Source organism: Delphinapterus leucas, chromosome 1, assembly GCF_059928025.1.
Source record: "Delphinapterus leucas isolate spDelLeu-1000000601 "Yukka" chromosome 1, BTC_Dleu_Yukka2, whole genome shotgun sequence".
NCBI lineage: Eukaryota > Metazoa > Chordata > Mammalia > Artiodactyla > Monodontidae > Delphinapterus > Delphinapterus leucas.
In genome coordinates this window covers 181,878,516-182,162,766 of record NC_143129.1, presented here as the reverse complement: position 1 = coordinate 182,162,766, position 284,251 = coordinate 181,878,516, and the positions used below count along the sequence as shown (strand labels likewise).

Here is a 284,251-nt window from a genome sequence, read left to right as displayed (position 1 = left end):
TACAGACAGAAAGCAGAATGGGGGTTGCTGGGGTGACAGGGAGGGAAGAATGGGAAGTTATTGTTTATAGGTATAGAGTTTCAGTTTTACAAGATGAAAAAGTTATGGGGCTGGATGGTGGCGATGGCTGCCCATAATGTGAATGAATATATGTAATACCAATCAAATGTACACTTAAAAATGGTTAAGATAGTAAACTTTATGTTATGTGTATTTAACACCATAAAAAACATTTGTTTACAAAAAACGATGAAACAAACACACCATAGCTTAGCATATAAGTGCTCAAATATTATACATTAGTATGTTATCACTCCGGACCCACAATTTCTGCCCCAGGGGAAATTAAAAAAGGAGTCAGAACAACAACCCCCTGTGAAATACTCCAAAATATCCAAGGAGCTGGGCTGTGGGCTTTGAGGAAAGATTGCGTTGAGGAAACATCTAACATGAAAGACAAGATCAAAACAAACAAACAGACAATAATTATTCTGATGAAACAGACATAATGTTGTGCACAAGAAAACATCAAAGAAACTAACATTAATATCCTCAGAGAGTTAAATTAAAAATATTACCTCCATGAAACAAGAACAGTTGCTATAATCAAGGAAAAAATCAGAGAATAGGAAAGATCTTTTGGAAAATAAAAACATAGATGCCAAAATTTAAAAAAAATACAATAGAAAGACTGAAGGTAAGGTCGGTGGATAAATTTCACAGAAAGTAGAAAAAAATTTGCAAAACAGAAGAAAAAATATTTTTTAAATGGTGAGTCATTGCAGGAGATTAAGTAGCTAACTAAAGACTTTTAGAAAGTGGGGGAGAATTTGTCAAAGTAATAATACAACAAACTTTTCCGGAATTAAAGGAGAAGAATATTCAGAATGAAAAGATCACCATATGCCCAGAACAATGAATGAAAAAAAATCTCCAGGAAGACAAAGTAAGACATCATCTTCAATTTCAGAATACAAGTGGTTAAAAAGATTATGCAAGATTGTAGAGAAAATGCAGATTACGTGAATGACAAAGAATACAATGGACTTCTCAAAAACAAGAGAAGCCAGAGGGCAGTGGAAAAATATCTTCCAAGGGCTGAGAAAAAAATAACTTTCAACCTGAAATTCTGTCTACAACCAGACTATCAGTCAACTGTGAGAGTGGAATAAAGCCATTTTCAGACATGTAAGGAAGTCCCAGGATGACAGCTGATACAAGTCCCAGAAAGCAATCGGGAAAGGGGGTCTGAAACCTCCAAGAAACTTAAAAGTGGAAATGATAATTGTCTGATAGATTTGACTATAAGGAAAAACTTAAGAGCTTTCTATACCTTTTGGAGGGTATAGGGAGATGTAGCTGTTCAAAGAGAACAGAACAAATGAAAAAACAAGGGGGGAGGGAAATTTAAAAAAAAGGAATTAATAACTCCAAGAAAAACAAAAAGTTGCACAAGAAGAGATACATCTTGGTTCAGCATTGAATAAAATTTATGCAGTCATAATAATGAAAACATTGAATGTGTATTTAACCAAAATTTGTGATATAAGTATATTAAGAGGATGGAGGAAATGATAATGGAGTGTGTGAGTTAAAAATCCTCACTGATGGGCTTCCCTGATGGCGCAGTGGTTGAGAGTCTGCCTGCCGATGCAGGGAACGCGGGTTCGTGCCCCGGTCCGGGAAGATCCCACGTGCCGCGGAGCGGCTAGGCCCGTGAGCCATGACCGCTGAGCCTGTGCGTCTGGAGCCTGTGCTCCGCAACGGGAGAGGCCACAGCAATGAGAGGCCCGTGTACCGAAAAAAAAAAAAAAAAAAAAAAAAAAATCCTCACTGATCACATAGGAAATCAACAGATAATTTCTAAAACAGGTGAATCAGAATATTGCAGAATAGCTTTATTATTTAAAAAATATGTAAGTAAATCCATAAGAAGCAACTAAAAGAATGGTTGGTTACCTCTGAAAGGGATAGGAGGGTTTTGGGGAGAGCAGTCTTTTGCTATTGGTGTTTTTGCATTAATTGGCTTTTTGCAAAAATAATTTTAAAAATCTAAGACCTAGGCTAAATAGGGGAGGCAGATCTTAATTCTGGAAGGTTCTAAGACACTTCAATGAAGAGGAAAGTGAGTCATGACGAAATAAAAACGGCTTGCCTTGGTATTATATTATCTTACCTTTCAAAAATGCTCTGACAACCAAGACAGCAATGAGTACACCTAATGACCAGATTCTAGTTTCTAAACGTCTTTCCTGACTGAAAGGAACCAGGGCTCTTTAGAGGAATGGCTGATTCCAGGGCTGGCGCAGGGAAAGTGTATGGTGAGTCTGGAACACTTTCTTGTGCCAGAAAGCAAGAACGTACACAAAGACTGAAGGGAACACATCAAAAGAACACAAAGCCAGGTTAAAGGGTTTCCCCAGGCCATAATTAGGACAATTTGATCACTAAAAACACTAAGGACTGTAATTATTGCAAAACATTGAATAAATAAATTCCAAGAGTTCATAGTGACTAAAAAAACAGGAAAAAATTAAAATTAATTTGTTACCATTGGAGATGACTATTAGGTCAACCTACTCTGAAACTTGATAAAAAGTTACGCATTTAGGGGGAACTGTAGTTCATCTCCAGTTAATGAAGGAAAATTCTTCTTTACAAAGGAATGTAGAAGAAATGATATATTTAAAATTTTGTCTTTTTGCAACCCCCAGTGAAGTAACTGAAACAGGCAGGGATCGTTAGTGGATGCTAAAACCATTAAGTAAAAGGTTGTAGGGAAATGGGATATTTCCTTGTGCCAAAGTATCCAGAGATTACTTGCAAACTGCAAAGAGGGAAAATATACTTTTTCTGTGGAGGGATCCAGTGGTCACAATATTAACCAAAAGACCAAATTTAGCATTGCTGAAAGTGAGACAGCCAATCATTGTGTTCCCGATGGAGTGCAATGGGACATATGTGCCTTTACCCACAAAGTGTTCTGGCCATTGTCTAACCTGAATGTGACCATGAGTTTAGACCTAACTTCCACTGTGCAGGAAAATAGAGGAGAGAGGAATGAGCTAAATAATGCCATGAGGAGCCAATCAGATGAATCCAGAATGTAGAGCTGACCCTTGAACAACACAGGGGTTGGGAGTGCCGACCCTCCAAAAAGTCGAAAATCCGAGTATAATTTATAATCTGTACCCGTGGTTCCTCTGTATTCGTGGTTCCCCTGTATCTGTCGTTCCCCAGCCTCGGATTCAACCAACCAAGGATCATGTAGAAGTGTAATATTTATTACTGAAAAAAAATCCATGTATAAGTGGACCCATGCAGTTCAAACCTGTGTTGTTCAAGGGTCAGCTGTACACATTACACAAACTATCTGGCCAGATCTCTTTAAAAAGTCAGTGCCTTAGGTGGGGAGATTATTTTAGATTTAAAAAGACTAAAGGATATGATAACCAAATGTAATATGTTAATTGGATCCTGGCTCAATAAACCAAATGTAAAAGACACTGTGTTGTGAAAATTTTGAATATGGACTAGACATCAGATAATATTAGGAAATAACTGTTAATTTTCTCGGGTGTAAAAGTGGTATTATGGTTATGTATGAGAATGTCCTTGTTCTTTTTTTATCTTTTACTATTTATTTATTTATTTAGGCTGCACCGGGTCTTAGTTGCGACATGTAGACTCTTAGTTGTGGCATGTGGACTTCTTAGTTGCAAACTCTTAGTTACATCATGCATAGGGGATCTAGATTCCCTACCAGGGATTGAACTCAGGTCCCCTGCATTGGGAGTGTGGAGTCTTACCCACTGGACCACCAGGGAAGTCCCAAGTATGTCCTTGTTCTTGGGAGATACAGGTTGAAGTATTTCCTGACTGCAGCTTAGTTTGAAATGGTCCAGCAAAAGCAGAGAGTTAGCTATATACACAGATAGATGAAGCAAATAGGGCAAAAGAGTCACAGTTGTTGCATCTAAGTTGTGGCCATGCTGATGTTCTTCAGTTGGACTGTTGCTTCAATTTTTCCATACTTTGACATTTTTCAGAATAAAAAGTTTAAAAATTACTTGTTGAAGAAATAATGGGGCAAAAAAAAGAAATAATGGAACTAGAAAATCATCATTTTGCAACCATTCGAGTGGTAACTAATTAGGCAAGAGTCATCGATGGATCCTAAAGTCAGTAGGTGAAAATTTGAAAACAAACAGGATATTTGGGGTCATCTCAGTGTATCTACCCATAGGTTTGTTTTTTTTTCCACACGGCTTGCAGGATCCTAGTTCCCCGACCAGAGACTGAACCTGGGCCCTCAGCAGTGAAAGCGCAGAGTCCTAACCGCTGGACCACCAGGGAATTCCCTCCCATAGATTTATTAGTTCCAAAAGGGGGAAAATGGCATTTTTACAGTGGAGAATAGCAGTACAAGAAGGGCACAACGCTGCTTCTGTGGTATTCTTGCCAAAATTTTATATTATATTAATGTTAAAATTCCTGAATTTGATAATAGCACAGTACTGGGTTATACATATTATTATTATTTTATATATCTCTAGAGAGAGAGGGAGTAATAAAGCAAATGTGACAAAATTTTATCAGTTGGTGAATCTGGACAAAGGGTACACAGGAGTTCTGTCTACTATTCTTGCAACTCTGTCATGTTTTAAATTATTTCAGAGTAAAAAATTTTTAGGAAGGGCTTCCCTGGTGGCGCAGTGGTTGAGAGTCCACCTGCCGACGCAGGGGACACGGGCTCGTGCCCCGGTCCGGGAAGATTCCACATGACGCGGAGCGGCTAGGCCCGTGAGTCATGGCCGCTGAACCTGCGCGTCCACAGCCAGTGCTCCGCAACGGGAGAGGCCACAACAGTGAGACGTCCGCGTACCACAAAAAAAAAAAAAAATTTTTAGGAAAATCTAAGTTAGACCTAGACTAGTTGGGGAGGTAGCTCCTAAAAATGTAGGGGTTAACAGAAAATTTAAATCTTTTTTTTAACTTTTTTTTTTTTTTTTGGTTGCGCCCGGTCTTAGTTGCAGCCTGTGGGCTCCTTAGTTGAGGCACATGAACTCTTAGTAGAGGCATGCATGTGGGATTGAACCCAGGCCCCCTGCACTGGGAGCTCAGAGTCTTAACCACTGCACCACCAGGGAAGTCCCAAAAATTTAAATCTTGATAAAATAAAGTTACTTTTATTTAAATACCTTTATTACCTTGGCATTTCTTTTAGCTTTCAGGAATACTTGACTTCATGGAGCTGGCAGAACTGGGACTCCAAGGGAGGGGTTGGAATGTGAGAAGGCATGCATGCCCAAGTGACTGGGTTGCAAACTGAAGTCTGTTCCCACTCTGGTTCCCTGGCCAGTAGCCTTTCTTTCCAGTTGAGACTCCTCATTCTTATATGGAAGCCAGCTCCCCAAAGAGCTGTTGGGGAACCCATCAGACCCTCAGCATCTTCCCAGCACTGGCACCCACATGCTTTATACCTCTTGGGATTGTTTTCCAATTATTCTGTCACCACCCTCACCTGGATTAGACCACTCCATCCAGGCCATGACTGGCTTCCAGTTTTCTTGCATGTCTTTACAGTATGGTTTTAGCACAGCACTGAATAAGGCATAAAAGCTCAATATATCATTTCTGATCCATTATTTTCAGAAAGCGATTAATAAACAGATACTTTTTGGCCTTCTAACAATCTTTGGGCTTAATGTGTAAGGGATATGAACAAACAAGCAAACAAACCAAGATAATTTATAAAGCAGATTTCAAACAAGTAGAAGTTGTTTTTCTTTTTGAAGTATAGTCAATTTACAATGTTGTGTTAGTTTCAGGTGTAAACAAGTACAAGTTTTGACGACCAGTACTATCAAGCTGAAACCCAGAGATGAATTCCACTAGGAGTGGGAGAACTCCAGGGTCCAGCCTCCCTCTGGCCTTATCAATTCTCTTCCTGAAGGAGTTATTTACCTTCTTCAAGACTGTGTTTGCTGGTCTTCCCAACTGGCCTGAAAACTTCTGGGAGAAGGGACAGACTTTGTGGTTTTGTCCCTGTGTGACCTCTCTCCAGTTTCTGCACACTCAGCTCTGCCCACTTGCTGCAGGCATCCCAGGCCCCATGGAGTCGCCCACACTAAATGCCTCAGCCTCAATCTTGTCAGAGAGAATGGTCCAGGGAGGTGGACAGAGCACAGCTTCAGGATCTGACAAACCCTGGACAGTAATTTATGGGCAGTGTGACATGCTCAGGCAATTTACACGGCCTCTGAGCCTCAGTTCCTTCTTCTGCAAAATGGGGGTAGTGGGAATTCCCTGTCAGTCCAGTGGTTAGGACTCCATGCTTCCACTGCAGGGGGCACGGGTTCAATCCCTGCTCTGGGAGTAGTAAAACTGACTTCTCCCCCAAAATGAATGGGTAGACTGTGATGACAGGCCTCTGTACTTCATCCAGTGTTTGGAAACCTTAGTGACCGTCAGGGGCCATCTGTCCAGCTTCACGCCCTGTGTGTTGAGCTACCCCTGGGGGTGGGTAGGGGTAGCTCATTCTGACTGCCTCCACTCCCTCCTTTCTATCTCCCCAAGTTGGTTCAGGTATAATCTGCTTAATATGAACAGCAGGTATCAGAGATGGATGTGCAGGACTCAATATTTATTCTCTAGGAGGCTATAAGAAGCAGGAGGCACCAACTCCAGAGCCAGACTGCCTGGGTTCAAATCCCAGCTCCACCATCTACAGCCCTGTGAGCTTGGGCAAGGTTACTTAACCTCTGTGCCTCAGTTTCCTCATCTATAAAACAGGAATGATAACAATGACACCTACCCTATAGGGTTCTTCTGAGGATTAAATGAGTTAAAGCATAAGTATAGAGCGCTTTGCTAGTACTGCATTTCATTGAATCTGATACCCTGGTACACTAGGAAATTGAGATTGTTGCCAATTAAACTAGGACATATCATCAGTGGAACGGGAACTGAAATCACATATTGATTTCAGAAATGTGAAACATAACATATGTCAAGATAGATGAAGTACACTATTATTATTAGCATACTTAGCTGGAATACATTAGCATTAGAGTTAGGGGTCAAATCCCAGATTCACCATTTACTACCTGGGTGACCTTATTTATGCAAGATCCTGAGCCTCTCTGTGCCTCAGTTTCCTCCTCACCTGTATGTGCGGATAACATCAATAGCACCTACCATACATGACTGTTGGGGTAATTAAATATGTGAGGACTTAGGAAGTACCTGGTACACAGTAGGCACTATGATTGGTATTATTTAGAACAACGTTATTCTCTCCAGGCGTGGAGGTTGGCTGGGGAGAGAAGAGAGGACGAACCTGGCTGGCTTTTCAGATAAAAAGGTCTTGGCCTCAGCTGCCCTCCCCAGTCTCGAAACGGTCCGGAGGGCCCAGGTGCCCCGCCCCAACCCGGCGCCCCGCCCCCGCCTCGCCCCGCCCGGCCCGGCCCGGCCCCTGAGCTAGTCTCGCGCACTTTTAAAGTGCGCGAGCTCCGGCCGAGACCCAGGGCCGGCGGTTGGTCGGGAGAAGCCATCTATTATGCTACGTGGGGGGAGCTAAAAGCCTACGCCTCCATATTTTTTTCCATTTTTAGCTTTTCAGGCCCAGGTTCTGGTCCCTTTTTAGCCTTCAAGTCCGCCCCCTATACTCAGACTCCGAGAAGGGCGTTCTGACTCTCTGAGGAAAGGGTCGTTGTGTCTCTGTGCGGCGGCCTCCCCCTCTGGACGGGAAACCGGTGGGAGAGGACGACGGCCGGAGGGGGGAGGAGGCGGCCCTAGCGCCATTTTGTGGGAGCGAAGTGGTCGCTGGGCTGCTCTTGGATTCCTCGCTGCTTCAGTTTCTCTGTCGGGCTTCCTAGCAGCGGCCTAGCGGGTGAGTCGCGGACGCTTCTCACTGAGGACGCCCTGTGTGCTTCGGCTCCCGCAGTGGGGCGGCCCCCGCCCCGGGAAAGGAGCCGTGGGGCCGGGCCTGCCTCATTCTGCCCGAGCGGGCTCGCGTGGGAGCGACGTTAGGGCCAGGCGCGGGATGGCAGCCGGCGCCGAAGCAGGGACGCCGGGCCCGCGGAGCCGTGCAGCCCGAGGCAGAGGTTTGGCCTGGCTTCCGGGCCCGGGCACTGTTTTGTGCCTTCGTACTTTGCGCCAGGACAGCGTTTAGGCCTGGTGCCCCAGCGGTCCCACCCCGGCCGCGCTTAAAAACTCCTCCCATGGTTGTCACGCACTGGCTTCTGGGAGGTGGCGGTCCGCGTCGCGAAGGACCTGTCGCCGCTGTCATTGCGGCTCAAGTTTGGAGAGTCCCCAGATTTGGAACAGGGAGGCACTTTTCCCTTGTTCTCTTCATCTCGTTCACTGCTCCTATTTAGTTCTCAAAAGACTTAGTTTCTGCATCGCTTTCTTAGGGAAATCCACTTTGACGTTCCCCTCACACACATCTCAACCAGCTTAGTTTCTTCCCAGTCCCCAAGACTACTTTCCAGTAGCATAATCACGATTGTAATAAAATAATTACTTGTTTGCTTTCTTTCTCCTGCTTATCTCCCCCTTTGCACCCAGCATGCCAGCTGGGCCTGTGGTTTCACACAGTGAATGGTTGCAGCACCTGGTGGATAGTAGGCACTCATCAAATAATGAATGAATGAACTAGCAAGGCATTACATTTTAATAGGAATAGCTATCCTTGCCTGTACCTCCTCATTTTTCAGGGATAACCAACACCTATAAGAACCCAAACACCGAGAATTTTTCTGGCAGAACAATGACATGGTAGTGGTATTAGTCAGCTGGGATAATTACTTTGACACAGTTACTTTGACACAAGTGTTGGTCATTCGTATCTCTTTTCCATTTAAGCAAGACAAGCAAAGATGTCCGAATATATTCGGGTAACCGAAGATGAGAATGACGAGCCCATTGAAATACCATCAGAAGACGATGGGACAGTGCTGCTGTCCACAGTTACAGCCCAGTTTCCAGGGGCATGTGGGCTTCGCTACAGGAATCCAGTGTCTCAATGTATGAGAGGTGTCCGTCTGGTAGAAGGAATTCTGCACGCCCCTGATGCTGGCTGGGGGAACCTGGTGTATGTTGTCAACTATCCCAAAGGTTTGTTGTCATTTGGTTTTGCAGTGATGTTAAAGTATAAAGTATAGGTTTGTGTCTCGTTCTAAGTCATAGGTCATGGCCTCTTCATGGTGAACCATCTCCTGTAGCCCAAGTATTTCTTTAAACGTTACCGTCAGACAAGTTTGAAAGACCACTAGTTTACATTAGTGAAAATTGGAAGTTACAGGACATTTTTTAAAGACTGTGTTTAAACAATTATCTGGACTAACGTTGCTGAGCTAATGCGAAATTTAAGGAATTAAGAATGCTTTGCAGGTGTATCAGTCTGTTGTAAACAGATTTTTCTGAAGTGCCTCAGTATTTTGGTTTGGTCTTTGTCCTTGCAGGCTTACGTCATTCATCCAGCTAATCTTTTTTTTTCCTCCTTAAATGAACATCAGTTGCAGTAGCCCAAATCTTGAATTAGTGCAGTCGTAATTATAATTTTGGGTTCTGGTCTTATTCTCACTGCCCCTTATTAATTATGTTTTTAATCTAAAAGGAAGAATGAAGATGTAGAAGTGAGCGAAGGAAATGAGTACATTTTAGCAGTAGGAGTGTGCTAGTTGGTAGATCTGTTACTTTTTTTTTTTTTTTTTTTTTTTTGCGGTACGCGGGCCTCTCACTGCTGTGGCCTCCCCCGTTGCGGAGCACAGGCTCCGGACGCACAGGCCCAGTGGCCATGACTCATGGGCCCAGCCACTCCGCGGCACGTGGAATCTTCCAGGACCGGGGCACGAGCCCGTGTCCCCTGCATCGGCAGGCGGACTCTCAACCACTGCGCCACCAGGGAAGCCCGTGTCTGTTATTTTTATTGTAACGTAATATTGCAACAAAGTCATATTATTTGGTCAGTATTTAAGACGTTGCATCAAGAAATTTTTTTATATATCAAGAAAATTCTTAATAGCATCAACTTGATTTTTTTTTTTTTTTAGTATGTAGTTTCTTGATCCATTGGCTGTAGATTAATATTTACCCAAACTTAAAATGTCATTTATATAGTAATGTATCGATGTAGGTTCATGGTTGTGACAAACATACCACCCTGGTGGGGGATATTGATGCTGGGGGGGCTCTGCAGGTGTGGGGAGCGGGGGTATATGGGAAGTTTCTACCTTCCTCAGTTTTGCTGTGAACCTGACAGTACTCCAAAAAATGGTCTGTATGTCTGAATGTCATTTAGTTCCTCTTCCAAATACTGATTTTTTAAAATAACCTTAGGTTTCCTTTTTTTTTTTTTAATAATTATTTATTTTTGGCTGCATTGGGTCTTTGTTGCTGCGCGCGAGCTTTCTCTAGTTATGGTGAGCGGGGGCTACTCTTCGTTGCGGTGCGCGGACTTCTCATTGTGTTGGCTTCTCGTTGTGGTGCACGGGCTGGAGGCGCATGGGCTTCAGTAGTTGTGGCTCGCAGGCTGTAGAGCACAGGCTCAGTAGTTGTGATGCATGGGCTTAGTTGCTCTACGGCATGTGGGATCTTCCCAGACCAGGGCTTGAACCCATGTCCCCTGCATTGGCAGGCGGATTCTTAACCACTGTGCCACCAGGGAAGTCCAGGTTTCTTTTTTATTACAAAAGTAACGTGAGTTCATTGCTGAAAGTTTAGAAACGAAACAAAAAGAAAATTGAAATCACCCTTAGATCCACAGCTGGAGATAAAAGTTGGTAATTTTTTAGTAGTCTTCAAGTTATAGGCCTTAAAATAATCACACAAATATATTTAATAGGCACAAAGATAGTATCACAGTTATTCAACCTGTTTTTTTTCCTTCCTTAATGTATTTTAAAGTGAAGTAACTTTTGTTTTGATACACCTTTTTAGAGGGGAGAACATACAATTGTAATCTTGAGACATTATGGAACCAGAGGTTGGAATCCCTAGATTGGCTCCAGAAAAGCACCTTAGCCACTTATTCAATTCTTATTCTGTCTGTGAGAGCTAACATCACTCTTTGGCAAAAGTTTCCAGCGTCTTAACTGTTCTGAGAATGTTTTTGCTTCTCATTTCTAGAAGAAGAGGGTGTGTGTTTTACGAAGTGTTTAATGAAAGTTCTGAAAGGTTTCTGTTCATTTTGTTTAGATAACAAAAGGAAAATGGATGAAACAGATGCTTCATCAGCAGTGAAGGTGAAAAGAGCAGTCCAGAAAACATCTGATTTAATAGTGTTGGGCCTCCCATGGAAAACAACTGAACAGGATCTAAAAGAATATTTTAGTACCTTTGGAGAAGTTCTTATGGTTCAGGTAAACTTTGATTTCATTTAACAGTTTTTCAGTGAATGAGCACCCAGAATTCTTGTTGTTTTAGTGACGCTGGCTTTCATGTTCAACAGATGATATATTTTTTTAATAAGTTTTCTTTCTTTTTTTTCTCCAAAGAAATTTATTTATTTATTTATTTTTGGCTGCATTGGGTCTTCTTTGCTGCATGTGGGCTTTCTCTAGTTGTGGCGAGCGGGGCCTACTCTTCGTTGCGGGGTGCAGGCTTCTCACTGCGGTAGCTTCTCTTGTTGCGGAGCATGGGCTCTGGGCGCACTGGCTTCAGTAGTTGTGGCACATGGGCTCAGTAGTTGTGGCTCGTGGGCTCTAGAATGCAGGCTCAGTAGTTGTGGCACACGGGCTTTGTTGCTCTGCGGCATGTGGGATGTTCCTGGAGCAGGTCTCGAACCCATGTCCCCTGCATTGGCAGGAGGATTCTTAACCACTGCGCCACCAGGGAAGTCCTGATGATATTTTTAATATTTGTTACGTGTATACGTAAGGGGCGCTGAAAAGAAATTTGGTTTATACTATTTCCCTTCACGTATGTACTCTGAGTTGGTTACGTGTGTGTGTGGTTTTAGTAAATTTAAATGATTTTTTTCTAGGTCAAGAAAGATATTAAAACTGGTCATTCAAAAGGGTTTGGCTTTGTTCGTTTTACGGAATATGAAACCCAGGTGAAAGTAATGTCACAGCGACATATGATAGATGGACGATGGTGTGACTGTAAACTTCCAAATTCTAAGGTACTTTGCTCTTTTTTTTCTCTGCTTTGGCCATTTTTGCTGACAGACTTACTTAGAAGACACTGTAAAATAAAACGTTACAGTTGGAAAATGTAGTGGCAGGGTGTGTTCTTGAAATCTTTTGCCTTATTAAAGTCTCAGGACCTTAATGCATGCTGAATATTTTATATGTTTGTTTGAAATATTTAGTTCATTGCTCCTCCAAACTAAAACATTTTTCGTTTTGTTCTTCCTTTTCTGTTGTTATTTTTAGTGATTTAACAATTTCTTACATAATTACATGTTAATACAGACAATTAGAATATGTTAATCTTTTTAAAAAGCCTAACTTATTCCAAGCAAGCAAGACTTGCTTATTTGGAACATTATCATCTTTGCCAAGACATTTCTTAATCATCAACTTTCCTTAATCCAAATATACTTTCATCAAAGTATAAGACACTGATGAAAGAAATTAAAGATGATACACACAGATGGAGAGATATACCATGTTCTTGGATTGGACCAGTCAACACTGTGAAAATGACTATACTACCCAAGGCAATCTACAGATTGAATGCAATCCCTATCAAACTGCCAATGGCATTTTTCACAGAACTAGAACAAAAAAGTTCACAATTTGAATGGAAACACAAAAGACCCCAAATAACCAAAGCAATCCTGAGAAAGAAAAACAGAGCTGGAGGAATCAGGCTCCCGGACTTCAGACTATACTACAAAGCTACAGTAATCAAGATAGTATGGTACTGGCACAAAAACAGAAATACAGATCAGTGGAACAGGATAGAAGGCCCAGAGTTAAACCCATGCACCTATGGTCACCTTATCTTTGACAAAGGAGGCAAGAATATACAGTGGAGAAAAGACAGCCTCTTCAGTAAGTGGTGCTGGGAAAACTGGACAGCTACATGTAAAAGAATGAAATTAGAACACTCCCTAATACCATACACAAAAATAAACTCAGAATGGATTAAAGACCTAAATGTAAGGCCAGAAACTATAAAACTCTTAGAGGAAAACATAGGCAGAACGCTCTGACATAAATCACAGCAAGATCCTTTTTGACCCACCTCCTAGAGACATGGAAATAAAAACAAAAATGAACAAATGGGACCTGATGAAACTTAAAAGCTTTTGCACAGCAAAGGAAACCATAAACAAGATGAAAAGACAACCCTCAGAATGGGAGAAAATATTTTCAAATGAAGCAACTGACAAAGGATTAATCTCCAAAATTTATAAGCAGCTCATGCAGCTCAATATCAAAGAAACAACCCAATCCAAAAATGGGCAGAAGACCTAAATAGACACATCTCCGAAGAAGATGTACAGATTGCCAACAGACACACGAAAGGATGCTCAACATCTCTAATCGTTAGAGAAATGCAAATCAAAACTACAATGAGGTATCATCACCTCACATCAGTCAGAGTGGCCATCATCAAAAAATCTACAAACAATAAATGCTGGAGAGGGTGTGGAGAAAAGGGAACCCTGTTGCACTGTTGGTGGGAATGTAAATTGATACAGCCACTGTGGAGAACTGTATGGAGGTTCCTTTAAAAACTAAAAACTACCATACCACCCAGCAATCCCACTACTGGCCATATACCCTGAGAAACCCATAATTCAAAAAGAGTCATGAACCACAATGTTCATCGCATTTACAATAGCCAGGACATGGAAGCAACCTAAGTGTCCATCAACAGATGAATGGATAAAGAAGATGTGGCACATATATACATTGGAATATTACTCAGCCATAAAAAGAAACGAAATTGAGTTATTTGTAGTGAGGTGGATGGACCTAGAGTCTGTCATACAGAGAGAAGTAAGTCAGAAAGAGAAAAACAAATAACCGTATGCTAACACATATATATGGAATCTAAAGAAGGTTCTGAAGAACCCAGGGGCAGGACAAGAATAAAGATGTAGACGTAGAGGATGGACTTGAGGACATGGGGAGGAGGAAGGGTAAGCTGGGACGAAGTGAGAGAGTGGCATGGACGTATATAAGGTAAAATAGATAGCTAGTGGGAAGCAGCCGCATAGCACAGGGAGATCAGCTTGGCGCTTTGTGACTACCTAGAGGAGTGGGATAGGGAGAGTGGGAGGGAGATGCAAGAGGGAGGAGATATGGGGATATATGTATATGTATAGCTGATTCACTTTGTTATAAAGCGGAAACTAACACATCATTGTAAAGCAGTTATAGTCCAGTAAAGGTGATAAAACATATATATACTTTCCTCAACTTTAAAACTATTCTTCATTGAAGTCTTACAAGAAGAAGTGCTAATGCAAAAAATAAGAATGTACCTACTTTTTAATGACTCACCTAATATAAAAGGCAGATAGGTTGTATTACATCCTCTACCGTAATGCTGTGTTCATTGCTCATAAAATATTTCTGATGGTTTTCTTCCTTTCAATTTGACCAGCAAAGCCCAGATGAGCCTTTGAGAAGCAGAAAGGTGTTTGTTGGCCGTTGTACGGAAGACATGACTGCTGATGAGTTGCGGCAGTTTTTTTGCCAGTACGGAGAAGTGGTAGATGTCTTCATTCCCAAACCGTTCAGGGCTTTTGCCTTCGTTACGTTTGCAGATGATCAGGTATTTTCTCTTAATAATTTTGTCCCAGCTAATTAGGTAATTTCTGTGGGACTTTGCCCTTCCAGCCAATTGCCACCCTTAGCTGAGCTCTCTGACCTTGTACGCTGTGGGGTATATGGGCCTGAACGTTTGTGATAAACCCCTCAGATATTTTTTTAGTATGTGAGGTTTAAGTGGGGATGTTACATGTCCTTTGAAAAAGAACTAAAAAATCGCTGCTGCCATTACTGAAGCTAAAGGCTATTTTATGGTTTTAAATGAAATAAGTGTTCATTGCTTATTTTTTCTCCAGTTTAGATGATGGCTTGAAATCTAAGTTTTATTGCTACTTTGATGTATGAGTCAGTGGTTTAATCTCCTTTATTTGCATCCCTTATTTTTTTGTAGGTTGCCCAGTCTCTTTGTGGAGAGGACTTGATCATTAAAGGAATCAGCGTACATATATCCAATGCTGAACCTAAACACAATAGCAATAGACAGTTAGAAAGAAGTGGAAGATTTGGTGGTAATCCAGGTGGCTTTGGGAATCAGGGTGGATTTGGTAACAGTAGAGGGGGTGGAGCTGGTTTGGGAAACAATCAAGGTAGTAATATGGGTGGAGGGATGAACTTTGGTGCTTTTAGCATTAATCCAGCAATGATGGCTGCAGCCCAGGCAGCTCTGCAGAGCAGCTGGGGTATGATGGGCATGTTAGCCAGTCAGCAGAACCAGTCAGGCCCATCAGGTAATAACCAAAGCCAAGGCAACATGCAGAGGGAGCCAAATCAGGCTTTTGGTTCTGGAAATAACTCTTATAGTGGTTCTAATTCAGGTGCAGCAATTGGTTGGGGATCAGCATCAAATGCAGGGTCAGGCAGTGGTTTTAATGGAGGCTTTGGCTCAAGCATGGATTCTAAATCTTCTGGCTGGGGAATGTAGACGTTGGGTTATCATTAGTTGGTATAAACTGGTGGGAATTCAGATTTTTCTAAACTCATGGTAAGTATATTGTAAAATACGTATGTACTAAGAATTTTCAAAATTGGTTTGTTCAGTGTGGAGTATATTCAGCAGTATTTTTGACATTTTTCTTTAGAAAAAGAGGAAGAGCTAAAGGAATTTTATAAGTTTTGTTACATAAAGGGTTGAAATATTGAGTGTTTGAAAGTGAACTGCTGTTTGCCTGATTGGTAAACCAACACACTACAATTGATATCAAAAGGTTTCTCCTGTAATATTTTATCCCTGGACTTGTCAAGTGAATTCTTTGCATGTTCAAAATGGAAACCATTGGTTAGAACTACATTTCTTTTCTCCTTGTTTTAATTTGAACCCCACCATATGGATTTTTTCCTTAGGAAAATCTCCTTTTTGGAGATCATGGTGTCACAGTGTTTGGTTCTTTTGTTTTTTGTTTTTGTTTTTTAACACTTGTCTCCCTTCATATACAAAAGTACAATATGAAGCCTTCATTTAATCTCTGCAGTTCATCTCATTTCAAATGTTTATGGAAGAAGCACTTCATTGAAAGTAGTGCTGTAAATATTCTGCCATAGGAATACTTCTGTCTTCATGCTTTCTCATTCAAGAAGAATTCGTCACGCTGCACAGGCTGTGTCTTTGACGGTGGGTGTCCCATTTTTATCCGCTACTCTTTATTTCATGGAGTCGTATCAACGCTATGAACGCAAGGCTGTGATATGGAACCAGAAGGCTGTTTGAACTTTTGAAACCTTGTGTGGGATTGATGGTGGTGCCGAGGCATGAAAGGCTAGTATGAGCGAGAAAAGGAGAGAGCGCGTGCAGAGACTTGGTGGTGCATAATGGATATTTTTTAACTTGGAGAGATGTGTCTCTCAATCCCTGTGGCTTTGGTGAGAGAGTGTGCAGAGAGCAATGATAGCAAATAACGTACGAATGTTTTTTGCATTCAAAGGACATCCACATCTGTTGGAAGACTTTAAGTGAGTTTTGTTCTTAGATAACCCACGTTAGCTGAATGTGTTAAGTGAAACGATACCTGTATTTCCCCTGCCCCTTTGTCAACTGCTGTGAATGCTGTATGGTGTGTGCTCCCTTCTGTTACTGACCTGTAAGCGTGGCAATGTGGACTGAAGCTGATGGGTTGAGGACATGGACTGAGCTTGTGGTGCGCTTTGCAGGAGTACTTGGAAGCAGAGTTCACCAGTGAGCTCGGGGTGTCTCAAAATAGGGTGCAAGTTCTCATGTCTGTTAGCTACCCATAAGAATGCTGTTTGCTGCAGCTCTGTGTCCTGTGCTTGGATGCTTTTTATAAGAGTTGTCAATGTTGGAAATTCTTAAATAAAACTGATTTAAATAATATGTGTCTTTGTTTTGCAGCCCTGAATGCAAAGAATTCATAGCAGTTAATTCCCCTTTTTTGACCCTTTTGAGATGGAACTTTCATAAAGTTTCTTGGCAGTAGTTTATTTTGCTTCAAATAAACTTATTTGAAAAGTTGTCTCAAGTCAAATGGATTCATCACCTGTCATGCATTGACACCTGATACCCAGACTTAATTGCTATTTGTTCTTGCATTGTCCAAAGTGAAAAGTTTTTTTTTTTTCTTTTTAAATCTAGTTTTTAATAAGTCTGGGTGACCGCACCTAAAATGGTAAGCAGTACCCTCCAGCTTTTTCTTAGTGCCTCTGTGCATTTGGGTGATGTTCTATTTACATGGCCTGTTATAAATCTCCATTGGGAAATCATGCCTTCTAAAAATATTCTGATTTGGAGGAGTGGGCAAAACAATGTTAATTATTTTAAAATGCTTTGTAGCAAAGCCTATCAATTGAAGGGACTGTCAGCACCTTTCTAGTTGGGGATTTGAAAAGTGGAATTAATTGCAATAGGGATAAAGTAGAAGAAACCACAAATTATCTTGTGCCTGAAATCCATTAGGAAGCCTGATAGCTTTAAGAACTAGCAGGGTGGGTTGTCTGTCTGTGGAAGTGTTAAGTGAAATGGGCTTTGTCTTCCAAAGGTGGGGAAATAGAGTAATGTTGAATAAAATCGCTTATAAAACTCAGATTAGACTCTCACGATGCATTGTTAAGTATGTAAAAGCAATAATATATTCTCCGTTGTACTTAAAATGTAACTAACTTCTATGAGAGTTGAGCTCCTTTTCTAATGGAAGAATGTAAGTTTTTGTGCTGATAATTTACTTGATGCCCTTATCTAATTAGATTATGATAAATAGGTTTGTCATTTTGCAAGTTACATGTTTTAAACTTAAAAATGAAGTCGTCCTTTAGACTTATGGTCGCCACATTGTTTTATTCAGTTTCATCTGTAAAAGGATCTTGCGTTGTTTTAATTTTTTTTTTCTGCATCTAAATTGCATGATTTCCAAATCCTGTACCATCTGAATTTTGCATTTTAGCACTTGCACTGTTACTCAGCAGCAGTAACATGGTAACACTTAAAATGGTATTCGGGGACCTCCAAAGACTAAACTGACACGCCTTCAAGGAGCCCAGGGGTAAGTTATCTTTGTCAATGGCATGGTTTTGATCCCTTATTTACACTTGTGTAAATCTAGTTACCAGTCTTAGAAGGCTTTCAATGTTGACTAGCCTTCTGTTAACATGTTTATGGTACTACGTAGCTATGGGTATTTAATTCTACCCTAAAGAAAAAAAAATGAAGTTTAGAAGTAAACTATTTGGCAGAGATTTGTTTTTAAAGTCTATTTGATCATCTAAATGCATTCATTCTAAAAAATTTTTTGAACCAGTTGAATAAAAATTTTTGTTGCCACCACAGTTTAGTGTCTGGAGTCTTACTGGAAAAACACAGTTTCTTTTTTTTTTTAACGTGACAAAGATGCTGGAAAGCTACCTTTAAAAAGTGAGTCTCAAGAAGTTGCACTTCATATGCACAAGAGAAGTTAGTCAGAACTCGCAATGAATTTCTACATATAATGGTAACTGTTTGGCTAGAATGAAAAAGTTTGTTAAATGTTAAGTATTAAAGCTTTTTAGGGAGGAATGGCCAACTAAATGAAATGAGATTTTTAAGGTTAAGTCAGAGCTTAAATGCTGTCCTTAGGAAAAAGATGTTGAGTACTTAGTAATTCAGAAGATGTATGTGATAATTAGAATAATTTTTTGTTGAATACTAGGAGAGTAACCCTTAACTGTGTATTTAAGTTCTGTACTTAGCTGTTGTACGATCTGTAATCTATTTTTAAATGTGCCCAAGTATTCCACATTCGTGGTAAGAAGGAAAAAAACACTACAGATTGATTTATCAATAATACCGCCACTTATTTTTAATGTTGTATTTCATCTTATGGAAATGCCACATTTGATTCAACTGTCTTCTGAATTTGAAAATAAAATATTTAGGTTATTTCCAAGTGCTAGGAACATCCTCACAGCTAAATTAAAATCTTAGCATTGGAATTACCAGGTCAGAGACTGTGCATGCTTTTAAGACTTGTGAAATAGATTTGCCAAATTGTCCTTCAGAAAATTCGTCGCCTTCGACAGTGTGAACTGGTGCTGTTCCATGCTCTTCTTTTCTGCCAGTTTGAGAAGTGAAAAATTATAGCATCGCTTTTAACATGGAAATCAGTCTATACCTAGGCCAAAGTATTGATATTTCCAATTTATCTACCCAAGAAAAACATGATTCAAAGTAATTCCTGAACCAATACTGCTATAATATGTAACGCTCTCAGAGAACAATAAGAACAAGTACAAAAACTGGAGAAAAACAGTTAAAGAACACGAACAGGCAATTTCCAGAAATGCAAATGGCCAGTACAAAAAGACACTGGACTTTTGTAAGTCAGTCCAAATTTAACCAGTGAGTTTCTGTTGGATTGGCAACGGTGAATATCACTACAATGGTTTATGTCCCCTTCAATCAGAGAGTAAGTGGTGGAAAAGTGGCAAGTGGAGAAGTGCCTGAAAGGCACATCTCACCTGTAGTTTGGTTTGGTTTTGAGGTGGAACAGCAACTGTCGTGTTAATGTTTCTCAGGTCAGTTTGCTGCCGAGGTCTTTTACAGGTATTTTTTAGAACAATCATGTACTCACTGGAGACACACAAGTTAAAAACTATTAATTATGTTCTTAATCCAGGGAATATAGTTAATGACTTTTGTGTAGACCCCATACTGATCTGCTTCCCCACAATTGATGGAACCCCAGGACACTATTCCTCCCACAAACCATTTCTGTGTCTCATTATGTAGAAACACTAATGCCCCCCCACTGTCGCCTTTACAGCTGTCCTTGCCCCCACTTTCTAAACCAGCACAAAGCATGTTGTCAGTTACCCTTCCCCCCGGATAGGACTTCTTTGCATATGCCGCAGTACAGTTTTGATGGTCAACAACTGGTATGTCAACAAACATTAGATTTCTGGCAAGAAGACCCCTCTGGGTTAATCCCCATCCAGATGCAGTTCCAATGTCATTGGTTCTCATGAAGCATTCAGCTTCTTTTCTTGGCAAACAGATAGGCATGATGTTGCTATTTAATACAACTTTGTTCTTCAATTTAATCAATGCTATGTCGTTATCGTAACCAGCATTATGAGTGTAACGTTCATGTATAAAAATGGCCTCGGCCCAGGCCTGTGTATAATGAGGTGACAGTCTCTTCAGGGCACCCATTCTAATGTCTAGGGAGGAGGCGTCTTCTCTTTGCTCATATACAGCATGAGCAGCTGTTAGGATCCAGTTGTCATATAGAAGTGCACCTGCTGCTATAGTTTTACCTAATAACAGGGCTTGCCAAGGAAAATCGCCAAGCTTTGCATTTTGTCCTCCATATATACGACCTTCTGTGGTACGGGTGGATATTCCACAAACTGGGGGGGAAAAAGATGTATAGAGCCTTTATAGAAACCCGATGGTGTTTTTTCTCCAATTATTACCACTTTGGAGTTGTGTATATGTAATGTCAGCCAAAAACTGCACCGCATAATTCGGCGGGTGTCCACCTGTACAGGCAAGTGAGACTGCTTAAAACGCTACTCAAAGACCTGGTAAAACCATTTGGTATTTTTTAGCTCTGCAGAAAATGAGGTGAGTGAAAATTAACTTTTAGAAACTGATTTGTTTTGGTAAAATAATTTGGTCTCGCAATTGGGAAAATATTTAATAGGGCAAGCAGGAATTGTCTGAGCTGATGTGCGTAGGAAGTGAAAAATAACCTTTTCATTGCTTCTGTTTTCCTGCTTGTAAAATGGGGTATTTACCATGTAGTTCTGGGAAAGCAGAAACTAAGGTCACTATCATAGGATTTGCAGAATTACTTTCACCTTTGTACATTAAAATGTTTTTAAAAATTAGAATGTTGCAGTTGTAGCCAGGAACCTTCAGGTTCAGAAATTATTTTGGGTCTAGTTGTTTCTTCCAAACACTAAACTTTATTATGTATTGCTAGCTAAATATGCTCATAAATGTAGCAAATACGTTTCCTGTTATGGCAGAATGCTCTTATTAAAGCTTACAAACATGGTTGTCAGCTCAGATGCAGGTTTTTTAAAAAGACTAATTTAAGCCAAATAACACAGGGGTGATGAGTATATTATTACCTTTCTGATTTTTTTTGTAAGCACTCAACTATATCTTCAGAGCAGATTCTGGTAAAACTTTTTTTTTAAGTACCGTTAAAAGGCAAATTGCATTAATGTTTAAAAACTAGATGTCATTGAAAACAATTGTTTAGGGAAATAATGAGGTTATTAGCTTTGGGTTTTAATAGCATTTTTAAAGAGGAGAAATCATGTTTATAAATGTATAAATGGTTCAAGATAATTTTAAAAATCATTTAATTTTTTATGCTTGCCTAGTTGTAAAGGTCAAAAATAATCAAATGACTGATACAGTCAGCACCAACAACCTCTCCATATGGAAGGGGTAATGAGAACATACTATTTGGAAATAATAAGTTGGTGTAAGAGGCAAGTGCTGAAGTTACATTTCTGCCTACACAGCTGAAGCACTACTTACTGTCTGCTACCCAGTTCTACTTTCCATCAGTTATGAATCTCGTGTATAAATGTATCCATTACCAGGCTCACAGACGGGGGGTGATTTTTCTCCTTTGGAGCTCGTCCAGAATCCATCAGCCTCACACACATATTTACCTGCAAATCATTGAAAGAGCAAAAATGTTTAACTGCATGTGAAAAGGTGGTTGTCATTTGCTTGAATACCCCCCTTGAAAAATGTAGATTCTTGAGCATCAGGGGGAAATAGAGGTGTCTGAATAACCATTTTACATGATTTCATAAATAGGAGGTCTCTGCATTACCATGTATGCTTGCAAAGTGGAAACCTTTTAGATGTGTAACTTGAATATGTATCAAGATCTTAAGTGCTTAATGATAAGGTTTTGACTTGTTAAACCATTTGGAATATATTGTGTGTTTGTAGTAGTCATTTACTAGATAAGATCTGTTTTCAGATTGTTGCAAATTGACTAAAGTCACTTCAGCTATAATATTTCACTTCGCAGGTGGAAGAAGTGCCTTTTAATCTTTTGTCTAGCCTTAGCCAAAAATGTTGGATAAGTTTATTTTCAGATCATGAGGGCTTAGGTTCCAAATATCACCCACCCCCAACTTTGAACAATTTGCTTACCATCATCTGTTCTCATTGTGTAGAACTCATTACAGCGATACTGAACCACAGCTTTATATACGGTCACCTCGGCACCCGTTACATAGTCCACTTGGCCACTGGGTAGGTCATCAGGAGGGCCACAGTCAACAACTAATAAACGCAGGAGAGGGAAGTCAGTTTGTACTTTGAATCCTAACATTAAAACGATGTGGAGACTGATAGGTGGTTGTGCTGTGTGTTGTTATAACTTGAAGTCATATTCAAGATGGACATCATTTCATCTCTGAAAATGGAGAGAATCACCTTGGTGTGATTTTAAAGCATCACTCTCATCTCTGTTCCTAACTAAATGGCTAGGTTGAAGTGAAGGCCCTAGGCAAGGAGTTGTATGATGCCTTCCCTAAAGGAAGGGAATTTGAAACTACTTGGACTTCCTTAGCACTCACAAAAGAAAGAAAACAGCACAGCCTGCATATGCCTATACAGTCTGGTTTGATGGTAAATGGTACAATTTGGTTAGCCTTAAAAATAGAACAATACAAAGACCGAAGAACCTGTTCTTATGATCCTTTTCCTAAATTGACCTTTTTAGAAGACCTGGAAGTCATAATACCTTGACTTTGGGTTAGAATTCACAACTGTTAGGACATTACTAATGTGACATGACCAATTTGTGAGACAAAGTGATACCAGTCTAAAAGGCATAGTTTTTGTACACAGACATCTAAAAATTGTTGATGTATTTCTGTGGATTTTAAAAGATAAATCGTTTTTAGCAACTTAATAGCAGTGTGTCTGGCTTTGTGTCAAGTGCGTTGTCTACGTTGCCTTAATTCTCCACAGATGGGATGCCCGTAACTACCCAGTGAAAAGTGGCAGAATCAGAGCTCAAACCCGTACCTTAGTCCAACAGTCCTTCGGTGCCAGCTCTTTACTGGTTTTTAAACTAGAAGAATTGGTAGTAAAGAATTGGTAGTCTCACGGGAATATAAATTTTGAAATAAAAATATTCCCCTAGGAATTTTGTAGAAACCCTTGCGAAAAAATACGTGAAAGTAGGGACTTCCCTGCTGGCGCAGTGGTTAGGAGTCCACCTGCCAATGCAGGGGACGCGGGTTCGAGCCCTGGTCCGGGAGGATCGCACATGCCACGGAGCAAGTAGGCCCGTGTGCCACAACTACTGGGCCTGCGCTCTGGAGAACGCGAGCCACAACTACCGAGCCCACGTGCCACAACTGAGGCCTGCACGCCTGGAGCCTGTGCTTTGCAACGGGAGAGGCCACTGCAGTGAGGGGACAGCGTGCTGCGGCGGCGAGTAGCCCCTGCTCAGTGCAACTAGAGGAAGCCTGCGCACAACAACGAAGACCCAATGCAGCCAAAAACTAAATTATTTTTAAAAAATATGTGAAAGTATACGTCCAGAGGTGTTAACTATGGCAGCGTATGTAATAGTAAAAAGCTGGAAACAATAGAAATCACGTGAAATAAAAAGCATAGGTCCTCTGATGGAATACTATGCAGTCATTAAAAAGAAGGAGCAGCTCTATGAGTGCTTGGATTGTTGTGGAAAGATAACCCAACAATGTTGGGGGGAAGAGTACATTGCAGTCAGATTTAGTTCAAAAGTAAGTAATAGTGAGGTATGTTAGTATAAATAGTATAGGAAATAAAGAGTATGAAGGAATGGACCCCAGTGTCTTACAGGTAGTTTGAGGATTTGGGCAAGAGAGGCTTTCACTGTATTTTTGTGAATTTATATGGTTTTTCATTTAACACGTATCATAATTTTAAAAATATTAAAAATAAGGTATGTGATTCTTAGTTCACAAAATGGTAGTGAACACCGTTATCCCAGTTTGATGCGTATATGCCCCTACAAACAGTAGCCTATACATGTTTACATGTGTGATATATGTAATTGGAGGGCTGTGCACCAAAATAACGAGAGAGATTATACTCTGATATGGCGGGATTATGAATATTATAATGTTTGTAATTTTCTCTATTTCCCATCTTTTATGAGTATTTTATACTTAGAAAAATATTTTTAAATACCATACTTTTCTGAAGCAAATACTTTTCCTAGTAGCTTGGTCCTGTTTTAACCTCTTAAAAGTGCTCTGAGAGACTGAGGATGAGAAGCAAACTTGGAATTCAAGCCCTGATAAATCATTTTTTAAAAAGACCAGAAGCAGCAGTAGTAGCAGAAGCAGCTACAGGCGTTGTGGTCACACATACGTACTGCTGCACTCCGGCATCGGTTGGTCCCAAGATCCATCTGTCTGACAGACTGCAACAAATGATTTCAGGGGCCAATAACCCTAAAGAGGAATTGAGAAAATATTAATTTCCTTGTCTATATCATGAAACCACTCCCCAAAGCTCTGCTCCCACGATAGTTGTTCTTCGAGTGTTTCAAGGGATGCTCCCAAGGGGGTGATGCACCCACATGACTGGACACGCAGCCCAACTGCCTTGATACGTGTGTGTACTTGTTGGTGATGTCACCTATGTGTGTATCTCCGTTTTAAAGATGCTGACCTCTGCAGCAGTTTATATTTTCTGCTTTCCACTTAATCCAAGAATACGTCAGATTTCTCACAAGTTCCTGCTGGTGTTCCACCATTTCTTTATGTAAAGTGCCAAAGGGTGACAGTCAAAAGTTTGGGGAAGATCAGCCTGATCAGACATGGAGTGAATGTGTCTGGATTTTTCCTGCGGCTATTAACTGGAGGAAAGTTATTTAAAATATCAATATTTCCAGAAGCTTCGCGTGTGTGTCCTCAATCACTTTCCGTTGCTAATATTTAGCGGGACATTTTTGACTTATTTAAATATTTTTCTAAAACCAGACTTTAAAATGAAAGAAGGTGGCTTTGACTGAAGCTTTATGCTTCGAAGGAGAGCAGGATGACTTCTTTTTTCCTCAGAAACTGAACAGGCTTGGGTCCAAGTTGCTGTGGAAAGAGCCCGCCGAGAAGTTTACAAGTTGAACAAAGTGTCTCACTTTTTTGGGGTCGGGGGCAGTTGTCCCTCCACAGGACTGGTTGCATAACCAGCTATCTTTTCAGTGTTATTGCTTTTTACCACTGGGATTCAGTGACATTTTGAAGAACATAAAGAGGACATGTGACTCTCTAACCTGTGCCCCTAAAGCAACACACTGAGCATTTTTTGAAATTATCCTCCTTCTCCCTTAACAGTGGTCACTGTTTATAACTTTGCAGAATATACTGTTTCCAAGGGCCGTTTAATTTTTTTGTGGGCCCAGGAGTTGTTTCATGTAAAGGTCATTTGACCAGGAGGAACTTGATTTAACGCAAGGTGATAACACAGAGCACATGACAAACATTTCAGCTGCTTTAACCAAGACCTGCTGTAATGTGTGTGAACAGAGAAAAGGTGTTCATTTTAATCGCCAGCTTTCCAAAAAAAAAAAAAAAAAAAGAAAAGAAAAAGCTTTTTTAAAAAGTGGAGTTCTGGGTTTCCCTGGTGGCACAGTGGTTGAGAATCCGCCTGCCAGTGCAGGGGACACGGGTTCGAGCCCTGGTCCGGGAAGATCCCACATGCCGCGGAGCAGCTGGGCCCGTGGGCCACAGCTACTGAGCCTGTGCTCTAGAGCCCACGAGCCATAACTACTGAGCCTGCATGCCACAACTACTGGATCCCGCGCACCTGGTGCCCGTGCTCTACAGCAAGAGAAGCCACCGAAACAACAAAGAGTAGCGCCCCCCTCGCCGCAACTAGAGAAAGCCCATGCACAGCAACAAAGACCCAACGCAGCCAAAAATAATAAATAAATTTTTAAAAAATTTAAAAAAGCGGAGTTCCTAAGAATAGAAAACTCTCTGTAGCCGTTTCTCTTAGCAAATGTATCATTTCTTTGAATTTCATTGTTTAATCATAGGCAAAGTAAACCACCATGCTGACAACAGCTGTTTCCCCATTTTCCTTTCACATATTTGCTGATATAAATATGTATTCATTCAAAAACCGTCATGATTGTGGTGCACTTAAACAGCTTTGTATTAACTTACTTGCAGAAGTTCGTAGCCCGACTCGCAGAAGACAAAGAAGCGGTCTTTCATGATGTATGTGGCCTGCACAGGGGAGATGTGGCCGTTAGGTGGTGCCGTCGGGTCAGGGCAGGGCTGAGCTGCGCAAGGAAACCAGATGTCGGGGGTTTAGCTGGCTCTATAGCAGCAAGTCTGAATTTAGCAGTTAGAAGTTCCTGGTTTATAAATGAAACAACGTGTAAAGAGAGCTTGCCACAGTGGGGTAGAGTCCTTAAGATTTAAAACCAAAGGCAAGATGAAACTCTCGGCTGCTTATCGTACAAATTAGGATTTGTCTCCTGGCCTGGGCTTCAGCCAAAGTGATGAAAAGAAAGCCGGGCACGTGGTAAGGGAGCAAGGTCACGGCAAAGGGAGCATCTGTTCCACGCCAGGGGCCTCACACACACTGCTGAAAACCGGGGGAGTGTAACTTGCGGGGGAAGGCGCTGGACAGCATGGGTTAAAAATCACAGGAAGAAAAAGAAAAAAATCCCAGGAAAGCCTCAGTTTCCTCATCCGTAAGCTGAGAGTGATGAGAATGTTTGCTCAGCTTCTAGGGCTGCTGCGAGGACCAAATGTGAAGCCCAGAGGAAACCGCTTGGCTAATAAGTGCTGGGCAAGGGGCTGCAGCCAGCGAACCCTCACAGCAGCCCCTGTGGCTCAGAGAGGCACCGGGGCTCAGGGCCAGACTGGCACTCAGGAAGCCTCATACGTCCCTCGTGAGCACGTGCCCACAGGGCTCACGGCTGGCTTCCACTTTGGCCCCCAAACCCTGGCCTGTTGTCACCCCAAGCCTCCAGCCAGTCCCCCATGGCTGCCCATCCCCCAAGGCCACCCCTCAGCCCATGCAGGTCATTTGCCCAGTCCCCTGCTTCGTCCAGCAGCTGACCCCTGTGTCCTGCAGTGACTCTCAGTCCCAGGCAGGCCCCAGAGTCTCCCCTCTTGGAACCAGTCCCCAGGGATGTTCCAGGTGGCCCTGTCGGGGCCCAGGGCTTCCCGGGGCCACCTCATACCCAGGCCAGGGCCCTGCTGGCATTTCCCTTCACACACACCTCCAGGCTCTGTCCTGGCCCCTTCTCACCCACCAGCCTGGCAAGCCTGACTCTTCCCTCTGACTCACTCTGAAACCAGTGCTTCAGTTTTAGAAGTTTTATTACTTCGACCCACAGGAAAACAAAAGGCTTTTTAAATATGAACAAGAGGCAAATGAAATGTTCCCAAAGTGCTGGTCTCTCCCCTACTGACCCGTCTCTCACCCTTTCCCCCAGAGCTGGCCCAAAGGTTAATATCTTTCCTAATTCAATCTCATTTTTAAAATTACTCAACACCTCCTCCATGCTCACTCGGTGTCTTCTGCGTTAGCCCACTAATCCCCACCTTTCCAGGGAGCTTTGTCCTTCATTGGATAATTGGGACATTAAGTCTCAGAAAAGTTACGTTAAGAGGTTCAATGTCACATGGCCAGGAAACAGGATGCGTTACAGCCGGGACGCCAACCCGGGCAGCCTGACACCCAGCCTGCGCTCTGAGCACGGCTTGGGGCCTTGGGTGTTTTGCTTTGGAGCTTCTCCAGCTCAGTTACTCTCTCCAAAGACATCCTGAAAGACCTGTTGGCTGAGAGTGGTGAGAAGGACAGACACATCCAGAGGTCCGTGCCCGGAAGGTGGGGGGCTTGGACGCGTGTCTCAGGAGGTGGCACCAAGAACTACCGTCTACGTTTGAGGGTCTGTCACAAGGAAGAGGTGGTGGAGGAGGGTCTGAGAGGCAGAGTGCAGACTCCCTGTCCAAACCCTCCATGTCAGGCAGGAGCCCCCATCTCCGCCTACCCCATCACACCCTCTTACAGCTCACACCAAGAAAGCTGGAGCCTCTGGGCTTTTGCACATACACTTCCCTTGCACTTGGAACACCCTTCCACCTTCCTCCAATACCTACTTGTCCTTTCAATCCAATCTCGTATGTTTCGTGTCCCGGGCCCCTTTTGTTAGCACCCGGCCCCTGCCTGGGCCAGGTCCCTCCTCTGGACTCTCACTGTGTCTGGTGCTCGGCTGTGCTTGTCACAGGGCTGTGGTCACGTTGCTGTGACTAGACTGGACTGACAGCAGAGGTATTACGTATTCCCCACACAGGGCCCGGTGCACATCCATAAGATGGATGGATGGATGGATGGATGGAAGGAGGGAAGGATGGACAGATGGATGTGTGTGAGGGGTGGCATGAACATGACTTGGCATAAGGATTATAGCTGTCCCGCGATGTCTGCGGGGCATTGGTTCCAGGAGCCCCGTGGATACCAAAATCTGCGGTTGCTCAAGTCCCTTATACAAAATGGCAGAGGGAACGCCCTGGCGGTCCAGTGGTTAGGACTCCTCAGCGCTTTCACTGCCGAGGGCATGGGTTCAATCCCGGTCGGAAAACTAACATCATCCCACAAGCTTCTCGGCCAAAAGAAAAAAAAAAGGCAGAGTGTCAGCCATCTGTATCCACGGGCTCTACATCCACAGGTGTGGGAAGCCGACTGTATTTTGAGCTGATTATCTTATGAAACAGCAGACACGGGAGAGGCTCTGAAAGCAGAGTAGAAAGTACCCTTTTCTAAGGGAAATTTACGTTTACGGGGAGGAAATCTCCATTCGTAAGAGTGTCTCGAACTCTGTACCAGGAGTAGGATGACTACATCACTAGAAACGCTTAACAAAGGAAAAGACAGACAAATTTCTTTTACTAAAATTAAATTTCAAAAGCAATAAAAAGAAGACAGTCTTTAATCTGCATAATGAATCTTACTCTTGCTTACCACGCTTTCCCTGGTCACCGCCTCATAACTGGACTCCCCTGTACCCTTTCTCTCTTTCGTCTTTAGCTGAAGATGTGTAAGCCTGAATTCTAAGCCGCCTCTGAGACTCATTTTCCCCTGGGTTATCTCCCACCTATACACGAGATATCCATGTTCATAAACGTGTTTCTTTTTCTCTCGTTAACGTCTCTTGTTCCCAGCCAAGAATTTGGAAGGGCAGAGGGAAAATTATTATTTCCTCCCCTACAGATGGAAGGAAGGATGGTTGGATGGCTGGGTGAATGGAAGAGGGGAGGGTGAGAGGTAGGGAAGGAGAGAAGGATGGCTGTTTGGATGGGTAAATGGGTAGAAGGAGGGATGGTTGGATGGAGGGGTGAGCGAGTGGGTGGAAGAATGGGGGGGTGGCACTTCCCATAGGGGACCCCTGCCTCACAGACGACCCCACTCAAACCTGGCCTGTCTTCTGATGGAGTTCAGGACACACTACCTCAAAATACGGCACCTTGGCATGTTGACGATTTTAAGCTGGGAGTTTGAGAAAATGGCAGAAGCAGGAAGGTCACTCTGATTCCCCGCCCCTCGCCCTTCTTCCCTGAAGCAGGTCATAAGACCCTCATGTGAGAGGTGTCTGCCCTACACCCAGAGGGAAGCCTTATCACCAAAGACAAAAGGATGCCAAGAACAATCCTAACAGGCCTGGCTAAGTTCCCACACCCCATTTTCCACCCTTACTTCATATTCCTCAGCCTGTCATACTCCTCAACAAACCTAGCACAAAAGTCCACAGGTCCAGCTGTCTCTCTGCATCTTTATTTCCTTACAAAGGCTCCTGTACCACATAAAATTTACATGACATAAACATGTATGCTTTTTTTCCCTGTTAACCTGTCAGGTTGCTTTTCAGACCCAGCCAGGGACACTAAGAGGGTTAAGGAAAACTTTTCCCTCCCCTAACTTCCCAGGCCCGGCCAGGAAGAGTTCCATCCTATGTGGCTCCTTGATGCTTCTGGAAGAGCTCCCTGCCGAATCGGAGCCCCACCTGCCCTCACCTGTGCTGTTGTAGTGGATCTTCCAGCCCGTGTGGTCCCCCGACTGATCGGTGGCAAAGGTGATGGTCACAGCGTTGCTCTTGGTTTCAATCCTGCGGGGCAACGTCTTCCCACAAAATGGGCCATATTCCTCCTTGTCTGTTTGAATCTGAAAGTGGAGAGGCCCCTGTCACCTCAGGACCTGCCGGGCCAGGGGGAGGCAGCGGCCAGGGGAACCAGACCTTCAGGGAGTCGTAGGGGCACTGGGTCTCAGGGTGCATCTCCACGTCAAAGGACTCCACGAAGTCCAGGGTGACACGGAACCCCTCCTCCAGGCGGATGCTGTAGGTGCAGCTGGAGAGTTTGGGGTACGGCTGAGGGTATCCAGGGCTGCTGAGCACCCCAGACCGGGCGGTGAAGACCTGGCCTGAGCACAGGGCTGGGGAGAGGGGAGAGGACAGGCGGGGTGAGCCAGGTGTCCACTGTCACACGCCAGCCCCAGAGGCATCTCCTGAGACTGAACGCCCCACCCAGTGGCTGAAGGGACAATTTAGGGAGGGGTCTCTCTGGCTTCCAGGATTTAGCTGAAACAAGTGACCCTTGGAGGTACATTCTCCAGGGCCCCACTCACAACCCCAGGGAGGATGGGGGCCCTAAGCTGAGGCTCCTGGTGTGGGGAACCCTGGGCCAGAGTCACAGTTCCAGGGGTGCGGGGAGTGAGCCATGTCAGGGCCTGCCTGGGGGAAAGGGGCACCAGAAGTGAAGGGGACTTTCCTGTTCCCAGGAATTTGGTGTGGGGAGGTGGCAGGAGAGGAGTCTCCCCTGGGTCCCCTCCAGGAACACTCAGGAAGGCCTCCCCTTGCCCACCTTCCCTGGGTCTAGGCTCTGCCCTGGGGGGCAATTGAGGGCAGTTCAAGTCCACACTGATCATAAGCGAGTCTGGTAACCACTTTCCCCATTGAAACAGCTGATTCTGCCTTTGCAGACGGAATGTCTGTTGGCATCACTCGTAGGAGGGTTCTACCCCCCATCCCCCAGGTGGCAGAGGTGGGGACACAGGCATTCCAGGAAGTGAGGCGTCCCAGCACTGCCTTTCTTCTTCCACGTGGCTGCTCCCCATGGGACAGAGGGAGTCACCCCCGGATGTGGGGGACCAACCAGACTGCCCATCAGTGAATCGATACCTCCTTGGGCCTCTCTGCTCGGGGTCAGACTCCCCCAGCGCAGCACACCCAGGACCTGAGGTATCCTCTGAACAGGAGGTGGACCCCAGGATGCTCTGAGCTCAGTCCTTGGATTCCTGGTGGGGGAGTAGCAAGAGCTCGGTTCCCCTGTGTGAGCCCCCTGCCCCTCTCTGGGCCTTGGTGCCCCATCATCAAAATGAGGGTGAGGACAGAGCAAGCCTCTCTGGCAAAGGAGCCTGTGGCCCCATAGAGGCGGCTCCCACCAACTAGGGCCCATCGGGCTGAGGTGAGGGTGGGAAGGAAGGGGGTCCAGAGTGCACACTGCTGCCCTCCCCTCACCCTTCCCCGCCCAGAGACACGCAGCAGGTGGAGGTGGAGCCGAGTTTATTGTTAGGTCCGTGGGCGGGGTCAATGGGGGCTACAGGCTGCAGCGGTCTTGCCCGAGCCAGACCGGAGCCGGAGGGCAGGCTAGAGGCTCTGCTCTAGAAGAGAGAACAGAGACGGGGAGAGACACGGGGAAGGGCACTGAGCAGGGGAGCGGGCTCAGCACCAAGGGTGGGGGCTGCTCGCTCCCAGAGCGCCAGGTGGTTTTCTGTCCAGGCCCCCAGCAGGGGCGCAGAGGGGAGTCCGGGCCGTGGAGGCCAAAAGGGTTGGCCTGCTGGGGGCTGAACCGGCAGCTTTGAGCTGAAGTTTCATGGAGGGAAGCTTGTGTGAGGCAGGCCTAGGGCCCCCACTCCTTCATCCTGAAGCCCCCCAAGGAGGATGAGTCCTGATTGGCCAGGTACACAGTGAGGGCCGACCACAAGCTCACCGAGTGAATGAGCTGAGGAGGAGTGAGCCAAGGACAGGGTGGAGGCAGGTGAGGAGCTGGAGAACGTGGATGGATGAGTGCTTAGGTGGGGGGATGGGTGGATGGGTGGGTGGGGGGATGGGTGGGGGGATGGGTGGATGGATGGGTGCTTAGGTGGGGGGATGGGTGGATGGATGGGTGGGGGGATGGGTGGGGGGATGGGTGGATGGATGGGTGGGTAGGTATGGGTGGGTAGATGGTGGGGTTGGTGGATGGGTGGGAGGGTGGGTGGGTGGATGGATGGGTGGGTGGATGGATGGGGATGGGTGGGTGGATGGGGGGATGGGTGGGTGGATGGGGGGATGGGTGGGGGGATGGGTAGGTGGATGGGTGGGTAGATGGATGGATGGATGGATGGATGGGGATGGGTGGGTGGATGGGTGGATGGAGGGATGGATGGGTGGGTGGATGGGGGGATGGGTGGGGGGGATGGGGGGATGGGTGGGTGGGTGGGTAGGTGGATGGGTGGGTAGGTGGATGGATGGATGGATGGATGGGTGGATGGATGGATGGATGGGTGGGTGGATGGATGGATGGATGGGTGGGTGGATGGATGGATGGATGGATGGATGGATGGATGGATGGATGGATAGGTGGATGGATGGGTGGGCAGTGGGTGGGTGGATGGGTGGGAGGGTGGGTGGGTGGGTGGATGGATGGGTAGATGGATGGATGGGTAGATGGATGGATGGGTAGATGGATGGATGGTGAGAGGGGACAGAAGATCTGAAAAGGAGCCGTCACCCAGGAGAAGTGTCTAGTGGACCAAGGCCAGTGGGCCCTCCAGTCGCCTGGGCAGAGCAGCTATGGCCTTGAGAAGCCAGCTGTGTCTTGGGGCAGGGTGGGGGCGGGCTGGGCACAGGGTCCCCCTCCAGCTGCAGCTCACCTGAGCAAGTGTGCTTGTTCCTGTGGAGAACATAGCCCATACGGCAGGAGCAGTAGAAGCCACCCAGGTGATTGTGGCAGTGGTGCTCGCAGGTGGGGGCCTCTCCTGGGGGCACCTGGCACTCGTCGATGTCTGGGGGAGGGGCCGGCAGGCAGTCAGCGGGGAAGGAGATGGGACATCGCTGAGGCCTAGGCTCAGGTTTAGGGCCCCTCCAGTAACATGGCCTGACCTGAGAGGAGCCTCCTCTTGTCTGCAGGTGTCTCATGCCCAGCTGAGCGCTAGAGGCCCAGGGTCACTGCGACCTCCCTGCAGCACTTGGAGGGAGACCTAAATACCATCTTTTTTAAACCACTGACGGTTTAACCAATGACGGCGCCTGCTCGTGGTGACTAGGCTAGTGAAAGGAGCGACCAGCACGGGAACCCAGTGGGTGGGCCTCTAAATGGGTTTCACCAAATTCTTGCAGCAGTCTCAGGATGAGCACAGAGAGGTTGAGCCACTTGCCCGAGGCCGACAGCAAGTCCCTGCAGGAGCCAGAATCTGAAAGCAAGTGCCAGACTCGAAGCCCAGAGGCAGATGACGCGCTCAGGCCAGTGGCACCCGATTCCACCTGTGAACGGGCTCAGTTGGTCCTCGCATCACGGGGCCCGCGAGGACGTCCTGGCTCAGCACCTGGCACAAAAAGGGGCTCAGCCTAGAGCAGAGGTCCTGGCTGTTGCTGATATTTGCACTGTGATGACGATGTCAGACCAGGTGGGGACGCCCTCCTGCTGGTCTGGCAGGAGTCCAGCCTCAGGGAGGCGGGCGGAAGGGAGGGCTGGTCTGGCCCAAGACAGTCCCCCGCACCAACCGGCCTTCTCTCAGCTCACCCTCTGCTGAGTAGAAGGCCTCGAAGCCCGCGAACGGCTTCTCGTTGGAGTAGTCGGAGCGGAAGGTGACGTCGAGGCTGGAGCCCGGCGAGTAGAAGGTGGCGTTGCTGGGCGCCCGCTCCGTGTCCGTGCTCTCTGACCCGCACAGCGTGGCCAGCACCGTGGTCCCGACGCTCAGCTGTGGGGTTGCGGGTCACGGGGGCGAAGGCAAGGCCCCGGGCCTGCCGGCCCTCCCGCCCGCGCTCCGAGGCCAGCCCCCGCCCCCGGGGGTCCCCGTGCCCCAGCCCGCCCTGCCGGCACCTTGACGAAGTCGTACTCGCAGAGGTAGGAGGGCTCCAGCTGGAAGTGAGTGAAGTAGAGGCGCAGGCGGTAGCCGGGGGGCGCCGTCAGGGCCCAGCGCTGCTCATGGTTGTTGGCATACGTGCCTGGGAAGCCAGGAGATGCCAGGCGCCCGAACACGGGCTTGGGCCACTGCGGGCCCGAGGACGTGGTGGCTGCCGAGCCCCACAGCAGACCCAGGGTGACAAGCAGCCTGAAGACAGCGCAGGGGAGGGGCGGTGAGGCCCAGTCTCACCCCTCACCCCCGCTGGGGAGACCCTGGGGGCTTCCACCCACCTCATGGTGCACTCGGCCAGGCCCGGTCTGGAGCCCCAGCGCGCCTCACCTTTGATCTGTTTGTCCAACGGCCGGCCCTGCCCCCAGCCGCCCTGCCCCTGGCATTCTGGGAACAGACCCCATGACTCCTGCCTGCCCAGACTTCCGGGCAGGCAGGACAGGATGCTCCAGGAGCCAGGGGGCTGAACCTGGATGACAGCCAGCTCCGGGGACAAATCCTGGCTCTGTCCCTCACCCTGAACCTCTGTGGTTCCCCCGCCGTGTGTGACTTCGGAGGTCGCCCAGGGTCTCTGTGACAATGACCTCGGCAGCGATGGCTTCTAGGAGGAGATGGGGGAGGCACACACCTACCTTTGCCTCCTGAAACGCTACGATAAGAGAGAAGAGAAAAGCCTTAAAAACACGAGCCCACGACGATGGGGAATGTGGGAGAGGAGGCAGCATCAACATTTAGGAAGCTGGGGAAAGAGACGGACAGGTGGAAACAGCTCTCCAGGAAGCAACTCTAAGTTGGCAGTGGAATCAGGAATTGGTGGCACCAGGTCCTTCTGGACGCATGTAAGAATCTTGCCAATCCCTATTTCCCATCCCCCGACCTCAGCAGAAACGTGGAGACTTATTCTTGGAGGGAGTATATGGAGAGTCCCAGGCCCAGCTGAGCATGGGAGGGGCAGACAGAAAACAGGGGCACTGAGCAGACAGACCAGCCTTCCTCCGACTCAACTCCTAGAACCTGGCAGCCACCAGACTTCTCTCTTTTTCCTGGGAAGTGTTGACGAGTTCAGGAGGAAAGACCTAAAGACACTGACTTAAGGTTCTACAAGCAAATGGCTCAGCCGCCTCACCCACAGTGAAAGTCAGCTGACAAGCCCCCATCATGCGCTCAGAGCTTCCAATTAGCTTTTTAGTCCCCAGTCTTACACATGAGCAGAACATTCAAGGGTTACTGAGGAAAACCTCACACGTGAGGGAGAAAGACCAAAAAAATCAACCAACCAACAACAAAACAGTAAGAAGCAGTGAGAAGAAAATGTCCAAAACTAAAATGAAGCAATAATTAATATCTTCAAAGCAAAAAGAGAGGCTAGAACAAGAAGCAAGAACCGTATGCTATTTAACAAGAGCATTCAGAGAACAAAAAACAGCTTGGGGAAATAAAAATATGACAGAAACAAAAAACTCAACAAGATGTTTGGAAGATAAGATTGAAGAAAACTTCCAGAAAAATAGAGTCAAAAAGAAATGAAAAAGCAGTAAAGTCCTATACAGTATGTCAAAGACTAAATAACAGGAATTCTAGAAAAAGACAACAAAGAAAACAGAGGAAAGGAAATTATAAACAAAATAATGCAAGGAAATTTCCCAGAACTGAAAAGAATGCGAGTTTACCGATTGAAAATGTCCTCCAAGTGCCCAGAACAACAGATGAAAATAGAACTTTACACCTGATATTTGCAAAACATCAGAGAGAAAAATTATGTTCTACAAACTTTGAGAGACAGAGAGAGAGGGGAGGAGAGCGAAAACAGAGCAGATCACTTACAAAGGATCATGAAAAGAATGATTTTGGAGCTATCGAAATAACACTGGAAACTAGAAGTCAGCGTCCAGTGAGTCCCATATTGGGGTATTCACGCCCTCATGTGTAGTCCTCTCCCACACTGAGTAGGGCTTATGGATAGGGCATGACTGGAATGATGGTGTGTAATGTGTGGCTAGGCATACAAGACATCGCAGCGTCCACCTGGCTCTCTCTCTGATCACTCGCTCTGGGGGAAGCCAGCCGCCATGTGTGAGGACACTCAGTGTCCCTGTGGAGAGGTCCACATGGGGAGGAACTGAGGCCTCCTAACATCTGTCAGCGTAATCTGCTAGTCATGTGACTGAGTCATCTTGGAAGCTGACCCTCCAGCTCTAGTGACAGCTTTACTGCAACTTCATGAATGACTCTAAACCGAACCAACCAGCTAAGTCACTCCCAAATTCCTGACCCACAGAAAAGACATGTTTATTGTTATTGTTTCAATCTGCTACATTTTGGGCTAATTTTAAACACAGGAATAGATGATAACAATGGAAAACAGCAAATCTCAAAATGTTGAAGGAAGATAATTTCCAACATATTTCTATACTCAACCAAATTCTGTACCCATCAATTAAGCATGAAGATGGAATCAAGAGATTCATGCATGTCAGGTTATTTAAAACTCTCATCCCTTGTCCCCTTTCTCAGAAGGCTCCTCTAGGATATGCTTCACCAAAACGAGGGAGTAAACCAAGAAACAGGAAGATATGGGGTCCAAGAGACAAGAGTCCCGACAGGGTATCCCACTTGGGGTAGTCAGGAGGCTTGGAACAGATTCTTCAGAGAGATGAAAATGGTAAGATACCGGTAGAGTCCAAAGATCCTCCAAAAAAATTTTTTTCCAGTAATTATTTTTCCTAAATGAAAGTGTTATATACATTATGGTACAACTCATAATAAAGAAATGCATGGTATGTATATTAGTTTCTTATTACGGAACATTCCAATAAGTATGATCATGAATTATAATTATAATGAGGCTATAGGTAAAACACTTAGAATCTCACAATAAGAAAAAAAAACCAAAACTGATTAGCATATTGACCAGAACCTCAGGAAGTGTTTTGAATCCAAACGTCTTAAGAGCTTTAGCGATTTGGTAAAAGTTTGGGGCTAAGTTAGTGATAAATTTATTGAAAATTAAGCGAATGCAAAAACCCTCCAGGAAAAACAAGAAGCTGTGCCAGAGATAAAAAGTTATCGTTTTCTCTGAGTCTCAGCTGAGAACGGCATTTGCCTAAGTTGTAACGGTGCAAACACTGATTGCGGAGCCAACCAAGGTTATCGGTTAATGCTTGAGAGTGTGGTGGGGCAGGGAAGCAAAGAGCTAAATCCTCACGTTCCCCAGTGGAAAATCAACAATCATGACTGAAACTGACAAATCGAGAAGTAGTAATACAAGCATATTGTTTAGAGGCATGAGCAAAATGATCAGCTGAGAGGTAAACGTGGCTGCCTCCAGGGAGAAAAGCAGGTACAGCAGGGCTGCTCTTTCTCTCCTAACAATTCGCATGGGATCTACTTGTATCCTTAAACCGGGGGCGGAGGGGGGCGGGGAAGCAGGGCTAATTTTTTTTTTAACTTTATTTTTTTATACAGCAGGTTCTTCTCAGTTATCCATTTCATACATATTAGTGTATATATGTCAATCCCAATCTCCCAACTCATCCCCCCCCTCCCAGCCACTTTCCCCCCTTGGTGTACATACGTTTGCTCTCTACATCTGTGGGCATGGCTGATTTTAATACCTGAATTTCAGAACCCTAGATAGGACTGATTTTATTCTCCGGGCCACAGACTGGGCCTGTTCACGGCCCTCTTCCAGATTTCTGGAACTTTGGAGGACTCAGGTCACACCCCCACCGAACGCCTGCTTTTGCTTCTGCTTCTGTGGATCAGTCTGTGTTCAAATCACATCCACCCAGCTGTGGGGTTCAGTCCTCAACGCCCACCCTTTCCAGGTGGGCACATGCACGCAGATGCCACTAAAAGTTGGGGAAGCGGAGGGACTGACACTGCAGACATCTTCTAGTCCAGGTCAGGCATTCTTGCAGCTACTTCTGCAACCTGGGCCCTCTCTTCTTCCTCTGCCCTGAGAAGAAATCCTGATTTCCACCAGCTCAGTGAGAACGACGTGACACGTGCTCCTTAATGAAGCCCTGTAACAGCTGAGGACCACTGCTCTCATTTTACAGACAGGGTGACCGAGTCAGGAGTTGTGCGTAGCTCAAGTCACAGAGTTACTGTGACCCAGGTCCAGTGCCCCCAGCGCTGGGACCACCCCCCTTCCCTGCCCACCTTCATTCCCTGGGTCATCCTCACGATGGACCTTCCTGGAGCCTGGTCAGTAAGATGAGCCACGGGGAGGAGGGCCACTGAGAGTGGAGGTCCAGGCAGCTGCCCCTGCTGGGAGCCCCAGGGTGCTCCAGCTGAGCTGCAGAGGCCCACGGAGCGGAGTGGCTCCTGGGAGACCAGCTGCCTGGTAAGGCCTCGGGCATGTCACCTCATCTTGTGTGGAGTTAACAGTATCTTCCTTCCTGCCTTCCTTGTCAAGGTTAAAGGAATTCAAGCTGGTGACAGGACAGTGCTCCATAGCTGGCCATCACCAGTCCTCCTTTGCCTGGTACTTTCTTGCAGCCCAGCCAAGTCCTGACTCCGCCGGGCCTCCGCGGGAGGGGGAAGACCGGGGGGTTGGAATGGGGAGGTTAGCTTGGGATCAGACTTGCTGACCAGGGGTGAACCCCAAAACGTGCTCACAGACCAGGGGCTTCGTGAGGGTGGAGCACGGGAAGCCCAGAGGGGGTGGGTGACTGGCCTGAGGCCACTCGAGGAGTTGGTGGCACAGCTGGACCCCTGTTCCCACCCCTATTATGACTGCAGTCTTAGCTCCTGCCGAGTGGTGCCTCCAAGGTGGGTGCCCAGGGTAGGAGCGGGGTTGGGAGTATCCTTGAACCACCGCCAGGGTTCCCACACCCACGCTGGCCCCCAACCTGCCAGCCCGTCTCCCAGGTTAACACATTCCCTGACCACGTCCCTGCCGAGGGCAGGTGCGGGGCGGGGGAGGTGATGCCGGCTTTTGCAAGGAGCAGGGGCCAATCCCCCGAGTTAGGAGGGGACTGGAGGCCCCCTGCCCCAGCCTGCATCCTGTTGTGGTGGCTCCTGTCCCACCACCAGACCCTCAGTCCCCGCAGTCAGCAGGACCGAGGTGCCTGCCGGTTCAGCACCTTGGAGAGGGGACAGTCACATGCCCACAGAGTCCTTGTGGAGCCGCCCACACCTGCTTTCTCAACCTCTCAACACTTGGGGGAAGCTTCTAGGAACTTACCAGAGGGCAGGCTCGCGAGGGGGGCAGGCAGGATCTGAACCCAGGTCTGTAATCTGAGCCGAGTCAAGGCCCCTGACTTGCAGGCCCAGGGAACCGGACCCCAGTCACGCTCCTCAAGGCTGCCTCTGGGGTCACATCCGCACCCACCCCAGGATGGGACCTGGCCCAGAGTCTTCTGAGGACCCTGCCGGGCAGCCCCAAGACAAAGCAAAGCCCTTGACTTTGACAACCCCCAGCCCGGGCCCCATGGGCCTATCACCACCAGCCTTGTGCAGGGCTTGGTGAAGGAATGGCTAAAGCTTCTCAGGACAGACTTGGGTCCAGTTTGATGACTGCTGCATCCCTGGGCACCACGGGGCTCAAGGGGCCGGTCCACGGTTACACAAGGAGGCAGGCCTGCCTACTCCCACGGCGGACAATTGAAGGCCAGACAGCGGGGCCAGCTCAGGGTCTGGCACACAGGGGAACCCATTAATGGCTGATGCAGCCCCTGCCTGGGCCAGTTTGAAGTCCAGGGACACACAATTCAGCATTTTGTTATAAATACACGTGTTTGGTGAGTGAGGGGCGACAGAAGGTGGGTGGTTGCTGTACACAGCTGGTATAGGCTTGGAGGCTGAACTCCACACACAGGAAGACAGACAGTCCGCCCAGCAGGGCCGGCCGGGCAGCGTTCTGGGGCCTGTAACACTCGGTTGGTGGGCGAGCCAGCGGGGGTCTTGTCCAGGGCTGGTGCGGCCCAGGTGCCCCGGAGGCTCCCTGGCCAAGGTCCTGGGCAGCGTGGGCAGCGGCACGTGGGCTCAGTGCACATCATTCAGAGCCTGGTGGGACACGAGGCCTAGTCAGGAGGGTGCTGGATTGTGAGGGGGTCAAAGGGGCCCTTCAGGGAGCCCTGGGTCTCCCTGCCCCGCAGGTAGCTCACCTTCCGGGCAAACTCGGGCAGGACGAAGGCTGCCTGGTGCACGTCGGAGTTGTAGTATTTCAGCTGCATCTCTTCCACCTGCTTCTGCGTCAGCTGTTGCACGGGCTCCCGGAAGTTGGTGCTCTGGGGACAAGGGGGGGTCTCAGGGGAGCGCTTTCCGTGCCCACCTGCCCCGCTCCCGCCCCCAGGACAGCCCCGCCGCTCACTGGGTTTTTGCTGCACAGCATGAAGCCGATCTGGCCACTGGGGTAGGTGGGGATGGTGCAGTAGGCGTAATCCACCACGGGGAAGAGCGACTTGCAGAAGTGCCGCATCTCCTTGATGAGGTCCAGGTGCAGCCACTGGCACTCGCCTGGGGGCGGGTCAGGCAGCATCAGCACTGGGCAGGCGGCGCTCCCCCCGCCCCCCGCGCTCCCCCCGCCCGGGGCGGCCCGCTCACCCTGACAGCAGAGAATGCCGTCCTCCTTGAGGGCGGTCTTCATGAGCTGGTAGTAGGACTCCTTGAACAGACTCTCAGCAGGGCCTGAGGGGAGCAGGGGATAAGGGACAAGGAACGCTCCGGCTGAGACTGCCTGAGCCTGGCTCTGGAGGCGGCAAGGGCCGCTGTCACCTGACCACACAGACCCTCACAGCTGCCCAGGGGCAGAGCTGAGAACTGAAGCCAGGTCTGTGGAGTTCAGAAACCAACTACGAAGAGGGTGCTTTTGAGAGGGGCAGGGATCCAGGACCCCAGTATGAGGGGGCTCCACATTTTAATCCCATTCCTGGGGGGATGCTCATAGGCATCGCATCAGGGGAATCTCCACCCCGAGCCTTGGTTTGAGGCTAGATACCCCGCACACCCTGATGCTGGCCTGTCAAGAGCAGAGAGGAGGCTGAAGAGGAAACTGGGGCCTCAGTGGCCCAAGCCCAGAGCCCCACTCTCTTCCAGGTTCTCAACCAACTTGTGAACTTTGTGCAGTCGCCCAGTCCCCCTATTCTGCTGAGCCATGTTTGAGTGGGGAGGTGACAACTCAGAAGGGAAAAGAGCTGCACTAATTCTGGGGCCCCCTGTGTCCTCTACTCCGCGACTCAGACTTGGGACACAGAGCGGGAGGCTGGCCTTCCCTCTGGTGGCTGCCAGAGGCCCCAGGCCATCCATTGCTTACCCATGGGGTCTGAGGAGTCAGTGATGATGACGTCGAAGGCGTCCTGGTTCTGTTTCATGAACTCAAAACCGTCACCCACGTGTAGGGTCAGCTTTGAGCTAGAGTAGCCAATGGCCATGCCCGGCAGGAACTTCTTAGAGACTTGAATGACATCCTGGGGAGGAGACAGGAGGGAACAGGTTGGGCCACGGGGGTTGGGGGCCCTGGAGGCAGACAGAGTTGAGTGGGACCCCCTCTCAGAGCCCGGTCACCTTGGACGAGCCACTCCCTTTGTGGAACCCCAGTTTCCACATCTGTAAAACAGAGAGCAGTCTGGTACCTCCCCATAACTTCTCGGAGGGCTAGCTCCCGCCTGCAGCTCGGCCCACACCTCCACCACCCCTGCTCCCTCTCCCCAGACACAGCCACCGCAGCTGGGTGGCTATCTTGCTATTTCAGAGGGTTAGAATTCCAGCCTCCACCGGGAGAGCCTTTCCCTGTCTCCACGTGGCCAGCTGCTTCTCATTCAGACCTCAGCATCAACCCACACCCTAGGGACCCACCTCACATTCCTTTATCAGATAACCCTTTGATACCGCCTCCTAACTAGAATATCGGCTCCAGGGAGGCAGGGACTGAACCCGGAACCTAGACGCTCACTGAAGCACGCTGCTGTAAAGGGCAGGTGCGCTAGTGGTTGCAGTCCCCTGGGGCTTCTATGAAGCATCAGCTCTTAGGCTTATGAAGAGCTGGCATCAGTAGCACACCTACTCTGTGCCAGGTGCTTTACTACCTGCTTTTCCTACTGAATCCTCCAGCGTGTTCTTGAGACCAAGAAACAAGGCCGAGAAAGGTTAAGCCACTTGCCCAAGGGTAAACAGCCAATTCAGGGAGCACTGGGACTTGAATCCAAACCCCGCCCGGCTCTGCGCACTCACCTCGTCAATCTCGCACTGGACCACCGACTCCACGGAGGAATGCTTGACCACCTCCCGCAGGACACCCCCATCCCCGCCCCCGATGATCAGCACCTGCCAGGGGAAGAGTCAGCCAGGAGCGGGGCCCTGGGCACCAGCCCCACCAAACAGGCTCCAGCAGGACTCAGTGGCTGGCCTCCCTGCCCCCCAAACTGCGCTGAGCAGACAGAACCACCTGGAACAATTTCTCCGCTCCTCTGTTCCACAAGCCTTGTTACTTCACTTTCTACTCCTAGAAAAGCTCTCCTGCCCTAGGAACCTGGCACGATGTGTCCCCCGTTCCTGGAAACTCCCTCCAGCGCGGCTCCTTCTCAAGCTCCAGGCCTCAGCCAGGCTGTCAGCCCCCAATCCTTGTAAAATGGGTGGCTCTCCCCACTAGCCCCCTCGTCCTTGCTAGCACTTTCTCTGACAGCTGTTTGGGAAGCACCTGAGCTGAGCACTGAGCGCAGCTGGGGCCCCCAGCACTGTTCTGTGGGACCTATCACTGGCCTCAGGGCTGGATGTGGGTGGGATGGGAGTACCTTGCGTGGGTTGGGGTGGCTGTAGAGAGGCAGGTTGGCGATCATCTCCTGGTAGGAGAACTCGTCCCTCTCTGTGCACTGGATGACACCGTCCAACACCAGCACGTTACCGTAGCTCTTACTGCGGGTGGGAGTGACAGTCAGGAATCTGGGTTCCCCGGGAAAGGGGCAACGTGCCCCGACTCGCCCTGGGTGAGAAGAATCTCCCCCAACCTGCAGAGGGGCTCCAGGGGTGAGTCCTAAGGGGTGACACGTGGCGAGGATCGGCGGGCAGGCCCGCTAGGTGGAGGCTGGACTCGGGGTCCCGGCTCTGACGTGTCCGAGACTGACACGTGGAGCTCGGCGCGTCGGGTCGGCGCAGACTCCGGCTCCCTCCCCGCCGAAGAGGACCGCCCGCAACGCCGGCCCCCCAGCCCAGCGAGACGGGATGCAGGGTGGGGAGGGGACTGAGGGAAGAGACGGGCCTAGTTACGAGAACTTCTGACAGTTCTGCAGGGACAGGAGCTGGCAGAGACGGCCGGGGGCATCCGGAGGTAAAGGGCGCAAGACAGGGGTCCGGCAGGAAGAGGGGCGGGCTGGGCCGAGACCGGGGCAGGAGTCCCGGCGGGCTGCGTGGGGTTGGGCAGCTGGCAGCCGGCGGTCTGGGCTGAGAGCCGTCGCCGGGGCTCCGGGGCGCGGGGCCGGGCGGGCGGGGGTACCTGCGAAAGACGAGGATATCCTGGTACTGCGAGCGTCGATGGTGTAGCAGCTGCTCCACCTGCAGAGACAGGGCCTGGCCGGGCCACAGGCTGCACGTCTCGCGGAACCAGCCCTCACGGATGGCAGCGGGGCCGGAGGCAGCGGGGCCGTCAAGGCCGGGCTCCATGGCGGCGGGCGGGCGGGCGGCGCGGGGCGCGGGCCCGGGACTGCAGGCCGCGCGGAGCCGCAGCACAACGGGGCCAACTCCTCCCCGCCGCCCGCGCCGCAACCTAACCCTGCCGGCGGGGCGGGGCCTGTTGCCAGGGGCGGGCCCCAAGCCCTCCAGTGGCGGCGCGAGCGCTCGGCGGCCCGGCGGTCCCGCCCCGCCGGCACTCCGAGCGCGCTCATTGGCTGCCTCGCTGGAGCGCGGCGCCCGGTGGCTGCGGCCGGCTGTCAGTCGGCGGCAGCAGGGTAGTGCGGCCTGCTTCCCGGGGCCACGTGGGGCCGGGTTTGGGGAGGCACCGACGGGCGCGGAGAGGGAGCGAGGGGTACCCGACTCCGGAGGGGAAACCTGAGCTGACATCTCGGGCTCGGCACGGAGTGTCCGAGCGCCGGGACGTGCGGACCGCCGGCTTGAACCCTCGGGCTGGAGACTCCGGAGTGGGCGGCTACATTGTCCGGCGAAGAGTTACGTTGTTGGCGCTGGAGCGACGGAGTAGAATGTATCTCTCACCGCGTCCCTGAATTTGACTCCCTGTTGGACTTCAACAGTGTGTGTGGTTTGTCGGGGGCACAACGAGGGTTTTATTTACTTGAGAAGGACCATCACAGCCCCACGACTTAAGCTCGATTTAGCCGTTTCCCCTTAGATTCCGTGAGCCATAAGCGTATGGCTGCTGAATGAGAAAGAGTTCTTAACGAGTTTCTAAATTTACCAGCAGTGTCCCGAAAGAGGCCAACACATGCATATTCAGCACCAGAAAAGACTGGCCCCCAGTTTTTTGTTTTGGGTTTTTTTTTTTTTTTTTTTTTGCCAAACTAGGCCTCGCTCCTTGAAGGGTGGGTGGGTGGGGAATGTGCTTTCTGTTTTTATGAAAATGTCAAGGAACTTCTCTGAATCACATTAAGCATGCTAATTACCAAATATTAAATGCTAATTGCTCTACATGCGTCGTTCTTCTAATGCCGGGGAAGGGAGATGAAATTGGTATAAGCTACTGGTGACATTATGACAGGGATGTTTTTTGAGTCATGTTTTGCAACCTCTGCTTGGAGTTGGGAAGCCTGTGTCCTTAACCGCAGGTGAAAAACACACTGGTGTTTATCAGTTAGTGCAAGCCTCAAGCCTTACAGCAATGAGCCTCGGTTGGGTTAAACTCCTTTTAAAGGGGAAGTGAGCCAAGGCAGTAAAAGAATTGCTCGGAGGTGGCTCCCACGGAACTGTTACCCGACCCAGGGTCAGGATCACACAGCAGATGAGATCATCAACCAATCTATCAGCTGCTACAGGCTTGACTGCGTTCAGCCGTGCACTTGGCTCATGGTGCTGACATCACAGCCTGCACGTCGAGACGTCTATGCCTCTGAGCTGTGACAGCCTGCTCACTTCGGTGTACCCTGAGCCAGACTGTAAGCTCCATGAGACTAGGGACGGTGCCTGTAGCTGGCAGCACTGAGTAACAGGCTGAGTGGACGTGGGAGGCCAGGATGTGGGTCCAGGCACCCAGTGGAGTCAGCTGCCTTGGCTTTCTTCCAGGCACTGCACAGCTGAGCCCAGATGGGGGCCCTGGCATTCCTGGGGCACTGCGTGGGGTGGGGGTGGGGCAGTGGAAGATTAAGTCTATCCCATCCCTCCCCCAAGTTGAACAGAGCTGCTCCAGCATGTGCATCCTGAAGCGAGGACAATGAACTACACCCTTGGCCCCTCCTGTAGAGGAGGTAAAGCTGTGGTCTCGGCTTCAAGCGCCAACAGCAAACAGGACCTCTAAGCTGGTATGTATAGCAGTAGCTCAGACCCTCCAAGTTCAAAGAAAACGGCCCTGAATACATTTCAAGCAAAAAGTTCCCCACATGTACAGGACATAGAGCCCAGAAATGTCACCCAACTTCAGATCACAAGGAGGAAGAACTGTGGTTTTGCCATTAGTAGCCATTGTTATACAGCCCAGTTAAATCTACAACTGATAGGGAAAATCAGGATGGAAAAAACCAAGGTATCATATGAAACGTTTCTCCAAATTCAGACCAGTATGCATTTACAATTCAGTTGTAAAGCCTTACTCTCCAGTGGGTCAACTGTCCCAACCTCCTAAAGGGTAGATAGTTTATAAGAGGACAAGAGGTGGGTGAACAGCCACCGTCCAAGGCAATGGGGCTGCCACAGAGCAGGAATGCGTTTCTGTCATTGATTAGCACTTGGAGTCATTTTTTTTAAGCATCGTGTTCAGCCAGCTGTGGTTATGAGTGGGAATTTGGCCAGTACGTGGTGTTACTTGGCTGAAAATGCTTATGGCAAGCTTCCTAAGGACCACAAACAGCAGTGTACCTCCTGCAGCAAAGAGCCCTTCTACTCATAAATTCTCTACCTCCAACCCCACCCGGCCCTGCCAGATCATCTTCCCAGAGCACAGGTCCCGTCACAGCCTCCACGGTTCAGAATCGCTGAGGGTTCACAATCACTGAGCAGTTCCCGACTGACATGCGCCCCTCCATACACTGGCACATCCTCCCTGGTCCTTGGGGATCCGAGCAATCTCCCCATGACTTGATGCTTCAGGGAAATGGAACTACAGCTGTTCTCCAAACCCCCAAGGCTCTTGGCTCTATCCCATGGCTCAGTGGTCCTGGACTCTGGGGTTCCATGGGCCAAATTTCAAACACACATTCGGGTACTGACATCGGTTGCCAAGTTTTTCTTTTGCAAGACGAGACACTTAAAAAAGACCTCTACTCCTACGGTCTATGGTCTCCATCTTATTAAAAAACAAAACCAGAGACAAAACAAGCAAGGAAAACTTCCATATACAGGACAAGGAATCATTTTACCTCTGTGAGAAACTTAATACATTGTCTCCGTTATTCATTTCACCTCTGACCAGTGGTAAGCCCACTAAACACGGTCTGGGGCCCACTGCCTTGCTTATAGCACGTGGTCCTCAAACTTAAGCATGCATAAAAGAACCATCTGGAGAGTTCAGACCGGGTGTCCGGGCCCAACCCTCCATCCTGATAGGGCTGGTCTGGGGTGGAGCCTGGGGATCTGCTTTTCTAACCAGCTTCCAGCTGGTCTCTATCAGAGGCCCACTCTGTAGCACTGGCTACAAGGTTCTCTGCACTTCTTCCCTTCGTCTTCCAAGTGCGACCCAGATGCACCTTTCAGGAAGCCTCCTCAGGCTGTCCTGAGTAGAATACAATTTCTTGCTTAAACACATTCCCATCTATCTTTTTTTGGCCGTGATACATGGCTTGTGGGATCTGTTCTCCAATCAGGGATTGAACCCAGGCCACGGCAGTGAAAGCCCAGAATCCTAACCACTGGGCCACCAGGGAACCGCCCCCCCCCCACCCCGCATCTGTCTGTTTTTCTTAGCTGAGACTCTGCCATTTTTTGGCAGACAGCTCACTGTGTATCAATGTCCATTCTTTCCAATTCTGACTATACAATGATAGTACCCAGGATTTTCAGCTGGGCACTGAAATAACAACTTTCCTAGTATCCTTTGCTGTGGTCATGTGGCTAAGTTCTGGCCAATGGGAAGTGGACGTTTGCTGATCTCCCCTCCTTCCAGTTAAACAGAATGAGGAGATAGTGGTGGCACTGGGGCAGTTACCAGGCCCACGAGGTGGCAGCCCTGTGTTTGACTTGAGGACGGTAGAGCAACAAGACAGCAGCCGGAGTCAGGACCAGCAGTCGCCGTACCAGCTCTGGGCTGACTGTATTTACAGAAGAGACGAGGAGAAACATCTTTTTGCGCAAGCACCGATCGTTTGGCTTTTCTGTCGGCTTCAACCGCTCCAGCCCTACCTTGTACAGACCCTGGCTGTCCTGGGGGCACTGCTCTGTGGCACAGCCATGTCTGGCCTGGCAGCCCTGTAGGGCTCACACGCAGTCAGCCCTCTCAGTAACTCGTGGGAAAAACTTCCAAGAAAATAGGTTCCTTGCTTAAATATTTGTAAAATATTTTACAAACCGTTATTTGTAAAAAAAAAAAAAACCCAAAATAACGGTATCATTCTGTGCTTTCTTTATTTGATAGCCCATCTCAGGATTAAAATCAAATGGAATTCTGAAGAAATAATCAGACTGGGGTCACAAATTTATACAAGAAGTTCAGTGTTGCCTTAAAAATATTACAAAGATAGAAATCTAAATGTTTAATAATTAAAATGTTTAATAATAATTAAAAATGTTTAATAATTCTAAAATGAATTTTAGAATGAGAAAAGTCTCATAATATAAACTTTAAAGGTGAAAAACTATAGGGGCTTCCCTGGTGGCGCAGTGGAGAAGACTCTGTGCTCCCAATGCAGGAGGCCCGGGTTTGATCCCTGGTCAGGGAACTAGATCCCGCATGCATGCCACAGCTAAGCAGCCCTCCTGCTGCAACTAAGACCCGGCACAACCAAATAAATAAATAATAAATAAATAAAAATTAAAAAAAAAAGGTGAAAGACTATAGAAATATAAAGCCGTTTGTAAGTTACAGATATACATGGTGGACTTCCCTGGTGGCACAGTGGTTAAGAATCCGCCTGCCAATGCAGGGGACACAGGTTCCAGCCCTGGTCCGGGAAGATCCCACATGCTGCGGAGCAGCTAAGCCCGTGCACCACAACTACTGAGCCTGTGCTCTAAAGCCCGCACGCCACAACTACTGAGCCCACGCACCACAACTACTGAGCCTGCACACCACAACTACTGAAGTCTGCGTGCCTAGAGCCCATGATCTGCAACAAGAGAAGCCACCGCAATGAGAAGCCCGTGAACCACAAAGAGTAGCTCCCGCTTGCTGCAGCTAAAGCCCGCGCACAGCAATGAAGACCCAACACAGCCAAAAGTAAATGCATTTATTAAAGAAAAAAAGATATACATGGTAAAAAGCCTTTCTATCAAAATGTTAAAGGTTATCTCTGTGTGGTAGAATTAAAGATGATTTAATTTTTCTCTTGGCATTTATCTATGTCTTCCTCATTTCCTACAATAAACATGTTATTACTTTTAATTATTATTATTTTTTTGCGGTACGCGGGCCTCTCACTGTTGTGGCCTCTCCCGTTGCGGAGCACAGGCTCCGGACGTGCAGGTTCAGCAGCCATGGCTCACGGGCCCAGCCGCTCCGCGGCATGTGGGATCTTCCCGGACCGAGGCACGAACCCGTGTCCCCTGCATAGGCAGGCGGACTCTCAACCACTGCGCCACCAGGGAAGCCCTGTTATTACTTTTATAATTGGGAAAAAAAGTATAAAAAGAAAAGAGAGAGAGAGAAAGAAGCAGAGAAGAGACCAGGCCCTTGTGAAGCCCCGCTGGTTCTAGGCACCCACCGGTCCCTCCCGAATGTACTTTCCACCATTTGGCTTCATTCATGTGATCTGAAGGTGTGTGAACAAGTGAGAACTCTCGGGATGGACAGTCGGGTGAGCGCTGTGCTCCAGGCCTCCCTTTCCTGAGTCACAGGACAGCCTCCTGCATTCCCCCCCCGGAGGTGGTTCTGGATTTCTCCAGAAACCACACCCCAAGGGCACACTTACCCCAGGCCACTGACGATGGTGATCTGGACAAGATGAGATCTGCTCTCTCCTGCCAGAGCCGTGGTGGCCGCAAAAGAAAAGTCAGGAGCCAGCTTTCTTCCAGTAAGAATTATTTTTAATGGTTTAAAAATGAGTCTGTACAAAACCAGCACCACCATTTGGTGCTTCCAGTCCATGGGAGGATCCCAAGGGTCTCTTCCAACACTATCTCTTTGGCCAATTGTGCCTGAAACCTCTGTAGAGACAGCACGAAAACAAGAGAGTTACTTCTTCCAGTTTGGCTGAACGTCGGCTCTCAGCCAGTTTATAAAACGTTGTGAACCTTAATCATGCAGAACGGAGGGAAATGGACTGTCTGGGGGTTGCGAGGACTGAGCAGGGCAGCAATGTGCCCCGAAACTCCAGCAGACAAGAGCGGGGCCGGAACGGCCAAGCTGACCGAGATCTACAGGCAGGTCCCTCTGTTACGGCCACAGCCTGGGGGCGAGTCCTCTGACCTCAGGGTCTGCCTCAAGGATCAGGGTTTCACGCCTCTAACTAAAATATTCCTGAACAATGACAACCCACATTTGCTTACGGACTGTTTTTCTCATTCCTCAGAAACAAGCTGATCTAGGCAAACTTCAGACCTATTTGCTCTGAGGTGCCCCTGGGAAACCGTATGGTACCGGGAGAGTGCTGAGGGTGACTGGAGCCCAGGGAGGCCGTGGCTGTGACTGGCATCCAGCGATCACCTCTCCTGTCCCAGCTAGTTTTCCAAATGACAAAGGGCGGGATCGGGTTGGGAGAGACCCTCTGAAAGTCTTTCCACCTAAGGCCTCGGAGCTGCTCACCGGGTTTCCCGGGCCACGCCGGCCGTCTGGCACGTACCTGTCTGACTTTCCAGTTGGAAAAGACATGCTTTTGTTTCCCATCGACTGTTTAATTTTTTTGGCTGCAGTGCATTTCTGAAAAGAAGCCATTGAAGCTGAGTGACAACCATGACTGCAAGACGCACAGGAAAACACCCCTGAGCTCAGATGGCCCATCAACGACTCCAGCGCCACTGGTGTGACTTTGGTTTTCTTGCAACTGGACATTTCTGGGTGTTTCTGAAGGCGAGGCCATACAGATGAGCTACTGAAGAAACGGGAGGGCTCCACGTGGGCCTCGCCCCCCCGCCCCGCCCATGCCAGACGTCCAGCCACCCTCTGCTCTGACTGGAAGCAACGCCCACGGTGGGGTGGGGGGGCAAAGGCAGGCCTGTGCCAGCAGCCACAGGGAGGGTTTCGGCCTGTGGCTGTAATTCCCATGGCAGCAAACAGAGTAACACCCTTCAAAACCACACACCCACTTCTATAGACTCTTTGAAACATTTTTTTCTTGCTAGAATAGTTGACGGGTATTGTCTGTACTTGGGAAGAAATGAGGTGAGGGAAAAGATATGCAAAAAGGATTCCTAGATGGACCTGTCTTCCAAACAGTGGAAGAGGTCAACAAACACGCACCTGAAGCATGCTGGGGTTCTCAGTCTATTACTTACCTTGCCAGACGGTGGCTGCTTATTTGGGTCAAACTGGGAAGAAGGTGTGGATTTGCTGTCTCCTGAAAGGTAAGAGAAGAGACGCCGGTGATCGTGTGAGTGAGTGAATACGCACAACAGACTTACTACCAGGCCGGGGGCACATTCAGGCAGTGTGGGTTGTCAGTCCACTACCCCTTTACCGAGAGAAACTTCTGGCTGATGTAACTTCACAGATCATGTTCCCAGTAGCTAAGGGCAGCCTGGAGACAAGGCTCATTTCTCACAGGTCTATTCTTAGGTCAGGGGCAGGTGGCTAAAGCACTGGCCACTTTACATCAAGGAAATCTATCTGGTTTCTGTGCAGGATGAAGCCACTGTCAGTAAACTGGGACCAGAGGTGACTTTCCTGCAGAAAAGGCTGCTGTGTTGCCAAGGAGGCTGCTCTGTAGTCAGGAATGCCAGCCTCAGCCCCTTCAAAGTAGACAGACTCTCACCCGCTCAGGAAGCACAGAGCTTCATCTCCTGGGCATCAGGTTTTCTCAACAAACCAAATCTCGTGTGTGTGTGTGTGTGTGTGTGTGTGTGTGTGTGTGTGTGTGTGTGTGTGTGTGTGTGTGTGTGTGACAAACCAAATCTCGTGTGTGTGTGTGTGTGTGTGTGTGTGTAAACACAAGCTCTTGTGAAGAAGGATGAAGCCACGATTAGAACAGACACCATTGTGCTGAACCACCAGAGCGGCTCCTATAAGTCAGTCCCAGGGGCTGAGGGAGGTGGGTTTCTGTCCGGTCACCACTTGTCTTGCCCTCACAACTCCTGCTTCGTGCCAGGTGTCAGGCAGAGCTTAAGCTCCGCCGAAGGCCCGCTGTTTCTTTACCCCATGTGACATGGCAGGTAGTCCTTGCAGGGCACCAGTTCTGGCCTCACCAGCAAAAGCCTTGAAATCCGACTTGCTGTAGTCATATGGGGTAAAATTTTTTTCTGGTGGATCTGGGTCTTTTAGCTTCTTGGAAATTTTGAGTCGTTTCTTGTCTTGTTTCTGTTCTGTCGTCCCCGGGTCACTTGTTGTTCGTTCCCTCTTCTTGGCAGCGTTCTCTAGCTGTGGATTGAACAGACCCGTAAGAGAGCAGCACGCCCCGCGTGCCCCGCAGAGAGCACATCGCGAGGGACCCACCGCCTCCTGGGCTGTAACGACTGATTCGGTGATGGGGAGAGGAGCGCCGGTGGGCAGTCTGGGCGGGGCTGCCGCCAGGTGGACCAAGACGAGCTCCCAGAGGGAGAATGACATTGGGCCACTTCGAAAGGCCGGGGCTGAGCATTCTAGAATGTTTGGGTGCCGGGGAGTGAAACAGCTCCCAGGAGGAGTGGGACACAGCGCGGGCTTGAAGCCCTGTCTACTTCTACAGGTGAGGGGCACGTCTATCCCAAATGTGGACGGAGGAACATCGACGAGGGATGACAACGTCAACTTTCTCAAGGGGCACGAGGCAGCACTACTTGACAAGCCAGCATGAACTGGGAAGAAGCAAGCATTTAATCCAAAGCTGAGGGTAAGCCCTCCTGATGTTTGAGAAAAATCCTGACCACAACCAGAAAACGCAGAAAAGCCAGCACGTACGGCAGCCTGCTGGCGGACGGACACAGCCTGCTCCGCTGCTGCTCTGCACTCCTCCTTGGCCTGGTCCCGGGCAGCTGCAAGAGAGAGAACCGTCTCTGTGCAGCCTCCGCCCTCCTCTGCCCACAGCGGTCGCCCCAGCTGCGTGCGCCCTCCCTGCCCCTCAGCCCCCTTTGCTGGTCCCACCCCACCTCCCCAAATCCCCACAGGGTGGCTGCCGTGGGGCTCGGGCCCACCCAGATGCTCTTCTCATCACCCGCCGTCTCAGTCCACACCCACACCTGCCCCTCATGCACTGGCCTACGGGACACCTCTGAGGGTGCTGCGTCGGGATCTCAACTGTAACATGTGAAGCACCAGAGCCAAAACCTCGTCCGCCTCAAACCGGCTCCCTCTTCAGCCTCACTGTCGACAGCAGCCCCACCTCCTCAGGCACTCAGGACGAAACCTCTCGAGTCCACGGACCACCCTTGAGTCCTCACCCCACGCTTTCGGCTTCACTACGGGCCACACCCAGGCTCTGACTTCTCACCACCTGCTCTGTCCCAGCTCGTCCACGCCAGCGTCCCCTTGCACCTGCATTCCGGCCCTGCCTCCTGACCGGACTCCCTACCCTGCCCTCTGCACGGCTTCCAGGGGGAGGCCTCCACAGCCTAATTCAGCGCATGTCCCTCTTCTGCTCAGAACCCTGCAAGGCTCCCAACTCACTTGGAATTAAAGTCCTGACAACGGACTCCTGCTCTCTGCCCTCCCCTCCTTCCCGCCTTCCTCATCCCCGGGGCCTCCTGGCCACGCTGAGCAGCACGGCGAGCTGTGGCCTTGGCCTCGCTGGGCCTCCGGTCCGGTACCCTCCCCCCGATCACTGCAGGTCTCTGCTCAACGCCGCGTTCACTGACTGCTTCACTGACTGCCGTAGGGAAGTAGCCCGGCGCCCCTTCAGGCCCATCCCCCAGCACTTCCTACCTCGCTCTGTGAGCAAGTACCCGCTGCCCTGACAGCTCACACATCTACCGGCTGACTGTCCGCCATCCCTCAGCAGGGCGGAGGCTGCGGAGGGCAGGGCTGGGTCTGCTTTGCTGTACGATTAGATGGACAGAACGACGTGCAAGGGCTGTTCTCTAGCGAACGCGCTGAGCTTCTGAGGAAGCAGATGCTGCGCTACCTGTGTGCTCAGCTGCCTTCTTCTTGGCACTTCCTTTAGGCTCTGTTTGTACCTGTACCTGGCTTGCCAGCTTCCAACGGTTGCTGATCTATAATGAAAACAAACAAAACAAAAAAACTCCAGAACTCAGCCGCCTAGGAATGCTTTATTTTTTTAATGAGGTGATGCAGAGCATGCTAACCTAGTAGCTATATACATTCTAGGTTATAAGTTCCATATCTAATGACACACAAAATAAAACCTCAGGCTGGCTTTATTTATAAGCTACTTATTAAGAAGGACAAAGTACAGCTGTATCCCAGGCACGGGGCTGGATGCTCACATATCCACCCTCTCATTCAGTCCCTTCTGTGATCCCGGGACAGTGGCATTAACATCACCCCTGCTTTATGGACAGGAAACAGTCTCGGAGAAGCTACATAACTTGTCCAAGGGGCATGGTTAATAAATGGCGGAGATGGGATTCAAGGCAGGACTCCTGCAAGTCTGATGTGCTTCTTTATGACACCACCTGTGCCTGCGGCCTTAGAACGCACCTAGGTGACAGCAAGCACGGTGACGGACGGATGGCTGCTGAGCGGACCACAACCAGTGGGGGAAACCCTGCCTGACTCCCCGTCTAACAGCAGCAGGCTAGCCACCAGTGACAGGGTGTCGGCCTGATTCTCTTGCCTAAAGAAAGAGTGGTGCTGGGAGCAGAGGGAGGCAGGCCACCTATCTGACCAGAGCGCTACTTTCTGCAGGGAGGAAGAGGGCTTTTAACAGACAATTAACATGCGGGCTCCCAGGAACATCTCATGGGGACCCAGGGAAGATGTGCTCTCATTCTTACTCATAATGCTGCTAAAGACAAACCACACGATATACGACAGAGTGTTTTAAAATTTAAGCTGTCACCTTTAAGAACCTTAAAGTAATATTCATATATAAAAACGCATCAAGCTGTACATTTCATATCTGTGTACTTTACACCAAGTAAATTAAACTTCAATTTAAAAAAACAAAAACCAAAGATCTGTTTCTTAAAGTCCCCCAATGCTTTCGAAAATCTGATTAAAGTCTGGCTGCTCTCTCTGGAAACAATGCTTATATATGAAGTGCTTCTTGCATTCACTTTCAGGGTGGTTCACAGATGGGCTTGTTTAAAACAGAAACCTGGTTTAAGAAATTAAGAAGTCCCCTTTTCTTAGAAAGTCACTCTTAGAAAGGGTGACAAATCCACTTACTTCATACATTTTCGAAGATGGATCGAACTTTGCTGTCTGAGAAACGTGAGCCCGGGATTCTAGTGAAGGCAGAAACTGGAGAGATGGAGACACAGTCACGTTAACCGCTGAGAAATGGAATCCGGACCCAGAGGTCGGTGGCGCTGAGATGGGAGTTTTCTTGCTGGTTCCATCTTAGGAGGCCTCAGTGCAAAGCATCAGCCTGGCCGCAGCTGCCTGGCCCTCAAGTGGGGTCTTCTTTCTGGCTTTGTCTCAAAAGACCTGACCCCAGGTCTCAACCCACCGCCGGGGACGACTTCACAGTTTTGAGGCTTCCAGTCTCTGAACACTCTCAGCTTCTTTTCCAGGCAAAAGGCACCTACAGCTACAGAAAGCTCTGCCTCTTCTGTCAGCCCTTAACATACACAACCATTACTTACCATCCGAAATGGATTTTCAAAGGACTCCATTATGTTCTGGGCTTTTTTCTGTGCAACTGTTAATGGACCCTTTCCATTTTCTTCAGCACTAGGTTCCTGCAGGGACAGAAAATGATCACTCATGTAATCATTCTGTGACATTAAGATACAAGCAAGAGGAATACCAGCAACAGTAATGATACTAACAGTTGACATTCATTCATTCATTCACGCCATGCCGCATACGGGGATTTTAGTTCCCCAATGAGGGATCAAACCCGTGGCCCCTGCAGTGGAAGCACAGAGCCCTAACTACTGGACCACCAGGAAATAACTTAAATTTATTATTTTATTTAAAGCTTTTTTGGGAGTTCCCTGGCAGTCCAGTGGTTAGGACTTGGTGCTTTCACTGCAGTGGCCCAGGTTCAATTCCTGGTTGGGGAACTAAGAGTAAGCTGCAAAAAAACCAAAAACCAAAACAAAAACAAAACAAAGCAAAAACAATGAAAACAAAAACAAACAAAAAACAGAAACAGCCCCCCAAAAAACCCAAAGAAAAACCCAAAAAACAAACTATTTTAATTTAAATTTTTAAAATTTAAGTATAGTTGATTTACAATATTAATGACAATTTTTTTTAAAGCCTCCCCTATGTATAAGGCACTGTAATAACCTGTAATAGCACACAGTAGGGTGTTTAATACATATCTATTGAATCAATGAATTCTCACCATGTCCTTACAACCTATGAGCTATGTGGCATTATTCTCACCATCTTACAGATGAGGAAAGTGAGGCTGGGAGAAGTTAAGAAAGTCTTCCAGAGCCTTGCAGCTAATAGATGCAGAACAAGGATTTAAACCCAGGTCTGGCTGGCTCTAAAATGTGGGGTTGTAACCTGAAATTACCTGAAATTTAAAATCATACACCTTTATAGGTAACCAATGAAATTATGCAACAGAATGTTGCTTCCACCTGGGTTCATCAGCATGTGCTATCCTTTGGCTTTTTCTGTAGTTAGGCTCCCTGCCACACAGGGCACGAGGGGACCCAGCATCCTTTAGACCAGGCACAGCACTTACGCGTCCACACAGCCGCAAGTTCACGCTCACATCTTTAGCTGCCTAATCACTTTGTGGCTCAATGAATTCTGCGCGGTCAACTAAAGCTCCTAGACTTCTTTTCACATGAAGCAAGACTAAATGTATGTAATTAAGTGAAAAGGAAAGTTCACTCCCGGGTGGTACATCTTGCAGGCGGTACTTCACCTCCCTGGCTTTGGCCCAGCATCCGAGTGTGGTGGAATAGCTGTGAACGGTGATCCCGTAACCTACTGGACCACCAGCTTCTTAACCATCTGAACATCTGCTAAGCTTGACACTTGTCTTTTTCCATATAGACAGTATTCTTGCTTCTCTTTCTCAGTTCCTTCTTTCTAGAAATTATGGTTTTTCCTTTCTACCACATCTATTGCTTGCTGTACTCAGAATTTTATCTGTGCGTTTTCCTTTTGTCCCTGGTCATTTCAGTATCTGTCCATCCTGACCAACAAATGCACCTTGGTCTTCCTTGTGCAAAGAACCTGCAGCTCAAGTCACTGGCGGAAAGGAGAAGCGTGCTGGGTGGGATAGACCAGGATAAGCTCTGTCGCATCCCAGCCCGATTCCAGGAACACGGCTGGGCTCAGGCGGGCCACACTGGGACTCCACACTGGATGGAGTCACTACCTACCAGGACTCAGCCTCTCTCTGGGATGGGGAACAAGCTCCTACCCACTTCCTAGTGCCTGATTCCCTGCAGCTCACTTCCTCTAATGAGGCAGACTGGAGAAATGCTCTTTAAATCTTCTCTTTTTCATCCAAAGCACATATAGGTGGTGCTGGCGGCTGTCAGGAAGGTATACACAGCACACACTCTTCATCGGAGACGTCACTCCATCCCTTCTGGGAATCAGGGTGAACTGTCCCTTGACCGTGGATGTTCGGGAAAAGTCCCTGCTTATGCGTCCCTGGAGCCCACACCCGCTTCCCTGGGGGGCCATTGGTGAGTATCAAGATGTCAACCCTCCCTTGAGGATCTCCCCACGCAGAGCGCACAGAGAATCCTCTGCCACCTCTCACAGACCTCCTCGTCAGGGCAGCAAACACCATCTGGCTGATGGCCTCCATGCCCACTCCCACCACCGCTGGCTTCTACTTCTGGTGTTCGGCTCAGAGGTGGCCACGACACTCCAGGCAGACGGCCTGTGTGATAAACCCAGTACATCCCCCCGGTCTGTCTCCCCTCCCCGAAGATGTTACTCACGTTAAATAACGTGATGACAGCAGTAGCGATAAGGCATCCAGAGTCCGGCAGGGCCTCCTCTTCTTCTCGGGCAGTGGGGAGGCCCTCCTGCTTCTGCACCGGCACAGGCCCTACAGGGAGGGAAGTCAGCATGGTCGAAGCCTGTGGGATGGCACACCAGGCAGCCCCAGCTGTCCAGGATATTCCAGAGGGCTCTTCATTACCATTGGTTGCAATGAGAGGACAGCCGTCTGACGGGGCGTGGGAGCAGTCGTGGGGGCCGAAGAGAGCATTCTCCAATCTCTGCAACAAAAAGAAAGCACCAGGCTGACACGAACAACCTGCAAGCAGGGGGCAGCCTTCTGCCCGAGGTGTCAGGCCCTGGTGTCTGTCAGGGAGGTTGGGTCCGCGCTGGCTTTGACTGATATCTCCCCCAAAGAAGCAACAATAAACACATCCCGGTACCTCAGGGTTGGGCGGTGGCCCGTCCTTCCTCACTCCAGCTGCAACTTCAGACTGAAAAGTAAAAACAAAGAGAATTTGAGAAAAGTTCCCTAAATTTGATGATACACACATTTTTTCCCCCTCAGCGCAGAAGGGTCCGTTCACTAGACGGTGTTTTTCTCAAGAGCCCAGAGATTTTCTCTCATCCCTTCATCCCTTCCAGTGCCTGGCACTATAATTACTTAGTGCTCAATAATTATTTGTTGGATGAAAGAATAAAACCTTTTATCGTAACAAGGCATAATGTGGAAGGATTCCAAAGAGCTTGATAGAGATTCTTCTCTTGTCACCAGCGTTTCTCTCTTTACTTGGAAAAAGTATAGAGCCAAGAAAGAAATTTTAACATGAAGACAGTAAATGTGTTTATCCTCAGATTCTCTTCTTTTTCACCTTTCAAAGGGGCTGATTTTAAGTCTTCTGGAATCAATAATCTTTCAAAAAATTGTAAACATGATTTACCACATACTGACACTACTCAGACAAAACATGAAAAACTGTCCCAATAAAACACAAATCAAAACATGCAGGGCTTCCCTGGTGGCGCAGTGGTTGAGAGTCCGCCTGCTGATGCAGGGGACGAGGGTTCGTGCCCCGGTCCGGGAAGATCCCACGTGCCGCGGAGCAGCTGGGCCCGTGAGCCATGGCCGCTGAGCCTGCGCGTGCAGAGCCTGTGCTCCGCAACGGGAGAGGCCACAGCAGTGAGAGGCACGTGTACCGCAAAAACAAAAACAAAAACAAAAACAAAAACAAAACATGCAAATTTACCTGACGTCTTGCATTATCCACACAAGAGCAGAGGCGTGCTGGTGTGTGCGTGCCCATGCGTCGCACATAGACGTAGATGTATGGACCTGGATTATGGGCTGGGGACCCTGCTTTTATCTAAATTTTCCTAAACTTTAGCATCTCCTTCACAGTTAGCTCTTTCCGAATTCCCCTCTTCTATCCAAGGTTCTCATGTTCCCCATCACCTCGGCTTTATATGTGGAGTGAACTGTCCTTGACTCCACCTCCGTTATTTTCAAATCCACTTGCCAGTCGGGGAATACCTCTAAAGCACTTAGCATCGTGCTCCAAAAGAAATGGCAGGGAAGGGCTTCCCTGGTGGCACAGTGGTTGAGAGTCCACCTGCCAATGCAGGGGACACGGGTTTGTGCCCCGGTCCGGGAAGATCCCACATGCCGCGGAGTGGCTAGGCCTGTGAGCCATGGCCGCTGAGCCTGTGTGTCCATAGACTGTGCTCCGCAACGGGAGAGGCCACAACAGTGAGAGGCCCGTGTACCGCAAAAAAAAAAAAATGGCAGGGAATTCCCTGGCGGTCCCATGGTTAGGACTCGGCGCTCTTAGTGCTGAGGGCCCAGGTTTGATCCCCGGTCTGGGAGCTAAGATCCCACAAGCCACACGGTACAGCCAAAAAAATGAAAAAAAGAGATGGCAGCTGTTGTCTCCATCTGTTATTAAGTCCCATCGATCTTTTCTTCTGAAGGTACTTCTAGTACCCGTCCTTTACTTTCCATTTCTGTGACCAACACACTCATCAGGGCACTATCACTTCACTCCGGACCACTGCCCGTTTTCCAAAACGAGCTCCCTGTGCTGAGATCCCCACTCCATTTTATCCCGCCGGGTTAACTGCCTCTGAACAACAGCTAACCAGCCCATTAGACATCATTAGACATCACTGACTCAGTTGGATGATCAAAGATAAGGTCATGAAAAAAAGGATGAGTTTTAGCTTTTGATTATCATAAAGATACACCCACTGGATTTCCTAAATCCTATTATGTCTTCAGGATTTTTTTAGAATGGAGACCAGCTCAAGTCCATAGGACACCATAAGGAGTAAGACACTGGCAGACAGGGTTGAGAACCTGCTGAGTTGGGAACGTTTAGCAGAAAAGCTTTCTTACCTTGAGCAGGGGCATCTCTCGCGCCTGCTGAATTAAAAGATGCATTTCATTGATCTGCTGCCGTACAAGAGGTGGCACAGGGTTACAGCAGGCTATGATGCCCTGAGGTTCCCTGAAGGCAAGCGAGAACACACTCAACTCATCGCCTAGGAACACAGCCCTCAAAGGCTCCAGAAAAGGACAATAACCAGATAAAGCCAGAGCACGGAAAGCTCAGGTGGACACCAAGGAAACACCGTCACGTCCGGGCAGCCCAGCCAGCTGCTCCTAGACGTGCTGCCTGCTGCACTGAGCCTTGAGCAGAAAGCCTCTTACAGCTGCCTCCTGCTAACCGGGAGAGCTGAAAAGAAGGGCCGCAGCTCTGCTGTACTGCGATTCTGCAAGGAGGTGATAGAAGATTATGAACTTTGATTCTCTGCTTATACGTCAATTAACATCATAAAACGTCTAAAATCATAAGATAGCTGAATTTGGAAGAAGGTACAGACATTCTCCTTCCTTGTAAGTGGACGCTATAGGTTCAGAGACTTACATGGGACTCAGTATAAGGCATATCCACTGAAACAGTTCCAGTTCAGAAGTTTTACTGCCTAAATGGCAGCCCAAGGGCAGAGACTCTGCATTCCTTGGTGCTAACTTCCTTGAGCACTAGTCTTCTCTGAGTAAACAGCCTTGAGGCAATAACAATCAGGGAAGCTGGACTGTGAAGGACAACTCTTCTCTACTGAGAAAGTCCGCGAGCATATTAATCAGGTCTCACTCACTTGGGCAGTTCCTCAGCTATCTTTAGCATCATATGGTTTGGCAGGACATATCTGGAATAAAACACACAACAGGATCACATTAAATTCAGCCAACAAGTTCCACTATATGCTGTAACCCTGGGACAACAACCAACTTTCATGGCAAAAAGGAAAAAAAGTCCATTATTTCCTTGTTACCAGACCTGGCAAGATTAAAAGAATCTGTAGTCTCTTACCCATAGCTTTCATCTTCCCTGCGAGCTGTTTTATCCCTCCAGGCAAACAGCAGCTGAAAGGCCGTTAGTTGCTGCGTGTTGAGATGTTTCTTTTGCTTTCTATACAGTTCCAGGTAAGATTCATCCGTGAAGATAGGTTTGATGAATTTCTGCAAAATATTATCGAATATTCAAGATCAGTGGGAATCAATATTGTGCCCTGGGCTCTTCAAGACACTGGGCTCTTTTCATGAATGCAAAGAGCAAAGCAAAGAACAAGTGGGACCTGAGCAGAACCCGGGTGTCGGGCTTTACCTTGAGGCAGATGTCACGGCTCCGCTGCCACTCCACCTGCAGCTGCGTGGGCTGCTCGTTGCCACGCTCCCACAGCTCCAGCCTCATCTTATCATAGATGTAAAGCAGGTAATGAGTGTCGTCTCGGGCATAGTTGAGCATTTCCTCAGGCAGAGGTCTAGAGTTGCAACAGAGAACATTGTTTCACACCTTTCCCCCTGGGCGGCAATTCAACTTGTCTACGCTGCTGGAGCTAAGACATTTTTGGTTCCTTCTGATATCAAAGATTCTCTCCCGGCCAATACTACAGTTCTACCAGCATCTCCTGCATCTTCATATGACAAGCCACTCTTTTCACAGCTGGGTAGAAAGGGCGGCAGGGCAAGGATGTGGTTAAAAATGAGGGCCCTGCCGTCCTGAGTTTGAATCTTAGCCCAGTGTACGGCGCGTGGCATGGGTTAAATAACAGGTAATGGTTTTTAGATTTCATCATTTTCATCTTACATTTGGACTTCACTAGGTTCTCTTTAGAAATTCTGGCATGGAAGTGGAGAAGTGCAGAAAAGCTTGGTGCTTCTCCATACAACAGTTGCAACCTCAGAGCGGAAGCCGGCCATCTGAAAATGACCAAGGTGAGCAAGAATCCCACAAAGTATGGCCAAGACTCTGTTACAGCCTTTGACTATAGTAAACACTGACTATAAGGCTAAGTCAGCGCTGTACCTTAGAATCCTCTCACACCTATGGGAGACCATCTCACACATACACAAGCATCCCTACCCGGGAGATGTGAGTTACAAACAAGAGACTGGCGTTGACAAATGCTGACATGGTGTGGCTCTTTCAACTACTATTTCCATGAAGCATAACACACTATTTGTTTACCTAAGATAGTAATTCCCAGCTTTTTCAAATAGGAAGCATTTTTTTAACCAATCCATTAAAAAATTTTTAAATTCTTCACATTACAGAACTAAACTGAAATTTACTAACATTCCCCTCTATGTAACATAATCAGCCCAACATAAACTTCATTGTTATTCTAAAACTTCCAGTTGTCCTTATGCAACGAAAACAACTGGAGAAAAGCCCAACGACATTCAACTGAAGATTCAAATGGTGTTACAGCCTGCACAAAGGTCTCCAGGAGTGGGAGTTAATGAACGCCGAGGCCTTCCTCCGCCATCCCCATTTCCTGGCCAAGAACAAACTAACCGTATTCTCCAATCGGCCAGCTGATACTGCTTGTTTGATTCCACGTTGCAGTAGAGCTTCAGCAGATGGTCGAGGGAGTGCCTGCCCAGGTTAAGAAGGCGTGCTGCCTGATGGGTATCAAACATGTTCACCACGTACAACCCAAAGTCCTTCTGTAGCCATTCTATGTCTGAATCGGCACCGTGGAAGACCTGAAAACAAAACCACAGTCAGGCAGTACAGTGGCACAAGGCCACTTATACTCTGAAATGAACTCTGCCCCTAGGTCATTAGAACACTGGAATTAGAAGCCAGGATAAAGATTAAGATGGGTTCAGTTTTAAATGCCTCTTTTAACCTGGGCCACAGCCTTCTGCGCTCCTAATGCATACTTGTAACTGCTAACAGCTGATGATTCTAAGAAACCTGCTCTGCTAACTTCAAGGGTAGTCATTAAGTCCAAACAATCTTGAGAGCATGGGCTCACTGCAGTACTCATCGAGGTGATTTAACATTTTTCCGGGTGGTAACGAGCTAAGCCTTAGCTCTTCTAACGGGTTTGGAAACAAAAGCAGTTTAGCATGTGGGGCCCTGGTGTGAAGTTACTGTTGTTTCTCTCAACTCCATTGGGTCTACGCTGAAACGATGAAAACAGTAAACTGGAAAGCACCTAAATCTTGCACTCACGTGCAAGAGTGGGAAAAGGCTGGCTGACCTTAACAATAGCCGGGTCTGTGAGGCTCTCGTTGAGAATGTACATGTCACTGCGAAGCTCCAGGGTGTCAACGATGAAGTCTTCTGTCCGGGTGGAAATCTGCATCAGGCAGGTGAGCCCTAGGAAGCTCCGGTAAGAGTGGTGCTAAAACACACAGTAAGAAGGGAGAACAGGAGAAAAAAGATTTTACCAGGCTTACCTTTACTGATTTTGAAGTCAGTTATAAAGCAGAGTAATATAATTAATTTTTACCAAAAAGTAGATTTAAATTAGTATTAATTCTGTATTTTGTGAGTAGGTCAACTCACAGGAAATGTAAACATTTCATTCCAGGTCATTAACAAGTTACCTCCAAGTCTACAGCAAATTCTTGACACTTCAGGAGCTTTTCATTGAGTTCCACTAGTTCATCCAGCGAGGACACGAAGTGGCAGGGTGTCTCTCCTACAGGTCTGTATAACTGCATCACAGAAGTACGGGCAGAAAGAGAAGACTGTTAAGAATCATCTTTCATGAAAGTACCAAAATTAAGAGTTCACGAAATAATCCAAAGTCATCACCTTCTACTTTAAAAACATTTAAGGAAAGCCAAAATTACATCCAGTAATCTATGTATTTGATTCTTCCTGGGCTACTTGGGTACCATCCATCAGCTAAGGTTGGGCACTTACCTGAGGCTCTGGCTTTTGAAGGACTGAGTCTGGTGGAGTGAAGTGATCTAGTTCGTACTGATAAGGATGTGCAAACCTGAATCAATAAAACAAAAAGAAAAATCTTTTTGATTAATTCCATGATTCAAGGAAGAACAACTGCTTTAATCCAATTCCTAAAAACAAACAAGAAAAGACCATTGTGAAAATATTTTTAAAAGCATCATTGTTTCAACAACGATTAAGTGCATCAAAAAAAAAAAATTGGGTGAAACTTGTTCACCCTTAAAGTATGATAATTGAAAATCGATTCATTTATACAGATTTGAGCACTAATTTGCCAAACACTGTATGTCTGCTGTTGTGGATGATACAGAAAGGTGAAATATGTAACTCCTTGTGGTTTGGAATAACGAATCTGTGAGGTGAGAGGGAGTGGTCAATACCTCAGTTGGTCATATAGCAAATGATGTATTTTTTTCAGTTCCTCTATCAGATACTTGCATAAAAATCCTAAGTCCCTCAGTTCCTTGAGGGCAGGGCTGCCTTTCATTACCTGTATTTCTCTAGCACTCAGCTAGTGGCCTCACAGTGCAGAGCTGGGGCTGAGGCACAAACGCTCAGACACTCTGGCTGCGTGTGAGAAAAAGACCAACACTGACGAAGTTTTCATCACCGTTTTTCTTTGAACTGAAATCAAAGTCCTCTTGTCTGTTTTAAGCAAAGTTTTTCCAAGATGCTTATCCTGCCAGTGAGAAATGTCTTTTCTGTACTGAATTTATTGGTGAGCATTACCTTCTTGTTTGTGTCCACACCTAACAAGAAAGGCAGAGTGGTACAAAGGAAGGACAATTTTAAGAAAACTTGGGCTTAAAGTTCTAGTTATGTGGGAAGTTAGCATCCCTAATTTTGTTTTCTCATCTGTCCAATGGGGACAAGAGCAACTGGCAGCTCTCAGGACTGCGTGAGGGCTAAGTGAGACGGTGCTTGTGCGAGGCCCTCTGCGAACACAAGCAGGAGGTTTAATCGATAAGATGCATGTCAGGATAAGGACTCCTCAGATTCTGTTCTCATTCACACGTTACAGAAGTGACACAGAGTGAAAATGCGGCACGAGGATGAGGGCCACGGCAGGACATTCAGACAGGCAAACACTTACATGTCCTGCTCCACCTGCTGGGTTCTCTGCTGGTGGATGAAATCTGCCAGGGCAGGGGGGACATCCAAGTCCTCTGGTCGGTCCTGTGGGCGCTCCCGCCTTTCTTTAGAGAGTGCTGGAGACCCAAGCAGCGACAAAGACACATTCACATCTTGTCTAGTTATGGAGGGTTAACTGGCTCCCTCTGAATTTGAAGAAAGGAAGGTGGGAGGGATACCTTTTCCCCTTGATTCGTTTTTGTTGGGCAGAGCTGGCACTACTTACCCTGAGGGAGGGGTTTCTGAGCATTGGGCTTGATGAAGATTTTAGGAAGAAATGGCGTGTTGGAATTGTCAATCTTCTCTCGGAATTTAAGCTGAGGCCGGATGATGTTTTTTGCATGAAGCAGCCGGAATGTTTCACATTTTGTTTTTTTGCTATATTCTCCTGCCTATGATCAACAAATATAAATACTTTATAACACGGCAACTTGATGAATTAGAAAACTAAATTCCAATTTATGCCTTCCAAAGACCACTCATTTAAGCAGGTATGTGTGTGTGAGACTGGGAGGTTAGACGAGAGGATGTAATTAGGTTGTGTCTATTTATGAGAACAACTTAGGCAGTGGCCAGTTCTGTGTCCAGTAAGTTAAAACAGAAATGCAAATCAGAATGGGCAAGGGCCCTATTGCAAACCTGACACTGAAAGCTCTAGTTCACCTGAGAAGCAGCCCTCACCTTCCGGTTCCAGCTGGACACTATGGTTTTAGGGACCTGCAATCCTGCAGGGAGGACAGGTTGTTGATTCTTATTCACACCTGATGCTTCATCCAGTAAAATGCCCTAAGAGTAAAAGAGATATTAATTTAGTATCTTCCTTTCAGGGTTAACAGAGCTAATTACCTAAAATTTTTACGAAATACATTCAGAGAATTATGTGCGAGAGTACACACTTATAAGGGTGGATCACTGTAGGAGAGGTGATTAGAGAGTCATCAATCGCAAATAAATGAAGCTTTATTTGCTCAACGACAGGGCTGTTGTCAGGCACTCCCTACCCTTGATCAAGTCTCTTTACAGTTCTGAATTGGGCTGAAAATTCAAAAGTGATTCAACAGTATGATGTGGCCCACTAAAATAATTAAAAAGACCCTAGACTGTATTAAACATAGAGGTACGGTATTTAGAGTGAGAATGAAGTGTGTCCTGATCTACTTTATAAAGATGTGGAATCTCAGTTTGGGCACCATTAACAGAGGTGCACCCAGCTGATAAATGCCAGGACTTGAAGTCATAAAGTATGAGAAACCACCGAAAGACCTGTGGGCGTTTAGACCATGGAAGAGATGACTTCAAGGGACAGGAGAGCATGACTTAAATATCCGCAGGACCGTCACACGGCTGAGAGTCAGATGCGTTTTGGACAATCTGTGTGTATTTCTGTAAAGAATGTTATGCTGTAGTATTAGGTGTAAGTAGACAGTCAGCTAGATCAAATGATTCACATCTCCCTCCAATTATGCAAGGCAGGGTGTTTAGCAGACTGTGGATAATAGTAAAAATAGACTAAATTTTGTTTGGGATCTGTATCCAGAGGCCTCTTCTCTTGCAACAAAATGGGATTCGCAAATCTGGAAGGTAGATTACTAATATGGCACTTTAAAAACAGCCTTCCCCCGGGGCAGTGATACTCTGAAGTGATATATCTGAAGACAACTGTGTTATTTTTGGGAAAAAGAAGCCAACTAGCAGAGGGAGGGAATGTCATTACAGGCCAGAAATGCTAAACTTCCTTTCTTTTCATTTCCTAAGGTGCTTGGGTTTCTTCTCATATTTAATAATACGAAAGCTCTTCATCTGTTAGTAACCTTAAGAGTAATGTGAAATACTCACCACTCTTTCCAGAATAACATCATTGGCATCAACTAGCAAATCAAACTTGTCCTCCAGCTCAGTCACTTTATTCTGATCCTTAATGTTGCTTCGACATCCATGGTACTGCATTACCCTACTCATGCTAGAAAGGACAGGAAAACCAAAATCAGCTTGTATACTTTTATTCATTTGTTTACAATCTAGGAGAAAGCTCCCAAGGCTTGGCTTAGACTATTCCCAATACTTTTTGATCAAACTAATAAAACCTGCACCCTTTAGCAAAAAACATTGCTAGTTGTATGGCACTGGGCAATTCACTGAATCTCACTAAGACTTATTTTTCTCATCTATTATTTGAGGGGGTGGAAGAAACTATCCCAAAGCTGCCTTTAAATTCTAAAAATATATATATATAACACTATGTAAATAATATACTCTGCATTCATTGTTTTAACATGAAATCTAAAACAGATTCTCTAATTCTGTCATGCAGCAGTTAAACAAAATCAATGTTTGTGTAATGCCTGTCCTAATACACTTATTAGAAAGCTATTACTAAAAAAGAAAATAGATTAAAAAAAAAAGAAAAAGAAAGCTAATACTTGTGACTTTCCAAGTTGTGTGAGAGAATCTTGGATCTAGGTTTTCAAGTCCCATGTTAATTAAAAAAGATTCATTATCTATAGCTGCAATAGTCAATATATATATTTTAAAAGTAAAACTCAAAATTTACCAAGTAACATTCCCCTAATTAATATTTCCCACTGTCTCATTTTTACATTTTATAGCTCTAAAGCACAGAAAATTATGGTAAGAAAAAAACAAATTTCAGGAAAAATCATCTACTTCTTTATAGTCTTTTCTTTCAACATGAGAAACCAATATACAGTACTTACCACTGAAGCAACCTGTCTCCCTGTGTTTCACAAAATGCCTGGAAGCCAGGAAAACTTCGGTAAAAATCATACTCATCACCAAACTGTGGTAGGCCCCCAGATGCCTTGGTGACTGCCACCACTGCCCCAAGAGCAAACTGTCAAAAACCAGAAAAACAAGCATGTTTTAGACACGGATCACCATTCATTCAGCAACTCATTTTTTTTCAAGATCTACTATATATAATGAATTGTGCTAGATGATGAAGACCTTCATGCATCCAACAAATATTCATTTACTGCCGATTTTACACCAAGCCCTTATGATACAACAGTGAACATGAAACCACGTTTTGGAGCTTACATTCTTGGGAGAGTAGGGAGAGAAAGAACAAATACATATATAATATGACTAATTTTCAAAACAGCCTGGGTTTGAGTCTTGGCTCTACTACCTATTGACTGTGACCTTGGGCAAGTTATTTTATTTATTTGAACCTTAGTTTCCGCCTTTGAAAAATAGGCATAAGGGGGACTTCCCTGGTGGCGCAGTGGTTAAGCATCTGCCTGCCGATGCAGGGGACACGGGTTCAAGCCCTGGTCCGGGAAGATCCCACATGCCGTGGAGCAACTAAGCCTGTGTGCCACAACTACTGAGCCTGCGCTCTAGAGCCCACAAGCCACAACTACTGAGCCCGCGTGCCACAACTACTGAAGCCTGTGTGCCTAGAGCCCATGCTCCGCAACAAGAGAGGCCACTGCAATGAGAAGCCCGCGCACCACAACAAAGAGTAGCCCCCGCTCACCGCAACTAGAGAAAGCCTGTGTGCAGCAACGAAGACCCAAGGCAGCCAAAAAAGTAAATAAATAAATAGATGTAATCTCTCATTATTAAAAGAAAAAAAAAAAGGGCTTCCCTGGTAGCGCAGCAGTTGAGAGTCCGCCTGCCAATGCAGGGGACATGGGTTCATGCCCCGGTCCGGGAAGATCCCACATGCCGCGGAGCAACTAAGCCCGTGCGCCACAACTACTGAGCCTGTGCTCTAGAGCCTGCGTGCCACAACCACTGAAGCCCCTGCGCCCAGAGCCCATGCTCCACAACAAGAGAAGCCACTGCAACGAGAAGCCCGCGCACCGCAACCAAGAGCAGCCTGTGCTCACCGCAACTAGAGAAAGCCCACGTGCAGCAATGAAGACCCAACGCAGCCAAAAATAAAAAAAAAATTAAAAAAAAATAAAAGTATAAGGGACTTCCCTGGAGGTCCAGTGGTTAAGACTCTACGCTTCCACTGCAAGGGGCACGAGCCATGTGGTGCGGCATGAGCCATATGGTGCAGCAAAAAAAAAAAAAAAAAGACAATATAAGAATATTCTAGATCTTTTGGATGAGCAATTTAGAATGGCTACTATCCACAACTGGACTAGTGTTTATGGCTCAGTTAGTGCCAAGTAGGTCTCTATTTTAACTGTTGTGTGATAATGAGAAAAAACCTGAAGTGGCTGTCATAGGTAAATGACAGTTGGTCATATCAAGGCCAACTGACATTACTGTGAGTTTTGTAATAAATGTTTTCCAAGAAAAAAAAAAGAGAGAGAGAGAAAGATGGGAACTTGAATCATGGTGGGGTACATGGTAGCACTGAGCCACCCAATCAGGACCATGGCTAGTGGCCCAGGAACTATTCAGAACCAAATAAATGAATTAATAACAACATCTGCTAATGATAAATTAGATATAATATGAGTGGAGTTTTGGAGGATCTGTAGTGCTAACTTACAAACTATTTTAGTTTCATGGTCTTGGAAGAGCTATGCATGAGGTGTTTAATCCCAGGTTGGTTTGTTCATATTTAAGCACCAATAGACAAATAATCTAAATGAGCTCTATGTTCCTTCGAGGAGGCATTGATAAATGTTCTATGGCACCTCCAGGAGGGACACTCGGTGGCAGCTGTAACAGGTGACATTAAACCCAGGGTTTGGGATTATGTAGGATTGGCCCTCAGGAGAGGGAAGAAGGGCCATCCCGGCCGCGGGAGGCGTAAGGCAGCCAAGTCTCTCTGGAGAGTTGGTCGGGTGGCTCAGACCTGGGCGGGGTCGGGGTCGCGAAGGCTGGGGACATCAGGGTGACTAGAAAGCCCTTCCCACGAGGCGGAGACGGTTCTCCATACTCGGGACTACATGGGCTCAAACGGGAGATCAAGGACCCTGGGGAGTGTGGCGTCCCCGGGTGTCAGCGTGCGAGGCCCCAACCCCGGAGGATGAAGACTGTGCCCGGAGCGGGGAGCGGCCCCTAGACCCCCGCCCGAGGCTCCGCTGCAGCATGCTCGCGGCCGCGTGGGCGGCCTCCGAGAGGGTCCGCGCCTGCTTCCGGTCAGCCGCGGGCGGCTCCCTGTGCCCCGGAGGCCTCACGAACTCACCTTCACGAAGCTGTCTGCATCGGGGAAGCCGGGCAGCACCATCTCCCCGTCAGACTTGGTATCGCTTGTCGCCGACTGGGCCTTAGACTCTCGGGGACTGGGAAGCGCCATTTTTCTGGCTTGCACGGCTTTTCTCGCGAGAGTGCCTCAGCCAACGCGACGTGCACGCACTGCGCATGTGCGAAGGCTGTTCTTGAGTTGGGGCGGTATCAGCTGAGTACGCCACCCAGGGAATTTGACGTTTTTCTTTAACCTCGTATTATTTCATGACAGCAACCCAGTGATTTACGGTAAGACCTGGAGGACCCAATTATTCTTATATTTAAAGCCTGCTCCTCCCAGGCTCTGGTTCCGTGCCCCCCTCACTCACTTGATTTGACTCCTGCAGTTATCCCCTCTCTGGCGTCATCTATCTTTTCCCTCGCTGCTGGTTCATCCCTAACAAACTACAAGTATTCTGGCATCTCTCCCAAATAAAAGACAAGCTAGAAAACAACACTCCACCCCACACTTCCTTCCAGCCACTGTAACATTCCTCTTGCCCTTTATAGGTAAACTATTAGAAAAGGCGTCTATATGTTCCTACTGTAGTTACCTCCAGTTCTCTGGAACGCCTCCAATCAAAGGTTCCTCCCCATCCGCGTCTTAAGGCACTTAGTGTGAACTCAAACATTTCTTACATGAATGCCTGGAAGAGCTCTTGTTAGGAGGTTGGCAGTGTTGGGCAGCTCAGGGGTGGATTTGGGAAACCCGGTATGGTGTGTCCTCTTTCCTAAGATCAGGAGTGGCACACCCTTAATACAATTTGTTTGGCTTAGTAAATGTTAGCTGTTATCTTTTTTTTTGGCTGCCCCTCACGGCTGTTAGGATCTTAGTTCCCCAACCAGGGACTGAACCCGGGCCCCAGCAGTGAAAGCGCTGGAGTCCTAACCACTTGACTGCAGGGAATTCCCATGTTAGCTGTTAATCAGAATACCTTATTAACAGAATGCTTGTTTTTCATTCTCCCTGCCCCCATTTGTGTACCTCAGGTACACAGGTACCCTGGCCGAACAAAGGCCTAGGCTAGCCTAGTTCATTTTTACAACTAATATTTTGAGCACTTAGTTCATATGGTTCAACCTAGGCTGTGCTGAGTGCTTTACATGGATTAGGTCATCCTCAAAACAACCTTCTGGGGTAGATCCACATTTTCAATGGAGGAAACAAACACAGAGCTTAAGTAACTTATCCAAAGTCACACAGATAGGATGAGATGGAGTTGAGATTTGAAACCAGGTAATTTGATACCACAGCCTTGACTCTTACTGCTTTACCTAGCTCCAAGAGATTTAAGGCCCTCCCTTCACACATCTTACATGAAACTATCCTGGATTGATAGGGGAATTAGACTGTCTTTTAAGGCCTCCGTTAGCACCTCACCTTCCTCTGGTAACTCATTTCAACAAAGTCAGAGGTTTTGCTTAGGTATAACTTAAAACCCATTGGAGGGATTCCCTGGCAGTCCAGCGATTAGGACTCTGCACCTCCACTGCAGGGGGCATGGGTTCAGTCCCTGGTCGGGGAACTAAGATCCTGCAGGTTGTGTGGCCAAAAAGAAAAAACAAAACACAACAAAAAACCCCATTGGATTCACCAAACATCTTAATCCCAAGGACTCTCATGCCCTAAAGAATATGTCCTTACCACTGATGGCCACCATTTTCCTGAGTCCGTTATTTCCCATGGCCTTTATCTTTTGTGAATGGTGTCGCTGTAGTCATTGATAGTTATTTCATATGGAATCTGATCATATTTTCAGGAGCAAAATAGTTGATACATAGTTTAGGATAGTTACAGAAAATCTGAAGGTATGAGACTTTCTAGCTGTGAGGGTTAAAACTGTTTTATCACTGTTGAGATTTAAATCCATCTTTTGTTTGTTTTTGGCCTCGATGTGGCATGCAGGATCTTAGTTCCCTGATCAGGGATTGAACCCGTGTCCCCTGCAGTGGAAGGGCGGAGTCCTAACCACTGACCCACCAGGGAATTCCATCTTTGTTTTTAATAGAGGAGTCCTCCAACAAATGTTTATGGAGCACTACTGTGGGCCTGATCTTCTGGCAGATTTTGGGGATGTGAATTCCCACAAGATATGGTTCCTGGCCCTATAATTCTCTTGCTCCCCCATTACAAATTAAAAAAATTTTTTTATTGAAGTATAGTTGATTTACAATGTGTTAATTTCTGCTGTACAGCAGTGCTTTAGCTATGCATATATATATTCTTTTTAATATTCTTTTCCATTATGGTTTATCACAGGTTGAGTATAGTTCCCCATGCTATACAGTAGGACCTTGTTGTTTATCCATTCTATATATAATACTTTGCATCTGTTAATCCCAAACTCCCAATCCTTCCCTCTCCCACCTCTCCTCCCCCTTGGCAAACAAGTCTTTTCTCTATGAACAGAGTGAGTCTGTGAGTCTGTGTCAGTTTTGTAGATATGTTCGTTTGTATTGTATTTTATTTTTTAAATATTTATTTAATTTTGGCTGTGCCGGGTCTTAGTTGTGGCACTTGGGATCTTCATTGCGGCGTGTGGACTCAGTTGCGGCACACATGCGGGATCTAGTTCCCCGACCAGGGATGGAACCCGGGCCCCTTGCATTGGGAGCTTGGAGTCTTACCCACTGGACCACCAGGGAAGTCCCTGTGTTGTACTTTAGATTCCACATATAAGTAATATCATATGGTATTTGTCTTTCTGACTTACTTCACTTAGTATGATAATCTCTAGGTCCATTTTACAAGTTCCTTAAATAGCTTTTATGATTCAGTATTTCTTACTGGGTAGCTATGGCCCACAGGAATTTGGAAGAACTCTGTAGGCATGCTTTCTCTTCAGAGGAATCTGTATCTAGTACTTGCCAGTTCCATATTCAAGTTCCCTCCTCTCCATTATTCCAACAGTTTTACTAGGCCTTACTAGCTTTTAATTTTCTTTCCACCTGTTTGATACCCGTTTCTCTTAAAAACACTACTCAGGTTCTATTTCTCTGTTTTAAAACTTCACGTGGTTCCCTCCCTGTTGTCCACAGCATCAGGCTCAAACTCCTTGCCGCTGAACTGCGAGGCAGGCCAGTCTGGCCTGGTTCTACTTTCTAGCCTCCTTTTAGTTCCTATTATTCTTTTTCCTATTATTCCTTTTATTTCCCACTGACGACCGAGCCAGACATGCTGAACCATGAGGTCCAAGTGTGTGAAACTGCTGTTTCACATATAAAAATGGCCGAATATCTACAGTCTAATATGGTTCAAGTTAACAGTTGCCATTCCTGCACAGTATTGTGCTTTCATACTTTTCTGCTGAGAATGTCCTCACTTGCTTCATCTGACAAACTCCCACTCCTCCTTTAAGACCCTTGGCAAGTGTCCCCCCTTTCTGTGAGGCTTTCCTGGTTCGCCCAGTGGAAATCAGTGACCCCACCCCAGGCTAGCGCCCTGCACGTGGCTCTCCTCACCACGCAGCCCGGTGGCTTTATCAGTCCGCTCCTGAGATGCTGGCTCCACCTCGTCTGGCCGTGAACAAGCCAAGGATGGAGACCACGTCATGTAGACCCTTGTCCTGCACAGTCCCAGTACTCAGTGTTAATGAATGTTGAAGAAGTAACTGCTTCCTTTATGAACTGACTAATAAGTAGGAATAAAAAGCCACTCATATACATGTTTTTAAAATTCTGATGTCATTTATTGGCACAAAAATTATTCAGATACAACATGGTGTCTAGACATGGCTACACTTTATATTTTTGTGCATTTAGTTTAATATTTCTTTTGCTCCTAATTCCCAACACGTACTAGACCATCCCCCTCTGTGTCAGCACCTCCATGACAGCATTCCTGTATTCCAAGGCCTTGCTCTAAACACAGAGCGTTCAGACCTCACTGAAAACATCCCAGAACCATGCTGGGGGAGGCCAGTGTGGGCCTCCTACTGCTCTGTGATCCGTTCCGTGTATCTGCTCAGCCGAGGCCGCCCGGCGATCTGAAGAAACTCCCCTCCGAGTGGCTCCAGTCTTGAAGTGTGTACGGTGCAGCATCACGGGTGAGGCAGAAGACAGACCTTGCCCACCCATTTTGGCCCATCGTGCAAAGGTTGTTGCTGCCGTCCATGGACCAGTGAGGTAATGAGATGGGCGAAGGTGACCAAGTCAACTTCTCCTGCTTCCTTACAGTTCAGAACCCTAATCCGTGTCCTCCAGGACCTGAGGCTTCATGACTGCGCTGAGTTTGCTGTGTCCATGTCGAGAGGATCGACTAGGCCATTCTTCTGTCAGCAAACGCTTATGAGTTCTTCTGTGAGTTAAGTCAAAACCCGTATTTCTAAAGTTATGAACTCTTCTGTTCCCCAAAACCAATGGCTTGATTTCTGTAGTATGACTGCGTTTACTGTCCTGGGAACCAAATCAAGCCTTGTGTTTCTGACAATATATTCTTCAACAGCAGCTAGAAAGGTGGTTCAAGCCAACTTTGAATGTACAGTGGTTCTTCTCATTTACACTTCAAAATAGCTAACAGAGCTGCACTTTCTCACCATGGCTTCAGTTTAGTGGAAGCATATACCAAGTACAAAAGCCTCAAGAGAAATGCTGTGGGCATGTCTGGGCCTCTAGTTACCAGAAAGGACACCTAAGAAGACAGAGAGAAAAGGAGTATTTTAATAATTTGGGCTTCTTCAAAGCTTTACGTGGATACATTGAAAATGGAAAGAGCAAGGTCTGACAACCCCTGGGACGTTCCCTGAGATCTTTCACACCTAATTGTGCAGGACACGCTCATAATTTCCAGTCCAGGGCTGACGCCTGCTGTGGTCCCAGAAGGACGCCTCCCCGCCACCCTCTCTCTCAAGTTTCTACCTTCAAGCGTGCCTTGGGCGATTAATCAAAGCAGACCCCAGAGTGGTCCTTGAGGTTACAATCCTGGATGATAAATTTGCCTTTTCATCTCCTTCTCTCTGTCTCTGCTTTGGTTTCTTCTCCTACCCTTCCTGTATCTCTGAATCAACAGCAAAAATCCCAAAAGAACCCCCCCACCCCAAATAAGGGGGCCTCACCTATTCTTCTAAACCAATACAAAATGTAATTTTAATTTATTTTGGTGTTTGCCTTCCAAATACACATCTGCATTTCTCCATTTTCTCCTTTTTGGAACAATGAGCACAAACAGAGAATACAAACTTTTTTTTAAAAGAGATTTGAAACACGATTTCCCTTTATGGATACTAACCCCCCCCACCCCCGCCCAAATCTTTTTCTGTGACTCTGGGTTTGGGGCACAGGGTGGGGTCCTGATTGCTTATCTGATCAGAGGCGCTTTGACAGGCCACTCACCAGCCGATGTAGCACTGGCAGAGGTTTTCATGGGATGTTGCTTGTTTGATGAGCAGCTCAACTTGTGTTGGGACATCCAACGTTTCATCGTGAGAGAAGTCCCGACCTAGGACGTGAGAAACAAAAGCATCCAGTCTGCACCCGGTTATTCCTCGTTGCCCCGTTTGGCTTAACTGTCCCCGCAGCCCAAATCAGTTCCTCCTCATACATGAATATAAAGGCTAGACAATAGTTGGATTTTAAATTCTCCTCCACGTGACTTGGATAACACCAGTCTCCTCTTAATACATACTCGGTTCTGGAGGGTAAAGTCCTACGGTCGGCTGAGTTCAGGAGTGGCGAAGATCTGGCCGATGGGCTTATGAAGACTCCTCCTTCTAGTCCATAATCATCCCTGAGTTGGGCAAGTGGCCGAGGAACCCGGTTCTTTTCGATCCTTCTAGCCTCCCCTTCGAGTCTTTCCTCCCGCAGGGCCGCCTGCTTTCATCACACATTCATACTCTCCCACCTCACTCAGGCACTGAGCACTGCCTGGCCGGCCTGTGCTGCTTCTCTGGCAGCGCGCCTTCCCATCTCCGCAAGGGCCACTCCAAGTCCTCTGCTCTCCCTGAACGTCCCAGCCTCTCCTCTGGCTCCTCGCCCTCACCAGCGCCCTCATCTCCCACTCTACGATTTAATGGACTCGCTAAATGCACAGTGTGTTGGGCAGTGTTCAAGGTGCTGGCTTCCTCTTCTTCCTTCCCGTTACCCCACAGAGCTGTCCCTCCTCCCATTTAAGGCCGAGATCACCTGCACTTTGCTCCACTGCCTGCTGCTTTCTTAGGAGCCTTACATCGACTCTCCTGCCTCTCACTCATATCTGCAAACTCTCCCCCTCATGTTCTCACTTTTCTTGTAAACGCGTTCCTCTCCTACTGAAGGAAAAAACAGCCTCTCCAACTGCTCCTTCTCCAGCTTCATCCTCTCTCCTCCCTGCACAGCCAAACTTCTCAAGAGTTTTCAAACTTGTCTCCATTCCCTCGCTTCTCTCTCTCACTTCACATTCTCTTCAATTGCTTTAGTCTGGCTGTCAGGCTCATCACAGCTCTCAGAAGGTCACCAGAGACTTGGAGCCACACTTGATCCCGCCCCACCCCTCATGCCCCATCATCAATCCTCTGGCTTTAACCTTCTAAATGGCTCTTGAATCCACCTCCGCTGCCACCCTTGTCTAATCAACTGTCCAGCCTGCATGACTGTGGCAACTGCTTCCTCCCCTGAGCCCCTGCTCCACCCGTAGCCAGAGCAGGCAGGATGTCACAATGCAAAGCTGCCCAGGCCCCCCAACCCCTTAAAACCTTTCAGTGGTTTCCCACTGCCCATAAGACATAGGATAAAAATAAAAGGTCCTGTATGATCTGGCCCTGGCCTACCCAGAGTCAAAACATTTTGCATTGTGCTCCTCCCACCTTTCTCCGGGGCAGTTAAGACTGGCAGGCTTTCGGACCTTTTTTCTTGCTATACTCCCTCCTTTACCTGGAAAAATCTGCCCTGATCAACTCCTCTTTCAGATTTTAAGCTCATGGGTAGTTTGCTGAGGAAAGCTTTTCCTGAACTCCTGAACTTAAATTCCCTGTTACCGGCATCATAGCCCCAGTCTCTCTCTTCCACTCATAACAGTATTCCTCTTTAGATTCTAAGCCCCACGAAGGCAGGGAAGCTGCCTGTTTTTACCAACACCGTTTCTTCAGCATCTAGCACTTGTGGGTGCTCAATAAACCAATGTGCCTTGACGACAAAGCTTACGTGCCAGGCCCTACGCTCAGTGCTGGGCCTCCCATGTCTCAGTTCATCCTCACCGCCTTCTGAGGAGTCTTTTGCCTCCCCGCCTCCCACCCCCAAGTCACACCATCTGGTTAATGTGACATGTCTCCTGTTCAAAAGTATGTGTTTCTCCCCTTCCATGTTCTCCACTCCGTAACAGCTACCTGAGCACGGATGGGCAACGAATCAAGTGGTCAGATTTGCTCTGATATCAAGCCATTATAATAAAAAAAGTTTTGCCTGAATTTGGCTGACTCTGGACCCAGCAGAACTTTACTGTTAAACTTCACTGTTAAAACAAGGTTAACAACATTACTTAAAGAAAGTTTATTGGTCATTAGAGAATCAGAGAGGGTCTTTAACTGATGGCCTCAGAGACACTCCAGTTAGCAGCACAGGGTCAAAGTTTAGGCACCAACACCACTGGAAACTGGGCCAACCACCCACTAAAGGAGATTTTATGTCCCTCTCAAGTAAACACATACACACACTCACCAGTGAGCTTATCTCGAACTCTGTTAATAATCTGAATAGCTTTCTTATTTAGGGCCTCTGGTTTCACCAACCCGTCTCCAACTGGAATACACAAAAGTAGAAATAACAGTAAGATTGGATCATCACAACAGGTTCAATGGATGCCCCCGTTTTCTCAAATATTCACTTTGTAAATGTTGAGTAATTCTTCTTCTTTGTCTAGCTTTGTCCTCAGAATATAATGAGAAATTCACAGGATCTTTTCTGCTCAAAGGCAGTTTTGTTGCTTCCTCTTACTGACCCTCATCATGGTGCACACAGCTGCTATTTTCTTAATGAGCTAGTCACTGGTGTAATTCCTCAGAGGTTGGACTTACTGAAAGAATGAATAGATTCTGGCACTGTGGTCCCTGTTTTCTTATGGGCTGGTTCCCCAAGTTCCACACCATCCAAAATTTCTAGGAGGAAAAAAATCAGTTAGCAGAAGATTCAAACACCAAGAAGCCATTGTTTCAAGGTATTAGCTCTAATTCTTCATGTACTATATTCCCTTTAACACCTGCCCTACCTATCTCAGAGGGGAAAGGACAGAGGAAGTGTTATGTTACTCTTTATGTATTTAAAAGTTTTTAGTGAGTTTCTGGGTGGTCTAGTGTTTAGGATTCGGTGCCTTCACTGCTGTGGCCCAGGTTCAATCCCTGGTCAGGGACCTGAGATCCCACAAGCTGCATGGCGCAGCCAAAAAAAATTTTTTTTTAATCTGCAGAGCATGAATCTGCAAACATACAGCATTAATAAAATGTTCTGACATACAGAATAGGATCACGAGTCAAAGATCCGGTAACAAAATTTGGTTGGACAAAAACTGGTAATAACATAAAGAAAACTAGCTTTCAAGGGGTCACACACATGACTGAAATGTTATTCCTTGGAGGAATTTATACATCAGTTCTGGGGAGAAAAAGTCCACAAGCTTTAGGGTCACCCTCCAATGACTGTGGCCTTCAGGAGAGCAGTCTAGAATCAGAACTATGAAGTTATTTACACATTGTCCTTGGATATCACAGGTCTTCAAACTGAAGCTAGTAATAATAATACTTTTATTAATGAGTCCCTGGAACTTCATTAAAAAAAAAATAAATTTATTTATTTATTTATTTATTTATGGCTGTGTTGGGTCTTCGTTGCTGCACACGGGCTTTCTCTAGTTGCGGCGAGCGGGGGCTACTCTTTGTTGCGGTGTGAGGGCTTCTCGCTGCAGTGGCTTCCCTTGTTGAGAAGCACGGGCTCTAGGCGTGCAGGCTTCGGTAGTTGGGGCACACGGGCTCAGCAGTTGTGGCTCACGGGCTCTAGAGCGCAGGCTCAGTAGTTGTGGCGCACGGGCTTAGCTGCTCCGCGGCATGTGGGATCTTCCCAGACCAGGGCTTGAATCCGTGTCCCCTGCACTGGCAGGCGGATTCTTCACCACTGCGCCACCAGGGAAGTCCCTGGAACTTAACTTTTAAGCCACATAAAAACAACCAGGTCCACCAGCACCTGGCGCCACCAGAACAGGCTGCCCTGGCGCCCCTCTGCGATGATGTATTAAGGAGGCGGGCCCTCAGAGTTAAACCAGAAAGCATCACGTAATTTGGGTGAGGCCAGTCATCTGTATGAGGCCCCCCAGACGCCGTGGGTGATTCAGGTACTTATGGTATCCAGTGTAGAGTCCAAGCTATTTATAGATGATACCAATCCAGGATCTCAATTTCCTGCTGAGAACACGCTCTTCCTTATTACACATCCAGATTCCATCCATCCAGTAAGGCTCAGCTTAAATTCCACCAGCCCACGATCTCCCTAAACCACTGCAGTTCAGAGTGATACCTCCTTTCTAAGGCCCACCGTCCCTCTGTTACCAACCAAATTATGTGGTACCTGTGCAGTGCACTGTTCTCTTTATTATTTCATATATACTCTGGTCAATTCCATAATGGGACTGTGTGCTTCTTCAGGGCATTCCTGGTGTCTCACGTTCTTTTTGCACCTCTAAACACTATTTGGCTTAGCTAAGTAACTAGTTGCAAATGTTCCGTAAGTATTTGTAGAGAATATTTTACTGTTATACACCCTGACAATACTTCCTAAAGGATGACCGTGTAGGATGTTGTTAGATGTGGAGGTCAAAGGGTTGGGCTCAGGGTAGGGAGCAAAGGGCAAGGGTAAACAAAGTTAAACAGCTTTACTTTGAGACGTGTCAGAGCATTTAATAAGCTGACCCTGTTCTGGCTCTTGGAAGGACATTATCTTCTTGGAACCCTGTTCTGTGGACCACATTCTTGGAAACAATGTTTCATGTGGTTTCCTAGCTCCTCAGGCAGCAGTGTGAGTACATTTCTGCTGCTTCCATCGTCCTATTTCTGAGCTATTAACAAAGCTTTAGTATTAAGGTATTATAGCTAGTAATTATCACAACCCAGGCACCATTAAAGGGCAGGCTAAATACAGGCTAATATTCAGACATACTTTTTTTTTTTTCTTTTCTTTTTTTTTCTGCAGTACGCGGGCCTCTCACTGCTATGGCCTCTCCCACTGCGGAGCACAGGCTCCGGACGCGCAGGCTCAGTGGCCACGACTCACGGGCCCAGCTGCTCTGCAGCATGTGGGATCCTCCCAGACCGGGGCACGAACCCGTGTCCCCTGCATTGGCAGGCGGACTCTCAACCACTGCGCCACCAGGGAAGCCCCAGACATACTTTTAATTATGTTTTTACAGATAGATTAAGATTGGATAGTTTGATCAAAATTTCTGAGCTTTAGCTACCCACTCCTTCCTGAGAGGCATTAAATAAAACACACGTTAGGTGCTTACTACTTTAAGTCATGCTTCCTAAAGGCAGTGACAAAGCTCACCCTCTTCTAGAAACACTATGGACAGAAAAGGACAGAATCTGCAACCCTTCAGGGGATGCGCCCACCTACTGACTGGCCAGCAGAGTAGGAATCTGTCCTCGTTCGTGATCGCTTGTTGCCTTTGGTATTTGCTAGGGAAAGAAATAAAGGGAGGATTAAAAAGTGCTTCAAATTTTGACTTGAAAAAAACTTGATTGATATATTTTCTTATAATCATAAAAATATAATTTTCCCAAAAGCTATAACCCCTAAGAGAGAAGAACCAAAGACGTATTGCTCGGGAGAAAACGGGTAGCTGTTAGCACAGGTATCCCATCCTGAGGGACACTTTATATGGTTGAGCTGGATTCAGACAATGTAAACCAGACAACAAGGTGAAAGTATGACAAGCACAGTGGAAAAGACGCCTCTTATTAGTAAACACCTTCTAAGGAGGTAGGAAAAAAGAACAGACTGAGATATTGCTGAGATACCACAACTGCTTGCATCTCCTGTCAAAATTCCATCTGCTACTCAACACGAAACCTAAACAAAAATCATTAGAGTACTTAATTTACCCTGAGAAAGGTTTCAATTAGTATCTAAACTGATGACTGGAGTTTTCTGTCTTAGTTAATAAAAATACTTGAAATTCATTTCGAGCCACCAGAGCTGCTTTGTGAAAATGTAATGCGGTAGCCTAGTAACGTGTCTTGGGCTCCGCGCTTGAAGGGGGACAGGATCGTGAAATGGAATGCGTCAGATACTCCCACTTTGGGAGAGTGCGGACTCCAGTTCCCAGGCACTTGCTAAGACTCACTGTCCATCAGCCTCCAGTTCAGCAAGGGGTCATAGACGAAGGCTTCCAGCACGGCCATGACGCTGTCCTTGTGCTCCCGAAGCACTTCCATCACCGTGTGGCATGTGATTCTGTAGTTGCCGTCCAGGCCCGTGACCTGCAGATGAGCCAGAGCCATTCACCACAGAGGTCACCAACACTGGCCCCTGAAGGCCTTACAACCGAAAGTCAGGCAGTCAAGAAGGCGTGTCACCTCCACTCAGGAAGACGACTTAGCCCATTACTGATGGGCCAGGCTGGGAATGTCTTCAGAGCAAAGGGTCAGGTCAGGACTGTGATTCATATGAAACAAGGTCTGGAGTAAAGGTTGGTAAGACTTTCAAAGACGGATCATTTCTAACACAATGGAAAATACCAGGAAACGACTACAGAATAACCTGGGCATTTGGGGAACTGGAGATCTAACAAGGAAGCAAGTCTGTCCTCAGAGAGGGTTGGAACTGTATCGGTCCCACTTCAAATCAGCTCATTATCAATATCCACTCACCTCCATAGCATTGGTCAACATTCTTGTTAGTCTAAATGGAATCTTCTCTGGGAATTTCTCTCTGGTCATAGCAACCTAAGGATAATAAAGGGAAAAACCAAGTCCACTGGTTAGACTTTTCCTCAGCTGAAGCCAGGGGCAGGCAGGTGGCTTTCCTTTGCATCACCAGCACCGACTTCAATTAGAGCACAGAAAGGAAGCAGCTTGAGTTTAGTGACGGGTCTTGTCACTGGGATCGAATAGACAACTAAAAATAAAAGAGAGAGGGTGGGGGAGAGGGAGAGGAGGAGAAATGGGGAGAGGGGGAGAGGGAGGGTGGGGAGAGAGAAAGAGAGGAAAGAGAGAGGGAGAAAAAGAGAGAAAAAAAGAAAAAGACAAGTGTGCATCACGCCCAGGCCTTTGACCAGCAGGCCATGTCGAGGATAAGGGATTTCTCCACTTAAAGAGGGTGTGTGGGGACTTCCCTGGTTAAGACTTCGCCTTCCAGTGCAGGGGGTACGGGTTTGATCCCTGGGAGGGAACTAAATTCCACGTGCTTTGCGGCCAAAAAACCAAAACATCAAAAAAAAAAAACCCAACAGAAGCATACTGTAACAAAGACTTTAAAAATGGTCCACATCAAAAAAAAAAAAAAGGAAACTTAAAAAAAAAAATTATAAAGGACTTCCCTGGTGGTCCAGTGGTTAAGACTCCGCCCTTCCAATGCAGGGGGCGTGGGTTTGATTCCCTGGTTGGCGAACCAAGATCCCACGTGCCGCGCGGAGCGGCCGAAAAGAAAAAAACAAACAAACAAAGGAGGGTTGTGAACCGTGCCCCCCATCCCCCTTTTTCTGAGTCCAATTACAGCAAGTATCAAAGAGCATGGATTTCATTTATTAGACTGATTTTCTATCACCTTGGTAGGAGAGGCAGGGGTGAGGATAATGCATTTTGGGCTTAAGTTTGCCTAAGTGGTTGGAGGGGGGTGGAAAGTGATCATCCAGGAAGGTGAGGTTACGTGGTGTTCTGGAACGCGTGTTCACCTCAAAGCAGTCCCCAAAGTCAATGTGCAGGATCTTCCCGCTCAGCCGGTCCAGCATCAGGTTGGATGGGTGTCTTTGAGAAACAGAAGAGAGACCGGGGGAGGTCAAGAGAGCAGCACAGATGAACAAATCCCCAAGTCTGTGAGACTCTAGGCCAGGGGCTGGCTAACTACAGCACTCAGGCAAAATCTAGCAGCACCCCTCCAGCTTCTGTAAGTAAAGTTTTACTGGGGCACAGCCACGCTCACTTGTTTATATATTGTTTCAGGCTGCTCTTATGCTACAGCAGCAGAGATGAGTAGTCGTGACGGAGATCGTGTGGCCAGCGAAGCCTAAAATATTTATTATCTGGCCCTTTACAGAAAAGGTTTGCCGACCCCTGCCCTAGGGCTCAAATGAGAGTTTATCTGTGTGAATCACAAGCTGCCCCACGATACCGAGACCATTTGCTCTCCCAAGGTCCTTGGTCACAGGATAAATGGTTTCTGGCAGTGCTGGCATCTCAGGGTGACAAGCTTCTATCTTCGCTACTCGGCACCTATCATAGGGTCTCATCTCCCTGAGCCCCTGAGCCAATTCAACAGGTGTTTTACTAAGTGTTTTTTCTGGATCTTAGTTCCCTGACCACGGATTGAACCGTGCCCCCTGCATTGGGAGCACGGAGTCTTAACCAGTGGACCACCAGGGAAGTCCCTCTGAGTTTTTTAAAAACAGGAATTTATTATTTCTGTGGGATAAAATTTTTTTCACTCTCAAATAATTGCATGAAACACGATCTCAGGAGAAGAACAGTAGACGTCGGAATACTAGTTGTTTTTGTTTTGAATTTCTGAACATTCCTAAACTACTTTTTCAGTCAGTACACTAGGATGAAATTTATTATGTAGGAATATCAGAAGGATCTACTTTGGTTGGTTTCAATTAAGGAAATAGAATTATTTATCTTAGCATGGTGGTGATTGATAAATGTTTATTGAATCAATAAAATCAACTGGATTTAATATGGGTTTTAATACATTAAACCAACCTATGGAGAAAGTAGTACCCTTGAACTATTGTTTTTCTTCTCTTTAGTTTGATGTGTTGTTCTGTTGGCATGGACAATAAATAGGGGACTAAGGTTGATGCCCCGAAAAGCGCCTAAAGCACAAAATACAAATACTTACCAAATGGTCATAAATCTCACTGGAAAACAAAATGAAGCCATTCAAGAAAACTACAATGGCTACAAAATGAAGCCATTCAAGAAGCAAGACTCAAAGAAACAAATTCACTCACCTATCGCCCAGGCCCAAAATATACCCAACCATGGACATGACTGCTAAAGAACGGGTGTAATTGGTTCTTCGATCAAACCACACCTAGAACACAGGAGCACACGTGAACCAAGGCTCTGGAAACTAACTTGTTTCAACATAATTATACCCCAATCAGTTGTTTGCTTATAGTCCATCAATAAGCAGTTAGAACGTATAAGGGAACCAAAATCACATTCATAATTACAAAGATAAACTATGCTCAGAATAAACTTAATTAGAAATGTGCAGAACTTAGATGAATAAATAAATTAAACTTTGCTTAGAAATATAAAGACTTGAGTAAGTGAAAATATCCATTTAAGGATATCCACTTAAGATTGAAAAGATGTACTATCCTCCCAGATTATTCAATACGCTGAATGTAATTTCAATAAAAATTCATTGGCACGTTTTTGGGGGACCTTGAAAAAATGATCCCAAAATTTATCTGGAAAAAAATTATATGTAAATAGCCAATGAGAAGAGACTTGTATTAACAGTGGGATACTTGAGGAGAAACAGGCAGAAAGATCAGTGAAATAGAAATTCTAGAAAGAAATCCAAAGGCATGTAAGAATTTAGTATATAATAAAAATTGACTCTTTTAAATAGTGGTGAAAGGATGGATGATTTGGTAATACTAAAATATTACTTCATCGTCTTAAAAAAATAAAATTTATGCCCTAACTTTAAATTCCAACTTGGGTTAAGGATTTAAATGTAAACACAAATCTTTTTTTTCCCTTGTGATAAGAACTTATGTAATTTACTCTCTTAACATCTTTTATATTTATCATACAGCAGTATCACGTCACATCACAAATCTTATAATTAGCACAAGAAAAGATAAGTAATCTTGAGGTGGAGACTTTCTAAATATAAAGCCAAAGGTAGACTTTAAAGAAAAGGATTAAAAATCTATTAACTTCTAACATTTAAAAATGCACATCAAAACCAAAACAAAACAAAAATTTCAAACTGAGAAACATACTGTTAACAAAATTGAAAAACCAAATAAATAGGAAATTTATAATACATATGAAAAAGATTTAACAGCCTTAATAAAATACTATCGTAAAGCAATGGTTGGAACTTTAAACTACTAACTACTGCTAGACTGCATGGCTCGCCCATTCAATTTCTGCTCTAAAAGACTGCCCATCATCACAGCTAATCATTACAGAGACTCGTCCACCAGGTGCACAGGAACAAACAAGAAAACCTTTCCTGACCCGAGGGGGTGCACCAAAGGGCAGTGGCACGAGTGGGGTGGGGTGGGGTGCCGTACCTCGGAGCTGGGGCTCTTCAGCCACAGCAGCCTGGCCAGGTCGTCCCCAGCTGTGTTGTTGACGGCGTGCTCAAACACCTCGACCTTCTGCATCAGAGTCAGGTGGTCGTAGTCTGGAGCCATCTGCACCGGGACACAAGGGCTGTGAGGGGCGGCCTGAGATAGGCAGCGCACACCCAGGAAGAAACAAGCCTCCGTGGCCAGGCAGGGCTGGGTTCTAATTTCCCCACCACCGCCAAAAGGAGAAGGGAGACAAGGAAAAGCAGTGGCCACTCTAACCCAGTGACCACAGGAAGTGCCAGGGCGTAAGGGTAAAACGGGTCTTGCCTCAGTACCAGCCTACCGGTATGAACGAGAACACTGGAAGGTTCAAGGTTTGGGGTAACAAACAATTCTCGTTCTCCTCACTCACACACCTACTAAGCATTATTTCCCCATATGGCCAGTCAGTGCTCTGTATACATTATTAGTATTCAGTAGATACATGTTGCCTGATAAATAATGCTGTCCAGTCTCACGGAGGGTGATGGAAACCTAATTTCTGGGCTTTAGGGTCCTTCTGTTTCTTAGAGAAGGTTATCTGCTTTAGGACTCACATCATTAATCCTTCGTCAACAGCTAATTCCCTCAAACAGATTTTTCAGTGATGGACACGTATAGAAGAACGAGAAAAGCAGCTTTGTACAGATTCCCTGACTGGTGAGTTTTGCCTCCGAGACACTAAAGGGTTGGGCCTGGCAGACTCATCACATACCCGCAGCATGATGCGATGCTCGATGTTGAGAAGGATCTTCTTTTTCTCCCTGTAGTCCCGGATGAGGGCGTGCAGCGTGTCACAGTGGGGGACCCAGCCGATGAGGCCCGAATTGGTTGATAAGGGAATGACAGCATATCTCTGGATGCTAAAACCCATGGGGAAGCAGGGTCATTGAGCAGAAAACAGAGTAGAACTTTTTTTTTTTTTTTTTTTTTTTGCGGTACGCGGGCCTCTCACTGTTGTGGCATCTCCCGTTGTGGAGCACAGGCTCCAGACACGCAGGCTCAGCGGCCATGGCTCACGGGCCCAGCCGCTCCGCGGCATGTGGGATCTTCCCAGACCGGGGCACAAACCCGTGTCCCCTGCATCGGCAGGCGGACTCTCAACCACTGCGCCACCGGGGAAGCCCCAGAGTAGAACTTTGATCCACTCATGGCACATGCAAACTGGTTTGAATGAACCCGCCGGCACAGGGCTATTGTGGGGTGTGTGATGAGGGACGTTTTGTGAAGGATAAAGCATCACACAGAGTCAGGGGGCTGATGGTGTGAAGGCACCATCAGCCTTCCCAAGCTGTCTAACAAACTCACTCCTTTGGGGGAACAATCCCGTGATTATTACTAAGCCTAAAATAACCTCCCCACTTAATATCTATGTTCTTTTTTTTTTTTTTTGTGGTACACGGGCCTCTCACTGCTGTGGCCTCTCCCGTTGCGGAGCACAGGCTCCGGACGCGCAGGCTCAGCGGCCATGGCTCCCGGGCCCAGCCGCTCCGCGGCATGTGGGATCCTCCTGGACCAGGGCACAAACCTGTGTCCCCTGCATTGGCAGGTGGACTCTCAACCACTGCGTCACCAGGGAAGCCCCATATCTGTGTTCTTAACAGAAAGAGGAGTAAGAGAAGACTGAGGACAGGAAGGGCTTGGCAGGGCTGTCATCCTGTAAGGGTAGAACACATTGAATTTGTGGAATCTCCAGTCTAAAGGCCACAAAGTGTTCCTTTCTGAATCCTCTGGAGGTTATCAAAGGCATTTCCCATGAGAATACTTTAAAAACCTGGAGAATTTTTCTCTTTGACACCTTGGCTATTGATGACTTCCTGTCAGGTATGTAATTATTTATTTGGCAAAGGTACATGACTACCTGGAGAGATGTTAAGAAATAACTAGAAGATTTCTCAAATCAGTGCCATTTTCACGGCATCCTGAATACCTGAGGTTTTTCCGAAGAGATGTTGGGTCATTGGCCAGAAGGGTGTTGACCAGGCCGAAGAGCTGCATCACTCGCTCGTCCTGCCGCAGATCTTCATGGCCCTTCAGGAGGAAGACAAACTCGTGCCCGTTGCTGCCTGTAAAGAATGGGGGGAGCAGTCAGCGAGGATCAGAGGGTCTCTCTCAATCCCACTGGCTGGTGGACCACCACTGCATTCACAAGTCTGTGGACACATAACTTACCCAGTCATACCGTCCCTACAAAGAGAAGAAACACTCCCTAGAACGGATGAAAAGAATGGCCCTCCTGTTAATGGTCCACCAGTGAGATGTTCAAATCAACATAAGTAAAATTTTTAAAAAACTCTGTCTTCAAGGGCCAGGAACAAGTCTGCACAAAGATGGTCACTCTGCATGTCCCCTCCCCAACCCACTTTCTGTCCTTCTTTGTCCTGCTCTGACCCGAGAAGCCTGACCCCTAGAGACCACATCCCCTGGGCTCCCCTGTGTGCTTGGCCAATGGGGGCAGTGGTGGGAGGTCAGAGGGTGGGAAGAGGGAGAGGTCAGGGTACTTGCCCCTGACAACTGGCCAGGCTATGGTTCTGGAAATAGCTCCCTCCCACTGTCTGAGCCACGGCTTCTAGGGGACGGCCTCTCTTTCCAGGTTACAGCCCTTGCCGGGCTCTGTGCCCTCTTCATGCTGGAGGTTAGGGGTGAGTACTAACTTCACACTACCGGCTCTCTTAACTCAGCCACACCTCCGAAAACAGTCCTTTGGTAAAGTCTCTTTAATTAGACGCTGCTGAAAGCTGACCAACACGTGTTTTAGTATTAGAAAAGGCCAGCCCATGGAGAGACAATAACCCGTGGGCCACCACTTGCGGCTGCCCGGTGAATAATCACTGTTTAAAAAACACAATCACTGTTAAAGGCAAGAGAGCTGAGAGTGTCAGCAGAGCACTGAGGCCTCCCGAAACCACACCCTCTAGGTAACGAACCTCACTGTCTGAACTGAGTTCTACTTCAGTCTGTTCACTTTACACAGCAGTTCCCACAAAGAGAGAATGTAAGAGTGAACAGGGACACTCGAGCCCGGTGCCCTTCCTTCGACGTGGCCTGTCACCTGCCGTGCTTGCATCCGGGGCCTCCTTCTTGCCTCATCAGCTCCCTGACAGCTGCCCACCCAGCCATCCCCCACGTCGCAGGCCTTCACAGCTCCCTTCCACCTGTTCTGGGGGCGGGGCGCAGTGTTATGCTTCACTTAAGTAAGCACAGCTGTATGAATCAACGAGGGGTCCCAGGGAGGAGGCAGTAAAGGAGAAACCCACTTTTCCCTACTCGGCTCTCAATAAACGGGAGAAAGATTAGTCGTGTGGACAGCAAGCAGTCGTTTCAGGAGAGGGGAGGGGTCTGCCAGGGTGGGAGGGAGACTTGGGTCCTTACCCGAGTCTCGGGTCCGCACGACGGTCCTTACCCATAAGCGTCAACTTCCGGGGCCTCTGCTTGGATGTGATGACTTGTAGAGATGGTGCAATGGACTGAATGCGAATGATCGGCTGGTTGGGGTCGTATGTTCCCGGCACAGCCAATTCCAGGTCCCGGCACATCAGAAGTTTTGGGGACACGTATTGCAGCTCTAAGGATGTGAGCTGTGAATAATTACCACAGGGTTTAGTTTTCTGCCTCAGGGAGGAATTTAAATGCCATGTAAGTATTTTTCAATGGGTTGCTAATAGCGATGACTTGTCCCAAAGTCTGCAGGTAGAAGTGGAACCAGGTGCTGGGGGGTCAGTGTTAGAATGTTCACAGACAATAAAACAGAAAGGACCATAATGACCGTTAACCCTGCTGGAGCCTCAGGATCCTACCTGAGGCAGCTGCTTTGAGATTCGTCTGAACACGTGGTAATAGAGGTCCCAGGCTTGGGTGAGGTCCTTGACATTCCCTGATTTCATGTACTTCCTGCACCACTCTTGGGCCTCCATTAAATCTCGACCATACGCCTGAGAGGGAATGCAGGGGAAATTTGCAAGTTGTCATTTGTGTTGACTAAGCCACAAGGCTGAGTCCCCAAGCAGACAGCAGAACTCCTCGGGAGCGCACCCTGGCCAGAAGGCACTGGCCTGGATAGCTCAGCAGGGAAGCTCGGCAGTATTCCAGCCCCAAAGTCCCAACCTCAGAATGGCTTCTCAGGTAAAGTAAGTTCGGAAGACAGACGAGATGGCCTCGTGAGGAATCCCATAGTTTTCCCATTAAAGTTTTGGGAGAGTTCTTGTAACTTAGTGACAAATAAATTTCTGGTGTTTTATATCCTATGACCTCCCTCCATCAGAATACATTTTCTTCAAGTCAGTAAAGAGGTTAGAGGGAAAGGGGTCTGCAAAAGGCTCTGGAGTCCCGTCAGTTGACGCTTTTTCATCCCATACCTGGTTGAAGGATGTTTCCTTCAGAGTCTGGGGTCCCCGCTCCATCATAGCATGCAGGGGCTCCAGCACCTCGAACATGCCTTTCACGTTCCTCTCCCCAAAGTACAAGCGAGATGCCTCTTCCAGGCCTTCGTGCCACATCTCATGCCAGAGAATGGCCACTCGGATCAGCTCCTCACTCACCTGGATCAGAAAGGGGAAGGAGGGAAGCACCAAGGATAAGCTAAGCTCAGGAAGGCCTGTCTCGGAGAAACAGAAGGTACTCTATCTGGCAGCCAGAGGGAGCACACAGCCCTGTCATGAGGAAGAAAGACAATTTCACTCAAGACCTCTGCTCAGTGACCAGAGGCCATGAAATCTGCCCCAGCCCTGACTCACCATCATGGCCTGTTGCACCAAGGTGTTACTGTGCTCGCACATGTTCTTCAGAATCTTGTTGGCCGCATTGTGACGGGCCGTGGTGGTAGACTTAGAAGCCACCGTCAGCGGGTAGATGAGGGCCTGAAGCAAATACAGAAGGAACATTTCCAAACTCGTGTGAAAGGAGGATGACAAGAATATGATACCGACACTCATCTGAGTCTACCAGGCAGGGGCTATACGATCTTGGCGGGGGTTCTTTCTTTCCTGGAAGGCCCCTGGATCCCAGAGCCTGCCAGCTAGGCAGGCCCTCCCGGGGGCAAGACAGGACGCTTAGCTCCCAGTTGCACTTGCATCTCTAGAGCAGCTTTAGGAAAGGCTGGCCACCAAATCAGAAGGTCAGCAGTTAGATGAGAAACTGCCCCGGGTCTCCACGTACCTGGGGGTGGTACCGACCAATGTCTGTGAGAAGCTGGTGAATGAGACGTCCCACCAAAGGCCTCGGCGTATCAATTCTCGCAATGAGCTGAGGTATAACCTGATATTCAGAAAGAGACAGTGTGCAGCATGAGATGTGGAAACAACTCCAGTTATTCTTCTGAGCCACGAACAGCTCTTATGACTTGTTTGGTAGATGCTGTTGGGCTTGGAAATGGTTCATTCTCTTCAGTTCTCTAAAAGGAACTGAAGAAAATATGGAGTCTTGACCTTGGGGTCGATCCCTACTTCCTCACCACTGTACAGCACATGCTTCCTTGCTACTCTCAACAGTGTGTGACTGTAAGAGGAGACAGACGAGGAGCAAAATCTGACCCATCCCCACCTGTAACCAAGTGTCCTCCCCTGTAATCAAGTACCTCACCTGTAACCAAGTATCCCAACCTGTAACCAAGTACCCTCACCTATAACCAAGTACCCTCACCTGTAACCAAGTACCCTTACCCATGACCAACTGTCCTCACCTACAACCAAGGAGCCTCACCTGTAACCAAGTGTCATCACCTGTAACCAAGTAGCCTCACCTGTAACCAAGTGTCCTCACCTGTAACCAAGTGTCCTCACCTGTAACCAAGTAGCCTCACCTGTAACCAAGTGTCCTCACCTGTAACCAAGTGTCAATCTGGATCGCTTTCACCCCTTCCACTAAGGCTTCGTTTACATCTGGCCAGTGACCATAATCAAACCATAAGGTGAGGACTCTGGAAAAGAAAAATGAAAGTCATAGAAAATTAAATTTACCAGCTTTTGTCTGTTTTTTCATCTTCAAGACTCTTGGGAAGAGAAATGGCAGAATTCCAAATCAGTGGCTCTCCAATGTGTTCGGTCTCGGGACTGCTTGGGAGAGGGTGGGTGGGGATGGCCAGCAGTGCTCGGCCAAACACAGGAAGATTATTCCAAGTGAATGATTATTTAATTCCAGGTAACACAGAGGGGTCACCATGGCATCAGCTCATAACACTAACAGACGAGCCCATGGATAAGCTCTGCACGTGCAGAAAGAGTTGCCTGTAGCACAGCAGCAACTTGGAAACCTGGCACTTAGCCGGTGGAGACCCCCAAACGCAGGAGGGCTGGGCACCTAGAGCCTCTGGACTGGCTGGCCTGTTGCCATTTGTTTAGGCCTCTCAGAGTTGCCTCCAAAAGTTGAAGGAATTTCAGCGATATTGGGAGAAACAGCTGGGTTTCTTCTTCCTACATAACAAGCCACACACAGGCAGTCCTTGGGCCACTGCTCCCTCCTCTTTGCAGATTTCACCCGCACAGGTGGGCCTGGTCAGCTGCGACTCTGGGACGTGCTCATCGGGGTGGGTAGGGAAAGAGGACTTTATGTGTGACTTCTGTGACCTGCCATCCACATGGCCCACCAGGGCTTCCCTTCCTTTCCCTGATACCTGAGCGTGTCCTGGAGGTTGTTGCCTCGTGACAAAGAGATGGATCGGAAGAAGCCCTGGACAGCAGGGACGGTGTACATCAAGAGGGTTTTGGACAAATCCTGTTGGAACACACGTATGTTAGTGACACTCTTGCCTCAGCTTTCTCATCTGTAAAATGGGCATAACAGCATACTAAATAGTATCCCCTTCAAAGAGTGGTTATGAGGATTAAAGCAGCTAATACACAGAAAGCCTTTAGATCAGCACCTGGCACAGAGCAAGCATTCAGTAATGGCAATGGTGCCGTAACTGTTACTATCCTGGGCTAACAGTGGCTTCCTGAACAGGAAGGAGAGGAGGAGCAGAGGAGGTGGGGCTAAGGCCCTGAACATGCTGATCTCTGGGCTGGTCAGCTGCCCCAGGCCCTGAACCGACAGCCTCAGAGGAGGTGGAAGGGGAGAGAAAAAGACCGGGGATGGACTCTGCCGGGCTCTGTGCTCAGAGTGGGCCCGAGGATGTGTAGGCTGCCTTCACACCGGTGCAGAGCATTAGGAGAATGAGCTCAGTCACATGGGAAGCATGACAAGGACCTCATTCTTCAGCACAGGGGCTACGTCAGTTCCCCAAACCCAAATATATAAACAAAAGTACTGTCTCAAACAATGCCGACGGCAAACCATGTTTTCTGGCTTCAACCAGAGCTTCAGAGTAGGGCCTCAGGCTCCTATCAGCCTCCATCCCTCAGAGCGCCTGGTGCCTGGGTCCGTCCTTGATGGGGGAGGAAGGAAGGGTACCTCAGTGACCTTCTTCTGCAGAGGAGATGGGGTAGGGCTGTTCTCAGTGCTCTCAGCCTCGCTCTCGCTGTTACTACCCTCGGTGCTGGTGGCAGTGGCCGTGGCCGCCGTGGTGGCGGCAGTGGCCACGTTGGTGATGTTGGCCCCACTGGCGTGACGCAGTTTCTTCTTCTCATCGCGGGCTTGGTTCTGATGTTTGTAGTGGAGCACAGCCTCGAAGTTCATCACAGCCCACGCGTGCCAGGCCTGCGGGCGGGGACGAGAGGACAGACATCGGGGCTGTGACATCAGCAGGGGCAGGAAGCTCAGGCATCAAGGGCCTTGAGGGGCGTGAGGCCACAGCTGAGGAAGAGTGCAGGCCGCCCTTTCTTCTTAGTGGTCAGTAGAGCAAATCCTCACTTCGTGGAACACTGGGGAATGGGGCATTTTACTAAATCCAATGCGATTCATTCATTTTGCGGTGCATCTGCTGTATCGGGGGCTGTGGTGAGTGCCGTGGGCGGGGTCGGGGGCACATGAGGAGGAACAAGCTATGGGCCTTGCCTCAGGGACCTGCTAATCTAGTAGGGTAGGTTACTCAAAAACCTAAAAATAGGCAGAACGTGACCGGGGCAACAAGAGACAGACAACGGGAATGCCAGGGACGGGCGGGCAAGGCGTCACAGAGGAGAGACTGTGGTGGGTCTTGAGCAGCCTTAGATGGGCAAGGACGGCACAAGAGGGCGGCAGGGAGGGCGTCCTGGCAGAGGAGGAACAGGGACAGAGATGCAGGCTGGGCAAGCACGGCACAGTTCACAGGAAACAAGCAGACAGATGTGACTGAAGCTTAGGGCGCACGCAGAGAGCAGTGAGGGGGAGCCCAGCAAAGCGGCAGGCTCAGACCACGGAGCAGCTGGCATGTGAGACCAAGGGCGTCCCATCTCATTCTGTAGGAAATGGAGTTTTTAAAGCTGAGTTAAAAGCTGGGCTTCAAACATTCCTTTGGCAGCAGATATAAAACAGATTATTTAAGAGGGCAGAGGTTCAGGGGGTGAGGGTGAAGGTCTTAACCAGGCCAGAGGACAGTGGGGAAGGGGACACACTGAGAGCACAGGACCACCACGGAGGGTGACTCTTGGTCATCGTTCGTCCCTCGCACCTGGCTCGGGGCCTGTCAGAGAGCCAGTGCTCAGCGACTGCTTGCCAGAAGAAGCCTCTGGTGCTAACCATTCACACCTCTGACGCTTTGAGCTGCAGTGACGCTATGGAATAGCATTGCCTGGTGTACAGAGCATGAGGGAGAGTTTGATTTGGGACCTGGTAAGTTTGCAGTGGTAGGAGGACATTAAATAATCCACTCATTGGGCTTCCCTGGTGGCGCAGTGGTTAAGAATACTCTGCCAATGCAGGGGACACGGGTTCGAGCCCTGGTCCGGGAAGATCCCACATGCCGCGGAGCAGCTAAGCCCGTGCGCCACAACTACTGAGCCTGCGCTCTAGAGCCCGCGAGCCACAACTACTGAGTCCGCGAGCCACAACTACTGGGCCTGCGCTCTAGAGCCCGCGAGCCACAACTACTGGGCCTGCGCTCTAGAGCCCGCGAGCCACAACTACTGAGTCCGTGAGCCACAACTACTGAGCCTGCGCTCTAGAGCCCGTGCTCCACAACAAGAGAAGCCACTGCAATGAGAAGCCCGCGCATCGCAACGAAGAGTGGCCCCCACTCACTTCAACTACAGAAAGCCTGCGTACGGCAACAAAGACCCATCACAGCCAAAAAAAAAAAAAAAAAAAATCTACTCATAGTTGGGCTTTCCGGATAATCAGTAAATTCCTTTGCATCCCTTGCTAAAAACCTTTCTTTAACGTGGAAGTGTCCATCTCCCCAGCTAAGCAGAGGAGACTGATCATCACCAACCTCTACTTGATGAGTAAGAATCCTACAATGACCAGGTTCAGTTTTCCCATGCTTTCGTTTATTCGACAAATACCTCTTATATATGTACTATGAGCTGGGGGTCCCGCTGAACAAGACATAAAGAGTCCTGCACGCACATGGGACTAACGTACACCACTGATGGTACAAGACAGTATAGACCCAAAAGGGCCCATGCTAGGAAGAAACTAAAACTAAAAGTCGTGGAGCCAGTTTTTTACTTGCGATTTGTTTCCTTCTGATAAGCTGAATGAAGAAAAGTAATCTGGTTAGGACACAGTCCTAATTAGTAAGGTTCCAACTAACCAAGGGTACACTGGACATATTCTTCCAGCCTCAGACTGAAGCTGTCCTAGAGAGAATAATTACTGCTGCTTTCACAAAATGAGCATTTTTCAGATCAGACTGAAGCATGCTTAAAGCAGCATAAGAATTTCGTTGATGTTTCTGTGGTCTCCAGATGCAGGTTTGGATCCCAGAGGGATTAATTCACACAGTATCAGCCGGTTAAGGAGACACCGGAGAGAAATGGAGGACACCTGCCACACCATGTAGCTCTTACCAGGAGGCCCCTCAGAAAAGAGAGAAAAACATGAGAATGTGTGCTCTCACCAAAGACGTATACGCCCAAGACTCAGTCCTCTCCCAGTCAATCACATCTTTTATACATTTTCTAATTCTGTTTATCTTCTTGAAAAATTTCCTATAACAGGATGTTACCCGGAGCTTTCCAATAAAAACAGAAAGTTCAGTTCTTAGACGAGGAGCAGAAAGGGATGGGAATCAGAAAGGAGCTGGGAAGGAACAGATGACCCAAGGGAAGATACAAGTTGCAGAGACTAACCATGTGTCCAGATGCTCTAGGAAAACAAGCCGTCAAGAGTCTGTAAGACAACAGCATCCCCAGAGCCACGCACACACTCACGGTATAATAAGTCTTTTCCAAGTCAAAGAATCTATCAATTAGACGTGGAAAGGGCCTCTAACAAACTGGCTCCCAGCACTCAAAGAAGCCAATTCGCGGTATCAGACCAGGCCACCAAGGCCTTGCTGTAAAGCACGAGCCACTAGGGTGCACAGGCAGGCGTCTGGAGGAGGCAGCGGGAGGTTCCCGTCTCTGGTTACCTTGTACCAGCTGCGGTCGTGCTCCGTGGCGGCGCTATAATACTGCAGGACTTTGGGGATCGTGCTCTCGTTGATGCCCTGCAGGTTCAGCTGCCACTCCCCGAGTTTCAGGAAACATCTGAAAACAGAGAAACAAGCCCCCAGGTTGCCCCCTCCTCGGAAGAGCCCTTCCAAGGAGAACAATGAATTACGTCGCAGGAGCACAAAAGCCTCCCTGATATTTATTCCTCCTCTCGGGAAGCAACATGAGGGAACCGTCAGAATTCTTAGCCACGTGGAAGGAAAAAGACAGGCTTTGGGGATCAAGTTTTTCAAGGGATGGTCTCTTCTTGCCCTCTGTCTTTCAATGCTAGCATAAACCAGGTACCTGGCACATGGAGGCCTGAATGGACCTATCTCCCCCACATTCATTATGGTGGGTGGTAGCTGTTGAGAGCAATTTTTCTTTTGATTGCTATATGGCTTTTCCCTTACTTTTTCCTTTTACTGATTGCTAAGCTATTCCAGGTTCTGTGCTAAAGGCCTGATGTATTCTTTCCATTAATCCTCACACCATTTCATTCCACCCTAGGAAAAAGGAACTCTCACTATCCCCTTTTTATATAACGAGGAAACCGAGGCACAGAGAGGTTAAGTAACTTATCTAAAGTCACACATCAAATTAGCAGCACATCTGGCAGTAGCAGCATATCAAACTCTAAAGCCAGACACCAGGAGAAAGGCACACAGGTGCTCCTGGGCTGCTGGATCCTGGGAAAGTAAGTGGAAGCGATTTTGGAGTAGCGTCATTCGATGGCTGCCTGGGACCCCTGCTGGAAACGGTGAGAGATGTAAGCGAGCGGCTGCTCCGGGAGCCTCGAACAGGGCCCTTGCAGCAGAGGCTGCCGGTGGGGCAGGGCTGGCATGTGGCGGGCCCGGCCTTTGGGAGCTCACCGGGCCATAAGCTTGTGCAGCTCCTGCTTGTGCTGCTGGTCCTCAGTGGCGATGGCGTGCTGGGCCTGCTGCTGCACGGTCTGAACGAAGTGCTGCATGTGCTGGAAGGCGTCGATCTGCAGCAGGACAAAGGCACAGGGAGCCACTTGGCACTGGGCCCAACCTCAGGGGACAGGAACTGCTGTTCACAGGCACCTAAGCCAACCCTCTCCCAACGGAACACCCTAGAACACAGGGTGAGGACCCGGCAGGATGGGGGACCGGGGTGTGATGCTGAGAGACAGCTGGGTTTTTCAAGAAGATTCATATTTTTTCAACGCAAGTCTTAGCTCTCCTTGGCCAACTGTAATTACAAGTCTTAATAAGCCTTAGAAAAACTACTTGCCTGACTACCCCAAAAAACAATTCATATGAAGTAATCTCAAACCACTGCTTACTTCACTATCAATATATTGCCCTGGGGGAAATCAGGCTTATGGGGAATTGTTTCAGGCTAGTAAAACTCTAGCATGTGTTTAAAACACTATGGTACCTTGGACACTAGCGTAGCAAAAATTACAGTTTAAAAAAATGTGACAGATCCCGTGATAAACCATAATGGAAAAGAATATGAAAAAGAATGTATATATATGTGTAATTGAACCACTTTGCTGTACAGCAGAAATACAACATTGTAAATCAACTATATCTCAATAAAATATTTTTAAAAATCTGACAGAACCCTCAGTACCCAAATAGAACAGAGAGATGGGGTGAGGCCCCTCATACATCAAAGTGGCATGGGGGGGACACTACCCAAGCAAACATTTAGTTGAATAGGGTGGCTTAGGAGCAAAGTCTGCAGAGCGTCCTCCAGCAGTTACATCTCTTTACACTATGTGATTTTATACAAAGTGAGCAGAAGGCATCTGGGTTGGTAACAGATAGTGGAACTAGGGAAGAGCAGAGACAGAGTCAGAGGTCTGAGAGTCAGTTACAAGCCATTTGTATAAGCCTGCCATGTCCACACATACTAGCATCGTGATAAATGTGAAAAAGAGAATGTGTTCTTTGCTACAGAAAAGGAGAGAAAAAAACCCAACACTTCAAATAAATGTCAGAATGATCTCCTTACTGTAAATCATGTAAGAGTCTTTTTCTTTTTCTTTTTTTGAATAGAAACATGTCAGTAATGATGGCCCTGAAGGAAAATTGAAACTCCCTGGCTTGGGGGCCAGGACCAACCTCAGATACTTTTAATATATAAGGAATTAATTAATTACCTGGCATCGAGAGGGCTTAACCCAGAGGCAGAATGACGTGACAATGATTTAGCAGGCAGCTAATCCACGCACGAGGGCAGGGCAGACACACAGGTGTTCTAACAGTTACCAAGACACCTGTGTCCCTCAGACGTCTGTCTTCAGAGTTCCACCCCTCACCAGTGGCTGTGAAAAATGAGCTATACCAGCATCTCACACCTGGGAAGTGATAAGTGTTCCTTTAGTTTTTCTTCTATGGGAACTACACTGGCTAGACTTAAATCTGATTAGGAAGAGAAAAAAGAATTGGGAGGGAGTCCTTAAGTGATCCCTCATGAAAAAGGTGGAAGATAACTCAGGGTGGTTAGTGTGTACATCAGGTAAGATGGTAAGAACTGAACTAGGAGCTCGGATGCCAGGTGCTTTCCACAGCCCACAGGTTCCGTGTCACTGACTGTCCAGAGAGAGTTTAAATTCTCTTCGGGAGACTCCACAAGAACAAAACGAAAACTGCCAGAACTGGAAAGGCTGGGCATTAGTTTGGATTTGAAGCCCAATGTTAGGTTTAGCCAGTTTACCCAGCATGGGAGACTCTAGTATCTTTCTACTCTGTGGCATGGAGGCAACTGTTCTGTTAAAAACTCCTTCTTTTCTCCATCCCCAGGAAGCGAGGAGGGGGAAACATGATTCTTTCTCTCTTACGGATGATGGACCGCTCGCTTGGAGGAAGGGGTTTCTCTCAGGCCCAGAGTGTAAGCTGGGCAGACTATTCTGGCTCTTGACTGCCTGCGTGGTTTGTGGGCAAGAACTATGTTCTCGGCTTAGTGAAATTTCACAGAAGGAACCAGCCTGTCTCTAGATTCTGTGAACTGTCTGGTCTAGAAAAACAGTGGACATACACCTATCGCCTGATGTCTTCCTGCAGAACGGGATCTGCTTTTCCCCATTTCCATCTGCCTCAGACAAAGCAGAGAGTACAGTCCTTATTTATGGAGGAAGAACATAGTGCTCAGAGAAGTAAAGTGACTTGTTCAATAGCACAATTATTATTAAGTAGTCCGTTTTCTTGGAGTAGCTCCTGAGCTCTTACTTATGTGGCATCTCTAGCTCCGGGCTTGAAGTTCAAGCACCTAATTTTAAATAGATTTCTAAATCTTTAATCCACGTGGTTTTATGGTCTCCCTCCAGAATCTGGGTTCCTAAGAAAAGGCCATAATCCGTGGAGAAGTTGGGCTGTGGTCCTATGTTGAAAGAAGCCACTCCTTGGTTGAAATATTAGCCAAAACCCTCCTTCCGCCTGCCTTCGGCAAGACATTCAAAGACTTGGAGGCTACATGTAGGAAGGAAACCAGACTATATTCAGATCCAGCACCTTCTGTTTTTCTCATTTGCCTGGAGGAAGGTCAGGCTTTGAATCAGAAGTGCTCTGGCCTGGGAGGCTCACAGAGACTAAACAAAACAACCCCCCCTCAAACAACAATAAAAGAAAAAACCCCAAACTGCACATTTGGAGAAGGACACTTGGGCCATGATATTTGAAGTATGCCCCAATCAAAGACCCAGTGCGTGGTGCAGGGCTGTGGCTCCCACTCTGGGTGGCATTCAGAGTCACAGGATCCAGCACCCACAAAAGAAATCAGCTTCTGACAGAGCCCAGGGATCTCCCAAGTAAGCCTTCAGCCGAGACTCCACTGCGATTTTATCACATCTTCCACAGCCACAGCTCCAGCGGCTGCTCTGCATTCCTTTCTCATCTCAGGGGCACTGTGGGGACAACAACAGGGAGAGGAGAGCTGGGACTCCCTCCTCTGTCTCATGAGGACGATGATGGGGGAGCCAGAGCAGGCGGTGATTTTGCCTCCAGGGCCTACTTTTTGTTAATCATCACCATCGTCCAGGGAGATTGTTTTAAAAAATAAAAACAAAAAAGAAGCCACGTCTATTTCCCAAGGACCTGTCTGTAAATAAAGTCAGAGGAATTCTACACTGGCTCCAAGGTGGCTTCCCCACTGGGTTCAGCATCGCACTCTGGGTGTTGCTGCTTCTGAGCCCAACTGACGACAGGAGAGGAGACGAGAAGCTGCAACACCGAGCTGGTCTTACGAAACTTTCAGTCTGTGTTTTCACAAACATGTTTTTTTGGGTACTTCTCTTAGGGGGAAAAACAACACAACCCAGAAACTTTTTCTGTGTTTTAGCACATTCTAGCTGCTAGTAAACAGAACTGCGATCGCACTGGGTGGTTTGATCAATGGTGTATGTGCACCTCCTTGAACATGATTCACTTTTTGAAATGAGGCCAAATAGCCTCCTGACAGGAGGGAACTCCCTGGCATGGTGGTTTGGGCGCTGTTTCCTTTCGGGCCTGGAGGAGGCAGCGAGCAGCAGATTAGGTGAGCATTCTGGAGAAATGTGGTCTCCTGCAGGATTCCAGCACAGACCTTGCGAGCGCTCTTCCACATATTTTTCATGTAGGCGTAGGTCACCTGGGGGTGAACTGTTGGCAGAGGGTGGTCAAGTTGCCGAGATGGATCAACTCCCAGGAGCAGCACTAAGGTCTTATGAGCAAGAGCCTTCAAAACAAGAGGTTGGGGTTATACACAGCACTGGGCCAGGAGCACCCCCTCAGACTCCCACCCTACCCAACGGTGGGGACACTCACCAGCCTGCCACTCTTGCCACACAGGCTTGCATACTTGAGCCAGGTCCTCATGTCCTCGTGAGGGCTGACCACTAGCGACCGCACCATGAGGATTTTCTGCCAGTCCTCCACAATACGCTGGCAGCCCTGGAACGTCCAGAAGCGAGGATTAGACACGTGCTCTGCTATAACTTAACCCCTCACAAGCAACAGTGAAACCCACCCTGAAACAAAAAAGAGATTCATTTTCGTAATCTTATCTTTCTCAAGTGAAGGGTACTGTGAGTGAAACACCTCTTAGGAACTTCTCAAAATTCGAGAAGCAGTACAGCAAGGACTCTGGAACCTGAATCCTGGCCCGTCCACTGTACTACCTATGTGACTTTGGACAAATTACTTAACCTCTCTGTGACTGATCTGTAAAATGGGATAAAAATGGTACCAACTTCATGGGGCCATGGTGAGGCTTAAATGAACTAAATTATTTAAATTTCTTTTCTGAATTGTAAATAATGTATTTTTAGCTTTAATTTTTTGCTTCAGTCTCTCTGGTTGAAGATGCCTATCACTGACAAAGAAATTAAATTTAAAATGCATCATTCAAAATTTAAAAAACTAATTAAGTGTAAACAAAATTGAAATAATTAAATTTTCAATTGATGTTGTTTGAAAGTTGGTGGTGTTTATATTTCTGAAGTTATCAGAGCCTAAACTTGCACTCAGATCTTGACCTTGCCTTTCCTCTACATTTTTATTCGTCTCAGATCAAAAACTGCACATAGAAGGGAAAGGGACTCATTCATTCACACATATAAATTCTTTTAAATTAAAAAGAAACAAAGTGAATTAATCATTATCAAAGGGGCTAAGCTAATTTTATATCAAAAGACTGTTGAGAATAGAGCGAGCCTCTCCTCCTCCACCTTCCTGAGAATAAGTCAGATTCAGAGACAAACACCAGGGGAGATGGGTTTCTGAGATCACTTCATCAGAGAGTTCCATGAAACCAAACAACGAGCTGTCCTCCATGGAGGTAAGTCTAAAAGTCTAGCGACAATGGTTGCAGGCTTTTAAACATGACAGGACACAATCTGAGCCTGAATAAAGAACCCAAGGCAAGGAAAGACCCAATGCAAGTAAGGTTGACCTCTCAAACTGCCCCGCGGGAGCCACTGGCTGGGGAGTTCAGTTTAATTGATCGCAAAACGGCACTCTTCCAGCCTAGGCAGTTGGTTGAGTGTTCTGACAGCAAGCCATCCACAAGAGCCAAATTCCTACCACAAGGTTAACGCTGTATTTTTAGGCCTTGGACCATAATTTTCTGTCCTGTTACGTGTAACGACAGTAATTTGCCAAGTTAGAGAAACAGAAAAAAGTACACCGAGCGACTGTTTTGGTGACTTCTCATCACCTGCTAGTTTCTCCCAGACGCTGAAATCACTTGGCCCCTGAAACCTAAAAGCAGCTTCCTGTCTCAAGGCAGGAAAGTCCTGGAGGCCTAAGATGATGATGGCATCTTGGACACAGTCACGTCAAACACGGGTCCCTTCTGAGACTCATTTAATCTACCCCCCTTCCAAGTCTCTATTTTGCCCACTTGTTAGAATGGCAGAAGATTCATCAGATCTCTGATTTGGAAACTTCACCTCATTATAGGCACTTAAAAACACCAGGGTGTGTACAAGTCAAGTGGGAAATTCTGGCTTTGTGGAATTCCTTTCTGGGGTTCAATGGACAATTTTCCATCAAAACATTCACTGGGCACTTCATAATTGCTAATAAAACATGTGAAAGAACAGCATGTGCTCATTTCAGAGCATAAACGACTGTATTCATAGGCAATCCTTTGCCCCGCTCTTTTCCTTTCCAGTGGAATGTGCCCAGAACTTCGTGGACAGGAATGCAACTTGGAGTCAAAAGGCTCTGCCACAGCCTACTGAAAAGTTGGAAGCACAAACCTCAACTTGTCTGGGGACAGAATTTGGAATTAAGTGTGGATTGGGTCAAGAGGAAACAGCTTAAAATCGACGAAGGTTGATTATGACAAGCAGGGGGACAAGTGGCTTCTGGAGCAGTGAAGGATTTGCCGACAAACTTCTCCTCCCTACTCAAAGAATGGGAGAGCTGTCCTTTCCAAGGACACTTAAGACTCCTGACTCCCAGATCTGGAATTGACAGCTCCTCAAGCTAAAATGATCAGAATGTACAACGAAAATACTGATGGAAGACTTGGAAAAGTTTCTCGATGAGGGGAAACTTCAGTGGAAAAAAGTCTGCACAGAGATTATGGGATGACTATGACCTGAGGAACTGTAAATGGCAGGGGTTAGTAAATGAACACATCAGGCCACCCCACTTAAAGGGCTGGATGCAGGTGGTCAGCAAGTGGATTTAGAGCAGTGGTTCTCAGCGTCAGTCACATCCTGGAATTATCTGGGAAGGCTGAAAAGATACTGATCCTGGGTCTATCCCCAGAAATTTTGTTTATTTGGTCTGGGAAGTGGTCTGGGCATCCAGATTTTTAAAAGCTCTCCAGGGCGCCTCCCTGGTGGCGCAGTGGTTGAGAATCCGCCTGCCAATACAGGGGACACGGGTTCGAGCCCTGGTCCGGGAAGCTCCCACGTGCCGCGGAGCAACTAAGCCCGTGAGCCACCACTACTGAGCCTGTGCTCTAGAGCCCGCAAGCCATAACTACTGAAGCCCATGAACCTAGAGCCCGTGCTCTGCAACAAGAGAAGCCACCACAATGAGAAGCCCGGGCACCACAACGAAGAGTAGCCCCCGCTCGCCGCAAACAGAGAAAGCCCGTGCGCAGCAATGAAGACCCAACACAGCCAAAAATAAATAAATAAAATAAATAAATTTATTTTTTAAAAAAAGCTCTCCAGGTCATTCTATTGTGTGGCTAAAGTTGAGAACCACTGATTTTGAGGTCAAGATTCTCAACTGGCTGGCCATTATGTCATTTATTAAAGATATTTTCTTTTGGGAATTCCCTGGTGGTCCAGTGGTTAGGACTCTGCGCTTCCACTGCAGGGGGCACAGGTTCAATCTCTGGTCGGGGAACTAAGATCCCACAGGCTGTGCAGTGCAGCCAAAAAAGAAAGAAAGAAAAAATTTTCTTTTCTTCCTAGAGAAGGGTAAAAAGGAGGCCGAAAAAGAGGTCATTGTCTCGCAGCTAGAGGCCTATTAGGTGAGAAGCCTGTGGGTGTTCTGCTCTGAATGCAAACGGAACCTCTATGAGGAAGCAGGAAGCTTCTGTTGAGCAGGGGAGGAGGGGGCAGGCTAAGCGGGGCTTTCTACCAGGCTCACCTGCAGTCTCTCCCACCAGATCTGGCGGATGATCTCCCGGCGCTCGGGGACAAGTTTGTACTGGATGACCTCCTCCAGCTCGGACAGCATGTGGCAAGAAACCATGGCCTGATGGAAGCAAATCGCATTCCAACTTAACACAGCGTGAACAATTCGAAAGCCAGGCTTCAGTTCAGTCATTCTTTTTGGTCCCACAGGCATGCTCTCAGCAGCCTGTGTGTCCTCACGAGCCCACTCTGCAAAAAGAACTGACATGTGCTTCCAACCCTGCACCGTGCAGACGGTCCACACTCACCCCATACGCCCGGCTGTAGCTCTCTCCTGCCATCGCAGTTAACTCAGCGTCCAGCAGGTCCCGGGCTTTGTCGATGCACTGGAAGAGAAAAAGAGAAGCCCTGGAATTGAGCTGTGGACTTGGGAGCTGAGGGAAGGGAGGGCTGTGATTTTCAGGCTTCCCGACTAGCTGCAGAAGTTACCTGTCTCACTGAAATCCTAGTGATGAAGAGAAAAGTTCACTGAAGGAGGGAAGAAACCTTTTACCAGATTTGAAAGCCTAGAGAAGAGCATTATCTGATTTCTCAGAAAAGACAGAAATGTATGGCAGCCAAAAGCTTAACATCTTAGATCCTGTTTAACAAAGGAAGGAAAATTCGTGCTTAGAAACAGAATCACTGTTTTCTTGCATCTCAAGAGGACAACTTGTGGATCTACCTTCTTTCAACTTCTCCATGCTAGGCATGCTGGTAAGAACAGACTGTGCAAGCACTCAAATGGCCCAGCTGGTTGTCGCTGGCTTTTAAGCGCCTTGTCCTCCTGAGGAAGTGCCTCTGAAATTGGCAGAAGAATGCCAATCCTCCCCATGTAAATGGGAGCTTTTGTGCCTGTGACCGGAATGACCCAGGTCTCAGTTCTCATCGTGTAAATCAGAGCTTGGGGCGGTGGGGATGCCATAGGACTGCAGTTTGAGTCTTCTCTGTTTCATCAATTAAAACCCCTGCACGTGGAGCTTTTCCTTTTTTGAATGTTTAAGGTTAATATGACTATGTCCCCATCTGGTAGCGCTCAGGTCATTTACCCAGGCACCTCACCCAGGACAGTCGGGCGCCTGACAGGCTGGATGCGGTCACCTCGGTATTTCATTCTGCAGGACAGCAGAGGATTTCCAAATCAAGTGCTAACTTTCCTAGAAGGTAACCAGCGTGTGACACGCCTGCAGAGCCAGAAGAACCTTGTGACTGATTTCTGCTGCAGAAGGGGGCATGCTGCTCTCTGAATTCTCCTTTGGTAGAACAGTTTCTCTCTACCACAAGCAGTGCTAAAGCAACATGGTAAAAAGGATGCAACGATGACCCAAGAAGCCAACTCCAAAAGCAATCTAAACGGTAACTTCTGGAACACGTGTCCCTCTCTCAGAGCAGAAAGTGGCCCTGGCTGATATGCTGGGAGTCATCTTCTTACCGAGCCTTGCACTCCAAAGCCATTCTAACGAGGCCACAGAGCCAAACGCCAGAGCTGAAGTACAACAGCCTGTTTACACAGGCGCCACGTGCTAGGCGCGGACGGGGTGCACGTGATTACCTTCCCTTTGTAGGTGGTCTGGGTACATGGAGGTTTGTACCTGCTGCGCCAAGGAGAAGAGGTCCTGATGCAGCGCCAGCACGGCTCTGTAAAATGCCCCGTCGTGGGTATCCCGAGGGATCATGCAGGTGTACTCCTCCATGCTGTCCCACTGACCTACACGCACGCACACGCACACACAGAAAAGCATTAGGGTGGTCAGCCTGCTGGGCTAAAGGCAGCATCTCAAATAGGCCTTGTCACTGTTACTTGAATTTAGCTTGGGGTTCGAATAGGACACACTTGAGCCTGCTGTATACAAATCCTGCAGAGAGCCTCTACACTCTGTGAGGCTGAGAGCCAGTTTAACAAGGCCACATCTGTCCTCCAAACACAGGCCTCCACTGCTGCCCCAGGGAGTTCCATGAAAGATGGAAGGAGTCACATAAGCACAGGTCAGGAGGGTGCCACGCAGCACCTCATTAACCTAGAGAACTTGCCCAGCTTTCTCTAGGTGAGATGGAAGAGCTTTCTTCCCAACCAACGGAGGATCTCACAGTTCAATGGTACCTTGGACATTACACTTCCCCCTAAACAACTGATATGGCCGTTATCCGGACAGGGGGCAGGATGAGACAAACAGTTTGCTTGTCTCACTCTGGTAGTACCTTTGCCTCAGAGGGAGGAGATAAATATTTTAAGAGGCTCTGTTACAACAGAAAGATGGGCTAGGTCATAGCACAGTAGTGTCATATCAGGGCAGACTGGGGAAATGGTGGCATCTGGAAAGACACAGTCACTTCCCCTGCTGGGGTGAGCATGTATCAAATGCCAGGATTTCCAAAACCATCTGCAGGAAAGATACCAGCTTCATTAGCCGCAGACTGCAGGGCTGCTGATTTTACGAGGCCTTTTCCTGCCTTTCACTCCAGACCACTGGTGCATCCATTCTCTATGCCTCTGGGCAAAAGCAAATAACAAATGATGACTCCTCAGGAAGCAGTTTGGTTTTGAAAAACGTTCTGGATCCAGCTCAGAGCTCATGAAAGGAAAGGATATAAGCTCTGTGACCCAGAGGGTGAGAATGGAGGTGGATGTTATGTAACCTTCCTCTGGACTCCACAGGTGCAGCTTCCACCTGGGACATCCATGGGCCCTTTCCCCTCTTACTGAGAACATCCCTAGAACAGACACTGGGAATCCTCTCTGCTGGGGTCTGATGTCAGAAAACGACACTTGTCTGTGGGAAGTTTTTAGGAAATCGCTGCTTGAAAACACTCAGGGAGCGGGAGGAAGCTGTCTGAGTGCTGGGCAGCAAGGAGGAGAACAGAGGAAACAAAACTGCCAGAATGTTTATAACTGTTGGAGAAGGTGAACAGCATATAGGGGTTCATTATACTAGTCACTTCTGTATTTGTTGGGAAAATTCTATAATAAAAGTTAAGAAATAAAAGGAGATAGACAGCTGACTTCTCTCATTATTCCTGTAGGATAAAGACATGTTGGTGGAGCTCCAGCAACCATACTGGATCATGAGGTGGCGACCCCATGCACAGCAGAAATATGGAAAAAGGCTAATGATGATGGAGCCAGATTACAAACAAACTTCACTAAATATCTCAGTTTTGATGCCTGATCACTGTTTTCCTTGGCCTCCCTGTGAATAGCCATTATTAGACACATCTAACAAAGTTAGTCAAAGTCATGAGATAGAAAGGACAGATGGAGGAGGGAGAAGTGGGCGTGAACAGTTTTATGCTTCTATAGCCCTGACATCTCTGTCTGCAGCCACAGTGCCACACTTTTCAGATGCGAGCCCCCAGCCTCACTGTCCTCACCTTGACTGAGTGCCTGGGAGGGGAGCCTTACCTAAACCCCATGCGGCTGCAGCAGCCATCCGGGCCATCTTGGCTTGGGTCTCATCATTAACCAGGGTCCACTTTTCACAGCACTGCTGGTGGAGCTGCCCCCTGAAGAAAAGGAATTATACAGTCGGGTTAACAGATATCACCTCCATCTTTCTCTCTAGCCCCTTAGGTTAGCTGGAGGCTGTGGAGGAACTGGATGATAGGGGCCTGCCTTGAACTGGGAGCCTTTAAAGAAAAAGTACTTTTGACTGTGTGATATAATTGAGAAGTGACTGGTCATTTGTTGTTTCTATGTCCTGGTGGCTCATAATTTGTCTGAGAGCGAGTTTATCTAAGATAGGGATCGTGTCTAACTAGGTGTGACGTGAAATGTGAACATCTGGCCCCCTTCATAAATATTAAATAACTTTTCTCCTATGCCAATGAACTCTGGGCTCTTTCCCTTTGGAAGGCCTACAGAGAAAGCCATCTGAAGAGACACATCTGGACATTCTTTTGGGTTCCAAGCTATAGGGAGAATTGGCTTTTAAAAGTATTATACCAATGCTTGCAGTCTGAAATGAAACGCAAATGCAATCAATCTGCACAGAGGAAGAAGGTGCTACAATGGTCACATCTACCAGAAATCCAGATGTTGCTCACTCTCAGAATTGCGCACAACTACCGTGAGTGTGGGTGTGACTAGGAGACGCTGAGATACGTATGATGTTCAGCAGACTCTGATACACAGAGAGAGCAGAAGCCCTCAAGAAAAGATGCCTGTTGGCTGTTAAAACTGCTGCCCTCCCATGTTGCACTTCTGAAGGAAAGGAAATAAAACTCTGCTACTGGGCAAATACGAGCTCCTGCTTTCATGTGAGCTTCAAGACTCAGCTAGGAGACTCCTTAATCTTTCCTGCTTTCTGAAAGAGATGCTGCAGGATCTTTTAACTTGGTATTGGGAGTGGAGTCAAGAGAAAAGGTACAAGTTCCAAGTGGCCCAGCTCAGAAGCCTCGTGGGACATGAGCTACACTGCACTATAAGGTGACATGGGGGACAGGGAGCGGGGAGGCGATAAAGATGTTGAAGGGATCTGGGCTGGGCTCACCGAGAAGCTGACTGCTGACCACATCTAGGAGAACTGCTCGGGGCCATTATCCAGCATCATGGCCTGGCAGTCATTACCTTTCACTGTCTCTCTGTCACAAGGTCAAGAGAGCCAGGGATGCAAGCATTCTAGCTCAATACACAGCCAAGATAAAAAAGAGGAAGTGGGCAGCCATCCTGCCCTGTGCACTTACTGAAGCTCAGAGACAGCAGCTGGATGAACCTCAGTGTTGTTTTCCTGCCGTCTAAACTGAGAAACCTTCACTCTGGGTCCTGCTGGAGGTTATCTTAGAGCAGCAGTTCTCAGATTGTTATGTGCATCATAATCCCATGGAGGGCTCCTTACATAGATTGTTGGGTGCCATCCTTGAGTTTCTGATTCGGGAGGTCTGAACTGGGGCCTGAGAAAGTAGATTTCTAACAAGTTTCTAGGTGATACTGATGCTGTGATCCAGGGGCCACAGTTAGAGAACCACTGGCTCAGAGCATAGAACAGCTCCTCTGGGCAGCACATTTTCGCTGGGGTCCTGTCTGGAGGTAAAGGAAAGCGACATGATCTCTGAATGCTCCTTCCAACCCTAGAACTCCAATTTGTACAGCTGGTAGCCGTAGGCAATTCAGCCTCCCTCTGCTGTTTCGTCAGGACCCCCCATTTCTGTGTCACAGGTCTGGGATTTAGCTTTCCTCTTCATCTCGAGGCAGGGAGCGAGTTCAGTGTGAAACGCCACTAACTGTTAACTCCAGAGACAAAGCAGGGAGCAGTGCAGAATCAGCATCCTGAAAGGCAGCCCCGCCAGGGGGACACAGGCACCGACTTCAAGCTGAGGCTGTGTCAACAGTTGTCAGAACCTGGTCGGTGTACACAGAGGCGGGGTTCCTCTCCCACAAACATTTGTTACAAATAAGGATGCAGAATATACTGAGTCATAACTCTCAAAGGCACGGGGGCGAACAAAATCAAATAAATAAAAAGTATGAGACTGTCTGTGGGGCAACCACTAGGAGGCTCTTTGGCACCTCTCACTGACACCAGGGAGGACTGGGTAAAAGGCCCTCCAAAACTCTGACTTTCCCACCCAGTGCAGCAGCAAAAAGTGTAAGGAGCGTTCTTCAATTGGCAACACCTAAGTACTTGGCTGTCTATGATCTCATTCCTGAGGAATCTGCCCTCAAGGACCCAGAGGCCATGAAAGGAACAGTGCAGGGAGATTTACTTAGGTTCAAGTAGCTGCAGGTGTGGCTGGGGAGCTGGGGGAGGGGGTGGCTGTCTCTGGTACTCAGCTCCCAGAGGCTGAGCATGGGGAGCGGGTCTTAGCTCACTGGTAACCCTGGATCACTCCTGAGGGCCACCTCCAGTGAACACCTGCCTCGGGCACATTCAGGATACATACTCAAAGCAAAAGCAATCCAGAAGTTGCACTCTAAATAGAACTGGCTGAATAAACCATATAAAAAACCTGCATATGATCAGGAAAAGAATTCTACTCCTTTCATCTCTTTTTTTTTTTTTTGCGGTACACGGGCGGTACACTGTTGTGGCCTCTCCCGTTGCGGAGCACAGGCTCTGGACGCGCAGGCTCAGCGGCCATGGCTCACGGGCCCAGCTGCTTCGCGGCATGTGGGATCTTCCCGGACCGGGGCACGAACCCGTGTCCACTGCATCGGCAGGCGGACTCTCAACCACTGCGCCACCAGGGAAGCCCTTTCATCTCTTTTTAAAATCTCTTTTAGCCTACTGCATTCTTAGACCCCCTTGGTCAGCATCACTAGCCACTTATACTTTATAGGTAATAATAAAACTGGAACGAATTCAAGAGCTCAGAGGTAGATGGCACTGGGTAGTGCAACGTCAGGAGACCTGGATGACTCTGCTCTCGGGAGACCTCGGGCAGGCTAGGCAGGCTACGTCAACTTCTATGAGTCTCAGTTTCCCAACTGTCACACAAGGAGATTAAACAAAATCGCATATAAAGTCTCTTCTAACGCATCCACGCCAACCCTACTTAACCCACCTAAGGACAGTGGTTGTCTCTAATTATGAAAGGCGGGGAGGGCAGAAAAGGTTTCAAGGAGGGAGAAACAGTTCAGGTGGACCTTGAAAGATGGGGAGAATTTCAAAAAGTAGAAAAAGGAGAAGAGGAGGTGAGCAATTCAGGTCACTGAATGAAAGAATGCAAAGAAAAAAATTCTGTGGGGTTTGGAGAATGGCCAATCAACAGCCCTTTGGTTAAAGTTCAAACTCTTAACGCGGACCATAAGCCCCACATGATCTGGCCCCTGCCTAGCTCTCTTGCCTCACCTCTTACCTCTTTTCCGCAACACACTCGACCCCACAGCCTTGCTGAACTTTCAGAACTCTAAACATAATAATGTGCTCGCTCCTCCTCACTGTCTGGGTCCGAGATAGTTACCGCTTCTTCCTGGAAGCCTTCCAGAACCTTCCAAGCTAGGATTAGGGCCCCTTCTGATATCCCACAGCCCCTGGGCTTCTCCTCTCCTTTAAAACTGTATTCACACTGTGCTACAGCAGCCTGGTCGTCTGCCCTGTAAGCTCTGGGAAGGCAGGGGCTGTGTCCCTCTTGTTCATGCTGTGTCCTCAGGGGCTAGCACAGACACTGGCAATGAGTAAGCGCTCAGTACGACTGGCTGAATGAATGAATGGGGCACTCAGTCCCATATGCAAGAGGAAGTTGAGATAATCTGCTCGTGGGGAGGCAGTACAGCATTCTGTTTGTTATTTAAAACTGTAGTTAAACTAGTTCATGACTGCAGGGTGGCATTTTGTTTTAGCTATTTTAAAAAGCTGCACTGGATGCTGGAAAACGGAACAGGAACCATTTTTCCTTTAACATCCCCTAACAACTCCCCAGGCCAAGATGCAGGCAAGTGTTCTAAATCAAGCGTTACTGTCACTTCTACCTGGCACGCCCTTTCCCTCTCCCCATTCTCCTTCACCTGTCTCCCAACCGTAGACCTTCTTCCAGGGAGAACTGCAAGATCACCCCGTTCCCCACTTCGGTCTTTCAGAGCTGTGTGCTCAGACCACTCATTGTCCCTGGGCTCTCAGGCTCTAGTAACTGCCTGCAACGTGATTGTCTCATCAGCCTCACAAAGGAAGAGGCCTTTTTTTTTTTTTTTTTTTTTCTTTTTAATCTCTGGAGCCTGGCATAGTGCTGAGCCCGTAGTAAGCATTCAATAAAGGTGAAGCACCTGAAGAAAGCAGTCATCTGTTCTTTCCTAAAATCATTAGCAAGAGGTAATAAAGAAAAGAAAAAAAATCAAGGTTGCAGAGTAAGAATATGAAGTCTTCATCAGTCAGTCAAGGTCAAGAGGCAGAGAGAAAACAGCTGTAGATCCCAGGAGCACACCCACACCTGTCCTGTCCCAGAGCATTACAAAGTTTAAGTTAAAAAGAAAGAAAAAAAGCGTCTTTCTATTTAGCACTGCAACAGAACAGAGAGAGAAACACTCCAAAGTGATAGATGATTCCTGGGAAAATAACCAAGTGAAACAAAAATGAGAGTCTTAGATGAGAACTCTGGTTGGGAGAAGCATTTCAAATGCAACTCGGCCATCATCCCGTTACAGCTTACCATTCCCCCAAGGCCTCGAGGCAGCGCATGCGGCCCAGCATCAGCTCTGGGTCATCCTTGTTGGTGTCCATTTTCTTATCGTAGGCCACAAGAGCATCCTCCCACTCATGCAGTTTCTCATACCAGGTAGCCTGGATCTCCTGGCAAGTGGAAAAGAAAGAGGACTGTTGGGAGGCACAGAGAACACAGGGGTACATTTTTCAATCCACAGACTCTCTTTCCCGAGTGTGCTGTGCTGTACGCGTGACACTTCACCCATCACCGTTTGCCTTGGCTTTGACTGAAAAGAACTCCAGAATATCCGGAGGTATGTTTGGTGACAGTGGGAATGCTGGTTCCTTGGCACAGTGATGGAACAACCCTGGGATAATCTGAGAGCAGATGTCAGGCTGTGCTTTCCCCCCGTCACTTCCAGCCCAGACACAGAAGCCAGCAGAACTCCAGCATGTGGGGATACAAAGACAGAGGAAATCATTTAGGACGGCAGGAAGCCCCGACCAGGGCTCCTATAAGGATGCTAAGGCCTTGATCTGCTGGAATGCTGACAGTGGGCCACATGGCAGGGGTGGCAGCTGCTTTCCGGATGAGGCCAGAAAGACCAGGTCACATCTGCATATCTGCTGGAGGAAAACCACTCGCTTTTTAAAAGCTCTCGATTCTCTGCGTTTCTTAATGCATTTTTAAACTTTCAGGAAATAATAATTTAAAATACAATATAATACTGCCAGTTAAAATTCTTTGGAAAAACCTTCCTCCCTTCTTCTAGAGTCTCCCCCATCCAATGTTCCCTCCTGCTTAGCACTTGGCAGCTTTACCAGTGGCAGGGGCCAAAGGACGGGTTCCGTTACCCGGCAGATGGCGCGCCACGCTGCAGTTCAGTGTCGGCCACGTGAATGAGCGGTACTGCAGTCTAGAAGCTGCAGACTACGGCTCTCTGAATGGCCCGGGGACTGTTTGCCCTCCATCTGCCTCCACCAGACATCTGCCTCTGTCTGCCCTCCATCTGCCTCCACCTCAGTCTGTCTTCTGGGCTTCTTCATTACCAGCTTGGTAAACGACCATTTCTCTACTGGGCCAGGGGAGTGGCTCTCCAGGGATTTATTTAACAACAGTACGATCCTGCAGTGGAATTTGTATGATACAATGCAGGGCCCACATTTGCTTCCCCCATTACCTTTCTCTCCTTTCTAAATGAAAGTCTTATTTGAGCAGCACGTACACTAACAGCTACTGTGTGCTAAGCTCTCTGACAGAATCTTTTCTCCTTGAACCTCTGTAAGGAGGTCATTTCTATTTTAGGGAGCTAACTTGTGCCTGCTTCCCCTCGTGTGTTTTCAGCAGAGCCAGCCCCCTCTACTTCCCCAGGCCTAATTCTGCGGCCACAACAGCCCGTTCCCCAATGTCCATGTACAATGAGGTTTGCCAAAATGGACTCTGTGGAGGGTAGAACCGCCTAAGCTCCATTTCCCAAGCTCGTCTAGAATCATGCCGCTCTACTATGCCTAAATATGAAAGCAAAAACTTAACAGAGAAAACAGTGACTGCAGAGACTGTACAATTAAAAACTCTGAAATTAAAGAGTAACACTGGTAAACTTCCCATTTTGAATTTCTATACTGGGTGGAAAAGAAACAAAGGCTCATGACTAATGTATGGCACACACTCAGTATGAACAGGCAGAAAGTAGAGGGAGTGGCGTATGGAGCAGGTCACGTAGGGGGCAGGATATTTTGAACTGCAACAGATTTCAGAAACTATAAGGTTTAAGCAATGAATCCCACAAAATTCTAATGAGATTGCTGTTACCTAAACTGCGCTGAAAAGGGCAGGTCCTGCCAAGAAAAAGCAATCACTGTCGAGCTTGATGTGACTCAGCCACCTAAATATAACAGAAAATCCACCACAGGTTTAGCAGCCACCCTGGAGCAATGGCCACCTTTAGAACCTGGAGACGGGGGAACTCTTCATTTAAGGTTGGTACTCTGAGCCACCGGGGTATAAAATCGCCTGAATACCAGATGTTTGTGGAATCCTTGTTTCAATTACTGCGGTCTAAGCGCTAAGGATATCACAGGAGAGGACATCTCTGGGTGGAGTACATGAAGTGCCCTCTTTGCTGACCTTCTTCCCTCTGCAAACAAGGATTGTGGCAAAGATGGATGAGACACAGTCCCTTCTGTTTTGTCATCTGGAGATGCTTTCTTAGTCTAGTCATAGATACGTGCTCAAGATGGCAAAATATTCCCTGAAAGGTTTCAGCCCCGTTGAACAGCCCTTGTAGAAGGCAAAAGCCCGTGAAGTAGTCACTTTTCTTCACTCTAACACACTGGGCTCTTGATTAAGGCAGACTGGAGTAAGTGACCTACTTGACTAATAAAAGGTTCCTCACCAAATATATGGACCCAGAACTTCCTGACCTTCCAGGAAGTCAATGTTAAGTTGATTAAGTCGATGCCTTATATATGGTTTGGAGTTACCAAAGCACTCTCCCAGGACTACAGAGAGTAACGGAATCATTTTAATATCAGTTGGGCAAAGATGGCAGGAGGCAAGAAGCTATATAAGCAATAATGAAATGGAACAATCCCTCAATACCAGGTATAAATTATGGCATATTTTTTTCTGGAGAATTACCCATGGTTTCCTCTGAAGTAGGTACTAAGCCTTAACTATGGGCCAGTGGCAATGCTGGCTGTCACAGAGGACACAAAGACAACTCTGGTCAGGGTTAAACACCTGGGCTCTGACACCAGACTGCCCGGGGTTCAAGTCCTGGCTCTGCCACTTATTCACTGTCAGCTCAGGTAAGGTTGTTATCCTGCTGGGACCACAGTCTCCTCATCTGTAAAATGGGATAACAATAGTACACATTCAAAGGGTTCCTGTGAGGACTGAATTAGATGAAGTACATAAAGCACATAGCAAAGGGCTAGGCGCATGCTGAGAGTCTGATAAATACAAGTTATTACTATTTTTTAGATTCTGCCCTCACGATCTCTGTTCAGCTTGAATACACTCCATACAGCCACTGTCTCCTTCAACCTCAAGATATAGGTAAGTCAGCATCAGATTTTTAACAATTGGCAAAAAAACAGAAAAGGAAAGTAACTTTCTTAAGGTCGTGGCTTAGTGCCTCCCTAGCCAGGTGGCTACCTCTTGCTCTTCTAAAAGGAATGAGGCAACTTACCAGCTCTCCGAAGTGTTTCATGGCATATTCTAATACCCCGGCAGCTGCCTCTGGCTGCTGTAGCTTATTATTAATGCTGGGAAAACAAAAGGAATAGGTGGTTACACTCAGCATGTCAGAGGGTGGGAGGTGCAGGGTCATTTGTGGGCAGATGGCTCACCAGCATGCTGGGGACAATGTCTTACAGATGTAGAAAGAGCATCAATTATCTATTACCACCCAGAAAGCTCGGCCTGAATGATTTCATCTTGATCTCATACTCCTAATTTTGAAGGGGCCACATTTGGTGGACAGGAGGCCTTGCCTGCTCTGGGGCCCTTCCTCCAAGCAGCAGACTGGTTTCCTCTCAGATATCATACGTCAGGCAGCACATGTCTGTTTTTTAACTAGAAACCCTGGCTCCAGAACCGTTCCTGTTGTAGAACACAACCAGATGAGGTACCTCTGAACTTTTAACTCTTACTTCTTCTCATCAGTTGCCCTTGGTGATAAGAATAACCAAAATGAATAAAAATCATCAGGCTCTGTGGGTGACAAACAAGTGGCACTGAGGCTGGGTCATCCACGTCAATGACAGAGAACCCAGCAACAGTCTTGACTGCTCCCCTGACAGGGCCCATCTCTTTCAAATTCAGATGTTTCCCTGGTCCCTTTTCAAAGACCAAGCCCTCCCTCTGCAGCAGGCTGTGAAGGGATCGCATCCCAAGTCACTTGCCTGGTCTCTCTGGCAGAGAGATGCTTTTCTTAACAACACACAACTTTGCTGATGTCATCTGTGTGCAGCATATGGCCAGTTGGGGCTGGAGAACTGTAAGTGTATTGGGGCAACTGGGCAGGAAAGCTGGAAGGCTTGCTGCCTGAAGTTGGTTCATCAGAGAGGCTGTGAAGAGGTCCTGAAAGTAGGGGAGCTGCAAGGCTCAGACCCTTGTTCCAATAGGGACCTATGTAAGAGGGTAAGCAGCAACTAACCCAACACTAAACCTAAGCTTGAGTTATGCAAAGAAGAGAGGGAGGGAGCAGGCTTGAGAAAACCACAGGACAACAACGACTACATCTGTTCATAGGCAGGGAGCAAAATGTGACAGACCACCTTGGGAGTCTAGACTGGGTGTCCAAGCTCAAGGCTCCAGGCTCTGCAACCAGAGGCGAAAGTAACTGCACAGACATCCCTCTCCTTTATTTATAGGAGTAGATGGGCAACCTTGTGTGGGATCTACTGGGCGGACTGTTTGGTGCTTCTGTGTGGGTCCCAAGCAAAGCAATGAGCCCAAATGTTCTCCGTAAGTTTTCTGCTGCAGGATTCAGAAATATTTTTAATTTCAAAGTGAAGCTGTAACATCATGGTCCTTTAGGAAGCCCTATGAGAGTTTTTCTAAGCTGAGAATGAAAAGCCAAGTCCAAAGGGACTAATTCCACTGCATGCTCATTGTGAAGCAGTTTCCCATTCCTCTTGGCCTCTAAGTCAGGTTCTCAGCTTTGTTGCTCACTCACATAGGGCTGGGTAAACCATATTAATAATTAATATTACTGGGTATAGATTTGTGATAATCTAGCTCCTTGAGCCCAAATAAAGATTTTGGAAGCACAAGAAGGCAGGAAAAAAGAAAGCCAGTATATATTCTATATATTATACTCAAATATGTAATATATCATATGTAACTATATATAGTAATATAGTCTATATATTATTTTTAGTCCTAATGTGGACTATTGGGATGGCCCTGGTAGGAATATAAAGTGTTCTGATGAGGAAGATAAGGAAAGTGTTTCTTGCCTGAACCAAAAGAAGTTAACTCTAAGAATCAGACATAAAAATCCAGGAGTTCTAATAACTGTCTTCCAGTCCTATGCTCTGGAACATACTCTAATTTTCAAGAACAAATTATAAACATTACCAAAACTTGCCTCACTCTGGGGAATAAAGCAACACAAAAACAAAAGCAAGCAAAAGTCCTCCCCCCCCCCACTCGCCCATTTGTTATACATAAAAAGGAGAATTTTACAAGAAACTGATCAAAATCAGGAAGTTGTGACTTGAGACTTCAGAGGAGAAATACAAATTTTACCTTAATGTTGCTATGGCTTTGATATACCTCCTCTAAGGACAGACCAACACAGCTCTGCAAACTTAAAAAGAAAACTCATCACATGGCCCCAACTCCTTTAAGAGAAAGTCCACGTAAGTCACCCGCACAGAACTCCCCGCTTGAATATGTGTGGGAGCAGGTGAGGATGCAGACAGCCCCGTGGGAAGGAAAGAGGGGCTGGGCTCACTGCGGACCCACACTGACCAGGCCTCGATCAATGGCCAGGAAAACCGGGGGTGCACCTTGAGATGCATGACAAGCTCTTGTCCAACAGTAAGGACAGTCACTGAAAAAATGACAACTTTGACTAAATGGACTAAAACAAACCCATGAAAAATGAGTGGGAGCAGAGAGAAAGGGTCCCTTTGATAAATTAAGTTCTGGTTTGAGGACCTCAAAGTAAAGGAGATTGTACACACCTACTTTCGACTGTTCAGAGAGGAGAGATTTCAAGTTACCCAGCTGCTCTCATCCTGTTTATTCTTTCCTCCTCCCTGTTTGCATTCTTCTTTCCTGTAGAACTTTCTCCCTAAATGCATTTCTTTCTTCTTTCCTTCCGTGGAGTCTCCCATGTGTGCCTACAAGGCTGCTGGAGAACGCAACTGCAGGGGCTGAGGCTCTCGAGGTTCTCCTGGTGCTCGAGAGAGTCTACCATCTTGTTTGGGACCTTAACTTTTTCTCCTTCCTCCACGGCTTCTGGCACTCCATCACGAGAGGCAATGGATTATAATAACAACAAAAAGATACCTAAATTTACTGAGGGCTCACTGTAGGTGCCAGGCACTACGCTGATTACTGCTGATACATGTCATCTTAACCCTACGAGGTAGACATTATTAACACTCCCATTTTACGTATAAGGAAACCGTGGCCCAGCCGGTCATCCTTTCCCTGCGAAATTGTACCATTAAAAGGATCTGAAGTAATAACTAAGGGTACAGCTCTGCGGTGGGAGAGAAGCGTGTCAGCTGTCTACTCTCGGCATCAGTGGGCCTGAGCAAATACGTGTAAAATAAGTGACTGAAAGCATGGCATGGGACGTTTCCATGAGCGACCTCTGTATATAATCTGCTGTACGGGAAAAAGGAGCTGTAATGCACCTTCCCTTTAGCTTCCTCACCCATACCACGGCTAACACCCTGCTCTGACCCCTAAGCTCCCGTTTCCTATTTTTTTATTTCCTTTCAGAAGCCACTGGCAACGCCTCCACACCTCCCAGCAGGACAGTCAGCATGCGGCCACAGGCAGCTTGTTCGAGGCTGCCAGGCTTACAGACAGAGCGCAGGCTGCAAAGTGGGGGATGAATAAGCCTCTGTGGAAACTCAGAAGTTCCCAGCTACTAATGCCCCAATCTCCTGCTTGCTTGGGTGACACAAGACTGTCTGTTCAAATACTCCCTTTTTAAACTCAGATGTGGTTTTATGAGACTGAAGGGAGAGACTGTATGTGTGGCTCATGTGCAGAAACCACCTTTGCTCAAAAGGCCCCCTAATGAGGAGCTCTCGTTTTATGGGGCAGCTGGGAGTTTTCTACAGCCCGTTCAATAAACGCTCCCTTGTGTGCCCCGGGGTCTTTCCGTATTAATGCTGGAGGCTTATAAAGGGCAAACTGTTCAAAGCTCAGCCCAACAGCAGAGGAGTGCTTAACAACACAAACCAGGCCTCACCGACGCTAACAAACAAGTGTAGAGAGATGGAGGCTTAGGCAGCAACGTGCCCACGACAATAGCGCACAGGATGACAGGTCAACCAGATAGCCTGTCTCCTCTCCACGCTCACCAAGGCCAGAAGGAAAAGATGGCTGCGGCACAAGAATTTCTAGGCTAGTGGATCCCGTCCCAGTGCTGTCTTGGCATGGGTGTTGGGGTAGATTTGTATCCTACTTCACTGCGCAGTGAGAACATCCAGTTGAGCTCTTGTATAGTTGCGAGGCGACAGAGCAAACAGAAGCTGCCTACCCACAGAATAAAACGCAGAGCCCACAAATAAACCTGGTGTTAGAAATACAATGAAGAGAGACAGACAGGGAAACACAATGAATTAGGATATCAAGAGGGGAAAAGGCAATTATTCAGACATATTCACTCATTCATTCCCCACCTCCCCTCCCTCACTCCAAGATTTAATTTTTATTAAAGGAAGCTGAGTTGAAGAGCTTGAAACTGGGAAATTCTTGGCAATTGAGGGAAACACTTTTTAGAATTGAGTCGAATTAACAAATAAGAATAAGATATGGCCTCAATGCCTCCTACACCAAACAGATTACACCAGGCATCTTTTCTCCACTATCCAAAACTCTCTTTCCAGACGTAGGGAAAGTGTGTAAGCTGAGTAAGGGACTCAGACGTGAAGGAGCTTCTCATTGCCTTGGTGCGTTCCTTGTCCGAAAGCGATGGCTGAGAAGCTAGTGCTGGGAGTGGGGACTGTTTACTTCCCCGTGACTCACCTCTTCAATCTTTTCCTCAGTGCTTTTCACAGGCAAGTGGTGACCAGTCTCACTGAGGATGAGACTGAAGAAACAGCGGGTCATTAACTGCTCCACATCCTAACTAATGCTGACCCACTAGCAAACCAACAGGAGGGTCTCTGGCTCGGCATCCAAATGCCACTCTTACTACCTGAAGGGAAACCTGAGGAACTGTGTTGTTTCCTAAGTCATTGCTCTTTGGGCTTCTGGACTGGTGTCAAATCCAATGTCATCTGGCCTGGTAATTCCTCATGGTACGGCTCACTTGGTTATCGACCTCATCTCTTAGCCTTGGTGCCTCGATGACCTTCGGCTACTAAGAGCAAAGTGATGCAGGATAACTCAACACGAGCTGGAGCCCACTGGAAAGCCGGTCACACGAGGAGCATCTGCAGTCACATCTGGGGGACTACTCAGGCTTTCCTAGTGCTCGCATCAGGAATTTACGAGAACGTCATGCACTTGCTTCCCAAATGGCTCTGGGCCTTCTCTCTCCTATTTCTAGTGCAGTCTACATTTTATTTGGTTCTCTGTCAAGTAAAAATACTCTGAATACCCTTGGTGCTGGGCTGGTGACACATGCAACACAGCTGACAGCGGACCTGGGCGGGTCTGGCTGAGGAGCTCCTGAAGAGCCAAGTTGAGGCCCAGATGGACCCTGCTTTGTATCAAGCAGTATATCAAGCAGTCTTTTTTTTTTTTAATGAATTTTTTCTGTTGCTTTATCTTTTTTAATTAATGCACTTTTTTTTTTTTTGCGGGCCTCTCACTGTTGTGGTCTCTCCCGTTGCGGAGCACAGGCTCCGGACGCGCAGGCTCAGTGGCCATGGCTCACGGGCCCAGCCGCTCCGTGGCATGTGGGATCTTCCCAGACCGGGGCACGAACCCGTGTCCCCTGCATCGGCAGGCAGACTCTCAACCACTGAGCCACCAGGGAAGCCCTAATTAATGCACTTTAAAAAAATTAATTAATTAATTTATTTTTGGCTACGTTGGGTCTTCATTGCTGCACGTGGGCTTTTTATAGTTGCGGAGAGCAGGGGCCACTCTTTGTTGCGGTGCGTGGGCTTCACATTGCGGTGGCTTCTTTTGTTACTGAGCTCTAGGCGCGCGGGCTTCAGTAGTTGTGGCACGTGGGCTCAGCAGTTGTGGCTCACAGGCTCTAGAGTACAGGCTCAGTAGTTGTGGCACACGGGCTTAGTTGTTCTGCGGCATGCGGGATCTTCCCGGATCAGGGCTTGAACCCGTGTCTCCTGCATTGGCAGGCGGACTCTTAATCACTGTGCCACCAGAGAAGTCCCCCAAGCAGTCTTTCTTATTTCTCTTATAGAGCGGTAGCTGCTTCTGTCCATCCCTGTTACTTCTTCCAGCACCAAGACTTAGCTCTGTGTCCAACGGATGATTAAAAACAAAACATCTTGATTCCTGTACAGAGCCAGGAAGATCCAGGATTGGTGGGGCCCTGATGTCTTTTCATCAAGCAGTTCCCCTGGGACTCTGGGGAGCTCAAGGGTGTGACAGTCTCTTTTCAAGCAGGACAGCAGTGAAGACAGAAGGCAACGTGAGAACATCCGAAATGTACAGCGGAGAAAGGTGGTGAGGGGTAATTCAAACGCAGGTGGGTAGGGAGAGCGAAGGGGTAGGGAGAGCGAAGGGGGCTGGCAGGCCTTAGGGTCCCCCCCTTAAAGCCACAGTCAGGGCATGAAGATAGCACCCCAGGGTCTGGCAGGACAAACTTTCCTTTCTTGCTTCAGAAACTTAGGAAGAGTAAATTTACTCCTTTTCTACATATTAAGAAAAGGAGGCTGGCCTCATTACACGGTTTCAAAGCTGGGACATTTGGTGTCCTTGGCACCCTCAGGGACCTAAGGCACCAAGACAAAAAAAATCTGGTGCAAGAGAGGTGGGTGGACTGCCTTGGACAATCACACGGGTTCCTGACATCTCAGACCACAGTGGCTTAAGGATAATGAGCTCTTACTTTGTCTTCACCCTTTCCTTTGTCTGCTCACAGTGTAAATGACATGTCTGTCATAATATCTAGAAGACTTGCCAGATCTGTATGTGAGAAAGTGGGGCCTTAAGAATAAAAAAGATAGAATGCTAACAACTGTGTAGATTAGGGAAAGGAGAGACAAAAACTATCTTTTCGAGACTGGTAGGAGGAAGTATATCTTTTTTTTTTTAATTAAGAAAAAGTGGGGGGAGGGAAGTTCACCACGATATTAGAATGTTACTTTTGCCCATGTATATTCTGTATAAATACATATTTTATACACAGTGCTAGCTAGAGTGATCATACAGCTTTGGATTCTGCTCTTTCACATATCACAGGCATTTCCTACTTTATCCGGAGTCTTCATAATTATTTTTATTTATTTATTTATTTTTCTTTTGCGGTACGCAGGCCTCTCACTGTTGCGGCCTCTCCCGTTGCGGAGCACAGGCTCCGGACGCGCTGGCTCAGCGGCCATGGCTCACGGGCGCAGCCGCTCCGCGGCACGTGGGATCTTCCCGGACCGGGGCACGAACCCGTGTCCCCTGCATCGGCAGGCGGACTCTCAACCACTGCGCCACCAGGGAAGCCCCTTCATAATTATTTTTAACAGCTGCATAAGAATGTCACCCTGCTGCTGGATGGCACGTACGAACCCGTCTCGTGGGCGCACCCTCGTGGCCGGGTGAGAGCAGCACTAGTTAAGCCACCAGGGCGCCAGGAGAGCGGCAGGAGCTCCCACTCTCTGCTCACAGGCGGTCTGTCCCGTAGACGCCTTCAGGGTCAGCCCTGGGAAGCAGAGCGGCCTCCCTGAGGATAAGCACAGTGCCCGGCAACAAGCAGGGCAAGCGGTCCCATTTCACCCATCACCTCCACGCCCCTCCTGGCTGAATGCGGGGCCCGGGCTCCCCAGCACAACCAGAGTAAGGCACTGAGAGGTCGCGGAGACCTGGAGTGTCAAAGCACACGATTTGTGCTGGCCGGGTTTCCAGCCCAGGGGCCTGTCAGAGGCGTGCTGTAAAAATGATGAATGGCTGTCACATTTCCAAGGCCCCGGCTGATTTAGGGAGCCGCTGGCATGCGCATCAGTCCCAGCATGTCAGCCAGTTAATTACTGCCAACTTTATCTTTCTTGTCAACACTTCCTGACAAATTGGCCATTATCTCTTTATTCTACAACAGTGAGCACTGCTCCTTTTCTGGTGATGCCTGGAGGTTTTTCTCCTCCTTTCTGCTTCTTCATATCCAGAGTGAAATGAAGAGCTCTGAGAGAGGCGATCAGGAAGAAGAAGCTGTCAGGAAACAACAAAGCGGGGAGGGCTGACAGACTGAAGCCCAAAGCTTATTTTCAACTACCTTGACTCAAAATAGAGTTGATATTTTGGGTAAAATCCTGATTTCTTGGCTTCTGCATGTCCAAGAGCTCTGACTCAGTCTATTATGTGGATGAAGTTGGGAAACAAAAATTCAATGACCCGGCATCCAGTGACTCGGCAGCTTTGAACTCTCCACACTTATAATCGTGTGAGCAGATGTGCGCTGGCCTTGTACTCCAGTACCGAGTTAGGCCACGTTGTAGAAATACTGATGCCCATTCTGGGATCAGGAAAAGGAAAAAATATGCCTACCTTTTTAGTTAAGGAAAAGCTGACAGACGAGGAACATAACATACTGTAATTGAATCACCAAGATTCATAGCCAATGAGATGTCCAAAAGAATCTGGAGAGATCAATGGTGTTACCACTGATACATTTCATTGTCACTGGGACAGACTGTGTCAGAGGTGGCCATGGGGCACCTACCGTATTTCATCAATTCTAAGAGGTACACTTTAACAGCTCTGAAACCATGATACAGCTTATAATTCAAGGTTTCAGAGTGCTGTGACCCAGTTTAATTGCCAGCAGTTTGTTCCCCCTCGCAGTGGTACATGAAAGTCAGAAGCAGCTTTGCTAACTCACCGTAAGAGTGGTCCCACTAAATCTCCAGCCATTCCTGAGGATGAGCTAGACGCAGTGGAGGAGCAGAGGTTAACTACTGACCGACAGCAAGCGGCACCCTTTAGAATGGTCTTGGGTTACAAGGAAAGACCCTCTGTCCTTTTGGTCAGCTTTAGGAGAAACCCCAGGACTCTTTGTACAACTCCTCACTCATGGTCAGCTTTCTGCACTGAAAAGCAGCTTTCCTTGGAGTTTGTAAGATGCCCTATACAGGCAAGCTGTTGTAAACTGAACCTGTAAGAAGTCTTTAGAGCAGCCAGAAATAAATTTAAGCTCTACTGATGACTGGTGAGGGACTTGGCCTCTTGGGTAATGGCTGGATGTAAAAGGGCATTAAAGAAAAAGATGGGGCTAAAAAGAAAGATATAATCTGTGCTTGTGCTCGGGCTACAAAGGGGTTTCCTCCATCTGCACACTCTTTGCTGCTTGGAGCTTTTCTACAGGGGTATGGATTCCTCGAGGCACACTGGCACTTTTGAAGGCAGCATGAGTCCAGACGTTTGGAATGTGTTTTTACTGAGAAGTGCGAAGCTTTGAGCAAATCCTTCCCCTCTGGACAGAGCGTTTTCTCTTCCAGCAGAGGTGTGGGAAAAGAACAAGACTGTGTACCTTTTCTGGAAGCCTGGAAACAACTGTAAAAGGTGGGCTCATGCTTCCAAGCAACGCAAGAGACACCTTGGGAACATGTGTTTAGAATTAAGACACAGAGTGGGTTTGTTCGTCCATCTAGCCCCTTGCCTGTAGGCTGTAAAGCCCAGTCACCCTCACTGTTAATTGGTTGCTCAGGCACAAACTGGTTCAATTTCTTTAACATTCTCAAAGAGTTACAGGCCATTTCCCATTAGTGCTGCCTAAGTCAGGGAGGCTAAGACCCAGGCTGAAGGGAAGCTCCTCAGTCCCAGGGCGACTGCACATAGACTTGAAATCTTGTCCTGCACCCCGGCAGGAATCCGTCTTTGGCTAAGAGTGGTTTTTTGCAATTGCAATGTAATGGGTGTTTGATTTCCCTTTGGAGACAGACAAGATTTGTTGGGTTCCTGGATTAATTACGGGGAATACAGCTGCCCAGAGACATGACATGTTACTTTCTGTGTTCTGTCTTCAACATGAGCTGCTGCATGTGGCCCCTCAGGCCGTGATAAGGATTAACCGACAGGTCGATGCAGGGTCAAGTTATCGGATATGCCATTCATACAGGCCTCCAGAATCAACGGCGGGGGTGGGGGGCTGGGGGGTACAAAACCCTACCACAATGCTCTGTGGCCCTCTCACTCGTCTTCATATGTAAAGAAACAGGGGTGAGATGCAAATCGATGGTTTCCAGGGATACAAAGTGATCATACAATCAGGCTGCTACCTCAAGCTACTGGTTAAAAAAAAGAAGGCTGAACCAAATGATCTCAACTCTTCCAGTTCTCACTCTCTTTGATTCTATAACTAAAATCTATGGAAGAAAATGTTAAAGCAGGAGAGAAGGCAATCCCCTGCAATGAAGGACTCACCATGATAAAATACTGGCAATGACCATGGAGAGAGACTCTAAGTCTCCATGTCAGATGTTTATTTAGGAGAAAAGAACCTTCTGCTGGGAATTCATTCTCTCATTTGACAAGTTCCAATACAGTATCTCTTTTGTCTCAGGCTTTGTGCTAAGTGCTGGTTGCTAGAGCTACTATGGTAGATAAGACAGGTATGGTCTTTGCTTTCACAGAGCTTATAGGTCAGTGAAGTAGATATACAAAACACAAATGGAAATAAGTGCTGTGGAGTTAAACACCATGAAGAAAACAGAGCACAGAGATGGAGAATGGCACAGGGGGCTTATTTTAGATTCAGGTGGACAGGGAGGTTTTTCTGATGAAATGATAATCGATTACCTAAATATCAACACTACTTAGTATTTGCTAGATATGGACTATGTGTCAGACACAATTCAAAGTGTCTTACAGCTCATACAACTCAATAACAAAAAAACAAACAACCCAATCGAAAAACGGGCAGAAGACCTAAACAGACATTTCCCCAAAGAAGACATACAGATGGCCAATAGGCACATGAAAAGATGCTCATCGTTGCTAATTATTAGAGAAATGCAAATCAAAACTACAGTGAGGTACCACCTCACACTGGTCAGAATGACCATCATTAAAACGTCTACAAGTAAGGGACTTCCCCGGTGGCGCAGTGGTTAAGAATCCGCCTGCCAAGGCAGGGGACACAGTTTCGATCCCTGGTCCGGGAAGATCCCACATGCCACAGAGCAACTAAGCCTGTGTGCCACAAGTACTGAGCCTGTGCTCTAGAGTCCATGAGACATAACTACTGAGCCTGCATGCCACAACTACTGAAGCCCATGCGCCTAGAGCCCATGCTCCGCAACAAGAGAAGCCACCACAATGAGAAGCCCACGCACAGCAACAAAGAGTAGCCCCTGCTCGACGCAACTAAGGAAAGCCCGCACACAGCAACGAAGACCCAATGCAACCAAAAGTAACTTAATTAATTAATTTTAAAAAATACTAAAAACAAACAAACAAAGGACTAGTGTTCAAAAAAAAAAAGTCTACAAATAATAAATGCTGGAGAGGGTGTGGAGAAAAGGGAACCCTCCTACACTGTTGATGGGAATGTACACTGATGCAGCCACTATGGAGGTTCCTCAAAAGACTAAAAATAGAGTTGCCATTTGATCTAGCAATCCCACTCCTGGGCATATATCCAGACGAAACTATAATTTGAAAAGATACACGCACCCCTATGTTCACAGCAGCACTATTTACAACAGCCAAGACATGGAAACAACCTAAATGTCTGCTGAGAGATGAATGGATAAAGAAGATGTGGTATATATATACACAATGGAATATTACTCAACCATAAAAAGGAATGAAATAATGCCATTTGCAGCAACATGGATGGACCTAGAGACTATCATACTAATGGAAGTAAGAAAGAGAAATACAAATACCATATGATATTGCCCATATGTGGAATCTAAAACACGACACAACACGACACATATCTACCAAACAGAAACAGACTCACAGACATAGAGAACAGATCTGTGGTTGCTAAGGGGGGGGTGTGGTGGGGGGAGGGAAAGACTGGGAGACTGGGATTAGCAGATGCAAATTATTCTTTACAGGATGGATAAACAACAACGTCCTACTGTAGAGCACAGGGAACTATATTCAATATCCTGTGATAAACCGTAATGAAAAAGAATGTGAAAAAGAATATATATATGTGTATAACTGAGTCACTTTGCTGTACAGCAGTAATTAACACAACGTTGTAAATCAACTATACTTCAATAAAATTAAAAAAAAAACAAAGTGTTTTATGTGCATTATCTATTTTTAAATAAGCTTCCTGGCTGAAGTACAACATATATACACAGGAAAGTATACACCTAATTGTACAGCTTGATAAATTATCACAAAGTGAAGATACCCTTATAACTACCACCCAGACCAAAAAACAGAACACAACACACTGCCAGCATCCCAGAAGCACCCAAGCCTTCTCCCAATCACAGCTTCCCTTCTCATCCCCAGAGGTAACAACTCATAAGAGGTAACAACTATCTCACTTCTAATACAATTGGTTAGTTTCACCAGGTTTTGAACTCTATATAAACATTCAACATTATGTTTACGAGATACATACATGTCATTGCATGCCACAGTAGTTTTGTCTTTTTACTGCTGAACACTATGTCACTGTATGAACATACCACAATTTATCTGTCTTACTGTCGATGGGGGTTTACGCTGTTTTCAGTTTGGGGCTATGGTAAGTCACATTACTACATTCCTTGTTTTTTTGGCCGCACCATGTGGCATGCGGGATCTTAGTTCCCTAACCAGGGATCGAACCCACGCCCCCTACATTGGAAGGGCGGAGTCTTAAGCACTGGACCACCAGGGAAGTCCGGACAAACATTCCTATTATGCGTCTTTGGCGCATGTGTGCTCACATTTCTGGTGGGAACAAATCTCGCAGCAGAATTGCTCGCTTACAGGGGCATGTTCCAGTCTCAGAAGATACTGACAAACTGCCACTTTACATTTCGACCAGAAGGGTATGGAAATCCCAGTTGCTCCACATCTTCGCCAACACTTGGAATTTAGTGTTTTCCATTTCAGCCATTTTGATTGGCGTGTAAGTTGCACCTTCTGGTTTATTTTTTTATTTAAAAAATTTATTTTTATTTATTTATTTTTGGTTGCGTTGGATCTTCGTTGCTATGTGTGGGCTTTCTCTAGTTGCGGTGAGCAGGGGCTACTCTTTGTTGTGGTGTGGCAGGTTTCTCAGTGTGGTGGCTTCTCTTGTTGCAGAGCACGGGCTCTAGGCACGCAGGCTTCAGTAGTTGTGGCTCGCGGGCTCAGTAGTTGTGGCGCACGGGCTTAGTTGCTCTGCGGCATGTGGGATCTTCCCAGACCAGGGCTCGAACCCGTGTCCCTTGCACTGACAGGCGGATTCTTAACCACTGCGCCACCAGGGAAGTCTTGCACCGTATAGTTTAAATTTGAGTTTCCATAATGACTAATGAGCCTGAGCAGTCTTTCATGTGTCGACTGGCCTTGTGGACATAATCTTTTGTGAAATAAGTACCTGTTCACATCTCTTGCCAATGCTTTAATTGGCTAACTTTTGTTTGTTTGTTAGGAGTTCTATATATGCTCTGGATACAGTATACACAGAAGTATGTACTGGAATACCTTCTTGCCTTTTTACTTTCTTCATGGTGTTTTCCAGTGAAAAGAAATGACTCCTTTTATTGCATTTGATGTTTTCCTTTATGGTCAGTGTTTTTCAAATCTTGTTTAAGAAATCTTTGCTTATCCCAAGATGCTGAAGATAATCTCCTATGTTATCTTCTAGAAGCCCTACTGTTTTCCGATTTAGAATTTAAATCTCCTGGACTTGAGGTTTTGGGTGTGGTATGGGGTAAGGGTCAAGAACCTTTATCCCCCCATAAGGCTATCTAGCCTACCCAGAGGAACTCACTGTTCTATAGTGGTACCTTGTCATAAATCAAGGGTTCATATATGTGTGGGTCTGTTTCTGGACATTCAAATCTGCTCCATTTATCTATTTGTCTATCCTTGTGCCAATACTACGTTGCCTTAATTACTTACTGTAGCTTTAAGATAAATCTTGATTTCTAATAAGGTAATTCCTCCAAATTTACTTTTCTTCTTCAAAAATGCCTTAGCTATTTTCAATCTTTTGCTGTATTTAACATAGTCCTCACAAAAATCCTGTGAAGTGGTTATAATTTTTTTTTTTTTTTTACTTTTTTTTTTTTTTTTTTCTGTGCTGCACAGCATGTGGGATCCTAGTTCCCCAACCAGGGATCAAACCCATGCCCCCTGCAGTGGAAGCGCGGAGTCCAAACCACTGCACTGCCAGGGAAGTCCAGGAGTAGTTAAAATTTTTATCCCCATTTCACAGATTGGTCAACTCCGAGAAGTTAATTAATTTGCCCAGGGTCATATAACTATCAAGTGATGGGAAGGGATTAGAACCCAGATTTATCTGATTCTAGACTTAATTACTTTAAGTCCTTCAGATATCAACTCCTTAATCCTCAAGCCAGATGAGCCCTTCAGGGCATTTAATATGAATGCACTACAATTTTAAGAAATTCTGATGTTCTAAGCCACCCACTTCCAGTTAAAAATCTTGTTTGGTAACTACAAAGAGCCACTGTCCTGGTGAGACTCAAAAAAAAACAAAGCAAGAAGTAAAAGCTTCCTGGCTTCCTTCCACAGCCCCCTGTCTCCCAAGTAACACTTACAGCCTCGCCAGGATGTACAAGGGCCCTGAGGCCCGACGCGCCTCCACTCGTCCAGCTTTCATTCCTGCCACCACTCCTCTTCCTTCTTGCCCCTTAACGCCACACTTGACTACTTAGGCTCTATAAGCCCAGGCTTTTCATACAGCTGCACCTTGGCTCAGAATGCCCTCTCCCACTTCTGGCTACTTCTTCCTTTAAAAAAAACAAAAAACCCCACAAAAACAACAACCCTGGGTATCACTTCCCTCAGGAGACCTTCCAGAACCTCATCTGGGTTGGGCACTCCCCCTCTGCTGTGTCCCCCACCCCAGCATGTCACATTGCCCTGGAGTTCAGCTGTCTGTCTCTCCACCTAGCCTGTGAGGCACCTGAGGCTGCAAATTCCTAAGAGGGTTCAGAGACAGACTTTTTTGCTAGGTGCTATAATTAAACAGTAGATGCTAAGAGGAGGCCTGAACGAAATGGTTTCTAATAAGCCCAGGACACACTCTTTGGGAGAAGTGGCAAACTAGAAGGCTTAGGGAAGAGGTGCAAGTACCTTCTGCGATGGACCTGGACTTCGGGCTGAGATGGAAGTAGGACTGAGCGGTAGAAGGGGCAGGGATTAAATGGCCACATGTAGTAAGGCAGCTGTGGCTCGTTAGAAGACTTCGGAAGTAAAATATGACCACAAACACACAGCTAAACTAACAACAAGGCAGATTCTTCTGAGATGTATTCATTCAACAAACAGAGCCTGGCACTGAGGGCAGCTGTTCCTCCCTCACCAGTTTGGAAGCATGGTTTAAGAGTAGGCAGGGGCACGAATACACTGGAAAACGAGGAGTCTCTCCAACAGGAACATTTTCAAGAAAATGAGACATGATGCCCCTATTGGGGGAGAAGGAAAGACCAGCTCTAGGCCCTTCTCAGCTCTGGAATTCCCAGGCTGCTCGGACACATCCAATCCTTGGTGCCAGCCTAAGGCAGCACAGCCCAGACTGTGAAGTAAAAGCTCACTGGCTTTTCTCAAAAGAACATAAGCTTTATTTTCATAAACATCTATCTCAAGAGCTCCAAGCTGACCCTCTTTCACCACCAGCAAAATGGAGAAAAGGAAAAACTGTAAGGTGTCCAACACAGGTTTTCCATATTTTCTCAATTAATTCCCATTTTTTATGGTCACACTGTTCACCGAAGGGCAGAGAAGGGATTAAAAGCCTCTCAGAGAAGGGAAAACTGCTCTAGTCTTCCGCATTTGTCCTGGTTTTCTCTACTGGCTTAGCTGTACTCAAAACAAGGACTTATTTTTCCTTCTTTCAGAAATTCAGAATCTAGGACACCCTAGGGTTGTAGATGTTCTGGAGGACAGATAATCCTCTGGCGTGGGATATACTCTTAAGTAGCTATTTTTCTCAAAATGGGGGGGGGTGTTGAAGATTTGGGCAGATTAGACAATTTAAGAAAATCTTCAAATAAAAAAAGCTTCTGTCTCCAACTTAAGCCTTATGTTAGAAATAAGTTTCCAGAAAACAAATGTCAGAGAGTAGGCACTCATGCTAAAAGCTAGATGCTTTTGATCCAAACTTAGGAACCCCTTCCTACCTTTCCTGGAAAGGACTGCTACATGGGTTGCAAATATGAATGATCGATTCATTTTCTGCCCAGATATGAGAATCTATTCATAACAAAATGTTTCTGTTTGGGCAGAGGAAATGGTTACTGGAAAGAACAAACAAAAAGCCGGCCAGGAATCCATAAAGCGCCATTGTTCCATGATGTTCTCTACCAAGACAGCAGCATCGTGTGTGATGCTACATACAATTGTGTGCCACACGGTTTAAGCTCAGTGCTCAGTGTCGGTTAAGCTGGGTAGGAGATCATCTTGAAGATCCTCGTGGAGTTTAGCAGACCCTGCTGAATGACCCTGTCGGATGCTGGCGGTCGGAGCCAGGTTCGCCTTAGTGAAGTGAGCTCCATGAGCTAAGGCTGCAGTGCCCGGCTGGACTAGACATTTGCAAAGAGACAGCAGGGACTGGCTGACAGTGCCAATTCTAAAAAGACCCTTTGGAGCAGAATGACAAGCTGCTGCAGGACTCCGGCAACATCCTCACTCCTAAGCAGGCAAAGAAGATGAGCAGGTTAGCAAACAAACCCTGATCCACCTGATCCACTCCTGCTTTTTGATTTACAGGAAAAAAAAAAAGTGTTTGGTAACTCCAGCTGCCTGAACAGAAATGACTTTCTGAGAAGCAGAAGCCCTGACTGGAAAAAGGCCCTGGGGGTCACCGCGGGAAGGAGGGCTGCCAGGCCTCAGGCTTGTGTGTGAAGGGCCCATATGGAATAGCAACAGTATAAGCACTGCACCCGGAAATAGCAAGAGTATGTTCCGAAGACAGTTACCGTGTATGGACAGAGGGAACTTTGTTTACCTTCTTAGTGAAAAGCTCATTTTAAGGATTTAAGATTTGCTGAAAACCCAGTTTTTTTCCCCACTTGTTTTCAAAGGAGGAATCTCCTTTAAATACAGTACATGAAAAATTACAATATCCCTATTGTCAGGGATATATATAGAGAATATATATATATATATATCATATACAGAGAATAAATCTGCAAACCATATTCCATAGGAAAAGGGAAATGAGACTCCAGACATGGATTATTAGGCAATGGGGATGTTTTTCTCTACGTTTTAACATACTTTCCAGGTTTAGAACCATGGGCTGTGGCTGTGCCTGTTCTCTGTTCTGCATGAACACTGGTGGGCGTGCAGGTGCCCATTCCGGGACCAAGTTCTGCGTTTTCACCCCTGCTGCCATCGCTGCCACTTCCATGCCAAATGTCAACTGTGAGAGGCGAACAATGGCCCGTTCTTTATTGAAGGAGAAAGTATGTAAAAAGAAAGAACTGGGTAAAGCCTGTGGGTACAAGCTACAAAGCCCTTTTTTGCTTCTTAAGAGATTTCCTCTATCCTTCTATTTCTAAAGCTTTTCTAAGTTGGAAATTTTCAAATGTGAGATAGCGTTAGATCCAGGCCAAAAGAGGGTTTTGTAAAACACTGAATGACGATCAGAGAAAGGAATAATGAGCCTTGTTAAAAGCACATTCAGAAGGATGCCAAAACAGACTAGAGCCTCGTATAAACAGCGTGGATTGCAGTGACAGGCCTCCCGGTGAGTGGAGAGTCTTATTCCCAACTCTCTTTGCCTACCTTATGCTCACCCCACGGTTATATAACCTTTAGAATGGAATCTGGAAATTCTTCTGACCCTGCCCTGCTTGCTTATAGAGCAGAGCCAGTGGCTGGCAGGGGTACAATCTAATAGGCAAAACTGGAAACACACAAATTCAGTCCTCTTGTCTTAGCCCAGAGACTGTGCAGGCAAGGAAAGAAAGACTGCCCCTGTCTCTCTCCTCCCCTCCTCTGGCCTAAGTTTACGCTGACTTCACCCAACAGGCACCTGACCCTCCCAGATGAGCTGGGAGGGGCTAAAGCGCTATGCACGGCCATGGTAGGGGTGGAGGTGCAGGCAGAAAACAATATTTAAGATGCTGAGTTTGTCGAGCATTCAGTCTTGGGAAGGAAGGCTATAGGATACCCAATTAAGCTGCGCGTTCAGAAACTCAAGTTTTGAGAAAGGCTAAGAAAGAGCAAGGGGAGAGGAACAACAAAGTGCTAAGTCCACCAAGAGCGAAAGGGCTAGGTTCTAATTTGCCGCAGCTCTGCACGCCTCAGCCGGACACAGCCAGATTCCCCCAGAGGAAGAGCCTTCCTCAACCAGGCCCACGAAAGATGCTGAAAGAGACTCTCTCGGCCGTGGCCTGGCTCTGCATTTTCACTGTGGCCTTTGTCAGCCACCCAGTGTGGCCACAGAAGCCCCCTAAGCGCAAGACACCTGCAGAGCTCACCGTGGCCGGCTGCTGTGAGGAGGCGAAGGAGATCAAGGCCCAAATTGCCAACCTAAGCAGCCTGCTGAGTGACCTGAGCAGGAAGCAGGAAAGGGACTGGGTCAGCGTGGTCATGCAGGTGATGGAGCTGGAGAGCAATTCCAAGCGCATGGAGTCGCGGCTCACAGAGGCCGAGAGCAAGTACTCCGAGATGAACAATCAGATCGGCATCATGCAGCTGCAGGCAGCGCAGACTGTTACCCAGACCTTGGCAGGTAAGGAGGACGTGTCCTCACGCTACTCACCACCGTCCCCCTCACAAAGTCGAGCGCCTCCTGTCTGGAGCATTGCTTCTAGGTGACGTGGTCGTCAGAACGATCCCTGGGGGTTCTCATGGAACTTACTTTCTTGGGTACGTGCCACCAGCTCTATTTTCTCTTTAGCAAAGGCTTACGAAGTATTTCTTTTGATTTCTAAGGTTCTGTACATTTACCCAGTTTTTTTTTATCCCTGCAATGTTTTGGCATATTGAAGGTATGAATTACCATCTTGGAACACAGAGAGATCATGCGGTTTGCTCAAAGTCACAAAGCAAGTCTTAGAAACCGGGTTCAAGTTTTCCTGATTAACCCACTTCCTTACCCAGAGCTGACCGGCTGTACCCTCAGTCCCAAGGAAGCAGGAATGAACACCAAAATCATAACGTCTCTAGAAGCAAAGTTTTGCCTAAAACAGTTTTCTCGGGTCCCTGGGATTTAGTGGAATGGGCATTAATGGACTTCGGTGTCCTGTCTGCCAACCTAATTCTCACTGGCTCAGAATTAAGTGCACAGACACTGCCCAGAGTCATCTGAAGGATTCCTTCATGTTCAAAAAGTACTGACTCCTCAAGGTTCCGAAATTCTGGTATTTCTATTTTTTCCCACAATTGCAAATAAAATTCTCCCCAGTTATACAGGAAAATGCAATGCTGAAATTTACATTTTTAGTAGGCCGAAAATAAGATACGTTTACTGTTTTCTTTTCCAAAACAATTTTCAGTTTCTACTTAGCTTGGCTTAGACAGGCCAAGGTGAATTTATTGTTCAGATAGAAATTTGGTTTGCTGAAATTATCAGGAAATTATTAGTTACAAGGAGCATAGTCTATAGATATGTCATTTCTTGCTGATATAAGAACTTAAAAGAAAATCTTTTTGGTCATATTATAAACCAAGCCAAGAATAAAGAGCAGAGTAAGTCTTACTGGCTATCCTCAACTCAAATGAAGAAAAAGTTTTAACATGAAATTAAGCTTAAAAATTTTGTGTGGGATGAACTGGGAGATTAGGTTTGACATAAATATACTACCACGTGTAAAATGGATAGCTAGTGGGAACCTGCTGTATAGCACAGGGAGCTTAGCTCGGTGTTCTGTGATGACATAGATGGGTGGGATAGGGGATGGGGGGAGAGAGGTCCACGAGGGAGGGGTTCACTTCATTGTAGAGCAGAAACTAACACAACACTGTAAAGCAATTATACTCCAATAAAAAAATTTTTGTGTGTGTAAATCACTTTCTAAGCATGTACTTCCTGACTCTCAGTTTGGGACTAGAAAGGTCTTCTCAGGCCATTTTCCAGACAAGTGAGTCCTGATTTGGTCTGTGTGATGAAACCAGACACACAGGAGATCAGGCGAGACAGAGGAATCTGACCAATGCCCCGTCCTGCTCCTCCAAACGGGATTTTCTCATCTCCCAGCAAGGAGTTTCTTGGGAGTCAAATGCAGCTCTCTTGCCGGGCCTCTTACTCTTCCTGCCCAGGACATCATTCCTTACTTTTCTTCTCTGCTACCAGGTGTGGGGTCACCTTTATACTCTGCAAGTAGCTAGCCCCTTGCAGAAAGCAGTAAGTTGATGCTTTCATCAGTGAGAGGAAGTGATAACCTCTGATAGGGAAGACAAGGGTCTCCCGTTTCCCCTCCCCAAAGTGCTCTGCCTTGAACAATTCCCACAGCGGGAAACTGCCAACTGCGCCCTCTTCTTGAAGGCCCAGTGCAGCGGTCACCAAGAAAAGAATCCCAAGACACAGGGGGCAGGAGGCATCTCCTAGACAGGCGAGAGTTCCTGCTCTCTGAATCCTATCTGGAAAGGCTGTCCCTTCCACAGTGCTCTTTGATGCTTAGAACAACAAGGAGACAAAATCTTTCATAAAGCACTAGCCCCCAGGGCAGCTGAGGAAACATTAAAATCAACCCCAGAGTGAAAGCCCGCCTGCCCAAATCTCTCATTTCCTTGTTTTAATAATGGTGTCAGGGGAAGGCCTCCAAGGGTTCCTTAGGGTGTTTGCATTTTCATTTGTCTAGCAGTGTTGGATTAAGGAGGGAAAGATAAAATTATAAATCTCTGCTAATAAGGGACCTAGTAGGCAGTAGCCATTACCTCTGAAAAACAAGAAAAACAAACCGAGAAACAATAAAACCAGACCCCATGAGATCTTCATGACTTATTTAGGAATAGAGCCTGGCTGTCCCAGAAGCTGAATCTATTCAACAGGAGGATCTGTTAGTGGCCCTTACACATTTTAACGTTTCCAGAATTCATGCCCTAGAACTACAGGAGGATCATTTCAGCACAAACCTGAAGCCACCTGTTTGTACCGTTGTGCTATCCAGGTGAAGGGTTTCCCTAGCCCTCAGCCCTACCACCAGTGAGGCCAAAACACACCCGTTCCTGGCCTCCTGATGCCCACCTCTCCCAAGTCCAGACACTGCCCAGCAATGAACACTCCTGTGAATTTTGTGGTAGAAATGAAGTCTCCCTTCCTAAACTTTCAATTTAGATGCAGCAGGGATGCCGGCTAGCCACAAAGCCCCTGGGTTTGGATGCTCACCCTGTGGTTTTCTCCTTTTGTAGATGCCATCTACGACTGCTCGTCTCTCTACCAGAAGAACTACCGCATCTCTGGAGTGTATAAGCTTCCTCCCGATGACTTCCTGGGCAGCCCTGAGCTGGAGGTGAGGTCATCACAGCCCATGTACTACCATCTATCCTCCACCCGCTCAAAGGCTGGGGACAATAGGGCTAGTCACAGTCTAAAGAGAGGGAAACTCAAGACAGAGAAGCAGGGCTTCCCTGGTGGCGCAGTGGTTGAGAGTCCGCTTGCCGATGCAGGGGACGCGGGTTCGTGCCCCGGTCTGGGAGGATCCCACATGCTGCGGAGCGGCTGGGCCCGTGAGCCATGGCCGCTAAGCCTGCGCTCCGCAACGGGAGTAGGCCACAACAGTGAGAGGCCTGCGTACCGCGAGAAAAAAAAAAAAAAAAAAAAAAGAGAAGCAAACACATCAACGCCAGAGAGCTATCTAAACACTCAATTTATGGGGGAAAAAAATCCAAGCATCTGTTTTGCTCCTTCAAATCGTTAGCAACCAAACACTAAAGCTTCTAACATAGTTAGATAATGCTATAACCACCACCTAACTAGCTGTGATCCCTTGCCACATCCTACGGCAGTGACTCTGGGGAGAAAAGAGAACATATAGGGAGTGTGTCAGAAGGACCTGGACTTTTTCCTTTCAGACTCTCCGTGCACTTGCTCTTATCCTCAATTTTCATCTCAGCAAACCACCAGCCTCCCCAGCTTGCCAACCCTGGGGCAGAATCGTTGCCTAGTGAGCCAGCATGGCTGTGGAAGGGCACACGTCCCCTGGCTCTACGGGGTGGGAGAAAGGTGGGAAGCCACGCTCAGGCTCGCGCTGCCTGCCTCGGCACGTCCTGACCAGGGAGGGCATCCCCTCTGCTCCAGGTGTTCTGTGACATGGAGACTTCAGGTGGTGGCTGGACCACCATTCAGAGAAGAAAGAGTGGCCTTGTCTCCTTCTACCGGGACTGGAAGCAGTACAAGCAGGGCTTTGGCAGCATCAGTGGGGACTTCTGGCTGGGGAACGACCACATCCACCGGCTCTCCAGGCGGCCAACCCGGCTACGCGTGGAGATGGAGGTGAGCATGAGACCAGGGCCGCCACGCCCAACTGTGTGCAACTCCTGGGCGTCATTCCTACTCCTGTTCGCCATCGGCTGGTGTACTTGTTGTGATGGTTTTCCTGCAGGTTGCAGTACAGTTGAGGAAGAATAGGGCTTTTTTTTCCTATTTTTCACAAAAACAAGGCTGCAGGTACAAGGGAGAGGCCAGACTCAGGCCAGAGCAGAGGAATCCAACTGTCAGCTGGGCTGAAACACTGTGGTTCCTGCCCTGGCCTGGAGCATGAGGTCCTCTACATGCAAACCTTACTGGTATCGGTTGGTGACCCTCATCAAAGGCCCTGAAGCGTCACTATGTTCTCAGGTTACTCTTACGACATCTCAGAGTGGGATACAGCAAAACACACACACGTGTACACCTTACAGACAGGGATGTAAAGGGGAAGAGAATGAGAGACTAACCAGGGCCATATGGTGACCCAGGAGAGAAGTCTGATCTAGGACCCTTGTTTTCTGATTCCCTGGAGGAGGGGAAGATAAGTCCCTGTGGACGCTTGCAAAAAACTGCCTTAAAATATTAAAAGCCAATACAGATATGTCTATTTTTATTTACTTTGTAAGAAAAGGGCTCAAAGAGCTTCCTCTTTTATCTCATCTATAAAAAATGGCTGAAACAAGAAGGTAAATGGCACTATGGTTAAGAAATAACTCACGCTGTATATAAGTGTGTTAAATTCACACTGTATATAAGTGTGTTAGTGTGTTAAACTAGAGGTAGACAAGTAATAAAGTAGTAAAAAGTAGTAAAAAGGTGTGTGGCTGCAGCTGGGGAGAGGGAAGAGGTGCAGGATGGTATGAAAGGAGGCCCTGCTGCAGTTTTCTAAGGCTCTGCCCCCCCGACAGGACTGGGAGGGCAACCTGCGCTACGCTGAGTACAGCCAATTTGTTTTGGGCAATGAACTGAACAGCTACCGCCTCTTCCTGGGGAACTACAGCGGCAACGTGGGGAACGATGCCCTTGTCTATCACAACAACACAGCCTTCAGCACCAAGGACAAGGACAATGACAACTGCTTAGACAAGTGTGCCCAGCTCCGGAAAGGTGAGAGTTGGGGTTGGGAGGTGCGAGTTCAGGTACAAGGCCATAGTCCCACTGGAGGAGAAAGAGTGAATTTATAACTGCAGTTGGTATTCTGGCTTTGGTACTCCTGTTTGACACTGACCCTAATGGCTTAGGTACAGTTTAAAAAGCATCACAAATCCCTGCTGCCTAGTCTATCAGCTATTTCCAAGGACATACTAGCACTGACCTGTTTCCTGTCCCAGGTGGATACTGGTACAACTGCTGCACAGACTCCAACCTCAATGGTGTTTACTACCGCCTCGGGGAGCACAGCAAGCACCTGGACGGCATCACCTGGTACGGCTGGCATGGGTCTAGCTACTCCCTCAAACGAGTGGAGATGAAAATCCGCCCAGAAGACTTCCAGCCGTAAAAAGAAGCCTGCTCTGGAGCAGGGCTGGAGAAGTGGAGACAAACGGAGGCTGGGAAAAGGCAGAGGAGGAGACGAAGGGAGTATAAAAAGGGCAGGGACAGAAAATGGCCTATCATCTTCAGTGAGAGAGTAAGTCTCTTAGGAGAACCAAAAAATCGATGTACTGAGGATGTTACAGTAAATGGGAGGAAGTATTTAATTAAACACAGTGGGTCCAGACACAGACTTCTCAGGGGGCTGGCCTGAGTGGGCTGTCTGCCTGTGATCCCTGACATAGCAGCAGCTTCTTTTCCACATGATTTTTCTGTGAAAGAAAAATAATTGTGAGTTCACTTTAAGCATTTTCCTTAAGGCCTAGGTTACGTGAGGGCAGAAAATAAATCCCTTTGCTGAAAAGGACTAGATTATTTTGATTCTCTTGGGTGTTAGAGAAAGGAGTGAAGAGGGTGGTGGAGGAGAGGAGTTTCTGCTTTTAAATCCAATGAAATTATCTTCAGTCTACACAATTTTTTTTTTAAAGACAAAAATTTTTCTGCTGGAGGTGAACAGACCCAGGCTGGAATTGACTGGAGGAAACTCCAGGGCTCTGGGCCTTGCAATTGGCCTCTGAGCACCTCCCCTGCTCGGCCTCGATCAGGGCCCAGCACTGAGAGGCAGGAAGTGGGTCCAGTGGTGGCAGGAGCTCCAGTGGGAGGGGAAGATAAGTCCCTGTGGACGCTCGCAAAAAACTGCCTTAAAATCTTCACAGTCAATACAGATATGTCTATTTTTATTTACTTTGTAAGAAAAGGGCTCAAAGAGCTTCCTCTTTTATCTCATCTATAAAAAATGGCTGAAACAGGAAGTTAAATGGCACTATGGTTAAGAAATAATTCACGCTGTATATAAGCATTTTGCTTTGTAGAAATACAATATTGTAGTTTGTTTTAAACATTCAAAGTTTTTTCTTCCTTCTACAATAAACTCTTTTAAACCTCGTTCCTTTTAAAATTATTACTATTACCACTGAGAGCACGGTGGAAAGTTTTAAGTGAAAAATCAGAGAGCGAGCCGTGAGAAAGAGACTCTGAGTGTGTTGCAGTCTTCAGGGAAACCAAGGGAGGAGCAGGAAGCCAAAGACGAAAAAGCGAGGGACAAAAAGCGCAGCAGCATCCACTGGAAGAGGTCAGACTCTGTCTGACCTCCACCCAACCACCACAGAGGCCAGTGCCACCACCTGGCTTCAAAACACTTTGCAAACCAACACTCCTACTTTCTACTTGAGCAAACTTACATATACGCAGAGGGAAAAGAAACATCTTTAGTCATAACAGATGTCAAATAATTTTGACCTTCAGGAAGCAATTTTTCCTTGTAAAAAAGAACCATTCACTTGAACTAGTCAGTGTAAGGTAAGCATAATTCTCGAACTCACTATTTTCTACTGTACCTATAGTCCTTTGATTGTTGGGAACCTACTTAACCTTAAAAACAAGACCCTCAGGATTTTCAAAGAAGTAAAGTGAGTAGAGAAGAAGTACACTGGAGTAGGGCTTCCCATGGGACAGGCAGTCAGACAGAAACTTCCTAAGGCAGGCAGGGGATCTGAGATGCTCATGGGCCAGCACAGTACTGCTTGGAGAGAGGAGAAAAAGATTGGGGGTTAGGAGATGAAGAGAAGGAAGAGCACAAGATGCCTAGGGCACAAGTAGCTTATAATTTTCTCTTATCAGCTATACACCCCACAACTGAAGAAAATTGAGGCTCTAGGCAACAAAAGCTAAAATAAATTAAGTGGGACTACCTCAAACTAAAAAGCTTCTGCACAGCAAAGGAAAACAGTCAATAAATTGAAAAGACAATCTACAGAATGAGAGAAAAATATCTGTAAACTATAACCCAGGGTTACTATCTAAAATATGTAAAGAACTTACACAACTGAATAGCAAAAAGCAAATAATCCAATTTAAAAATGGGCCAAGGACCTAAACAGTCCATTTTTCCGAAGAAGACATCCAAATGGCCAATGGGTACATGACCGGGTGCCCAACACCACTAATCATCAGGGAAATGCAAAGCACAGCCACAATGAGACATCACCTCACACCTGGTAGGATGACGATTATTAAAAAGACAAGACATAATAAGGGTTGGCAAGGAAGTGGAGAAAAGGGAGCCCTTGTGCACTGTTGGTGGGAATGTAAAGTGGTGCAGCCACTACACCAGTCTGGCGGTTCCTCGAGACATTGAAAACAGAAGTACCACGTGAGCCAGCAATTCCATTTCTGGATATACATTCAAAGGAAACAAAATCACTATCTCAAAGAGATACCTGTACTCCCATGGTCATTGCAGTATTATTCACAATAGCCAAGATATGGAAATAACCTAAAATGTCCTTCAAAAGATGAATGGATAAAGAAAATGTGAAATATAGTTTATGTATATATATATTATGCGTGTATATATATATGTACATACACACACATATAATATACACATAATGGAATATTATTCAGCCATAAAGAAGGAAATTCTATCATTTGTGACAACATGGATGAACCTAGAGGGCATTATGCTAAGTAAAGTAAGACAGAGAAAGACAAATACTGTATAGTATCACTTATATGTGGAATCATTTTTTAAAAAGCTGATTTCATAAAAACAGAATAGAATGGTGGTTGTCAGGGGATGGGAGAATGGGGAAGCAGGGAGATGTAGGTGAAAGGGTACAAACTTTCAGTTGTAAGATGAGTAAGTTGAGTATCTAATGCACAGCATAGCAACTACAGCTAATAATATAGTTTTGTATATTTGAAATTTGCTGAGAGTAGATCTTAAGCATTCTCACCACACACACACAAAAGAGTTAACCATGTGAGGTGATGGATGTTAATTACCTAGATCTCAGTAATCATTCCATAATGCATATCAAATCATCACGCTGTACATTTTAAATATATACAATTATATTTGTCAATTACTCCTCAATAAAGTTGGGGGGGACAAAACATCTATATTACACTGATCAAAACCTATAGTTGCTGAAACTTACTCATACTTTTATAGATACACAATTGAATAACTGAAGTATAAACTTTTAGTGACAAGGTTAATGTCAAAAAAAATGTCACCATATGTGGTATTTTAGAAATCGACATTTAAAGTCCAATTTATTTGGGCAAAAACATGATTCTATTTCTATCCTTTTTTTTTCGGTACGCGGGCCTCTCACCGCTGTGGCCTCTCCTGCCGTGGAGCACAGGCTCCGGACACGCAGGCCCAGCAGCCATGGCTCACGGGCCCAGCTGCTCCGCGGCACGTGGGATCCTCCCGGACCGGGGCACGAACCCGTGTCCCCTGCATCGGCAGGCGGACTCTCAACCACTGCGCCACCAGGGAAGCCCTATTTCTATCTTTCTGGTCACTTTTTTTTTTTTTTTTGCTCGGTACGCGGGCCTCTCACTGTTGTGGCCTCTCCCGTTGAGGAGCACAGGCTCTGGACGCGCAGGCTCAGCGGCCATGGCTCATGGGCCCAGCCGCTCCACAGCATGTGCGATCCTCCCAGACCGGGGCACGAACCCACGTCCCCTGCATTGGCAGGCGGACTCCCAACCACTGTGCCACCAGGGAAGCCCTCTGGTCACTTTTTAAAGTGTTGAAAGGAACACTTTTTAGCATCTACTCAAAAGCAGAGCTAGCAGAGAACTTGGTTATTTGATTATCCTTTCAAATGAAGGAAGCAACACACACAGCAGGCTGTTTCAGCCACAGTGGAGGTACTTATTAGCTGGGTGATTTTTCCTAGACTATCTGTAGTGAAATAATCAACCATGTTAGCATTTACAGATAATTAGATCCTGAAGCTAATATTCTCTGATGATCATTAGGGGAAGTGAACAGTTCTCTAGGAGCTGTGGAGCTAACATTTAAGGCTGATTGTAATTTCATAACAGCAAAAAATTTATTAAACAACCTATTTTTTTCCATACCCAGAAGACTCAAAACCATCTTATGAGAGAACATAAGCAAATGAGGGAAAAGACCACTGAATTTCAGACTCTGTCTTTTACATTCATAGAACTCCAAGGAGGAAGACTCAGGCACCAACATATTTAGCCAATAAAAACCCACCCTGCCCTCGGGTGGTCTCTGAGGCACAGAATCCAGCTCCTAGTCCCAAGCCAGAGAGCGCGATCTAACCCAGACGTAAAATCTATCCTTCCTAGGCTGCTCCGTCCACAGAACTGCTTCTAGGCTAATTTCATTGGGACTAGTAAGCACAGGTTGGAAAAACAACAGAAGCCCAGGTGCTAAGGGTCAACAGAAATGACAATTCTGGCTAGAATACTGGGGAGAGCCATCTGCAACCACATCTCATTTAAACGTGCTGGCCAGGCCTGATGGCAGATTTCATAGAGCAGAGGTCTCCAAGTGCCTCCAGTGAACTGTCACCAGGTAGTGGGAGAAGAGACGTCATTTTAGATGAAGGCAGCAATTAAAAAGGGTTTATGGCCTACCTGATGAGAGACTCTAGGATGGCAGGGGTGGGACCCTTCTGGAACTCCAGTTCTTTGTAGTGTAGCGCTTTGGCATATGCTCGGCACTTGGCAGCCCTCTCACCCAGCAGAACAATGCCATTGTCATCTCTCAATGGCAGGGGGCCCTGGAGAAGAGCAGAACCCCACAGCATAGGAAAATGGCAGACGGGGCACAAGCAAGAGTGGGCTGTGTGGGTGCTTCTCCCCTCTCACCAGGTGGTTCCCTGTCAGGCTCCATCTGGACAACTGGGCAAAGTCTCACCTTGTCGCTGTGTTCCATGAATTCAGCCAAGTTTAAGAGGGTTTGTGTGACTTCAGCGATGTCCTGGGAGGTGAGGGCCAACTCGATGCTTCTGATGAGCTCATCCTGCTGGTCTTCATTCAGCTCAGACCAGCAGGACACAAACGCAGCGTTAAAGAGATCCCTGAAGGCAGACAGGAGTGAAGACAAAAGTTGGAAATGCCTCTCCTGCCTCTGCCTGGTGCCACTAAGTCACACCTACCAGTCTACTCTCGGCATCACTGATTATGGTTATACAGGCCAGGGCTGTCCAAAAGAACTTGCTGGAAATGGTCTATATCTTCCCTGTCCAATATGGTAGCCATTGGTCAATGAACACCTGAACTTTGATACGTGTGACTAAGGAACTGAATTTTAAGTTTTAGTTAATTTTAATTAAGTTAAAATAAGCACACGTGGCTAGTGACTGCTGTACTTTACAGTGCAGGTACAGGGCACTGGGGGTGGGGGCAGGGTGTGTGGGGAGAAAGAAGAGCAGAGCAAAGTAACTTGTCTCCACAGTGGTTGCCTCACTTCTCTTCATTGGAGGGGATGAATAGAAGGGGACTTCTAACATAGCAGTTGACATAACAGATTCAGAAAACAATAATCTTCAAATGATTCTTGGGATGCTTCTTCTCAGGCAATGTCCAAAGTCCTAAGATCAGAAGTGGCAAGGGCAGCATCTGCTATTGCTTTTCAAAATAGAAGCAGAACCTTCAGTAGGATGGTCATAAACAAAGTGACAACAGAACTTAAGAAACTAGCAGTATTACAAAATAGAATCCAAATCCATAAGTCTTAAAAGATTCTCTTAGGCAAACCTCTAACAGCCGGGGCCTCGGGAAGACCTGGAAGCAGAGGTATCATTTCTAGGATCACTATAACTATTTAAAATCACTACAGCACCACTTGGGTGAATATATTTGCTACCCCTGACATCTGGATTTTAATCCTACCCTCTCTTTTTTTTGAATGTGTGGAGAGGGGAGTTGGAAGCCACAGGATATGCCCAGATAATGTATGGGGTAAGGGATCTGATACTTATACATCTACTTTTCATTACATATTTTAAAAGGTTAAGTCAGATCGAGGTATATATAATTTTGGAATCTGATGGAAGAAAACAAAATTTGAAATTCAAAGGATAACATGAAGATCAAAAGAAACCCTGTGTAAATTTAGAAGTAAGCTTTCTGATCTAGGTCCAAGGCCACGCTGGCTCCCAAATGAACATACTTGGCACTAAGGGGACAGACACATATGTGTATATTTATCACAAGCCTCTTTTGGATGACAGTGTGCCCAAAAGGGACTTGGAGCAGATGAGAGGTACGCTACAGTAGCCGAGTGTGTGAAATCTGCACACTATGGAAACAGAGAAGCCCTAGGAATGATTTTTAAGCGTTATAAAATATTTGGAAGAAATCAGATGAACTAAATCATGGCATCCAAGCAACAGCCTCAGGGACCATCGCTATTCTTGCTAAATACACTCCAAATAGCAAGCCAACTGTGCTGATGAAAGTGAAATGGAATACCTCATTTTTTGCCTCTTGCTAATGAAAAGGATTGTTAATTAAATCACCATTTAATGCCTCATTATAAATAAGAACTGTCCATTGTAGAAAAATTTAGAAAATAAAGAAAAGAATAAAAAAGAACTGCTCCTTAAATCCTCCTACTTACAGATAATCATTATTGTATTACTTTCTCATCTTTTTCCTATGTACATATATTTTTAATAGCTGAAATCACACATTTATACCATTTTGTATTCCATTTTATTCACTTACATCATACTATGAATCTTTTACATGCATTAAAACTTTTTATAAACCAAATTTTCAATGACTTTTTAAGATTCCCTGTTAAAGGTTTATAGTATTTTTTTATGGCAAATTCTACTTTCCGAAGACGGCTGCAGCACTAGCTCCTGTTCCATGCGCCCTTCTAGGAGCCTTCCACTCCCCTATAAAAAGGTGGCATCCACGTCTCCTCCCCTTGAGCCCGAGTAGGCCTGTGTGACTGCCTTCAACAACGCAGTGGGACAGAAGTAACACTATGTGACCTCCAAGACTAGGTCATACAAACACCAAGCACTTCTGCCTCGTTCCCTTGGGGACACTCACTCTTGAACCCAGCCAGTTTCCTGTGAGGAAGCCTGAGCAATCCATAGGGCAATCCATGTGGAAAGCAACCAAGGCCCCTGGCCAGCGCTGAATTTCCAGCCAACAGTCAGCCCCAACTTACCAGACATATGGATGAGCCATATTGGAAGTAGACCTTCTAGCCCCTGGACAAATACCCCTGACACTGTGTGGGGCAGAGACAAGCTGCTCCCACAAGTCCTGCCCAAATTGCAGATTTGTGAGTAAAATAAGTAATTTTTTTAGACCGCTGTTGTTTTAGACCACTAAGTCTTGGGGTATTTGTAATGCAGCAATAAATAACTGGAGTATCACTATTACTGGAAAACAGGTTATATTAAGCTATTACATAGTTGTTTTCAGAGTTATAAATGACTTTGTAATTAAAGTCTTGGACCTAGATCTACTAAGGAAAGGTACACTAGCAACGTTAAAATGGATGTTTTTCCTATAATAAGAGCTTCTTTAATTTGCTTTTTTATCTTTTCCCCCAGAGGTTAACAAAATTAAAAAACCTTTTTACTATTACTGCTAATAAAAATTAATTCTTATACAACATTTTCTACGTGCTGACCCTCTTGATCCCAATCTGAAGCTGGGAGGAAGGGAGCCCTGACACACCATACCTGGCCATCGGGTTGTAGGCCTGTGCCAGGGCCCAGCAGGAGCGCAGGGAGGGTGAGGAGGAGTCCTTCAGCAGCTCCAGGCTCAGCCGCCTCAGCCATTCCAACCAGTCATCTTTGGAGACCCTTCTGGCAGCTCCCCAGGCCTATCATGCCACAGGCGACAAAGGAAAACCATCAACTGTAAGGGCCAATTGTAAAGAGCCCTTGACTATCTAATGATTATTCCACTTCTTTGATTTATAAAATTATACCTCTCATGATAAAATTCCCCGAGCACAAATACAAAAGAGTAATATTTAAAGCCATAAAACAAAAGCAGCAAACTCTCATAATATAAAGAAAGCCTGTTTTACACCTCATTTGCGCTGGACTCTATCTGCAAAGCAGAGACCTCTACAGCCCCAAAGTGGATGGGGACCGTCACACTCAGAATGCATCCAACAAAGCCGAATGGCCTCCAGCAGTGTGTGAGCGGCCCGGGACACCCTGCAGTGGGACACTGGCTCATCTTACAGCAGAGTCACACAGGGAGAGGGGAAATGCTCAGGTTGACACCATCCTCAATAGTGTGACCATCAGGTGAGCACTGAGCCCAGAGTACAAGGCAGTATGGTGGAATGAGACAAAAGGAGTTGAACAGATTGAATTTTTTTTTTTCTTTTTGCGGTACGCGGGCCTCTCACTGTTGTGGCCTCTCCCGTTGCGGAGCACAGGCTCCGGACGCACAGGCTCAGCGGCCATGGCTCACGGGCCCAGCCGCTCCGCGGCACGTGGGATCCTCCCGGATCAGGGCGCGAACCCGTGTCCCCTGCATCAGCAGGCGGACTCTCAACCACTGTGTCACCAGGGAAGCCCTGAATTTTTACTTTGTAGTTTTATCCCCTCCAACTTTCCTCAAAACCCTGAGCTCTCCAGGCACCACGAGGTACTAGCAGGGGCAGCTTAGGGCAGTGGATGGAAAGATTCAGGCCCTGGAGCTGGGCAGTAAAGGGGAGTGGTCAGCAGCCACACTCTGTGGAGCTCAGTGGCTGGAGTTCAAATCCCAGGTATGTAACGTATTGGGTGTCTGATCTTGGGCAAGTTACTTAACTTCCCTGTGCTTCAGTTTCTTCATCTGTAAAGTGTGGATAACAGTCCCCATATCAGAGGGTGTTCTTTTTTAAATTAATTAATTAATTTATGGCTGAGTTGGGTCTTTGTTGCTGCACGCAGGCTTTCTCTAGTTGCGGTGAGCGGGGGCTACTCTTTGCTGTGGTGCGCGGGCTTCTCATCGCGGTAGCTTCTCTTGTTGCGGAGCACGGGCTCTAGGCATGTGGGCTTCAGTAGTTGTGGCTCGCGGGCTCTAGAGCGCAGGCTCAGTAGTTGTGGGGCATGGGCTTAGTTGCTCCGTGGCATGTGGGATCTTCCAGGACCAGGGCTCGAACCTGCGTCCCCTGCATTGGCAGGAGGATTCTTAACCACTGCACCACCAGGGAAGCCCCCAGAGGGTGTTCTAAGGATTAATTAACTAAGAGACTTCCCTGGCAGTCCAGTGGTTAAGACTCCATGCTTCCACTGCATGGGGCACGGGATCAATCCCTGGTCAGGGAACTAAGATCCCGCATGCCACATAGCATGGCCAAGATTTAAAAAAAAAAAAAAAAGATTAACTAAGTTAATATGTGTAACAGACTTAGCACAGTGCTCAGCACAAGTTAGTGCTTTATGCTGAGTGCCTGCTACTCTGAAGTTAGAAACACCTGGTTGGAACCCTGGCCCTGCCACTCATCTGCTGTAGGGACTCTGGGCAAATTACTTGTACACTGCTGTCTGAGTCTTAATCTTCCTCATTTAGCGATAATGCAGCTAAAGGGCCTAGCTGGAACAGATGAGCAAAACATGGTGGCTCGTATCATCAAAATGACATCTCGTTGAATTGGCTTAGCCCTAACTACTAAATCCCTAACTTTTAAAATATATTCTTAAAAGATTTTTCTGGCAGAACAGACATGTCAATCCTCCCTAAACAGGGAAATCAGATAAGTTAAAGCAGAAGTTCTCAAGTGAAGTAGTCCAGGGAGTGAAAGAGACACCCATGTGCTACACCACCTGACCATCAATGACTCAATCCATCACCTCCTGGGATAAACGGAGATTTGCTATAGCTTTTGATGAGTTACCAAGGAGTAACATTACATAAACTAATATTTTTTGTCAAAAACTGAAGTAGAGATACTACGAGAGACAAATTAAAAATTTATGTGAAGGATTCTCACTCACCATACAATGAGAACCCCTGAACTAGAAGAAGATACCAAAGACTTTTAGACCTTGTTCTGTTGAACGAAATGGGAACATCAAGTCCTTTTCGATCCACAGATTTCTGGTTTCCTTCCTATACAGCGAGTCTCTGGATACCAGCACTGTATTACAAGGCATTTAGAAGTCAGACACATACAAGGAAGCATTACTAATATCTTTTGCCCTCTAATGATACGAGGTTGAGCTTGGGTAAGGCGAAGGCACTGCAACACAGTGGTTAAGAGACTGGTCTCTGGAGTCATACCTGGGTCAGATCCTGGCTCCACCATCTACTGGTTGACATTGAGCAAATTACTTAACCTTTCAGTGCCTCAATGTCCACATCCATAAAAGAGGGATACTGATGACAGCATCAAACTTATAGGGTTACTGTGAAGATTAAATGAGTCAATACATGTAAAGTGCTCACAACAGTGCCTGACACACGGGAAGCGCTCAACAAATGGTGGTGGTGGTTAGTGCTATCATTAGCATCGGTACCATTTGATAAATGGTAGCAAAAGGCTCTTCAAAAAATTTCAGCTTAAGGAATAACTGCACAATCTATCAAACAGGATATGTCCCTCACCTGGGCCTTTCCCCACTGCTCTGTAATTTAAAACATAATCAACTCTCAATTCTCTGGGTTCTACAGTAACTGTTGAAACTCCAGCCAGTTTCCTCTCCTCACCCACCCACCGCTGACTGCCTCATCTGGTTACACTGGTGCACGCTGATGGAACGCCAGCTTACTCATTTAGAAGGTAAGCCCGAATAGATTACCATGAGACAGGAAAGCTGCTGAGCATCTTGGAAGGCATCCTAGAGGTACACATAAATGGTTTGTATGTTTTCTGTACTATGTAAATCCTCTATTAGCACAGCCAACAGAAAGGTAACTGAGGTGGCAAATTACTATTCTGAAAGCTGGTTAAAACTGACAAATATACCAATCCCTAATTATCATCACATGAATACGTAGAAGCACAATTTACTTTTCGATGACATGGATCTGAGAGTCAGCTGTGGAGAGCTTTGCTTAGGGTTTTATTTATTTTTTGCGGTACACAGGCCTCTCACTGCTGTGGCCTCTCCCGCTGCGGTGCACAGGCTCCGGACGCACAGGCTCAGCGGCCATGGCTCACGGGCCCAGCCGCTCCGCCGCATGTGGGATCTTCCCTGACCGGGGCATGAACCCGTGTCCCCTGCATCGGCAGGCGGACTCCCAACCACTGCACCGCCAGGGGCGCCCGCTTAGGGTTTTTTAACTTGATCTGTTCTCTCAGGTGAGACAGGCGGAGATTCTTTTTTCTGTTTGGCAAAGGTTATGCTTATTTTTCCAAGTCCTGGGTAGAAAGCAAAACTTTCTGGAAGCAAACTAGACCACTGGGGAACTTCCTAAAATAGAGAGAACAAGGCCCTAAAGCTGAGTGGACAGCTGCCTGGTTGGAAGGACATTCTGAACCTAGGCAGGCTGAAAACATCTGGGTGGAAACGTGCATCTGGCCTCCTTGTCTGGCCCCTCCCTCAAATGTGAGGTGTCAGCATGGTGGCCTCAACAACTGCTTGGGAACGCCAGGTGTTGATGACCTTTCTCCTCCTGAAGTGTTGGACTAGCAGTTACAAAACACACAGAGGTACAGCAGCATCGCTCATGACCCAGGGGTATTTTACCACTTTCATCTTAAATCATCAAACGTTTCTCAGTAGTGGTCACTTTGCAGCTGTCTGTGTGGGTAAAGACTGATGTCAGGAGTACAGGCCAGTGTTTCAAAGCTGTGGGTGAGAACACGCACACAGGCCTGTGTGCAAATCGTTATGGGCTTGGCCAAAAGAAGACACCGAGCCAACTAGGACCCAGCCCTGCCCAGTTCTTTACCTCGACCTGCTGCTACACGTGAAATGCAGCTGTGTTGCGTCGGCTGCTAATAAAGAAAACCACCACATTGAAATTCAAACGGGGAGCTGCTTACAGTCACTAGAGGTACTAACGGCTACTTCAAAGTGTGGACAATAAGCAACCTGGTATATTTATTTAAAAGTCAGTGAAGTGTATGATTACTCTGTTTAGATCCATCCATTAGCGATGATTTGAAACTGCCTGTTTTTAAGTGCATAGCTGGTGGCATACATGATGAGAAGCTGGTTATATCCCAGGCTTTGGTCAGCATGGAGAATCCAGTACTGATCTGCAGAGATCTAAAACCTTGCTACTCAAAGTGTGGTCCGTGGACCACTGGCATCAGCATTACTTGGGAGCTTGTCAGAAATGGAGACTATCAAGGCCTGAGCTTGGGCCTGAATCAGAATGAGCATTTTAACAACAAGCTCCCCAGCATGTGGTAAGCCCAGTGAGTCTGAGAAGTTTGAGAAGCACTGCTTTAAAGAGCCTGCATCAGGCTCAGTGCTAACTAGGAGGCTCACTGGTTCTGTTCTGGTCATGTAAAAAATGAGAATGCTATTTGCAACAATGCATTCCACTGTCAAAGCTCCAAGGGAACATAAAAGGACACCTTGTTCTTTATTTTCCTTCCATTAAAAAATTGTAAAATTCAGATACTTGGAGAAAAAATAAAATGACCTAAGTGGTATCTAGATTTTCAGAAAGATGCTTGGTTTTTGGTTGTTTTAAACAGAAGACAGCAAGAGCTGAAAGTTTTGAACAAGAGAGAAGAGCAGGGGCTCTCCTTTCCAAGCCCCCCCAGGAAACGATGGACCTGCCTTTTGGAGGTTGATGGTGCTGACGTGCAGTTTCTTCATGGGTCCTGTTTCCACTGGTCCGCTAGCCAAGGCATCCCCTTGGCCACTCCGCAGCATTCGATGCTGGTAAATCAAAGGGTCCTCTTCTTCATCAGCAAGGGTGTATCCCTGCAACCAGAGATTTAGAGAACCACTCTGCAACTCCACAAGCTGCTCCCAGTTTAGAAAACATCCTTAAACCTTGGGAGGGCCACACCTTCTGGAAGAGCCAGGATTTAGGTTAAGATTCCACATATGGACAGAATGAATCATAGGTGGGCTGTATTCCGCACTGAGACCAGTCTGTGTTGGTCACTCCTAGTCACTGACAAGCACTGACTTAGTAGTATGAGCATGCAACTGGCAAATGTGAGACAACCGTGAGTCATAAACATGACGAAGAGCTGGGCCGGCAAGGAGCTGCTGCCTGTTTTTGTGGGGCCTGAGAGCCAAGGATGGTTTTTGCATTTTTTAATGATTGAAAAAAAATTGAAAGAAGATTGCTATTCTGCAACATGTGAAAATTATTAGAGAATCATATTCTGGTGTCCATAAATGAAGTTTTACTGGGATGCAATCAGGCTTGTTCGTTTACATATGCATATGGCTGCTTACAGGCTGCAGTGGCAGAGCTGAGTAGTTTCATCAGAGACCACACAGCCTACAAAGCTGAAAAAATTTACTATCTTGACAGAAAAAGTTTGCCAATCTCTAGTTCAGAGCTAAAAAGCTAGATATACCCCCACTGCTAAGAGTACAAGAATAGCAGTTGAGAAGGACAATGCGGGACTTGCAAACAGAAGCAAAGCGCAGCTCACCTTGACAATCCGGCAGATGAGGACATCGTAGCGCTGATGGTTGATTCGGTGTCGCACCAGAACTTTATTTACCATTGGAATGAAAATTTGGTACTATAACAAGAGAGGAAGCAGGTCAGAAACCATTACTTTGGAGAGTGGGAAATAGAAAAAAGAATATTACCCCTACCACATTACAGCTACTACTTCTGGGTTTGGGACTAGCTCTGTGGTACTTTTGACCCCTTGTGCTACCTCATCCCCCTCACCTTCCATCTGCGTCACTGCAACAGCCTCTGATTTTAATGGTCTCTCTGCTTCCCCTCTTGGCCCAGTCTATTCTTGCACACAGCACTGAGAATAATCATTTAACAATGCTAGGGCAGATCACAGTACTCCTGGGCTCAAAATCTCCAAAGAATTCTAGTCTTGCTCAGAGTGAAAGCCAGCTATAATGGCCTACAACAGTCATGTGCAAATTTTAGTGGGCATCAGAACCACCTGGAAGGCATATGAAACCAGAGATTGCTGGGCTCCACAGTCAGAACTGCTGGCTTGGTAGGTCTGGGGTGAGGCGTGAAAGTCTGCAGTTCTAAGGAGCACCCAGCTAAGTAGATGCTAATGCTGCTTGTGCGGGGGTCACGTTCTGAGGACCACTGGCCACAATACCTAGCTTCCATGCCTACTGCCAGCACAGCCTCTACAAGGTTCTCTCTATGCCCTTTTCCAAGTACTTTCCTCCGGCTCCCTCCCCTGAAGTCACTGCTCTCCTGCTGCCCCCACCCTTCAAGCACACTGCCATCTCGTGCCTTTGCTAATCCTTCTGCCTGCAGCCAGCTCCCTGGCGTTGGGCCTTTCCTTTATTTAGGTCTCTGCTGAAATGTTACCTTATCAGAGAGGTCTGCCTCTAAAGAAACAGCATCTCTCCCTACTCCCTCCCATCCCTCTTATGAGATAAATTATGTCTCATAACTTTGCTTCATTGGAATGTAAGCTCTGTGAGAACAAGGACATCATTCTGTTTACAGCGTTATCCCCAGAACAGCACTCAGCCCACACAGGTGGCTCAATAAATACTTGCTGAATAAAGAAGGAAAAAAAGGCACAATTCCTAGCTCTTTGTCAGTGATTGAGGCCTACAGATTAACAAGCGGAGGAGTCGAGGACTCCTGCCTCACCTTCTTCCCCAGCTGAAACACGAGTGAGGACAACGTGTCCATGGCTGTGGGACGGAGTTCTGGGCTCTGGTCCAGCGTTCGCACAATCGGGTGAATGATCCGAGAGGCATAGTCAGTGAAATCCAGGGACTCCGTCAGGCGGTCCACTGTCTCTAACGCTGCCCTACAACAATCGCTGACATACAGTAATTGCTAACACACAGCCCAAGAATAAGAGAAGTGGCTGAGGGCTACCTTTACAATCGGCACCCAACGGGAAGGAATGGCTTCTGACATTATTTTGGGTACAGAGATCTAACACACATTCCTGTGGGATGGGGACAGTGAAGATTTCCATAAACCTGGTACATACATATCTGGACTAAACTAATGAGAGTTGAAATAACAAAAAAATAGAGAGATGGCCTGGGGACTTAAGAAAAGGGCATTGTCAACAAAACATTAAAAGCTTGATGACTGTTAGTCCTACAGGGTAGGTGCTCACTTTCGAGACGGCAATGGAACCTCGGGGGCATCAAACAACTTCACGATAGGGGGCAGCAACAAATGCAGATAATCATCCAGGTTGGCGCCAAACAGCTGGATTGCAGCCAGCAACTGCAAAGAGGAGTAAAGGCACGGCGATGAGCGAATACAGTCAGGTATCAAGTATCTAAGTACCTGAAGGGCGGCAGTCGTATGGATAATTCAAAATGCTTTGGGGACTCTGAAAAGCCTTTATTAAATGGCTCTGAATTACATTCTCTTGGTAGCACTTTTCCCCGTCATTTTATTTCACTTATATGTTACTTTGCTTTCTCTGAACTTATTTCAACCGTTAAGGAATCAGTTGCTGGATAATAGAGAAAACTGGTATGCTAAATAAAATATTTACCAAGAATAATCCATTAAAAGAGACAAAACATAAGGATAATCAAGAGAGGATGAGAAACATTCTGTAAACTGTACACTGCACGCATCAGGTACTACAGCATTCTTTAGAGTCAGTCTTACGGACCGAGCGTCCCCCTGTCACTCAGAACAGGGTCTCTTAGATGATCATCCAGGGACTCTGATGGACTCTGGAAATCTCTCCAGAGGATGTCCCGGGTTACTCACCTTGATGGAGACGATGCGGCCTGGGCTATTGTCATGCATGAAGACTCGTAGCATGTGTGGGATCAGCTGGGGCAGGTAGAGCTTAAATTCACCCCCAAGAGCTACCACAATCTGCTCAATGAGAAGAATGATCGTGCTCTGGATGGAGGTGTTCATGACCCAGAATTCCTATAAAGAGGGAAGAGACAGAGGAGCAAAGTCGGGGGCCCTTCTGCTGAAATATGAACCAAGGAACTGAGACAGCCAAAACGAAGCACAAATGCAGCGAGCATGGTCTGTGCCATGGGACTCCTTCCTTATCCTCCTCTTCCAAGGCCTCCCTGTATCCTACGTCAGTCACAGTGAGCAACTAAACTGCATTTCCCCAAAAGCACCAGGCTACATGGCTCCTCCGTGCTTTGCTCATGCTGCTCTCGGCTTAGAATCCCACCTCTTGCTCAGCTAAGCCCATCTGTCTTTCCAGACGTGGCTCAAGCCTCACTTCGCCTAAGAAGGCGTTCCTATCTCCTTCCATTAACCACTCTGCTCTGCTCTCTTCTAGCACCTGTAATACTTAATTTTCTTTGCCGCCTTCCCTCTACTCGACTGTAGGCTGGTTAAGGGCAAGAAACCCTCGGTCCACCTCTGTTTCCCTGAATCTAGCAGAGCGCCTGGCATATTCCAGCCACCCAAACCCATCTGGCAGAATGAACAAATGACCAGGCCTGCATCCCTCTAGGAGCTCTCCAGCCGTCTAGGGGTGGTCCCACTTTGGGTAGCACCTGGGCTCTGCCAGAGGGTGACTTCAGTGTTAACAAGATTTCCTGCCCTTTTGGATTTAGACTTTGCTCGACAGCATCTGACATCTGTCCCAAACCATTTTCAGGCCTGGAGAGTGCCACAAGAGGAGCATTTTTCTACATTCATCTAATTATATCCCACATAAATTACTAAAATAAAAACTTGGCCAACTGGCTCCAGATCCTGTCTCGGTACTGCAACGCAAATTGGTCCAAGTCTCTCACTCCAGGAAAAGCTGTCATTTCAAATCAATTCAGAAAGATAGTGGCCTACTGCCTTCTTTAAAACCTCCAGAGTAGGAGACTTAATGATGGCAACGTATGCTTATTAGTACTCTTGGGCCCCCATTTAATTCAGAGTAGAAGTCAGTGAAAAAAAAAAAAAAAAGATAACTCCTCAGATGGAAGGCTTTAAAAGAAGCCTAAGGTATTTTTATTTAGAAAAAATTGTTCTTAACACATAGTAGTTTACAAAGTAAAAACATTTCAAAAAAAATCTATACTAAAAGGTGCTGGTAAAACTTTCTTTCTCTCTGCTTGGAGAGAGGTATTCTCTTTGAAAAAGCTATTTTCTCTAGATAAAAAGCTTCGACAAAGAAACACCACAAATTTTATGGCCTCCGTGGTTTGTGTGATGGTCATTCACTGGGACCACACTCTGCCTTCTTAAGAGAAAGCCCGCCTACCTTTCCACTGCAGGGTCATGGGGCTCCTCACAAAGGGTTTTCTCTACGTCAAAGAAACCAGGCAGCCTCCCCAGGGATGCCGGCTGGATCACTGTTCACAAAGCCCCGAGCCCTCCTGGGTGGAGCTCACTGAAATGCCCAGGAGCAAGAGCCAGAGAAGAGCCCTGTTGGCACCTTCTCTGTCTTGGAGGAAATGAAAGCTGTATTTTGCAGGTGTAAGGCTCCCAGCCTCAAACCCCTACATGTTTTGTTGTAAGTCATTTTTGGGGAATAAGTCACAGGTTACTTCAGCTTCAACCCCGGAGTGCACTGCTTCCTCCCTCCCCGCCCCACCCCCAACTCCCTTAACACCACCCGCAGGCTCTTTAGCATCCTACCTAACTCTTCCTGTACAGAGGCCCCTGTGGCAGGAGGCAGGGAACAGAGCAGCTTTTACTTATTTATACATACAGGAGTTTTTCAGTTCTGAGACTCATTTTCGGGGAAGTTCCATTTTTGAAGGCAGCCACTTTCATTTTAGTCCTGCTGCTTCTTCCAAGCTAACTACAAAGGTCTGGGGTAGAAGAACAAAAATCACTGGAATAATTGTCTTCCAGTTCTTTGAGGACACAGCCATCTCTGCAAAGCAATCTCCCTAAGCAGAGACACTGAAATTATAGAGAACAGTAGGAAGCACCCTCCCACTCCCAATACAGAAAAATGATACTGCCATCAATGGGGAGTCCTTTGCACCTAGACTTAAATAGACATTTCTCCAAAGAAGATATACAGATTGCCAACAAACTCATGAAAGAATGCTCAACATCATTAATCATTAGAGAAATGCAAATCAAAACGACAATGAGATATCATCTCACACCGATCAGAATGGCCATCATCAAAAACTCTAGAAACAATAAATGCTGGAGAGGGTGTGGAGAAAAGGGAACACTCTTGCACTGCTGGTGGGAATGTAAATTGATTCAGCCACTATGAAGAACAGTATGGAGGTTCCTTAAAAAACTACAACTAGAACTACCATATGACCCAGCAATCCCACTACTGGGCATATACCCTGAGAAAACCATAATTCAAAGGGACTCATGTACCAACATGTTCATTGCAGCTCTATTTACAATAGCCAGGACATGGAAGCAACCTAAGTGTCCATCGACAGATGAATGGATAAAGAAGATGTGGCACATATATACAATGGAATATTACTCAGCCATAAAAAGAAACGAAATTGAGTTACTTGTAGTGAGGTGGATGGACCTAGAGTCTGTTATACAGAGTGAAGTAAGTCAGAAAGAGAAAAACAAATACCATATGCTAACACATATATATAGAATCTAAGAAAAAAAAAAAGGTCATGAAGAACCTAGGGGTAAGACGGGAATGGAGACACAGACCTACTAGAGAATGGACTTGAGGATGTGCGGAGGGGGAAGGGTAGGCTGTGACAAAGTGAGAGAGTGGCATGGACATATATACACTACCAAACGTAAAATAGAGAGCTAGTGGGAAGCAGCCGCATGGCACAGGGAGATCAGCTAGGTGCTTTGTGACCACCTAGAGGGGTGGGATAGGGAGGGTGGGAGGGAGGGAGATGCAAGAGGGAAGAGATATGGGAACATATGTATATGTATAACTGATTCACTTTGTTATAAAGCAGAAGCTAACACACCATTGTAAAGCAATTATACTCCAATAAATATGTTTAAAAAAAAAAATTGGGACGACAGCCTCTTCTCAAACACTGTTGCAGAGACTTCCCTGGTGGTGCAGTGGTTAAGAATCTGCCTGCCAACGCAGGGGACACGGGTTCGAGCCCTGGGCCGGGAAGATCCCACATGCCATGGAGCAACTAAGCCCGTGCGCCACAGTTACTGAGCCTGCGCTCTAGAGTCTGCAAGCCACAACTACTGAGCCCGTGTGCCACAACTACTGAGCCTGCGCTCTACAGCCCGCATGCCACAACTACTGAAGCCGTCGCGCCTAGAGCCTGTGCTCCGCAACAAGAGAAGCCACCGCAATGAGAAGTCCGCACACCACAATGAAGAGTAGCCCCAGCTTGCTGCAACTAGAGGGAGCTTGCGCAGCAGCAACAAAGACCCAATGCAGCCATAAATAAATAAATAAATTTATGTATTTAAAAAAACCACAACACTATTACAGTCAGAAGGCGGTATTTATGCTTTTGAAGGTAGCAGGGAAAAGCATTACCTTCTTCCTCAGAGCCTGACAGCACTCCATCGTATTTAATGGCCCCAGGAAAACCCAATCCCCAATCCTTTCTTAAGGCCATGGTTTTACAGGCAGTAAGGAAGAGGGCTTTTGTGAGAATAGTAAAGCACTATTGTGATGTTAAAGTGAAATTGCTTTGCTGTGTGTGAGGCAAAGAACTCCAGTTTACTTCTGGCAGAACAATTCCTTCAGGATTTCTCCTCAGATTTCACACCTTGAACTCTTTACCTGGGAGCCTGTAGCGAGAGCCCCTCCACCCCCTTTCATAATCCAGTGGGATACCTTGCTCCACTTTTTATCCTCAGGTTATAACGTCTCTATGATGACCCATGAAAAAAATGTCCACATCATCCAAACCTGCTGCTGAATGCTCCTGGACCCAAACACTGAGGAACAGGCCAAAGCATTAATTTCTACTCACTCTCATGAGTGTGACTATTTCATCCATGTAAGGCCTGATGTGGCTCTTCACAAAGGACACCAACATTCCCAGCTGCTGGAACAGAAACTGAAACAGAGAAGAGGTCAGCAAGTTGGCACCACGAAGGATGTAGACCTCCCAGTCTTACCCCAAGTGCACGCTAATGAATAAAGACAATTATGGAATCGGTTTCTGCACCACCCTTTCTTCTGAGAATAAGCTTCAAAGAATGAGACTTAAAACCATCGGTGGTAACCATCGGTGGTAACGGTGGTGAGCGCTGAAAAATATGTCAGTGGCTTTACTCACCAGGTGAGGCAGTTTCTGCTCAGCAGGGGCTTCGGGGCCAGACTAGCTGTTCTGAACTGTTTCTGTTACCTACTAGCTTTGTGACCTTCATTTAATCTCTCTGCACTCAGCCTCTTCTGTGGGAAAATGGGAGATAACAGTTCTTGTCTCATAGGCTTGTGGTAAGAGTTAACTGGGCTAATACCTGGAAAGCACTAGAACAGGGACACAAATACTGTTAAATGCCCAATGAACATCATCTATCATTGAAGGATTTCTGGAGTAACTGAAAACTTAAAAATGGACATGAAATTTTTAATTAACTGTAGATGTATCTTTTGTTTATTCAGTCTTAATTCACTACCACTTACTTTCTAAAATAAATACAGCTAACTATTATGGGTATTGTGGTTCACTTATAGTAATTAACTCAATTAATTAGGTCTTAATTAATTAGTTAATTGTGTCTCTAAGAAACTGTGGGGACCTCCCTGGTGGCGCAGTGGTTAAGCATCCGCCTGCCAATGCAGGGGACACGGGTTCGAGCCCTGGTCCAGGAAGATCCCACACGCTGCGGAGCAACTAAGCCCGTGCACCACAACTACTGAGCCTGCGCTCTAGAGCCCACGAGCCACAACTACTGAGCCTGTGTGCCACAACTACTAAAGCCCGTGCGCCTAGAGCCCATGCTCTGCAACAAGAGAAGCCACCACGAGAAGCATGCACACCGCAACGAAGAGTAGCCCCCGCTCGCCGCAACTAGAGAGAGCCCGTGTGCAGCAACGAAGACCCAGTGCAGCCAAAAATAAATAATAAATAAAATAAATTAATTTAAAAAAAAGAAAGAAAGAAACTGTGAACCAAAACAGCAAGCAAATTGAGGGAGGGCTGGGATTAGGAGATTCTATTTAGGTTGGTATCTTGCAACTGTTAAGAGATGCCATTCACGAAATAAAGTTGGGAATAAAGATGGCTTAGGTAAGAGAACTCCCAACTACTTTCCAGGTTAAAGATGTCTTCAGGGTGTAGTTTTTATTTTGTTATGATCCTCAGATAGTGCTACATGTCAATATCAAGTTGCAAGTCATATTGTAAACCTCCCTTTCCCCCTCACCCCCTCCTAATTTTTATAGCTCTCTATGCCTTTGCTGCCCTCCATTAACAAGAATAATTTCATACATATGTATTTTCACCCTTATCCACATTTTAAAACTTGGGTAAGTTGGGGAAAAATAAAAAGTATGTTTCAAATAGTGAGTAATGGACTTATAGAACTCATTACCTGAAGAGGTGAGACTGACAGGACACATAGGACTGGGCTCAAAGAAGGACAGGGACACCAGTGGATTCTAAGGGGCTTAGAAGCTGGTCTCACATGGCACACAGGTTCAACTTGGTAGAGCCATCCCTACCTATCTCCTGGGCACCTCCTCATAGAATCACTGCTGACAGTTTTTGTGAAACGGTTCCTACGAAAGTATATTACAGAGATCAAGGGACAGGAGACTCTAAAATACAATGGTTTTTGAGTTAAACTTTTGTTATGCAGAACCTGAAAGAAGGTAGAAAATCTAAACTGGAGGAAAAGCAGGGCAGCGAGGATGGCTGGTCAGGGGAAACCTTGAGACGAAAGGACAAAAGCCTCCTGATCCTTGCTGTCACTTCATATGAGGTGTCCATGGGGCAGCCTCTCTGGTGGCTGATTCATAAGGGTCAGCGGATACACCCAGGCAGGTGCCTCATCCCCAGGGAGGGGGCCCGAGTAGCCACCTCATTTCTTCTCCCTTAGATTCTTTCACAAGCTGTTTTCTCTTTTCCCTCCTGAACATTAGTATTTTAAAAGAACATGTAGCTTTGTTCCTGAAAATATGGCGGGTTAGATCCCCTCCTAAATCCCCTTGCTATGAAAAGCCTAAAAGTAATGCATAAAAGATAAATGTTGTTATTAGATTATCAGAACTGAAACCTTTCACATAAAGCCAGACCTTCAAAAAGCTACATATCAAGAAAAATGGTGAAACCTCCTACCCCCAAATCTGTCCACTGGCAAAGGAGACAAAGTAATCTGTGAGTCTTGATGTGAGGTCTAGGTAGGAGAAAAAAGCCTTCCTAAGAGTTTGTAATTTCAGGCCACTCTCATATGAGTTTAGGGGGTTATTTTAACTACCTGTGTGGCCTGAGAAACTCTAAGCCAAGAAACTAACTAAAAGTTCTCCTAGACCACCTGGTAGAAGCAAATGCAGGCCCTCTCTGGAGAGATGTAACTTCAGAGCAGATATTCCAGTATTAACAGCTCCAGGGGAAGTCCAGCTGAATATGATGCATGATCCAAAATTGTAAAACACATAAGGACAGACTTACAGACTTGCTGCGAGTTTGACTCAGCAGAAACAATAAACAACAGAATTAGACTCATCAAAAACCTTATGTATATTGGAATTATTGGATAGAAAATATAAAGTAAACCTGTTTAAAATGCTTAAAGGAATAAGAGGGCTTCCCTGGTGGCGCAGTGGTTGAGAGTCCGCCTGCCGATGCAGGGGACACGGGTTCGTGTCCCAGTCTGGGAAGATCCCACATGCCGTGGAGCGGCTGGGCCTGCGAGCCATGGCCACCGAGCCTGCGCGTCCGGAGCCTGTGCTCCGCAACGGGAGAGGCCACAACAGTGAGAGGCCTGCGTACCGCAAAAAAAAAAAAAAAAAAAAAAAAAAAAAAAAGTAGTAGGAACTAAAAACTCAATGACAGGTCAAAAAGACATAGCTAAAGAATCAGTGAATAGAAAATGGATGTGAAGACATATCCAGAATACATCTCTGAGAGACAAAGATGAACAACACGGATAAGAAACTAAGAGACATTAAGGACAGAATGAGAAGCTCTAAATGTTGAATCTAATTCTGGAAGGAAAAAATAGAAGGGTGGAGTCCTCATATTCAGAAAGCCCACAAATCCCCATCAGGATAAGAAAGAGAAATGCATACCTAGATTTACAACAGTGCAACTTCAGGACAACAAAAACATGAGAAGGTCTGAAACAGCCATAGAGGAAAGGGAGATTACATGAAAAGGAATCATAATTTCTCAACAGCGACAAAAGAAGTCAGAAAACAGTGGGATAATATCTACAGCTGAAGGAGAACCCAGAATTGTATTCTCAGCTAAATAAAGATTTTATAAGAGGGTGAAATAAAGATTTTTTCCAGATAAACAAAAACAAAGCATTTACTTTGATGGATGCTCAGAAGAATTTACCTTAGAGAGAAGGAAAATGGTCCTAGGAGGAAGCTCTGAGATGGGAGACAGTAATGAAGTGGCCAAAGGGATAAACATAAACACTGTCTGCATAAAATAACAGTAACGTTTAATTTGGAGTTAAAAAAAAGTGATACTAGATAGTAACATAAGAGGGAAGGGAGATACAATACTTTGATCAGTCATTCTAAGTTTTGTATATTGTTCAGGGAAAGGATGGAGACAATGACTAATTTTAGACTTTGTTAAATAAGGTATGCAAGTCAAATTTTATGGGTGAAAAAGAAAAAATTGGATGCATTCCTCATACTGTACACTGGGACATATTCCAAAGAGCTCAAAGATCTAAATGTAAAAGGTGAAGCCATTTAAGTACAAGAAGAAATAGAGGTGAAAATGATGTATACACAAAGCTTTTCATCGCAGGATTATCTTAAATATGAAAGACTGGAAAAACACAGTCATCAATAGGGACTGGTCAAATAGCTGTGGCATGTTCACACAATGAAGTACCAATTGCCTCTAAAGGAATGAAGACATTCTCACTATACTGCTATGGCATGAACTCCAGGATATGCTGCTGTGAACATGGAAAAGAGTAAGATCCAGAAAGTTTATACTATGTTATTCTTCTGAGGAAGGAGGGTGGGGGACATATATTTCCTTATATTTTCAAAAATAAACACTGAAAAGATAAATTTTAAAACTGATAAAACTGGTTAGCTTAGGGGGAAGTGTGGTAGGCAGGATTTCGGTAACCGAAAACTCCATGTCCTAATCCCTAGAACCTGTGAATAAATTACTTTACATGACAAAGGGGACTTCTGAAGATGTGATGAGGGAGCAGGACGCTGAGATGGGGAGATTATCCGGGTGGGCCCAATCTAATCACAGGAGTCCTTAAAAGCAGAGAACCTTTCCTGGTTATGTTCAGAGAGAAAGATTTGAGGGAAAAAGGAGAGTCAAAGAGATACAATGTTGCTGACTTTGAAGATGGAGGAAGGAGGCCAAAGAATGCAGGCAGCCTCTAGAAGCTAGAAAAATCAAGGAAAGGGGTTCCCCCTAGAGCCTCCAGAAAGGAACACAGTCTTAATGGCACCCTGACTGTAGTTCAGTATGATCTATGCCAGACTTATGACTTAAAGAGCTGTAAGATAATCAATTTGTGTTGTTTCAAGTTACTAAATTGGTGGTGATTTGTTACAGCAGCAATAGTAAATGATAGAGGAAGGAAGAAACAAGGTATAAGAATAGGCATGGAAGCTGGTCTTTGCTGAATATATCTTATAGTTTTGACTCTTGAATTATGCTAACGTCTTACATAACTAGAATGAAAGTTAAATTACAAAAACTCACAAGAAATTTCTAAAAATTGAAAATAAACAGGAACAAATGAGTTTAACTATAAACCAAGTTGGTTGCACAATCACTCAAAGAATTATTTCAAGTGACTTTGAACACAGTATTTTGGTGTATATCCCCAACAAGACACATCCTAAAAACAATAACAAATTGCGAACGACCTTGAACTGCATTCAGTAATCATATTGTTAATACTAATACTGGTCATGTACTATTTATATGTATACAAAAATACATATATTTTGGGGCTTCCCTGGTGGCGCAGTGGTTGAGAGTCCACCTGCCGACGCAGGGGACACAGGTTCGTGCCCCGGTCCGGGAAGATCCCACATGCCGCGGAGCGGCTGGGCCCATGAGCCATGGCCACTGAGCCTGCGCGTCCAGAGCCTGTGCTCCGCAACGGGAGAGGCCACAACAGTGAGAGGCCCGCGTACCGCAAAACAAAAACCAAAACAGATAACTAATGAGAACCTACTGTATAGCACAGGGAACTCTACTCAGTGCTCTCTGGTGACCTACATGGGAAGGAAATCCAAAATAGAGGGGATATACGTATACATATAGCTGATTCACTTTGCTGTACAGTGGAAACTAATACAATATTGTAAAGCAACTATATTCCAATAAAGATTAAAAAAAAAAACCTACAGCAAACATTATACTTAGTGATGAAATCTTAACACTAGTCCCATTAAAATCAGGAACAAGATTAAAGGTTTCCACTATTACAGAGTCTAATCAACACTGCAGTGAAGGTCCTAGGAAAGCAGTAAGGAAAAGTTAACAACTGCTTTACCGACCAAAACAAAAAAGCCAAAACTGTTTTTTATGTTCGGCAGACTATATGATTAGCTAGAGTGAAAACCTGGGAAAATTTACAGGTAAATTATTAGAATTAGTAAGAATTCAATGAGGTTGATTATGTAAAAATAAAATGCACTTGTATATTCCAGGCAGAAAATTAGAAAATATACTTTCTAAAGAAAATACTATTTCCTCTGAATGTACATCAAATTGAATATGTAATCACAGAAGAAAAAATATTTAATTCCAGGATCTTTAAAACGCAGTACTCTGACCATACACCTTGTGGAATACTTTCTAAGAACAGTAGGAACCGCAAAGCCACCTTGAACTGTATTCAGTAGGATCGCTGTTGGTAGTGGTACAGGTATGGTAATCACAGAACCACTGTGCGTACTCTATGGCTCAGAGAAAAAAAAAAAAAGAGAGAGAGAGCGAGCAAGAGAGAGAAAGAGGGAGGGAAAGGGGGAAATTCTTCTTTACAGAAAAATGCCAGCTATTAAAAGTAGAAGGAGGGGCTTCCCTGGTGGCACAAGGGTTGAGAATCCACCTGCCAATGCAGGGGACACGGGTTCAATCCCTGATCGGGGAAGATCACACATGACACAGAGCAACTAAGCCTGTGCGCCACAACGACTGAGCCTGCGCTCTAGAGCCCGTGAGCCACAACTACTGAAGCCTGTGTGCCACAACTACTGAAGCCCATGCGCCTAGAGCCTGTGCTCCGCAACAAGAGAAGCCACTGCAATGAGAAGCACGCACACTGCAACAAAGAGTAGCCCCCGCTCGTCGCAACTAGAAAAAGCCAACACGCAGCAACGAAGATCCAACACAGCCAAAAATAAATTAAAAAAAAAAAAAAAGTCATTACTTTGCAACCAACGTGATAATTGATTCCAACAAGGATCATCAATGGTGGCTAAAATCATTGGGTAAAAGGTAGCTGGGGAATAGGACAGTCACACAGTCTCAATGTATCACCCCACACATTACTTAATGGCTAAGGAAAAAAGGTAACTTTACAATGGAGAGATGTGATACATACCAACCTCACCATATGCTCAAACTTAGGACCAACAATAATTGGACAAACTGACATTATGAAGCATTGTTACTGCACCTCTGTAGTATTCCCACTAAGCGTTTGACTTAAATCTAATCATGCCGAAACAACCAGAAATCCACTGTGGGATATTCCATCAGATTATTGGACTGAACAGTAGATTACGGAGAATAACAATGCTGTCCCCCCGCTTCCCCTCCAGCCACTCATCTTTTAGCCATTTTGAGGTATAAAACAGGAAGTTGAGCTGAACTGATTATACCTGTACACTTAGGTGTTAGAAGTTCTGGGGGAGGAAAGGCATTAGGCATAACGGCAAGCAGAGTACATTATTAGGAAGCTGAGGCACAGATGGACTTCCCACACAGGCATGGCACGGAGCAGGGAGGAGCAAGGGTTGGGGGTTTACCCACTTACTTCCCGGATGGCCCCGTCACAAACCCGAATGACATTCAGGAATGTGGGCATGACCTGGGGCAGGAACTGCACACACTTGAGCCCCAGGGACTTGAAGATGAAGGTGATGGCCTGGACGACCATGGTGTGATGGTGAGAGAGGGACTGGTCTCGGAAGATGCGCATCAGGGCCACCATGGACACGGCTGGGTAGAACTCGTCCAGAGGCAAGTTCCCCATGTTGACCAGCATCTCACTGGTGCTGTAGTCAGCTAGGACCAAACAAAGGTGAGGATCACGAGCTATACATGACTCTGACTTTGGACAAAGCGTGGTTACCGACAAACAAAAAAACCTCCTGTGGGTCACCAGCATTCACATCTCTCTCCCTGCTATACTCTAACACCACTGGGAATACCAGGTATATTAGGAGCCAGTGAATAGGCTCTCACCATGAAGGACAGTTTTTGGCTTATCTATTATCTAAACTACAAAAGCCTAACACAGTACATGACGGGTTTTCTTTAAATTGCTACGTTTAATTTAGCTTCTTACCATTCCAGTTCACAACTTCAGTAGCTGAAACCATCAATAAAAAGTTACTCCGCCAAATGAAAATAAAGGGGATTAAATTAGGCAAACATCTGTTCAGCAGCTGCTTGGTCCCCCTAGGGAATTCAGAGAAGTTAACAACAAATGCTACCTGACCTGAACAAGGACCTCAAGGACTGGGGGTGGAGGAGGGTATGGAAGGTGGGGGAGGGGCGGAGGAGGGTATGGAGGGTGGGGGAGGGGCGGAGGAGGGTATGGAGGGTGGGGGAGAGGGAGGGGAGGGTATGGGAGTGGGTAGCGGTTTAACAGCACAATAAGGACGCTAAGAGCCAGAACATCCAAGAGACTGGATGACTGGCACTGCTGAGGACGGAGGAAACGCTGGAGGATGTGGCTCAGGCTCTGCTCGAAGGCTGTGGGTCTGACAGGATTAACATTGCAGGCACACTTCTCTCATATACAGAAGAACAAACTGGAAGCAGTATGATCCCATCCACAGAGTTCAGAAACAAACTATTTTATTTGGGGAAAATAACATTTTGCTGAACTAGATGGGAGAACCACTGCTGAACTTTCACACTTTGAGAAATACGCCTGCCCTGATGGACACTGCGTTAAGCCTAGAAAACTCACCTGCATCCCCACGCCCTGCCCAATCTCTTAGGCTACTTATCTAAAGACAAAGGAACTCTACAGCTAGACCACTTGATGGAAGAAAGAGCCCTGGATCCTGATTGCTACTAGTTTTTCCACGCCCTCTGAGCCTTAGCCTCAGATTTCCCTATCAATTAAAACAGGGAGAATAAATTCTACCCTCTTCCTCCTTGGGTGCCATGGGAATAGAAAATATCAAAGATGCACTAACAAAGAATGACAGATGAACAAGGGTGATGGGGTGATAATTCACGTCTCTCTCATCAGCACCTAAGAGTGACTACAGACATAGCCTGTTGACCTTTAACAAAGAACCTGGACAAACGGGAAGACTGGACACACTGGGAAGCAGCGCCCCTGCTGTGACTCAAGAGGAAACTACTGACGTTCCATTCAAAAGTCACAAGGTGAGTCAATATGCAATAATTTCACAGTTATCCAGCCCAAGGCTCTTTCTAAACACAGCCAGTGAGGGCTTAGTGAGGCAAGAACTTGGCAGCCACTGAAGGTTCTCCTCAACTTACAGGAATCCTGACTTGACTTGGATTCTGACAGGCTGACAGCAGAAGCATCCCGGGACTGGTCGATCATGCCAATGTTCACTTTGTGCTTGTAGGGATCCAAGGCCCCCAAGAGCCCTAACACACGGATAGCCTGCGTGGGAAAGGGGAGGGGAAAAGAAAACATTCATCACAGCACCTGACTACCGCAGCTCTCATGGATACTCATGTTCCATGATGCCCAATTCATATCCCACGACCAGCTACAGGGACAAAACGGAGAGGGACAGGAAGTCTCATCTGTACTGTCAGAGCATGTTAATGACGCAAACGTCTCTCCATTCTCCCAGCAAAGTCTTTAAACACCAAGCTTGCGGTGTTTCCTACCTCTCGCCGTGTACCCTGGTTCTGCTCAGTCTTCAGGAAATTCAGCAGCACCTCAAGCAATGTGGGGTACTTCCTGTAGGGTTCCACCACGTAGCCAGTGCTCGCCACCAACTGTCCCAGGGTCCACAGAGCCACCTGGACAGGCAAAAGATCACATGGTTTGTAGCACCAGTAAGAGAGAAAAGAAAGCATACTCCGTACTCTTCATTAAATGGTTATAACAAAGTGTTAGAGGCTGTTACAAGAAAAGAATGCCCAGTAAGGGCGCTAACCATAAACTAAAATCCTGAGAGCTGGGACATAAAATCAAGGCTACAAACCAACACAACAATTGCTGGAACAAAGGTAAAGAACAGTCCCGCCTTTCTCAGGAAGTATATAGTTCTTCTATACCCTGGATGACTGACAGGAGAAATCGGACTCAAAAGGAAATTAAGGTTGTTCCTACTTTCAGTCTAGCCACAGCCACCTAATGACCTCGATGACCAAAGCGAAGCCAGGGCCGGGGGAGGGTGAGCTGAAGCTCCGCTTCCCTCCACAACCAGAGGCCAAGACTCTCTGTTTCCCTTTAGGGGCCGGGGCTCTGATAGATGACCTGCATTTTTTTTTTTTTTTTTTTTTTCAGTCTAGAGGAAATGGCACTGGTCAGCCCTGATACTGACAGTGACTCTGGGTCAGGATGAACGCTAATTCTAGCTCCAAGTCTTTCTTCTTTTTACTCAGTTAACAAATATTTCTGAGTACCTACTAGGGCTAGGCATTACTGGCTAAGGTGACTGAGAGAGACGAGGTCCCTGGCCTCATGGGGCCTATCCTGCTCACACACGAAGTAGTGGTACTCACCTGCCTTTTGGCCAACAGAGAGGAGTCCTGGAGCATGTCCATGATGATAATAAAAAGTTCATCAACCCATTTCCTCATTTCTAGGCCACTAACCTACAAAGTGAAAAAGGAAGTGGTAGACAGCATTAGAAATTATGGCATTAAGAAGTATTTTGACTTCATCAGAGGTAAAATAATTCTTCCCGTCCTATGGAAAAAGCAGTTGTCCCCTTACCTGAGCCAACTCTCCTATTGTAGCCAGGACATTATTGATCACACCCGGGTTTGGATCAGGGTCTGGATCTTTCAGTTTCAAAATTAAAGCCTATGGAAAGAAGGTATGAGAAAATGAATGCTGGTTAGAGTCTACTAGAAAACTTTTTTTCACATAAGTAAAATTCACCCAAGAGACCATCTCAGTCATAGATAAATTACTTCTAAGGCTTTATGAATCCAGGTTTCCTCTGGAATGTGGATTCTTAAGCCTTTCTCCATACTGCACACAAGTCTGACGTATGAGGGAGCTGGCAAGTGCCATGATCTACAAACATTTCCCATGCCTTCCCTAAACTGTACCTGTGTGATCATGTACCCAGATCCACATAAGTTGTGAAAGACTTCACATGAGTCTAACATAGACCTGAAGGTGGACTCAGATTTTAAAGCTCACTTTTTCTTCATTTGGGGGGAGTTACTTTATGCCACTATCTTACTTCTCCTCGCCAAGCACATTGGATGAGGTGCTTGAAACATCATATCTTATCTCTTAGAAGGAGAGCCCTTTCCTGCAACTGGTGAGATTCCTGGTATTCTTGAACTGAGGGTGCTTGATGTGGCCCTTGTCTGCGAGCCGGGGACCAAAGAAATTATCTACTTTGTTCAGTGTACCAGTGAGCACCAAAACACTCCCATCATCCCAAGACATCCTAGAGAGAAAGAACCAGTCTCTGTCTGTTGCAAATTACCTTCAGGATAGGCTCCATGTAGGGGCGGATGAGTCGGGGGGCATTGGAGACCAGGTGCCCCAGCATGCGGGCACTCTGTTCCTTGATTCTTCCAATGCCGCTGTGCTCCAGCTCTGTCAAAATCTGTAGGGAATAAAGGCTTACTACGACTACGGCAAAGGAAATTCGAGAGGGACTGTGTGTTTGAAGCGAGAATGAGGCGCAGAACTAGAGGAAGGAACCAGAACTTCACTGCGGATCAAGGAGCTGCTAGATACTCCACAAGCAAGGCCATCTCTGCAGCTCACAGAACAGTCCTGGATACAGCAGTGACTGGAGGAAAAACTGTTTGAAACTGGCCCTTTCTCCTTCTGTCACAGTACTCCAAGGTCCCTCAGCCCTCTGCAAAGCATAACTTTTAATAGTGTAGATAGTCATAGAAGACGGAGAAAACCAACAGGGCTCGCTGTGAGCAGGGTTTTGCAAAAATAAAGAATGAAGGGGGGGCTTCCCTGGTGGCGCAGTGGTTAAGAATCCGCCTGCCAATGCAGGGGACACGGGTTCGAGCCCTGGTCCAGGAAGATCCCACATGCCGTGGAGCAACTAAGCCTGTGAGCAACAACTACTGAGCCTGCGCTCTAGAGCCCGCGTGCCACAACTGCTGAAGCCCATGTGTCTAGAGCCAGCACTCCGCAGCAAGAGAAGCCACCGCAATGAGAAGCCTGCACACCGCAACGAAGAGTAGCCCCCGCTCGCTGCAACTAGAGAAAGCCCGCGTGCAGCAGTGAAGACCGAACGCAGCCAAAAAATAAAATAAATTAATTTATTAATTGAAAAAACAAAAGAATGAAGGAAGGGCTCTCTGCAAGAAAAATATCTGTACAGACAGCAAATCACTCAGAGTGCCTATAAATAATGACAGTGGAATCAAGACTAGTCAGAACAGCTGTGATGTGGAAAGAAATACTGATACTCAGTTGTGGTTTCGGGCACCTCTAGATAAACCCAAACAGTTAGGGGTTATATCAATAGAATCCCCTCGGACCTTAACGAACAGAGATAACATGTGCCATCTAACTGACACGCTGAAAACACCAGCAAATCAGCACGTTATGCTCCTGGTGACACAGACATAAACAACTTAATATAGACAGACTTCTGGAGAGCTGAAGTTGCCAGAAGGAAATCTCTGCACAGTGGGAAAAGTGAGAAACAAAGCTCGTGTTAACTCAGCTACCCAAAGGAGTCGTCTCCAATTCAATGTTATGTTTTGTCTCACATTATTGATTTAATAATCCTGATTTCCTGGACCCCCTTGGCAGTCTGTTTTCACCTGGTCACAGCATACAGCAGTGAGAGGGGATGGAGAAGGATACTAAGAACAGAAGCATAACTTCAAGAGATGGCTGTCTGCGGGGAAATGGGTACCAGTGAGGAGAGCACAACTCTCTGGGACAGCGCAGGACCAGATCAAACAGCTCCCAATTTACTCCAGAGCCAAAGAGCGCCGCTGCACTCTAATAACAATACCCAATGCCCACCTTGATGAGCAAGACGCCAAGAAAAGGCCAAAGCACATTTAGGTAAGGTCCCTTACCAAGGCATGAAAATGTACAATTCAACTTGGAGAAATCTGTATCAAAGTTTAAAAACAAGAAAAATTATTAAAAATTTTTTCCCAAGCTGTACTTGTTTTATTCATTCCCTTTGCTAATAAGTGTTTGTAGATTTGCTGCATTCTGTTAAAACAGAAAAGATAAAATAAAATAAAATTCTGGAGTTTCAAGGGCTAAGTTCAGTACAGAGTAAATTCATTTAATGATGCTTCACATTTTCCAGTATCAGAAAAACGGATAGCCTGATAGCTTACTATAAGCTTCTTGAGGACACAGCCCATGCCTGCCTTGTTCACTGGCACGCTTCCAGAACCCAGCAGTATTTGGAACACAGAAGGTGCTCAAAACATCTGTTGTCTGGATGAACGTACTGATATTCTCATTAGGAGATATTTCTCTGTCAAGCTTATTTAGCATGGTTTGAGCTAGCAGGCTCAACAATGATTTCTCTTCCTTCCCCAAACTTTAGCTATTTCAAAGACTTAAAAGGATAGGCACTCCTAACACGGGCCAGCAGTTAAGGAGTGAACCATTAGGCTAAAAACACAAGTGCCAACATAAGTATAATCTTTTATTTTGTTCACTGATGATATAACTCACAGTCACTTTAATTATGAGAGACTGCGAATAAATGACATTTCTTTAGGGTAGAAGTTACATTAATAATTTTCTATGTTTAAGTTCTTTATATGTTATGAAAAGTGTTTACTTCAAAAGAAACCATGGGGAGGATCATGAAGCAGAGGGTGTGGTGGGGACAGGATGGAGTCGGGGGACAGTAGATGACCGGGTGAGCCACACTGAGACCCAGAAGAGGTGGGTGGAAATAACTTGAGGCAGGAAGGACTGGACTCTGTGCATCGTTCACAATTCAGCCAGAGAACTTACTCGGCCGGGTGAAGACAAGAACTAGAAGACAGGCTTCAGCAGGAAATGGAAATCCTACCAGCTCTAGCAGCAATGCCAACCCGCATCTACCTGAGGCTCTAGTCCAAGCAGCTTAGCTTGGCATCTCACATTATTTAGGAACGACAGCCAGGGACCACAGACCAGGGGCAAGGATGACGAGAAACAGTGCTGGAGCCATTCCCGTATTCGGACTCTGTGCCTGGCCTCGCATCAGCAGAAGCAGGAGCGGAAGGACTGCGAGGTGCTGGGCAGACTGACACCATCTGCAGCAGAGGCAGTGAAGAGGGGCAAGGAACGGACTCACTGGTGACTTCCCAGGAAAAAGGAAGAGCCACGTGAGAGGTCAGCTTGCGAGTCACGCTGACAAGAGGCTTATGAGGCGATAAGCACTAGAATCGCAATTACCAAGCCAGGAAAACACGTGGGCTCTTGGAGCCAAATGTGGCTTCTACCAGGCATCTCACTCTTTTCTCTCCCTTCCTCCTCCTCAACTCTCGTTCCCCAAAGAGCACTCACGATGAACGTGCATTCCCCACTACCGCGAGGTGTGACCGTCACATCCTTACCTGGATGAGCATCTTGCGCAGGAAGGGCATGACGAAGGCTGGGTTCATGCTGCTGAGCCGGCCCACGGTGCAGATGGCCAGCTCCCGGATCTCAAACACCTGGTCATTCAGGGCCACAAACAGGGCCTGCAGATTCTCTGCCTGGGCCAGGTGTGCGTCAAAGCGCTCATCCAGGGATGCCAAGACACAGTAGCGGATGTCGGGGTCTGCAAGAGCAATTGAGCCTTTCAGTGCCTCTTCACTCCTCTCCTCCCTCCAGTCCTTTCCCAGTTTCTGCTTCCACTGCCATCAGCCTAGGGAGAGGATTCCAGATACCCTTCTCTGACCAAACCTGTCATTTTTTTCTCTACTCACAGGAGCAAAGATAATAGAATTTTTTTTAAAAAATAATTAATTTATTTTTGGCTTCGTTGGGTCTTCGTTGCTGCACGCAGGCTTTCTCCAGTTTTGGTGAGCGGGGGCTACTCTTCGTTGCAGTGCGTGGGCTTCTCACTGCGGTGGCTTCTCTTGTTGCAAAGCATGGGCCCTAGGCTCGTGGGCCTCAGTAGTTGTGGCACACGGGCTCTGCAGCTGTGGCTCGTGGGCTCTAGAGCGCAGGCTCAGCAGCTATGGCACATGGGCCCAGCTGCTCCACTGCATGTGGGATCCTCCTGGACCAGAGATCGAACCCATGTTCCCTGTATTGGAAGGCGGATTCTTAACCCCGCGCCACCGGGGAAGTCCAAGATAATAGAATTTAAGGCCGATTATCTTACAGAAATAAGGCTTTGCCAGAGAAAATGCTGGACATCAGCTTGTTGAGGCCATGAAAGGAAACTGGCTACTTCCAACTGCCCCAGGCACCTACACTTCCTTAGACTGCCTCCATCTCAAACTTTACCAGGATCTGTTATCCCAACCACGAGCAGTTTGCTGAGCACATCCGCCACCACTTGCACTGCGGTCTGGCTAACCACGTGAGCATGGCCACTGATGAGGTGGACAGAGGGCGTGAGCAGGCGGGAGCAGGTGCGGGCGGCTTCCATGCGGATCTCCTTGTGCTCGCTGTTCAGGAAGTGATCCGCACAGTGGCGGACAAACTGGGTCAGAGAGTGGCCTGGATACAAAGGCAGAGAGAAGATAGAATAAACACTGCTGCTTTGGACAGTAGGTCTGCAACTCGCTAGCTGCATTTTCCATTCCATTTCCATTCCATGGCTACTAATTTAATTTTCAACAAGATATTCAACCAGCAAGATACTGACCCCCAACTCTTCTCTTAAAAAAGTAACAAATGATCTTCCAATGAGCAGAAAGGCAGAAGGGAGGTAGAAAAGGAGCTGGGAGACATAAAAAAGGCATTTCCTCCCTGCCTCCATCCCAATCCTTTATTTCCTTCAAAAAGTGAATTATTTTGTTTTATTCGGACCCAGCCCTTTATATTCTCAGAGAGTAAAACAATTTTTGATCAAATTTACCTCATCTATTTTAGTTCCCAGATTTAAATACCAAAAAGAGAGTTTGATATAGGCTGGGTTTAAATATAGCTACTTTCTATTCCTTAGAAATAGATTGGGAGGAGATATGGGGATATATGTATATGTATAGCTGATTCACTTTGTTATACAGCAGAAACTAACACACCATTGTAAAGCAATTATACTCCAATAAAGATGTTAAAAAAAAAAAAAAAGAAAAGAAAAGAAACAGATTATCCTGGGTGTTAATCAGTGTAAATGGAGGAACTGCAACAGGGAAACTAGCAATGCTGTATAAGTATTCAGACAGCATGTCTACGCTTTTTGTACTTGTTTGTTTCCCTGTAGCCTTAACCAATACCACCTACACAATCTTAAATTTCAAAAGAGTCCATTTTTCTCTCCTGAAACGTATCTCCCTAAGGCATTAACGTGGGTTTATCTGTAGCCTAGAATTCCAAACTGAACTACACAGTACAGCAGTCTTGGAAATCACACCGCCATTGGAATGAAAATACCCCCAAGCCCTGCTTATACATTTTAAAGAATTCAATACCATCTCAGCCAAAGGAAGGTGACAAGGTGAGGGGGACCCATCTCTGCAGCATTAGTTCCTTGGATCAATGCATACTTTTCCTCAACACCATCTGCCCCCACCCCATTTTCCTTTGTCTTTGTATGGGACAAAGAAACAAACGGTAGGAATTAACCATATATGGAAAGACTATAAAAGGATGAGCTGCTGTAGAATCAGCTACCCTGTCTCCAGGACCCCTAGCAAGATCCAGGAATTCTAGGTACCCTCATTCTTTTCTCGAGGTTCCCAGTATCACTGACTATCTTGACAAAAGCCACCACAATTTCTTGGTTTTTTAAAAAAAAATTTTTTTAATTTACTTATTTTTTTATACAGCAGGTTCTTATTAGTCATCTATTTTATACACATCAGTGTGTACATGTCAATCCTAATCTCCCAGTTCATCCCACGCCCCCCTCCCCACCACTTTCCCCCCTTGGTATCCATACATTTGTTCTCTACATCTGTGTCTCTATTTCTGCCCTGCAAACCGGTTCATCTGTACCATCGCAATTTCTTACCTTCAAATTCAAAACTGCCAAGAGTTCGGAGGGCAAGGGTAATGCTGCCCACATCGCTGGCCTCAGGGAGGGTCGTGAGGCCAGGAGAAGCCAGCTGATGGGCCAGGCCCTTGGGCATGCCTGGGTGCCGGAGGGGTTTGTGCATAAGGACCAGGGACAGCATCTTCAGGAGTCCATCTTGGATGTCCTTTTTCAGCTGTGGAATCTGACGGCTCAGGTCGTAGAGCACAGCTGTGAGGGCAGGGCTGAGGGAAAGGAAACCAGTCACGTAAAGGGCTGGATATATGACATTTGGTCTGGTCTTCGGAAGAAACAGCCCTTCTTGTCCAGCAAGGGGATTGGGCCCCATCCCTGCTTAGTCTTTAAAGCAGAAAGGATACAATGAAATAGAATATATATCTTAAACTCTCTTGGCCTGATCCCATATTTCAAAACAATCTATGATTTTCTGGGTTTTGCCTTGAGAGAACTTGTTTACTGTGATTCAGTCACTATGGAAAACCAAGTCTCAATAAATAATCTGGGAAGCAGATTGAGAGCATCGTCCTTATTTTACAGATGAAGAGAACAAAAGTGTAGGGAGCTTAAGCAATTTGCCCATCATAATATAAATGATAGCTGCAAACACTAACGGAGCACTTTTGTTTTTTTTTTTTTGGCCACGCCACATGGCTTGTGGGATCTTAGTTCCCCAACCAGGGACTGAATCAAACCCGGGTCCGGGCAGAGAGAGTGCTGAGTCCTAACTACCGGACCTCCAAGAAATTCCCAGTGGTGCATTTCTTATACAGACTGCATTGTACTAAGAGTGGCTATTTCGTGAACTCTTTCACTTAATCCCCACGACAAACCTAGACCATAGGAACTGCTACTGTACCCATTTTTCAGACTAGAAAGCTGAGGCTCAGAGAAGTTAAATAATTTATTTACGATCACCCAGCTAGACAGTGATGAAACCTGTATTTGAAACTAGCCTATGAGTTTAGTGTGAGCTATCTTACCTATCCAATTTAATGTGTAAATAGCCATGCCTCGCTTTCAACACAGACCCAGGACTGTGGCTCAAGCCTCATGCTACCCGAGCCGGGGACAGCTCAGGTTCCCGACACCCACCTCAGGCCCACCGCCAGCATGGGCTCCAGCAGCTCCTTGATGTCCTGCTGGATGCCCGGCCCCATCGCTCGGGCCAGCATGCTGATGCAGGTGAACACCGTGGCATCCACCTGCATTGCCTTCTGTCTCCTGCAGAGAACCAAAGAGTGGCTAGTTTAGACATAACGGCATTTTGTGACACCCTACCTCAAAATTACCTTGGGGCAAGGAGGGCAGGTTACCCAGGCGGGGCCACCCCATGTGGGTGTGCAGGTTACCTACTGCACAGTCTAGGGGCCCATCACACTGTAGTCACTGCAGACTTGTATATTTACAACAAATGACCAGCAGATGGCAGTAAAGTCTCTTGAGGAAGGGGCCCCACTTCAGAATTCACACAAAAGGCACCATGTGGGTTAGTGTGGTGCTGGCCAAGGTCCCTATTTAGGAAGCAAACTGAACAACGTGCACATCAGGGACCACGAGTGCAGGGCACAGCCATCATATGAGAAGAAATTCTCCCTATGAGGAGAATGCTGGGCTTGAAATGGGCGAGGCTTATTAATTCACCAGCACAATCCTCGCTACTAACACAGGGAACTATGAAGACACAATTCTAATTAACACTGACCCTCTAAGACTTGGAGAAGATACCCTAGCCTCGCCACCTTGCAGGGTGCTGAAGGTCTTTCTCATATTTTATTCACTGGGACGTTTCAAGAGGTAGGATAATGTATCCAACTTCAGTGATAAAGAAAAAGGTGACCGTTAGGTCCCCTCAGTTCCAGTCTAGGAACCCTCGCTTTAGTTGTTATCAAAATCAGACCTATGAAAGCCAGAGAAAAGAACAAAACTAGGAGATTCCCAGTAAATAATATTGAGAACAGCACTGGTATCTAACATGTATTGGTATGAACAGGTATTCAACCTCCCCAAATATTTACATCCATGTCACTTCATTTGGGAAAGGCTGGAACTCAACTGAAGAAGGGCTATTCATTATATGATTTGCTGGTTAATGACGCAGAGAACAGGCTTCAGCTCCACGGAAATTGGGATGCAGCATCCTCCCTCTCCAACCAAATGGGGTGAAAGGTGAAATCATAACAGAGATGCTTACTTATGGGCAAAGTCCTTAGGAGGCAGGGCTGCTCGGATGATGTCCAGCACACGAGGTAAATAGACCTTAAACTCAGACCTCACAGCCACAGAAAGTAGCCCCAGGGCTTGGAAGGCTGCTGTCCGTTCCTTCTCCTTCTTGACACAGCTTAGGACATGGTTCATGGTATCTTGGAGATACTGGGTATCTGAGCACAGAAACGACAAAGTGTATATATGGCTCAAGGTGAGGGGTGGTCTACATATGAAAGGTCAAAGTTCCTATAAAACACTTAAATTTAAGAATAAATTAAGAAAGCCTGTTGGAAAGATATTAAGAAGAATTTAGAGAATGCACTAACCAAACTCTTTGCTTGATAATCACTCCTCTGATACAGCTTTTAGAAATATTAGAAATATAAGCTGTTTTTCCTTTAATTAAAAAAAAACCAAAAACTTAAAAGTGTCTCCAAAACAATACTGCATTAATTATCCCCATTAGCATTATATTTTGAGGGAAAGATTACATGCTTCTGTTTAAGAAATATATGTTAAACCTTGGTTAAAAACAAAGAGAGGATCATCCAAGCTATTTTATATTATCTGGAAATTTAAAGTAATATTGAAAACTGTTTGTAATAAACAGGCTATTCCACTCAGCGTAGGCCTAGAAATCACTTTGCTATCACCTAGAGACTTCTGTTACAGTTATATTTAATAGAACAAGATTTAGTCTGTAATTTGGAAAGCCACATGTGTGTTTTCATTAAGTTTACATAAGCCAGTGTGCATGGGTAGGCGATTCTTGGGCAGTTTAAGCTAAGGTGCTACGACTCCTCAGAAGGCTGCTATTTCCTGCCTCTTGCCCCTCTTCCATTTCTTCTCTTCCATCTTTCTGGCCTCAAGTCCGTGCACCAGCAGCACATACAAGCAAGACCACGCATCCAGTAGAAAGTGAGGGGTGTTCAAGGCCACCAGGACCACAATTAGAAGACAGTGAACTAGACTCCCAAACAGCATACATACATCACTGCATTTATGCTATCGAGAAATGTCTTCTCTCACAGCTCACGGTCAAATGCCGTTGAAGCATGCTGGAGCTTGAAAACAGTCAGAGACCAAGGTGATACAACTCTCAAACCAGAGCGCACCAACGAGAAAAATGGGACCTTTGCAGAGCAGGACAGTGTTTCAGCAGGAAATGAGCTTAAATCAAGAAGGTAACTTCCTTTTCCAGACTTAGCACCCCAAGAGATTAGGAATCTGACATTGCTTGAGATTCCAGCCCAATCCTAGGGGGAGTATTTTTGATATTCCCAAAGCTTGCATCATCAGGAAGTGCAAGCAATGACTTCCAAACTGCAAACTTTAAAAAAGTGGCGCTTTCCCAATGAGACTGTACTTACGGAGGCTGCCCAGGCTGAATTTCCAGAACGTATTTTAGTACATTATTTAATAAAACAACAAAAACTCACATCAAAAGAACAAACCTAGGGGTCCCTCTGAGCCTTTGTATCCTGCTGCTAGGCCGTCTTTTGAACTTACTAAGGTAACCACCTCTACAGCATGCCAGACTTTGATCAAATTTGGCCTAGTTATTATTCTCTTTTGAGCCACAGACTTTCAAACCAAGATCATTTAAAGCTCTACTGAATAGGGGCATGTCTGTTCATTAAAAAAGAGAAAAGCTGCTGGGTACCAGGTGAGAAGAATGGAAAACTGAAAAAATATGGGTGATTCTCATTATATCCTTTCTCTCTGGTTCAGTGATTTTATGTGGCTAATGGCCTCATCCTCTCTTAACACCTATTCTCACACCCAGCACATTTAACACCTCACCGGCTGTATTTCTCTGCTTTCATCTGAGCTGGGTGGTGTGAAATGAGTCTGTGCTAGGGAACAGCATCTGCTGAGGGTCAGGCCGGCCTTTCATTTCCCATCCTGCCTCTCACTGGGTCCTGAACGCTTATTAAGCATGCACCATAGTGAAGAGGAAAGAGATGTAGGTCCGGGGTCTCTACACTCAGCAAGGAGGGAGGTGAGACAAGGACACTAAGTATGAACAGGCAACTGGAGTATTATTATAATTTTTACCTTTATCTTGTTTCTAAAATGGCTTTAAAATAGCTAGGGGAAGCAGCAACAATAACGGTTTCTATTTCTTGGACCTTACTCTGTGTCAGGCACTTAGACAGGTGCCTAGACATTAAAGCAGCTCATCTCATGAGGCAAGGACTGTCATTCTAATTTGACAAGTCAGGAAGTGGAGGCCCAGGAAGGTCAAATAACCTGCCCCAAACCTCACAGTTAAGAACAGAGGCAAGATTCACCCCAGGTCTGATGACGCCAAAGCCTTTCCACAGCTGGGGGTTGTAACGGAAGAGGAAAAGCACGTTTCTAGCTAGAGTGACCCAGCAATGCCTCAGGGAGAAGCCAGTGTCTGAGCTGGGCCAGCTTCAGGAGCCAGGAATTCACACCGCCCAGTGGGAACAGGGCAAGAAGAATTCAGGAATTCGGGAACCCAGTCTATTACCCGTGAAACCAGCCTCTGAAGCATCCAGTCCTTCCTCCTTGTGAGGGGGGGGCAGCCCGGTGCCCACCTCAGGAGCAGACACAGGACTGTCCCCGGATCCTCCCTGCCCCACAGACTGGATGCTGCACACCACTGAAACCGAAACTGCCCTTCCTGTGGTCCCTGAGAAGTCCATTCACGAGTGTGTTGGCTTCCACACACGAGAACTCGCCTGGCTCTAGAAGTGCCTCTCTGCCTGCACGTTCGCATTGTTCCTGCGTTTGCTGCCTCAGACGTTTACAAAAAACCTGAACTAGATGCCCCTGAAGCTGGATAGAGGGAAGAGACCAGAGACTAGCCCCTCAGCAGGCACTGCTTCAAATGAGAAGCAGACATAGCTTTCTGGCATCTCGTCTTCTCTGTTTAATTACCCCTGAATGGGTAATGACATGACACGTCCACGGACATCCTCACCTGTGAAGGCAGAAGGTCGGAAGGCAGCCAAGCGGGGCAATAAATTCAGGATTGTCATTTGGATCAGCGAGTTCTTGCTATTCCTGCACTTCAGCACCCACTGGCACACCTGAGACAGGAAGGACACAGGGTTGGCAAAGGAAAGGGAGGCGTGGAGCTTGGGAGAAGAGGGAGCGGACCTCCTGCCACTGACCTGATCAAATTTCTCCTCCATCAAGTCTCTGCAGCAGCGACTCTCCACCAGGGTGGACTTCGCTGGGCTGGGGGAAGCCCCGAAGCCCATGAGGCCTTGGTGAGAGCTGTACCCCAGCAGTCCCACCAAGGCGTTTGACTGCTGGGGCTGCATGGCCTGGAAACTGGTGAAGGGGGTGATGTGACGAGGTTTCGTTCCGAAGCCCATGAGATCCTTGCAGTACTTGTCATGTACCAATTGCTGCTGTGTGATTTCTTCCATTTCTTCTCTCAGGCGCTATATACATGGGGGAAGAGTCACCTTTACTTACAAGTGGCATTTGCCTAGGCACCAGGGAGTCTGCCGGCAACACGAGCCCAACCCTGAAATGCAACTCTTCCCACAGTGGGCGGCGGCCACTCTTCATCTCTAGGATCGATTTCCCCAGAACCTTCCAGGGGGCCTGAATCTGTTCTAATTTAGGCAGAAGAGCACCACCTACTGAACAATGAAGAAGCAGCAGGGGTCTGGCCCTCAAGAACCCCCTACCCCACCCTTGGTTTGGGAAACTTGACTTGCAGATGGCTGTGACAACAGACCTAGGATCTAGCAACGGAGCCTCCTGAGAGGGTGAGGGGCAGCCCCAAGCCAGCATCCTGCTAAGGACGTTCTGCTCTCCCTCTTCTCACCAGAAATGCAGGTAGAGACAACTCAGGCAAGTTAATGTTCTCAGAGTCCTAGGAACTCCATACGGGGCATGGAGTACACTGACTGGCTGAGAACCCCCATCTCTCACCTACTCAAAGGGCTGCTTATAACTCATTCTCCAGCTTTCCAAATTGAGAAAGATACAAACCAATTAATTTCCAAACTTCTAACTCTTTCCACAGATATTTTCATTTTTCAGAAAGTCTTATCCACTGTTCTTGTCAAGGTCACCAGGACTCTTAGGCTGCTAAACTGAATAGTCTGCAGCACCTGATCCAACTTAGTGTTTCCTCCTCCTTGAAACCCCTTCTTCCCTTGGCTCCTTGGACCCTGAGCTTTGCTGGCGCCCCACCCCCACCCCTGCTGCTGCTCCTTCTTGGTCTCCCTTGGTTCGTCCTCATCTCCCGACCTCAGGTTCTCAGCCCCCATCTCTCCTCCAACTACCCTAGTTCCCCGGGGGTCCTCATCCAGTCTCACGACTGGAAATAACATCTATATGCCAGTGACCTCCCCAATCTGTCTCTCTCGCTCAGATCTCTCCCCAGAGCCACTCAATAACTCCGCTCAGACGCCCAACACGCATCTGAAACTTAACACGCTCAAAAGCAAACTCCTGACCTTCTACCCCAGACCTGTTCCTCCCATCTCAGTAGATGGCAACTCTACCCTTCTAGTTGCTCAGGTCCCAAACCTTGACCCTTCTTTCTCTCCTATCGACCTCCAAATCCCTTGTACCCCGACAGCTCCCACTACTGCTGAGATGCTGCAGTTCCCCCGACTAGACTCCTGGCCTCAGCCCTGGCCCCTCCCGTAATCCATTCCCAACAGTCTGTACAGGGGCGTCTGAGACCCTAGGTGACGAGCCCCCTCCCTGCCCCAGGTATTCCCCCAACCCCATCTCCCAGCTCCTCTCACTCAGCTCAGTCACAGCAGCAATCTTGCTCCCTTCATAAAGCAGCACGCTCCTGACACGGGGCCTCCTGCTTCCAGGACCAGCGGTCTGGAAGAAAGCTCATCCCCAGAGGTTTGTATGGCTTTTTTCTTACCTCCTTCATGGCTGTGCCCAAACATCATCATATTTTAAAATGTAATCCCTGATCCATGCTAGTATCCCCTATTCCTTTTCCCTGCCCTACTTTTCTCCACAGCATTTATCACCATACGCTACACTATGTATTTTTACTTATTTATGTATTGTCTGCCTCCCCTTGCTAGAATGTACTGTTTTATTCACTGCTGCCTTATTCTTCTAGCTCTTAGGACACGGTATAGCTGGCCCATAGTAGGTGCTCAATTAATATTTGTTGAATGAATGAAAAAGTTGTGAAATTGTTAACACCTTACATTTGGATAGTTCTTTATAATTTACAAAGCACCATCACAAGTACTATTTCATTTAAACCTATCAGTTAGGTGATATTGCCCTGTTTTACTGGAAGAAAACAAAGACCCCAGAGCTGTGTGGGGCGCAGTGGAAAGTACCACATTATACTTGGGTGGGGAAAACCCTGAGGGTGGCCATTTACGGAATGCCCACTAGGCATCAGGTGCTGTGCTAAGCGCCTCACACACATTTAGAAACCTCACAGAAGCCCAATGAGGTGGATAAGATCCCCATTAAATCTGAGGAAAATACGGAGGGAAAGTAATTTACCCAAGTCACACAGTATAGAGGAGCGGGGATCCAAAGCCAGACTCGCTGCAGCACACGCTGCTCCCACACCTAGGGCACAGCCATCACCAAATGATCGCTGGGTCTACGAAAGCAGGAAGCCCTGGGGGGAAAGTCCACACTACCCAGCTCCCCACAGGAAGACTCACAGGTGGGGCTCTACCTCCCAGATATACCCTGAATCTGGTGTCAGTGGACTGACCCTGAATCTACTTTTGTGTCTACACTGCCAGTGCCAGTCGAAGCCACCGCCGCTGCTCGCCCAGGTGACTGCAATCGCCTCCTGGGGCAGCCGTGAGAATAGGACCTCCAGCTACCAGGAGAGTAACCGACCCAGGGCCCCAGCCGCTACTCTGAAATCCATGGCCATGTCTGTGCCAAGGCCACACTTTCTGTGAGCTGCTTCTAGCCGATGACGAACACAGTAGGAAGGCTACGGTGGGCCTCCTCTTGACGGCCAGCTCTGGCCTGAGGACCCTGTGATGGCTCCGCACAGCAGACTAGGGTGCTTCCATCCAACTTTTCCTCCCGCTCTTGTTCTCTCAGGGTCAGATCCGCACTGAGGCCTGATGGTTCTCCCAGCCTCTCCCAGCTCCCTGCGCATTTTCTCTCAAAGCTTATTTCCCTAATACAGTCCTTGCACTTTTAAACCCACCTTTGCAGCTGCTTCTTGAGCCAGCACACCTCCTAGCTCACCTCCCTGCTTCCCTTCCTGCCTCTCCACAAGCTCTTCCCCACAAGTAGCCAATGACTGTTAAAGATGGATGCCATCATGTCATCCTGTGGACACAGCCCTGTGAGGAGAACGGGAGCCAGTAGGGGCCATGAGCTGTGAGGCCCCCAGTGCGGCCCCTCCCACCCTCTCCCTTGCTCACCGTGCACCAGCCACACTTCCCTTCTCGCCTGAACTTATCAAACGCTCTTCCACCTCTAAGTCTCTGCCTGGAGCACCCCCTCCCTGCCCGCTGCAAGGCTGGCTCCTCCATGTCATGCGGTCTCAGCTCAAACGGCACCAACCTCAGGGAGGGAGTCACCCGCACCCCCGTTACCCACCACCCCATTTCCTCGCAGAACTTGCTGCTACCTGAAATGTTCCTATTTATTTGTCTATTGCCTGCTCCCCCAACAAAACGTCAGCTCTTTGAGGACAGGGATCTCGCCTCGTCTCGCTCCCAGAATGGCACGTGAGAAGACTGGACACCCTCAGACGCGCTTCTCACCTCTCCCTCCATGCTGCTGATGCGAACCAGCTCGTTGAGGATCAGTAAGGCTCCGTGGATCCGATCATCGCGATTCATGCCCTTCTCCTTGGCCAAGGTCTCATCAAACCCCTTCTCTGCTTCCTCAAACGTGTGCTACGGAGAGATACAGAATATGCCTAAACTACCCAACGTCCAGAGTTAGAAAGCAGCCCCACCCATCTATATGGGGGGTTCTGAGGTTACCGTGCCTGCTAAGGGCCTCGTGCCAGTGTCACCAACAATCCCAACTCATTGAGCTCTCTCGTTTCATTTAGCTTCAACTCTCACAACAATACCACGAGGGAGACACCACTACCGCCCCTATTTAATAGAGAAAAAACAAGAGGCTCAAAGAAGCTAAGTGACTTGTCCAAGGTCACAGAGCGGCCAAGACGAGAACCCAGGTCTCCAATCCCAGGTTCCCATGTTCAGGGCTCTTTTTGTAGGACAGGGGTCCTTAGCAGGTTCACTTGGCAGCGGCAGTCAGCACAGGACTCTCGATACTACAGGAACACTGGCATCTCTCCAGAGACGCCCATATTTCTATATTTTAACACCTCTGAAAAAAGATGTCTTATAATTGTTGATAAGAAGGCAGTCAGTTTAACTGGCACTATAGTCTCACTCTTAGTGGTACATAAAGCAATGGTGTGGCTATTGATAAATCTTTGCTTTTGTGAAAAACAATAAAATAACTACTGATTCATACTGCGCTTAAAAAACCATGGGAGACCAAAGCAGACAGGATACTTGCTCTTTGGCAAGGGGCCTGCTGCTGCCCTGTAGGCCCGATGATACTCTACGCAAACGTGCTTTGCTGGAGGTTGGAATGGAACCATCTCCTCACCCTGTACCACTGTGGCTTCTGCATCTCCTTTGGCTCCCGCTGGGTGGTGAGGATCAGACAGGCACGAAGGGCAGCAACAGCTCCCTCACGGATGGCCTGTTTGGGGTCCCACACGGCCACAAAAATATTGTCAAAGAAGGGCTGCACTTGCTGGAAGAAGAAGGTGGGGACGCTGATGGCCAGCTCACGAAGAACCAGGACCTGGGAGAAAAGGCACAGAGAACTTTCATCTGGGTCAGAGTCTTGTTCTCTCAGGAACACAGCCTCCTGTCATCCTAGAGCCTACATACACTAGCAAAAGAGCACACTTGCCCACTCTTCTAGCTCAGAAATTCTGGGGACCTAGGAAGGAGAGTGAAATTGATCAAACATCTCAGTGTTCATTATCCTAGGGTGTTTAGAAGCAGAATGCTTGTAACGTTAGTACACAAGTTCTGAAAGGGCAGACGTGTTTAATGCTTTGTACACCGCTCTACTGATAGCCTAGAATGCGCCCGAAATACAGCAGGCATTCAATAAACATTGTATTGAATGAATGAATAATCCTGTTTAATATTTAATCTTGCTACTATTTTCATCTGACCCTGGAAAAACTGAAGGTTCAGAGGCTGCCCCAAGTTACAGAGTGAGGAAGTAGCACCAGGGTCCATGGGTAGGCCCCTCACCCAGGCCGGCTCCCTCCTTGTGGTGCTGTCCCCGAAAGAGGGAACCGACTGGAAAGGATCCAACTGAAGCTTCTGATCCCCATCACATTCATTCCTAGATTCTCTCTCTTAAGGACAGACTCTCCCCCATCTCACAGCCTGGATTCCTAGCCCATCAAACCAGCCTCTTTCAGGGATGAGCCTCAGAAAGCAATGAGTATGTGCGTCTAGAAGAAGATGGTAAGAAGCCACCACTTCCTCAATTGAAGAATAGCCAACGGGAAAGAGGAAGTCTGGACTACATACCGACCGATCAATAAATGACCAAAAAAGGCCTGGGAGAAGGCAGGTCAACTCTCCCAGCACGGGGAGTGAGTCCCTCCCCGGCTCCTCTCTTCAGCCCAGTACTCCCATTTTCCCACAGGATATGGAGGGACCTTGACAGAGGGATCCTACAGATAGCACGGTTGTCTGGGGCTTTGTAAGCCTCTTGGCTTGTGGCTTCTTCTCTTGCCTACAGCTGAGGGGGTGCCTTCTGCCTGGGAGGCATTTTTGATTCTGGAAAACTGGAGTTCAGGATAAGCACTGCACAGAGGGCTGCCTCTCAAGCAACAAAAGAGAACGTTAAGCCTCCTCTTCAGGTACAGAGCTCAGGGTGAAGAGAGAAAGGGATTCAGGACAGAACCGAAGGCCACCAAGAAGCCCAGTGCCTTTGCCTGGAGCGTCCCCTCTCATTCTTTGCCTTTCAGGGACCTGAGCACATCGTGTGAAGGACCCCGACGTGGAGCCACCACTCGCCACGCACTCACAGCCGCATGTCTCCGGCCCTCGTTGCGGTCAGCACCCAGCCATTCCAAGGCTCGCTTCACCTCAAACTCCACATACTCAGCGGTAAACGTGTCCCCTGCCATGGCGAGGCGACCGATGGCCTTGGATGCCATTTCCATGACAACTGGGTCATTGGAGGGGAGGAGGTTCCGAAGGTAGTTAGCAAATCTTCCGATTCGGGTGGCATTCCCACCTTCCACTCCTATGAGGCTGGCTGGAAAAGAGAGGAAAGCAAAAGGTGAGGAAGGGTACATGCTGTCCAGGAAAGTATGCTGCCTTCAGAGGAAAGCTAGCCAGTGACCCCCTCCTTTTACTTTAAGAGCAGACTGCAATTTCCAGACAGTAAGGATGCAAATAATTTTCATCTTAACCAACAGATTTCATATTTGTGCCAGAACTACTTATATAAAGCAAAATAACCTCATTTTAGTATACATAATTTGTTTTCTCAAGAAGAAAAGGAAAACAAACTGGGTCTGAATAATAGTTCACAGGATGGAAGACCAGCCCCTGGAGGTTGAAAATTACCTGCCTTTCATTCACTGCACCCCAACTCTACTTTTCTATTCGTAAGCCCCACTATGCCAAACTTTGCTCTACAGAGAAACCAGAGCCTGCATTTTTGCAGTGGAAAGAAAGCAGGCTTCTAGTTTCAGTTCGGGCACACTGGCCCTAGAAAAGTCGCTTAACAGTTCTGAGATTCCATATCTGAAAAAACCTGCTTTGTCGATGTCCCAGGACTATTGCTAGAATTAACAGCTGGATAAGTACACTGAAAGCCACAAGCCTCCTTAAAATTCATTAAACAAATGTGAACTAAATTCATTAAACAAATGTGAACAAATTATGGGCTAGAATTAACAGCTGGATAAGTACACTGAAAGCCACAAGCCTCCTTAAAATTCATTAAACAAATGTGAACTAAGTGTCCAGTAAGAAGCAGACCCAGGGTGCAGTAGACACAAAGCTGAAGAGTCCTTTATTCCCAGTTCTCACCTTACCAGAAACTCTGTCCTTACCTATGGCCAAGATGCCACCTTTCCTCTCATTGGCATCTGAGCTGGAAACCAGTTCAAAAATGTGATGGTTCAGCTGATCATAGAAGCGAGTAGACTCTTCTTGACTCATCTACAAAAGAAGATGTGCTCAGAACAGTTTATAATGTCTCCCTAGTGGTGGGGTGGCTTCCAAAGACTAGGACCCGAGAGGCAGCCAGGAGGTACAGTTCCAGCCAAAGATGACATGGCTACTGCCTATTTCTATAGTTTTAAACTGAAGAGCAATTCATCGGTGTATTTAACAAATACTTATCGAGTATCTACTCCTTTGCAGGACATGTCCCGTCCTAGATTCTACCTAGTACCAAGGGTATAAGAATAAACAAGACATTGTCCCTGACCTCAAGTCTGGTCGCTATTTAGAAAGCCCCAGGACTTCCCTGGTGGCACAGTGGTTAAGAATCCGCCTGCCAATGCAGGGGACATGGGTTCGAGCCCTGGCCCGGGAAGATCCCACATGCCACGAAGCAACTAAGCCCGCGAGCCACAACTACTGAGCCTGCGTGCCTAGACCCCGAGCTCCGCAACAAGAGAAGCCACAGCAATGAGAAGCCCCCGCGTTGCAAGGAAGAGCAGCCCCCGCTCAACGCAACTAGAGAAAGCCCGCGCACAGCAATGAAGACACAACACAGCCAAAAATAAAAATAAATAAATAAATAAAAATTAAGGGGAAAAAAAAGAAAGCAAGCAAGCCCCAAACAACCAACTCGTCAAACCCATCCCAACCACTGTTATCAGGCAGAAAGAGTGGAAGGTCTGGAATGTGGCATGAAAAAGAAAAAAAATGAAAAGAAGCAGCCGACTCCTAAAATATCACAACATAGGAAATGCCACAGAAATGTGTAACTGCAAAGGAACCTGCCCATTCTACAGACGTGAGAAATCGGTGCCTTTCTAAAATGGAATCTCTGCATTTTCCGAATCCTCACTTAGCTGTCAAGAGGCATCTAAACCAGGGGTGGTATATGTCACCCCAACACTCCATGATGAACGGCCCCGAACCACAGCAATCCCAACCTCTCGGAGCTCCATGGTGACATAGTGCTGGAGCTCCTTGGCGGCTTTGGCCCTGGTCTCCTCATTCCGGCTCTTCAGGCCACAGGCAAACTGCTGCAGGACGCTCACATTGCTGGATGCGGTGGTAGCTGTGGCAGCGGCTGCAGGGCCGGTTCCAAGCATCTTGCCCTGAGGTTCTTCGGAGAGAAGCTTCCTTTAATATTCTGAATAACAAACCATGGCGATGAACTCATTTATGGCCCCAGCTCCTCAACACAGATCTTCACCCTATCCACGTCAGGCTGGGGATCCTAAAATGGTTGGGATACCTCACTAAAAAACATGCAGAGAGACTTGATTCACTCAACAATGACTGATGTTTAAAAGAGGCAGCATAGGAGAGAGGGTCAAATTATGGGTTGTGCTGCCAGATACCTGGGTGTGAATCCAGAGTCCAAAGTTATATACCTTGAGGAAAGATACTTAAGATGTCTCAGTTTCCTAAACTGTAATAAGAGGATAACAGCACCTAACTCATAGGATTGATGTAAGGATTAAATGAGTTAACACACTAAACAGTTAAACAGTTAAAAAGTGCTTAAAATAGTGCCAGGCGCACAGTGAGTTCTGAATAGTTGTTAGCTATGATTATCATTATGACTACTACGTACATGGCACAGAGTCAGGTACTAGAGGTGGGGAGGTAGAGAGAAAATAAAGCATGCCTAAGACTGTCCTTCTCCTCCAGGAGTTCAATTTAAAGAGGGAAATTGATTATTATTCTGTAGCAGCACTGCCCAATAGAAATACAAGCCACAAATGTAAAAATAACTTTAAATTTCCTTGTAGCCATATCGAAAAGGTAAAAGAAACAGGCAAAATTAATACATTTTATTTAATCCAGTACATCCCAAATATCATTTCAACATGTTATCAATATAAAAATTATTGATATATTTTTCTATTCTCTTTTTTGTACTGAGTCTCCAAAATCTAGTGTGCATTTTACACTTAGGGCAATCTCAACTTGGACCAATCACATTTCAAGTGCTCTAAGCCACATGTGGCTGATGGTTATTGTATAGGACAGCGCAGTTCTATAGAACATTAGGACTTGGAATGTGCTCTAAAAGAGACTGATTCGTTTCTCAGATCACTCATTCATTCCTCAGTTATGTCCTGTCCCTTCCCTCAATAAGCTTACAGTCTAGGGGGAAATACAAATAATCAGACGACCACAATAAAGTGGCCACGATACCGCTCTGGCAGACTGCTATGACAGTAACATATGCACCTTTCCTAGGTATGTCCGGATTATATCAGAAAATCAAATTTTCAAAATTTCTTATTTTTCAAAGAATTTGTGAAATGCAGAGAAAAAAACAGGGAATAATTGGCTCTGAAAAGCTTTTAAATACTCCAGTGCCGAGAAGAGTGCAGAAGGAAGTGTCAGCCTTCAGGGGAGAGGAAACCCAAGGACTCCAGAAGAGAAAACCACAGAGTGTGTGCGCTTGTCTGGGGGATGGAGGCTAGCAAGGGATTTCCAGTCTCAGGAAGGAACCAGCATATCTTAATAAGGTCTAAGGCCCACAGGCCATCTGCTCCAGGGAGAATTCAATTAAAATACTAGAAGTTAAATCCGAAGGGTCTTGGCAAGGGCTTACAGAAGTTAAAAGTCAGGTGGGGGCGGGGGAAGCTCGGATGGAACCGAGCTCACCTCCAGGGAATGGGTCCCTGAGAGGCCTCCACGGTGGACCGCAAGGGGCTGACACTGACGTTGGTCCTCTTTGAGGACAATTTGTAGGGGGCTCTGAAGAAGGGGTGACTGATGGGCAAGGAGACCCAAAGGCGCCCCAGCAATACAGGAGCTGATGGGCCGGCCTTCGTGGCGCCAGAGACGCACAGCAGGCTAAAGGGTTCGGGGGTTTCCTGCGGGTTCGGGAGGAGGTGGGCGTTGCCTCGGGGGTGCGGGTCCAGGGCTCAGGCGGCGCCCAACTCCGTGGGGGCCAGTACTGAGGGGACCCCACTCCCAGACGGACGACATCCCGGGGTCCCCCCACGGACCAGGTTGACCGTGGGTCTGGAAATTCCGCCGCCTTGGAGGGGTCGGTGCCAGGTCCCAGACTCACCGCGCGGCTTCGGCGAAGGCCTCAACTGCCGCCGCCAGCGCCAGTACCGCAGCTTCAGGCCCCCGTCCCCACCACCCGCCTTCCCCGCTGTCCTCTAAGCCGGGCGGGAGGGAAGGCGGGCTCCCAGCCCTAAGGACCAATCGACGGGCGTAAGAAGAAGATGGACTGGAACACCGGCCAATAGTCATTAAGGAGAAGTGAGGCTTCGGGACCCGGCTTCTCAAGGGGGCGGGGACTGTTCAAATAGACAAACCCCGTGGCCAGTGGCAGGCGAAAGGAGGCTTAGGTCCACTCGGGAGAACCAATCGGTCGTGAGTTGACTTCAGTCACTTCCACGCACACATCCGGTGCATCGCTACTATAATTCCCCTCCGCACCTGGGCCGTGGAGGTGCGCCTTCCGCTGTCTGGGTACCGTGGAATGGAACCACGAGGCGGTAGGCGGAGGTTCGCGACCCCGCCGGATTTAATTTTCGAGACCAGAGTGTGAGCGATGCCAGCGCCTTGTAATCACTGGAGCAAAAGAAGTGGAATTTTCGGACTAGCGCTACTTGTGCATCCGTGATTTCTCTTTTGTGAAATGTAATACGCATTTGAAAGCGTTTTTAGATTTCCCCACTTTTCCAAAATTATCTAGCTCACAAGATCATCCGCGAGAAACCGTAGACAAGTTTTAGCTAAATAAGCTGCTCGTAAACAAATAATTTCAAAGTAGTATCATTTTAAAAACATCCTTTCGAAAATCAATAGCAAAAATGGAATTTGACTACATCTCTTTTTTTAAAAAATCACGGTCTGTTTACTATAGTAAGCACTGAAAATTCCTAAATACCTCACAATAGGAGTCCGATTAAATAAAATATAGTAATTTATATTAAGGAAAATGTAGGTAGCCATTAATAATCGTAATGTAGATGAACATTTGCTAAGAAGGAAAAGGGTTCACAATTATACCATGTAAGTATAATATAACCTATTAAAAATTTATATGTTTCTTATGTGTCTATGTTCACATGGGGAAAATATACAACTAAGATGTAATGGAATTTGGGGAAGGCATATTTTTTCTTTACACATTACCATCATTTACTTTTTTACTTTAATTAAATAAAAAGTGTTTGTTGAAGAGGTGTGAGTTTCCAGAAGTACTAAATTACCAAATAAAAGAGGTTTGGTAGTGTTCTGTGGCTAAAAAACGCTTTGGCAGATTTAAGAGAAAAAGAAGTTATGACTACTTTTTTTTTTTTTTTTTGATGTGGACCATTTTTAAAATCTTTATTGAATTTGTTACAATATTGCTTCTGTTTTATGTTTTGGTTTTTTTGGCCATGAGGCATGTGGGATCTTAGCTCCCTGAGGGGATCAAACCCACACCCCCTGCATTGGAGGGTGAAGCCTTAACCACTGGACCGCCAGGGAAGTCCCATGACTACTTCTTTAGATTTAGAATCTTTACATTGATTCTTCTGTGAAATAATTGTTCCTCTGAATTTCATATTTTTCACTTGTTTTCAACATCTCTATATTTAGTCGTTAAACATTTTTGAATATGTAATACATTCACTATTCAAATCTCAAAATAATTAAAAATTATGCTTATCATTATAAGTCTTGCTCCACCCCTGCCCCTTCACTACTTATTTTCTTAGTTCTTATGTATCTCTAGATTTTACATTTTTTACATTTCTATGTAAATAAAAGACAAATATAAATATATATTCTTATTTCCCTTTTTTGTTACGCTATATACACTGTTCTGTACTTTTTAAAATTCTAGGATACCTGGGCTTCCCTGGTGGCGCAGTGGTTAAGAATCCGCCTGCCAATGCAGGGGACATGGGTTCAAGCTCTGGTCCGGGAAAAACCCCACATGCTGCGGAGCAGCTAAGCCCGTGCGTCACAGCTACTGAGCCTGCGCTCTAGAGCCCGCGAGCCACAGCTACTGAAGCCCGCGTGTTGCAACTACTGAAGCCCACGTGCCTAGAACCTGTGCTCCGCAGCAAGAGAAGCCACCGCAATGAGAAGCCCATGCTCGCCGCAACTAGAGGAAGCCCGCGCGCAGCAACGAAGACCCAATGCAGCCAAAAGAAATAGATTAAATAAATAAATTTATTTTTTTAAAAATTCTACGGTATCTTAGAGTTCTTTCTTACTGTATAGAAGGCTTCCTTGTTCTTTTGTTATTCTTATAGCTGCATAGTGTTCCATCACATGGATATATCATAATTTATATTTCCATTTCTCTGTTGATGGACACGTGTTATTTTCAAATTCATGCTATTACTAATGATGCTGCAATGAATGCCTTTGTAGATATATAATTTTATTCCCTGGCAGCTATACAAAATAGTACCAAAAATGCGATTATAGGGTCAGAGGGTAAATGCATGTGTAATTCGATGGATATTGTCAAATTCATCTCTGTAAGGGAGGTATCAATTTTTACTTCCACCAGCAATATATGAGGTTTTTGTCTCCCTAAGACGTGGTATGGCCCTGTTTTCTAATTAACAATCAAAGATGGTTTTATAGCAATAGTAATCAGTGCATTTATAGGTCTCTTTTCAGTTTACACAGAGCTTTCTTGTCCATTATGTTAAAATAATAACTAATATTTATTGAGCACTTACAAGCTATCAGGCGTTTTGGCGGACCTTACAGAGTAGTGGCTAAAAGCATCTTGGAGTCAAAACTAACCGAATCTGAAACTTAGCTCCAACATTTACTGACTATATGAGAAAGCACTTATGTACCTATTTCCTTATTTATAAAACTAGAAGGATTATAATGCACCTACCTCGGTAGGTGGTATTGTGTGGGTTAAATGCTAATACATGTAAAATACCCAAAACACTGTATGACACATATGAACAGTCAGCAAATGCTGTCACTGCTGTTCCTGAACATCTCTATGAATGAGGCAGTTCATATTGTTCCCACTTTGTATAGGAGTAATCTGATGTCCAGAGGAATTGGGTCATACAGTTGGTAAGTGGTAGAGCCAGGATTTGAATATATCTGCTTCTTCCTCTTGTCTGATTCGGCAGCATTGGATATTCAGGTTTGGCCAACATTGCAAGTATGTGCTGGGTGGTGGAGTTGTAAATGTTTAACAACCAGCTGGGACGGAAGGGCGGCATGTATGTATATACTGGGCTTCCTTCATCATGTGTGACTTGTGAGGTCAGAATGCTCTGTCTTGAAATTCTTAATGATTTTTGAACAAGAGGTCCTGCATTTTTATTTTGCACTGGGCACCAAAATCATGTAGTCAGTCCTGTGTCCATATATGTTATATGTGTATTATAACGCTCACTAATACGAAGAATGTGTAGCACAAAACTTACAAATAATAATAAAATACACGATACTCTTTATTATAAATTCCATATAGCCAGTTGATTCTAACAGTATGCTTTCTTTGATACTGTGTAGCCTCTGTGTGGTTGCATTGACCAATGAGTGTAGTTCCAACATGACTGTTGGTTGATATTATCTTTTTTTTTAAAAAAAAAATATGGGCTTCCCTGGTAGCACAGTGGTTAAGAATCCACCTGCCAATGCAAGGGACATGGGTTCAAGCCCTGGTCCAGGAGGATCCCACATGCTGCGGAGCAACTAAGCCCGGGCGCCACAACTACTGAGCCCGCGTGCCACAACTACTGAGCCTGCGCTCTAGAGTCCGTGCTCCAGAGCAAGAGAAGCCACTGGAATGAGAAGCCTGCACACCGCAATGAAGAGTGGCCCCCGCTTGCCGCAACTAGAGAGAGCCCACAGCAATGAAGACCCAATGCAGCCAAAAATAAATAAATAAAATAAAACAAAAAATATATATATTTTAAAATATTTATTTAGGCTGTGCTGGGTCTTAGTTGCGGCTCGTGGGATCCTCGTTGTGGCATGCGAGATCTTTAGTTACGGCATGAGAACGCTTAGTTGCAGCATGCATGAAGGATCTAGTTCCCTGAACAGGGGTCAAACCCGGGTCCCCTGCATTGGGAACGCGGAGTCTTACCCACTGGACCACCAGGGAAGTCCCAGTATTATCTTTTACGTTAAGGAGTAGGTGGAAAGTGAAACAATCGAGATATATTGAACTTCACTAGTTCGTCAATGACATGAATGGCTTCTTTGCTGAATTGGATAATATTCTAATACTGGAAGTATATTTCCTCAAATTTTTGCTGCTACTCAAAACGAAACAGCTACAGAGTTGACACACTTAAAATTTAATCTGGGCCTTCCCTGGTGGCGCAGTGGTTGAGAGTCCGCCTGGCGATGCAGGGGACGCGGGTTCGTGCCCCGGTCCGGAAAGATCCCATATGCCGCGGAGTGGCTGGGCCCGTGAGCCATGGCCGCTGAGCCTGCGCGTCCAGAGCCTGTGCTCCGCAACGGGAGAGGCCACAGCAGTGAGAGGCCCGCGTAACGCAAAAAAAAAAAAAAAAAAATTTAATCTGCATTATTAACTTTCCTCTGTTACTTTCTTAATTCCAGATGATGTACAAAACAATCATGAAGCATTTGCTGATTTGTGTGGTATGAATACTCCCATCATGGCAGATTTCAAACCACCAGCGGATATCACTGAATGAACAGGTAGGAAGAGATAAGCAGCAGCACATCATTATGTAGTATTTCCACAATGCAGATAAAATAGACATAAATAACCTGAAGAGCATAAATGGTAAAGTGTAGTGAAATAATTAGGAAGTAATGAGTTTTGAGTATTTGTTACCTTGGCTTTTAATATAATCGATCTACTTGTAAGTTTGTATAATTTAATTTTTTTTTTTTTTTTTTCAGTACGCGGGCCTCTCACTGTTGTGGCCTCTCCCGTTGCGGAGCACAGGCTCCGGACGTGCAGGCTCAGCGGCCATGGCTCACGGGCCCAGCCGCTCCGCGGCATGTGGGATCCTCCCGGACCGGGGCACGAACCCACGCCCCCTGCATCGGCAGGCGGACTCTCAACCACTGCGCCACCAGGGAAGCCCTAATTTAATTTTTAATAATGGCTTTGCTTAATGACTGCTCACAAAATTCCTAAAAATTTAACAATTGGCTCTCTCCAGCCAGAACAAGCTACAGATATGGACCATAAGCTCCCAGAAGGCAGGAAATGGAGATACAAAGCTGGCCAACTGGTGGGTGGGGAGGAGGGCAGTTCTGTGCATGAATAAGTAAATAAATTAGAAGAAAGATAAAAAGGCAGTCAGGGCAGTATATGGAATATGCATAATAAAAAGTGGGAATTATTGCTGTTGTGATTATTACCAGAGCTAATAATTTCTTTTTTAAAATTTTAGTTTAGTTTTTTAAAATTGAGCTATAGTTGATTTACAATATTGTGTTAGTTTCAGGTGTACAGCAAAGTGATTCAGATACATATGTATATATTCTTTTTCAGATTCTTTTCCATTATAGGTTATTACAAGATATTGAATATAGTTCCCTGTGCTGTACAGTAAATCCTTATTTATCTATTTTGTATATAGTAGTGTGTATCTTTTAATCTCATACTCCTAATTTACCCCTCCCCCCCTTTCTCCTTGGTAACCATAAGTTTGTTTTCTGTTTCTGTGAGTCTGTTTCTGTTTTATAAAAAAGTTCATTTGTATTATTTTTAAGATTCCCCATATGTGATATCATATAATATTTGTCTTTCTCTGTCTGACTTCACTTCGTATGATACTCTCTAGGTCCATTCATGTTGCTGCAAATGGCAATATTTCATTCTTTTTATGGCTGAGTAATATTCCATTTTATATATATCTTTATCCATTCATCAGTTGATGGACCTTTAGGTTGCTTCAATGTCTTGGCTAAGCTAATAATTTCCTAGACACCGTCATTTCCCATTTCAGAGCTTCGGTTTTCTCATTTGGAAAGGAAGTTTAATTACACCTTTCTTATCACCCTCAATGTGCTCCCTGATTTTTATCCGTTTTATTCACTGCTGCGTGCAATAGTAGGTGTTCAGTAAATGTTGCACCCAGTAGGCTTTCAATAAATGCGTGTTGAGTGAAAAAAAATGAATGAGTCCTATTTCCGTGAGAGAAAGCTCTTGGTAAGTCGTAAAGCGACACGCATTCGTGGCCCTTCTTGAGATACTAAGTGAGGCTGTTTCCAGCAAGTCCGGGAGCAACTGCCGCTCGCGGACCGTCGGGGAGAGGAAGGGCTGAACCGCTGGGTCGCTGCACTGTCCCGGCCCCGCCCCCGCCCCAAGCCCCGGCCCCGCCCTCAGCCTGGTCCCGCCCTCAACCCCGCCCCGGCCCCGGCCCGCGCAGCCCGTCCCTGTTTCCCGGCGGGCCTACAGTGGCGGGTGCCCAAGATGGTAGCTCCCGCGGCTGCGTAGAGGCGGCAGCGGTTCAGTCTCGGGCTGTAGGGCGAGGCGGGCGTCTGGAAGCGGTCCTCGCCCAGGTGACAGGAGGTCGGGGAGGTGCCGCCGAGCCTCGTGGGGTGCCAGGCCCGCTCGCTGCAGTCCCCGGGCCCCGCCGCCTCCCTGTCCCTGCCCCCGGGTGGAACCGAAGAAGGTCAGGTCCGCCGCCCCGCCTGTACTCGCCTCAGGGCGGACGCTGTGTGTGGGTGGCTCACTGTTTAACATTGACTTCACCCAAGTGCATTCTCCATGGCGGCCTCGCAGGTCCCGGGGGAGAAGGTTAACATCCAGGCAGGAGAGACGGCCAAGGTCGGGGACAGGGACCTGTTGCGGAACGGCTGTCCGGAGCAGGACAGACCGCCGCAGCGCTCGTGGAGGCAGAAGTGCGCCTCCTATGTTCTGGCCCTGCGGCCCTGGAGCTTCAGTGCCTCACTCACCCCGGTAGCCCTGGGCAGTGCCCTGGCCTACAGATCCCAGGGCGTCCTGGATCCCAGGCTACTGGTGGGTTGTGCCGTAGCTGTCCTCGCTGTGCACGGGGCTGGAAATTTGGTCAACACTTACTACGACTTTTCCAAGGGCATTGACCACAAAAAGAGTGATGACAGGACCCTGGTGGACCGAATCTTGGAGCCCCAGGATGTCGTCCGGTTTGGAGTCTTCCTCTACACCTTGGGCTGTGTCTGTGCTGCTTGCCTCTACTACCTGTCCCCTCTGAAACTGGAGCACTTAGCTCTCATCTACTTCGGAGGCCTGTCTGGCTCCTTTCTCTACACAGGAGGTAAGAATTGGCCTGTTTGCTGTGCTGCAGGTCTTAGTTGCAGGTATTGGAAACTGCGGTTTGCATAGGAATTATAGGGTTAGTGGAGAGGTGTCAAAGGTTATTTTCTTTTTTCTTTGGCCGCACCGTGTGGCCTGCGGAACTCCCCCCACTCGGGATCCAACCGGCGCCCCCTGGGAGTGGAAGCTGGAGTCTTAACCACTAGACCACCAGGGAAGTCCTCAAAGGTTATTTTCTGAATTAGGCCACTTTATGTGAAATCTATAATGTTTGGGTCGTGTGGATTTGGGGGGTAGCATTCCTGGCTTGGCTTATGGATGTTAGGAATAACTTATATATGGAAATTTTTTGTGTCTAGTTTCCACTGGTTGGTCATACCTTATAATGCCACAGTTTCAAATTTTAGTGTAATTAAATTTGAAAAGCTCAAATTATACACCTGATTATTTTCAGCTAGTTTGCTAGGTGATCCCTTGCAGCAGGCTGATTAAGGTAGTGATGGGCTGGTGGTTAAGCCCTATTTATTGAGCACCTATTATGTGCCAGGCTCTGTTCTATGTGAACACAGCAGTCAAGTCCCTGCCCTTGTGGAAGTGATTTTATATATCATGAGGAGAGACAGAAAATAAAAATAGTAAATTATCGGTAGGATGACCAACATCCTGGTTTGCTCAGCACTGAGTGTTCCTAAGATGTGGGGCTTTGGAAACCAGGAGAGTTCCTGGTAAGCCAGGATGAATTTGTACCTTGGTTACAGTACCTGAAAAGAAGATAAATGCTATAGGAAAAAGAAGGAGAGCAAGGAGGGAGGACACAGCTGTCTGCTTTAACTAGTTTGATCAGGGTAGGCCTCGTAAAGAAGGTAACATGTGAACAAAGATTGTAAGAGGTGACAGGTGAGGGAGTTGCCTGAGCAGATATCTGGAGGAAGAGTATCTTGGAACAGCAGTTGCCAAAGGCAGGAGTGTCCCTGAAGAGTTGGAGGAATAGCATGGAGTCCAGGGTGTGAATGAGGGAGAGAGTAAAAGGAGGAAAAGTAAGAGAAGTTCGTTGCGGGGGGGGCAGGGTGGCACAAAAATGCTGTAAGCCTTAATGTTTTAAAAGAATCACTCTGGCTAAGGTACTGAGAATGGATAAAGAGGGGTAAGGGTAGCAGCAGGAGCACCCAGAAGGAGGCTGTTGAGTAAACCAGGCAAGGGATGTCTGGTGGCTTGAATCAGGGTGGGAGTAGTGGAGAGGGACGTAGTCAGATTCTGAATTTATTTTGAAGGTAAACAGGGTTTTCTGATAGCTGGGATGTGAGGCAGGAGAGAAACAGAGAAATTAAACATAACTCTAAGGTTTTGTCCTGAGTAACTGGAATAGTGGTGTTGATGTCTAGTGAGAGAGAGAAGGTTGAAGATAGGTCTGTGGAGAGAAAGTTGAGAAATTGACTTTGGACATCTTAATGTATTACATCTCCAAGGGGGTGTCAAGTTGATAGTTGGGTATGAGTCTGATTTCGGAGAAGAGGTCTGAGCTGGAGACAGAGACATTTGGGAGTCTTGCACATAGATAAAGTTGTATGACTGGGGGAGATCCCGGAGCGGGGCAGTGTTGATAGACCTGAGGGTGAGCCCCGGGGCACTCCAACATTAAGAGGTGGGGAGAGTAGAAGGAAGGCAAAGGGAACTGCAGTGGAGCATCTGGCGGAGAAAGAAGAAAAGCAAGAGACTATGGTATCCTGGCAGCCAATTGTAAAAAGTTCACTGAGGGAAATCAGCAGGGTGCTGAAATAGAATGAATGTATCAGGTAGTGGCGGATGGAATAGGTCCTCTCTGTGAAGGTGACGCTTAAACTAAGACTTGACAGATAAGGAGCCAGCCATGGGCAGAATTGGGGTCTGATTTGGGTCCTTCAGGGATGAAGGAACAGCAAATGCAAATGTCCTGGAGTAGGGTAAGACTTGGCATCATTTAGTATCTGCTGAAAGGCCAGCGTGATCAAGAGGAAGACTGAGATGCAGCTGTCGGGGCAGGCAGGGGCTAGATCACGCCGTCTCACAGGGCCTCAGTCTCCGCCGGTTCCTCCTCACTCCCAACCTCCAAGCCTAGTCCTTGGACCTCTCTTCTTTAGCTCCATTTACTCCCTTAGGGATTTTAGCCCATCTCGTGTCTTCTATTGCCATCTGTTAAGCTGGTGACAAATTTCTACCTCCAGACCAGATCTTTCCACTAAACCCCAAACTCAAATCCAACTTCTTACTGAGTAACTTCTCTGAGAGGTTACAGGCATCTCAAGCTTGACACATCTGAGGCCAAATTCCTCATCTCCTCACATAGAAACCTGCTCTACGCTCAGCTTTCCCCACATCACTTGATGGCAAGTCCATCCTTCTCGTTCTTCAGGCTGAAGATCATGGGCATCATCCTTGACTCTCCTTTCTCACATCTTGCATCCAGACCATCAGCGAGTCTCACTGACTCCACTTCTTTTTTTTTTTTTTTAAATTAAAAAAAAAATTTTTTTTTTATACAGCAGGTTCTTATTAGTTATCCATTTAATACATATTAGTGTATACATGTCAATCCCAATCTCCCAATTCATCACATGCCCCCCCCCCCCACCCCCGCTTTCTCCCCTTGGTGTACATACGTTTGTTCTCTACTTCTGTGTCTCAGTTTCTGCCCTGCAAACCGGTTCATCTGTACCATTTTCCTAGGTTCCACATATATACATTAATATACAATATTTGTTCTTCTCTTTCTGACTTACTTCACTCTGTATGACAGTCTCTAGATCCATCCATGTCTCTACAAATGATCCAATTTCATTCCTTTTTATCGCTGAGTAATATTCCATTGTATATATGTACCACATCTTCTTTATCCATTTGTCTGTCAATGGGCATTTAGGTTGCTTCCATGTCCTGGGTACTGTAAATAGTGCTACAATGACAATTAGGGTGCATGTGTCTTTTTGAATTATGGTTTCCTCTCGGTATATGCCCAATAGTGGGATTGCTGGGTCATATGGTAATTCTAATTATAGTTTTTTAAGGAACCTCCATACTTTTCTCCATAGTGGCTGTATCAATGTACATTCCCACCAACAGTGCAAGAGTGTTCCCTTTTCTCCACACCCTCTCCAGCATTTGTTGTTTGTAGATTTTCTGATGATGCCCGTTCTAACTGGTGTGAGGTGATCCCTCATTGTAGTTTTGATTTGCATTTCTCTAATAATCAGTGATGTTGAGCAGCTTTTCATGTGCTTGTTGGCCATCTGTATGGAGAGATGTCTATTTAGGTCTTCTGCCCATTTTTGGATTGGGTTGTTTGATTTTTTAATATTGAGTTGCATGAGCTGTTTATATATTTTGGAGATTAATCCTTTGTCTGTTGACTCGTTTGCAAAAATTTTCTCCCATTCTGAGGGTTGTCTTTTCGTCTTGTTTGTAGTTTCCTTTGCTGTGCAAATGTTTTTTAAGTTTCATTAGGTCCCATTTGTTTATTTTTGTTTTTATTTCCATTGCTCTAGGAGGTGGATCAAAAAAGATCTTGCTGTGATTTATGTCAAAGAGTGTTCTTCCTATGTTTCCCTCTAAGAGTTTTATAGTGTCCGGTCTTACATTTAGGTCTCTAATCCATTTTGAGTTTATTTTCGTGTATGGTGTTAGGGAGTGTTCCAATTTCATTCTTTTACATGTAGCTGTCCAGTTTTCCCAGCACCAATTATTGAAGAGACTGTGTTTTCTCCATTGTATATCCTTGCCTCCTTTGTCATAAATTAGTTAACCACAGGTGTGTGGGTTTATCTCTGGGCTTTCTATCCTGTTCCATTGATCTGTGTTTCTGTTTTTGTGCCAGTACCATATTGTCTTGATTACTGTAGCTTTGTAGTATAGTCTGAAGTCAGGGAGTCTGATTCCTCCAGCTCCGTTTTTTCCCCTCAAGACCGCTTTGGTTATTCGGGGTCTTTTGTGTCTCCATACAAATTTTGAGATTTTTTTGTTCCAGTTCTGTAAGAAATGCCATTGGTAATTTGATAGGGATTGCATTGAATCTGTAGATTGCTTTGAGTAGTATAGTCATTTTCACAATATTGATTCTTCCAATCCAAGAACATGGTATATCTCTCCCTCTGTTGGTATCATCTTTAATTTCTTTCATCAGTGTCTTATAGTTTTTTGCATACAGGTCTTTTCTCTCCCTAGGTAGGTTTATTCCTAGGTATTTTATTCTTTTTGTTGCAGTGGTAAATGGGAGTGTTTCCTTAATTTCTCTTTCAGATTTTTCATCATTAGTGTATAGGAACGCAAGAGATTTCTGTGCATTAATTTTGTGTCCTGCAACTTTACCAAATTCATTCATTAGCTCTAGTAGTTTTCTGGTGGCATCTTTAGGGTTCTCTATGTGTAGTATCATGTCATCTGCAAAGAGTGACAGTTTTACTTCTTCTTTTCCAATTTGTATTCTTTTTATTTCTTTTTCTTCTCTGATTGCTATGGCTAGGACTTCCAACACTGTTGAATAATAGTGGTGAGAGTGGACATCCTTGTCTTGTTTCTGATCTTAGAGGAAATGCTTTCAGTTTTTCACCATTGACAATAATGTTTGCTGTGTGTTTGTCGCATATGGCCTTTATTATGTTGAGGTAGGTCCCCTCTTTGCCCACTTTCTGGAGAGTTTTTATCATAAATGGGTGTTGAATTTTGTCAAAAGCTTTTTCTGCATGTATTGAGATGATCATATGGTTTTTCTTCTTCAGTTTGTTAATATGGTGTCTCACATTGATTGATTTGCATATATTGAAGAATCCTTGCATCCCTGGGATAAATCCCACTTCATCATGGCATATGATCCTTTTAATGTGTTGTTGGATTCTGTTTGCTAGTATTATGAGGATTTTTGCATCTATATTCATGAGTGATATTGGTCTGTAATTTTCTTTTTTTGTAGTATCTTTGTCTGGTTTTGGTATCAGGGTGATGGTGGCCTCATAGAATGAGTTTGGGAGTGTTCCTTCCTCTGCAACTTTTTAGAAGAGTTTGAGAAGGATGGGTGTTAGCTCTTCTCTAAATGTTTGATAGAATTCACCTGTGAAGCCATCTGGTCCTGGACTTTTGTTTGTTGGAAGATTTTTAATCACAGTTTCAATTTCATTACTTGTGATTGGTCTGTTCATATTTTCTATTTCTTCCTGGTTCAGTCTTGGAAGGTTATACCTTTCTAAGAATTTCTCCATTTCTTCCAGGTTGTCCGTTTTATTGGCATAGAGTTGCTTAGTCTCTCTCTCTACTAAGAGAGCGGTAGTTTCTTAGGATGCTTTGTATTTCTGTGGTGTCTGTTGTAACTTCTCCTTTTTCATTTCTAGTTTTATTGATTTGAGTCCTCTCCCTCTTTTTCTTGATGAGTCTCGCTAATGGTTTATCCATTTTGTTTATCTTCTCAAAGAACGAGCTCTTAGTTTTATTGATCTTTGCAATTGTTTTCTTTGTTTCTATTTCATTTATTTCTGCTCTTTATGATTTCTTTCCTTCTACTAACTTTGGGTTTTGTTTGTTCTTCTTTCTCTAGTTCCTTTAGGTGTGAGATTAGATTGTTTATTTGAGATGTTTGTTGTTTCTTGAGGTAGGATTGTATTGCTCTAAACTTCCCTCTTAGAACTGCTTTTGCTGCTTCCCATAGGTTTTGGATCGTCGTGTTTTCATTGCCATTTGTGTCTAGGTATTTTTTGATTTCCTCTTTGAATTCTTCAGTGATCTCTTGGTTATTTAGTAACGTATTGTTTAGCCTCCAGGTGTTTGTGTTTTTTACGTTTTTTTCCCTGTAATTGATTTCTAATCTCATAGCGTTGTGGTCAGAAAAGATGCTTGATATGATTTCACTTTTCTTAAATGTACTGAGGCTTGATCTGTGACCCAAGATGTGATCTATCCTGGAGAATGTTCTGTGCGCACTTGAGAAGAAAGTGTAATCTGCTGTTTTGGGATGGAATGTCCTATAAATATCAATTAAATCTATCTGGTCTATTGTGTCATTGAAAGCTTGTGTTTCCTTATTAATTTTCTGTTTGGATGATCTGTCCATTGGTGTAAGTGAGGTGTTAAAGTCCCCCACTATTATTGTGTTACTGTTGATTTCCTCTTTTATAGCTGTTAGCAGTTGCCTTATGTATTGAGGTGCTCCTATGTTGGGTGCATATATATTTATAATTGTTATATCTTCTTCTTGGATTGGTCCCTTGATCATTATGTAGTGTCCTTCCTTGTCTCTTGTAACATTCTTTATTTTAAAGTCTATTTTATCTGATATGAGTATTGCTACTCCAGCTTTCTTTTGATTTCCATTTGCGTGGAATATCTTTTTCAATCCCTCAGTCTGTATGTGTCCCTAGGTCTGAAGTGGTTCTCCTGTAGACAGCATATATATGGGTCTTGTTTTTGTATCCATTCAGCGAGCCTGTGTATTTTGGTTGGAGCATTTAATCCATTCACGTTTAAGGTAATTATCGATATGTATGTTCCTATTACCATTTTCTTAATTGTTTTGGGTTTGTTTTTGTAGGACCTTTTCTTCTCTTGTGTTTCCCACTTAGAGAAGTTCCTGTAGCATTTGTTGTAGAGCTGGTTTGGTGGTGCTGAATTCTTTTAGCTTTTGCTTGTCTGTAAAGCTTTTGATTTCTCCATCGAATCTGAATGAGATCCTTGCTGGGTAGAGTAATCTTGGTTGTAGGTTCTTCCCTTTCATCACTGTAAATATGTCATGCCACTCCCTTCTAGCTTGTAGAGTTTCTGCTGAGAAATCAGCTGTTAACCTTATGGGAGTTCCCTTGTATGTTATTTGTCATTTTTCCCTTGCTGCTTTCAATAATTTTTCTTTGTTTTTAATTTTTGCCAATTTGATTACTATGTGTCTCAGCGTGTTTCTCCTTGGGTTTCTCCTGTATAGGACTCTGTGCTTCCTGGACTTGGGTGGCTATTTCCTTTCCCATGTTAGGGAAGTTTTCCTCTATAATCTCTTCAAATATTTTCTCAGGTCCTTTCTGTCTCTCTTCTCCTTCTGGGACCCCTATAATGTGAATGCTGTTGCGTTTAATGTCCCAGAGGTCTCTCAGGTTGTCTTCATTTCTTTTCATTCTTTTTTCTTTATTCTGTTCTGCAGCAGTGAGTTCCACCATTCTGTCTTCCAGGTCACTTATCTGTTCTTCTGCCTCAGTTATTCTGCTATTGATTCCTTCTAGTGTATTTTTTATTTCAGTTATTGTATTGTTCATCTCTGTTTGTTTGTTCTTTAATTCTTCTAGGTCTTTGTTAAATATTTCTTGCACCTTCTCGATCTTTGCCTCCATTCTTTTTCCGAGGTCCTGGATCATCTTCACTATCATTATTCTGAGTTCTTTTTCTGGAAGGTTGCCTATCTCCATTTCGTTTAGTTGTTTTTCTGGGGTTTTATCTTGTTCCTTCATCTGGTACATAGCCTCTGCCTTTTCATCTTGTCTGTCTTTCTGTGAATGTGGTTTTTGTTCCACAGGCTGCAGGATTGTAGCGATTCCACTTCTAACCTGCATTTGGGACTGGACCACTTCTCGTCACTTCCCACCACTACCACTGTCATCTCCCTCAGTTATTGCAGCTGATTCTTTACCTGTCTCTGTGCATGCACCCTTGTCCCTTTCCCAGTGCTCCCAGATCAGCAGCCAGAGTAATCCTGCAGCTGTGTCAGTCGCCTGCTCAAAACTCTCCAGTGGCTCCCACCTCATTAGAGTAAAGGTCGGGGTCTTTACAATGACCCTCAGGGCCTGACATTATCTGCTCCACCCGCAATTCCCCACAACTCTCTGACCTGCTCTCCTCTTCACCATGCTCCAGCCACACTGCCCTGCTAGCTGTTTCTGGAACACGCCAGGCATGCTCCTGCCTCAGGTCCTTTGAGATGCTGTTTCCTCTGTTTAGAACGCTCTTCCCCCATCTGTGTGTATGATTTGCTTTCTAACTGCCACCCATTTGCTCTAATGTCAGCTTCTACCCTATTTAAAATTACAAAACAATAACAATTTTTTTCTGCAGCAGCTGAAAAAAATAAAATAAAATCACACACACACCCTGTGTCTCCCCTACAGTGCCTTCCCTATTGCTCTCCTCTGCTTTTTTTTCATAGCACATATTACTTTCTAACCACATAAAGTACTTACTTTGTTAATTATCTTCCCCCTTAGACTGTAAACTCCTTGGGCGTAGGGATTTTAGTCTCTTTGTTCTCTCCATCATGCCCAGAACAGTGCCTGGCAAGTAGTCAGCACTTAATATTTATTGAATGAACAAATGGGGAGACATTGAAATGTATTGAGCAGGTTAATGATATAATCTGATTTATGTTTTTTTTTAACGTTGCCTTTTATCGATATATAGTTGACGTATGGTGAAATGCATGGATCTTAAGCATTATAGTTTCATGAATTTTGACAATTACATACAGCTGTATAACCCATACCCCTACCATAATACAGAACATTTCTGTCACCCCCAAAAACTTCCTTGTGCTTTTTCCCTGTCAACCCCACTCTTCCCACCCCATCTAGAGGCCACCACTGTTGCGTGGTCTAGAACATCATGTAAATGGAATCATTCGGTGTGAATTCTTGTGCCTGTTTTTGAGTTTCGTTGTGTTGTCATGTGTATCAGTAGTTCCTCTGTATCACTGAGAGGTAGCCATTGTATGGACATACCACAATTTGTTTATCCATTATCCTGTTCAGCGACTTTTGGATTATTTCCATATTTTGGCTATTACGACTGAACATTCATATTCAAGTCTTCTGTGGATATTTGTTTTCATTTTTCTTGGGTAAATGCCTAGGAATCGAATTACTGGGTCATAGGGTAGATGATGTTTAACTTTATGAGAAGCTGCCAAAGTGTTTTTTGAAGTGGTTCTACTGCTTTTACCTCCCCACCAGCGAGGCATGAGAGTTCCATTTACTCCACATCCTTTTGATGCCAACATTTTGATTTATGTGTTAAATTCATTCTGGCTGCTGTGTGGAGAACTGGCCCAGTGTTTCACTGTGCTGGCTCATGTGGAAAATGGTGTTGGGAGGAGGGGAGTGCCTAAAAGGAAACTCCCAGGTGGGCCACATCTCTGAATCAGGTGGAGCACATGAGCCTTGGGTCGGACGCTCAGGAAACAGGGCTTTCTGCTCAAGGGCTTTGTCATTTTCTGGTGTCAGATAACCTCAAGAAGCTTTGCTCATGTTGTTTTTTGCCAGGTGATCTAAGGTGGTGTTCTTGGGTACTCTTGCCAGAGGTCAAGAGCCCCGAAGTCTGCTTGGAGAGCTGCAAAAAAATGCAGAAGAAGAGCAGACAGCTGGTGGAGAAATTTGCTAGACTGGTGCTGGGAGCATTCCTGCCTGGCATCTTCCTTGGGCAGGGGTAGTTGCCTAAACGTGTGAGATACCGCACAAGACATCGATTTCCTAATGTAGAATTGGAGCCGAGGTGCTGCTTGAGAGACCTTCCTCCTGGAGGGCATGTCCTCAGACAACCAAGTTATTTATCAAAACACTGCCTGGGGAGTACAGAATTAGTTTGCTGTGTGTTGGGGGTATCAGGGGCCATGCCTGTTATACCCTTTCCTGGAGCTGCTTCCTTCCAAAGAATCAAGGGTGGTCCTTTAGCACTAAAGAATCCCAACCGCTAGGTGTGGAGGTAAATTTGGGCTGCATCTTGTTCTTTGGCTACCATGCTTTTAGATCTTGTACAGATCATTGTCCCTTATCGTTTTAGGCTGTTTAAAATGCAATTGATGACCCAATAGTTTTTTTTTTTAATTTTCTGATCCTGAGGCCATGCCTTGGTAGCTTGATTAGATCAGAGGTTTCCCAAGCTTCTGTAGCAATATATGTGTGGATCACCTCTTTGAGTGGGTGTCTCTCACCCTTTCCATGCTGCTTTGCCTGTTTCAATCCAAGTGGGACATTTTTCATGACCTTGGTTCCAAATTCCAGGTGCTTGTTACTGTAGCTCTGTGTTCAGCTCATCCTTTGTGTCAAGCACTGGGGAGCCAGCTGTTAACTGGCCAGACACAAGGCCCTGCCCTCACTGAAACCTACAGGTTAGTGGGAGAGACAGAGATTAAGAATTAGAAGTGTGGGAATTCCCTGGTGGTCCAGCGGTTAGGACTCTGAGCTTCCACTGCAGGGGGCACGGGTTCCATCCCTGGTCGGGGAACTAAGATCCCGCATGCCACACAGTGCGGTCAAAAAAAAAAAACAAAACAAAAACTAGAAGTGTGATGGAGTTTATGAAAGTGGAAGTCAGGGTGCTGTGGAGCATATTGCAAGGGAACCAAATGTGGTCTAGGGCTGAGGAAGGCTGCCTTGAGGAATGGCCTTTAAAGTCTTGAAGGATGAGTAGAAGTTAGCCAGGCAAGGGGTCGGGGTTGGGGGAGTGTCTGAAGGCCCTGAGGAACTGAAAGAAGTATGTGTGGGGGCCAGTTTGAAAGATGGGGATTAGACAGGATTTGAAGTAGATTAGCAGTATGGGAGGAAAAGTTAGGGATTATTTAGTGTTTTAACTTCATGGGAACCAGAGAGGGGAAGCAGTGTTATAAGTTCCCTGTCTTAGCTGTTTTACTCATTATGTGGGTGAAAGTTGCTCTGTGTGGAGTTTGGGAACCCTGAACTTTCGCTGAGATTAACTGGAGATTTTCAGAACCAGAAGATGCTTCCAGAGGTTGTGGCTGAAAAGTAAGAGGCTGGGGTGGGTATTCCGTGAGGAGCTGATCTCAGGGCATTCCTGACAGAAGCAGTGTCTTGCAGGGGTTGGTGGAGGATGAAAGAAACGCAAGCCCTGGACCCTAAGACCTGTGAGATCCTTCACGGGCTCTCCCGTTGAACTGTCTGTGACTTGGAACCCCCTGCTCTTCTTTCTTTTTTTCAACATTTTTCAATTTTTTATACAGTTTTTAAAGGTTACCTTCCACTTACATTTATTACAAAATACTGGCTGTATTCCCCATGTTGTACAACACATCCTTGAGCCCATCTTACACCCAGTAGTTTGTACCTCCCACGTCCCACCCCTGTTTTGCCCCTCTACCCTCTTCCCCACTGGTAGCCACTAGTTTGGGAGGCCCCCGCTCTTTGTGGCAGGCCTTTGTTGGGGGACAGCAGGAAGGAAAACTCGGGGATGACTCTGAGACTGAACTGGGTGCTAAACGATTAGTCTTCTCTGTCCCTCTGTGCCACTGGAGAAAAAAGTCAGATTTTGCCCTGGAGGGGAGGGGAATGCAACCACTGCCCCGCTTCACAGCCTAAGAATATGCCCCGTGCAGCCACAGCAGCCTGCCTTTTGACTGCCGCGGTTTCCAGCCCCTGATCTCACAGCAGCTCTCTGTGTTTTCTGGCCTAGGAATTGGATTCAAGTACCTGGCTCTGGGAGACCTCATCATCCTCATCACTTTTGGCCCGCTGGCTGTGATGTTCGCCTACGCCGTCCAGGTGGGGTCCCTGGCGGTCTTCCCGCTGGTCTACGCCATCCCCCTCGCCCTTAGCACCGAGGCCATCCTCCATTCCAACAATACCAGGGACATGGAGTCTGACCGGGAGGCTGGCATCGTCACGCTCGCCATCCTCATTGGCCCCACTCTCTCCTACATGCTCTACAACACGCTGCTCTTCCTGCCCTACCTGATCTTCAGCATCCTGGCTGTGCACTGCAGCATCAGCCTGGCACTGCCCCTGCTCACCATTCCCATGGCCTTCTCCCTTGAGAGACAGTTCCGAAGCCAGACTTTCAACAAACTGCCCCAGAGGACTGCCAAACTCAACCTTCTGCTGGGCCTCTTCTACGTTTCCAGCATCATTCTGGCACCGGCAGGCAGTCTGCCCAAACTCTAAGGGGACCAGTAGCCGCACGCCACAACGTGTCCCCCTTTCTTAGAATGTGTTGAAGGCAGAGTGTCTGAGGAGGGAAGGTGATTTGGCAGTGAGGGGCTTAAGGATGGCTTGTGAACGCCCACCTTTTTTTATTATTACATTCTTAAAGAGAATGTTTTGTTTTTGTTATTTTATTCCGTTTTATGGGGACTCTTGAAACCACTCTGGTGTCAGAACAAGGTAAATTGGACGCATGGCCCTTGTTTTATTTATAATTTCCACTAGAGGGTGTTGTCAGGTCACTTTTAGTGGGCTACGAGGCCCTAAGACTTGGTGAAGGAACCGCGCAGGTTGGCCTCCTGTCCTGAAAGAGCCATAGTAACTGGGCCAAGTAACTGGGCCAGTAAAGTGTCCTCTGCTGTTTGGGTCTGGCAGGATGCGTTGATGATCCCCAGTGACAAGGAGTACCTACCTGTCTCTTACCCTGAGCACTTGGGTCCTGAAATACACTACCTTGAGAGAGAAAGCCCCTCATTAACAGCCCGACTGGGCTCTAGGCTTTTTGCCTAAATTGTGATTCAGACCCTTTTGTCCTCACTTCACCTATTGCCACAGTTGAGGAAAAGCATCAGATGACCCTGCAGCAGGACAGTGGAGCCGAGGGCTTGGAAGGAAAGAAAAAAAACAAAAAAACAACACCTTGGAGGCAGCTGAGAAAATCACTATGCTTTTGGATAGAAACTGGTAGGGTGGCTGGTTTCCCCTTGTAGAGCCCACTGGCATGACAGGAAGGACTCCCAGCCCTTTCAGTAACTCGCCGCGCTCTGAAGTTGTAGAGGCCCTGGCTGTCCTTGCCGACTACTAAAGGCCCACAAGGCCGCTTCTTCGCCTGCCCCCATCGTGTTTCCTCGCACTCCCCTATGCCCGCCCTCCATTTCTTTCAGGTCCCCATTTGTGTGTCTCCCATCCGTGGAGCCCTGCTGTTTGGGCAGCAGCTTAGCAACTGAGTCAGGGATGGTTGCCCCTGTCCACAGAACCAGAGGAAGAGCAGACCAAGGACAGCAGCTCCTCCATGAGTGAATAAGCCAATGGTCAAACAGTCCTGACCCAGTTCAGCCAAAATGACAGGCTCATCAGTGAAGAAACTGCATCCTCCTCCTTGAGGACAGATACACAATACTGACCCGGCTTTTCCCAAAGGCTTCAGTTGCCTTGTGCAGAGATAGTTTGTACCCAGGATGGGGGAATTCCAGCATTGATCAAAGCCGCCTCTTGTTTCAGTGGCTGTGAAGTATAACTTCTGGGCTAGAATTGCTTGGTTGCATTGGGTCCAAGACCAAAATAGATTGAGACCATCGTCATCATGCTTTTCTGTTGTGATTATAGCCATTCTGATAGGTATTTCAGGGTCTTGGCCCGCAGAAAATGACATCAGAACTAGCTCTTAATCCTTAAAATCAGGCCAATTACGATTTGGCTCCTTGAGTTAGAATTGGGTAGCTTACTTGGAAAAAACATATTTGGAAATTGCAGAAGTTCCTCTAAAGTTAAAGGTGGTTTGTCTGTAGAGTTCCAGAATCTTCAGATAGTGGTCAGAGCCCAGTAATGAAAAGGAGGACAGCCCTCTCTCCTGTCTGTCTTCTCCCAGCACCAGTTTTGTTTTATGCCAGGCTAGTGGCATTTTGGTGCTCACAGGAGTCCTGCCTTCAAAGAGACAAGCTTTTCGGGCTCCTTCCCAGCAGGCCATTGTCACATAAGGCTCACCCCTGAGGCCGTCGGACTGAGAGCTCCCTGCGTCCACAGACCAGACCACCTTGGTAAGCCCTCCCTTCGGGGGTGTCAGTTAACCTCTGCACTGTGTTCTGGTGCAGGGTTTTTTTGTTTTTGTTTTTGTTTTTGCGGTATGCGGGCCTCTCACTGTTGTGGCCTCTCCCGTTGTGGAGCACAGGCTCCGGATGCGCAGGCTCAGCGGCCATGGATCAGAGGCCCAGCCGCTCCGCGGCATGTGGGATCCTCCCGGACCGGGGCACGAACCTGTGTCCCCTGCGTCAGCAGGCAGACTCTCAACTACTGCCCCACCAGGGAAGTCCCTGGTGCAGGTTTTAATGCATATTTTTATATATAAATCTTTCTAAAAGGCCAAATTTGATGCCAGGTTTTATATGCAGGTCACTATAATTTGTATTACATCCCCTGATTCAATGAAGGTTTTCTTTAGACTTGTTAATAAACAAATTTTTTTAATTAAAAAAGGAAAATGCTTATCAGTGGTCTGGCTTCCCATTTCCCTGTGCTCTCTCCTGCTGCTTGCCTCATCGTCTGCTCGTGAACTCTGATTCATAAACCTCAGGAGACCAGCGTGGGCACATTTAGTGGGGAGGGGGTAGGGCGCCTGATCTTTGGCGGTGAGTTTGACCAGATTTGATGAGCCCTTAGGAGAGACAGTAGGGATTTGCCAAGAGCCAGGCAGGCCAGATTAACCTTGTTTCCTTCTGTCGTTTCCTACTCTCATTTTTCTCGAGCAGGTCACTGCTGATAGATTGGGAACGTGCAGCAGATAGAGGACATTTGGGTTTCTGCTGGGCATTTGACGGTATGTCCTCATGAACACAGCAGAGATACGTGGCATGGATAATAGTCTAGTTAGGTGAATTTCTGGGAGACTGAAAAGGCTGCTTTGATGTGTGAAAGGAAAACTTTGCCATGAGTAAATACAGTAAGAAGTCCCCTACATTCGAACAAGTTCCATTCCGAGAGTGCGTTCGTAAGTCCAGTTTGTTCCTAAGTCCAACAGAGTTAGCTTAGGTACCCAGCTAACACGATCAGCTTTATAGTACTGTACTGTAATAGGTTTATAATACTTTTCACACAAATAATACATAACAAACAAAAAAGCAAACATTTTTCATCTTACAGTACAGCACCTTGAGAAGTACAGTAGTCCCAGCTACATCACCACTGCTTTTACGCTTGCTTCTGGACATCCTGGGCTTGAAATAAAGATACTGTACTGCTGTACTCTATACGGTACCGTGCAGTAAAGGACACAAAAGCACCACCACCTGTAGAGGATGCACGCACGCGACAGTGTACGCCAGACATATGAACTAACTTACGTGACTGGACACGCGTCCGCATCTTTGAAAGTTCGCAGCTTGAAGGTTCGTGTGTAGGGGGCTTACTATATAAGCAATACACTTGGGTCCCCCAAACCAAATATATTGGATTGGCCAAAAAGGTCGTTCGGGGTTTTCCAGCTGATGGGAAAACCCGAACGAACTTTTTGGCCAACCCAATATAACATCAGAAGGGGAAGATCCATGGAGTGAGAGCCACAGATATGGTGGGTGTTGATGACTCTGCAGTAGAGCATCACATGCCTTTATTTCTGTGAGTCAGACTTATTCTGCTCCCCAATGGGGGTGGCTGGAAATGCAGCCTTATTCACCTCTTGGGCCTGCTTCTGTCTCCCTGGGACCACCCAGGACCCCTGGGCCTCCCTCCGTGGGGCAGAAGCCAGAGATGCTGGCTGGGTCCTTGCTCCATGGGCTCGCTGTCTGTAAGGTTGCGTCCTTGCTGCTTCATGCTGGGGCTCGGCCCAGGAATCTACCCTTGTTTCTTGGATACTCTGTGCTAGAAGGGTTCAAAATGCCCCTGACAGCAACCTTCCTTGCCGAGTACCGTGGGCCTGGAGAGCCCTTGTCCCTGTCACTCCATCCCCATTTCTGCCCAGTCTTGGCAGAAGCTCCCACTTTCTCTGTGAACTACCTCATCCTGACCTACTCAGAGCATTTCCCTCCTTCCTCACCCCTTGCAGGACCTTTGCACAAAACCCCACCCAGGGGCCTTTAGAAGCTCAATGCTGGCCTCTTCCGAAGTGGAATGATGAAATACATCATATGTTATCTTACCAACTCTTCTGTTACTCCTTTATTTAAGCCAAAATCTGAGCCTGTGACCTGGCCCAAAGCACAGTTTGAGTCAGTGATGAGCTTTGGCTTCCATGTTGGTTAATGTGACCCGAGGTGGAATTAATAGGTTAGTGTCCAGAGCAAGGAAGGCTCATGTCCTGCCCATCCCTGTGCTGTCAACCACACGTGGTGGGCTGGGCCCATTCCTGGGCATTTTTCCTTCTTTCTTAGTTCCTTTTTTAAAAAAATTTATTATTTTTTTGGCTGTGTGGGGTTTTCATTGCTGCGCGCGGGCTTTCTCTAGTTGTGGTGAGCGGGGGCTACTCTTCGTTGTGGTGCACGGGCTTCTCATTGCGGTGGCTTCTCTTGCATAGCACGGGCTCTAGGAGTGTGGGCTTCAATAGTTGCAGCACTAGGGCTCAGTAGTTGTGGCGCATGGGCTCTAGGGTGCGTGGGCTCAGTAGTTGTGGCTCACAGGCTCTAGAGCGCAGGCTCAGTAGTTGTGGCGCACGGGCTTAGTTTCTCTGCGGCACGTGGGATCTTCCCGGACCAGGGCTTGAACCCGTGTCCCCTGTATTGGCAGGTGGATTCTTAACCACTGCGCCACCAGGGAAGTCCTCTTAGTTCCTTATTTATCTATTTATCTATTTATTTATTTATGGTTGCATGGGGTCTTTGTTGCTGCACAAGGGCTTTCTCTAGTTGTGGTGAGCAGGGGCTACTCTTCGTTGCGGTGCGCGGGCTTCTCATTGTGGTGGCTTCTCTTGTTGTGGAGCACGGGCTCTAGGTGCACGGGCTCAGTAGTTGTGGCTCACAGGCTCTAGAGTGCAGGCTCAGTAGTTGTGGCACACGGGCTTTGCTGCTCCGCGGCATGTGGGATCTTCCCGGACCAGGGCTCGAACCTGTGTCCCCTGCGTTGGCAGGCGGATTTTTAACCACTGAGCCACCAGAGAAGTCCCTCTTAGTTCCTTTTTTGATAGAGCAAATGTGATGATAAATCAAGAGCATGCCTTGGATGTAATACACTGGGATTTCAGCAAGGCGTTCAACAATATGGGATGAAATGTGGAGTGCATGAAAATACAGCTCCAGGAATTTCATTTCTACCTGCACACACATGTGTGTCTTCACACTGGTAACAGCTGCGGCAGAGATTTTACGTCTCTCAGTGTGGCACCACATTCTGAAGATGTGTTATTCACAAACTGGATCTTGTCCAGAAAGCAGTAGGCAGACTGGTGAGGGCACTTAAAACCATGTCAGCATAGAAAGGAGAGGGCTGTCTTGGGGAAAAGGGATTGGTGTGGGAGTGTGTGTGTGTGTGTGTGTGTGTGTGTGTTTGTGTGTGTGTGTGTGTGTGTGTGTGTCTGAAACTTCAAAGGCAAAGCTAGGACCAACGGGTGGAAGTTATTTGATCTCAAATTTAAGCTCTGAGGTCAGGAAGAACTTTCTAACCATTAGAGGAATCAGCAGGTGAGATGTTTGAAACGTCCCAGTGGGCAGTGAGGTCCCTGTGACTAGAGGCATTCAAGCGAAAGGATGATTTCTTGTCAGGAACATTGAAGTGAAGAGTTGGACGTCAGAGGGGGGTGTATGAGAAGACCTTAAGGGTCTTCCCATCCTGTGATATGGGTGTTCTATTATTATGGGATCATCTCTCAGACCTGCCCCCAGGGGTTGGAAGGACAGAGTACAAAAAACATGTTGACAGTTCTCTGTGATGTCAGATCGTTGTCTGCCGACTTTAAGGGACACGGCTGTGATTGATATTACTTCCTTTTTTTTTTTTAAGATTATACACACACATACACGCATGCACACAGAGTTGATTTCCCCCTTGAAGGCCCTTGAAGGGAGGTGGATGACAGCTCCTTTCCTCCGAGCCCCGGAGACTACTCTGCTGCTAATGGACTGTCAGCCTCTTTCATTACAGGCTCCAGACTGTGCAGGCTGGTGTAAAAGTAGTGCCTCTGGCGAGAACCTGGCACTTGGGTCTCAGCCAGTTGACATTTGTGATTTACCCTTTTTCCAATTGGGACAGGCCTCCCACAGTGAGTGACGAAGCCAGGATGCCAAACGGTGGTATAAACCGAGTCAGGTCCCCTGCTCGAAGAGGTGACAAGGGCTGAGCCTGGCTCCTCAGGAGGGCCTGCAGACAGCTTCCTGGGGTGGGGGAAAGGCTATAATTGCAGGGCAAACCCCCTTCATTGCCCCTGACCCACCTCAAGATGTGGGAGTTCTGGGAGGGTCCTGAGCATCTTGGGAGGGACAGTGAGGGCCTTGATCACATGATTTCAACCAGGTTTCGAGGGTAAAGGGAAGTTGGCCTGGGGCCCTTCTATGATGCCAGTACATCCAGAGAGGCAGCCCTCTGCCTGCTGCTACTCTAGGAGCACCCCAAGTCCACACTCCCGCACTCCTGCCATATCCCTGTCCCTCTCTCCCCCAGCCTGCCTTCGAATTGTCTGCCTTAGGGTCACGGTGGGTGTAGCAGGGCAGGCCCGGGCATGGTATGGGTGTTACACATCTGTTAGTTTGTCAAACGTCTGTTGTTGGCCGCCCGCAGGAGGTGGGGGGACTAGGGTACTTTACTCACCATCCTAAGTCATCTCGAGCACAGGGCTTGGGACTCAGAGCAGGCGCTGAAGGACTGAGCCACCTCCGGGGGCGGCAAGACTTGTAGGGCTGACCGACAGGCGTTAGAGTTTGGACCACTGCATCACATCTGCTGCGCCTGAGCGGCAAGGGGCTGGGAGAGGAAGGGAAACTTGGCAGTAACTCTTAAGGTCTTTTAAGATCCAGCTCATCTTCCTGGTACGTGGAAGCCTCTAAATAAATGTTTGCTGAATGACTGAGTGAACGACAGTAATAAAACCATCGCTGTGTGCCAGGCATTGTTCTCAAAGCTTAAAAACATTCTTTTAAGCCTCAGAACAAGCCCATGAATGGTGTATTAAGGTCTTCTTTTCATGAGAGAGGAAACTGAAGTTGAGGGAGAGTCTTATGTTTGCCCTGGGTCACGCAGCTAGTAAGTGATGGAGCCGTGATTCTAACCTTGAGCTATTTCAGTGCAAGTTCTGCTCGTCTTCTCTGTCTTTGTATGTCCTGCAGCACCTTGTACACTCTGGGCGCTCAGGCAGTTGGTCCGCCCCTGGGAGTGGGAGGGTGGTGGAGAAGGGGAAGTACAGCTGGTGGTGGTGTGTGTCTGAGAAGGGGGTGTCAGAAGCGTCGAAAGTGACACAGCTTTCACAACTTCCTTGGTCCCACCAGTGCTCTTCGGCAGGGTCTCCTGGGGTTGCTCTCAAGAATATGCGAGTGGCCGGGCTAGTGCAGGCCCACAGAGGTGGCTTAGGGCCGGGGATGTGGTTCCCATCCAGGTGGGACAGCCACCTCCTTGCTGGTGGCGCTCTCACGCAGGAAGCAGAGAGCCTGCGACCTGGGGAAAGAGACAGACAAGCAGTTGGAGGTAGAGGAGGTGCCGCGGGATGGGCACTGCCCTTGGCCTTGGCACTGGGCTGCTGCCCTCTGGTCTGCCAGGTGAGGCCCCCTCAAACCCTCTGCCCTGTGTCCCCAGGAGGCTGGCTCTATGGAGATAATAATTAAGCCCACTTGTCTGACTTGCTCCGGCTGGATGGACTAAGGTTTGGGGTCAGATCTTCCCGTCCCTGAATAACGGAGAGTGGCTCCTATCCGCCCACAACACAGCAAGGTGTGTCCTCAGGTTAAATTTCTCCTCCTGTTCCCCCAACTGCCTGCCTTCATTTTCTCTCCTTCTTGCAGTCCTCACCCAGCCACTGAGTCAGAGTGCCCACATCAGGAATGGTGACTCTGCTTCCGGAGCACGTGGCTGCGGGGAGCCTGAAAGAGCCCCTCCCTCCCTCCAGGGTGAGCAGCACCTGGAGCTGAGAGTCACACGTGTTTGGGACACAGAAGACTTACCCTCTGGGTTCAGTGAGAGGCGGCTGACGCCTGCCAACTGTTGAATAAACCCTGACAACCACTGTGCATTGAGGGTAGGGGTGGAGGTGCCGGATGGAGCTAATCAGGAAGGCTTCCAGGAGGAGGTGATGAGGAGTTGCGATCAAGGCTTCCAGGAGGAGGTGGCCATGAGGGTGATGGTTTCCTCAGAAGCTGAGGTGCTGGTGGGCAGCTGTCCCCAATTCACCCAGCTGGAGAAAGTCCCTCAGTTGCCGCCTGAGAGCGTGGGCGAAGTTTTCCTTAATCAACCTCTTTGGCAGCGTGGCCAGACAAGACTGCAGCATCGAGGTAGGTGTGCTAAGGGCCATCGCACCACTGCCAAGGTCAAAGCCTGAAGAATAAAAAGCCCTGACGCTTCCTTGCTGAGAAACAAACAGGAGGGGATGGTGGGGCATTTAATAGCCAAGGCTGCCAATACCTAATCAAGATGAATGGCCTTGAGAGACGAGGTCCAGGGAAGGCATCGTGTTAGGAGAATGGGAAGACCGCCTCCCTCTGGGCTGCACTGAGACCGGGGAATGGCAGGCGAGGAGTAGCACAGATGCAGGGGACGTGCTGAGGGGGTCAGAGGTCACCAACGAGGGCCTTCTAGCTGGTGCTTCCAGGGCCAGAGACCCTCACTGAGAGCCCACTCTGGGCCAGCTCTGTCCTAGGACTCAAAATGAATAAGCTTGCCCTTGCCTTTTAAGGGCTCGTAGTAAGCTGGGGAAGAGAGCGCACATACATAAGTTATTCTGATGCCATCTCAAGTGTCATAACAGAGGCACAAAGGGCTGTGGGAGAAGGAGGGCAGCAGAGGTTAATCTCTCCCCACCCCACTGTCACAGACCCAGATCAATTCACTGCTTATGACAAAGACCTGTCTCGCCTCTGCTTCTCTGGCGCCACCTACAGGTGGCTGTGAGACCAGTTAATCATTCACAGTTAAATGAGCAAGTATTATGTTCCAGCACTTGGCTAAGGCTCTGGGGTATAATGGTGAATGAGACCTGGTCCCTATCCTCAGGAATCTTACAGTCCCAGAGGAAAGAGACAAACAGGCACTCCTGACATCACTCATGGAGCTTAACTAGTGAAACACTCATGGAGTCTGACAGCACTGGGTTCAGTTAAGTCCAGGCTGTATCACTCGCCCTCTGGATGTGCTCAGCCAAGCTATGTAACCCCTATGAGCTTCCAGTTTCTTCTCTACAAAGGGGGATGAAAATATTTGCCTCGTAGGGTAGTTTTGAGTTTAAATGAACTATTGTTCAGAGAGTACTTAGCATGGTGCCTGGGATGTAACAGGCACCTCATAAAATGAGTCCCCTTTCCTCTCTTACTGATGAATATTTCAGAATGTGGTCGTTTCTGTATAATATCAGGCTTCCGCACTAAAGGGCAGAGGATCCCTGGCTGACGTGATGGTGTGCTTCGCGGTGCTGGCACAGTGCCCAGTACGGTCATTTCGCTCAGCAGACATTCACTGAGCAGCTGATAGGATCAGGCACTGTGTTAAAAACTAAAACTAGGAGGTGAACAATACCAGGTCCCTGCCCTCACAGAGCTTATAAAATAGTAAGGGAGACAGAAAAGAAAAGAAACTACTCATTGTGAAACTCTGTGTGTGTGTGTGTGTGTGTGTGTGTGTGTGTTTGAGGGGGGGTCCCTTTGGTGATTTCCTGGGGGGCTCTGCTCTGGCACTCACACGAGGTTCTATGAGGAAACCGAGGCAGAACCCATTTGTAGCCTTTCAGGGAGACTGGAATCCCAGTGGGGTGACCATGGGAAAGTTGCCCCTCCCCCTACCAGAGCCCGGTATCCCTGAGGTTCTGGCCTTGGGGCTCGAGACTGTCAAGGTGGCTTCCTATTTGAATGCCCTACGGCCCTGGGAGGCTGACCTTTGAGCAGGTGCTAAGAGAGAGTTGGATGGAGAGACAGGTGGTCTTATATATGGTTGTGAATGGCCTGTCATTCAAAGGGGCTCCAAGAATCTCTACGTTAGGGGCTTCCCTGGTGGTGCAGTGGTTGAGAATCCGCCTGCCGATGCAGGGGACACGGGTTAGATCCCTGATCCAGGAAGATCCCACATGCCGCGGAGCAGCGAAGCCCGTGCGCCACAACTAAGGAGCCTGTGCTCTAGAGCCCGTGAGGCACAACTACTGAAGCCCGCGCACCTAGAGCCCGTGCTCCGCAACAAGAGAAGCCACCGCAATGAGAAGCCCGCGCACTGCAATGAAGAGTAGTCCCCGCTCGCCGCAACTAGAGAAAGCCTGCGTGCAGCAACAAAGACCCAACACAGCCAAAAATAAAAATTAATAAAATAATAATAAAAAAATCTCTAGGTTAAAGGAATTTTCAGGGGGTCCTATTTCCCAAATGTGCTATGGGGACAGGTAACATCATCTCCTTGGGCTCCTGTCAAAGTTCAATCAGGGAAGGACATCCAGAAAACGTCTGAAGTCTATTTTACCAGGGTTGTCATTATGTTAAAAAAACTTGCCCACTTGCACATGTGTGCACTTGTGTACGTGTGGGACACCCACTCCTCTGCTTCCTCACCAACAGGGTAGTTATTACTCTGGGTGTTCAGATAAGCTGAAAATTAATGAAACTCAGTGCAATGAGCGACACCTTGTAAAACAATCTCAATTACCAGATAACCAATCTCCGTGCAATTGCAGAGAGGATAAACGGAAACCACGGGGGCTGTGAGCAAATGATAGCCCCGAGCCGCTCGGGCAGAGGCAGGGAGATGGAGCTCAGAACAGAGGTGGGGCACGGGGGCGGGCTGCTGTCCTGAGAAGAGCCATTCCTTTTTCAAGAAGGGACAGCGGGTGTCTAACAAAGATAACCGAGTTAGTCAGGTGGGGAAGAGTGCTGTGTAATCCGTGCCCCGGGCCATCAGGTGCAGCTAATCTTGCTTTGCCTGAGAGCTGGGAGAAGGCCTGCTTCCCCAGGTGGGGCCCCGTCTCCTGGGAGAGGCCAGGCCCTGCCCCAGAAACCCCACTGCTGGCCGGGGAGATCTGTAGTCCCCGTTCTCCAGTCCCTCCTGGAGGGTCTGATGACCCGCTCCTGGAAGTGGCCTGGGCTGCTGGGAGCAGGGCGTCCTCACGTTCACCCCTTGGAGTCTAAGCCGTGGGAGTGGAAACGTCCGTCCACACCGCCTAGGCTTACAGAGTCTCCATCCCCCGAGTTCACCACACCCTCTCCTCGTGGGTCTCTGCCCCGCCTCCCCATGGCTTTGAGAGGTGCGCTTGCTGGGCAGGTGACTTGCTCAAGGTCGCAGGGCCACAGAATGGCAGATCCTTGACCTGAATCGGTTCTTCTCCGACTCTAAATGCAGCACTCGTTTGGGTAAAAATCTTTTTCATTTTCAATGCTTCTCTTTACGAAGACAGGGTGGTGGAAAGCGTGATTTCTTTTTTTTTTTTTATAAATCTCATTTTCAATTTAAATCTCCTTTAAAATATTGAAAGAACCACAGCTGCTTCTCTCGTCATTGTCTTCCTCTCCCATTTTCTTTCCCGCCTCTCCTCCCGCTTCCCTCCCTAACCCTTCTCCCGGCTCCCCCTGAGCTCTCCCTGCACATGGGGGCTTCTCACGCTGGTTGCCCTGGGTGTTTGTTGAAGGAGAGACAGAAGAAGTAGGGTTGAGGAACACATCAGAGAGAGGGTCTTGGTGTTCCCACTGTTTGAGAGGGGGTGGATGATTCTATTTGCTTTGTGCAGTCTGACCCCCAGAGTCGTCTCTGTCATCCCTCTGACCTGGAGTAGAAGCATGGCTCCTGCCAATTTCGTAGATATCACCTTTGAGTGTGAACAACCTCAGACAAAATTGCCTACAGAAACCCACGCCGCAGGGTCTCATGACCCTTTTCCTCAGTTCTGCTGTCTGGGCTGAATTAGGTTCACATACATGTATATCACGTCTGAGACTCATCACAATTCTAGGATGGAGTTATGATATATGATGCCCATCTTATAGATGAGGAAATTGAGGCTCCTGCAGCAAGGTTGAACACCTTGCTCTCAAGGTCCCCAGACAGGTTCATCCTTGCAAGGTCACAGAGCCAGTGGCCAGACTGGGATTAGAAGCCAGGTCCTTTACTCCTCACCCAGTGCTCTTTCCACCAGGCTCTGTGGTGTGGTCCTGCATCCTGACCTTGGTCCCAGCCTTGAGAAGGCAGCGCCGAGGCTGGAGGACTCGTGGCTTCCAGGTTCCTCTTGAGGCAGGGGCCCAGCCCATGACAGAGATGAAAAGCAAGCAGAGAGGCAGGGCTGACCCTGTGGAGAGCAGCGATAGCTCCCCGGGTGAGGATACAGCAAACAGCAGGAGCCGCCGACCGGGAGATAATCTCTGAGAAATGATGGAGTGCCAGTTGCTTCTGCAGCTGGGGGGCCGCATCTGGGCCCCCCTGCGGACGTGAGCTCCGCCTCCAGATCCGCATTGTCACCGGCTTGTTGGAAAAACAGATGTTATTGTCCTCTGTTCCCGTCCCTTTGTCCCTAATAGGCATTTAGTGCAGGAGGGGGAATGGAGAAACTGCGACAGAATTGTGTGTCTATTTCAGGCTCTTTCCAGAAGGTTGCACTTCTATGGAACTTGGAGTTTGGGATAGAATGGGTGCGGGGAAGGACCTCCTCCCTTGCCCTGAGTGGTCCTGGGCCAGACTTGGGGAGGAGCTGCCCTGGTGGCCCCTCGTCCAGGCCAGTGGGTGCTGAGGACTGGTTCTGGAAGGAACTGCCTTCCTTCTCTCCTAGGTCCACCACCTGGACTGGACCCTAAATTGATGTCAGGAGAAGGGATGATGGGGACCTCTGGCCTTCTACCTTGACTCTCAGAATTTGGTAGGCTGGATGAAGTCAAGGGCTGATGAGATCAAAGTCTTGGGTTGCATTTTTTTTTTTTTTTCGCCATACGCGGGCCTCTCACTGTTGTGGCCTCTCCCGCTGCGGGGCACAGGCTCCAGTCGCACAGGCTCAGCGGCCATGGCTCATGGGCCCAGTCGCTCCACGGCCTGTGGGATCTTCCCGGACCGGGGCACGAACCCCTGTCCCCTGCATCGGCAGGCGGACTCTCAAAAACTGCGCCACCAGGGAAGCCCTTGGGTTGCGTTTTTGTTTGGGATTCATTCATTCATTCATTCAGTGATCTGCTGCTGGGCACATTCTTAAAGGCCGAACTCTGCACTTGACGGCAGCATGCTGGTTTGCAGGTGAAAACTTTTCATGGGAAGAACAGTATATCTTCTTATATCAGGTCACCGTGACTATGATTTAATGGGAGCTCGAAGGCTCTCCTGCACGTAAATAGCTCTGCAGCAACCTGCCTGGTGCCTCAAATTCCATCATCAGTCAGTCCTGTGAATGAAGGCATTATATCTCCCAAAGGGCCGTGCTAAAATATAAGTGTCTAACTGCGGAGGGCTCACAGAGGGCAAAAAACAAAAAACTGCCTGTCATCATGGCGAACAGAGCATGGGCCCCAACATGAATGCTACTCAAGATGCATGAGTTTTGATGGGAGACAGATGAGAAGAGAAACGTCCAGCCCATGGGCTACTGCCCTGGGAGGGAGGGCCTAAGGGGCTGGATGAGAGACGGATTTAGGGGGAGCATTTCTCAGAGGGACTTGGCTCCACACATCACTGGATGCCCCATTCTGATTTGAGACTGACGGTGTAAGACTAAAGAACTATCCCAGCCCTTCTGCCCCTGTCTGGAATGTGGGGAAAACTTAATGCTCTGCTGACCCGCAAACCCTGGAGGCCTGGAGATGGGGCCACCTCTGTCACCACAGGTGCCTCATCCACATCTAAGTGGGGTATAAGGGGCAGAGATGGGGGGGATGGAGGCCCCAGTGTCCCATCCATCTCTCACGCCCCTGCGGCCCCCCCTCGAGCCACACCCTGCTCTGCACCTGTCTCCTCCTCTAGCTGGGGTCTAGGGGCTGATTGCAGGTGAGTTCAGGCCCCAGCAGAGAGTGCCCTGGTCCACCCGGACAACTTCGATGAGAGAAGAGAGAAGCTAATCCTTGAGTGGGAGCGGGGAGACCCTGTTCTGCCATCCCCTCTTACCTGATGGGTATTAGGGAGCTGATTAACCAGGGAGGTGCCCACCAGGCAGAGATGCCCTTTGTAACCTCTTACTACTTAATATTCAGAACCTATTTCACTGCCCTGTAGCAAAAAAGTCACATAATAAAGCACATTAGAATTCATCCAAGGGCTTCCCTGGTGGCGCAGTGGTTAAGAATCCGCCTGCCAATGCAGGGGACACGGGTTCGAGCCCTGGTCCTGGAAGTTCCCACATGCCACGGAGCAACTAAGCCCGTGCGCCACAACTACTGAGCCTGCACTCTAGAGCCCACGAGCCACAACTACTAAGGCCGCGTGCCACAACTACTGAAACCCATGTGTCTAGAGACCGTGCTCCGCAGCAAGAGAAGCCACCGCAATGAGAAGCTCGCGCACCGCAATAAAGAGTAGCCCCTGCTCGCCGCAACTAGAGAAAGCCCACGCGCAGCAACGAAGACTCAATGCAGCCAAAAATAAATAAAATTAAAAGAAAAAAAAGAATTCATCCAAAATTGTTTCCATAAAGACGTGTATTATTGCCTAGTGATGGTTCTAGGTGAGCTCTGAATATGAGAGCTGGGGGGGGGGGGCTTGCCCCCTTCCTCTGGGGCCCCACCATTTTGTCCTGTTCTAGGAAGCACTCAGGAAGAGCCTGCTGAATGTTTCCTAAGGCCCTCCCACCCTCCCCTCCTCACTTCACCCCTGCCAGCTCACCTGCCTTCCACACCATCCAACAGCTTGCTGCGTACTCCCGAGTGACAAGGGGTTGGATGAGGACCATTGTCTGGGAGAAGATAGAAGGAAACTGGCCAGAGCCCTCAAAGGCTTACTCACCTCTGGTCACTCCCTCTTCCCTCCCCTCACTCTTCTGCCCACCCCGGCCCCCACCACTCCTGTTCCCATGCTCAGATCTGGTGCGGCAAAAGAGGTGCTTTGCCTTAAGGATGACACTCAGGACTTAGGATGGAGAGGAGCCCTGAGAAGTTGGAAAACCATCCCCTTGCCCCAAGCAGGGATTCCTGATCCAACTGCCCTGAAGGCGGTGACTATGCCTTAGCCATCTCCCAGGTCTGGGACCTGGGCTGGGCAGATGGGTCTCCTGAAAGCATGTTCTCTATGAACACACAACATTTCAAAACAAATAATCTATGGTGTCAAAAGTCAGGAGAGGGAATTCCTTGGCAGTCCAGTGGTTAGGAGTTGGCACTTTCACTGCCAGGACCTGGGTTCAATCCCTGGTCAGGGAACTAAGATCCCGCAAGCCGCAAAAGGCGTGGCCAAAAAAAAAGGAAAAGTCAGGAGAGTGGTTGCCCTTTATTGGGGTGGGTGGGTCCGAGGGGGTCTTCCTGGTGCAGATTACACAGGTACATTCACTTGGGGAAAATTTGTGAATTGTTCTGAATGGATGTTACACCTCAATAAAATATTTACCCCTAAAAGCCCTTTGTCAAGTAGAGATTGTTAATACTACCATAATTATATCATTGAAATAAAATAACCGAAATAATCTCTGTGAGGGTGGGATGGAGCAGGTAGTCAAAAGCAGTGGATAATCCACAATTATTTTGGACTTGGACTTGGAATGAGTGCCTCACATACAACATGCACTTGTTTGCAAAGGATTTGCTTCTGCAAGTGTGCATGCTCTTGCTGCTATTAAAATTAACTGCAATTTCTTTTTGAATTTTATTTTATTTATGTTTTGTGCAGCAGGTTCTTATTAGTTATCCATTTTATACATATTAGTGTATACATGTCAATCCCAATCTCCCAGTTCATCCCACCCCCACCCCCCCCCCGCCACTTTCCCCCTTGGTGTCCATACGTTTGTTCTCTACATCTGTGTCTCTATTTCTGCCCTGCAAACTGGTTCATCTGTACCATTTTTCTAGGTTCCACATATATGCGTAAAATTAGCTGCAATTTCTGAATACATACCACTTGGCCCTGGGTGGTCCAGAAGCATCCCGGTAGCAGCGAAGTCAGATGGAGGCAGGACGGACTTTGACGTGCTCCACCTGCTATCCCCTGCCTCAGTGCTGGGTGTGGTCACTGTTCAGGTCACTGCAGTCCACATTTCTCTCCTGCTTTGGTGGGTACCAAAGTCAACTCTTTTTTTGTGTGTGTGGTACGCGGGCCTCTCACTGCTGTGGCCTCTCCCATTGCGGAGCACAGGCTCCGGGCGCGCAGGCTCAGCGGCCATGGCTCACGGGCCCAGCCGCTCCACGGCACGTGGGATCCTCCCGGACCGGGGCGCGAACCCGTGTCCCCTGCATCGGCAGGCGGACTCTCAGCCACTGTGCCACCAGGGAAGCCCCAAAATCAGCTCTTGAATGAGAGCCACCTCCTCCTGGCATGAAGGATGGGGAAGAAACTGCCTACGGCAGGAGGATCTGAGAGCCTGATCCCGGATTGGTGACTGTGACACCCTGTTTGCAACAAGCCCCTCCCTGTGGCAGGCCCGCCTTGCAGGGTGCCTTTGCCCCACTCTTCTCATCAAGAGGTAGAGTCTCCTTCCCAATCCCCCTTTTTTTTTTTTAAATTAATTAATTAATTTATGGCTGCATTGGGTCTTCGTTGCTGCGCGCGGGCTTTCTTTAGTTGCGGCGGGTGGGGGCTACTCTTCATAGCGGTGCGCGGGCTTCTCATTGCTGTGGCTTCTCTTGCTGCGGAGCACAGGCTCTAGGTGCACAGGCTTCAGTAATTGTGGCTTGCGGGCTCTAGAGCACAGCCTCAGTAGTTGTGGCCCATGGGCTTAGTTGCTCCGCGGCATGTGAGATCTTCCCGGACCAGGGCTTGAACCCGTGTCCCGTGCATTGGCAGGCGGATTCTTAACCACTGTGCCACTGGGGAAGCCCCTTCCCAATCCCTTGAATCTGGGTTGATCTTTGACTTACTTTGACCAATAGAGGATGACGGAAGTGATGCCTTATGACGTCCCCGCCCAGGCCTCAGTAGGCCTTGCAGCTTCTGCTCTCCTCCACCTGGGGCTATCCAGGGACTGCCAGGTGAAAGGGTTGAGTCTGGCCTCCTGAAGGGTGAGAAGCCACACGAAGCAGAGATGAGCCATCTAAGCTGAGGTTCCCAGACCATCCACCCGGCGGCAGCCTGTACCAAGCACCAGGCATGTTCATGAGGCCAGTTTTAGACCCTCTGGCCCTCCCAGCCACCAGCTGACGGCACACGAGCGAGCCCAGGAGAGACCAGCCCAAGTAGTCCACCCACAGAATCACGAGCAAATACCTCTGTTGTTGTTCCAAGCCACAGCAATTCATAACGGAAGAAGCTGCTAACACCCTTGCCTGAGCACCTGCTGGCTGATGCCAGCATCCCGGGGGACAGGACTGTGCCCTCGAATGCTGTCCATTCTTCCATCCATAAGCCCCAGAAGTAACTTTCTGCCCAAGATTTCTTTTCTCGCACATACTCACCAGTTTCCAGGGCAGACACGGCAGTGCCCATTGCTCTTTATTAGTTTAATATATGTTGAAGCCTCCAAATAAATGCTGGGGCCCAGGTGGAACAGATGAAATGGGACTAAGTTCTGGGGGATGATTGATAATGAGTAGGGACTGGAAAATCAATTGTGTTAATTCCTGGCCTGTCACTGGGACCGAGAATTAATGAGAAGATTTGTCCAACTTAATGGTATTTACACATTATACAGAGTGTGATAAACTCATCTGTAGGTGCTGCCTGGCATTCCAATTATATAAGGCCTGCACAGCCTGAGGGGCTGGCAGGTCTGAGCTGTCCAGGACCTGGGCCGGGCACGTAGAGACTCACTGAGGTGACCCAACTACCAACTAACCTACGAATTGGTCCCAGGCCCCCGAGTGGGTCTCACTGGCATGGCTGGCCCCTGCCTGGTGTGGACTATCCAACTGGCAGTGTCTCAGGAATGTGCTGGAGGGCACATCTACGAGCCTGCTTCGAGGATAGCCGCTCCAGAAGCCATGTGGGCCGTTGGATAATGACGAGGGACGAGTTCTGTCTTATGTGTTGGCATGCTATGAGAGAAACAGATGGTCCTCCTGGCCCCCAGGTCCCTTCCCCCAGGGAACCTCTCCTGCACCATACCCACTGGCCAGTCACTATTGGAAGGTGTCTTGAAAATCCTCATGGAAACTGATGGAAAAGACTTCCTCAGAGTCTGTTTGCTTTCCTGAAATTCTATAGAGCAGAGCTTGTCCCGACTAAGGCTATCAGGGAGGCATCCCCGAGAATCAACAACTCCTGGTAGTCACACCCTTGTGTGGTCTTCTTTCATATTGAATAGGGCTGCTCTGAGGGTCCAATAAGATATTAAAGAAATTACTGTGACTTCTGAGGCCAGTTTATATCTATATACGTACATATGTGTATGTGTGTGTGTGTGTGTGTGTATATATATATATATATATATATATATATATATATATATATATTGGAAGTGGGTCCTCCAGCCCTGGCCAAGGCTTCAGATGACCACAGCCCTGGATGACATCTTGACTGCAACCTCAAGAGAGACCCAGAGTGAGCTTGCTCCCGAATTCCTGGCACATAGAAACTGCTAGAGATAATGATATAGAGGTTTATTATTGTTTTAAGTTGCTAGGTTTGGGGGTAATTTGTTATGCAGCACTGGATAACTAATGCAGATGGGGAAGGAGATGGGTGGGCAGGGCCAGGGATATCTCACGTGGGGTGTGGAGCTGATGGAAGACACCCCCTTGTAACTTCTCTACACAATTCAAGTGAAATCCTCTTCTGTTTTGCTGCTTCCCCCAAACGCCTTGCCTTTCCCACCTTTGTGCCTGAATATGCTACTTTCTTTGCCTAGAATGCCCTTTTTGCTCCCCCTCCTCTACCTCTTCTCCACTTTCTCTTTTTCCTCCTGAGATGAACTCCTCCTAGCCAGGCTTCAAGACCCAGCTCAGATGTGCCCTCCTCTGGAAAGGCCTTCCCAGTCTCTCTTGGGCAGTTTTTGTCACCTTCATTGTCACCCCCCATGATACCCTACTTTTTAATGGATACCTGAGTGGATTGAGCTATAATGATTGGTTCCATGAGCTCTGGCTGGGGTTTAGAACTTGAATATCATTAATCAACTCTGCCCTCCTTCCATGTTCACTGGCATCCAGGGGATGTTCAATACAAGGGTGTCGAATGAATAAATGAATGAATGAGCGACATCCAAGGCCATCTTGGGGAGGAAGAAAGTGTCCACATGAAGTCTGCAGAGTGGGGAGAGGGCAGAGCTTGGCCTATGTGAATGGAAGCGGTGCAGGCTGGTTATCGGTCTGTGTCTGTAAGTTTCAGGTCTGCTCATCTTAACACCAATGAGCTCTTTCCTCTGGCCGCCCCCAGAGCTTCCCTGGGTCAGGGAAAGGGGCATCACTTGGGAGGCCCCCGTGTCTGTGTGTCCCCATCAAACCCCTTTCCTGATCCCTGCCCTTCCCCGCTCTCTGTTTTCTATGCCCAACAGGCAGCCCTCCAGAGTTCACCTTCCCTTCATCCAAACCTGGAGGGCAGGTGAGCGGCGGCCAAATCTGATTTCTAAAACAGGTCTAAAGGTCTTTTCCCAGAGTCCCTGAGCTCGTTTCTCCTTTCTCTGTCTCTGAAGTGCCAAGGCAGCAATTCGGATCTCAAACACCCAAGCAGAGGTGCAGCCAAGTTCTTTACTGCGCAGAATGAATTTGTTACGTGGGGATTCTTTGGCCTGAAGGATTGCTTAATGTCCTTATGTCACATGGTATCCCAGCCTGGCTGGTGCTCAGAGGTGGGATAATTGCCTTGCTTGCCAGTTTACTGAGAGGAAGGCTGAGGGGGACTGAGGTCAGGGAGGGGTCACCTGCAGACCCTAGTCCTACTGCTGGCCACGCCTATTTATCGAGTGCCCAGCAAAATCAAGTCCCAGAGAAAGAAGTCATTTGTCGGAGGTCCCAAGGCAGGAAGTGGCGGAGCTGAGATTTGCTGCCAGGCCTGTCTGAATTCAAAGATCCCTGCTCTTGACTGTTAGGTCCCACTGTCTCAGCCTAGCACGACCGCTCCAGGGGTCACGCAGCCTCTCCCCTCCCAGCTCCCAGACCATCCAGGGGCCTCGCGCGTTTTCAGTAGGACTAAGCCAGAGGCTGAAGGAAGTGACAGCCTGGGGTGGAGGTTCCTGGGTCCCTGACACCCATGGGCTCCTCCAGTTCCCAGAAGGCAATCGGAGATCCTGTGGTTTCCTGCTTGACCGAATCCCACTCCCGCTGGAGCAGAGGAGGGTGGTTTGCCATGTCTGGTAGGGGGGCTCATCTTCTGAAACTGCAGTGCATGTGGAAACCTATGAACCAAAGGAGGTGGAAGAAAGATTAAAGAGGGAAAGGATTAAAATCTACAGGGCTCCCCGTGCTCTGCACAGCCTCTCCTGCAAGGAGCGCTGCGATCTTTCTATTAGACAGCCAGCTGGCCAGCAGCTCTGCGGTGAGAAGGGCTGAGCCCCTGACCCCAGCCTTAAGTCATCGAGAAAGCAGCATTTTCGGGCACAGAGGTGGGAAAGGCAGGCTGTGTTTGGGAAGCAGCAAAACATAGAAGTGGATTTCACTTGGCTAAAAACAGGGTGGAAGTGAAGGGGAGATACATGGGAATGTCTTCACTGCCGTCAGTTCCACATCCCCCGGGGGAGATACCCCTGGCCCTGCCCACCCATCTCTCTCCTCACCTGTATTAGTTACTCAGTGCTTCACAACAATTACCCCCAAACTTAGCAGCTTAAAATAATAATAAACATCTATATTTATTCTCTCTCCCATTTTCCGTGGGTCGGGAATTCGGGAGCAAGCTCACTCTGGCCTCTCTTGAGGCTGCAGTTAAGATGACAGCCAGGGCTGTGGTCATCTGAAGGCTTGACTAGGGCAGGAAGACCTGCTTTCAAGACGCTTCACTCCCATGGTGCTGGTTGCTGGTGGGAGGCCTCAGTTCCTCTCCACATGGTGGTGGCTTCCCTGGAGTGAGTGATAACAAGAGAGAACAAGGCAGAAGCCGCCGTGTTTTCTTTTTTTTCATAAACTGGCCTCAGATGTCGCAGACAGTCACAAAGCCTGGCAGTTACTTTTCCCACTTTCCCCTACATTCCAGATGATCACTGCTAATAGTGTAGCTGCTGGGGGTCTCTGGAGTGGCTGTGTCTGCCTCCAGAGTGGCCAGTCCTTAACAGTTGTGATATCAGTGTACCTGTGACTCTTTTTCAGAAAGCATGACATGAGCAACTGCAGTCTGGGAAGGCAGACCCTTGCTGCACAGCCACTCCCAGCTCTGCCACCATCCCGTGCCCATTTCTACCCTATGCTTGCTCCTTCACAAGTTGCATGGTCATCATCAACCATGTCCAGAACTTTCTCATGGCATCTTGAGGGCTCTGCCGACCCTCAGTTCTCCTGCCAGCTTGGACCCCCTCCCTCCTGCTGGCAGGGGTGGGATGGGCAACAGCAAAAACAGGTTTTCCTCTTCTGAGGGGAGGATTAAAATGATCCACCTTTGAGGTTTGCTCTCTGCTTCAAAGGCCCACAGCAGCTGTGCAGACGATGAGCTATAACAAGGGCATGAAAGGGAGTTTATCAATAGTACCTGGAGCTCAGTAATTCATAAACCTTTCATTAGTTTTACATCGATGACGGCTCAAGTCCTAGGAAGTAGCTTTAAGCTGGAAGACAGATGTCTCCATAAATCATCATCTCTGAAAATTAGGGAAAGGAAGGAGGATTTTTATAGGATCCCTCAGCAGCTCACTTGGGGAGCTTTGCTTCTTACTCCCTTCCTGAGCTGATGTTGGATTTCTGGCCTCATGTCCTTGGATGGAAAACACAGTCAGAGGCTCCGAGAAGGGATTAGAAAAGGAACCAAACGGCCCTCCCCTTTCCTCGGGCCCCTCCAAGCCTGGAGGCTGCAAATCTTGTATCTGGCCGTGTGGTTACCTGCAGAGGGCTCAGCGGAACAGCTCTCTGGAAGGTGCTTCTGTGAGAGGAAGAAACTGAAGCAGCAGCAGGAGAGCAGACAGAGGAGCTTTAAAATCCAGCTCTCACCAGAAACAAGAAAAGAAGACGGGGCCTTTTTCTTGCTAACGAGAATAGTAGTGATGACGACAGCGCTTAAAACAGTGCCTGCCACGCAGACAATTCTCAGTATGTATTAGCTATTTCTTATGCGCTGCATACTTTATCATTGAGTTACTGGGACTTCCCTGGTGGTCCAGTGGTCCACTGCAGGGGGCACAGCTTTGATCCCTGGTCGGGGAACTAAGATTCCATATGCCACAAGGTGTGGCCAAAAAAAAAAAAAAAAAGATTTATTATTGTTACCCTCCCATTTTACAGATAAGAAAACCGAGGCCTAGAGAAGTTGTGACTTGCCTAAGATGACACAGCTAAAGGTGGCAGGGCTCGGGCCTGACCCCACCCTACTCAGCTGCTCCTCGTCCCAGGGGTAGCCTCTCTTGGGCATGATTTTGACAATGTCACCTTCTCCTTTCCCTGCCACAGTTTCTTCATCTCTAAAATAGAGAGCCAACTTCAGCCCACCCTGTGCTCCAGACATGAAGTGAGAGGTGAGCCAACCCAGGAGCACCAAGCCTGGGACTTTGGGGGAAGATAAACTTCCTCAAAAGGCAGGGAAACTGTTGCTTTCAGGACGATGTCCACACCTTTGATTTCGTGGTGTCTTTACCGTGTCTCATGGAGGCTTGGCAAATATTGCTTATTTTCATCTTACAGATGAGGAAATTCAGCCCTGCCCTCTCCCTCCCTCCCCTGCCCTCCCAGGTTCAATCACATAGCTGGTAGATGCCTAGGCAGCCTGCAAGCAGGTCCTGGCTTCTACTGTGGTGTCAAAGGCCAGCAGACAGCTTAGCCAGCACAGATGAACACTCTGGAAGGAAGTGTCTCCAGACAGGATGTCAGGGCATGGGTCGCCACTGCTGGGCAGGGGTCCTCTCAGCTGCTTCTCTTCTGCTTTGCTCTGCAGCCCCCGGCTCGGGAGCTCCTGTCCATCCCCTACGCCCCCGCACCACCCCCTGCCCCGGGGTTGCCCTAAATGCTCAGACAGACTAATTACAAGAAATAGCAGAGAAGCACTGACAGAGAACAAGGTGGTGGTTTGGTGGCCAGGGCCTTGGTCTCAGTGATCTCGGGCGCAGCGCCGGCAGACTCAACAAATCAAAGACTTCCATTTCCTTCCCTCTCCCCTTCTCTTGCCCCTGGAGGATGAGCCAGCAAGCGCCCAGCCGGAGGTGAACTGCTGCAGTGTTTTCTGCGTCTGGCTGTGGAACGAGAAGCCTCCTAGCAAAAAGTGTCCCAGGAGAACTTTTACTCAGGAATAATCTGCATGAGGATTTATTTCCTCCTTGCTGGGCTTCCCGCCGAAGTGCAGCCTTGTTTCCGCTAGGTTCCGGCAGGAGGAGAACTCGGCTCAATTCAGCGAAGCGACTGAAGATCCAGATTCGATGAGCGTTTACTGAGCACTGTGTGGGAAGCCCTGTGCCCATAACTTTGCCCACGCCATCCTATTTAGCCTTCCTAACAACCTTCTGAGTTTGGGATTCTTATTCCCATTCTACAGATGGGGAAGGTGAGTCCATAATTAGTAATAACACTACCAGCTTACATTTCTTTACTGCATTTACTTGCCATGTGTCACATCTACTCAGTGAGCTCATTTAATTCTCTGACAACCCTATGAAGTAGATACAGCTATTATGCCCATTTTGCAGCTGTGGAACCTGAGGCCCACTGAGGTTAGGTAACTGCCCCAGGTTATAGGAGTTGAAGGTAATAGAGCTGGGACCAAATCTAGGCTAGCTGGCACCAGGGACCAAGTGGAAGAGCTAGAAATCAGGTCCAGTTCTTCGGGTTCATGCCCAATTCCTAAAAGCTATGGTTATTCTTGGTTTGATGCCCTTCATGCCCATGGGAGGGATGGATTTTGGAGGGATACCATCCCAGGTACCTAAGGATCCCAGGAGCTGTAAGGCCAAGACATGGCTGTGTGTTGTGATCAGGATATTTCAGTGGCAAGCTATAGAAACCCAATATAAATAGTTTAAAATAAAGGGGCTTTATCTGTGCCAGTGAAAGGGGACCCCAGGGGTGGATCTAGAGATCAAATGATGTCATCAGGGCTCTGCCAGTCTGACTCTCTCTTGGCCTCATTCACCAACAGTTCTCTCTTCTGTCCTCAGGGCAGGGAGGATGGGGGCTTTGTATGTTGGCTGTTTAGGCACTGCTAAAAGGCTCCCACCTATGGGGCTGAGTGGGAGCTGAAATGCATCCAAAGCTCTGCTTGCCAAGCTCTGTGCCCTGGTACAAGGCAGTGTTGGCCCAGAGGGCCACTTTTCCCATTTCATCTACTAGGGAGACTCACCTATTCCTAATACATATAAGATGCGCTATAGGTTACAGATTATCCTGAGCCCATCTCCTGGTGCCCAAGGCCAGCCTCACACCAGCACCCCCATCCCCAAACTTGGCAACTCTATCAAATTCATCCACTCAGTGAATATTTATGGAACCCCTATCATAGGACACAGGTACTTCCCTGCCCTTCTGTAGCTTATATTCTGGTAAGAAATCCAATTGGCTTAGCTTGGGTCATGTGACCACGCCTGGACCAATCACTGTTGCCCGAGGGAATGAGTGGATACTGTGATTGGCCTAGCGGGGCCAGATGCCCATCCCTTTGGGCATTGATTGACAGACTCACCAGGACCACCTGGATGGAGGAGTGGTTTCTCAGAGGACATAGGAGGACTAGACTGTAGAAATAACTGACATCCACCAAACTGTGGGATCCTAGGAAAATCATAGTCCTTCTCTTCCTTGACCAATAACCTTCCCATCTGCAGTGGGAGGTGCCTGGGGCCCATACTCTGAGAGGAGTGGGTCAGGGTGTCCCTAAAGTGTCTGCCGCTGGCCTGTCACAGGTGAAAACTCCCTCTGGTCCTGTTCAGGAAGGTCAGGGGTCAGGACTGTTTACCCAAGATCAATGCGGTCTGACTTTCAGTTTGGGGAAAAAGAAAAATGATGGGGTGTAGGGGAGAGTCAGGGGTGTCCATGTCGGGGAGCAGGTACCGAGTGGGACTCCTGGTCCCACTGTCGGTGGGGGCTTCATTGGGTGTCATAAACACTGAGTACTTGTTATGTGCCAGGAGCTTCCCCTGCTTTGTCTTATTTAAACTCCACACCTGCCACGTAAGTGTTATCACCTTTTGTTGGTGAAGAAACTGAGGCTCAGAGAAATTCAGTAAGAGAAATACGCTCACTCAGGTGTGCTGACTCCAGGGGCCCTCCTCTGAGCCCACAGGACCCTGAGGCCACAGAGGCATCCCCGAGCCACCGCTCACAGGCCCAACGAGGAACCTCGCGTGGACCCGATTTCATTTTCTGATCCCTGGCCTCCCATCCTCCAGCCCGCCCCCACCTAGAGAGCAAGCAAACCCTCTTGCAACCTCACCTCGCACCATCTCCTCTGCTCCCACTCACATCTGGGTGGCATCTTCCAGTTTCCTGAGCACTTTCCTGTGTTCTCAAAGGATGAACATCTTCTGGGCCCTGAGGCCACCACATCGTCCCAGGACACCTGCCTGTTCATTTCAGGAGGAAGGTCAAGCCCAAGCTGAGTTAAGGGGCTTGCCTGCCTCTAGGGGAAGCTCCCAGTGTGGCCTTGTGCCTTTACAGGGTGCTGAGAGGTGGGGCCTGGGGAGCGGGAACAGCCCTGGGGATGCCTTGCCAATAGTCTTCTGGAGACAGGATGTCCTGACGGGATGACCCCACCTGGAGACCGGGAGGCTCTGGCCTGTGAGAACAGCATCTTTCTTTCTCTCTTTCTTCCTTCCTTCCTTCCTTCCTTCCTTCCTTTCCTTCCTCCCTCCCTCCCTTCTCTCTCTCTCTCTTTCTTTCTATTGAAGTACAACTGATCTACAATATTGTGCTAGTTTCAGATGTACAGCAAAGTGATTTGGTTCCCTATCTATCTCTATCTATCTATCTTCTTTTTTTCCCAATTCTTTTCCATTATAGGTTATTACAAGATATCGAACATAGTTGCCTGTGCTATACAGCAAATCCTTGCTGTCTATCCATTTTATATATGGTGGTATGTATCTGTCAATCCCATACTCCTAATTTATCCCTTCCCCCACTTTCCCCTTTGGTAACCATAAATTCGTTTTCCATGTCTGTGAGTCTGTTTTTGCTTTGTAAACAAGTTCCTTTGTATTATTTTTTTAGATTCCACATATAAGTGATAATATAATATTTGTCTTTGTCTGATTTAGTAATCTCTAAGGTAAGATACTTGATGTCTTTTTCTTTCTGACTTACTTCACTTAGTATGATAATCTCTAGGTTCATCCATGTTGCTGCAAATGACATTATTTCACTCTTTTCTATGAATGAGCATCTCCTTTATTAAAGTGCGGGTCTGGAGAGATGCAAATGGCTGGAAAAGGAGCCCCAGCAACCAGGGCTGGGGGCTCAGGCTCTGCCTCTTCTGCCCTGTCCACGCCTGATGGTCATGCCCACTCGGAATCAGAGGAGAGCAAGTGCGACTTAGAGCAGCCCAGCAGCTGGTTTCCCATTCCTCATTCATTGACAGTGACTCCTTCATTCAACAAATATTTAGTGGGTATCTACTATGTACAAGCACTGGGATAAGCTTTGGAGATACCATGATAACCCCTGCCATCGTGGAGTGTTCAGTCTTGTGGGGAGAGACAGATGCATAAACAAGCAATTGTCATGTTATGTGTTAAGTTCGAGCACAGGTGTAAGCCCTGGAGACTCCAGGTGCAAAAAGGAGGTGCCTGGGAGACAGAAGCCTTCTCAGGGAAGAGATATCTTAGCTGAGACCTGAAGGATCTGAGGAGTTAGTTCAACAAAGTGAAAAGCGTTCCAAGCAGAGTGATCAGTTTGTGATGCCCAGAAGTGAGAGAGCATTCATTCATTCATTCATTCGTCATCCATTCATTCAACCAATACTTTTCCAGCATCTACTCTGTGCCCGGCACTCTTTCAGATGCTGGGACTGGCTGTAGCAGTGAACCAGGCAAACAAAGTCCCTACCCATGGCACTTACATGCTAGTGGAAGGTGGCCACTCACTGAATCCAAAGAAAACTTGATGACATAGGGAGACATGTGTCCCCTGCTCAGTGTCCCCTGGACCCCATTCTCCATCCTCTTCCTGCCAAGCCTGGCAGCCAGTCCCCAAGCCTGCCGCACCGGTCAGCTGTGGGGAGGTCACCCAGTCCATGGGGGCAGCCTGTGCCGATGTGTTAATAGCCTGGCTGAAGGCCTGCCGAGCAGTTCCGCTAACTACAGTGATTAATGGCTTTAATTTACTTAGTAAGAGTGATGTGCTGTCACTCTACTGTCAGAGCTCAGCCCCAGTGCCTGCTCCCTCCTTTCTCCCCCAAAAGGTGCCCACCCAGGATCTTGCAGCCTGCCCACTGGTGGCCCAGGCTCCCTTGAGTCCAGGCACATGCCTGCCCATCATTATGTCACCTTGGGAACCTGTCTGCTGCCCCCTGGTGGCAAGGGCAGAATTCTTACCTGTCCCCACTGTAGAGGGCTATGGGGCCACAGCTAGTTGGGGAAGGTAGACCTTTCCATCCCTCCATGTCACCTCTGTACGTGGCAGAGAGAGCCCCCTGATCTCTAGTTGCCCCCCTCACACAGCTCTCTCTGACTTATCCCTGTGTGGCAGTCACCCTAGCTGAAGTCATTTTATGTGGTTTCCTGTGTCATGACCACCTTCCGGCTCCAGAGCACAAGCACCCTTGAGGACATGGACCCTCTCAGGTGCTCTGTTTGTTGAATGAATGAATGACTACATAAGGGTCTTACTCCCCCGTCCCACGTGCCTCAGTCCTTGTAACAAGATGACTTCGGATCTGGTGCTTTTCTTCCCTCAATCCCTGCTCAGCAATCCTCCCAAGTGATGTCTATAGGTGACAGGTGGCCCAGTGTCTTCATTGTGCAGCCTGAGAAATGCAAGAGCATGCAGCCAAGGCTGAACAGAAGTTGAGGCCTGATGATCTGAACCCATTGTCCACTGGAGCAAGGACATAGGGACCAGTGCCTTCTTTGAAGCCCAGGTCTCCATTTCAACGGGATGGTTTCAAGCCTCCAACTAGAGCTTCCTTTGACTGCAATCATTTTTCTGGCGATTCCAGGGAGGGACAAAGCTTCCTTGTGATTGGCAGTCTTCTCCTGCTGTCTAACCTGACTCCCTCCCTTTGCCCCCAGTACTGCTCTTCACCAGCGTAGCTGGGTGGCTAGGGTCGGGCTGTCTTCTCAGGGGAACTTTCTTCCACTTTCCAGGCCAGTCCTGAGACCAAGAGGGTCCCCTAGTTCCTCCTGGCACCAGGACCATCTTGTTGCCAAGGCTGCCCTAGCCTTGAGCTGTGGCATCAGCTTAGTCACGCCCCGCCCTTCACCTCCCCAGGGCAGCTGTGACAAGCTTGGCTGAGTGGGTGGCCACAGGCAGGGGAGAACGGGGTGCTGTTTGTTTTGTTTGTTCACTGCCACGCTTGCCCGAGCAGGCAGCCGGCTGGCAGGATGCTCGAGGGAACCCTTCCTTCGACCAACCAACTGTGACTGGTGCTGGCAGGAGTGCGGGGTTCGGTGGGGATAGGGCTGTGTTTCCATTTTCTCTCCCGGCAGGGACAAGAAACTCACCTGTCAATCCTTCAGCCCAGTTAGAACAGGACAAAGGCAACAATGCAGCAAGAGGGATTGCAGCCAGACCGAAAGGAAAGAGAAAACATATCTTCCTGGAAGGGCAGTGAGGGAGAGATCCCAGAATGTCATCCTAGGAGTGACAGCCTCAGCCTAACCTATAGCCATCTGTGACCGGAGCAGGTCACACCTCCCTTGGCCTCAGTTCCTCCATCTGTACCGCAGCAGAGAAAGGCCTGGATGAGCTGAAAACTAAGGTCGCTTCTAGTTCTGGGATTCCTCATCTATAATTCCTGCCCCAAGGCACGTCCAGGGATGGAGCAGGGTGGACCCCTGGCCCCTCACGGGATGTCTAGCACTTGCAGGAGGTGCTGACACCTCATGACCAGCTCCCTGCAGAAGTGAGAGCCGTTGGGTCTCAGCAGGCGAGAGGCCAGACTGATAATAGACTCCAGCCATGGGGGAGGCAGCCCAGTCTAATCAGTATGCAGTGCCTGTGCAGATCGCTTCAGAAAAACTTATTAATTTCCCCTCCACAAAGACTGAGAGTTCGACAGTAATCACGGTATCGAGTCGTTAAAAAAAAAATCCCTCCATTGAAAATAGCGGTTGGGGTCTGGAGAGTTCAACAGGAAAAGATTGTATTAAGATAAAGGAGATTATAGCAGAGTGGACGTTAAAGGTTGTCGTTGTCTGGTAAATCACATCAGGGAGGCCCTGGGACTGCTGTGTCCCAGCGAGGGAGCCAGGACCCCGTTCCTGACCTGGCAACACACCAGCCGGCCCACCTCTCTCCCGTCTCTCTCCTGCCCTCCGAGACTGTAGCAAACTCAGGAATCTGATGTCCCTGCCACCTGAAACTGACCTGAGGACCCTCATTAGGGGCAGAAGGTGGAACAGTCTATAGATTCTGGAGGACAGATCTCTGCCCGAGGCACTCTTATAGTCTAGCCTGATGGTAGGGGCTTCCGAACATTTGCCCAGCAGCAGAGGGGCCTGGGGGGGGATGGGGTGTTTCTGCGTCACCTGTCCTGTTGGCATCTTCCTGGTAGGGACAGAGTCTCAGGACCTGAATCCCCTTGGACACTGCCTGACCTGCCTCCTAGACATAGGCTGAGTCAGAGAGGGTGTCCCGACTTGCCAGTGGGGAGTTCCAATCCTGGTGGAAAAGCCCAAAGAATTCTCATGAGGAATTATCAGGATGAAGCCACATACACTCAGGTGCTAGATGGCCATAGCCCTCTGGGGCTCTCACCAAGTACTGGCTGGCTCGGTGAGATGCAGGGCAGAGCCAGGGGGTGGCAGCCCTGTGCTTTGACATCTTCACTTGGGCCAAATGAGAGGCTGTACAGACTCCAAAGATGCAGCCTGATCTGAAAGTTACACTGGACTCAGGACAAGAAGTTTCCAGTTGTTAATAGTTGGGAGGCCACCTGGAAGAGTGGAGTCATGGTGGGCTTCCCCTGCCATTACTGAGGGGACAATACAACGCAGAGGTTAAGAGGATAGGCTCCTCGGCTTTGAGTCCTGACTCTGCTATGTATTAGCTGTTCATCCTTAGGCGAGTTACTTAACCTTTCTGTGCATCAACGTTCTTATCTGTGGAATGGTGGTAACGGTAGTAATGGTATCCACCTCACAGGGCTGTGATGAGGATTAAATGAATTATTACACATGAAGAGCTATAAATAAAAATCTGCTCTTATCTCCTAACTGCACTGGCCTCAGGTCACACAGTCAGTAGGTGGCCAAGCCACATGGTGTGACCACCTCCTGCCCATCACCTTCTTTCTGCAAGCTACTTCTTGGGGAATGCAGTGTGGTGGCCAAGGGCGTGGTGTTCAGATGCCCAGAGTTCAAATCCTGCTTCAACTTGAGTGAGTGACTCAGCTTCTCACACACTCAGCTCCCCCTCCGTTAAAATGAGGTCACGGGCGCCAGGTGAAGCTGCTTGTACTGTGAGGAACCCAGAACGTAATGGTCTCGGCCTATGGGCATCAAGGCCAGCAGGGCAGTGCTCTCCAGGTGACGTTAGCCCTCTGCAGCTGTAAGCCTGGGGCACGGGGGGCAGCTCTGGAGTCACCCTGAGTTTATGAGGCTGAGCTGAGGGGACCAGGCGAGTTACGTGTAGTGGGGCGAGTGAAGTAGCTAAGGCGAGTCATTTTCCTAGTTAATTTGCCCATTTAAGGAAGATTTGAGAGTGTGAAAACTTTTAAAAGGAATGCTAATGTTAGCAGGAGAGATAAATTCTGGGAAGGGGACCTTTCAAGGAAGGACCGAGCTGGGGTGAGGCTGGGGTGGAGGTACCAGGCAGGCCTGATCAGAATTCAGCCCCACAGGGAGGTTCTCTGAGGGCCTCTCTGTACCCACCTGTCTCCAGGAGCTCAGGCCTCTAGGGACACCCAGAGCAGAAACTGGGTTGGATGGGGTGATCCTGGACCTAGGTCGGAGCCTTGCTGCTCTGGAACCTTGTGGCAGTGGGGGCCCTTGTCTGTATTATGGAGAGTAGGGAGTGGAGAGGTGTGGCTCAGAGGGGCAAAGGCAGGGTGAGGGCTGGGAAGGCTTCATGGAGGAGGTGCCTCTTAAACTGAGCCTTGAAAGATGGGTTGGGAGGAAGGGGTGAAACCTTGTGGACATTGGACTTTTGATCCAGGAGATCCAGGTGGGATGGGGTGCCCACAGACAAAGTGAGATACAGGCTTCTTCAGGCCTGTGCCCAGGCTCTAGAAGGGTGCCCATGAGCGAGGTTGAAGGAGGCTGGAGGAGTAGCCTCTTCTTCTTCTTCAGGGGAAAACTCCCTCTCCTGGAGCCTGTGGGTGGGAAATGTGGAATCTCTGCTCCCATACACTGTAAATGTCACATGGCCCCCTCAGCCCTGGCAGTGAGATTGGAGAGTGGATGTGGCCCTCACCCCCCATTCTCCCCCTCAGAGCAGGCCCTGCCTTCCAGAGTCTCATCTCTCAGCATTAGAAAGTGTGTCACCCAGGATCTTCCAGGGACCCCTGAAGCTCTAAAACCCCAGCCCAGCCCATCCACTTGTCCCACTTAAAAGTGGGGTGAGCCCGTCACCATGCTTGCTTGTTTCTTCTGTCTCCATTGGAGACCTGAGCACTGAGGAGTTAGTGCTGGCTGAGATGAAAAGCCTTTCCAAGAGCCCGGTGCGGTTATTAATAACATCTCTCAGCTCTGAATGCCTCTTTAATTCCTCTGCGTAAACCACTCTGGAATCCATAACACTTGCCCCTTAGCCTGTGGTTATTCCACTCCCTTAATGGCCTTTTATGGAGGGACCTTATTGAAAGTTTTTCCCCAGCCTGAGTAAATCATGTCCTCTGGGTAATCCTTGCCTGCAATTTTATTAACTTCTTACGAGAAGTCAGAGGGACCAGAGGGAGGCCAGTGTTTCCTCTGTTCTTTTCCTGCAGTCCCAGTGCTTACCTGGGTCCCTTACCTGGCTAAGGTCCTCAGAGGAGGAGGTGGCTGGGGACCTTGGAGAGCAAGGATGTTGAGGTGTCCCACCCAATGCCCCTCCCTCTCTCTCATGAATCAACCTTTCTGGGTGGGTAGAGCCTGGACACCTGGTGATGTGAGCTGGGCACGGGGGGAACATGGGCAAGCGCCAGGAAGGGTGGCACCCACATCAGTTGCCTGGTGCCTCTGTTACCTGGTACATTGGTTGCCTAGTGCATTAGTTAAGTGGTGCATTGGTTATTTGGTGCATTGGTTACCGAGTGCATTGGTTACCTAGTGCATTGGTTACCTGGCGCATCAGTCATGTGGTGAGCCCTAGATTTGATAGCAGGGAGGGGGAAGCAGAACCAGAGCAGGACACTGGTGCTCAAAATTTGGAACGGGAAAAGGCAAAGGACCATACTAATGCAGGATACTAATAATGGGGAAAGCTGTGTGCAGGGGAAAGGGGAGAGTATAGGAACTCTCTGCACTTATTTCCATAAACCCCAAACTGCTCTAAAAATAAAGTCTATTAATCAAAAAAAAAAAAAAAAGTCCAAGGAGACCCCAGGAAATGGAGATGCTGAGAAAAGATCAAGGGGCTCCCCTGGAGGTCTGGGATGACTTTCAAGGGGCCTGTATGCCTCTCTCCTGCCCCAGGAGTGGGAGGGTAGGAGCGGGGCTGGGACTGTGTGTCCCCAGGGAGCAAGGAGAGTTTCTTAATGGAGACTAGACCCATTTCTATGGTCTGTTCCTTGGGCGGTGGGCAGATGTCCCCACAGAGAAGGATCATTTCAAACTGATAACCAGCTGTCCCTTTCTCCCCAACTCTGAACCCCCGCAAAGATGCCAGCTCCTCCCCTCTGGTCCGGGAGAAGAGGGCAGCCCCGCGCCCAGCTCTGGAGCTCTGGGAACTTCCTCCGCACAGGGAGGGTTATAAACCATCTCGATGAGCTGGAGGAGGGGGAGAAAGGCAGGAGGCAGGGCTGAAGGCCCCTGTGGGAGGGGCCTGCGTCTGCCTCCGGCCACCCCCAGGAAGGGTCTCAGAGGGGTTTCCAGCCCTGGGTGGCCGGGGCAGCAGAGGCTTTGAAAATTCCATCTGTAACCTGGAAAGACTGGATCCCCCACGGGCTGCGCTGTGAGGACCCGCCATCCGTGGTGTCCTGCCATCTGGACCCAGAGCGCAGGTCATTGGAGGAGGGGCCTGGGGGTCCCCTCTTCTTCTCCCATGCTGGGAAGTGGAGTGAGCATCCGGAGTCAGGAGTTGGGCTATTCCCGCCCACCCATAAGAGGGTCCAGGCCCGAGTTCCGACCTGTGGCAGGGGGAGAAAGCAGGCTCCGGCTGCCCCGGGCTCCCCTTCATCCGGCTTGGGATTGGAGCTGAAGGCCAGTTCTGACGCCCTCACCTTCCCTCCTGTGTCCCTAGCAATAGTGGCTAGCAGGCACTGGCACTTACCCGTGTGCTAGGCTCTGCGTTGAGGGATGCACACATATGATCTCATTACATCCTCACCCTATCTAAATAGATCTCCTTCTCCTAATTACTATCTTCCATGGCACCCCTATTTTCCACTTCTTAGCACGAATCGCAAGTCATAGTATTAACTGTTGACTTCTTGCTGTCTTCCCTCTGAGGCTCGAAATTCTCGCATTCGTTGCAGCATCCCCAGCGTCCACGATAAGGCAGTCGGTGCTCACTAAATATTTGTTGAATAAATGAAGGACTTAATTAAGTGAATAGGTTCTGAGAGGTAAGTCATTTTCTCAGGGTCACACAGCTTGGATCTGGTGGATCTGGAATTCATACCCAGGTTGTGGATGGCACATCTGAGCTCTCTTACTTGCTTTCACTTGCTCTCCCGTGGTGCTGGGAGGAGCTTGAATCCCAGGCCCAACACAGAAGCCGAGAATAACCCGAACCCTAGTGCCTTCACATTCCCCCCTGCAAAATGGGTTGAGCTTCTCAGTGGTGCTGCGAGCAGAGTCAGATTCTCCCTTGAGCTGGAGCCTGGCCGCTGGGCAACCTTTCTGGTGCGAGGTCTTTCTCTTCTTCCTTCTGGCTAACCGAAGACATGGATTTATAACCCAGCTGGGAGTGAGAATAAGCCTCAGGAAGGGGAGGCAGGGGGACAGTGAAGGACACAGCCCCAGATGACTGGCTGTGGAAATAAAGGGCACATTCCTCTCCCTGCTCTGAGAGGAGGCAGCGGGAGAGGCCTGTTAGACCTGTGAAATACACCTGATCTGCTGCATTCCCCTCCCACTGCTCAGTTCCCCATCACTTGGCCCCAGTACAACCCAAGGAGCCTCCCCCTCCCACCTGACCCCTGCAGGCCACTCTCCACTCAGGAGCCAGAGTGATCGTAAAAGACAAACCTGATTAAAACTCTCAATGGCATCCCCATACTACTTACCAAAAAATCCCAAGTCCTCTTGGTGCCCTCGGCCTGATCTAGCCCTTCCTCCTTGCCCAGCTTCCTCTCATCCGTGACCCCTCCTCACCAGCCCACCATCCAGGCCCTCTCTGCCGCAGGAGCTCCGCCCCCGCTGCGCACCTTTGCCCTTGCCATTCTCTCCTTCCTCAGATCCTCTCAAGGCTGACTGCCTCTCATCATGCAGGTCTCAGTGCGACTGTCACCTCCCTTGAGTGTTCTCTCCAGATCCCAGGCATTCCCTAGCTGCTCTTCCTGTTTCATTGCCGCATCTCACTTAACACTGCAAGTCTAAAATCTAGCCTGGACTCATTCATTCATTGCTTGTTCATTTCACGTCTGTCTGCACCCCCCTCCCCCCCCTCCCCGACCCCCTGTCAGCTCCACGAGGGCGGGGACCGTGTCTGTTCACTGCTCTGAACCTGGGGCCTAGACCACTGAGCGCCTCATAGTAGGTGCTCAATAAATGTTTGTTGAATGACTGAATGAAACTTTCACCTCTGGAGGGAGGGTCCCCTGGGGATCCTTGCTGAGAGGCTCAGCTCGCTCCTGCCACAGGCCTTGACATGCCAATGCTGGGAAGTGGGGGACAGGGGGAGGGAAGTGGGGGTGGGCCCGGAGCTCCCAGCCTGAGCGCTACCCTTGCGGGTGCTGAACACCCCGAGACGGAGGCCCCTGCAGCGGACGGCCACCTGGGGAGCCAGTGCCTTATTAATAAGGGCCATAGCACATGCCGGGAGGTGGTGGGGAGGGAGGCAGCTGCCCCGCCGCTCCACAGCCCTCCCCCCCCTCCCCCACAAGATGGACCGCGACCAAGTGGGGAAATGGCATCATATTTTCTGGAATGTCACTTTTTATTAGGGCTGCCTTGTAAATGGGTTTGTGGCTAATCCTGGGCTCTCCCTGCAGACGGCCCCTCCATGGGAGTTCTGCCCTGGCTGGGTGGCACCTGCAAGCCAGCCAGGGGGAGGCAGAGGGATGTCGCCTTCCCCTCTCTGGCCTTGGCTGGCCTGGCTCCCACAGAGGCCAGAGCTGAGGGGAGAACATCTGGGCCCTGGGACAGGGGAGGGTGGACTCTGCCCAAACTCCTCGGGACTTCTGCCTTGCAGGGTGTCGGGGCGGAGTGGGAACTGAGGGACAAAAATAAAGCTGAGTGGGAGGGAAGAGAAGGAGAGAGGGAGGCAGAAAGGGTGCGGGCCGCTTGGTGGCAGGAGGGCCAGGGCAGGAAGGCCTGATTCAGACCCCAGCCGACACCCGGCTTAGCCCTGGAGTGTGCGGGGGCTTTGAGGAGACAGCAGAGCTGCTGACAGAAGCGGAGTTGAGCTGTTCTCTGTTATTTTTAGGGGAAACACAGCACTCTGTCACCTCCTGGAAGATCGCCTGTCCCCGGCGGGCAGTAGCTCTCAGTAGCCGCCAAGCTGGGGCGCTGCGGACGGCCCTGCCTCCGTGTGGAGCTTCTCCCCTCCGCCCAGCTGCCTCAGCAGGACCCCTGAGTGGCCCAGCTCTGCGGCTGTCCTGGGTCCCCGTCCTCGGCCTGTCTGGAGACCCCACCCCCCTCCCCCCTCACTGGGCCGTGACCCCAGCTTGGTCTCCGGCTGGACCTGCAGCCCCTCCCTCTGGTGGGCCCTGCCGTCGCCCAGCCCTGACCCCTCTCTGAACCCTGATCCTCCATCCTGAGTCCTGTGGCCCAGACAGGCCCGCCCCACACCCTCCCCGCCCGCCCCTGCCACTGTGTGCCATGACCCCCTTCTCTCGGGTGTGGCCTGCAGTTGGCAGGGAGGTCTGAAGGCCCGCTCACTTGGTCCTGAGCTGACGGAGAATGTCATTAGCAGGCTCCTAACTGGGCCATGCTTCCCCAGCTGTCGAGACAGGCTGTGGACCGTGCCGGAGAAATATCACACTCCTTACATCTCGCTCCCTGGGGTGGTGCTTGAGACCCTACCTGTACCTATGAAATGTCCCGGGCCCCGGGCTCCCTCCTGCTGCCTCTCTCTGTTGCCTCCCTCTGCAGGGTTGGAGATGTGTGTTTCTAGGGGTGTCGTTGTGTGGCCTTAAGCATCATTGTTAGCTCTCCCATCAGTTGAGATTTCTGCTCGGAGCCCCTCCACTAGCTCCCATGCCTCCACTCAACCCTGGAATAATCCTTGTGACTCCCAAGGTGGGAAGTAACATTATCCCCATCGTCGGTCCAGGAAACAACGATCAGAGACGTCAAGTCACTTGCCTAAGGCCACAGAGCCAGACACTGGCAGAGCCACGATTGGGATGGAGCTCTGGGTGGCCCTGGCCTGGGTCCCTGGGGCTCAAGTTGACCCATATCTGATTGGAAGACCCCGTGTGGGCACTCCCAGGTGGCAGAGCCTGGGTGAGGGGTGCAAAAAGAGCAGCTAAGTCTGGAGCAGTCTGTGGGGTCAAATACTGTGACCACCTCCCTCACGGCCTAATCACGTCTCAAAGGGCCCACCTCCTAAAACCACCACGCTGGGGATTCAGTTGAACATGTGAATGTGGGAGGGACACATTCAGTCTGTAGCACATAGTATACATATAGCGTATCAATATGTGCCATGCATGTATTGTGTGCATACCGTGCGCGTATACTGTACCTTGTGTGTATATGGTGCGTATATACTGTGCCTGGCGTACATGCAGTGCATATGCAGGGCGTGTACACGATTTGTGCATGTAAAGTGCTCAGTGGTGATGCTCCCCACCCCACTCCCAGCTCCTGGTTCCCTGGGGGGGCAGGCACTGCCATCTCCACACTGGCTCCCAGGGCACCACCTGCCCTGCAGGAACCATCAGGGGAGCAACCGCCCATCACACCCCATGGAAGCAGGTGGAAACATTGCTTTTTATTGAGACCAATATGTTATTGAAACAACTTGAATCAGCTTCAAAGTAAGTTAAGTAAGAAGAGATCATCTCCCCTAGTTTCATAAATCAAGGGGGATACAAAGAAAGAGGGAAACAAAGAGATCATGGAAGCCAGGAAACAGATGGGCTTGGGTGGCCCCGAGTTCCTGCCCGAGGGGAGGGGGAAGGGTTCTGGTGTGGTGTGCTGGGAACGAATCTTCTTTTCCTTCTTCCAACTGAAGAAGAACCTGGTCCAGAATGCCGTTCCTCCTCCTGCTGCTGCATCGCTGGGGAGAGGCTGGCGTCTCTGTGGTGTGGGTGGATTTAAGTCTGGGTCGCTTGTGTTTCTCCTGCGGGCAGTGGACGTGCCCAGAGGTGTCTTCCTCGCCACCGCAGGGTTCCCGGTGCACTGGGGCTGTGGGGAGGTACATCTCTGTCTTGGGGTGGTTTGGGGCTGCAGTTGGGGGTCTCTGGTTCCCGGACACCTGTGGAGAGCTTGAATTTTCTAGCGTGGTTGCGAGGCCATCTGAGGCTGCTCAGTGGGCGTTTACTGTGCTCTGTGTCTCCGCGTGTGCGTGCGTGTGTGCAAGCGCCTGGGTGTTCAGCAGGGCCTGGCTTGGAATATCCAATCCACGCTGGATGAAGGGAGCTGCTGGCTGCCTGTTCTGTTTCCCTAACTACGGCCACCTCCTCGCCTTGTGGCAAGCTGCCTGCAGCTGAGAGAGGTGTGGGAGTTCCCTCTCCCCGTAGCAACTCCTGCACGAGAGACCCCACTTTCCCATTCTGAGGCCACCTGGACCCACTGCCCGGGGTCAGGGAAGGGGCACCTGCAGCCCTTAGAGATTAGAGACCAAGGCCGATTGCCAGTTGAAAGATGGGGGACCAAGGACAGGCATGAGAGTGAGACCCGGGGGAACACACCAGGAGGGAGGCAAGTAGGGAGAGACATCATGCAGGGATAGAAAGTGCCAGGGGCAGCGAGACAGATGGGACAGAGGAGCAGAGAGGCTGACCTGAGAGAGCAACTCTGGGGGAGTCAGACCTGCAGAGAGAGAGAGGCAGGTCACAAAGTACCGAGCAAGAGAAATCTAAGTCGAGGGAGGCCAGAAACACTGCAGGGACGAAAAGGCATAAACCAGGACGAGAGAGACAGAAGGGACCAAGCTGCCCCCAGTGGGGCTGGTGGGGCAGGTGATGCTGACCCCCGCCGGGGCTTTGACAGGCTGGTGGGAGGCGTGCGAATTTGTGATTTCAACCTGGTCCTCCAGAGGGTCTGCAGAAAAACAAACCCCGCTAAACATCTCTCACCCACTGTCATCTTCATTCGCTTCTGTCTTCAGAATAAAGAGAATTAGAAACTCCTGAGGTCGATTTCTACACGGCCGACTTTCGCTCTCCCTCCCTCCCTCCTGCCCTCTTGCTTCATCGTTCTCTGCTCTGTGTGTCTTGTCCCCCAGCTACTGGCCTCTCTGACCTGCCATGCGGGGGTCTCTGTCCGGGTCTTTGTCGTACTGTCATCTGGAGTGTCCGGCTCTCTCACCTCCTTGCCCGCCTCGTCCCAGCCCCACCCCCACGCCCCTCCCCCCCATCCTCGCTTGGCCTGAGGGATGGCCGCTCCTGATGCCCGCTTCTCCCAGCTGTCTCCACAGCTCAGCCCGCAAGCTGACAGGGCCCATAAATCACTGTGGCAGGCGGGGCCGGGGAGAGGCACGCGCAGCTGACGCAGCGCCAGCCTTAGCAGTTGGGGTTCTCAGGTTTGTGGTGAACTGCTGGGGTGCAGAGCCTATGGCTTCTCTCTTTTCGCAGTTCAACAAAGCAACCTGGTTATGGTGCCTGTGTTGGAAGCTTAGCCTTGCCCAGCTCCATGGAAGGTGGACAAGAAGAAATAGATTGAATGCAAAGCAAGGGGGATTTAGGTTAGACTGAAAGAAGAACTTACTGTGGTGAGGATTATCCTTAGAAAGGACAGACTTGGGGAAAGGTGATATCTCTTGGCAAGGAGTCTATAAATTTTGGAGAGATTCTGTCTGGTGGTTTAGACGTAGTGCTGCCTGGAGAGCCTGGAGACAGGGGGATGGACTAAATGATCCGTTCAACACAGAGCCTGTACTTTGTTTAAGGGACACCGAGGGTCAGAAGATCTTGATTCCAGGCTCTGGGAGGCCATAGAGCCAAGAAGTAACCAGTGGGGACCCAGGAGATATGCAGCCTGGCATCAGGCCTTAGCTGCCCCTCAGACCCTCTGTGTGCTCTTGGGCAAATCCCTCAACCTGGCTGGTCTCCATCTGTAATGTGGGGATAGTGCCATTTTGTAGAGTTGTTTTGAGGTTTAAAGGATGAGGCACGTAAAGGGCTCAGCACAGTGCTCGGCACAGAAAGCACAGTTATAATTGCTGCGCAAGTCACTCCACATTGCTAAGCCTCCGTTTCTTCATCCATAAAATTGGATGCCTCGCCCTCACTCACCCATCAACACACATCCACTGAACCCCTGCTATGTGCCAGGCTCTGTTCTAGGCACTGGAGATACAACAATTCACACAACAGACAGGATTCCTAACCTCATGGAGCTCACATGCTAATTGGGGCGGGGGTTGACAGACAAAAGACAAATATATGTACTATGATAAAATGAGACAGGATGTGTAAGTGATGGGGGTGGGAGAGGCTATTTTATATAAGGTGATCGGTCAGGACAGACAGCTCTGATAAGGCAACATTTGAAACAGAGACCTATGGGGATCAAGAGAGTGAGCTGCAAAGATATCTCGGGTAGGAACATGCAGGCGGTGGGAACAGCAAGTGCAAATGTCCTGGGGCAGGAGTATGTTTGGTGAGTTTGAGGAACAACAAGGAGGTGAGTGTGGTAGGAGTGGAGTGAAGGAGGCAAGAGCAGTAGGAGAGGCCACTGAGGAGGAAACACAGCCCATTGTAAGGGTTTCATCTATTGTCCCAAGGAAATGTGAAGCTCTTACAGGATTTTAGTAGTGAAATTCACCTGCACCAGGAGGCCCTTTGGTTGCCACATCCTAGAGCAATTGAACTTCCTGCTGCTCCTACCTGTTCAGGACCTGGAGAGCAGCACGTCTGAGGCTCCATCCCTTGCTTGCCACGGTCTGATTCTGGTCTGTAGAATGTAGGGCTTTTAAATAATCATTAAAAAACACAAATCCTTCTTGCCAAAGTGGAGGGAAGAATTTAATGCATCCAGCCTTGTTCCAAGTGGCAGCTTCATCTTTGTTTTGTAAATGTGGCAATGAGGCTCCGGAACGTTCTGTGCTGCTGAAGGTCATATGAGCCGTATGGTGTGGAAGAAAGGGATTTCATTGACCACTGATTTATGGGCATCTTTGTCAATGTATATCTTTTGAAATTACAGACATGCACACGCATAGAGAACTCCCAAGCCCAGAGTGACACAATCACAGCATCCTTCCCCTAAAGGCCATCTATTGCCAAACGTATCATAAATGCTGAGAAAGTGAGCACATGCCCTGAGCACCACCTTCTCTCAAGCTGCAGCCAAGACAGACATCCCTAATCAATAACAGAGCTCCTTCATGCTGAGCTCAGATGTAGCCTCTGAATTCTGGAAAGCCCACATGCAGTTGGTTCCTAAAAGGAAACATATTTGCCATTTCTGCTGTAGGGGCAGGCTGTCCTGAGGGGTGGGGAACAGCATGGCCTAATCTCTGGACTTGGGAACTTTTGCTGCCTGATTTATAAACTGACCACAACTCTAATATATGAGACAGAACTGGGGCAACCTCAGGGGGTGCTGCCGTGATACTTGGCTTTCCAACCTCTGGGTCCCCTGCCCTCCCAAAGGTGTTCAGAGTGACTGAAATTGTTTGAATTCCTCATGGGATTTGTTCCAGCTGCCAGAAATGGATCAGGCTTGTGACTGGTGAACCCAGACAAGGGTACCTGCAGCTAAATGAGCTGTAGATGGAGGTAGGTCCTGAAAGCAAGCCCTTCCCTTGGCTCAGGTGCGGATCAGATATGGAACCAAGAGAGCTGCCTCGCCACCAAGCACGGTAACCAGAGGGAAAGGAGCGATTATGATCTGACAGAGAAGAATGAGGGTGGGGGGAGAGGGGAGGGAGGAGGGGAGGGGGAAACTGTGGACCAGCCTTTGGTCAGACCCCAGGGCTCTGCTCAGGCTCCCCAACCCCTAAGGTCTTTTCACATTGGATTCATGTCATCATGGACTCCTGGAGGTCCTGAGCCCTTGTTTCTGGGATCTGTTGAGAGCAACAAGCAAGGCAGAATAATGTGGGGAGACAGACAGACCTCGGTTTAAATCCTTGTCCTCCGCTCACTTGCCTCAGTCTCCTCATCTACAAAATGGGCTTCATATCTTCACGAGGAGCGTTGTAGCGCTCCCAGCCTTTCCCCACACGGTCACAGTCTGCAGCTGAGCTTTCGGCAAATGCTAAAGCCGGCAGTTAGACTTTGTTTGTGGGGTTCCAGTGTCTCTCGGTCTCAATTGGATCTGCACTCGGGTGTCGAGACAGTGAGTTTATTTATTGGGACCTGTTAAAACCTAACAGTACCCACCCCGTGAGCTTGGTGTGAGGATGGAGAAAGTGCTGGTATATTCTACAGCCATCTGTATCTACATCTACATCTATATCCTCTACCGCATCTATATGCTATATCCTCCCGAGCATCTCTACCATCTGTATACCTTAGGGCCCAGCACAGATTGGAACTCAATCTAATTTCATTTGACGGGTCCTTCCCTTCCAGGCTCTTCCTCTGGTGCCATGGTGGGGAGGGGCCAGGGAGGGCCTGGGGGCATTCCCCTGCTTTCCTGGAAGAATAAGGCCACTTATCACCATGGGGCAGCTCCCTGCTCCTCAGCTGTGATTTGGAACAAGCAATTCGCTCCCTGTGCAAAACCTCAGAGAGTCCAGGAGATGTTTGTAATTTAACTCTGCTTGTCACCAACAGCAAGGGGTGACCTCGGGGAAGCTTGGGGTCTGGGGCTTGGGGCTCTAAGGGGGTGGGTGGCAGGATACAGTCTCCCAGAAGGTCAGGGAAGCAGGGCTAACTCCAATCCTTTTTCCAGCCTTCACTGGGTGTTTACGTAGGGCAGCTCTGTGCCAGGCATGGTGCTGGCTTGTGGGCACTTGCTATTACCACGCTATCAATCATAAAAAGCACGAGAATGCTGTTGATCCATGGTTCCTTGTAGAAACCTTTGGGGCTAGATGCACTTCTGAGTCTGAATTTTTTCCAGATTTTAGAAATGTAATGTTCTATAAATTATGGAACACTCAAACATATTCATATTTCATTTCCTAGGTAGCAAAGTACATGTGAATAGTGCCAGCAAGTGAGATAGAGACCATAAGTACCTCGAAGGTCAGTTCAGTTCAGGTTTTGCTGCCAAATGAGTTTTCTTTTTTTTATAAATTTTTTTATTTTATTATTTTACTTTATTTATTTATTGCTTCTGGCTTCATTGGGTCTTCGCTGCAGTGCGCAGGCTTCTCATTGTGGTGGCCTCTCTTGTTGTGGAGCACGGGCTCTAGGTGCGTGGGTTTCAGTAGTTGTGGCATGTGGGCTCAGTAGTTGTGGTGCACGGGCTTAGCTGTTCTGCGGCAGGTGGGATCTTCCCAGACCAGGGATTGAACCCTGTCCCCTGCACTGGCAGGCGGATTCTCAACCACTGCTCCACCAGGAAAGCCCCTGCCAAATGAGTTTTAAAAAGCTTTTTGGTTTTCAGAGCTTTGGGGCTGCTGGAATTGTGGAGAGGGGATGGGGGACTGTCCCCTTTCTGAGCTCTGGGCAGGCATTGGGCCAAACACTTTCACTTGATTAATACATTAAATCCTCATAAAAGCCCTACCAGGTTGGTTCTATTTTATAGATTTTATATATTGTTCCAACTTTACAGAAGAAGAAATCCAGGCACAGAGAGGTTGAATAACTTGCCTAAGGACACACGGCTGGTAAGTGGCAGAGCGTGGATTCCAGATGAGGTCTGTTGAGTGCCAGAGCCTGCCGTCCTCACATAGTTTATAATCCAGTGTGTGTGCATGGGGGAAGGGGACATTAACAATAATTATCATCATAACAGGGTGGGACAAATGCCAGAACTGGGGCATCCATGTCCCCGAAGGCCAGAGGAACGGCCTAACACAGCTTAGGGATTTGGAGAAGATGACCCAGAGGAAATGGCATCTACTGGAGACCTGAGGGTTGAGTGGACACTAGCCAGGCATTGGTGGGGAAGGGGAAAGCATTTCAAGCAAAGGCAACAGCATAAACAGCAGGTGCAAAGGGCTGGAGGACAGCGAGAACAGTAAAAGTCAGGAAGACAGAAAGGAGTTGGGGCCTGGAATGGGAGGCAGCGTGAATCCAGAGAGGTAAGTAAGGGCCAGCCTCCAGGGGGCGCCCTGCTGTTTCTGTGTGGCTCCTACAGCCCCGCCCCCTGTGGAATCCCACGATGGGAGGAGGTCAGAGAGTGCAGCCCTCCGGACCAGGCAGAGAGGAAACTCACGCGCCGGACGATTTCCCCGATGCACAGGAATCCGAGTCTGCAGCACCAGCCCCTTCGAGGGCCGGGCAAGCAGGGGTCTCAGCGGGCACACATGGAGAAAAGGCTTATTGATCTTTGAGTGGGAGTCCTGATTAAACGCCGGGGCTCGCAAGGCTGGGGTGAGAGGTGGATCAGACTGTGGAGTGTCAGGGTTCCCAGGCGGCCAGGCGACACCTCCTCCCTCCCGAACCGTCTGGGCGCTGGGCTCTCGAACACCTCTGAGTTCGAGAATGCACAGGCTGCCTCTCTCCCGGAGACGAGGCCCCCCAGCCTGACGGGTGAAATCTTTATTATGATGATTTTTATTTGCGGGCGTGTGTGTGCGTGTGTGAGTGCGTGAACATCTGGGGCCGAGGCGGCGGCAGCTGAAATCCCCGCAAACAAGGCTCATGAATATTCCACGCAGGTTCCCCCCCCGCGCTTTGCAGTCATCCATTATTTATACGTGACATAACGAAAGCTTCGTAAATAATGAAAGTACCTGCGTCCCAGCTGCATCTTCCGCTTCCCTCTGCCGGCCCAGGTGAGGAGCCGGCCCTGCGGGAGATGGGTGTCCCCGTGGGATTCCCAAACTCCCCTCTCACGTCAGAATCCAAGTCCTTCATAGGAAGGAGGCGTGTGTATACACGTGTGTACGTGTGTACTCACTTGCACACCCAGGGAGGGGTCTGCACGCACAGGGCTGGACAGCTGGGGTTGTCTACACTGCAGACTCTACTGGGAGGGCTGCGACCGACAGAGAGAAAAGCCTTGCATTATATTAAACATGAGCTGGGCAAACATCAGACACATCCTGGTTCAATTCAGTTCCAACCTCATCTCTGGGGCCGTGGTACTGATGTCCCAGTGTCTGCTTCAGGAGGGGAAACCGTTTTATGAAGTGCTTCCCCATTTTACCCCTTTAGATACACGGCAGCTCTTTACAGAGACGGACAAATCCTCCCATAAACCTTGGCCCCTAGACTCTGTACTATGTGGCTGCTTCCAAGTCTTTGGGGGTGGAGGTGTGGCAGGAACGCAGGTGTGCCCAGGCCGAGTAGAGGCCCCTGGGGTGGAAGTGAAGACCTACACCCAGTTCCTAACCACCTCCCAGAAATTTGACAACACCTCTGACCATCAACTATCTTCCATCTTCCGTGCCTCCTCACTGCCCTATCTCCAATCTGCCAGCCACCTTTTATAGCAGTCGTAATTAGTGTGCCACTTTGCAAAGATGCTTAGCGAGGGTAAGTAATTTGCCGGAAGTTGCAGAGCTGTGAGTAGGAGAGGCTGGGTCTGTCCAAAATTCCCCTCTTTCCATTGCTGCACAATTAAGAAATTGTCTGTTGTCTGGCTACTGGGCCCACCCTGGATGGACACCCACATCCTGAAGGGGTGCATGTTTTCTCCTGGACCACTGAAAGGCGGAAGTGTGTGGACTCTATTGATTGGGACATCGAATGCTTTGTTTTAAATAAACATTGAATGAAAAAAAGCTAAATATGAAAAGTGTTCTCATCCCTGGTTGAACAGAATCACTAGGGGGAGCTTTCAAAAAAATGTTTAAATCGAACTTTTGATAAAATTGTAGAATTTTTTTTTGCGGTACGCGGGCCTCTCACTGTTGTGGCCTCTCCCGTCGCGGAGCACAGGCTCCGGACGCGCAGGCTCAGCGGCCATGACTCATGGGCCCAGCCGCTCCGCGGCATGTGGGATCTTCCCGGACCGGGGCACAAACCCGTGTCCCCCGCATCGGCAGGCGGACTCCCAACCACTGCGCCACCAGGGAAGCCCAAATTGTAGAATTTGATGTAATTGTAGATTCACAGGCAGTTGTAAGAAATAAGACAGAGAGATCCTGTGTGTTCTTCGCTCAGTTTCTCCCAAGTGTTAACATCTTTCAAAGCTATAGTATAATATCATGCCAGGAAATTAACATTAATATAATCCACCAGTCTTATTCAGATTTCATCAGTTTTATATGTACTAGTTTGTGCGTGTGTGTTTATGCAATTTTATCACATGTGTAGGTTTGCGTATCTGAATCTAGTCAAGATACAGGAAGTTCCATCAGCACAAGATCCCTCGTGTCACCCTTTGATAACTACATCCATCCCAGCCTCATCACCTCCACACACCAACCACATCTCTGACCCCTGGCAGCCACTGATGTGTTCTCCACCTCTATAATTCTGTCATTTTGAGAATATTATATAAACAGGATTGTACAGTATGTAATCTTTTGGGTGACTGGCTTTTTTCATTTAGCATAATATCCTGAAAACTCATCCTAGTTGTTGCCTATGTCACTAGTTCATTCCTTTTTCTCGCTGGGTAATATTCCATGGTATGGATGGACCATAGGTTTTTTTAACCATTCACCTGTTGAAGGACATCTGGGTGGTTTCTAGTTTGGGGATATTGCAAATAAAGCTGTTATTGGGAAGCTTTTGAAAAAATTCAGCCAAACAGACCTCTCCCTTGAAGGTTCTGACTCAAATGAGGATGGGTCTAGGGTAGGGCCTAAGGTGTGAAACTGTGTGTCACTTCAGATTTCTCTGGGATTTCTTCTTCTTCTTCCTCTTCCTCCTCTTCTTCCTCTTCTTACTCTCCTTCCTCTCCTTCTCCTCCTTCTCCTCCTTCTTCTCCTTCTCCTTCTCCCTCTCCCTCTTCTCCTTCTCTTTCTCCTTCTTCCCTTCTTCTCTTCTTCTTCTTCTTTCTTCTTCTTCTCCTTCTCCTTCTCCTCCTCCTTCTTCTTCATCTTCTTCTCCTTCTCCTTCTCCTCCTCCTTCTTCTTCGTCTTCTTCTCCTTCTCCTTCTCCCTCTCCCTCTTCTCCTTCTCCCCTTCTTTTTCTTCTTCTTCCTCTTCTTCTTCTTCTTCTTCTTTCTTCTTCTTCTCCTTCTCCTTCTCCTTCTCCTCCTCCTCCTCCTTCTCGTCTCCTCCTTCTCCTTCTCCTTCTCCTCCTTCTTCTCCTTCTTCTCCTTCTTCTTCCTCTCCTCTTCCTCCTCCTCCTCCTCCTCCTCCTGCTCCTTCTTCTTCTTTTAAACGGGATCTTATCTCCCCTACCAGGGATTGAATGTGCACCCTCAGCAGTGAAAGTGCGGAGTCCTAACCACCGGACTGCCAGGGAATTCCCTGGGATTACTTCTATCTTCTTTTTATATGAATAGGGAATCTGGGTTTAGGGAGAATGTTCTGGTCTGGATTTTGGGAGATGTGTGTCCCACCACTCTCTCTCTTTGTACTATACCTTTTATCCCATTATGGCCTCACTAGGGACTCAGTTTCTCCATCTGCAAACTGGGAACTGTATTTCACCCCTGTAGCTTTCTAAGATAGAAAAAAGCAATTGTGGCTATGAGATTCTTGGGGTTCCTCCAGCACAGAGCCTGGGTTCACCCGAAGGAGGGTGATGAGCTTCACCTCTTAGCTGCCTGTAAGCTGGAAAGGCTGAGAGCGTCCGGGAGCAGCTGACCACTGCTGCCTGTCCTCCTCTGCAGCCCACACGGTGGACACTGCTCAGGTGTGAGCTTGTCACGTGCAGCTCAGGCCCCAGCCTCTGTCCCTGTATCTTAGAGAAAAGACAACCTCAGGGTGGACTAATGAGGCCAAATCATACAGCCCTCCCCCTCCCTCTACCCCTGCCCTCCTCCCCACACGATGGCCCCTTGCTTAATTCTTTCGCTCCCCTAGGCTCTCCCTTGGGAAGGGAAGTCCAAACTTCTCTCTGTTTCCAGATTAAGGCTGGAATTATTTAATGCCAAATCAGTAAGTGTCAGCAGCTTGCAGCTGAACTGCTAAGAGGAATGATTCATAACCCCATGCCAGGCACCGAGCATTTCCTCCCCATCTTCACGGCCCTCCCCTCGAGGGAAAGGAGATAAATTACTGTCGTTGCCTTTTATGATACATATAATCGGGTGGCAACTTGGAGACTCGACTCACCTCAAAATCATTTACACTAAATTATTCATTTGGCTGAGGAAGTCTTCAGTTGGAGGGGGAAATAGCCTCTCTCCTCTCTGGCTTTGGGATGCCCTCTCCATACTAGGCCTGGAAAATCCAGGTTCCCCTTGGCAACCTCTGGACCTCAGAGCCCTGGAGTGGAGTGAGGAGGGCAGAGGAGGGTGTCTGAGCTGCAGGAACCTGCTTACCTGCTTAATCTTCTGGAGGATACGGCTGGGGTCTGGATGTATCCGTCTCAATCACTGCTCAGAGGGGACCACAGGTCCTTATTCACATCCCTCCCATCTTCCTTTCCTCCTCCCCCCTTTTCCTCCCTCCCTCTTCTCTCCCTTCTTTATTTCCTTCTATAAACATTTATTAAGTCTCTACTAATATGTGCCCTATCAGTCAGGAAATGGAAGGGTATGGTGCAGTAACAAACATCCCCCCAATTTCAGTGACATAAGATCACCAGGTGTATTTCTCATGCAAGTTACTTGTCGTCACAGGCCATCCCTGGGTTCTGTTGTATGTGATCTTCAATTTGGGAAACAGGATGGTGGAACAGTCACCATCTTGAACATTACTGTCACACATACCTCCTCTTGAAGCTTCAGAAATGACATATGTCACTTCTCCTGTTTCATGGGCCAAAGCAAGTCACATGGCCACATCGAAACTTAAGTGGGTAAGAAAGTGTCACCTTACCATGTGCCTTGATGACTATCTCACAGGTGCTGTATCAGGCCTGGAAGATAACAAAGAAAGGGGCATGGTCTTTTCTCTGGGTGAACTCACGGCCTAGTGCAAGAGGTAGGGGGAAGAGGCAGAAGCACAGCTGATGGTGATCCAGGGGGCTCAGTGCCAGGAAAGAGCTCTTCATGGAACTCGTGGGAGGCAGGGTGATGTGGGATCTGGCATCAAGGGGTCACCCCTTCGGGCTCTTTGATTGTGGGCAAGGGAATCCATTTCTCTGAGGTTCAGTTTCTTTCTCCTTCCTTTGGGGGTGATGATGGTGACGCAGTAACACCTGACACACAGGGTAGTTGTGACAGATGCGTGAGGTAATGTCTGTAGAAGCCTTTGCTATGAATTCATTTACACTTTTTAAATAGTAATAGCGCTGAGTTGTTTGTCACGGGTATATTCAGCTCCTGAGCATGGCCACCACCCTCTGTGCCTCTGGGTCAAGGCTCAACCTGCTGGGCTTGGTCTGCTGGGAACTCTCCAAGGCGCTGTCCTCAGCTCTATGGAGACACCAATTACCCCGGAAAATGCCACTGTGGGCTGGGGGTGTGGGCTGCCTCCTGGCAGGTGGGGCTTCAGGCTGGAAAGACACGCCCCAAGGCCCAGGGGCAGCTCTCTCTAAGCCCCAGACCCTGGGGCATTCATTCATTTATTTAACACATATTTACTGAGTATGGCAGCTGCAAGTGTTTTGCTGGGGCTGAGGAGACAGCAAATGACAAGACAGACAGGCTCCCTGTCCTCAGGGTGCTGGCAGCGGAAGAGGTCATTTTTGTGGTGGACACCCTTGGTTGACCAGATGCCCCTGGGGTCCCCATGACCACTTCTGTGTTCGCAGCCCTCAACTTCTGCGTGCTTTGCTTCTAACACCCCTGCGACTCTCTGCGGAAGCCTACCCGTGGGCCACCTGAGCTGGCGTGCCTACGTGTGCAGAGAACCATCAGTTTCCCCAGAGGCGGCCCTTAGCCAAAGACTCATTGAGGGTTGGAGAATGAAAGTCCCACCCCCTTGCCTGGAGTTGGGACAGCACCTGAGATGTAATTCCTGCTCCAGAGCCCGTAGAGCTTCTCTGTCCTGCTTTCCTGCTCCCTTATCAGTTTCTTCTAGGAGCACTTCCTGACATCACCAGCACACAGATCTTCATCTCAAGGCTGGCTTCTGGGGGCCCTCACTTAAGACACCTACCTGAAACCCTTCCTTTCTCAGTGGGGCCGAACTTTAGTTTTCTTCCGGGGTCCTTTCCTCCCTCCATGTGAGTCAGCATGAATACTGGTTAGTCTGATCTGTTGTGCTCACCTTTTCTCCCTTGCTCTGGGGTGGGTTAACAGGGAGAAGGTGACCCAGATGTGGCCAAAGACACATGATGGAATATCCACTGAGGGCTTCTAGAAATGGTTTTCTTAAAATGAGACACAGAACAGAATCCCCTTCCCTTACCGGCCACACTGCATGTGAGGCTGGAGCACTGATGGCCACATGGAGGAAGCTAAACTGACACCCTGAGGGTGGCCCAGCTCATAGGTGAAAGGCACCAGGGTCCTGGATGCCAGTGAAGCTCAGAATTCACCAATGGAGCCAGCCTACCTCAGAATGTGCCGTTCTGAGAAAAGATTAAATCCCCTGTTTGGCGGAGCCATTTTGCGTCGGGTCTGCTCTTATTTGCAACCAAAAACATCTCAGTGGCTATGACTTTAGATGGGGCCAAGCTGCCGTGCAAGGGGGACCCCTTACAGGCCTCTATCCTGCAGGTGGGTCCCATCTGGGTTCTCCATCATGCACCAGGTTTGGGATAAATTACACAACATCGCATGGCATGGTTAAAGAATAAGCTCCATTGGAGAAAGAGAAAACTAACAAGGCAGGGCCAAGAAGCAAAAAAGTGAAAGGGTGGGGTCAGATGCTAGTGGGGAGGACTCTCTGTGGGCTGGGGATGTAGCCTCATCTAATTTTCCCTCCATCACTTCTCCTGAACTATCATTTTTTTCCCCTTATAGACTGTATAAATCTCATTACCTTCTTTGCTGTGGCCATCAGGAAGCTCAGAGTTGGATTTGTGGCACACCTCACTTATTGTTAGGACCTTGCATGATTGTGTTCTCTCTTAGCCAGCATTATCTTATTTTCCCTTTACTCCATGTTCCTCATCCATTTGTTTTTATTCTGTTAGGCTCTGTGTATTTCTGTAAATCCTGTGAGTTATTCTTTAGAGTGAAGTAAGATGTGTCTCAGTCAGCCCATCTATCCCCTGAAGCTGCACTGGAACCTCCCTGAGGACAGTGGCTGTTAAGTGGCTCTTGAGAGCCTCCCCAGGCATCTGGCAGAATGACGAGGAGCCTACAAGCCCTTTTCCTCTGCAGCTTCGAGGAGGTATTTATGGGCTACCTTCCAGCCACATTTCAGCTGTCAGTCCCAACATTCCTCAACCTTATTCTCCTTTTCTAGGCCCAGGGGATGGTCCACCCCAGTCTCCCAAATGCCAGGCCTTGGCAAGGGAGTGGAAAATCCTTTGAAATTCCCAATAAATAAATAAAAATAACTTTGAGGGCTTGTCACCATGGATACCAAAGGCTTGGTTAGTCGTCATGGCGACCCTTGGGTAGACTCTCTGCCTGAAATGATCAGCATCACTGAAAAAGAAGACCAAGAGAGGGAGAGATAGGACCACGAGCTCAGAGTGAGAGCTGGGCGCCAGCAGATTTCTAGAGGCAGGTCGAGAACAGGGGCAGTGTGTGTGTGTGTGTGTGTGTGTGTGTGTGTGTGTGAGGGGGTCAGGGGGCCAGTAGGGAAAAGCAAAGTGGAGAGCACACTGTCTTCTGGAACTTTCTTCTCCAGCAAGCTGCCACTCTGAAAGTCACATTATTCTAAGAGGCTCCTGATCCTTTCACCTCTTGTGCCCCATGCCCCTAGGGTTTGAGAGGGGAACCAGGCCTCCAGCCTTGGCAATGCTGCCAGGGAGTCTCCATGGCAACCCCAGCCCCAACCTGTGGGAGCAGAGCCCTTGGCTGGTACCTCCAGGGAGTTGCCTGGGTAACCAGGCTCCCTTGCCTCACTTCCCCCCCAACCAAAGCTCCTCAGCCCTTCCCCCCAATTCGTGATGGGAGGGTGAGTGGACAGGGTCACCATGGAGACCTGGCTTTGCTCCCTCTGCCCCTTTCCAGAGCACCTGTCTCAAGATGGCTATTGGGAGGGGTCTCTGGGTGAGATCCTCGACCAGCTAGGGATGAGGGGTCTACTGGGTAAGGAGAGAGATAATTGAGACTCTTCTGGCCAGTGAAGAAGGTGGAACTATGGTGACTGCTTCTTGATTCTTCTGGAAGTGTCACTCATGGCATTTGCCTGGGGTACGAGTCAGGAGACTGGACGGTGACATCCTTGTCCCCTGTCCCGCTGTCCCGGTCACTCACCGAGCCCTGGGCTGAGGAGCTGTGGCTCATTCAGCAGCCAAGAATATTCAGGTGGTTACCGGGCTTTTATTTCCCAGATGAGGAGACAATTACATGATTAGTTGTTATTTTATCTTGCTAATGAAAATGCATAAAAAACAAAACGGCCAATTAGCAAGGCCATTCATTCCCCAGGTCTTGGCTGTTTCGTTTTGTAGATTGGAGAGTGCCATTCTCTGGGCACGAGGCTGGCCCTACAGTCAACTGCTTGAGGTCCCTTCTCCCTATCCCCACCCTCTGCACCCTACCATCCTTGCCTTTGGTTCCTGTTGTGTCTCATCTGCATCCAGGTGACCCCTGCAGGCTCCTCCCCTCTTCCACAGCTGACAAGATACACCTGGTTTCTCTCTTCCTTTTCTAACCATCTCCTTCTTTTCCTTCCATTAGAATTCCTCATTTTCTCCGCTTCTCCCCCAGCCAGACTTCCTCACCATCCCCACCCTCATTTCAACATTAGTTTGAATCCCTCCTCTTCCAAGAAGCCCACCTTGATAGAATTGGGTTAGGTCAGTGAAGAATTTTCATTTGCTTCCCATTCAACCAAGCTTCCCAGGAAGCCACCTCCTCAGTGTTTGTTGTCCAGAAAAACTGGAAGAATCCACCTATCCCCCCCAAATCATCAGAAGTGTGGAATTTGGGCTCCAGTGGTGGCGGCTTTGGGGTTTGCCTTGACCCTGGATCTCTTTCAGATTCTGGTAGCACCTAGGCCATTGTGAGCACTCAAGTGGATGAGTGAAGCTATCAGTCCTCTTTCCACAGTGGGTGAGAAGGTTCTCCTCTCCTTGCAGAAAAGTGAGATTGATAAGTTCCATATTTATAGCCGCTGAATTAAAGGTGGACAGGTGGAGAGCAGAGAAGAGGCAGTCAGGCAGGGGTGCTGAAAGGGACCCCAACTGTCCCTGGCAGGCTTGGTAAGCAGGATTCAATGCAGCATTTTGACCGGTTCCCTGCAAACACAGGGAAGCTTCATCCCCGGGGAGATGAGGGAGTGCCCCCTTCCACAGCAAAAGAAAAGAAAATACAACATGCGCTTAACCTGCATCATTGCAGAAGACTAGGGCAATGGGGGACAAAGTTGAGGAGCCACTGTGAGGGAGGGGAGTGACCAACAAAGGGACTTTGTGGATAGGGGTCCCCATGGGCCTAAGCTGGAGAACTCAGAAACCCCAAATTCCCGGGAACCTGGAAGCCACAATGGACCCAGCCTGACCCTTAAGTGTACAATCTGCAAGGTGGGTACTATCATCCCCATTTTATGGATGAGTAAGCCAAGGCTCAGAGAAAAAGCAGTATATCCATGAGGAGGCTGTAAGTCAGAGTGGTTAAGAGTATAGAATCTGGAGTCACTCACTCTGCTTAGCTTGGTACTTTCTGGCTGTGGGACATCACGTGAAAACAGAGCCTCAACCTCAGTCTCCTTATCATAAATGGGTTTATGATTACTCAACTCATATGGTTGCTGTAAGAATTAAATGAGAAAAATGCATGTCTAAAGGACTTCGCACAAGACTGCACAAAATTTAAAAAATGGTAGAGCTACAATCACAGAGTGTCTCCTGGGCAGATCTCTCTCCGTCCGTCCATCCGTCCATCAATCAATGAATCCATCAAACTTTGATTGCCAGACACCTAGCACACAAGTGATTAAGGAATAGTTCGTGCAACAAGGGGCTTTGCAAGCTAGTGAGGGCGACAGACACCCAGACACATAATCAAATATGGCAGGACTGTGAGAGAGGTTAGAACAGAGCCTGTGACAAGTGATGGTGTGGTCCAAAAAGGGACTGGCCAATTTTACTTACAGAGGAGGGTCAGGGGCTAGAGAGCTGAACCCCAAAATGAGGGTTACCACAGGGGAAAGGGGAGAGGGATAAATTAGGAGTTTGGGATTAACACATACACACTACTATATAGGAAACAGATAACAAACAAGGACCTACAGTATAGAGTAGGAAACTATACCTGATATTTTGTAATAACCTATAAGGGAAAAGAATCTGAAAAAGAATATATCGATATATATATTAAACGGAATCACTTTGCCTGTTAGTGTGAAACTAACACAACACTGTTAATCAACTATACTTCAGTTAAAAAAATAAATAAAACATATACACTCTGAAAAAAAAAGTGAGGGTTGGGAGGTTCCTCTGAGCTGGGAAGGCTTTGCTTCTGGAAAGTGTGTGGCCAAGCCCGCCTCAGCTCCTTGGCCTTCCTACTCCACCTGTTCCAAGGAGACCCTTGGGTAACAAGGGTTATTATGTGAGCTGCTCATTTCCCCATTCACGGTCACAGTGCAGCGGGGCCTCACCTGGCGGCAGCGGGAGTGCTGCAAGCATCAGGTCCTCCCGATGTCTTCTCAGCTCAAGATTGATGAGAAGAGGGAGGGGCCCCTCAAAGACTGCCCTCTCCCTCTACCTCCTACGCGATGTCCTGGCTTTGTAATGCTTTGAAGGATTTGGTCCATTGCCATGAGCAGGCTCAGTTACCTACAAGTCCAGGGACTGGAGTTTATGAAGCCCAAGCTAGAACACATGGTCTGGTGCGTGATTTGGCGACAGGACAGATCGGGAGTGCCGTGAAAATGGTAAACATGCAGGTGGAGGGTTGCACCCGTGTGGCCAAAGGGACTGAGTGACATGGGCCCCCAGCAACAACAACTCCCCCCCCCCACACACATACACGCCCTACTTAGCTCCTGATACCTGGAATTTCACCCAGAGACGCTTTCCTTTGTCTATGATTTATTCATAAAGCCCCTGTGTGTACAAGAATGCTTTCAACAAACACCTATTGAGCAACTCTGAAGTACAAAACCCTGGGCCAGGCACGGAGGATCAGAAATGAACGAAACCCAGGTCCTGCTCAGCATTGCAAAACTCACTCTTGGCTGGAGGAAGAACACTCACAAACAGGCAAACAAAACACAGCAAGGCCTGAATGAGGCCTGTGCTGGAACATTGTCGAGGACCACCAAGCATTGTTGAAGGCCAGCCTTGAGGAGGGGGAGGGCAGGGGAGGCTTCCTGGAGGAGGTGGCTCCTCAGCTGGATGTTGAGCTTGAGTAGGAACCTGCCTAGCAAAGGGGATAGGGTGACGGGGGTGGGGTTTTTTTAGCCAAAGGTGAGGCCTGGGTAAAAGTGCAATAAGGTGTCCCTGGCACATGGTTTTCTCAGCTGCCACTCCAGGGTGTGGGTATCATGGAAACTCTCCTGAGAGCACATGGGAATGGAGCGGGGAGGCTGTTGGTGGTGGATCGGGAGCCCTGAGCCCTGTGTCACATAAAGGAGGTGGGGGCAGCTTCCCTGGGCTTCAGCAAAGAGGGGACAAGGCCAGGAAGAGGGAAGGAAAGGAAACGCCACCACCAGACACCTACTTCTGTTTGACCCTTTATACTTGTTTTGACAAAACGTGTCTATTTTATCTCTGTCTCTTATTTGGGGTTTTTTATCCTCAGTTCCCCACAGCTGGCTGGTTGAGCAGTGTCTGGGCCTTCTATTTCTTTTATTTTTGTTAAAACAGCTAATTCAAGCTCTGCACTTAGGAAGTGCTTAAGAAATGGGACCTTGGTAGTCAAATGAGGTTCTACTCGGGTTTCCAGAAAGTGTACCTTTGGCATTCACGCTTCACAAAAATGTCCTCAGGATACCCCGGGTGGCAGGCGTTCCTGTGGGAAACCTGGGGTTCTGGGTCTTAAGCATGGGAGCTTGGCTAAGTCCACAAACCTCTCTGACCAAAGTTTCCTCGTCTGTGAAACAGGGGTGGGGCGTTTGGTGACTCCGGAGGGTCTCTGAAGTAAGACCTTCTGTAGCAGCCCAACTCCATCCCGGCGCAATGTCAGCTTATCTGCATGCCCTGTCCTGTTTTTCCTCCTTGGCCACCCACGATATCCTGGGAAATTGTTACTTCAGGGCAACCACTGGATCAGTAATACGTTCTTTTAATAAGTTCATCAAGCCGCAGGAAGGTTACTCTGTCTGCACCGTGTGTCCAGCCACCGCCCTCTGTCTCTGTATCTTGTAGGTATTCCAGAAACAATTTGCATCAATCAGCCCACTGTGGCCACTCAGCGCATCTTGGGGAAGGAGTTCAGGCTTTCACTCTCTGGTAGGTACAGGGGGAGGGAATAGAGGGGAGGGAGAGGAGCAAGAGCATGCATAAGTAAACAAGCGTATTCGTCAGCACAGTACAGGTTATGCTGTGTAACAAATCAACCCCCAAACCTTAGGCTTAACACAACAAAGGTTTATTTCTCACATTATATATCCAGTGTGGTTTAAAGGGGATGCGGGAATGCTCTGCTTAGCACAGTCACTCAAGGACCCAGGCTGATGGAGGTGCCATCATCTTGGGGTGCAACATCTGGAAACGAGGTCTCCATGGTTGCCACTGCAGGAGGTAAGAGAAGTGAAGGTCACACACTGGCTCTTAAATGTTTCAGCCTGGAAGGGAATCATGTTACTTTGTTTTATAGGCTTTTGGCCAGAACAAGTTGCACGGCCCTTCTTGACCACATGGGGGTAAATGTGGAGAAGGTGGATTTTTAGTGGGTTCCACAAACATCTCTGCCACAGTGACTGAGTGAGTGAAGGAGGGAGGGAAAGAGTATCCGAGTGAAGAAGCGAATGAGGTGAGGAGTGAATGAACGAAAGAGCGAGTAGAGGGTGTGCGTGAGTGCTTGTTTCCCAGCCTGGGGGCCCTCTCAGTCCAAGCCAGAGCCCCAAGGTCCCTGCACAGAGCCATCCCTCCCCTGGGGGCTGTGCCAGCCACAGTCTACCTGCCACTTCTCGGATTACATTTCAGAAACTCATTTTGAGAGAGACAAGCTGGGCCCAGGGGGGCTGTATCTCTAGTCCTTGTCCTTGGAAGGTGGAGAAAGGAGAAGGGGAGGAGGAGAAGGAGGGGCCGCGGGGTGGGGGAGGACAGGCTAGACGTGGAAAGCAATTAGCCAAGAATAGGAAATTACTTTCTCTCTGTGTGTTTGGCGTTGGCAGCTGAGCTGCCACCATTCCCCAAGGCTTCAGTCGGGCTGTGCTGAGGGTCAGGCTGTGTGGCCTTGGGGTGGGGGCTTAGGGTTCAGGGGACTGAGGGCTGTCCCCTGGCCTCTCCCTGGAAGCCCCTTAATGTGGCCTTGGCTGCCCTGTGCCATAGGATCTTTCCTCATGTTATTATATTTAGTTGTGTCAAGAGCAGGGATGATGGCCCATTTCATCTCTGCGTCCGCATGGTGCTGACGAGTACCTGTATATCTTAGTTGGGGTTGGCCCCCACCGGAAGCAGAGCCTGGGACAAGGTCTTGGGTGCCGGTGTTTTTTTTTTTTTTTTTAAATTTTTGGCCACGCCAAGCAGCTTGCAGGATCTCAGTTCCCTGACCAGGGATTGAACCCGGGCCCACAGCCGTGAAAGCATGGAGTCCTAACCACTGGACCACCAGGGAATTCCCGGGTGCAGGTGGTTTAATTGGGATGCAGGGGTAAGTGGTGAGGAGAGTCAGGGAGGGAGAGAAAGCCACACACGGTGCCACGTAGAGGTTCATGCTGTGGGCAACAGGTGCTGATCCCACGGGACTTCAGAGGAGAGCAGAACATCTCCCAGAATGCTCAGCTGAGGGACAGGAGGTCCCAGCATTCATCCAGTGGCTCCCTTCCCCATCAGCTGAGGCTTGCCCTGGGGGTGCCTACTCCCCTGACTTCCGAGTAGCATTTGCCTGAGAAGGTCTTTGATCTGAAGTGCGTGAGGGCGGAAGGCTGTCAGCCCGAGGCATCTGAGCCCTCATGGAACTGTCCTTTGCAGCTGCAGCTACCATCAGAGGTGGGTTCTGGGGATGCAGCGCTGGGTACCAAAGCCATACAGGGTGCTGTGCCCTGCTTACCAAGTGGTACTGAGCGGAGCACAGCCTTGGACGATTGGGATCCAGGACTCCCTGGATTGATGCCAGTCTCACTGACACCTTTCTCCGCTCTCCACTCTCCTACCACAGGCTGCGAGCTCCTGACTTTACATTTCTGAGTTTCCAGTGTCCTGCCCAGAGTCCAACATGGGCCTCAAGAAATATATGTTGTGAAGAAAACTGAATCCTTGGAGGGGGCAGGGGGCAGGACATGTGCAGTGACTTGACCCTAGAATGGTTTCCTTCCTGCTCACCTACATGGACAAGTCCAGGGATGCCCAGAAAGCCCCCTGAGGATGTAGTTCCTGGATCCCTTCTCTGGCTCTGGGATAATGGTCTCTTGAAGGGCTAATACTCAGTTTATCTTGACCCATAGGAAAAAAGCAACCCAAGCTGGCCAGTTTATCTTGACCCATAGGAAAAAAGCAACCCAAGTGGCGCAGGCACCACTGGAAGGGTAGAGGGCTTCTCTGCAATTTGTGGTTTCTGTCCTGCTTCTCCCCTTATTCTGACAATGCCCCCTCCTTTGGGAGAATCGCTCTCTCCTCACTCCTTCCTCACTCCATGTGCTTCTGAAGGGACTACCAATCACATTATCCTGTGACCATGTGACCCGGCCACAGCCACAGTGATTGGCTCAGGAATGGGCACATGACTCAAGCTGGGCCAATCAGAATCCTTTCCTGGGACACATGAACATTTGGAGAAAGAGAAGCCTCTCCTTTCAGCCCAGACTTTGGACTGAAAGGGTGATTCCTGAGGTCCAATGGCTGTGTCTTCCCAGGCGAGGTAGCCACCCAGAGAGAGGGTAAAAGGGGAACGAGCTCCTGGGGCAGCCCCAGCTGTCTGGTGGCTTGTCACTTCTAGATGAACCTAGGCGGGGCCTTGTCCTCCTGTAGGGAGACCCTACTGTGGCAGCCTCCTCTGGCCTTTTCATTATGCCATCATGATTGGCTGCCTGTTCTAATTTAGGCAGCCGGGCTGTCATAAACGAAGCCTGACTGCTTTGCAGGTACAAAGGTTAGATTTGCATGAAGAGGCCTGTGTAAATCCCACTCCTTTTCTGTTATCATTCCTCGCCTCTGACATCACAAGTTGGGGCCTGGTTGAAACACAGGCTATCCAGCTCCTGGATTCCTCTCCTCCGCTGGGCCTGAGCCCGACCCTCACCCTGCTCTCCAGATGTCACAGCAGGACCCTCCTCTGGTATTATACCACCTCTCCGCTCTAGACCAGCACTATCCAGTAGCAACATAACATGAGCCACGTGGGCAATTTCAAATTTTCTAGCAGCCACATTAAAAAATAATAATAAAAAGAAATGGATTAAATTAATTCAAATGTATTTTATTTAATCCAGTATATCTAAAATATTATTATTTCAACATGTAATTGATGCAAAAGATTATTACTGAGACATTTTATAACCTGTTTTCATCCTAAGTCTTTACTGTCACAGGACATGTCCATTCGGACCAGCCCCATTTCAAGGGCTCAGTAGCCACATGTAGCTGGTGGTCACCGTGCCGGGGCATTGAAGCCCTTAGTCCCCACCCGGCGAGGGAAGCGGCCTACCGCCTGCAAAGGTTTGGGTGAGTTTGGTCTTTTCATTTCAGCACAGTTTCTCATTTGCACTAAAATGCTATTACGTGTTCCCTACTTTGGATCTGTGATCAGATCTTGGCAATTAGCCCACCGGTCTGAAGAAATGAAGGCTAGGTTTTAAGGTCAGAAATTGCTCACCTCTCTGGTAGGCAGAAGGGAGTCATGGGGGGTGTTGTCTGTTTTTAGCTTTTTGGGGGGGATCATTTTAGATTTACAGAAACGTTACAAAGATGATACAGAGAGTTCTGTACATCCTTCACGCAGTTTCCTCTAATGTTAGTCTTACATAATTACAGTACATTTATTAAAGTTAACAAATTAACCTCGGTATAGTTTGTTAACTAATCTCTGGACTTGGTTCAGATTTCATCTGTTTTTCCACTAATGTCCTTTTTCTGTTCCAAGATCAAATCCTTGATTTTTTTTTTTTTTTTTTGCGGTACGTGGGCCTCTCACTGTTGTGGCCTCTCCCGTTGCGGAGCACAGGCTCAGCGGCCATGGCTCACGGGCCCAGCCGCTCCGCAGCATGTGGGATCTTCCCAGACCGGGGCACGAACCTGTGTCCCCTGCATCGGCAGGAGGACTCTCAACCACTGCGCCACCAGGGAAGCCCCCAAATCCTTGATTTTTAATAGATAAATTCATCTATCAATCATCTAGCTATCTATTTATAGATTTATTGAGGTGTAATTTACATACAGTGAATTACACACATATAAACACACTCCTTGACAAGGCTGACATGTGTACACTGTGAGACCATCACACGGTAGGTGTTTCAGCTGAACCATAAAGTAACAAATAGCCAAACTTAGAGTTTACTAAGTACCAAACATTATCCTATACACTCTACATGAATAAACATATTTAACCCTTGTAACAGTTTGTGGGAGATCAGATTACTACTGCCATTTCTTTATTCCCTGATAAAGATGTATGCCCCTACACCCTTTGCCATGTGATGTGACAAGACCTCCCTCTAGAATAAGGGGAATATATTTCCCACCTGTACGGACTGAATTGTGTCTGTCCAAATCTGTATGTTGAAGCAGTAACCCCCAATGTGACTGTACTTGGAGATAGGGCCTTTAAGGAGGTAATTAAGGTTAAATGAGGTCATAAGGGTGGATCCCTAATCCAACAGAACTGGTGTCCTTATAAGAAGAGGAAGAGACACCAGGGGCACACAGAGGAAAGGCTATGTGAGGACACAGTGAGAAAGTGGTCATCTGCAAGCCAGGAAGAGAAGTTTCACCAGAAACCAACCCTGCCAGCAACTTGATCTTGAATTTCCAGCCTCCAGAACATGAGAAAATAAATTTCTGTCATTTAAGTCATCCAATTTGTGCTGTTTTGTTACAGCAGCCCAAGCAGACTAATACACAACCCTACTGATAGTGGGCTTGGCTGTGTGACTGGCCTTGGCCAATGATATGTTAGCAGTGTGCCTCTTTAGTGTAGTTTTAGTGTGCTTGGTGGATTTGGCTTGTCCTCCTATGCTCCTGTGATTCCCTATGAGAGAGACAGATCCAGAAAACTGCTGGTCCATGGAGAATGAGGAAACACACAGAGCCAACCTGAACCCAACCCATGGCCTGGAGCCAAGACCTGCTGGTCATGACCAAGCCCAGCAGAACCTCAGCTGACTCAGAAAACCCATGAGAAAGAAAATGAATGTAGACATTGTAAGCCACTGAGATTTTGAGATTGTTTGTTACGCAGCCAAAACTGACTAATAACCAATGATTTGAGATACTATTGTTATCCCACATTTTATCAGTAAGGGAAGTGAAACACAGAGAGATTAATTACTCGCTCAAGGTCACACAGCTAGTTTGTGTCCGATCCAGGATGTAAACTCAGGCAGCCTGGCTCCAGTATCCATGCTCATAACCACTACATATACTGGTCCTTATAAGATCAGAGTTCTCCACCATTCTTTGATTGGGTGATTTAATCAATTCATTCTTTGACTTGTTAATTCATCAAACATTTACACAGAGTAGCTTTCCCCATTAGTTTCTCTCATAATATCCCTATCTTCTCCTTAGCAGTTAGTAATATTTGTCATTTATAAGTGTTTGTTTCTACATCTGTTTCTATGCTGGTTGTTCTAAAGTCTCTCTTGCTAGACGTCAAGCTCTATGAGGACAGGGACTGTATCTTTTTTGTTCCCACTGTATACCAATCAATAACAGTCAATAAATGCTTGTTAAATAAAAATGAGTTAACTGTCAGACCTGGCTATGTTTTGGGAACACAGAAATAAGGCATATTACCCACCCTCAGGGACTTCTTAGCCGAGTGAAGGAGATAGACATCAAGATGGTGACGCAAGTAGCTAAAGTGTGAGTGAGGTATAGACGGCAGTGGCACAAAGAGTATCATTTATTCTGCTATCGGGGGGATGCATCAGAGGTTTCACAGAGGAGGTAAGTAATTGGGGCTTGAAGGATGAGTGGGGAAATTCTCTGATTCACGAGAGAAGGCAATCCCTAGCAGAGAGAACAACCAAGGAAAAGGCATGGAGGTTTAGATGCATGGTGGGTGCTGGACCTTGCGAGTCATGTAGGTTGGCTGGAACACAAGGTGTACAGGGGAACTACCGGGAGGTCAACTCGAGGAGGGGGCAGTGGTCTGATCCCCGAATGCCTAGCTAAGGAGCTTGGCCTCTACCTGCAGGCCATGGGGAGTAGTCAGTTGCCCAATCCTGAAAGTGTCTGATCTGACACTACAGGCACTTTTCTTAGATTGTGTAAAGAGTTTTTATGCATCAGAAGAGGGCAAAGGCTGTGAAAACTAATGAGGGGAAACCTCACTAAAATGGAGTTGGGATGCCAGAGTGGGAGCTCTCACGCACGTACCAATCAACGTCAATACAGATCCCAACAGGAAGAGGTGTATCTTGCATCTCTGGCAGGAAGGAAGTCAAAAGGAGGAAGAAAGATTTTTCTCCATGCTTGGCAACAGCTCAGCCAAAGAAAAGACACTATACTTCAAACTCCCAGTTTCCTCCAACGTGCTTTTTGTTTATAACAGCACCTCCCAACTTTACCTTCTTCTCTATAAAATAGTTCCCTCTCCTTTGCTTAACAGGACTTGCAAGTGGTTCACCATAGTTGCATGTCCTGAGTTGCAATTCTTTGATGCTCCCAAATAAATCCACTCTGCTGGTAATAGAACTGGCAGTTCTGTTGTTTTAGGTTAATATTACACAGAGGTTCCATTGAGATGTAGAGAAGACCCCCGACAACTCTGAGGCTGGTGAGCAAACAGGTCATTTTACCCACAGAGCCCACTGAGCTCACTGCTTTCTAGCCAACTCTGGAGTTTGAGGGTAAGTTTTCCTCCTGGATTCAAGCTCCACTCTTTTTGCATTTTGAAGCTCTCCAGGCTTTATTTGGGATCTGTTTAAAGGCTTTGTCCTTTTTTGTTCTGTCTGTGAGTAGTCAGTTGGCACTTTGGCCTCAGTCTTGAAATCAGACTGTTCCTACTGGAACTCTTCTGTTATTTGACCTGTGTCTATTTAAGAATGGTTCTTTTGCTCTAAAGAAAAACCTCTTAAAAATGGGATCCAGTTATCTAAGTGCTTTGAGGGCACTCTCCTTTCAGGTACCTGGGCGATTTTATGTTTAAAAACCATGGTCCTCTCTCTTGCACGTTTCTAACTAAATGGACTGACTAACCAAAAGCAGTTTAGAAAATCGATGAGGAACTACTGAACTCCCCAAACTTACTTTTCTCAAAACTGTAATAGAGAGCCATTGCTCTGAAATCACCAAAACAGAATAGGACGCCTATAGAGAGCCATTGCTCTGAAATCACCAAAACAGAATTGGACGCTCTATTCAGAGCCATTGCTCTGAAATCACCAAAACAGAATTGGACACCATCAGGAGTCTAAAATGGCCTCTCTGAAAAACACAACAATTAAATTGACTGAGGCAAACAAATTATTAAAAAAAGACAAAGTGGGGGCTTCCCTGGTGGCTCAGTGGTTAAGAACCTGCCTGCCAATGCAGGGGACATGGGTTTGAGCCCTGGTCTGGGAAGATCCCACATGCTGCAGAGCAACTAAGCCTGTGAGCCACAACTACTGAGCCAGCGCTCTAGAGCCCGCGCACCACAACTACTGAAGTCCACGCACTTAGAGCCGGTGCTCCGCAACAAGAGAAGCCGCCGCAATGAGAAGCCCCTGCACCGCAACGAAGAGTAGCCCCCGCTCGCCACAACTAGAGAAAGCCCGCACGCAGCAACGCAGACCCAAGGCAGCCAAAAATAAATAAATAAATTAATTAAAAAAAAAAAGAAAGACAAAATGGCTTCATTCGTCTCTCCTCTTTGTCTCAGGCTCCACCCCCAGTGCCATCTTCCTCCTCTGGACCTATTAGAACCTGACCCTGTAAAGTTACATCTTCTGAGGATCCGAATAAACCCCAGATTACCCATGTTCCCTGGATGAATTGTGAGCCGTAGTTAAAGCATTTCTTAAAGTAACTGAGGACCCCCACAGGTTTGCTGAAGATTTTAACATAGTTGTTCAAACCTACCAGCCTAGTTTCTCAGATTTATATCAGTTAGTCCACGTGCTTGTTGGTGAGGGTCAAGCAAACACTGGATGAAACTAGCCCATGGGAACATTCTGGAGGGGATTTAGAAGAGCAATCCCCTAACTTTTGGCAAGAGGCTAGAACACTCACTGAAAACCTCCACCGAGGAATTACAGTCGCCTTTCCTAAGCCTATTGACTGGAACAAAATTCAGCCTTGCATACAAAAATCTGATGAACCTGTTCATGACTATTCTAATCGACTTCAGGTTATTTTTAAAGAAGACTCTGGTCTTCCTTCATATGTTGCGTCCACTAGGATAACTGTCACCTCCGTTTGTTAACAGGCAGAACTGGCATCTTTCTTGTTTTGTTAAAAGGACCAGGATGGAATGGAAAACTGTATCCACTTCAGATTTAGTTAATTTGGCAAATTGGCTCATTTGCAACCTAGATAAGTCACCAAAAAGAAAGACCACTAAAATTCTTAATCTTCCACTCCACCAAATGAAGGCCCCTAAACAAAACCAAAAACCTTCTAATTTCTGCTATTGCAAAAAGCCAGGGCATCGGAAAAAAGACTGTTACAAATTTAAGCGTTCTGGGAGTTTTCAGCCCTCTCAGCCTTTCCAGTGTCCTCCTAATGCCCAATGAGGGGGCCCTGAGGAACTACAGGGGCTCTTCCCAACCCCCCCTCTTAATCAGCTCGAAGAAACAACTCTCCAGATTGGGAAGGAATCTCTGTCCTTACTGACAGCGGAGCCACACTCTCGGTGCCCAGCCCCACTGGAGAGCCCTGATACAGTTCCCATAGTGGCGATCTCTGATAATCCTCAACAGGCTCCTGTCTCCGAACCTTTTCCCTTTTGTTTAGGCCCTTTGAGAGAGACACACTTTCTCTCTTTAGCTCGTCTCCCTCCATTCACTTATTAGGCCAAGACTTCTTGGAAGAGTATTATGCCGAATTTCTTTCTCCCAAAAGGGGGAAATAATTCTAGAATTTGACAGTAGCCATCTAAATAGCCAACCTGGTAGATTAAAAGACCCTTCGACATCTTTTATTTGTTCTGTTTCCAGCACTGCTGGGGCCGATTCTTGAAACACTGATCATTTGTCCCTATTGAATCAGCCACCACCCTCCTTATAGGCAAAAATCTCCAACTGATATTGGCAAAATTCACAGTGTACCCTCCCATTAAGATCCAAATAGATCCCTCTAAACTCTCTTCAGAATTAATCAGTACCCTGTAAGTAAAGAAGCCCTTCAGATAGAAAACCCGTGATAGAAGATTTCAAGGCTCAGGGCCTCATTATCCCTTGCACTAGTCCCTGTAATACACCTGTTATACCTGTGAGAAAACCCAAGGGCTGAGGATGGAGGTTTATCCAGGACCTCTGAGCAATAAGCATTGTTATCTCTCAACACCCAGCTGTTCCTAACCACTGCATTCTACTGACATCCATCCCCACTTGAAGCAAGTTTTTCACTGTGACTGATCCACGCAGTGTATTTTTCAGCTCATTCTAGTTGATAAGGCTAGCCAATATCTTTTTGCCTTCACCTGGAACGGACAACAGTATACTCATATAGCAGTGACCCAGGGTTTCACAGAAAGTCCTTCTTACTTCACAAATCTTGAAAGCTGATTTGGATGATGTAAAGTTTTCTGCAGCTTCTACTTTGTTACATTATATGGACGATTTGCGCCTATGCTGTCCTCAAACCTCCTCACAGGAAGACAGCATCCACCAGCTAAAATTTCTGGCCTTAAAGGGACATAAAGTCTCCAAAGAAAAATGGCACTTTGCTCAAACTCAGATTCAGTATTTAGGGCACCTGATCTCAGAAGAGGGACTACATTTGGATCCAGATAGGCTTCATGGCATCCTGAACTGCCCAGATTCAAAACCTACGTGCCAATTATGAGGTTGTCTCAGGCTATCTGGCTACTGTTGGAATTGGATTCCAAATTTCACTCTTACGGTCACACTTATATGTTCATTAAAACCCAGCAAATCTGACCCCCTTAATTGGGGAGATCAAGATGACACAGCTTTTGAAGCCTTAAAGAAAAACTTAATGAGGCCACTTACCTTTGGACATTCTAATTATCAGTTGCCATTTTCCTCTCTGTAGGTGAGAAGGCAGAGAATGTCCTCGGAGCACCCCCGAAAACATGGGGGCCATCAACGACCCGTAGGGTATTGTAGCCAACAGCTGGACCCTGTGGCACAGGGATATCCCCATTGCCCCAGAACAATTCCTGCCACTGCCCTTCTGGTTAAGGCCACCGAAAAGATAATCATGGGATCCTCTTTAACCATCTTTGTACCCCATGGTGTGGAAGCCCTCCTAAATTCTCATCCACTCAACCCTTTTCAGTCAGTTGCCTCACCTCTTATGAAATCCTTTTGCTAACTGTTCCTCACATAGCTCTTTCACATTGTACTAACCTCAACCCTGCTACTCTTCTCCCCTCCTTCACTGATGAAACCCCTCACCACTGCCTGACGCTGATAAAATGATAGCACCCATGAACCAGCACTGATGGGGAAATATTAATAAGGCCACAAAGAGTGCCTACCTTCTTGTCCCACCTGTCCAAAATATAATCCAGAGAAACCTGTTTGCACTCCTCCCAGACACTTTGAATTGGTCAATGAGCCATTTGAAGTTTGGCAGATGGATTCCATACAGCGGCCTGCATCTCACTGATATAAATATGTTTTAGTCATGGTCTGTATATTTTCTCACTGGACGGAAGCCTTCCCTTGCAGACAGACCATTCTTCTGTAGCTACAATGTTGTTAGAAAAGATTATCCCTACCTAGGGAAACCCTCCCGAACTTTATACTGATCAAAGAACTCATTTTACTGGTCAGGTGCTTCAACAAGTCTGTGGTCTTACAGAATTTTCACTGCGCCTACTATCTTCAATCCTTGGGGTTAGTCGAACTTACTAATGGCACTATTAAGACACAATTGGCAAAATTTGTAGAGATCCTCCAAATACCCTGGCCCAAAGTATTGCCATTGGTCCTTCTCAATCTCAAACCCACACCCTTTGGAACCCGTAAACTCTCACCTTTGGCGATAGCCACAGGCCACCCCGTGCTCCTGGCCCCTGCCTCTTTTGATCTGCAGCTAATAAAAGAAGATAAAACTCAATATTGTAAAGGCTTAATTGCTTCAATTCAAAGTAACCATGCTCTGATAGAGCAATCTTTTTACCGTGTGCTCTCAGGAGAGGAGGACCTTAAACATCACACTTTTCAATCTGGAGAGTTTATCTACTGGAAAAGACACCTCCAGAAGGACTGTCTTTAACCTCACTGGACTGGCCCCTATCAGGTACTGCTAACCTACCCTCGTGCCAACAGCCTGCAGGGATTAGGCTCCTGGATGCATGTGACACACCTAAAGAAAGCACCAGACCCTGAGACTGGACCTGTATACCATCTGGTGACTTGAAGGTAAGGATTTTCCGGAATTGAAGCAGACAACATCTGATGAGACAGGTTTCCCAAGATGTCTGGACCAGGCCTGTGAGAAGGTTTAGGATTTACAGAAGTCTCTCTCTTTCATGTAGACTATAAACTAACTGGATTTCTAGCCAAATACATAGTCTTTGAATTTGCAAGTGTTGATAAAACATTTGGTTCTAAACAGTTTCTTTTGAGGTAACAAACTGTTTAACTACTTCTTGTTTATTCCTGCACTGTGTCTTCATAAAGCACTTGTTTAATTACTTCACTTTTAAGTGTGCCCTTGCAGTATTCACTATTCTAAAATACAGACTTTAGATGGGAAAGGCCTGCGAGATCTCCCTCCCATCCCTCCTTGTTACTCAAACATGACCACAGTAGGTTTCTAATCTGTGCGTTTTTCCCTCCAATATGGGACATGGCACCCAGGAAATGCCCTTCCTGGCATTGAGGGACAAAAGGCCACTGAATGTTGGTAACAAAACAAAACAAGAACCTGGCTCTTGATTATTGATGCTTTTGAAGAAATATCTTGATCAAAAGGGGGAAATATGAAAAGTAATAAAGGGAAACCTCACTAAAATGCAATCAGGAAGCCAGAAGGGTACCATCACGCAGGTACCATTCAAGGTCAATACAGATCCCAAAAGGAAGAGAAGTACTTTGCACCTCCGACAGGAAGTGACTCTACTTGACTAGTGCCAGCAGGTGGAAGAAAAATTTTCCCCTTGCCTGGCAAAAGCTCAGCCAGTGAGAGACTGTCACAATTCAGCCAATGAAAAGGCACTATGCTTCGAACTCCAAGTTTCCTCCAATGGACTTTTTGTTTAAAACAGCCCCTCCCAATTTCCCCTTCTCCTCTATAAGAGAGTTTCTTCTCCATTGCCTAACTGGACTGGCACATGGGTCACCATAGTTGCCTGTCCTGAATTGCAATTCTTTGCTGCGCCCAAATAAACCTTTTTGCTGGTAAAATTACTGGCTATTTTATTGTTTTAGGTTAACAAGGAAAAGATTCTGTTCATTTCCAGAACTTTTTCTTCACCCTCAATAGAAACTCTGTACTCAGTAAGCAATAACGGCCCATCCCTTCCCCCACCCCGTCAGGCCCCGGTGGCCTCTTTTCTACTTTTTTCCCATGGATTTGCCTATTCTACATATTTCAAGTAAGTGGAATCACACTATATTTGTCATTTTGTGTCTAAGCGTCTGGCTTATTTCACTTACCTTAATGTTTTCAAGGTTTGTTCATTTTGTAGCATGTATCAGAATGTCATTTTTTTCATGGCTGAATAATATTCTATTGTATGGTGATATCACATTTTGTTTATCCATTCATCTGTTGATAGACACTTGGTTGCTTCCCCCTTTTGGCTATGGTGAATAATGCATCTGTGAATATCCAAGTATCTCTTTGAGTCCCTGTTTTCTTCTTTTGGGTCTACACCTAGGAGTGGAATTGTTGGGTAACTATGTTTTGCCATCAATTTGCTGTGTGCCTTTGCTTAAAACACTTTCACTCTTTGGAATTATTTATTTCCTGATATCTTTAAAATATAAGGATTAAAAACTTTTTTTACAAGGCTTAAAAAGCTAGGCGGGGGCTTCCCTGGTGGCGCAGTGGTTGAGAGTCCGCCTGCCGATGTAGGGGACACCGGTTCGCGCCCCGGTCCGGGAAGATCCCACATGCCGTGGAGTGGCTAGGCCCATGAGCCATGGCCACTGAGCCTGCACGTCCAGAGCCTGTGCTCTGCAACGGGAGAGGCCACAACAGTGAGAGGCCCGCGTACCGCAAAAAAAAAAAAAAAAAAAAAAAAAAAAAGCTAGGGGGAATGGCTGACCCACTGAAAGAGAAAAAAGGAGAGTGTGTGTGGAGCACTGAGGGGTCAGCCTTGGTGGGAAGCCTCGAGTTACCGGGGGAGGATTGGTGACAAAAGAGGAGCTAGCAAAGGAAACAGATGAGGAGTGGTGGTGGAGGAAGAATGTCTTCCCTGGGATCAGGAGGAACAAGGTGGTGAGAGAGAAATAAAAGCCTGACCCAAAAGAGTGCTCACAGCGAGGCTTTTTTTTGTTTGTTTTTTGGGTTTTTTTTTTAGTTTATTAATTTATTTTTATTTATCTTTGCTGTGTTGGGTCTTCGTTTCTGTGCGAGGGCTTTCTCTAGTTGTGGCAAGCGGGGGCCACTCTTCATAACGGTGCGCAGGCCTCTCACTATCGCGGCCTCTCTTGTTGCGGAGCACAGGCTCCAGACTTGCAGGCTCAGTAGTTGTGGCTCACGGGCCCAGTTGCTCTGCGGCATGTGGGATCCTCCCAGACCAGGGCTCGAACCCGTGTCCCCTGCATTAGCAGGCAGATTCTCAACCACTGCGCCACCAGGGAAGCCCGAGGTTGTTATTTTGATTTGATGAGCTGAGGTTGGGCTCAGCATAAAATCTGGGGCGAGAGCCAGAGGTCTCATCCTCCGGGAAGCAGGAATTGTGTGGCAGGAATGGAGGTCACTGGCTGGCAGGGGGCTGGAGAGGAGGCTGGAACAGCTGTTGGGTATAGCAGGGTCAGGTTGGAGATTTAAAAGGACTGCTAAGCCAGCCTTTCACCATTGAACTCATGGTACAGAAATGATGTTTCCAAAGGGAAATCAACATTTGTGATGGATATGCATATTACTTTATTTATATGTACCCTACCTGTTCCATATAAAATTTAAAGAGGACAGATTAGATATTAGATAATGAACACCATACTTTTTGGACTTGGGGAAAAATTGTAAATTTGTAGAGTGTGATACGCTCCTTTAGTTAATGTTTCGTAGTAACTGTTATTTATTGAGCTGCACCTGACCCAGGGTTATCTCCATTAATTTGCACACCAAAAAAACTGGAAAAACTTGGTTACCTTTTCGGGGTATCCTTGGCCAGTCAGCTTCTCCGTGTGTGTGAGTGTGTGTGTGTGTGAATGTGTGTATGTGTCAGTGTGTGTGTAAGAGCATATACAGCATATATGGTGTAGGGTGTAGAGTGTGTCAGTGTAAGGGTGGGTGTGTGTGGGGTGCATAGGGTGTGTGTGTGAATGTGTGTGCGTGGATGTGTGGGGTGTGAAGAATGTGTGTGTATTGTAGGTGTGACAGGGAGCACATGGGTATGTAGGGCGTGCGGGCGTGTTTCTGTGCGTGTGCCTGGCACCCCACCCCACCTGCCTTCCCGTCCTCCAGCCTGGGCTGCTCCCGGCGGCAGCTTGGCTGCCATAAGATGCACCAGCAGCGGCCTTGAGGCATCTTCCCGTCCTGTGCTCTCTGTCTCCTCCTCCACGCCGGCCCATTCCCAGACGGGGAGCCCCTAAGCGGGATCCTGTTCACAAGGGTGCTCCCAGGGCTGGGTGAGATTGCCTTCCATTTCGGCTCCTGGAGCTGCCCTTGCTCAAGAAGACTTTATATCCCTGGCTTAGGACAGCTTTTGGGGTCCCTCCCATTTCAGCACCTGCCCAGGTGTGTTCAATTTTAGCCCCGGACGGAAGACTGAACTCAACTGCCCAGGGTAAGGGGCGCAAATCCCCCTCTGTAAGGGGGTAAGGGGGTGGGGAGACCTACTGCCTAGGTGGCTGGACTAACTACCAGGTTTATAAGACTCATTGTCCCCTGGGGTCAGGACAGGGCTGACGTTTAAAAGAATTCACAAGCCATTTGGCCTGGGACCTACCACTCAGAATGGATTCCACCCTTGAGGGTTAGCCAACCGTTTCTGTCCCCCACCCCCACCAAGGCCCATAAATAATCATCCACAGAAAGACGAGGAAGGGGTGGACCCGAGCCCCAGGGAACTCCAACACTGGGGCGCTGGACTGTCCCTGGTCCCTGCTTCTCTTACGAATAACAGTGACTTCCATTTATTGAGTGAGTGTCCCTTTGATTTGCACCAGGCACTGTGCCAAGCACTTCATACGTACTATTTCATATAATCCCCACACAACCCTCTGAGGTAGTACTATGATTATTCCCATTTTACAGATGGGAAAGCTGAGCCCAGAGGAGTTAGGTACCTTGCCCAAGATCACACAGCCAGCAAGAGCCAGAGCTCAGATTTAATCCTAGGCGCTCTGGACTCTTCCAATTCCCTCAATGCTCTCATTTCCCTGCTGGGGAAGCCAGCTGTGGGTGGCGTGGGGACTGCCTTGGAGGGTGGCTGCTGCAGCTTTCCAGGCTTCCTGCGTAGAATTCCCTGTAATTTGATTATAAATCATATTTCTAACCCAGCCGACTCCGAAGGTCATCAGTAATCAAACTGTCAGCAGGCCCTCTTCAGAGGCTGCTGTATTCAGGGCGCCAAGCCAGGAGAACCCACGGAAATCAAGCTTCCTGCCTGCACCGTTGCGGGTGGGTGAGAGGCCAGAAGTGGGAACCGGTTCCCAGGGCTTGGGGCTGGGGGCCGGGTGACAGCTGTGCTTCTGGCTTCTGGGTAATGAGGGAGGGGACAAAACTCCACCTCTGGCTCTGAGCTCTGGGTGCTTCCCGCTGTCAGCAGAAACGGCCGAGTTGAACCTCCTGACCCAGGAAAGGTAGCAGGTTGCAAAGTTCTGATGACGTCCCGTGGATGTGAGTTGGGGGTCTTCCTCGGGACACGGAGCCTCGGGGAAGAGGCAGAGGAGTTACATTTTCTAAACCACCAGCCAAGTGACAGACGCGCATCACCCTGCGTAATCCATCAGCTAGTCCCATGTGCTAGGAAGCTTCTCATATACTCTCCATTTCCCGGGGGCTCAGATCGGCAAAGGGGCCGTAGTTTGCAAGTTTCCAGATTGGCATTTAGACGAGTAGCTAGGTTTTATCTTTTAACTCTAATAGTATTTTCCAATTTCGAAATGTTGAAATGAGGCTGAGAAATGCTGGGGAAACCAAAGAGAAACCAGTGTCTTGTCTGCGGGATTGTGCATAGCCTTTAACCAACTGTATCATGTCTCTTCATGGGAGGAGGGATGGGAAGAAGCCCGGGACCCCGGAGGCTCCGGAAGGGAAAGGAGTAGCACCTCATCTCCACTCCAGTATGTGGAAGACCCCGGCCCACCAGGGGAGCACGGATTGGCTTGCTTTCTAAGCCCCTGTCCCCCATCTGGATGCAGCCTGCAGTGGGGTGAGTGGGGTGAGGAACCCCCTGGAACAAGGCAGGCTGACACCTGTGAGTGTCCCCCTCTCCTGGGCTGCTGGGGGTGCTCACAGCTCACCAGGTGCATGTGGATCGTGCTGCTCCAACCCCCGGCCTCGCCTCTCACTTCTGCTGGGGCCACAGCAGGCTCCACCTTCCAGGTCCCTCTGTACACCTGTGTACCTGGGTTCCAGACACGGCTTCCTCTGAGGTGGACACCCCTTCAGTGCCCTGGGGCAGGGCTGGATGGACGAGGACTCTCAGAAACCTCCCGACTCTTCCTCATTGCTGCCATCCAAGTGAGCTCCTGGACTTCATCTGCGGTCGGCCCTCGGCCCCCAGCCCAAGAAGAAAGAGCAAATAAGTGAAACAGATGGGCTCTGTCTGCTGCAGGCTCTCAGCACTGCTCCTTATTGGGAGCAGGGACCCAGCTTCCTCACTGCGGCCCAAACTGTCCTAAACGGTTTCTCCTTTGCTCCCGGCACATAGCTAGACTATATTTCCCAGCCTCCTGTGTGATCAGAGGGGCCCTGGGCCACATGACAGAGTTCTGGACAATGGAATATGGGTAGAAGCGGTGACAGCCACGCCTGTGAACCTCCCAGACAATCCCTTTCTCTCTCTCTTCTCTTCTGCTGATGAGATGCAGAAGATCTAACAGAGAAGTCCAAGGCCCTAGGAGATGGTGGGGGACAAGCTGGAAGGAGCTGTTAAAGTGAAATTTTTCTGGGTAGAAATCCTAACTTCGCATTTAAAGTTGTGTGATCTTGGGCAAGTCACTTACCTCTCTGAGCTCAGTTTCCACACCTGTAAACGGGGGATAATGATAGTGCTTTCCTCGTAGGCTTGAAGAATATTCTCTGATTTGAGACAACTGTGAAGGTCCATCCAAGCCCCAGAGCTCCCTGGAGTATTGTCTGGGGCCTCTGCTGTCACTGCATCACAGTTCAACTTCTCTTTCTGCCCAATTCTGTTCTCCTTTACTGAAATCCCTACCTCTGCGTTCTGATTGAAGACAGTTAGTATTGAAAGAGGTTATAGGAAACAGGCTTTAAAATAGGGTTTTTGAGCTGTATTACTCAACTTAATTAGCAGTTGGTAAAACTGTCACTGGTAGGGGTCTGGGATGGAGAATCTGTGGAAGGGAATGCCATATCTCAGGCATCTGAGAGGTTTGGAGGAAGTAATAATTATAAGGACTGTGGAGTCAGATCACTATTGCTGGGCGTGGGACCAGGGTGGGGTGGCTACCAGCATATTGGAGAAAAGACCAGGAAGGGCTGAGGTGATTAATCACACATTTAAGTGAAGTGTGAAATCCAGAGAGCTTCCTTGGTAGCATACATCAGGAGACACTCAT

General features: G+C 47.6%; 7 protein-coding genes across 21 annotated transcripts; 3 read left to right on the top strand and 4 right to left on the bottom strand.

Moving 5' to 3' along the window:
* Positions 1-7,790: 7,790 nt before the first annotated feature.
* TARDBP (TAR DNA binding protein) lies at positions 7,791-23,113 on the top strand. Of its 4 annotated transcripts, none has more exons than XR_016389012.1 (7): positions 7,791-7,894; positions 8,869-9,120; positions 11,203-11,366; positions 11,990-12,130; positions 14,572-14,742; positions 15,130-16,347; positions 18,128-23,113. XR_016389012.1 is itself a non-coding variant. In XM_022598451.3 (6 exons), exons 2-6 carry the CDS (start codon positions 8,883-8,885, stop codon positions 15,658-15,660), a joined length of 1,245 nt encoding a protein of 414 aa, XP_022454159.1. In that variant the 5' UTR covers positions 7,791-7,894; positions 8,869-8,882; the 3' UTR covers positions 15,661-23,113. The 4 variants fall into 4 exon arrangements, 2 of the variants coding, with proteins under 2 accessions (XP_022454159.1, XP_030619774.1); XR_016389011.1 differs by having other exon boundaries at positions 17,083-23,113; XM_022598451.3 differs by having other exon boundaries at positions 15,130-23,113.
* MASP2 (MBL associated serine protease 2) lies at positions 16,116-35,489 on the bottom strand. The gene is made up of 13 exons (XM_089916543.1): positions 35,459-35,489; positions 34,849-34,981; positions 34,663-34,754; positions 34,299-34,567; positions 33,999-34,176; positions 33,130-33,261; positions 30,452-30,648; positions 30,231-30,378; positions 26,367-26,485; positions 24,572-24,650; positions 22,348-22,479; positions 21,777-21,851; positions 16,116-20,567 (listed from the first exon to the last, which is right to left on the bottom strand). The coding sequence occupies exons 1-13, from the start codon at positions 35,487-35,489 to the stop codon at positions 19,804-19,806; spliced, it is 2,349 nt and encodes a 782-aa protein (XP_089772669.1). The 3' UTR covers positions 16,116-19,803.
* Positions 35,490-40,055: 4,566 nt separating this feature from the next.
* On the bottom strand, positions 40,056-44,050 carry SRM (spermidine synthase). Of its 2 annotated transcripts, XM_022598673.3 has the most exons (8): positions 43,769-44,050; positions 43,071-43,191; positions 42,511-42,603; positions 41,594-41,747; positions 40,885-40,968; positions 40,652-40,797; positions 40,446-40,568; positions 40,056-40,344 (listed from the first exon to the last, which is right to left on the bottom strand). In XM_022598673.3, exons 1-8 carry the CDS (start codon positions 43,933-43,935, stop codon positions 40,324-40,326), a joined length of 909 nt encoding a protein of 302 aa, XP_022454381.1. In that variant the 5' UTR covers positions 43,936-44,050; the 3' UTR covers positions 40,056-40,323. The 2 variants fall into 2 exon arrangements, with proteins under 2 accessions (XP_022454381.1, XP_022454382.1); XM_022598674.3 differs by lacking the exon at positions 42,511-42,603 and having other exon boundaries at positions 43,769-44,048.
* Positions 44,051-49,589: 5,539 nt separating this feature from the next.
* Positions 49,590-70,619, bottom strand: EXOSC10 (exosome component 10). 2 transcript variants are annotated; one of them, XM_089901324.1, is made up of 25 exons: positions 70,217-70,619; positions 67,818-67,954; positions 66,940-67,063; positions 65,767-65,889; positions 65,330-65,495; positions 65,066-65,180; positions 63,928-64,003; positions 63,606-63,716; positions 63,257-63,400; positions 62,563-62,753; positions 61,369-61,525; positions 61,075-61,223; positions 60,860-60,910; positions 60,096-60,207; positions 58,147-58,197; positions 57,906-57,984; positions 57,703-57,812; positions 55,420-55,515; positions 55,001-55,075; positions 53,775-53,862; positions 52,616-52,689; positions 51,925-52,096; positions 51,019-51,080; positions 50,367-50,443; positions 49,590-49,731 (listed from the first exon to the last, which is right to left on the bottom strand). In XM_089901324.1, the coding sequence occupies exons 1-25, from the start codon at positions 70,325-70,327 to the stop codon at positions 49,701-49,703; spliced, it is 2,682 nt and encodes an 893-aa protein (XP_089757450.1). In that variant the 5' UTR covers positions 70,328-70,619; the 3' UTR covers positions 49,590-49,700. The 2 variants fall into 2 exon arrangements, with proteins under 2 accessions (XP_089757450.1, XP_022454287.2); XM_022598579.2 differs by having other exon boundaries at positions 65,785-65,889; positions 70,217-70,610.
* A 3,305-nt stretch (positions 70,620-73,924) lies between these two features.
* Positions 73,925-191,286, bottom strand: MTOR (mechanistic target of rapamycin kinase). Of its 10 annotated transcripts, none has more exons than XM_089901279.1 (58): positions 191,176-191,285; positions 189,068-189,357; positions 188,012-188,120; positions 186,974-187,206; positions 185,521-185,721; positions 184,653-184,787; positions 181,074-181,349; positions 180,881-180,989; positions 177,917-178,103; positions 176,818-176,946; positions 175,705-175,949; positions 174,030-174,245; positions 173,150-173,355; positions 170,080-170,202; positions 169,350-169,439; positions 169,136-169,228; positions 168,293-168,427; positions 167,930-168,059; positions 166,221-166,471; positions 159,035-159,121; positions 154,923-155,090; positions 154,309-154,421; positions 153,825-153,999; positions 152,668-152,760; positions 151,832-151,978; positions 146,831-146,973; positions 144,037-144,199; positions 143,754-143,899; positions 115,572-115,647; positions 112,385-112,524; positions 107,706-107,806; positions 105,898-106,013; positions 104,575-104,652; positions 104,280-104,387; positions 100,989-101,114; positions 100,768-100,899; positions 97,086-97,201; positions 96,153-96,270; positions 93,113-93,358; positions 92,337-92,437; positions 91,547-91,643; positions 90,884-90,982; positions 90,463-90,585; positions 90,085-90,267; positions 89,527-89,661; positions 89,133-89,307; positions 87,660-87,795; positions 86,445-86,592; positions 85,691-85,813; positions 84,383-84,465; positions 83,105-83,177; positions 82,083-82,157; positions 81,557-81,692; positions 80,823-80,888; positions 78,243-78,323; positions 77,887-77,967; positions 75,589-75,694; positions 73,925-74,887 (listed from the first exon to the last, which is right to left on the bottom strand). In XM_089901279.1, the coding sequence occupies exons 2-58, from the start codon at positions 189,227-189,229 to the stop codon at positions 74,872-74,874; spliced, it is 7,659 nt and encodes a 2,552-aa protein (XP_089757405.1). In that variant the 5' UTR covers positions 189,230-189,357; positions 191,176-191,285; the 3' UTR covers positions 73,925-74,871. The 10 variants fall into 10 exon arrangements, 8 of the variants coding, with proteins under 8 accessions (XP_089757405.1, XP_089757403.1, XP_089757414.1 ...); XM_089901277.1 differs by having other exon boundaries at positions 189,068-189,270; XM_089901288.1 differs by having other exon boundaries at positions 189,068-189,243.
* Positions 133,302-140,242, top strand: ANGPTL7 (angiopoietin like 7). Its single transcript, XM_022598748.3, has 5 exons — positions 133,302-134,072; positions 136,694-136,794; positions 137,583-137,777; positions 138,662-138,860; positions 139,085-140,242. The coding sequence occupies exons 1-5, from the start codon at positions 133,703-133,705 to the stop codon at positions 139,252-139,254; spliced, it is 1,035 nt and encodes a 344-aa protein (XP_022454456.2). The 5' UTR covers positions 133,302-133,702; the 3' UTR covers positions 139,255-140,242.
* A 6,126-nt stretch (positions 191,287-197,412) lies between the features above and the next one.
* UBIAD1 (UbiA prenyltransferase domain containing 1) lies at positions 197,413-212,486 on the top strand. The gene is made up of 2 exons (XM_022598669.3): positions 197,413-198,328; positions 209,719-212,486. Exons 1-2 carry the CDS (start codon positions 197,800-197,802, stop codon positions 210,204-210,206), a joined length of 1,017 nt encoding a protein of 338 aa, XP_022454377.1. The 5' UTR covers positions 197,413-197,799; the 3' UTR covers positions 210,207-212,486.
* Positions 212,487-284,251: the final 71,765 nt, after the last annotated feature.

Bases quoted from the DNA above. Each gene is read 5' to 3' on its own strand.
- TARDBP (XM_022598451.3), top strand. From the start codon at position 8,883: ATGTCCGAATATATTCGGGTAACCGAAGATGAGAATGACGAGCCCATT. The intron at 9,121-11,202 runs GTTTGTTGTCAT...CATTTTGTTTAG, and splicing joins TGTTGTCAACTATCCCAAAG to ATAACAAAAGGAAAATGGAT. The intron at 11,367-11,989 runs GTAAACTTTGAT...ATTTTTTTCTAG, and splicing joins GAGAAGTTCTTATGGTTCAG to GTCAAGAAAGATATTAAAAC.
- MASP2 (XM_089916543.1), bottom strand. From the start codon at position 35,489: ATGGGGGCTTGTCAGCTGACTTTCACTGTGG. The intron at 21,852-22,347 runs GTAAGCAAATTG...AATGATTTGCAG, and splicing joins CACAATGAGAACAGATGATG to GTAAATATGTGTGTGAGGCT. The intron at 20,568-21,776 runs GTAATGGATACA...TTTCCCCCCCAG, and splicing joins ACCCCCCGTCTGTGAGCCTG to TTTGTGGAATATCCACCCGT.
- SRM (XM_022598673.3), bottom strand. From the start codon at position 43,935: ATGGAGCCCGGCCTTGACGGCCCCGCTGCCTCCGGCCCCGCTGCCATC. The intron at 43,192-43,768 runs GTACCCCCGCCC...TCCCACCCGCAG, and splicing joins GATATCCTCGTCTTTCGCAG to TAAGAGCTACGGTAACGTGC. The intron at 40,569-40,651 runs GTGAGCGGCGGG...CCTTGTCCCCAG, and splicing joins TGCTGTGCAGCAAAAACCCA to AGCACCAACTTCCGGGAGCC.
- EXOSC10 (XM_089901324.1), bottom strand. From the start codon at position 70,327: ATGGCGCTTCCCAGTCCCCGAGAGTCTAAGGCCCAGTCGGCGACAAGC. The intron at 63,401-63,605 runs GTAACTTGTTAA...TGTGTGTTTTAG, and splicing joins AATTTGCTGTAGACTTGGAG to CACCACTCTTACCGGAGCTT. The intron at 57,985-58,146 runs GTACCGGGATGT...TTTTTGTTGCAG, and splicing joins GGCCACCGCCCAACCCTGAG to AGATTGGAGAATGCTCTCTT.
- ANGPTL7 (XM_022598748.3), top strand. From the start codon at position 133,703: ATGCTGAAAGAGACTCTCTCGGCCGTGGCCTGGCTCTGCATTTTCACT. The intron at 136,795-137,582 runs GTGAGGTCATCA...CCTCTGCTCCAG, and splicing joins TGGGCAGCCCTGAGCTGGAG to GTGTTCTGTGACATGGAGAC. The intron at 138,861-139,084 runs GTGAGAGTTGGG...TTCCTGTCCCAG, and splicing joins GTGTGCCCAGCTCCGGAAAG to GTGGATACTGGTACAACTGC.
- MTOR (XM_089901279.1), bottom strand. From the start codon at position 189,229: ATGCTTGGAACCGGCCCTGCAGCCGCTGCCACAGCTACCACCGCATCC. The intron at 176,947-177,916 runs GTAAGCATCTCT...GGTTCTCTGCAG, and splicing joins CCTAAGGACTTTGCCCATAA to GAGACAGAAGGCAATGCAGG. The intron at 104,388-104,574 runs GTGAGTGTGGAC...TGCTTCCATCAG, and splicing joins GCTACAGCCGGGCGTATGGG to GCCATGGTTTCTTGCCACAT.
- UBIAD1 (XM_022598669.3), top strand. From the start codon at position 197,800: ATGGCGGCCTCGCAGGTCCCGGGGGAGAAGGTTAACATCCAGGCAGGA. The intron at 198,329-209,718 runs GTAAGAATTGGC...TTTCTGGCCTAG, and splicing joins CTCCTTTCTCTACACAGGAG to GAATTGGATTCAAGTACCTG.